Source organism: Notamacropus eugenii, chromosome 4 (genome assembly GCF_028372415.1).
Source record: "Notamacropus eugenii isolate mMacEug1 chromosome 4, mMacEug1.pri_v2, whole genome shotgun sequence".
Taxonomy (NCBI): domain Eukaryota; kingdom Metazoa; phylum Chordata; class Mammalia; order Diprotodontia; family Macropodidae; genus Notamacropus; species Notamacropus eugenii.
Genome location: NC_092875.1, coordinates 89,562,806 through 89,851,163, shown reverse-complemented (window position 1 = coordinate 89,851,163; position 288,358 = coordinate 89,562,806). Strand labels below are relative to the sequence as shown.

Here is a 288,358-nt window from a genome sequence, read left to right as displayed (position 1 = left end):
TATCCCATTGTTATAATTCTATACTCAGGTTTTGGTTGAATGATGATTCCTTTGCTGTTCATTCATCTTATTGTAATATTGATCACTATCATTTCCCTTCTAAGCATAGGATAGAAAAATATTTGCTTGAAGAACCCAGAACCATGGTGGCAGCCCAGAAGTAATGTCTAATTTTCTTAAAAATAAGTTTTTATTGATATCTTTTTTTTTATCATTATAGTTATGCCAAGTATCTTTCCTCCACCCTCTCTCCCTTCCAGAGAGCCATCCTATATAACAAATGGTATTTGATAGAGGGAAAATCAGCACAATTGATCAATACATTGAAAAGTACAAAAACATGTGCATTACATAATACCTGTAGACCTCCAACCTCCATGAAAGGTTGGATTAAGGTATCTTTTCATGTCTTTTCAACTGAGTCCTGCTCAATATTTATAATTTTATGTTTACTTTTAATTTTTTTGGTGTGTAGTTTTTTCCATTAACATTATTGTAGTTATTATATATGGTTGCTGTCCTTTGTTATAGAAGAGGACCAAAATGATATCATTATGTTAGGGTCAAGGTACAGTATGTCCAAGAGTGGCTGATGAAGGGAATAGAAGCTTGTAAAGCTCTACTATAGGTCAGGCACAAATAGTCTGTATGATCATTTGGGAAGATGTCTCTAAATATTTACATCTCACATTTCTTTTGAGCTACTGCAATTCTGCTTTGCTCATAGAGCACAGTACCTTCTTGGATGCTGGCATGCCATGCTGGGAGGTCTCATGCCAGTCTTCCATGTCTCAATCAATTCCAAAGTTCTTCAGAGAGACTTTATTGCTTTACTGGCTCTACTTCAGTCTGTATCACTTTACATAGATCTTTCTACTTTTACCACAAAAAATGCTGCTATAAATATTTAATATATATGTGTATGTATATTATATCTTTCTATCTTTGACCTTCTTGAATTATGTCCCTCAGAATCCTAAACATTTTGACCTCCCCTTGAATTATTTCAAGTTTGTGACCATCCAGTAGTGAGATCACTGGATCAGAGGGTATGAAAAGTAGTTTTCTTTCATAATTTCAAATTGTTTTCCAGAAAATATGGGGCAATTCACAATTACACAATAATGCATTAGTGAGCCTCTTTCCACAGCACCTACAACAGTGACTATTTTTCAGTCTTATATCTTCTTTGCCAACTTAATCACTTGCTCTTATTACCATAATTTGCTAGTTCCCTGATCACATCAATATGAAAACCAAAGTATTTTTCCCCCAGTCTTTTAAAATATTTCACCTCTCTATGTTCCAGTTTCTTCATGTGAAAAATTAGAAAAAACTAGATCTCTTCCTGTCCAGATCTACAATGCTATCAAAAACATCTCAAAATCCATCATATGGTTACTAAATTTTATTGAAAGGAATAAAAGGCTCAGTTACTGTTTCAGTTTTATATTTAATTATGGAAATTCTTCCTCATGGAAAAAGCTTGATATAATGAAAAGTTCTGAAACTAGAACATGAGGAACTATGTTGAATCCAGTTTCTTCCACCTACTAGCTATGTGTCTCTGAGTCTCTGTTTCTTCGTCTGTAAAATGAAAGTTTTGCTCTAAGTGATTTTCAAAGTTCCTTCCAATTGTGGAAGCATCTATATCCCCTCCTAATTGTTTAAGTTTTGCATTAAGTTTTCTCCAGGAGCTAAAGTAAAACAATACATTCTAGGACATCTCAAAGAAAAAATGGTTAACCAAACCTAGTAACATGAAGTTTAATGGAAAAATGTAAAATGTGGCTTCACTTGAAAGACTTTACATCCTTTCTGAAGACTAGCTATGTATTGAAGTCTCAACAATCCTTTGCCAATTGTAACTCATAAAACAAAGAATAAAAATGCAGAGTAGATTTTTCTACTTCTACAGTGGACCCCGCCCCAAAAAAAAGGAAATCAAGAAGATAGCAACGACTATTGACCTATATACCTACTTTCTCAGTCATCAAAAGATAATAATTTACAAATATGTTTAGAGTATTCTTTTTTTAAAAATTGTTTTATTTCCAATTACATGTAAAAACAATTATAACACCCATTTAAAAAAATTTGAGTTCCAAGTTCTTACCTTCCTTCCTACTTTTCCCTCCCCCTCCCTGAGATGGTAAATTTTACATGTACAATCATGCCAAGCATATTTACATATTACTCATGTTATGAAAGAAAACACAGGCCAAAAAAAAACTTTAAAAAGGAAAATGAAAAATGGTATGTTTGATCAGCATTCAGACTCCATTACTTTCTTCTTTGAAGGTGGATAGCATTTTTCATCATGAGTCCTTTGGCATTGTTGTGAGTCATTGTATTGTTGGGTTAGCTAAGTCATTCAGAGTTGATCATTTTACAATATTGCTGTTACTTTGTACAATGGTTCTCTTGGTTCTGATCACTTCACTTAGAATCAGTTCATGTAAGTCTTTCCAGGTTTTTCTGAAATCACCCTGCTCATCATTTCTTATAGCACAATAGTATTCCATTACAATTATAACCACAAATTGTTCAGCCTTTCCCCAACTGATGGACATTCCCTTTATTTCTGATTCTTTTCCATCACTAATGCTCTTGGGGAGGCTTGATAGAGAGAAATGTTTGTGCTCCCTGGATTGGTGATGAGTACCTTACTAAATCTTGCCTTTTAGTATCCTAATAGCAAAGTTCCAAATAAATATTTTGGTTTTGTCTTGGAAGAGGAGAGTTTATTATAATTTGCAAACAAACCCTGGGAATACATATGCATATTCATATCAACTGCTATGCATATTGCATTGGCATTACAACATGATGAATTTTTTTATTTGCATCCATAAACTTATGGAATAGGAAACAGACTTTAGCATTCAGATAGTCCACTTTTCTCACTTTAGAAATGCCCATAGAAGAGAAGGAACTAGTCTCCTGCCTACAGATACAGTGTTTTTTCCTTTCTGTCAAAATGTCTAATTTAATACATGGAAATTCAAGCAATTCAACCTTACTATAATAGTTATCAATAGGAGAAATTGGTGGTAGGAAGTGAATTCAGAAAAATCACAAAGCTGACTAGAGTCATGGTATATTAGTAGTGTGAGACTTGCATTATCTAGACATCTGCCTGGGGTTATTTCTGCTAGAAGTCTGACATATGACAAATTCTTTAATTGCTTTAATGTAATTTTATTTTTTAAAGGTTAGAGGAAGTGACCAGAGGAACTGCTTTCATGGAATTGACAAACAAGGAGAAACTTTTCTGAAGTAAAAATGGTGAAAACTTGGGAGGCAGTAGGAAAAGGAAATGCTTACTCTATTTTTGGATTTGTGATGGAGAAGGAGAAAAAAAGTGGCATATAAAATTTGACAAGAATTTTGGGATTCTTGATTTAGGATTTAGGGAGAACAGATTTATAGAAAGAATAATGAAGGAAGTCAGAGATTCCAAGACACAAAGATGCAGGAGAGTACTCCAGGTATGTGGGGACAGTCAATGCTTAAGCATGGAGATGGGAGACAGAAGGATAGCACAAGAGGTAGCAAATACATGTGAAGTCCAGTATGGCTGAACCAAGCAGCTGGTGACACAGTGGATGGAGAGCAAAGCCTGGAGTCAGAAAGGACTGAGTTAAAATCCAGTCTTATGTGTGAAAGTGGGGTGAGCAGGGAACCTTAAAGATAATGAGTTGTGTTTTCAAATGTTGAGTCTCAGATGCCTATAGAATTTCTAGTAGGTAGTTTGTAATTTGGCAGCTAGGTGGCACAGTAGATAGTGTCAGGTCTGAGTCAGGAAAATCTGTGTTCACGTCCTGCCTCTGATACACACTGGCTGTGTAGCCCTAGACAAATCACTTAACCTCTAAGTACCCCAGGCAACTCTCTCAAGACTTTAAGCTGCTATATTGATAATGAAATTTTTTATTTTAGTACAATCAAGTGCCTCTGGTTGAATAATGTAATTAAAGAAGATCATCCCCACTCATTAGTGGCCTTGGAAAGATTTGTAGAAAGGTCCACACCTTTTGTTAATGAGGTACTGGTTCTTATGGGTTGTGATGCCCTCTGGCTCTGAAAAATGTATAAATACTCTGAGGTGAGAATTTACTTTGGGGCTTAATTTTTTGGAAGAAGGTTTGTGTGCCAGATGAGACTCTGGGAAGCTGCTAAGAAGCTCCCTGGCTTTGAAAACCCAGATGTTGGTGCTTTTCTCTCTGATAACTATGTATGTAATGGTCACACAGTTGAATCTGTCCATTGATCTATGATATATGTATTGTTTATGTCAGACATTTGGAAGCCATGTCTGTTGATTTTGATTTCTCTGTATTTTTTCTGAAGTTCAGGGTGCTGACTTTTTCCCCTGAACTAAGTAAATGATACATGTGCCTGATTAAAGTGATTGTTGACACCTCCAAAGTTGCTTTCCTTTTAGAAATACAGATCTAAGAACCTGTGATAGCAGGTCCACCTGTCATGTTGCTTGTTTTTACAGACCAGGATAGAGGGGAAAAGCAGAAGCAACTATTAGGATTAAAAAAATGGACATGGTTATAATAAATCCATTTAGTGTGAAAATTTAATGTTTTATTCTGGATTAGAAAATGATGGGAGACACGGCCAGATAATAGATAAGGAGAAAAGAATTTGGTTGTTTAAGTGGACCATAAGGTCAATGGAATTAGTGTTTTAACAGTTGTTTCTATGCTGATAGAATAATAAAGGCATAGCTTCTGGGATGGAGGATGTCATGGTCCACTTGTCTTTGGCCTGGGCAAAGATTATAATGAGAATATGGTGCTCATGTCTACAAATGCAGGTAAGCTGGAGAATTTTCAGAGGGGAAGTGACAGAGGACTGCAGACCATAAGTCATGGAAAGAGAAACAGAGACATGAACAATATAGTTCACTTTAAATATATGAACCATGTGAAACAGCCTTCTTCTGCTCAGCCCTAGGAGGCAGTACTAGGAACAGTAAACAATAAGTCAGATTTAGGCTTACAAGAAAGACTTCCAGAAGATAACCACTGTGCAAATTTGGCAGATAGCCTATTTCTCTGCTTGCTGAGGGGTATGAAGGACCTCAGTGACTGGAGGACGACTTCTTAGAGATATTATAAGGTAGGTTTGTGGTCAGACATTGTTTTGACTAAGTGACTCTAGAACTTTTCCTACTGCTTGAGATTCTCACTCATTCATAGAGCCCAGTAATTCCCAGGATAACATGACTTTGGGAAAGAAATATCACAGTTAACCAAGACCTCAAACCCATACTTGCCTAAAGTTGAGGCTGGTGGTGATCACTGTACCTTCCAAGCCTGAATGCTTCTCTATCAGAAGATAATAGCATCTATCTGAAGCACCTTGTAAATAAAGGTGAAGCTTACAATCTAGAGTTAAATTCACATCCTTGAGCAAGAGAACAGCTGTTTTTTGCCAAAGTGTCCTTTCCTACATTAACTTCAGGTCTCTGAAGCTTTTCTGGTTGAAAACCTTATTATACACAAAGGTAAACCTCATACCAAAATATTGCTTCAAGTTTATCAGTTTGAGTTTAAAGAGCATTCAGAAGACAACATGAGTCAGAAAGGAATGAGGACTTTAGTCATTGGAAGCCTCATCCCTCTAGACCATGAACGTTTTCTTTGATCAAAGAAATAGATAGTTACTAGACATCACCAAATAATGCTCTAAAGAGTGATAGGGAGTTGTACAGCAAAAGACGTTTAATTGAGGCTGTTAAGTTTGATCGTTAACTCTTACCAGTTAGTAGTCTGATTGCACAAAGAGATGATACAGGCATAAAAAAATAAATTGAATTATGGGGGAAAGACATGATATACAATTAAAATAACCCTGAGTTATTTGAACTGAAAAACAAAATGGAAACCATCTGTTCTTAGAAAGTTACAACATCATATGGAGAAAGTTGCTAAACTAATATCTAGAGGGGATAAAATTTTAGAGTACTGAGTTACTGATAGACAAAACATCTAGTAGAAGGGAATAGAAATATGCAGAAAATATTTGGATATTATTAATAAGGACTGGTTGGTTTGGTTGTTGTTCTTTGTTCTGAGAGGACCAAAATGGCATCACTGTGTTAGAGTCAAGTTATAGTTAGTATGACTGTGACTGATCAGACCAGTACAAGCTAGAAATGCTTTGCCCCACGTTGGGCACAAATAGTCCATGGGAACATTTGGAGTGGATTCTCTAATTTGTGCATCTTGATTTTCTTTTGAGCTACTTCAATTCTGCTTTGTTCATAGAGCATATCACCTTTGATGTGGTCACACCATGCTGGTCATTCCTTTGCCAGCATCTCTCATGTCAGCAACCAATTCCAAAATTCTTCAGCGAGACCTTGAGTTTCCTTGTATCTCTTGTGACCATGATGTGAACACCTTCCTTGCATGTTCTCTGTAAAATAGTCAAATAGGCAAAACAAACAAGCAGAAAAAGCCCTAAGGAATCCTGAAGTGCAAAACCTAGCTCAAATTGCTTAATACTTTAGGACTCAAGGTCCAGTCACAAAAATCAATGTGATCACACTTTCACAACAGAAAGCATCACTGTTCAGATCCTATCCTTCAGCAAATGAGAAGAAGATGAAGGTGAAGTTTCTCTGAGACACTGCCTAGATTGACAGCCTGGGAGGCAGCTGTGCTACATGTGACAGGTCTTTTTTCAAAGAAATGTGCTGATAAAGCTAAAACTCTTAAGTCTTATGCCATTAGCATGATATTCCCTGATCCCTCTTCTCCCTTTCCCATATGCACCATATACATGTGCATGAAGTAGTCTTAAGATGGATCCAACATATCCAATATGCTAAGACCCACTTTCTCTTTTCTTCCCTTAGTTTGAGCCCACACATCTTACATTTATCTTATCTAACAAGACATTGATGAGAGCAGCCTGTTTTTCCTCAGTCAGCCCCTGACCACTAGCTGACTTAGTGACATTTCTGGCCTAAAACCACACCTCCATGTAGCCCCCCATTGGGCTATTTCCCAATGAACTCCAGGTAAAATACCTGAGCAGCAGATATCAAAAGTGCATATTCCTTTAAGAACTGACCACTCCTTAACCACTCCATAATCCCTTCCTGAATTACCTAATTAGCATATTTGGCACATGCTTTACTATGGAATATCCTATATAAACTTCACCTGTACCATTCTAAGCTTGCAGGTCCCCTAAGAAGTCTTGCCCACTGAAAAGCATAATAAATCTTTACCTTGACCTCAACAGTGCCTGAGTCTGTGAATTCTTCTCCAGACAACCCACACAGGGAACTTCAGTCTTGGAGTTCCTGTACCCCATGCCCTTCCAGCCCTCATCAAACTTACCTTTATTTTCACAGAGTAGACTTAATGGCTTGTATATAACTTGAAAGAAACTCCTTAGATCTGTCCTCTTTCAGCCTGATAGATGTGGAGTTTCAGGATACCATTTACTATTAAAAACCAGTCATTCTAAAAGTAGGTATGGGTTGCAATCTTGAAACTCAATTCATGATGACCAGACAATAAATACATACAATCTCCACTAGATATTTAACCTCTTCGCCTCAGCAGCCTGGATTCAATCTTATTGTGCTACAGACCGCAAGGGAAGAAAATGTTGGGTGGATCTTAAAATGATGAGTCTAAGAGAGCCAGTGCCCCTGGCCATCATCAAGTGATATAGACAGCATTCTCTTACCTACCCACCAATTTCAGATTTAAGGCTATTGGTTTTGCTATTTAAGGGTTAACTGCATCCCTGGAGGAGAAAGAGTTCCAATGACAATGCTTCCCTCTTGTCTCAGGATGCCTTATTCTCATGAGATAGATAAAGTTGGGCCTATGTATATTTTTGCACTTTCGTCCATCTTCTGACATCAGCTGTGTTTTTTACTTTTCATAGTGTTATTAGGCATTACTACCCAAGTTCCTTTAGTACACATGCTAGATCTTGGTAGGTTCTTTGGCATGGGACAGACAACATCAACTTTTTTCTTCAAATTGGACAGAAGAGTAACCACACAAGGTATACATTGCTTGCTAGTCCCTTAAAGTGTTAAAAAGGATGTTCTTCGCCTCCCCAACTCCAACTATTCCCCCACCCCCAGGAACTGAAAGGGAGACACCCAAGCAAAAGTTTTCTGACCACTTTTTGAACACAGTGCTCACAGTGGTGAGATAAAGGCTCAGAAACTGTCATAATCTTATCTGGCCATGCCTGAGGATGAACCTTAGGTTTTTACTTCTGTAGTCGATGAAATTAATGTATAATCAAATGAGATCAAATCTTAGGTAGTACATGAAAATAACACAAAGGGGTTCATGCTAACAAAGCAAACCAGAGTCAAGGGAATTAATGAATTCAAAAATCCCTTCCCGAGAATGATTTATCTGTAAATAGTCAATTCTAAAGCCTAAATTACCACTTTCATAAAGGTTCCACTCCCTTGTAGGTTCTCTAAAATGCTAAACTGCTTACTTTTCCAATTTACCCTGAACACTATATGCTACAACATCAACTGATCAACTGAAGAAAAGACTTCCTTAGATTCCAGATAAGGGCCAAGACAAAACTATGGAGAAAGAACCAGTATAATATGCTATAAGGAGAGTAATTGACACCCTCTTTCAACTTCCACAGTCACTTCCAGCAACAAAGTTTTTCTACTTAGAACAGTACCAGAGGTAAAAAGTTGATAGAAATTCCCCATGGAACATTGGGAATGAACGTTCAGGGTCAGAATATTGAAGTAGTCATCCATGATTAACAGCATGCTTAGGGAAGAGATCTTCTCTAGCAAGGTTATACAGCAAGGGGCAAAATAGAAATGATCCCCATTGTGGGACAGAAGCCATGCCAAGCTCTGCTGTCTATAGCATCATATAACTCTGCTGCCCCTTTAGCTCCCAGGCATTAGGGGAGAAGGGCCTGTTTCAGACAGCCATGCCCACCCTCATAGGTGTAAGCTACTGCCTTCCTTTTCATAAAGGGGGAGAGTTCGAGAATCAGCCCAACTTGCTTCCCAGGCCTAGCCCCATCCGTCTATGACTCCACATTGGGTTCCTCTGAAATGAAATTGTGGTGATTTGGGATTAGAGGCGCATACCTTTGGGCAAGTAACAACTTAAAACACCTGTACCAATAAAACTCACTCAAGAGCCTTCCAATGAATCCAGCTGATTATATTTCTCCAGAATATTTCTGCAAAGGATGAGAAGAACTGGAAGTCAAAGCACAATACATCTGCTTATGTTTACAGCTACAGGGTGCTATGCCCAAATAAGCTATAAAGGAAATAAAGGGAAGGGGGCACTGGAATGTAGAGAATGGGAGGTGTAAACAGGGGCAGACTCTCATGGGAGGTTTAGGTCCTCTGGAAAGGCTGCAGACCCTGGGATACCCAGCTGATGGGAAAACAGGGAAGGGGAATGTGAATCAGGAATAGGGAATCCAAAGTGGTGTATTTGTCTTAATATGTTTGCCTGCTTGTTGGACACCCACGCTTGCAAGAATGCTGCTAAGTCCTCCCTGGTTGACCAATGGCTTTGTGGAGTTCTTGGTAAGACAACTTGTTTCTTCCATCCCTGTAAAGTAAATGGGAGTGCAAGGTCTTCCTGACCCTTAATAGATCTCATTTGGAGTTCATTAAGGGAAACCTGCTTAGGGGAGGTTTGCTTGTTTGCAGGTTCACACCTTTTGGTCGTTAGGCACTGAAGCACTTGAGTTGTGAAGCCTTCCGGTTCTCTATATATTCTGAGGTTAGCATTTTGCCCTGGAGCTGACTCGCTGGAGGAGCGTTCCTGTGATTTGGCCAGAGGAGACTGGGTGGCCATTGAGAAGTCCCACAGCGGGAGTGCAGAGGCAGGCTCTAACGGCTGGGTCTGCAGGCGTGAGCTGAGAGAGGCTGAGGCAGCAGGATGGCGGGTCCCAGGCTCGTGGCTGGGGAGACAGTGGTGGACGCCCTGCCGTACTTCGATCAGGGCTACGAAGTGCCCGGCGTGCGGGAGGCGGCTGCCGCCTTGGTAGAGGAGGAAACCCGTCGGTACCGGCCAACCAAGAACTATCTGAGGTACCTTCCCGCCCCGGATTACTCGGCCTTCGAGACTGACCTTATGAGAAACGAATTTCAAAGACTGGCTGCCCGACAACCAATGGAAATGCTAAGCATGAAAAGATATGAACTTCCAGCTCCCTCCTCTGGGCAGAAACATGACATCACTGCATGGCAGGAATGTGTAAACAATTCAATGGCCCAGCTGGAGCATCAGGCAGTTCGCATTGAAAATCTGGAGTTGATGTCACAACACGGTCGCAATGCTTGGAAAGCATACAACGAAAGTCTAGCTCGCATGATCGAACGAGCCCAGAAGGAGCTGCGGAAGTTAGGCAAAGACCTTCAGGACTTAAACTGGCAGAGGAAGAACGTGCAACTCGCTGTTGGGTCTACATTACGAGAAATGGAGTCGACTTGGGTCTCCCTCGTCAGTACAAGTTACGAGATTGAACGGACCATTGCCCAGCTAGAAAATGAAATTTTCCAAATCAAGCAACGGCATGGGGAGGCAAACAAAGAAAACATCCAGCAGGATTTCTGAAAGAATGGACTCTGGGGAAGGGAGAGAAGGGCATCTAGGGAATTATTAAGGCAATGGAAAGTGGAATGATCCTCGAAATGTGGTAAGAACCTGTTGAGGGGGTCATGATGACCCAAACAGCCTGAATGCTGAGGAGTACAATGGAAATTTTAAAACTCTGCAGACTGCATGAATTAACGGTTCTTTGAACTGTATTTAATTCTATCTGTATATTTCCTTCACAAATAAATTTTTACCTTGGGGGAAAAAAAAGAAGCCTCTTTTCTCTGACTATAAATGCTTTTAATGGGTCTACTGGAGGCCAGGGTGGGGCGTCATTTGTTAGCAAAGTCAACTTGCCTAAGACTGAAGTCTCTTGCTTAAGACCAGGAATTTTGGTTACTTAAGTAACAGCTCTTCAACCTGCCCACCATCAGTACCACCCTGGGCCAAGTGTGCAACCAGTCAGCTAGGAAACCACTGAAGCTGACCTTCTCTCAGGTTGCCAGACCAGTGACTTGCCTGCAGTTCACCAGACATTGTCCCTCTCAGCTTCAGATTATTTTGTAAGTGTGGGGCAACTAGGTAGTTCAGAGGATAGAGCACCAGTGCAGGAGTCAGGAGGATCTGAATTCAATCCTCACCTCAGACACTTGGCACTCACTAGCTGCATGACCTTGGCCAGAAGAAACAATACAAGGACACTCTCAAGGTCTCTCTCAAGAACTTTGTATTTGACTGTGCAACACTGACACTGGCATAGGACTGCTCAACATGGTGTGCCCACATTAGAAAGGGTGCTGTGCTCTTTGAGCAAACCAGAATTGAGACAGCACAAAGTAAACACAGGATGAGCAAATCTGGGACATCCACCCCAAATATTTACATGGACTCTTTGTGCCCAACCTGTGGCAGAGCATTCCAAGCTCATGTTGGTCTGATCAGCCACAGTCAGACACACTGAAATTTCACTTTATCATGGTGATGTTATTTTGGTCCTCTTCAAAGCTGAAGGACAACAACCCACCAGTCAGGTCTTAGAAGTATAAATTTCCATGAACACTTACTAAAATTTGAATTAATAGGTGAAAATATTTTATGCAGTCATAAGTCCCTAACCCATCTAGTCTTAGTGATTCCTTTTGAGTGAAAATTTGGCTAGTTAACAGAATCTTAAGTTGACACTTTGTTCCATAGCCATACTCCATACTCTTCCTAAGACACTTCAAATGGAGTTGATTCAGTTTCCTGGCATGGCACTGGTAGACTGTCCATGTTTCACAAGCATATAACGAATGAGGTCAGCACAACGGCTCTGTAGACCTTCAGTTTGCTGGTCAGTCTAATACCTCTTCTCTCCCAAACCTTTCTTCAGAGCCTCCCAAACACTGAGCTAACTCTGGCAATGTGTGCATCAACCTCATTGTGAATGTGTACATCCCTGGAAAGTACACTACCAAGGTAAGTGAACTTATCCACAGCATTTAAAACTTCTCCATTTGTTGTAACTGGTTCCACATAGGGATGGTGTGGTGGTGGCTGATGGAGCACCTGTGTTTTTTTGGTGTTAATTATTAGGTCAAAATTAGCACAGGTAGCAGAAAATTGATCCATGCTTTGTTGCACCTCAGTTTCAGAGGCTGCATTGAGTGCACAATCATATGCAAACAGAAAATCATGCACCCACACTCCCTCCACTTTGGTCTTGGCTTGTAACCTTTTCAAATTGAAGAACTTACCATCAGTATGGTAGTTGACCTTGATGCCACGTTCATCCTCATTGAAAGCATTTGTCAACATGGCTGAAAACATCATACTAAAAAGCATGGGAGCAAGCACACAGCCCTGTTTCACTCCATTGGTGACTGGGAAGGCACTAGAGCTTTGTCCATTATCCAGAACCCGGGCAAACATGCCATCATGAAATTGATGTACAATATTGATTTACAAAGTAGGGGGACCATTGCTCATACAAAAGCTAAAACTGAAATTTTCCAGGTTATATGGCAAGAGGAGGTTATCCCCCAGGAGTTCAAAGATACCTCCACTGTCTATCTCTACAAGGGTAAAGGGAATAGATTATCCTCTGACAATCACAGGTGGGGCTCTCTCTTAGTCATTGCTGGCAAAACTCTTGCTAGAGTCCTCCTTAATAGGCTGATCCTTCACCTGGAAGATGGTCATATACCTGAGAGACAGTGTGGCTTCAGAAAGGGCCAAAGAACAGTCGATATGGTTTTTGCTGCCCGACAACTCCAGGAGAAATGCCAGGAGCAGAAGAGGTCTGTACACAGCGTTTGTGGATCTGATCAAGTTTGACACTGTTAGTCATGAGGGCTTATGGAAAATTATGTCAAAATTTGGTTTCCCAGAGAAGAATAATGTATTATGGCCTTATCAAGAACACATTGTGCCAGATTAACAATATTTCTTTTTTTTTTTCCAGACAGCTACCAAATGGATAGATTAGGATAAAACTACAGCAATAGTTTACCAACATTTTAGCAAAGTGTTTGATAAAGTATCTTATTATTCTTGTGGAAAAGTGGGAGAAATGTGATTGTTGTTTCAGTTGTGTCCGACTCTGTCATGACCTCTTTTGGGGTTTTCTTGGCAGAGATACTGGAGTGGTTTGCCATTTCCTTCTCCAGCTCACTTTACAGATGAGAAAACTAAGATAAACAAGGCTAAGTGACTTGCCCAGGGTCACACAGCTAGTGTCTGAGGTCATATTTGAAATCGGGTCTCCATGACTCCAGGCCTAGAACCTCTCTACTCTTCCATCTAGCTGCCCCTGAACCACCTAGTTCCTTGGAAAAAATGTGGACTAGGTGATAATATAAGATGAATTGAGAAGTAGTTGAATCACTGAAACTCAGAATATTTGCTAATTGCTTGGCAAGTTTCTACTGAAATGTTACTGGATTGGTGCTGGTTCTGTGGTGTTGGCCCTTGCACATTTGTCAAACTCAAATAGCTTTACTAAACTGTATATAAGGATCCTTATGGGCCACATAGTGACCTAGAAAACCACATGTTAATGTTATCTATGTTTTGTTATATTTTTAAAATATTTTCTAATTAAATTTTAATCTGGTTTGGCCTACATTGGGGGTGTTGTAGGCTGCATGCAATGGGCAGTGCTTAACAACTGTAGGCTAGAACACTGGGCCAAATCTAATCAAGTGACATGACAGGGGCAAAGTTTTAGACCTCAGTTCAAAAATCAAATTTTCAAGTACCAGATGAGGGATGGTAAAAGAGGTGTTTGTTTAAAAAAGATACGGGGGTTCTAATGGATTGCATTTATCTTGCCAACATAGCTAAAGCAACAATCATATCCCCATGTTTGGATGTTTTTAGATTTAAAAAAAAAAAACACTGTCAGGCCTAGAGGCCTAAGGGCTACCCGAGTCTTACCTTACCTATCACAGGTCTTTGGCTGGCCAAACCGGATAAACGTAGGAGAGAAGAGACTTTCCAGAGTCGAACAAGGGTTAGGCTTTATTCAGGGTCTTGGTTACATGTGCAGGGGGAATTCTTCCTCAGGAGAGAGAAATCCTCGGAGGCAAAGATCTTACAGTAAGAGAATGGAAGCGGGAGTGGAAGAGGGGAGAGGGAAGAGGGGCCTTCTGTCCTCTAAGGGCTCCTCAGCGCTGAGTGCCTTCAGGCTTTCCTGACCCTACTTAAGCTCTCCCGCTGCATAGTTTGCACCTGAATACCATGCCTGTTAAACAACAATAGGTGTGCTCAGACCATGGATTAATCTCGAGGGCGGGGATGCTCTTCCCCAGCAAGTTTCCCACGGGGAAGAGGCGGAAATGCACGAGATAGCCCGGGTCTCACACCTCAATTCCCAGCTGTTCCCTGGGGGGCCTCATGAGAACTCTAAGGTTTAGAAGTCCTCACCTTTACCTGCCCGAGACTGTCCACATGGAACTGAGCTTACACCCCCAACAAAACACTAAAAAACTTTAGTCTGAATCAGACTTGGGATGGGGAGAACTGGACATGAAACTGGCAAGTATTTACAGGGATTGCCAAATGATAATGGGATATGAGAAACCATGGGCATAGTAGAGAGTACTGGTTTTGGAAACAGAAAGACCTGGCTCTGATGCCTAATGGCAGTAGGACCCTGAGCAGATCAAAGCCTCTCCCTGCCTTAGGCAACTCTATGCCAATAAAGAAAGTGCTGGTGGGGACAGTTAGATGGAACTCTGGCAGAGTCAGGAAGATCTGAATTCAAATTTAATTTCAGATACTTACTAGCTGTGTGACCCTGGGCAAGTCACTTAACATTGTTTGCCCCAGTTTCCTCCTCTGTAAAATAAATTGGAGAAGGAAATGGGAAACTACTCCAGTATCTTTGCCATGAAAACCTCAGATAAGGTCATGAAGAGTTGGACATGACTGAACAACAAAATCTCAGAGATTGCATCAATGAAATCATAGTTCTTGTATGGTCCGAAGAAAATGTATTTTTAAAAAATCTGCTCCTGGAGGTCCCTACATTGATAATTACAGGTCTGGACCAAAAAATATTTATCGATGACTTTTGTTTTCATGTAAGTCATTAACCTTAATTTTCTAATTAATTAGGCTAGCTTGCAATCAATAACTTGATGGTCAGTGCGCTCTCTTGATAACCAAAGACACCAAGCAAGACTGACATGCTTTAAAAAAACAACTGAAAGGGAATTCCCCATGACAAGTAAAAAAATCAACCTTGATTGGTGGACATTTAATGAGAAGGTGGAATAAAAATCTTCAGCTCCTCCTGGTGATAATATGGCTTGATCATAAGACTTACCAGCCTTCAACAATTTGGGGAGGGAAGACATCTCCATCCAGAACTGTGATTAGTTTTCTCTTTCAGGATCTGGGTCACCCTAAATTCTACAAGGACAGGGATTCCTTTCCCCAAGGCAGGCTCATTCAGACAGGATTATTTATATTCTAAACAGAAATTAGGTCCCCGGTCAAAGGATATGAACAGGCAATTTTCAGAGGAAGAAATTAAAGCTATCTATAATCATATGAAAAAATGCTCTAAATCACTATTGGTTAGAGAGATGCAAATCAAAACAACTCTGAGGTACCACATCACACCTATAAGATTGGCAAACATGACAGAACAAGAAAATGATAAATGCTGGAGAGGATGTGGGAGAGTTGGAACACTAATTCATTGTTGGTGGAGCTGCGAGCGCTTCCAACCGTTCTAGAGAGCAATTTGGAACTATGCCCAAAGGGCTACAAAAATGTGCATACCCTTTGACCCAGCAATATCGCTACTAGGACTATATCCCCAAGAGATCATAAAAATGGGAAAGGGTCCCACATGTACAAAAATATTTATAGCAGCACTCTATGTAGTTGCCAAAAACTGGAAGTCAAGGGGATGTCCATCAATTGGGGAATGGCTGAATAAATTATGGTATATGAATGTAATGGAGTACTATTGTGCCATAAGAAATGATGAACAAGAAGACTTCAGAGAGGCCTGGAAGGACTTATATGACCTGATGCTGAGTGAAAGGAGCAGAACCAGGAGAACTTTATGCACAACAACAACCACAGTGTGTGAGAGTTTTTTCTGGTAGACTTAGATTTTTGTAATAACACAAGAACTTCTTACAAAAAAAAAAAAAATCCCAATGGTGGATCTCAAGGCAAAATGCCTTCCACACTCAGAGAGAGAAATATGGAAGTCACTCACATAATGTAGCAGATCATGTTTGTGTATGTGTATGTGTTTGTGTATCATGTTCTGATTTGTTATACGATTTCTTTCATTTATCTTAGTCTGACTACATAGCATGACTATAGTGAAAATATACTCAATAGGAAAGTATATGTAGAATCTATACAGAATTGTATGCAGTCGTGGGGAGGGAGGGGGGTAGTGGGGGGTAGGTGAGGGGGGATAAAATCGCAATTGTATGGCAGTGATTGTTAAACATTAAAAAATAAAAATAAAAAAAAATAAAAAAAGAAATTAGGTCCCCTAGGGGGAACAAGCATGTTTCTTGAGGGCTAGGAGTAATCAATCAGTCATGTCCTTTAGAGAAAAGCCTAGATGACAAACTAATAATCAGTTATTAATAAAAATCTCTCAACTCCTTTGGGGGATTTATGATTTTAACCCTTCAGAAACATATTCCATGACTCAGCTATACATTACCAAAAGATTAGCGATGTTAAAAGGATGGCCTTTTGATTAAGGGAGAAGTATGGGGTCATTAAAAGAACTGTGTAGGCTTAAAGGCAATCTAGTGTGCTCTCCTATTAATCACAGAGCAAATCCTTTCAATAGTCTCGATCTAGTTTGGTCAGGACTGACTAAATAAATTCACTGACTACAGTTAGCTACTCAATTATGCCTTCTCAATTATTTTGGACTTTAATTCTGTTTATTTTTTATCTGTATTTCCAAGTCAAAATATCTTATTGATAAAACACACAAAATAATAACTGTCTTCATCAAAACTGGAGATCTCTCCCATTCAATCTACACATGTCAGATCCATTTTTAAAAGGATTTATTATAAATTTAATATTGAATATCAAAACAAGTTATCTTTAAACTTTTAATCTCAAACAAATGAATTGGAATGCATAAAATGTAGCTACACCATTTCTGTAACTCAAATGCCTTCTTTTATCTTTTTATTGTCAGGACTTCTGACATTTCTCTTAATGTTGTCATTCTTGTATTTGTTCTAAGATATCTGCCATTGCTTCCATCTTCTGTACATGCCTTTAAAATACAAAGTGGTCAATGAATATCCTGTGCAACTATGTCTCATTAGATGTTTCCTCTTTCACTAGAATATTTGTTGTCAAAACTTCATTCTTTAGGTAACTCTCTAGAATGTTAACCGACCTTATCTTTAAATTATTTGAAACTCAATTTTCTCAAAATCTAGAGTGTACTTCTAACCCTGATTTTTCTCTCCTGACCTATCACAAATTCATAAGATGGAATGGCCATGTTTTCCCAAAGTTCCCATCATTTCTATTTTGCCATTTATTATACAGAATTAGGCCCAACTATTAATTCCACCCAATCTTCTTTTGAAAAACAAAGTCATCTTAAAAGCTTGTCAATAATTTGTCATCTGTTGTGAATAGAGGGATAGCTCCAGAAATGGTCTTGAATCCCTCCATTATTACAATATCCTGCTACCATTACAGGTTTCTGATCTGTTTTCTATCTTACCTAGTTCTTTTTGTACAGATGGTTCATAGTATATTTTTACACAGCATCACTCCTATTTCTTGCTAGTGACGCTTATCAAAATGTTTACTTATTAATATAACTCCAAACAGAATGTGTTTAACAGAGTTGCTGACAAATTGCTTGTCTCCCATACCCTCTTCCCAATCAGATCCAAAGTTTTTGTCAATTTAGTTCCTTGTCTGCTCCACTTGGCACCATTACCTATTCCTTCTTTTAGAAAACAATTAAGATCCATGCAGTAACTTTACTGGTTCTCTAATCTTTGCAAAAATCAATCATATACTGATTATTTAATTACCTCTTTATATTTTCCTACTACCTACTCCCTACCGAAAGGTCTAATCAACTGATGAACATCTATTTCCCATAAAAGCTGGCTTCAGATTTCAGTTACATCCTTCCCCTCAATTTACCACTGGAAATAAGGAGGAATGTTTAAGGAATAGGGGTATCTAGGTGACACAGTGCTGGGCTTGGAATCTGGAAGACTCATCTTCATGGGTTCAAATCTGGCCTCAGACAATTACTAGCTGTGGGACTTTGGAGTCACTTAATCCTGTCTGCTTCACCTTCCTCACTTGTAAAACGAGCTGGAAAAGAAAATGCAAACCACTTCTGAATCTTGCAAAGAAAACTCCAAATGGAGTCACAAAGAGTCAGACATGACTGAAATGTCAACGACAAAATTCAATAAACAAGGGAGTGCTTTGCTCTCCTAGATTTTTCCAGATGTACTTTTTTATTTATCCGTTTAATACTGTACAGATCCACTATTGGGAAAGACAGAAGAATATAGTTAAAAGATCACCTGCCTGAGAGTCAAGATTGCTAGTATCTAGTTCTAACTACTTATTACCCATGGGAGTATGAGTATATTATCTACCAACACACGAAATTCCAGGTGTCACTCTTTTCCCATTGTTACTCTTTCCACATTACTTCATCATTGATCAACAAGACTGTAGCACCATCCTCTTGATTTATTATCTCTCAGGATAATGTTTGTAGATACTGAAGTTGAATTATTCTATTCAAGTTGTACTATTTTCGGCATAGATAAAACATTCCCTTTAGTTGTCATCCTAGGGATTTTTCAGACTTGAATTTTCATATGAGAATAAAGGAAGTTGCTCTCATGGAAAGTTTCTGCAGAAGCATTACTTGCATCATTCAAACAAAATGAATATTTTGCAGGCTGGATGGTATATAAGCTAAAGAAAAAAACAGCTACTGCTCTCAAAAGATCTTACAATTTACTATATTACTTCATTAATAATGTACTCTGATTCAAAGATAATCCTTCTCCAAAACACAACATTCACAAACTGAGCAGGGTATGATTTCTCTTTGTTGAATCTTCAGGCAGCAAATGATTTCATTTAAATACTCTATTCATGAGACTTCTCTTCTGTATGAATTTGTTGATGCCGGATCAGATTGGTTCTCCGACTGAAGGCTTTTCCACACTTATCACATTTACACTGCTTTTCTCCAGAATGAATTCTCTGGTGTAGGATAAGGCTAAATCTCCGATTAAAGGCTTTCCCACATTCATTACATTTATACCGCTTTTCTCCAGTATGAATTCTCTGATGTTGGTTAAGGATGGAGCTTCGACTAAAGGCTTTCCCACATTCATTACATTTATACAACTTCTCTCCAGTATGAATTCTCTGATGTTGGTTAAGGATGGAGCTTCGACTAAAGGCTTTCTCACACACACTACATTGGTAAGGCTTAGCCCCAATATGAATTCTTTGATGTACAGTAAGATGTGAGCGGCACCCAAAGCCTTTCCCACATACGTTGCATTTATAAGGTTTGTCTGAATTATGAACTGTCTGATGTTGGATAAGTGTAGAGCTCCGACTGAAAGATTTTCCACATTCATTGCATTCATATGGCTTTTCCCCACTATGAATTCTCTTATGTTCATTAAGGACTGATCTTCTGCTGAAAGCACTCCCACATTCATTACACTTAAACGGTTTCTCTCCAGTGTGAGCTCTTTGATGTCGAATAAGGACTGAATGTCGACTGAAGGCTTTTCTACATTCATTACACTCATATGGTTTTTCTCCAGTATGAATTCTCTGATGATAAATTAAACTTGTGAAGTGGGTGAAGGCTTTTCCACATTCATCACACTGAAAAGGTTTTTCACCAGTATGAATTCTACAGTGTTCAATAAGGCTTAACTTACTGCTTAAGGCTCTGCCACAGTCATCACACTTATAGGCACTCACTCCAGTATGAATTCTCTGATGTCGAATAAACACTGAAGACTGACTAAAAGCTTTTCCACAATCACTGCACTTATATGGTTTTTCTCCAGTGTGAATCCTCTCATGTCGAGTAAGATCAGAATTTGTGCCAAAAGCTTTCCCACATTTGTTACACTTGTAGGGTTTCTCCCCAGTATGAATTCTCTGATGTAAAGTAAGATGTGAACTACGATTGAAGGACTTCCCACATTCTGTACATTCGTAGGGCTTCTCATCAGTGTGAATTATCAGCTGTTTTGTGAATTGTGACTTGTGAGTGAAATTCTTCCTATAATCATTACATTGATAGTGCTTCTCCCCACCATGAATTCTCCTATGCTGAATTAAGGTTAAAGGATGGGAAAAACTCTGACCACATATAGTACATGTATGGTCTCTTTCAACTCTCTGATGAATGACCACATTAGAATTCACGAGGTTTTTACCAAAATTATTACATTCACGACCTCTTTCTATTCCAGTAGTTTTCTTTGGGGAAACTTGCTGGAGAACACTCTGCTGGGAAACTAGTTTATTCTGTCTCTTCTCTCTATGGTTTCTTATCTGCTTCTCCAAGCTACTTTCCTGGCCACAGGTTCTTCTTAAGTCTGGGACCTGCGTAACATCTTTTAGGTGTTTTTCGGATTCTTTTCTAAGCAAGTCAACTTCTTGAGGAATTTGACTTAGAGTCAAATTTTCATTTCCAGATCTGTTCTTATAAACTGAAACAAACAAAAAACAAATGTTATCTCTTTTCCTTTTTAGAAAAATATAAACTGCAAGAGAAGAAACAAATTCATAATGGAAATGAAAGCAGATTAAGAATAAGCAGAATTATAAGTTCTATAAGAGGTCTAGCAATCAACAAGGTAATGAGGCTGGGAGTGTGAGTAACCAGATGTTTATTAGAGTGGGAAGTGAATTCTAGGCCAGAGAGTAAGTTGATCTTAAAAGGGTGGGAAGTTTGACTAAGGAAACAAGTTAAATAGAGCATTAAAAGAAAAGCATAAAATTTTTGGGATAGTTAGAGGACAAGTATAATTAAGTCAAAGTGAACTAGGAAACACATGAGATTTCAGTTATTTGAAAAAAGTATACACAGCCCTGAGAAGCCAAGCAAATACAAGCAGACAGAATATATAGGTAGGACTAAATCTGGAAGCTGAATTGGCAAAAGGCTGTGACCAGCCAACCAGTGAGATTAAACAGAGGGGAAAGGGAGACAGTTCTCCAGTTGAGGCATTCCTGTATTCACAGAAGGGAGAAGTATAAAACACAGGGGAAAAAACTTTCTTCGATACTATGCAGCAACTCACAGAACAACTGTGTTCTTATTGCTTTGTGACTCCAATGCAGCTCTTACCTACTTACCTCTATAAGTATTTTGAAAGAACTCCCTTTCCTCAGGGCCCTGAGTATCTTGGATCCATGCCTCTTTTCTCTGTTCCAGTTGGGAGATAATATCAGGTTTGGAAACTGGAAATCCTGATTGAAAGTGAATGAGATGAAATACAGTCATTTATTTTTTGAAAGGCAGAACTTTCAAAAAACTGAGTTCTCTGCTTTAGGTGTATAGGCAGCAGATGAGGGGAAACAGATAATATGGTAATAAAGTTTAGGTACAGAGACCTTGAAATGGTTCATGAAGCTGTTTCATAGAGGAGGTAGATCTCCAGAAAAATTAGATTCACCATAGAAATGAATACTAACCCAATGAGAGAAGGTTCTCATAATTCTCCAGCATCACATCTCTGTAAAGTGCCCTCTGAGCAAGGTCCAATTGCCCCCACTCCTCCTTTGAGAGATACACAGCCACATCCTCAAAAGTCACCAACTGCTGAAACAACATATTCCTGTTGTATAAAGAAACATTTCAGTATATATAGAATTTAGATCAAAGAATTTTCACAACATAGGTTTAGACACAGAAAGGATTTTAGAGGACATCTTATCCAGCACCATCATTTTACAGATGAGAAAACTGAGGCTTAAAGAGATTAAGTGACTTTGACTTTACTAAAGTCATATGGGTGGCTAGTGGTGGCTAGAAAGGGATTCAAACTCAAATCTTTTGACTACAAATCCATCGCAGAAGAGGTTTACTGTGTTTTCCTTAGTACAAAAGCAGACTCATATATTAGTGACTGGATAAGAAATAAGAAACTAAAGATTAATTTTATTTTATTAATTCTACTACTGCAGAGACTATGGTAGGTAGGCACTAAAAGATAAAGTTTAGTTAATACATGGTAAAACATTCCTGTTCTCATATAGCTTGTAGTTTGGTAAGAGTTTTATGCCTTGATTACCTAGTACAAGAGGTAGCTTAAAATATCCATGAGATGACTGGATGAGAATGGGAAATGAGTGAGTTTAGGTTTGTTCACTGATATCATGTTCAGTTTTCAAGTTGGTACCCCAATCCCCGTTTTCTGTGGGTTCCCTATATCTCAAACAAAAGGGAAAATCACAAAGAAAACCTTTAACTACAATTATCTCTTACGTGACTTAAAAGGAGACGTACTAATAAAGGTTCATAGAGGGAAACACACAATGTGGGAAGAGTGAAAAAGCAAAGAATGAGGTTTATGGTTTACAAAGATTTGTGGAACATCTACCTATTCTCATTAGTTTCCATCTATTTAAATTTTTTTCTTCCATACATAAAGCTGTCCTTCACCTCTCCAATCTTCCACATGGAGCAGTGGATTGTGAGACCAAGGAAGAGAATTCCTTTCTCTGCCCTCCTAACTTGGTCATCTTTTAATATGTTGTCTTCAAACCAACAGCTGAGGCTTGGGAAAGCCTTTTTTGTTCTAGAAATCCTACAAATGAGCACATATCTCAGGGAGAGCTGACAGAAAAAAAGTATTATATGTATTAAGATATTCCTAAAAGTATTTTTGGTGTTAGCAAAAACCTGATAAGTAGGGACCCATTTACTGGGTAATGGCTGAACAAAATGGGGCACATGAATGTAAAGGAACGTTACCATGCCATATGAAATAATGGATGAGGAATTCAAAGAAACATGGGAAAATTCATATAAATTAAGGTATAAGCACAATGTACACAATACCAATAATAATGTAAGCAAGAGCAATACAAAAAGAATACAACACAAAAGAGATGAACTCCAGTTCATGTAAGGATCTGTCCTGGTTCCAGGAGGGAACTGCAGAGAAATAATGTTATACACAAAATTAGGCAACATTGCTCTCCTGGTCATTTTGCTTAAAGTTTGGGACGTATCAGGAAATTATTCCAATGTAAAAAGTAATAATAAAACATTTAAAAACTAAAGCAAGTCAAAACTGCCCTCCCCAATAAAAACACCAGCTCCCAGTAAGATACAAATTTTCCATATCTGGGCCCCCAAACTTCCTTCCTCTTCAGGTTTCAGGCTTGCGCCACTACACTCAAGATCTAGTCTCTTCAGAAGCAACCTGACAATTTGAAAGCTGTTTGCCCTCCTGTTACTGATTCTGACTAGTTTCCTCAGGAATATTCTACAAGACAGAGTTTTCAGTAGGTCGAGCCCCTGATGAAACACCATCTATCCTCCTATACCATAAAGCAGGCCTGCATAACCTGCAGTAAGTGGCCCGCAGGCATGCTATAGGCTGTGGAAGTTTGCCATGTGGGCTACTGGCCTCACATCCTGTCTGAAAATCCAATTCAATAAGCATTTATTATGTGCTTATTATGAACAGGGCACTGGTCTAGGTCCTGAGGATACAAGGAAAAGAGTAATAAATAACTTTTGGTCTTAAGAACTTACACTCTACTGGAGGTTTACAAAGAGATACAAATAAAGCAGGCCATGCCCTGACTCCAATTCTTTGCTAAGGTAACAAACTTAACGAAGGGCCAATAAACACTGGACATATTTCTTGTGGTCTTTACTTAGCTATATGGTATTTCTGTACTAGACCTGTTTATGCTTTTCCCCCATGAGATACAATAATGGATTCAATGTTTCAAAAGCTATCTTAATCAATGTGGGTATTTTTCTCCACCAATAAGGCTTGTAGCCTCTTCACACTTTAGCAGAGAGATTTATGAGTTACTATAGCCAGAAGACATTCATTACTTGGTGGCCAACCTTCTGCTGATGAGCCTCTGCACTTATCCAGGTTGGTCTTCAGATGACAGTCTGTTGCTGGATTTGGACTTGAAGTCTTTACAGCTTGGAAGGAACCACCAGAATTTGTGCTCTGCTGGAATAGGCTTTTAGAAGTCATGACTGGTTCCATGCCATGAGGCATTAGGGCGCAGCTGTAATGCAATTACAATAACAAAATCAGAAGGACAATGTAGTATTACAAAAACCTAACCCACCAAAAACAAAATAACTGGGCAGGACTATTGTTTACCACAAGAACCTTTGAAAATGGGTGGAAACTACCCTTGAAGGACAAGTGCCACTTCAATGCAGGGGAAAAAACATCATGTATCTATTATTAAAAATACGAAGGCACCAGCAGTCTACTGAAGGACAAGAGTGATAAGTAATAATAATTACAAAGCACTTTCATATCACTGTGGTTCATCAGATTCTCCTGGATCTTGAGGAGTAAAATAATATAGATAATCCATAGCTCTGGTCTGTCAATTCATGTATCTCAGACAGACATTACAAATGGAAAATGACTTGCAAAGGCCTTATGTAAAATTAAACACAAGGAAGAATGTGCTTTTGAGAATTTTTATAGTGCTTTGAATGATCCCAAGTATCTCCCTGAAACAAAGCTCCATCTTGATAACACTTGCAATGCTGTAATGAGCCACAGAATACTACAGTTTCTAAGGAAATACGGTTGCGAATCATCCAAAGGACATCCAGGCACTAAGAAAGAGGATGATATATTTCAAGGTGTTAGAAATCATGCAGTAGGAAAGTTTTTATTTAGTATTTAGTCCTCACTGACTTATACTTAGTATGAGGGAAACTTTTATTCTGGGGGTCTTCATGCTATATCATGACTAATCATAATATCTTTATTTTGATTTGGGCACCTAGATGTTAATAATCTGGTAAATATATTTATTATACTGACTTATTCATTTTGTCTTTAGGTAGTATGTAATTTAATCAGTTAGGGAGTCCAGAGGAAAGCAAGGAAAGCAACTGCAGAGCGGAAAAAACCCCCAAGCAATGGGCTTAGAGGGAAGAGAGTAGGGTTATAGTTCTAGCTCTGCTACTTCCAGATTGTAGGACTTCTGATAGATCTTTTAAATTCCTAGAGCCTTGGCTTCCTCATTCATAAAATGGAATAAGAACATTTACAGTACTACCTTGTGGTGGTTGTGAAGAAAGTTTCTAGCAAACTGTAAAGTGCTCTATAAATGTTCTTACAGTGAGGGATTGACTTTTTGGTCACTGGTGACATTTGGAGAATAGGTCATAAGAAAACCAAGGAAGTCATCATCTGAAAAGGGAAGCTCAGATGCAGAGGGGATAACTACCATGTTACAATCATGTGGATGGATAAAAGCAAATTCCTGAGCAGTCCAAGAGGGATACCAGGTGAAGAGAAGCTGACAGCTATCACTGACTCCTGGGATATCTTGTCTCCCAGAGAAGACTTCTGATCCTATTCATAGATGGGGAGAGACCTGTGGATAATTAAAAACACAGCAAGCAGAGAAGAATGAATTGTCATTCAGCCAAAACATCCAAGTATAGAATTATCTCCAAGGATACAGGCCAGGAGAAAGCAGATTAAGTCATTCTCCAGCTGTATCAGGGAATAGCTAAGAGAGACACTGATTAATTATTCAAATTGTTCATCTAAAGAAACCTTGCAAAAGATGAATTCTACTCTGAAGAAACGTGCAAGATTTTTCCCTTTCAGTAGCTACGGACACAAAGGATTCCTTGTTCTTCTATTTCTGTCAATTTTCTTAATCCCTTTAGATGCAAACTTTACATTCATCTACACTGCAAGTATGTATCTCTATATTACATTGTGTCTCAAAAGTTTTAATGCAGTTTTTAAGCTTCTGTAACCTAAAACTGCACTAACACTTTTGGAATGCTACATAAATGGCTCTCTTTTATCTTTTCTTTAGTCTTTGTCTACCCTGCTTACACTTGTTCCTGATACCTAAAAGAACAATTGCCTCACTTCTAACAAACACTTGTCTTAATAAAGGCATGTAGAATTGTGGGAAGAATGCTATTGAGAGTTGGGAAGACAGGAGTTCAAATTCTGATTCTAACACTTATTAACTGAATGACTATGGACAGGTCACTAACATATTCTATCTGTGTATATTCAACATCAACATGTTAGTTCCTTAAGGACCAAGATCAAGTCATTTTTATCACCAGAGCATAGCATATGGGCTTTCACTTAATAGGTGCTAAATGTTTATTTTGATGTCTCTGAGTCTGTCTCCTCATTCGATTGAATAACATAATTATATAAAGGTACAAAAATATTTATAGCAGCTCTTTTTGTGGTGGTTAAGAGCTGGAAATTGAGGGGATGCCCACCAACTGGGGAATAGCTGAACAAGTTGTGGTATATGAATGTAATGGAATATTATTGTGCTATAAGTAATGATGAGCAGGTGCACTTCAGAAAAACCTGGAAAAACATACATGAACTGATGCTGAGTAAAGTGAGCAGAACCAGGAGAACACTGTACACAGTAATAGCAACACTGTGTGATGACCAACTCTGAGAGACTTAACTCTTCTCAGTAATACAAGGATCTAAGATAATTCCAAAATACTCATGATGGAAAATGCTAGCCACATCCAAGAGAAAGAACTATGGAGTCTGAATGCAGATCAAAGTATACTATTTTCTATCTCTCTTTTTGTTTCTTCTTTCTCGTGGATTTCCTTTGATTCTAATTCTTCTTTACAACATGACTAATGTGGGAATATGTTTAATATGAGTGTACATGTATAGCTTCTATCAGATTGCACACTGTCTTGGGGAAGGAGGAGAGAAGAGGGGGAGAAAATTTAGAACTCAAAATCTTACAGAATTGAATACTGAAAACTAAAAACAAATGTTTTTTAAAAAGATAATTATGCAAAGTGCTTTGAAAAACTTAAAAGCACTATAGAAATATCAGTCATTATTTTATCACTTAATTGCATAATTACTCTTTTCTTCATCCATTTTCATATTTCACTTCCCCAACAAGAGTGCAAATGTGATATGACAGCACAGTAAACTAGAAAGAGTACTGGATTAGAATATTCTACCACACATTGCCTATGTCACCTCAGGGAAGTTATGTAACCTCAATGGGCTGCTTCCTTCATTTATAAAGTGACAGAGTTGGACTGGATGGTCTCTGAGGTTTCTTATAGCTATAAATCTATGATCCTTTGATGTTCAGGGATAGAGACAATCCTCTTAATATGTTTTTTACTCTCAGAGTTTATGTGACATTGCTCTTTCTCCTTTCCTCTGCCTAATAAAGGAGATCCCAAGTCTCTGCTAGATCATCACCCATGTTCTACTTCATAACTGAGGGTATACCAAAAGATCCTATCCTGGGACTTCTCTCTCTAAACTCTCTCTTAGTGATCTTATCTACTCCCACAGGTTCAATTGCCACTTCTATAAAGATGATTCTCAGATTCACATCCCCAGCCCTTGTCTCTTTTGGGTGTCAGAAACCATCTATCAGACATTTTTAATCAGAAGTTCCATAGGCATCTCCAACTCAACAAGTCCAAAATAGTACTCATTATCTTCTCCCAAATACAACTCACCTCTAAAGAATTTCTTTTTTTCTGTTGAGAGCACCATCATCTTTCTTGTCACTTAGGTTTGCAACGTTGGAGTCATTTTCAACAGATGCAGTTACGTGGTACAGCAGAGAAAGCACTGGGCCTGAAGTCAGAAAGACCTGAGTTCAAATTCAGATTTAGACATTTTCTAGCTGGGTGACTCTAGGCAACTCACTTAACCTGCCTGCTTGAGTTTCCTCAACCACAAAATTGAGATACTAATAGTACTTAGTTCCCAAGGTTGTTGTGACAATAAAATTATCTGGATTACTGTATTGGTCTCCTAATTGGTCTCACTTTCATAAGTCTCTAGCATGATCAGAGAATTTCTGGCTTAACTGCCTTATTGCCTTTTAGACATTTTAAGACAAGCCTATCACTTACCATACCAAAATCAAGCTTGAGAAAACAACTATAGCTCTTGGGTTAAGCTGTTTGTTTCCTATTTTCCCTGCCACAGATTTTCCTCTTCTGCCATCTATTCTCTTAAATGTAAGTTTTTATCTTCCTTAACAAGTATGCATCCTGCTTATGTATTCAACACCTATATGAGGTAGCTTAAAACTGATGCTTGGGACTCAATGACAACATTATTTAGTAGAGCTTGAGTGCAACAAACTGTAGCTTTCTCCTATTTCAGTGTCACTGATTGGTCACTGGAAGCAGTACCTAGTCTATCCATTCCCAGACAACTGTCACAATTGTTTATGACCAAGATAGGACTAACTAGGTTGGACCAAGGTCAAGTTTTCCAGCCTGGCAACCCTCCAGTATACACAAAGCAGATTTCACCTTGGGAGACTTGAATAGGAATAATGAATAGTCTAGTAAAGTTGTAGTCCTATTCATAAAACACCAGATTAGTCTCCTGTATATTTTGTCTGTATTACCTACTTGTCTCTTGCATCAGACATAAGTCATTAAACTCTAAGGACATCAGCCAAGTAGTTGTACCCATACCGTAAGGAGCATGGTGCTGTGATTCAGGATTCAAACACAAGGATTTGGTTGACGAACTTCATGTTTTAATGGGAGGGTCTACTCTATTTCTGAGAGAGTACTCAGGCTCAGAAGAGGACTCTTCCAAATCCCTCATCCCTTCATCTTATTTCCCTCAGGAAAAAAAAAGCAATGTATCATCCTGGCCAAAAATATGGTTCCTTCTGGGACTAGTCTGATCTGACATAAATTTTGAGTAAATCTATCACTAGCAATATGAATCTGATATAAGCCTCAATTTCACCTTGAGTCAGTAATAATTCTGGGATCTTTCAAATTCTGGTAATTCTTGTCTGGTTATTCCTGTTCAAATCTTGATATTGGATCTGGTCAATCTACCTCTTCTAGAGATACCCCTTTGGATTGTCTTTTGGCTAATAGGAAAAAAATTCCCTCCAAAGAAGCCAGTCTAAGGTCCAGTTCTAGCATCTTTGTGAAAATATCTGGACTAGGTTAACTTCTAAAAGTAGACACCCTTGGCCCCAGGAAGGATCTATTGATTTCAAAACTTGTACAGAATTAGTGGCAGAGTGGAAAAGCATACAATTAGCAAACATTTAGTAGTGCCTTGATGGGAGCTGAATGCTGCACATGTATCTGATCAAATCCTCAATATTTCCAAATATCTTAACTAAGCTGAAAGTTAGGAACAGAACTAGAACAAATGAAACATGAAGGAATATTTGGGACATTTGGGGTTGATTGCAAACACACATGCTGGATCAAGCACATTTTGAAAACCCTGTGTATTAATAATCATTATTGTATGATTTTACTTTGCTATTGCATTCAAAGTATCCCAATACTTGTATCTGCCTTTAGAAATGCTTGCCAAAAAATTATATGCAGATATTCCAAGAAGAGATAGCTAGGATGAACATGAATGTGATTTAAGATACACAAATGTGATACAGAAGAAAAGGATGCACTGTGGTAAAAACATATCTAGTTTAACTTTCTTATTGTCATTTACTTCATGAGCATATCACATACCATATTAAAGTCTGTAAAATCAGGTTTGGGATAGCAACTACAGCTCTTGTGTTAACTGGCTCATATCCTAAGGAGCATGGTGCTGTGATTCAGGATTCAAACGCAAGGATTTGGCTGAGGAAGTGCATGTTTGTTCTGACAAAGATCTTCATCCCCTTCTGCCCTTTCATCTCTGAAGTATACATCCTCATCTGCTCCAACTGTTCTTTGACATTCCACTGTACCCACCCTACTTATGTATTCAAAATTTACATAAGGTAACTTAAAACTGATCCTTGGGGCTCACTGATTCAATGTTAAATATTCACTGCAGGCCTCTACTCTGAGAATAACAAACTGCAGTCTTCTCCTGTCTCGGCATTGCTGATTCATCACTGGCAGTCAGTAACCTAGACAATGATCTCCTAGACAATTTTGTCATACTACCTTATTTAATCCATCCTCCACACAGCTTATAAAGTGATATTCTCAAAGAATGTTTAACTATGTCACTCCAAAGAACTTTCTGGAATTCTATTTTGCCTCTAAGATAAATTAAAAGCCCGTTTGGCATTTCAAACCCTTCACAGTCTGCCTTCAGCCTATATTACACCCCTTCACACACTTTATGATCCAGTCAAAAGGGTCTATTTGCTATTCCTTACATAAAATATTCAACCTGCCCTCTCTGTGTTAGGAATAAACACACACCTTACCTCTGTCCCTCAGAATCTAGTTTTCTTTAAAACTCAGTTCAAGCATCATCTTCTACATAAGGCCCTTCCTAATCTAAGCCTGGCAAGTAGCTGGTGGTGCAGTGGATATAACACAGGGCCTGCAGTCAGGAAGACTTGAATTCAAATCTGGTCTGATACTACATGACCCTAGGCAAGTCACTTCACCCATTTGCCTCCATTTCCTCAACAACAAAATGAGGATAAGGACAGCACCTACCTCGAATGCGTTATTTGTAAAGCACAGTACCTGATACAAAGGAGGTGATTAATAAATGTTTCTTCCCTTCCTTGATCTTCTATGTGAAAGAGTGTACCATGGATTTGAAGAGAGGGTATGTATTCAAAGCTCCTCTCGAGTCCTTATAGCCTGATTTGGTAAAGTGAAAGAATTATACTAACATCAGAGGATTTAGAGTTAGAAGGGATCTTAAAGATAATAACTAAAAATATCAGTTAGCATTTACACGGTGCTTTAAGATTTACAAAGCACTTTACCTATATTATGCCATTTGAACTTCACAACAACCTTATAAGAGAGGTGTTTGTTTTACAGATGAGGAAATGGAAGTTGGGAGAAGTGAAATGACTTGCCTAGGGCTGGTAGTTAATAACTGAATGAAACAGGATTCAAATTCAGATCCTCCTCAGTCCATGCTCAGTCCTCTATCCAGTGATTTCCCAGGCAAGTCGAACCACTAGCACCACTCCCCGATGGACCACCATCTATTTCCCCTTGGATCCTGATAGTGACAACCCAGGGCCCTGAACTCAAGAGTCATGGGAAAAATGATACAAAGAAACAGAATAACTATCTTCTTTGCCTCTGCACCCTAAGGACCACAGGACCTTTCAATCTGATTTGCAACTGAAAGCTACAAGTGAAGTCTCTCCAATTAAAATGTGAGTTTTGAGAGCCGGGCTGCCTGACTTTTCTATTTGTATTACTTAATAAATGCTTCATCCATTACCTACTAGACCACCTAGCTGTCTTAGAGATTATCTAGTCCAGAGGTTCTTAGCTCTTTTTGTCATGGACCACTTTGGCAGTTTGGTGAAAGCTAGGGACTCCTTCTTAGAATAATTATTTTTAAATATATAAAATGCATAGGATTACAAAGGGAAACCAATTTTATTGAAGTCCAAACAATTCATATGGTATTGCAAAAAACTGAGGATGAGTAAAGTGAACTGACTTCAGGTACAGGAGCTTCAATTTAGAGTTAGTTAACCATCATCTAATGCAGTCTAGTGAAGAACTTACTAAAAAAAATTGTATACCTGTATTCCTATATGGTTTCCTTTGAAATTTATTTTTCATGTATTTAAATGTATTTTATGTACTTAAAGATATTATTTTCGGAAAGCGTCTGTATTTTATGTATTTAAAAACATTTTCAGAAAGCGTCCCCAGGCTTCACCACCCTTGCCAAGGGATTCAGGACACAGACACACAGACACACAGACACACACACAGACACACAGACACACAGACACACACACAGACACACAGACACACAGACACACAGACACACAGCCCGCACACACACACACACACACACACACACACACACAGACACACACACAGACACACACACACACACACACACACACACACACACACGCACACAGCCCGCACACCTCTGCTCTCCCCTACCGGGCTGCCAGCGGATAGCCTCGGCGTCCGGCAGGGCGCCTAGTGTACAGCGCCTCGCACACACTAGGCGCCTAACAATGCTAGCTGACTGGGACGCTGCCCACTCCCACCCTCTTCATCAGTCCACAGCCTCCCACCGTGCCCGGGCTGCTCTCAGAAGTCGCCGCCAGGCCGGCTGGCTCAGACTGACAGGGACCGCGGGCGGCGTGGACGCAGGAACTTCAGCCGGGCCCTCTCGGCTGCAACGATGGAGAGGGTGGACGGGGAACTGGGGCGGGGGGAAGGGGGGGCAGCACCGCGCAGCCCCGCTCGCTTACCGCTCACCAGCTGCCACCGAAGCACCTCACAGACACCTAGGAAGCGTCCCGGTCGTCCCCTGCCTCTCCCCCGCGCACTTCCGCTGGCCCTCTGTCGCCCCGCCCCCGCACTTCCGCTCTGAGACGCTCTAGGAAACCGTAGAGCTCGGTGGTCCTCTTCTCATTCAGATTCAGGACCAAGGGTTAGACAAGACGTGGGCGTTTTCTCCTGGGGGCGGGGGCGGGATGGGAAGCACTATCCGGCTGTGCCTGGCTAGAGACACAAAATTGGCAAACTATCCTAGGTTGTAAAATGTTGCACATAGTAGGCATTTAATAAATGCTTGTTTCATGATTGAATGAAAAAAAAATCTTGTAAGGGGAATGGGGTAAGGGGAATAGCCCTTACGGGGAAAGGGTCACAGGCTGGGGAAAAGGAGAGAGAAATAGGGAGAGAATTTGGCTTGGTCACTCATGGGTCACGCAATCCCAGAAATACGGATGGAAGAGTGGAAACAGCCGAGAGCTCAGGGGAGCCCCAGTCAATCGAAGTCAGCCTGTTGAGCTCAGTATTTCCTCATCTCTTCCCTCTGTGGGGGATGGCGAGACCCCTACTCAAATTGACTACTCAGAGGCCTCTCAAGGTACAAACAGAAAGTCCTTTCTCCCGGGAAGCAGATGTCACCTTCCCTAGGCAGTCTAGAGAAGGGAGGTGCAGTACAGAAGCAGATGCATGGTTATATAGCCAAAAACCACAACCCCCCCCTTCCCCTTAACTTTTAACTCTATTGGTTAATATCTTGAGCAAACAGCTTATTCTCAGAAATTTCCCCAGATGCAAGGAATCAGGAACTAAAAGCAAAAATCCCCTTGTTAAAGTGTGAAGCAAAAATGCCCTTGGTAAGATGTGATAAGGAAATAGGGTTGAGCAAGGTGGGAGGGCGGATGGGGTGGTTTCATGGTTTTGTGTTCCCCCATTTCATGTGGTTTCTAGTAAACTGAAACTCAGGCCTAGGGTCTGATCTACTTTAAACTCAAGTCCTTCAGAAGTCTTCACCTTGTTTATGACTTGGCAAGCATTTATGCTGAAACTTTTAACCCTTCTGTGGGATCTCCACTGTCACCCCACTCACCTCCCATCCCTAAGGATTCCCAGGACCTCTATAAGGGTGCCAGAGGAATAATCATGGACTCCCCTCTCTGCTGTGGAAAGGACAGGCTCCTTGGGAGGGCAGTCTCAGTTCAGCCACTTTTGTTCCTACTTTTCTCCCCTCCCCCTCACTTGACAGATTTTTTTCCTTTCAGTAATTTCAGTAATTCCTTTCAGTAATTACTAATCAGGACGGTTTAGGGAAGTCAAGAGACAGTCTCTTTTTTACCCCTTCATCTTTTCCCCTCTGCACTCTTAAAACAATTCTGACTGGGACTCTCAAAGAGGTGATAGGTAAAGGGGAAGAGGGACCAGGGGCAAAGTGCAATTACAAGTGGTTAAAGACAGGGAGCAGGAGTATAACCCAGGTCAGAGAACCTAAGATTGCAGCCTTCCAGGCAGATTGTTATCCAAGTATATATACACAGAATAAGAGGGATTCCACCAGATCTTGAAAGCTCTTCTGAGAAAGGGCAATGGAGGAGCTTTTGGAAAGCAATTGATAGTGAGATTGTATCACTTAGTAGCTTCTGAGATGGGGATGGGACTGGGGTGCAGGGTGGAGGGATAGCTGAGACCAGAGGACTGTTTGAACATCTGAAGAGAACTGGGGCTAATAATACACCCCACTCCTCTTTTTTTCCTTTGCTCTGTCACTTATATGGAAGCTTCAAAGAACTAGCAAATAAAGAGAAATAAGGATGGAACTCTCTCATAGACACTGACCTTCTTGCTATTCCTTGCACTTATACTGTGTCTCCCAACTCTGGATGATTTCACTGGACATTGGCTGTCCCTCCTGTCTGGAACACTCTCCCATTTTATCTCCAGTTCCTAACTTCTCTCGCTTCCTTTCATGTCTCAGTTAAAGTCTTACCTCCTGAAGCAGCTAGGTGGTACAGTGAATAGAGCACCAGCCCTGGAGTCAGATCTTAGAGGGCCTGAGTCCAAATCCACCCTGGGACACTTGATACTAGCTGTGTAGCCTTCGGCAAGTAACTTAACCCCAATTTCCTTCCTTTCTCCCCTAAAAAAAAAGTCTGCCTCAGGCAAGAAACCTTTCCTAAGGAACGCTTAATCTTAGTGCTTTCCCACTGATTATATATCTTGTTTACGAACTTATCCAGAGCATTCAAAACTTCTCCATTTGTTGTAACCAGTGGTTCCACATGTGCGGATGGTGTGGTGGTGGCTGATGGAGCACTTGTGTTTTCTTGGTGTTAATTATTAGGCCAAAATTAGCACAAGCAGCAGAGAATTGGTACATACTTTGCTGCATCTCAGCTTCAGAGGCTGCATTGAGTGCATAATCATCTGTAAACAGAAAATCATGCACCAACAATCCTTCCACTTTGGTCTTGGCTTGTAACCTTTACAAATTGAAGAATATACCATCAGTATGGTAGCTGATCTTGATGCTGTGTTCATCCTCACTGAAAGTATTTGACAACATGGCTGAAAACATCATGCTAAAAAGTATGACAGCAAGCACACAGCCCTGTTTCACCCTATTGGTGACTGGGAAGGCATGAGAGGATTGTCCAGTACCCAGAACCAGGGCAAACATGCCATCATGGAATTGATATACAATACTGATGAACTTCTTCAGGCAACCAAATTTTGACAAAATATTCCATAAGCCCTCATGACTAACAGTGTCAAAGGCCTTGGTCAGATCTATAAACATTCTGTACGGACCTCTGTTCTGCTCCTGGCATTTCTCCTGGAGTTGTTGGGCAGCAAAAACCATATCGACTGTTCTTTGGCCCTTTCTGAAGCCACACTGTCTCTCAGGTATATGACCATCTTCCAGGTGAAGGATCAGCCAATTAAGGAGGACTCTAGCAAGAATTTTGCCAGCAATGACTAAGAGAGAGCCCCACCTGTGATTGTCAGAGGATAATCTATTCCCTTTACCCTTGTAGAGATAGACAGTGGAGGTATCTTTGAACTCCTGGGGGATAACCTCCTCTTGCCATATAACCTGGAAAATTTCAGTTTTAGCTTTTGTATGAACAATGGTCCTCCTACTTTGTAAATCAATATTGTACATCAATTTCATGATGGCATGTTTGCCCGGGTTCTGGATAATGGACAAAGCTCTAGTGCCTTCCCAGTCACCAATGGAGTGAAACAGGGCTGTGTGCTTGCTCCCATGCTTTTTAGCATGATGTTTTCAGCCATGTTGACAAATGCTTTCAATGAGGATGAACATGGCATCAAGGTCAACTACCATACTGATGGTAAGTTCTTCAATTTGGAAAGGTTACAAGCCAAGACCAAAGTGGAGGAAGTGTGGGTGCATAATTTTCTGTTTGCATATGATTGTGCACTCCATGCAGCCTCTGAAGCTGAGGTGCAACAAAGCATGGATCAATTCTCTGCTACTTGTGCTAATTTTGACCTAATAATTAACACCAAAAAAACACAGGTGCTCCATCAGCCACCACCACACCATCCATATGTGGAACCATGGCTTACAACAAATGGAGTTTTGAATGCTGTGGATAAGTTCACTTACCTTGGTAGTATACTTTCCAGGGATGTACACATTCACAATGAGGTTGATGCACACATTGCCAGAGTTAGCTCAGTGTTTGGGAGGCTCTGAAGAAAGGTTTGGGAGAGAAGAGGTATTAGACTGACTAGCAAACTGAAGGTCTACAGAGCCGTTGTGCTGACCTCATTGTTATATGCTTGTGAAACATGGACAGTCTACCAGTGCCATGCCAGGAAACTGAATCAACTCCATTTGAAGTGTCTTAGGAAGAGTATGGAGTATGGTTATGGAACAAAGTGTCAACTTAAGATTCTGTTAACTAGCCAAATTTTCACTCAAAAGGAATCACTAAGACTAGATGGATTGGGGACCTATGACTGCATAAAATATTTTCACCTATTAACTCAAATTTTAGTAAGTGTTCATAGAAATTTATACTGCTAAGACCTGACTGGTGGGTTGTTGTCCTTTGACTTTGAAAAGGACTAAAATGACATCACCATGATAAAGTGAAATTTCAGTGTGTCTGACTGTGGCTGATCAGACCAACATGAGCTTGGAATGCTCTGCCACAGGTTGGGCACAGAGAGTCCATGTAAATATTTGGGGTGGATGTCCCAAATTTGCTCATCCTGTGTTTACTTTGTGCTATCTCAATTCTGGTTTGCTCAAAGAGCACAGCACCCTTTCTAATGTGGGCACACCATGCTGAGCAGTCCTATGCCAGTGTCAGTGTTGCACAGTCAAATACAAAGTTCTTGAGAGAGACCTTGAGAGTGTCCTTGTATTGTTTCTTCTGGCCAAGGTCATGCAGCTAGTGAGTGCCAAGTGTCTGAGGTGAGGATTGAATTCAGATCCTCCTGACTCCTGCACTGGTGCTCTATCCTCTGAAGCACCTAGTTGCCCCACACTTACAAAATAATCTGAAGCTGAGAGGGACAATGCCTAGTGAACTGTAGGCAAGTCATTGGTCTGGCAACCTGAGAGAAGGTCAGCTTTAGTGGTTTCCTAGCTGACTGGTTGCACACTTGGCCCAGGGCAGGTTGAAGAGCTGTTACTTAAGTAACCAAAATTCCTGGTCTTAAGCAAGAGACTTCAGTCTTAGGCAAGTTACTTTGCTAACAAATGACACCCCCATCCCGGCCCATAAAAGGACATCAAATGAGAGTCCAGTAGACCCATTAAAGGCATTTATAGTCAGAGAAAAGAGGCTTCTTTTTTTTTTCCAAGGTAAAAATTTATTTGTCAAAAAAATATGCAAATAGAATTAAATACAGTTCAAAGAACCGTTAATTCATGCAGTCTGCACAGTTTCTAAGTTTCCATTGTACTCCTCAGCATTCAGCCAGGCTGTTTGGGTCCTCATGACCCCCTCAACAGGTTCTTACCACCATGTGAGGATCATTCCACTTCCCAATGCCTTGAGAATTCCCGAGATGCCCTTCTCTCCCTTCCCCAGAGTCCATTCTTTCAGAAATCCTGCTGAATGTTTTCTTTGTTTGCCTCCCCATGCCGTTGCTTGATTTGGAAAATTTCATTTTCTAGCTGGGCAATGGTCCGTTCAATCTCGTAACTTGTACTGACAAGGGAGACCCAAGTCGACTCCATTTCTCGTAACGTAGACCCAGCAGCGAGTTGCACGTTCTTCCTCTGCCAGTTTAAGTCCTGAAGGTCTTTGCCTAACTTCCGCAGCTCTTTCTGGGCTCGTTCGATCATGCGAGCTAGACTTTCGTTGTATGCTTTCCAAGCATTGCGACCGTGTTGTGACATCAACTCCAGATTTTCAATGCGAACTGCCTGATGCTCCAGCTGGGCCATTGAATTGTTTACACATTCCTGCCATGCAGTGATGTCATGTTTCTGCCCAGAGGAGGGAGCTGGAAGTTCATATCTTTTCATGCTTAGCATTTCCATTGGTTGTCGGGCAGCCAGTCTTTGAAATTCGTTTCTCATAAGGTCAGTCTCGAAGGCCGAGTAATCCGGGGCGGGAAGGTACCTCAGATAGTTCTTGGTTGGCCGGTACCGACGGGTTTCCTCCTCTACCAAGGCGGCAGCCGCCTCCCGCACTCCGGGCACTTCGTAGCCCTGATCGAAGTACGGCAGGGCGTCCACCACCGTCTCCCCAGCCACGAGCCTGGAACCCGCCATCCTGCTACCTCAGCCTCTCTCAGCTCACGCCTGCAGGCCCAGCCGTTGGAGCCTGCCTCTGCACTCCCGCTGTGGGACTTCTCAATGGCCACCCAGTCTCCTCTGGCCAAATCACAGGAACGCTCCTCCAGCGAGTCAGCTCCAGGGCAAAATGCTAACCTCAGAATATATAGAGAACCGGAAGGCTTCACAACTCAAGTGCTTCAGTGCCTAACGACCAAAAGGTGTGAACCTGCAAACAAGCAAACCTCCCCTAAGCAGCTTTCCCTTAACGAACTCCAAATGAGATCTATTAAGGGTCAGGAAGACCTTGCACTCCCATTTACTTTACAGGGATGGAAGAAACAAGTTGTCTTACCAAGAACTCCACAAAGCCATTGGTCAACCAGGGAGGACTTAGCAGCATTCTTGCAAGCGTGGGTGTCCAACAAGCAGGCAAACATATTAAGACAAATACACCACTTTGGATTCCCTATTCCTGATTCACATTCCCCTTCCCTGTTTTCCCATCAGCTGGGTATCCCAGGGTCTGCAGCCTTTCCAGAGGACCTAAACCTCCCATGAGAGTCTGCCCCTGTTTACACCTCCCATTCTCTACATTCCAGTGCCCCCTTCCCTTTATTTCCTTTATAGCTTATTTGGGCATAGCACCCTGTAGCTGTAAACATAAGCAGATGTATTGTGCTTTGACTTCCAGTTCTTCTCATCCTTTGCAGAAATATTCTGGAGAAATATAATCAGCTGGATTCATTGGAAGGCTCTTGAGTGAGTTTTATTGGTACAGGTGTTTTAAGTTGTTACTTGCCCAAAGGTATGCGCCTCTAATCCCAAATCACCACAATTTCATTTCAGAGGAACTCAATGTGGAATCATAGATGGGGCTAGGCCTGGGAAGCAAGTTGGGCTAATTCTCAAACTCTTCCACTTTATGAAAAGGAAGGCAGTAGCTTACACCTATGAGGGTGGGCATGGCTGTCTGAAACAGGCCTTTCTCCCCTAGTGCCTGGGAGCTGAAGGGGCAGCAGCTAGAGACAAGGCTGGCCTTACGGGGTTCACGGGAGGTAGAATAAAACACTTGTATGGCCTGGTTTATTCTGAGGCAAAGGAGAATCAAATGAGACAATATTGTTTAAGAAGTATAAAAAAAAATGTGCCCCTAGTACATGGTAGGTACTCCTTCCCCTCAATTTCAATTCCAATAAGATTACTGGGGAACGCTTCATTATTAGAAAATTCACATTGCTTTTTACACCAGCTCCAATTTTATTGAGAACTACTTTCCCCTTCTTCCTGAACTAATTTCATTATATAGACAATAAACATATGGACAATAACCAAACATCTTGTTTTACCAGCATTTGTTCCTTCCTATAACTAAAAAGACAACACAATAATTCATGTTTTCCCCTTGAAATCTACCCCAGAAACTAACACTTTCTTTTTTTCTTAGAGAAAGGAAGGAATCTATTATAAGTCTTCAATTTCTGAAGAGTAACAATTTATCTTTGAGAGGTTCCCAGCATACACTAAAATCACTAGGTCTTTTTCACATACAGTGTTATGTGGTCACACCTTCCCTATCCTATACTTTTGCAGTTGACATTTTTAACTTTATTGATCTATTTGCTTTGACACAACAAACACTTCCAAAAAAAAAAAGTGACCAAAAATAAAGAAATCCTTGAAAAAGTTAAGCAAAAATTCCTAATAAATGAGATAATAGCAGTAAATATAGCTTTCCATTTTTATATTTTACTAATTATTTTAAGGAAGGATGTGTATTTTAATAATTGATATTTCAAATCCAAGCAAAGATTTTGATATATCCCTACTAAATTTCAACTTATCAAATTCAGCCCATGGTTTTGATCTTTTGAGATATTTTCGGATTCTTATTCAATTATTTGTATCATAGGTCATCCTGGATCATAGATTTAGAACTATAAGCACGTTAGAGGTCAGACTCTCAATAGGCATTTAACTTCTCTCAGCTTCAGTTTCCTCATCTATAAAATGGGGATAATAGTAGCACCTACCTACCAAGGCTGGGAAGATCAGCTGAGATAACATGTAAAGTGCTTTGCAAACCTTAAAGTGCTATATAAATGCTACTATTAGTATGTAAATGCGAGTAATATAACTTTATTTTGGCAACAGAAGCATAGTTCTTACCTACAATAACTTCTAAATCCCAGAAAAAGTATAGAACTCCAAAGGTTCTACGGATGTGACCAATTCTAGAATAATTCTATCTTTTCTGATTTAGTGCTTACATATTTGTTCCTAAATAAACTGCTCTCTTTGGCCCTACCCCGTGTACTAGCCCTTGTGTCAAAGATATAAAAAGAGGGGGGGAAAGCAGTTTAGAAAAATCAGCCGCTACGTTGACCTTATATACCTGATAGCATATGTCATATTCTACAGCCAGAGTTCTCCACTTCTGAAAAGAAGGGAGGTACATTTTCTACATTCCTCTCTGGGGTCAGTTTTTGGATCATTATAATTATGAAGCATTCAATAGTTTTGTTACTGTAGACTGGCAGTGGAGTGTCCAACCTAATGTCAGTGTGTGGGATAAAAAGACCCTTACTCAAATCTTAAATAAATGAAGAGGCTTCTCATTATAACAGAAAGAAAAAGATTTATTACAATTCTCGAGAAAGGGACGTCCCTCTACCAGGTCGAGGAATCTGATGGAGGGAGGAAACTTACAGAAGTTGAAGCACAATTTTTATACCCTAACGCAGAGAATCCCCTCCATTGGCTGGGAGGCAGGCTCACAATCTAAACGTGGAAAAACTAGACAAACTCCGGGAAATCTTCACCTATCCCAACACAATTACCTCATCTAATATCTAACTTAACTGCTGATGTGGCTTTAGAAAAGAGGGGAGGGGGAGAAGCAGGAGCTGGTAGTGATGTGGCAACAGTACAACAAATAAAGGGGAGATGTGAGTCTAAGTTTCAGCTACAGCCCACAGCACTTTCACAAAGAAAGCTGATAGCTGGTAAGGGGGGGGAGGCCAACTGACTGTCCATAAGCCCTGGATACCTGAAACTCAGGTATCCATGGAGAGAGGCCTTATGGAAGAGAAATTTTGTTTAGAAAATCCAATATTCCCCATATTTTTATTGTGAAAAGTCTTCACAATCTCCTCATCTCACTCATCAGGAAGACTCATCTCCCTGAGTTCAAATGGGGCCTCAGACTCTACTAACTGTGTGACCCTAAGCAAATCACTTAGCCCTGTTTGCCTCAGTTTCCTCATCTGTAAAATTAACTGGAGAAGGAAATAGCAAACCTTCTTTGCTATTTGCCAAGGATCTTTGCCAAGAAAACCCAAAATGGGGTCACAGAGAGTCGGATAGAACTGAAAACAACAACAAAGTCACTGTGGATACTGTTTAGTTGATTCCACTTATTTCATTGTACATAAGTTCATATAATGCTTCTATGAATTCCTCATATTCATCCTTTCTTATGACACAGTCATAATGTTAAGGCAGTCTGTGATAATGGCAATAGACCCTTTCTAACTCACAAGGAAGATTCCTAAAGTGTGGGATGAATGAAGGAGCAGTTGCTGCATATACCAGAACCATAGGGGAAAGGGGACATAGGGTCCAATCACAGTTAAGTGGTGGGAAAAGGACAGGACCAGAATTTAGGAGTAACTTTCAGGGAACCTGACCTGCAATTTCTATCCCAAAATACTGTATAAATTTCTTAATACTAACTTTGCAACAACCTCAATATTCAAGCGAAACAAATATGGCTTGGGTAAAGCAGTCCGATCTTCCGTCACTCCAAGCCTCACCTAAAACGACCTTTCACACCCCATTAAGGGGTAGTATGGTGGTGCCACTGCTGTTTGATCAGCAAGTTGGACATCTTGAGTTTATATGGGGTAAGATGGTGACATCTCAAATCTCAGGGCTTGGGCATTTTCAATTGGTGATTGTCTTTAGGGGACTGGGGAGGGTCTGTGCGTTTGCAGGGAGGGAGAAGAGAGGGGAGGAAGGGGAAAGGAGGGAAGAGGAGGAAGAGGGGAGGAGATTCAATGTCATCCAGATGGAGCAATAACGGAAAGCCTAGAAGTGAAGGAGTTTGCAGTACAAGTGACAGGCGAAGAAACTGTGGCTTTCTTGAGAAAGCGATGGGAAGACCAGCGGAGCAAACTTTAACTCGGAGTTAGATTTCCTCCCCTCCTTCCTCCCACTGGCACGACTCCGGGCTTCTTTCCCTTGGGGCCAAGCTGACTGTCCCGACGCTAGGCTCACCCTTACCCCGGGAGAACCATAGAGCGGGAGAAGCTGGACTCCTCGGCGTCTCCTAGAGCTTCCCAGAAGTGTGGCTACAGTGGAATGGCAGTGAACTTCCTGTCCTGGACCGCACTCGGCTTGCGGCAGGTGAGCGCGCTTCTGCTGTTGTGTCCTAAGGCTCCTGAGGTTCTCCAGGAGGACACCACGTGCAGTGAGGGGGAGGGGCTGGGAACCCCCAAGACTGGCACAGGACCAGGGAACATGGCTTCTCCAGCTCTGCTCCCCCAGCCAGAAGGGAAGAGAGGATCCTGGGCTGGCGTCCCAGGGTGGGCTGTGGCGTGGTCCCCTGACCCCCGTCCAGTTTCCGGGCAATGTCTTTTTCAGACCAATTGGACGGTGTGATGTGGCTAGAGCGGTGGCAGGGATGTCAAGGGACCTGTGTTCTAGTCTCTGTCACAGAGTAAATTGTGTGATTCTTGCTCGAGTCACATCCTTTTTGGGGCTGAGGGAAGGAGAGACGTGGAGTGACCTATCGACGTCCCGCCGCCTGTACCTGAAGTGAAGATTGCTAAACCTGAGGAGCAGATAATCTGATTAAGTCAAAACTACCTTATCAAGAATTTCTCTTCAGAGCAAGAAAGGGATAAATTACTTATAACATTAATTTCCTGCTTTTGATACATTCCACCCGTGTGACCACAGACAAGACACAACCTCTCATTGTCCTCAAGCAACCTTTTCGAACTGTAAGTTGCAGATGAGTTGATCTAATGAAATCACGGGTGCGGACAAAAAACCGAAAATCTCGAAGACGTGAGATCTGGCTGATGCTTTAGGGGTGTGACCCGAAGTTCAGAGCAGTTGAAAGGACGGACAGGAAAAGATTTTGCTTATGATTCTGTCAACCAGACCGGATGGCTGGAGCTGAACAGAGCAGGCTAGAGACCGGAGAGTCAAGAAGCAAACTGAAATTTTAATGTCAAAGTGAGGAAAACAGCTTGCAAGCAAGGAGGCCTATTAGGTGCATGTGCAGGAGCAGCCCTAGTTGGGGCACCCGATGTAGTGTAGGCAGATCTGCGTAGGTAGATTAGTGGCCATGCAGTGAACTGTAGCCCTACCAATGTTGGGTAACAGCAACATGTGGCAAGTTTGATTCATTGCAGGGCTTCATGACCAAAACTTGTAGGAGCTCAAAGGACTGTTGTTATGCCAAGCTCAGGGGACAGCTTACTTGCTGGGCCTTAGCTCTGGAAAACAGGGTGTCTTCTAATATCTTGACAATTCTAATTCCACAAATGTTCATTATCTACTATAGACAGTCTTCCAGGCTAACTCTCTTATCCACTACACCATCCTTGCTCCAATGACAGTTGCAGAATAAATCAGGACTAGATCTCAGCTTTGGCATTGGACCCTGAATACAGGGGAAGACTGCTTTTTATGCATTAAAAACAATTATGATAATTTGGAAATGCATTCTCTCTTTTATAGTGATATTTGGAAAACCATTGTATCAGACATGCCATTAAAAAAAACTTTTTTAAAAAAATCTGTGTGCCGTTAGATTATGAATTTAGTTTTAAAAGTGTGATAAAATAGATATTTGACAACTGTTAAATATATAATGGGGTATACTTTGCTTTCAGGGTGACATCATAAGCAAATTAGAAGAATAAGGAATAGTTTATCTGTCCAATCTATGAGGAGGGGAAGAATTCATGACCAAACAAGAGACAGGGAGCATTACAAAATGTAATATAGATAATTGATAATTTTGATTATATTAAAAGGCTTTTGTACAAATAAAACCAAAGCAACCAAGATTAGAAGGAAAGCAGAAAGATGGAAAACAATCTTTATAGCAAGTATCATACAGGCCTCATCTCTCAAATATATAGAGAACTGAGTCAAATTTACAAGAATACAAGCCATTCCCCAATTGATAAATGGCCAAAGGATATGAACAGGCAGTTTTCAGATGAAATCAAAGCTATCTATAGGCATATGAAGAAGTGCTCTAAATCACTTGTGATTAGAGAAATGCAAATTAAAACAACTCTGAGGTACCACGTCACACCCATCAGATTGACTAATTTGACAGAAAAGGAAAATGATAATTGCTGGAGAAGATGTGGGAAAATTGGGACATAATGCACGGTTGGTGGAGTTGTGAATTCATCCAACTATTCTGGAGAACAATTTGGAACTATGCCCAAAGGGAAACAAACTGTGTTTGTCCCTTTGTTCCAGCAATAATACCACTTCTAGGTCTGTATCCCAAAGACATCATAAAAAAGGGAAAAGGACCTATATGTGCAAAAATATTTATAATAGCTCTTTTTTTTGATGGAAGAATTTTGGAAATTGAAGGGATGCCCATCAATTAGGGGGCTGTTATATATTAATATAATGGAATACTATTGTGCAATATGAAATGATGAACAGACAGATTTCAGAAAAACCTAGAAGGACTTGTATGAATTGATGTAAAGTGAAATAAGCAGAACCAGGAGACCAGTAGACAGAATCAGTAACATTGTATGATCAATCATGAATGACTCAGCTCTCTTCAGTAACACAATGATCCAAGACAAGTACAAAGGACTCAAGAAGAAAAATGCTATCCATATCCAGATAAAGAACTGGTGGACTCTGAATGCGCATCAAAGCATTTTTTCACTTACTTTATTCTTTCTCATGTTTTTTTTTTTTTAATTTTAATGTTTCTTCTTTTGCAACTGTGACTAATTTGGAAATATTTTTACATGATGGCACATATCTAAACTATATCAAACCTACCTAACATTTTCAGAAGGTAGGTGGGTAGGGAGGGAGGGAGAAAAATTTAGAACTCAAAATCTTGTAAAAATGAATGCTAAAAATTTTCTTGACGTATAACTGCATAGTTTAAAATGGTAACAGATACTTTAAAATGGGAAAATAATTTCACTTTCATTACAATTATCAATACAGTTTCATGTGTAAAATCTTTAATTGAATTTTGAGAACTTATTACCGGAACATACTCAAAACCTGAATTTCCATGCTAGATACATTTGGAAGTCAGTTATATACATATGTATATAATGTCCAAAGAAAACAGTCTAATCCTGTTGCTTTCTCTAAATTTACTATTCCACTTAATTAGAACAGTTTTACATTACAGTTTTGTCTTATTACTTTATCTAATTCCCTTTTTAGGAGGTTATAGTCCCTATATTATAATTTGGTGACAAATACAAATTAAAATTGTTAGATTTTTTTGATACTTGCATCCTATTATAACTCATAGATGTTCCAGTATCTGAGCTGTTAGTTAATAGGTTTAGTATAGTACTTACAAAATTTCTACTGCTTGCCTGCCCTGATTATAGAAATTTGCTATGAAAGGAAAAGGCAGGACGTAGTTAAAAGAATGTCAAGATTTGTCCCCTCAAGGGCACAGGTTGATCTAACACATACCACAAGAGAGGAAAAACATCCTTAGTTCTGTTTGATTCCAGGACAAGTAATATCTGACGGCCAGACATAGTCACAAGGTATGAAAAGCTAGGCTCAGGATTAACCAGGTAGGGAAATTTCCTGTTCAGACAGGAAATAGCACAATGGAGAAACTGAGTCAAGAGGATCCTGCCTTAGGGCACACCAAGGTTGTCTCCTAAATTTTTCCCAGGGATGGATGTCCACCTGTAGCAGTTCTTAGACTGCAGTACATGCCATTTTTCACTACTGGCTACATGAAAATTCAGACAACCAACCCTGTGATCAAAACTCAAAGTGATAGTGAATTACAGTCCCAAGACTTTTTACTTCAAATAGCAAAATTTCACTAACTATAATTTAGGACTGGAATATCTTTAAATCACTCTATACATTTTCATAATTTTTATAAATGATAGCTAAGAATTTTCAAATGAAAACTCACCATTATAGTTAACTTTTTATTATGTCTTAAAGCAAAATATACCCCATTATATACTTAACAGTTGTCAAATATCAAACAAAGCTCAATTCATAATCTAAAGGCATCCAGATTTTTTTTAAAAAGTTGTTTTTTTAAATTGCATGTCTGATACAATGGTTTTCCAAATATCACAATATAAGAGAGATGGCATCAACTTAATCGAATGCATTTCCAAATTATCATAAATAGAAAATCATTCATTTTATCACCTTTGGAATGCTATACTAATCACATCTAAAATCCAGTATGTAATTACAATCAATTAGAGTTTTAATAATAATAACTGTGAACATTCATATTGTACTTACCATATGTCAGTCACTGTGTCAAGCATTTCACAATCATTATATCGTTGATCTTCACAACAACCCTGGGAGGTGGGTACCATTATTATTTTGCCCTTTACAGATCAGGAAACCAAGGCAAATAGAGATAAGATAACTTGCTTAAGATCACACAGCTAATAAATGTCTGAGACCAGAGTATAAATCAGATTTCTCTGCATTTTTTTCCAGCATTTTTTTTTTTGCATTAAATGTCACAGTTAATAGGAGGACATATTTAAAGAGTCAAATCAATTCCTTTTGTGTTCATAACCAAACCCTACCCTCTATTTCCCTGGGGGTTTTCAGTTTTTGTTGTTGAGTCATTTCAGTTTGGGATTTCCTTGGCAGAGACACAGTAGTGGTTTGCCATTTCCTTCTCCAGCTCATTTTACCAATAAGGAAACTGAGGCAAATGAGGTTAAGTGACTTGCCCAGGGTCACATAGCTAATAAGTATCAGGCTCAATTTGAATTCAGATCTTCCTGACTCCAGGCCCAGAACTCTATCTACTGTACCACCCAGTTTTTAATCCTGGTGAAAGATAGAGATTATAAGTGGCAGCCTCATATTCCTATCCCCTTGCTTTCGAGCTCACAAGATTCTAAAGACTGGGTAATACACTTTCAGAATGTATATCCTAATCATATCCCAAACTATCTAAATAACTCATCTTTATTCAATAGAATTTCTCACGTGCAATTTAGCACAAAATTTTATATAACCCCTATTAAATTATAATACTATTATCTAAGAGCTTACTGTCTCTAAGAGCTTACAAATGAATGGTTTTTTTCCTAATTTTTTTTTGGTGACCTTGCTTCTAGTTTACCTAAACAATTCTTGTTATATAAAACTTTGAAAGTTCTACTTCAGCCTTCTTAAAAGAAACTATTCCTAGTTTCTGGTCACCTTTCATCTCCTGTCTTTGTAAAATATCCATCCCCATTATTCACAGGGCAGCTAGATGGTACAGTGGATAGAGTACTGGATCTAGGGTCAATTCCAGGCTCAGACACTTACTAGCCATGTGACCCTGGAGAAGTCACTTAACCTTGTTTGCCTCAGTTCCTTATCTGTAAAATGAGCTGAAGGAAATGGCAAAACACTTCAGTGTCTTTGCCAGGAAAATCCCAAATGGGGTCAGAAAGAGTCTGACATGACTGAAAATAATGGAAACAATCCCCATTATCTACAACAAGGTCTGAGCCCAGACAATGGGTGGCAGTGAAGGTAGGGTAGAAGGTCCCTCTTCCTTTTAAATCATCCTTTCCATTTCTAATTAAATTTTACTCATTTTTAAATTGCTCCCTGATTTAAACAAGCTTTTCTTTTTTCACGGTAAAGGAAGGGTTAACTAGAGCCAAACTATAAACCTAATTTTTTTATTCCTTCTGGAATTACTTTCAAAATAACTGCCTTCCTTCATTACATTAAAACAATGGCTCTATCACTTTTCAGAGAAAAGTGTTCTAAGTATTATTTACCCCTGAAATTTTTCAAAACTTAATTTTTATTTTTCCTTAAAACAAATTCAACAGGATGGTATCTCAAAACTACTCAGTAAGATATTTCAGTATATAACAAGCTTCTGCTAAGTGCCTTATCAGATAGGACAAAAAGGGAGTGAGTTCTGAGAATTACACAAAGTTCCAGGAATTTTCCCCTGCAAAATGATTAATCTACAAACTCCTTAATGATTAGTCTACTATTTTTAGTAGTTCTTTGATTATTGGTCCTTATCTCTGTAATCCCAACTTGGTCATGACTGAAATGACACAGGAAGAAAGTGTCTTGAAGAAATGATTCAAGAACTTTGAAAAATATTTGGAAAAATGAGAGGGAAATAGGAAAGAAGTGGAAAAGAAATGAGTGATGGAGGAGAAACTTGAAACAAAAAAAATAACAGCTTAACAGTTAAAACAAATTAAACCTTACCCTTGGAACAGATTCTGCAGAATTAGAAAGGCTCAAGTGAAGATTGATGACTAGAAGACAAAAAAAGGGTGAAAAGACAAATAAAAATTAGATCATGTGTAGGTACTCTATGACTGTTTCAGGTCCATTAACCACACGGTGGAAGATGCAGATTTCTAACTGGCTTCTGAGCCAGAACTAAGTTTGCATTCAAAAGGCATAAACTATGCAAAGCAAGGCTCTTTCTCTTTCTTGCTTGATGGCATTGGAATGAAGAGGCAATGACTGCTGTAAATTTTCATTCCTGGAAAGAAAGCTAGAATCAACTGCCTACTCTCCCCACTCAAGTCCACAGAAAGTCACGAATGAATGAATTGTCCTACTGTTGCTTCTATATCTCTTGTGTCTGTTCTTAGCTAACTTGAATGTAGGGATTTTGGAAACAAACTGGATTAGACTGTGACCTTCTGAGTTAAGAAAGGTTGAAAAAATGAGCCACCACATGTCGAGTGACAGGAGTTAGTGCCAGTTCCTGGGGTCTTCAAGAGCAGTCTGAAAGAGCCATTGGGATCCATCCCAAAAGTGGACTGACCCTTAATATTGTTTGAGTGTCACACACAGCTCAGTAGGGAACTCCTCAGCGGAGGAATGGTCTGAACAAAACTGAAAACATTTGAAGTAAACAGGGGAGGATTTTCTGGAGGACTGGGATGGTCATTCTCAAAGGAGTCTGGTCTAAGAAAAACATTATAAGGAGTTCCAAGGCCTCTCTTCATACTAGGGAGGTGGGTGGGGATTGATGGACCTGGATGAGGACTCCTAGTAGGAACTAAGAAAAGCCCACAATTTATTTGTTTTTGTTTAGTTATTTTTTTGCAGTCATGGCTTGAGTAATAAGGCTTGTTATTGTTGTTCAGCTGCTTCTAAGTGAAGAAGGGCACCCTGAGAACACAGTGGGCTGGGATGGGGGGGTGCTACTGGAACCATTCTAGAGATTTCTTCTTTGTCTTTAAGCAACACATCTTTCTGGATGGCATATTTTACAAGCAAAGTAGCAACACTATCCACTGGTTATGACATTCAGAAGTGAACTTGGTGGAGCAGATACTTTGTAGCAACCTCCTTAAGTTTCATTCCATTCTCCTTAGACACTTCTATGTGGAGAAAAGTATGCCCCCAGATGTTGAAGAGGTAGGAAAAAAGAGTACTTCTGTTTTTTGCTATATTTTTTAAATGAATAACCCTTTGTAAAAGCTAATTGATATGAATTTACATTAATATTAATTAACTAATATTACTATTAATCATTTAATAATACTGGAGCTTCAATAATTAGCTCCTGATGTTAAGGAGAACACATCAGGGCTTGAGCCAGTGACTAGAAAAGGAAACTCCATTGGGATATCTCCTAGGACCAGAAAGGAAAATGTAGCTAACCTTGCTCTGTAGGACCTAACTCCACAGTGGCTAGGAGAGTTGGGTTAAGGAGCCCTGGAGCTTATAAAGGCAACAGAAGAGTTTATATTATCCTAGAGGGGATGAGAAGTGACATAGGGTTATAGACTTAGAGGAGAAAGGGACCTCAAAATCTAGCTAGGCCAACCCTCCTCATTTCATAGATGAGGAAATTGAAGTACTGGGAAATAAAATGACTTGCATTACATAAGAATCACATGGAAAGCAAGTGTCAAAGATAGGATTTCAACCCAGTTCCTCTGAATCACAGTTATAGCCTCTTTCCACTGACCCTAATGTGATCAAAACTGTGCTTTAGGAATATTCATTTGGATTGGATAAGGAGTGACCGTGTGTGTGTTCATCCTTTTTTGCTGAAGAAGACCATGCCATCAGAGAAATAATGACGTGACTTGCACTTGACTTTGTTTTGAGTGAGGGAAGGTTGTGCGTGTCACCAGTCTCACTTCTCCTCCAGTCATCTGAATCCAGTGACCAGATATTCATCAGGATGACTGGAGATGACCTAGGATGAGGCAATTGGGGTTAAGTGACTTGCCCAAGGTCACACAGCTAGTGAGTATCAAGTGTCTGAGGTGATATGTGAACTCAGGTCCTCCTGACTCCTGCACTGATACTCTGTCCACTACACCACCTAGCTGCCCTCATAAGCAGGGAGAACAATTAGAGGGCCATTACAAGAATACTGACAAGAAATGATGAACTACACCATGTGTGGAGGGAAAAAGGGATAAATGTTAGAAATGCATAGGTAGAATAAGGAAGACATGGAATAGGATGAGGGCAAGTGAATAGTTAAGCACAATTTTAAGGCAATGGTTCTTAATGTTTTTTTTTTTTTGGCCTCAGGAATCCTTTATAACTCTTAACAACTATTGATCCCAAGATCTTTTGTTTATGTAGGTTTTATCTATTGATATTTACCATGTTAGACATAAAAACCAATAAAATGTTTAAAATATTTATTAATTCACCTTCTTAGTATTATGAAAATAGTTTTGACTTTGTTGACTCCCTGAAAGTTTCTCTGGAACCCTCGGGGGTCCTCAAACCATACTGCACTTTGGAAAGATTTAATACTCTCAACAGAAATAGGGAAATTAGGAAGAGGGGTGGGTTTAGGGGAAATAGTAACCAGTTCTGTTTTGGAAATGTTGAGTTTCAGATGCCTGCAGGGCATCCAGTTAGAAATGTGCAATAGACAGTTGGTGATACAGGACTGGCACTCAGGAGAGAAACTAGGACTATATATAGAACTGAGAGGTATCTGCATAGAGATAATTAAGCTCATGAAAGTTGATAAAAATCATTGAGGGAGATGACATACAGAGAAGAGAACAGGCAAAGGATAGAATTTGGGGACGTTCATATTTAGTGGGTAGGTAGAACAAAGATTAAAAATACAGCAAAAATTAAAAAGGAGCAGTCAGAGGAGTACAAGGAGAACCAAGAGTACCTTAATCTTGATTTACCAATGTTTCCCCTCACTGACATCGAGTTTCACAAATAAAATGCCAATGCCTGGTGGCCTGTAGCAAAACTTCTTTTTCCAAAGAAGTTTCAACATTGTACACAGTAACAGCAATATTGTATAATCAACCATGTCTTGGTTACTCTGATCAGTGCAATAATCAAGACAATTCCAAGGGCTCATAATAATAAATGCTAACCACCTCCAGAGAGAGAACTAATGAACTCTGAACGCAGACTGAAGCATGTTGGGGTTTTTTTGCTGCTTCTTCTTTTTACAAAATGGCTAACATAGAAACGTTTGTATGACTTCACATAGATGAAATGGTATAACCTGCTTGCCTTCTCAATAGGTAGGCGAGAGACTGGAAGAAGGGAGAAAATTTGAAACTCAAAAAAAATGTTAAAAATAAAACTTCAGACTCAGACACAGAGAATATCATTCCTATAGCTCTTTAAGATTTACAGAAAGCTTTCCTTACAACCCTATGAGTCAGAAAGTATTATCCTCATCTTGTAGAAGGGGAAACTAAGGCTTGGAGAGTGGAGAGGTGGCTCAATGACCCAGGGGAGAGAGTGTGGGGGCTGGAGGCAGGTCAGACCTGACTTCAAATATGCCTCAGCCAGTCACTTTTTCAGTCTCAGTTTATGCTGATTACACAGCTCGAAGTCCAAGGAAACAAGCATGTATTAAGCACCTACTATGTCCAGGGCACAGTGCTAAGTGCTTACAGATACCTCCATTGATAGGTACTATTATTATCTCCATTTTACAGGGGAAGAAACTGAGGCAGACAGCAGCTGGGTGACTTGCCCAGGGATACACACTTAGTAAAGGTCTAAGGACAGAGCTGGACTCAGACGTCCCTGACTCCAGGCCCCAGGGCTCTATCCATTACACCTTGACCCTCTTCAAAACGAAGGACGAACACACCACCACCATCTCTCTGCCTGGGAAGTGGGTTTGAATTCAGGGACCCTGACCCGCTTCCTCGGGTCATTTCCTACAGTTCTCCTTGAAGACCTAAGGAAGTTGTATTTATCCGGGCACACTCGAGGCGAGGTCAAGGAAGCCACTCTTCCGGGGTGCTGGGCTTTTGCAGGGAAAGGAAACACTTGGGGAACGGACCTCCGTCCTCCTGCCCGCTGACTCGAGCCCACAGGCCTGACTACCGAGACGCCCTCCCCGGCGGCACGCTTCCTGGAGCGTCCCCGGCAGTGTGGGCGGGCCGAGAGGCCTGCGGGCACTTGCTCCGGGTCCCGGCTCCGCATCCGCCAGGTGAGCTGCATCTGGCCCCCGGGGCTCGCGAGGACGCAACGCTGAGCGGGGGCCGCCGAGCGCGATGCGGGGGCCGCGGAGCGCGATGCGGCCGCCGCGGAGCGCGATGCGGCCGCCTTTCCCTGGAGTCGCGCGCCTGGGCTGAGGCCTCACCCTCCGCGTCCCCCGCTGCCCAGCCGAGGCCTCCTGATGAGTGCTTTGGCCAGCCCCACGGCGCCCTTGTGCCCCCCGGGGAGGACGGGGGCATCCCGCCCTTTGGACGTCACAGTCTCATCCCTGGGCCTGAAGGCCTCCGTTCAGCATTTGAGGTTTTAGCTGAATCATCATTTCTTTTCTATCCAGTTCTTGACTTGAGTGTTTTTCATCCTCAGGTTCCCACCTGTTCATGAGAACAGGAAACCTTAAGAACTTGGAGGGTTGGAGACTGCTCAGAGGTCCATGCCTGCTCCTGTTGCCATCAGCTTCTCTTCGCCTAGGAGATGTCTTGGGCTTCGTCCTCAGGAGTCTGCTCCTCCATGATCACCAACATGGTACTTGGCCCCTCTGGTTTTAGAAATCATCTAATCCAGTACCTTTGTCTCCAAGATGAGGAAGCTGGGATTGTGGAGAAGTGAAAGGAATTACCCAGAGCCATGCAGGGATTTAGGGCAAAGCTAAGACTAGACATGAGGTCTTTCGATGCCTTGTCAGAATGTTCAGCTTAATCTTGCTGTTTTTGGTTCATCTAGATTGAGCCTGTTTCAGTTTCTTTTCAATATATTTGTTTCATAGATTCTAAAATTGCCAGGTTGGAGGTTTTATTCCTATCTAAAACGTAGATTACTTTCATCTACACTTACCTTCCTCCCCCAGTAATGGAGATGAGGGTGGAGGAAGATAGCAAATGGGTGAATCTTTACTCTCATTGCATAGAAGCATACATCCTAAGTGAACCGTAGTCAGAAGCTACAAAGAGCTTATAGGGCTTTAATAAACTTCAGTTTATTCACTCATTGTAGTATATTGGCTTGCCTCGTCATGACAGGATTTCATAAACTTATTCTGTGATTTGTTGTTTGGTTTCTGGTTTGGCATTCCTTTTGTTTTGGTTTGTCTTTCTTTTTGGTTTATACTCGTTTGTCTAAAATGGTGTATTTATTTGTCTCTTCCTGTGCTCTTAGCAAAACATTCCAATATCTTTGTCACCCACAAAGCACTCATTCGCAGTTTTTAAAAATTCATTTGAGTATATATGTTAGAGTATTGACTTTGCTACATATATAAATTAATATTCTCAGAGGTTTATAGTGGGTTTATTAATATATCCATTGTCTTCCCCAAAGTCTTCTTTGGGTGCCATATCATGCCATGGACTTGATTTGAGACTTTCAAGTTTTGCCAGAAGAATAGAAGCTCTAATAGGTTCTACTAAATAGAAATTGAACTAGACCAGTTCGGAGACGAACTTTGCCAGATACTGTAGTGTTCTACTGGTAGTTATTTTAGTACAAGAAAAGGTCTCATGTAGATGATAGTATTTGAACTAAGCCTTTTTCTTTCCCGCAGAAAAATAGTTAGTTTGACAGCAGAGGCTCCCAAAGTGGGTGATACTGCCCCTGGGAGACTTTGGAATGATGGGGGGAGGGTGGTAATAGCCCCAGGTGCGATTGGGGGGCGTTGAATAAAAATAAGGGAGCAGTGGAAGCATAAGGAAAGAAGAAAAGATAAGAAAATTTTGAAAAACCATCTGTACATGTTTTATCTGTATAACAGAGTTAAAGTTTCCAAATAAACACACAAAGTACAAATTGTAACCCATCAATGGTCAAGTTGGCTGACAGGTCTTAATAAGCACGAGCTGGCAGGCAAGTGTGTCATATATATTCTTGGGAAGTCCAGCATGCATCAGCAGGAATATGTGCATGTAATGACTTGCTTACAATATGATATTATCAATTATATGATGCAATATTGCATCATCAAAATTGCAATGTAGGAAAACACAAATTTATAATAAATTATTAAACTTGAAATGCATCATTTCAAAAAATATGCTTTTTTTTAAATGATGCAAATTTTTTTTTTAAACTGTGAAAGGGTTAAAGAAAGTAGATTTCCAGGGGGCTGCTGAGTAATTTTTTTTTAAAGGGATGGTAGGCCAAATAAGTTTGGAAATCTCTGATCTAGTCCTAATACACGTTTGTTGGAATTCCTGTTCCTGCACTCAGTTTTCTGGTCTATTTTAGTCCTTTTAATTTCAGTTTTCCAGATGTTTTTATGTGATAAACTTTTCACTTATACTGATTCAGACCCCAAGCATCATTCTTTCTCCTGGGGAGAAGGTGGTTCTTGAACTAACCTTGAAGGAAGATAGAAATTGTAAGAAGTGAAGGGTGAGGAAAGAGTATATACTTTGGGTTGCTGACTGTGCAAAGGAAGAGAGATGGGATTAGAATATCATACATGAGGAAGAGCAAGTAAGCCAGTTTGACTGGGACATAGAGTGCACAAAGAGAAAAAAAAATTGCAGTTAGCTCATAATGGTAAACTGGAGCTGAGGTGTGAAGGTCTTGAAATGCTAGAGGAATTTTTAGGCAATAGGGAACTAGTGGAACTCACTGAGTAATGAAATGCCATGGTCAGACCTGTATTTGAAGAATATCAGTTTGATAGCTATATGAAGGATGGATTGGAAAGGGAAGAGTCTAGTGATATGGAGACTAATTAGAAGGCTATTGGATTAATCCCAGTAAGGGGAGATGAAGACCTGAGCTAGGGTGGTAGTTTGACTTAGCAGCTGACTAGATGGAAGATTTCAGAAGAGTAAAGAATCAAGGTGCAAATCTAGTTGACTAGAGGGTTTGTGGACCACTTAAAAGAAATAGGAAAATTGGCAATAGAATTTTAGGGTAGGAAAATGTGTTCTGTTTTGGGCATATTCAGTGTAGGATGTCTATGGGCTATCCATTTGGAAGTGGTTAGTAGGTAACTGGGGATGCACAACTGGAGCTCAGAAGAAGAACTAGGATGATAGATAGATTGATCTATCAGCAAATCACCTGCAGAGAGATTATAGGATCATAGATCCAAGATGGAAGGCCGCTGAGAGGACAATTTAGTTCATCATTTTACAAATCAAATGAGATAACATTTGTCAAGCTCTTTGCAAACCTTCAAATACTATATAAATGGTTGTTATTATTATAATTATTTACATATAAGGAAACTGAGGCCCAGGGAAGTTAAGTGACTTGCCCAACATCGTACAAGTAAGTGTCAGGCAAGATTTAAACCCAGGTCCTTTCTTTCAGAGTCAGTGTTATCTCCCCCATGCCATCCTGAGATGATCATTTTTTCATGAGTTCTTGGCAAATTATATAGAGGAGTCTGGATTTTTTGTGATTTTAAAGACAACAAGCAGCATAATTTTATGGGACATATGATTTTTATGTTTATGATGAGAATTTGCACAAAGACTATCATGAAAATAGTTGTAACTTATGCACTAACTTCTATTGTAGATGATGGAGAGGCAGAGAAATTCTACCAAGAACTCAACGAGACCTTTTAAATTAAAGCAGCTTATACTTTAGTACTTAGTGACTTAGCTGTAAAAGTAGCAAATTACACACACACACACACACACACACATACACACACACACATATACATACACACATTGGAAAATAGGACTTTTTGTAAGAAAACATGCCAAAGACTAGACTAGATACTAGACTACATAGAAATCTAGAACATTCTAAGGAGTGCAGGCTGATCAGAAATAGAGATGGCTAGTCCAGAAGCCCTTCTTAAATGGAGGATTTGGGAGGAGCTTTACTCTTCTCCCTATACTTTCTCAGCCTTGCCCTTGGTGAGCCAGTTCAACTATCCACTATCCTTCGCAAATCAGTTCAGTCCCCTTTTATTCTATTGCTAGTCATGCCTTGATAAGCCATACTCTTGGATTACTCCTACCATCTATTGTCTTCACTTCTATTTACATAAAGCTAAAGAAAATCATGAAGCCACACTGACCGTGTCCATTGCAAATTTATGTTACATAATCTCAACTGGACCCTCAGTAAGTGCAGTGAGACAATCCTTTTATACTTCTCTAATTCATTCACTATGTTACTCACCACAGTGACTACTCCAGACCTTTTCATCCATCCTCAAGCCTCTCATGCCACTCCCTGCCTCAAATTTCTCCTATTCTGTTCATCCTCTAATCAGCTACTAAGATAATCTTAAAGCACAAGTTTTACCATCTCAGGCCCTTCCTAATTCAGAAATGTGAACATAGTGGCAGACAGATAGGAGGCAGATGTCAATGCTAGGTGAAGGAAAGACTGAGAAAGGAAAAGGGTTAAGATGAAAATAGGGTTGCTAATTGTGGAGCAGACCTTCCATAGAGCACAGTACAAGGGGCAGGTAGATCTGGAGTAGTTCCTTTGGTGTGGTAGAGCAAGCATAGAAATGAGAGAAAGCAGCTGAGAATGGGGAGCAGGGCTTGTCTTCAACAGTCTGGGAATCACAATCAGCAGGAAGAGAAATGAGCCTAGGCTGAGTATCAGTGGTTAGAGATAGGCCCGTTGAGAAAGGCAGGATATTAGGCTGTTTGAGGTCTAGCCTTGTTGTTAAATGGTGATGTTGTCTCCTAAATAGATTCAGGAGGCTCGATGCCCAGAAGACAGGAGCAGGTCCTGTTATGGGCTGGGAAAGACCATTCAGGAGGCAGGAGGCAGCACTGGGAATTGACCCTTTCTGGAGATGGGCTGTGAAGCTTAGAGTTCAAAGACAGGTACTGTAGATCTAGTAGCTGATGCAGGAAGGGTAACTGAATTAGACTAGTATACACAGAATGGAGTCTGGACTGAGAGTGACATTTGAGAGCACTGAGGGACTAATTCTCAAGATGCCTGAAAAGGGGAGGGTATCAAATGCATAGAAAAAAATCAGACATTACAACTGAAACAAGGCAACTGATAAAATGTACCTGGTTTCCCTCACCGCAGATTTCAGCCTACATGTCCTGGTTGGTATCTTAGTTTGTCTACCAGTAGCAGATCACTGACATCCCCGGAACATGCGTGAACCCCAAGCACCTGTTTTACCCAAGATGAGATAACATGCTGTTTTCACATCTCTCAGCAAACTATCCACTGTCCTTGCTCCTTATTGCTCAAGGTTATCAGAGACCAAATTGCTTATACTGAGATTGTGCTAAAAATAAAAAATCTTCATTGTTAATTAATTAATATTAGCACATTAATTAATATGTGTTCACACCATATATGGCAGTCCATTTTTCATTTTCAGTTTTTCCTAGTGGTTGCCTAATATATTTTAAACCACATATTGCCCTTAGTAGCTTAGTAATACATATATATCATATACATACACACATACATACATACTTATAATCACACACACGTATATACATAGGAAATAAATAAGTATTCCTCATATGGCTTGAAATTCTATTTTGAGCTCATCCCTGAGCTGCCAGGAATATGTTGTTTCAGGAGCCTGTGACCTTTGAAGATGTGACTGTATTTTTCACCCAAGAGGAGTGGGGGCACCTGGACCCTGCTCAGAGGGAGCTGTACAGTGATGTGATGCTGGAGAATTATAGGAACCTGGTTTCTCTGGGTAAGATCTAGTTCCAACATTTACCATACCTGAACAACCTTCCTTCTGAGAAAAATTCAAGAACTCTCTTCTGAAGCCAAAAAGATATTCTCTCTGACCCATTCCTATTATATCATCTCTTTTCTCTCCATCCTATACCTGTAGGGGCTGGATTTGAGTTCTGAGACTGTTATGGTTTCTAATAACAGATGATCATACTCCATTTCCTTCTCCATATACAGGATTACCAGTCTCTAAATCTGATGTCATGTCCCAGCTCCAGCTGGGAGGAGGGTCGTGGGTGCTGAATGATACTGGAATTGAGGAAAAGGAGATCTTTAGAGATGCTTCCAGAGGTGAGTAAATAATAGCCTCTCCCACTGGAAACAGAGAAAGAAAAAGAACATAGTAACTTTATGATGTACAGTTTGAAATATCAGAGAAAAATTTTCCTTAGGGCACCTCACTTTTTCCTCTGTAGTGAATGCCAAGTTGCCAGAAAGTGTCCTCCCTTCTATGTTTATTGCCTTTTTCTCCACCGTAATAATTTTTTCCAACTCTCCTCCCAAGTTTGTTCATCCTGTTTTCCTTCTTAGTCTCTCTTTTCTGTAAGAGTATTAAGAGGAGGAGGGGAGACTAGTTTAAACGGTCTTCAGCTTCCTCTCTTCATCTACAAGTGAAAGGCAGTCTAGGATCCAAAACCTTTCAGCCTTATTCTATATAAAGAGCAGCTCTGATTTCTTCTGAGATACTTTATTGCTAGTAAGAAGGTTCTCCTAGAGAGAAAGGATGTCCCTTTGAGAAATTATTTTGCCAAAATGGTCTTATCTCTGTTACTGCTTTGCTCCTAAATCATTGAGTTTTGGCCATCTTTGATGAAAACCTTTTATCTCCAGTTCTATATTGTGTTCACCTAGTCATCCAAAAACATTTATTAAGTAACTGTTGTGCTAAACCCTAGGAAAGATACAAAGCTTAGCTAAAAACTGTCCCTGTCTTTTTGGAATTTATAGTGAAAGATAAGATACATTCACTCAGGTAACTATAATTATAGTACATGGTATTATATTAGAAATACATTATAGGGTGGCAAATTTATCCCTGTTCAATCCTCCATTGTCAAACAAAATGTTCTTTGTTCTCATTCTTCTCTGGTATTGAGTATCTTTCTGACCTTGTCCACGTTTGCTCATTTTTCTATTCTTTTCTGGTTTAAAAAAAATTCCATATCTTTCTTACTGACAGTTACATGTGAATAGGCCACCTACTCATAGTCATTTTCTCTATTAATTAATTTAACTACATATTATAGTACAAGGATTGTTATAGAGAAGTCATGTATCTATTAAAAGGTTAGAATTCATTAGAGATAAGAAGAATGCAATATGAATGGATGAATGAAAGAAGAAGAATGGGGAAGGAAGGAAAGAGGGAGGGACAGAGGGAGGGAGGGAGGGAAGGAGGGAAAAGAGGAAAGAATAAATTTTAAGTGCTTAATATGGGCCAAACATTGTACTATGCGCTCATCAATAGAAAAGCAAGAAATTTTCTGACCTCAAGGAGCTCACATTCTAATAGGAGGAGATAACACAGAGAGGAGGGTTTAGTTATAGGGCACTGCTCACATACAGTTTCTCTATCCATATAAAATCATTCAAGCTTCCTGTTCCTCATAGTTACAGTGTTGTAAATACTGAATATCTCTGTTTATTGGATAGATTTTTTTCTGTCATGTCAGAAAGAGTGTCATACGGAGATCTGAGTACAACTATGTCAAGCTACCAGTTCAAGATTCCACAAGCTTTAACTACTGCCTATTATGTAAAAGACACTGTGCTAAATGCTGTGAATACAAAGACAAAAATGAAAATCCATGCCTTCAGGAAGCTTATAGTTTACAAAGGGAATAATGGTCCTTACACAAATGCATCAGATTCTTTATATTGGTTTAATATAACAATGAGAACTGTCCACAAGTAGAATGAGCTGCCTTAGAAGACAGTAGGTTCTCTATTACTGAAGGTTTTCAATCAGTATATGAACTTGATCATAGTTGTAAAGATAATTCCTCTTCAGGTATGGATTGAACTAGATTACTTTTCTGAGATTCTTTCTAATTCTGTGATTCTGTGAATCCGAAGCTTGGATTGTTCTCAAAATACCTATTTTATCTTCTTCCCTCTCTTTCATAGGATCATAGATTTACAGCTAAAAGGACCTTAAAGGGCATTGAACCTACTCCCCTCATTTTATAATGAGGAAACTGAGGCACAGGGAGATTAAGTGTCATGCCTGACACTGATACATATTGCTGGTATCTGAGGTGGGATTTGAATTCAGGCCTTTGTGACTCTAAATACTCTATTCCAATTAAATTTAAATTTAATAATCTGGCAAATAAATTCACCTCTTTCTGAGAGAGAGAGAGAGAGGGTTGTTTCTCAGCTAAGGTCTGGTTTTTTAGTTAACATAGGTGGTGTCCCCAAAATTCTTGCTTTTTGTAAATAAGTTGTTTCAAGGCCAAAGAGTAAGACTGGGCAGTGGGAAATTTACTTCTGAAGATGTGAGTCCCAATACCTTAGCCTACAACCTACTTTTTTAAAGATCTACATCGTCCCAGACTTAATTCAGTATTTCTCTACCCCAGAAAATAATGGGAATCCAACAGATTCCATCCTAAGGCATAGCAACATAGAACAATATTCTGTATTAGTGGATCCCTATCCTTAGTAACTCAGCTGTGAGCAGTAATGAGTCAAAATCAAACTCTACAAGGAGCTTTTAGACCTTTCCTAACCTAACATTACATCACAAGCTAGTGATTTTTTTCACATGGCATCCAATGCCCTTCCTAACCTCGTGCCTTCCCCCCTTTCCAGTCTTCTCACCATGTACTCTTGGATCCTATGGCACTGGTGTGCTGGGTATTCTCTGTGGCTCACCCCTGCCTGTACTCTTCTTCTTCCTCCACTCTGACTTCCCACGCTTCCTTTAAGGACCAACTAAAATTTCACCTTCTACAGGATGCCCTTCCCCCAACCTTCTTTCCATTTCTTCCCTCTATTAATTATTCCTTATTTATTCTATGTGTAGTTTGTTTGTACGTATTTGTTTGCATATTGCTTCTCCTGTTTGATTGTAAGCTCCTTGATGGTGGGAACTATCTTTGCTTTTATATCCCCAGTGCTTAGCACAGTGCCTGACACGTAGTTGGCATTTAATAACTGTTTATTGACGCGGTGTAGGTGTGCTCAGGGAGGACCAGTACCTTTGGTGTGATGGCTACCGAGCCCTTTTTGGGGCTCTTTCTACCTTTGGTGTCCTGTTCTGCCTAACTCTCACCTGTGGCTCCAGGAAGCTGCAGCATGCACAGTGGCCACACCCCGGCAAACCATTTCAGCAGATGGGCCAAACCAGGTTGATGGTAACCAAGGGCTCTCAAACCCATTGGTGAGTTAGAGGGGTGTCTACCCTAAGCATATGAAGACTTCATCTGGTAGAATGGGCAGATGAGAACAATTTGTTTCAACAGCCATTAAGGCAGATGAAGCAGGCAATGTGGAGCACTTAGAGCTTGGTTAGACACTGAAGACACCAAGGTCATCCACTGAATCCTGAGCCATCACCAGTCATCTTGACTCTGTCCTGCCATTGGACTATGATGTCTCTGGAGGAGAGAGTGAGGCTGATGACTTCGTGCAACTCTGTCTCACTTAAATCCAATTTACACACGAATCAAAAAAAGATTGACTGGGTGACTGATTCCTGGCAGAGATAGGTATAGAATTCATTATTTAGGACATAGACCATAATGTCTCTTGTTCAGGGTCATTTCCATTAGTTAAACCATTTTCAATAGAAAAAGCAATGGGCTTAGAGTCAGGAAGCCCTGGATTTGAATGCTGTCTTAGACACTTATTAGCTTTGTGACTATAGTTAAGGTACTTTACTTCTCTGAACCTCAGTTCCCTCATTTGTAAAATGGAAATAATACCTATCTCACAGGATTGATGTGAATATCGATGAGATAATATATTTAAAGTACTTTGTAAACCTTTAAGCACCATCAAGGTAAAAAGATATTGTAAGTAGAATCTCAGTTTTTTTCTCTTGCCCATTCTTTTGACTTTGCATGCACTTGTTTCCTTTGCTATTCCTGCCTATTTTTGCAAAATGTCTCTTTTTCACCCCACTCTCCATTTACAACTTTTTTGACTGTTAATTCATTTGTCTTTCATTCCAGATTCTTTATTTTGTTTCTTTTCGTAGAGAAGATTTCTGTCTATTCAAGAGCCATGATTTCATGGGAAAGAGGATAAGGAGGACACCCTGTGGATCATCTCTTGCTACGTTTTTACCTCTAAACTGGCTGAACTTATATTTTTGAGTGTGAGTTTTTAAGACCTTGATTTTTTTTAAAGTCCAGATTTTAAAAATCTCAGATTCATAGGATTTAGAACTGGAGGGGATCTTAAAGACTGTCTTGTCCAACCCCTCATTTTACAGAGGAAAAAAAGTTCCCAGATTGGTTAGGTGACTTACCTGATGTCACACAGGCAATAAGCATCCTTGATTCCAAATTCAGTGCTTTTTCCAGTGTACCATTGCTGGGTATTGCTTTGTGTGGCTGTGTCTACATGCTAGTATGACTCACATAATGTTAGTTTTTTGTTTCTTTGTTTCAGGTTTTAAGAAAAAAATCTGATGATAAAGATTTTTTATTCTACTTACTAAGGAAGTAAAATTGCATAGAAAGGTATCAGAAGAACTCTTAAAAGATGTTAACCAGGTCAGGGAGTTAGGAGACACCTATGAGCTTAATAGCTATTTAGAGAGAAAGAGAAGAAACTCCAAAGGGGAGAAATGTCTTCAGTCTGATTCTCTGAAGAGAGGTTTCCAGCATGTCACAGTCTTAGGTAAGAAAACAATTATACAGGAGAAAGGCAAAAAATATAATGAATTTGACAAAACCTTTGGTTACAGCCTCAAACTTGTTATACATCAGAGAGATCCTACAAAAGAAAGAGTCCATAAAAGTAATACTTATGGCCAAAGTTTTGCCCAAAGTTCTATCCCCATGCACCATAAGAAAATTCATAGTAGAGAGAAGCATTTTAAATGTGACAAATGTGGGAGAGCCTTTACTCATATGGCAGTTTTTATACAGCATCAGAGTGTTCATACCGGAGAGAAACCTTATGAGTGTAATGAATGTGGTAAAGCCTTCAGTCGACATTCAGTCCTTATTTGACACCAGAGAGCTCATACTGGAGAGAAACCATTTGAATGTAATGAATGTGGTAAAGCCTTCAGCAGAAGATCAGTCCTTCATGAACATCAAAGAATTCATACTGGGGAAAAGCCATATGAATGAAATGATTGTGGGAAAGCCTTCAGTCGGAGCTCTACCCTTATCCAACACCAGAGAATTCACACTGGAGAGAAACCTTACAAATGTAATAAATGTGGGAAAGCTTTCAATACCAGATCAGACCTTAGTGAACATCAGAGAATTCATACTGTAGAGAAGCCAAGTGAATGTGATGAATGTGGGAAAACCTTCAACAGGGGATCAAAACTTATTCAACATCAGAGAATTCATGCTGGAGAGGAACCATGTAAAAGTAACATATGTGAGAGAGCCTTTACTTGACATTCGCTTCTCATTCAACACACTCAAGTTAATGTGTAAATGTTATGGAAATGTAAAGGAGAACTCTGTTGGCTAGAGTTCATAACAGATTAAGATCCCATAATAGAATGTAAACTTTTTAATGGTAGTTGCTAATTTTTATTCTAATTTAGTTTGTACAGTAATCTAGCCCACTGCCACATACAAAGTGATAATAAAATATGTTTTTGGTGGTTGAATTATTAGACTGATAATTACATAGAAACCTTCAGTAATAACCCCCCTTCAGTCACAATGAGAGAATCCCAATCCAGTAATACCTAAGATGATAACAAAAAGAAATGTTAAATTTCTGTTCTGGTCTTGCTCTCTTCCCATAAGTGGTGTGAATTGGATAGAACAGTCTAACATCTCTCCCAGAGGTACCATTTATCCCCTATGAGTTTGGTGGTACCACTGCCTCTGGCACTGGGAAGTTTTTCATCAGCCACTGTATATAGGGAGCAAGCATAGCAATATCAGAAATGTTACTAAATCGTGATACTCTTCAGACTATTGAAAGTTTGGAGAGACTGGGGGATCTGAGTTTGGAAGGGTCTTCAGAGGTCATTTAATTCAACTGGTTGGTTGTCCTTCGTTCTTGAAGAGGACTAAAATGACATCATTATAATAAAGTCAAGTTTCAATGTGTCCAGCTGTGGCTAATCAGACCAATATGAGCTCAGAATACTCTACCACAGATTGGGCACAGATAGTCTGTGTGAACATTTGGTGTGAATACTCTAAATTTACACATCCTGCATTTTCTTTGGGCTGTTTCAATTCTGCTTTGCTCATAGAGCACAACAGCTTCTTTGATGTGGGCATGCCATCCTGAGTGGTCCTGTGCCAGTATCTCCCATGTCACACAATCAATTCCAAAGTTCTTGAGAGTGTCCTTGTATTGCTTTTTCTGACCACCATGTGATCTCTTGCCCTGTGTGAGTTCTCTGTAAAATAGTCTTTTTGGCAAGCGTACATTTTGCGATTGAACAATGTGACCAGCCCATCGGAGTTGTACTCTCTGAAGCATAGTTTGAATGCCTGGCAGTTTAGTTCGAGTAAGGATCTCAGTGTCTGGTACCTTATTCTGCCAGGTGATTGTCAGAATCTTCCTAAGACAGTTCAAGTGGAAGCAATTCAGTTTGCTGGCATGGTGCTAGTAGACTGTCCATATTTCACAGGCATATAACAATGAGGTCAGTACAATGACTCTGTAGAACTTCAGTTTGGTAGTCAATCTAATACTTCTTCTCTCCCATACTTTTCTTCGGAGCCTCCCAAACACTGAGCTCGTTCTGGCAATGCATCTATCAACCTCATTGTCAGTGTGTACATCCCTGGAAAGTACACTACCAAGGTAAGTGAACTTAATCCACAGCATTCAAAACTTCTCCATTTGCTGTAACCAGTGGTTCCACATATGGATGGTGTGGTGGTGTCTGATGAAGCACATGCCTAATTTTGGCCTACTCCAACTGGTAAACAGTAGCTCCCTTTACAAAATAATAATAACTGACATAATCTTTAAGGTTGTCACCTCTCTATTCATACATCATCTTATTTGATCCTCACAGGACAATAGCTCTTGGGGGTAAGTACTACAGATATCCCCACTTTACAGGTAAGGAAACTCTGAGGTGAAATGACTTGCCCATAGTCATACAGCTAGTATCAAAGGAAGGATTCAAACTCACATCTAACTGACTCCCAAATCCAGCATTCTAGTCATTCTGCCTTGCTGTTGCTGTTGCTCTATCTTCTTGAAAAGCCTCCACTTGCGGACCTTCTTTGAGGAGAAAGACACTATTTACTCTGGCAGCCCATTCTACTTTTGAACAATACAGTCTGATTAGTGATAAGTGTTTTCCTTGTATGTCACAGAAATCTGTCTTTGCAACTTCCTACTGCTCCTGTTTCTATCTTCTAGGGCCAAGTAGAAGAAGTCTGATACTACTTCCACAACATAACCCTGCAGCTACTTGAAGACAACTATCATGTTCTCTCTTCTGAGTGTTCTCTTTTCCAGACTAGACATCCTCAATTAACAGATCCTCTTCTGGCACAGTCTTCAGGCAGCCCTCACCATCCTGGTCCAGCACCCCTGGTAGCAGTGGAGGGTAGCCAGGAAAGGCAAAATGTCATTGAGAAGGAGGGCATCTCTTTGTCTGCTTTTGAGGTGTTTCATTATGTTCTTGAAGTAATGGAAAACTATTATTGTTTATTGTATTTCCTGGGCATAAAATTGGTATTTCTTTCTCTCGGTTGGGGGAGAGGGCAGGTGACTTGCAAATTAGAATCTGATTTCACATGCTTGTTTTCTCTGGCCTGATTTACCAGAGTAGATTGAAAAATACCCATTCACGTGGCAAGTTGAATTAATATTCACCTTAATAGTTGTTCTTCTAGGTCCCAATTATGACCACTCAGTGGCTGTCACTTCCCTAAGAAGTTCAAGACCAACCTGTTTGCTTGCCAAGTTTTAGAAATAAAGCTTGGTATGGGACAAGAATTATTTTTGGTTTAAGTCAGAATGGAGCCAGAGAGCTGGTATCATATCTTATAACTAGAAGAGATCTTAAGTATCCTTAATTTTATAGAAAAGTAAAGTGAGTTGCTCAGTAATGTGGCAGCTAAGATTTAAACCCAGGTACTCTGCTTCTAAATCTCTGCTTTTTCTATTACATCATGTTGTTGGAGCCTTAAGAATCATGAGAGGCCAAGATTTTGGCTTTGGAATGTTTTCTGGATAAAATAAATTGTAAATTTGGCAGCTTCTCAGTGTAAGCTTTCATACACACTTCTGATTATGTTCTGGTTATCAGAATACAAACCTTACAATTAAGCCTCAGAAAATGATTCATCAAGCCATGATGACATATTGGCAGAGAAGTAAATGGGAAGAGAGTAAGTGTTCTGGTGCCAGTGAGCCCAGGGAAAGTGACAGCAGAGGGGGAAAAAAGACACAGATACCTGAAGATTAGGGTGGAATAGGTCTGTGAACCCAGAGATTGTTACTCTTAGTGACCAGGAACGTCAGAGGTTCTATATCTAGGCTGTCAGCATTTAGATTAGAATTTTGAGCAGTAGTTCTCAAAAATTGTGCTAGGAAACTCATTTCCATATTTTCTAGCTTCAGTTTACTGCCTGCTCTTCCCAGCTAAAGTTCTCAACCATTTAAGTTCTAAGGAAGTAAAGAGGGAACAGGGGAGTAGAAAGACAGGTGCAAAAATCCTAAGTCCCAGATGATGGATCTGGAGGTCCAACTGTCCTTTTTATGTTAAATGTTCATTATGAGACAGTTCTTCACAGTGATTAATATTGTTCCATGAGCAAAAAAAGTGTTCAAAACCCACTGGTATAGAGGACTTTGTAAACCAATGTGCAGTGTTTCCTGAGAATGATTCACAAAGGATCCAGTTCTCTATGGACCTGAGGTTTTTAGTACACCCAAGACTTAGAACAATTTCTTGTAGTCACACACGTCAGTCAGTCAGCAGTCAACAAGAAGGTAGGTAGAAGTGAGAATTCTCAGAGATAAGACTTTTTGTGAAGGAAGAAGCACCAGAACCTCCAGGGCTAAGATTTAGAGGATGCCATGAGTTATAATGAAATAGACAAGTTACAGAGATAGAAGAAGCTTTACGGGACTTTCTAGCTAATGCCTTATACTAGATCACACAGACTGTAAGTAGGAGAATTAGAACCTGGGTCTTTGGATTCTTTTCACTGCATGGTACTTTTACAAGGTTCAGATGAACTATACTTAGAAATAAATGCTAGGAGGCTTTCCTGCTCAAGAGTTTGTCTAGCCACCTTTGAATTGTTCACGTTGTTTCATGTGTCTAGATTCCTCTATCTCGTCCCCTTTTTGGCTAGAAGGGAGAATTTTGGTTAGACTGGGAGAATTTAAGATACCCAGTTGAAGAGCTATGTTTACATATATGTGACCATGCAAAATTCACACCTACCTTGCTTGGTGTTACTTTTATCCATAATAACGGAGTAAACTTATTTTGAAGCTTTATAATGTCTTAGTGGGTTAAAGAGAAGAAGCATCTTGTTCCTTGCCTAGGCCAGAATTGCTAAGGAGACCCAGAGAGGCAAGGGAGAGAGGTTCATACTAAATGGAAAAGAATTTTGGGAAAAGAATTCCTGGATTGCCAGTTTATTAAGACAGAAAGAAAACCCTCAGAATGGTTGAGTTCTGCTGGAAATAATGTACTTCTTCCCATTTGAATGTTTCTCAATAGAAAGCAATCCTAAGTGAAACAGCCATATAAGGAAGGAACTCTATCCACCGCACCACCTTGCTGTGTTCTGTCCACTTTATCACCTATCTGGCCCCCAAAATTGTTGTCATTTTAAGTCATGTTTGACTCTTCATGACTCCTTTTGGGGTTTTCCTGGCAAAGATACTGGAATGGTTTACTATTTTCTTCTCCAGTGGATTAAGGGAAACAGAGATTAAGTGACTTGCACAGATCACACAGTTGATAAGTATCTGAGTCTGGCTTTAAATTTAGGTCTTCCTGACTACAGGCCCAGCATTCTATCCACTGTGTCATCTAGCTTAAATCATCACATTTTGGCCAGCCTGTTAATATAAGAACATTCAAGAATTCTTTGGTAGGTACTACTGCCAATCATACTTATGAATACATGCAGAGATATTTTTATAATCCATTTATTATACATTTAGAGCATAGTCCCATGGTACACAAAAACCAATGGACCCCAAATAACACTTTCAGCAAACTCATAAAATCTTTAATTACATCTGTAGGATGGGTACAAATGGGTACCGAGGGCAAAGGGGAAGGTAAAGATTTATATATCAAAGAACCAATAGCAGAAGAGGAAGATCTACATCCAGTGAAATAATAAACTGAAAACTGATGTCTCAAGCTGGATTTTTGCAGACAGAGCAGGAAATAACCAGATAGCACCAGGGCTGTAACTCATGTCTCAGTTTGATTTTGCAAACTCCAGCTAGTTGATGTGACCAACTGTGTTAATAAAATGATGATCACATATCATGAAATGATAGTCTTTGAAAAAATTGTAATTTAAAGAGAACCAGATTTGGCAGAGTTAATCCCTGAAGAAAGGGCAGAGATTGAAAGTGATTTCATTTAACTTTTCATTCAAAAACATATTGTATTTTACAGTCTTATTTTATATGCTCTTCACTACAAATGGGGGGAGATACCTCATTTTTTTCCAAAGAGGGTGACCAATATTTGTATGCTATGTAAGCACTCCCCAAACCCCTACCCCGAAAAAGGAGCAGATAAGTAGTAGGATGTACATATTTAAGTAAGGTCATATAATATCAAGTACAATACTTCATAACACATGGTTATTAAGGTGCACTGTAAAAATAAAAATACAGGGAGAATTTAATTCTAATCTTTTTCTAGAGATAGCAAATATATTTAATCTAAGTCATGTTAAATGTTTGGAGTGAATGTAATAATACATCATATTCCTTTAAATAATAGATAGAAATTCTAGATGTTGGAGAAGAGCATATTTGGGTTATCTTGGTACAGTAGATGTAACTGAAAATGTGGTGCATTCTAGGGAAGTACCTACATTTGCTGGCATGAGTCACAGTTCATATGTATTAAGCATAAGGGTGGAAATGAAAACTGGGAACTTCCTTGTAAATTTAACTTGGTAATAAAAATGGTGTTAGTGAGAAAAAAATAAAATGATCATAAAACAAATACAGAAAAATTATCCTAGTACACTGTGATGATGAGCCTTTCCATACTTTGCTGATAACTCCTCAGAGAACTGTTGTCTGTTGCTGGGATTATACATGAAACCTTTTCTAGCATGGTAAAACTACCAGAACATGTGTTCTTAATTTTCATAAAGCCAATCACTTCTATGCTGTCATGAAACATAACTGTAGAACTTTCTGGGGGAACTTAGCATCTTTTAAAAATTATACTCAGTCAAATACACTAATGGGAATTTCTCAGAAAACAGAAGTATAAAAGTAATAAATATACCAAATTAAATTATACATTGGTGAATAGGGATTTTTTTGGTAGGATAATGCAAGTTGGTCATCCAAATGGAAATTAGTTTAGTCTGATAATTGCTTTTCAAGAGGAACTCAGTTTTAACACTTCATAGTAATCCATGCATTCCATCATTAGGTAGAAAAGACAGAAATGAAAGCAGCAGAGTGAAGATTCATGAGAAAAGACACACAAATAAAACCTGGGGGATGGTACATACGTATGCTACAATTTACATGGTAACTACCTCTGAGAAGAGAGGACAGAACACCAAAGATATTTTGCCTGGATCCTTTTGCAAGACAGTCAGTGAGACTTCACCAAAAGATGAGTTTCCAGAAAGGGGAAATAACTCTCAGAGATCAAGGCCCAATGGCACTTGCAAGCTTTTCTCCCTTCAATATAATAATAGTTAACATATAGTTCTTTAAGGTTTGCAAAACATTTATATATGCTATCTCATTTGAGCCTTAACCATAGGCTCACCATAACCTTATGTTAACCAGTGATAACCAGTGCTCTGAGCAAAGATTGCAGGATCTGACCTCCTATTCACTCCTATTCTGTCAGGTCTTGAATCTTTGCAAATTCCCCAACCCCCTTTCCTCAGAATAATAACAGCCAATTCATGATGGAGATTTCTAGCAAGCCTCTGATTTCCCCTCTTTTTGTCATTAATTGTGACAAAAGTTTGAAAACTGATCATTTGGAATTACTGGAGGAAACTCCTGAGACTATAAGGTTACTCCAGGAGCCACCCTTTTTCCAATCCTGATCACTTAGCATTCCTCACTCCCTCCCCAAGAGTTAAGAGGGTATCTAAGTATGAGGATTTTCAACAGCCACAAGGGTTCGTGTTAACCACTCTCATCCCAGATCAGATTAAGAGAAGAGAATGCAGGAGAATTATAGGGAAACTTAGATCACCCTTCCCCACCTGACAAAAGGAGATGAGAGGCAATACTCGAAGACTGACAGTGATCCCAACAGTCCTGTGTCTCTGAGCACCTTGTAACCTGTCCTTCCAGGCAAAGTTTGGAAATGTCACCCACGTGCTATTCATTCTGTCCACACTGTCCCAGTAGTGGCAAACACCCCCCAGACTAAAGGGAGAGATGGATGAATTGAGCATTCCCTAAGCCCTGCCTCCAAGAATTATCACCACGGGGATACCAGCCTCTCTGTTCTTGGTAAATTCTACATTTTTTTGTTCCAGTTGCAAAATACATTAACTTTTGGCAAGCTTATTTATCTCTTTTTGCCCCATTTTCCTGATTTGTACAGGGAAAATAATAATTGTTATGGGATTAAAATTATATAATGATTGTAAAATGCTTAATGTAATGACTGGCATATGTTAGATATGACATTATTATTACCTTTCTAATTTAATGTAATTGTTAACTTTGAAGTGTTTTTAAATACCAAAAGTCATAAGATCAATAATTTCTATGTGTAATAATCAGGAAATGTCATTTATGTCACCTGAAGTTATTGTGTTATTACTATATTTCTAAATTGTATTGTATTTCTAAAATTCTCTTAGATTGTAAAACATGAAAGACAATTGTGAGGTGTGTTAAATCAATTTTTAATCTGGATTTTATTATATAAGAATTGGGCTTTTAAAAGGATGTGATAAATTAGATAATTTAATATTTACTATGATAGCAGATATTTCCATTTGAAACCTTGGCTATTATGAAAATATATATGGTGGTTTAAATGTATAGTTTCCACATATTAATGATGAGGTGAATGATTCTCTGTGCAGGGTGATTTAGAAATGCCTTCATCTAAAGTTCTTATAAACTCTGCAAAAGTTTCTGTATTGTAGAATTCCTATTGAGCAAATGAAAACCTTAAAAAAAGCAACAACAGGGGTATGATTTTTCAAGCCTGTTTCATCTCAGGTTAAATTTGAAACTGTTTTTTTTTAAAGTGAAGATACTTTTAGAAGAAATGTTTTGAAAAACCCTGTGTGATTTTTAGAAGGCTTGCTAAATTTTCAGGATAATTTATTGCTAAATTAATGTAAAAAGTTACAAAGCAGAAGAGATCTTGCTACTTTAATCTGAATTTGTAATCATTCCATGGCGTAAACCAGAGTTAAAATTAGTGTTTGAACCTATCGTATGTAAAAGATTTAATTCCTGAAGTATCTCATTCTTCCAGAGTGAGTATAATTAGGGAAGAATAAACAAGCTTATGAAACAATGACATAAATCCATCAACCTGTGAGGTTAGCCATTAGCCTCTTTGCTTTCTTTAACCTGGGATTCCAATACAAACAGTTATGTTAGTAAAAAGTAATAACTTATGAGCTATCCTGTTTTATGGTTGATATGTAATGGAAAGCCAAATAATCTGAAATGAGCTCCAGAGATTTGGAAAGATAAATAAAGGTTTGATTGAAAATATAGAAGTCAGATAAGGTTTGGGAACAAATGGGAGTTATCCAAACCCCTCCTGTCCCTAGACAGTTACTCTAGATACCTTTGTGTCAGTTTCAGATGGTTTGAGTACGTTGAGAGTGTGAGGAAGTATTTGAAGAAGACAGAAAAAATGTGTAACTTGATTTGATAATTAATAGCTCAACCAAATTTGAGATGGCCCTATCTGAAGAAGACCAGCCCATATTTATTTGCTATTTAAGACTTTATGGGACTGCAATTAACTATTGTTTTAAGCTGTGATTACAGGAATAGTTGTCTGAGTTGTCAGAAAGTCGATAGTAGAATGGCAAGTGCTCCAGGCTGAGGACTGCTAAAGGTGGATGTGTATGCCTAGGAAGGTTTTGAAGACAACCTTGGGCATGTCTTAGGTAGGATCTTCCTAATTCTATTTTCCAATTGTGCTATCTCATTCCTATAAAAAGGAAAATTCCTCACCTGATTACTCCTAAGCCCTGATTTCAGCACCTAGTGGCTATATGATTAACTGTCATATATGAGTCATGCCTTTAATCAAATAAAGCTAAGGAAATCCTTTCCTTCTGTTAAGATACATGACATTGTCCTTTCTTTTCTTTTATAGCAACTTTCTATAATCAAGAAGTTACAATACTAAATCTATTGAGTAATAGATGGATGTTGGAGTTACTGTACTGGGATACAAGAATGAATGGCTTACAATTTTGACCTGTATTCTTGGCCAAATAAATATAATATAGAGATAACATCCTCCAAAGGAGGAAATGATTAGATCAAGTAATAAGACAAAGATGTAATGTGATAGATGTCTAATAAATAACAAATTTTGAGAAAAGCAACAGGATCAGACTGATTCCTCTAAGAATTATACACAGATGTATATGATTGACTTCCAAAATTTATCATATTTTGGTAATAAGATCTCAAATTTGGATTTTTGCACAAAAATGGTATGATAGTGGTAAAAGTGAATTTTTTCTCCCTTATCAAAGTATCTGGTTGATAATTTTAAAAGGCAGATGAGCTCATTTTATGGTTGGAACCCTCACATTTTAGAAGATTCTTATACTAGGTACAGGATTTACATAAAAAAGAACAGCAAATAATATAAACTGAAATTCTCTGAAGTTTCAAAGAAAATGGAGAACCATATTTAAGTGATTGTACTAATTTATTTTGTCAGAATTATCTGGAGACTTCTAGATCTGAACCAAAGAAGCAGAACTCCTTTTTTGAAATGTCCTAATAATAAAACCTATTGAAACATTGGTAATAATGATTGTATTGATTCAAATGGTTCATGTTTAAGTTTTCTTGGTTATCTTGGTTACATGTAAATCTCCCTTCTCAAAACTAGTCTATTGTGAGCCATCTAAATAATTTAATCTGTACCTACCTTAATATAATTACGAAATTTTATGAACTATGAGAAAAACTTTACTATATTGCTTGAACCTAGCCCTGCATGGCTAGAAAAGAAACATTTCTATGTGCTTTTAGCCATGTTCGTTATGTTGCATTGTTTCCTCTTGATTATCAAATCATATGTCTTCTGGGAGCCCCTGTCAGATCTGTTTGACTACTCCCAAAGTTGCCAACTTGTAGATGTAAACTCCTGGATCCATCTGTCACATCTAAAGACTGCCCCTGCTCCTAAGTGGACATCTGAGCTCATAAGAGACCTTGCCCTCTGGTTTCAAAAGGGTCTGAAAAAGACAACACCAGACGTAGACAACTTTCACAAGAGTCTAGACCAGTACTACATGAAGAACAGCTCCCTCCCTACCTGACTCTCTTACATACCCAAGACTGGTTACCTATATTTTTGGTAGCTTTAGTTATTCTATATTCCCATTATGCGGGGCAGCCAGGTGGTGCAGTGGATAGAGCACCAGTGCAGGAGTCAGGAGGACCTGAGTTCAAATGTCACCTCAGACACCTGACGCTCACTAGCGGTGTGACTTTGAGCAAATCACTTAACCCCAATTACCTCATCCAGGGTCATCTCCAGTCATTCTGATGAATATCTGGTTACTGGATTCAGATGGCTCTGGAGGAGAAGTAAAACTGGTGACCTGCACAGCCCTCCCTCACTCAGAACAAGGTCAAGTGCAAGTCATGTCATCATTTCTCTGATGGCATGGTCTTCTTTGGCAACAAAGGACAAACACACAATTCTCATTGTGCTCCCTACCTTGATATCCCTTGCAGCCTGCTCCTTTCACTTGTTTGTAATTGTTTTTCAGTGGCTTCCCATCTCTGGGGATGTTCAACCAAGGGAAAGAGCAACTCCTTCTCCTATCTCCTCACTCAACCCATGAAGAAGACTCAGTCTGACAAACAATTCGACCTTATCTTTAGTGGCCCCTTTTTCAGGAAGTGGTTGGGAAAAACCTGAATTCACCTAGATAAGAACTGTTAGAACTCTCCCCATCCCCAGGAAGAGAGGTTTTTCCATACCTTCTTTTGTCTAAATGCAAAGCCTTCAGCTTGCCTTTGACCAAAAGGAGGAAATGATAATCATTTAATATTATTTTTGGACTTTAATAAGGTCCAAAGTCTGAATTAATCAATCTGGCTATTTTGCTTTGCTCTAAAAATGCCCTTTCCTGTGTCAGTAACTACAAAGACTTGTTTATGACAGGATGAATGCAACCCAAGTGGTGGGATTTATCTTATCTTAGTATCCCAGAGACATATGCTATATAGGGAAAAATGTACATCCTAGGATCATAATTTCTAACTGTCAGTAGTCTTGTCTCACTATGTTTACAACTTATTCAACTAAGAAATTTCCTTTCTCATTGTATAGGTAAAAAAATCATATGGAGACCATAAATTTGAGTTAGGATTTTTCTAAAGGGTATTTAAACCTTCTCATTTTTTTATCAGGCAGTTAGAAGTTTCCTTCTGGCTCCATCATCATGTATCTGCTAGCTTTAAGGGAACAAACAATGTGGATTTACATATCACCTAGCCTGTTTGCCTCTTTAACCAAACTTTCAAGTCAACATGGGAGAGTATACTCCAGCTTTATGGGAAGGATTCTTTTTAACTACCTTCAATGCTATGCCACTTCAATAAATGCCTTTTCTTCGAGCTCATTATGTCAATGCTGACTATTAAAGGCAAATCTACTTGTATATGCTCATGAGTACCTTGAACCTGGGGTAGTCAAGGTAATCATCCCCCAGGAACCTAACCTCTGGGTTCAAGTTGGAGGTTAGCTCCCAGGAAACTACATTTGATATATGATGGAATGATAGATGATACATGGTATGATAGATGGAATATCTATCAATATCTTATTGCTTAACCACTTGTTCAGTCACTTTTAGTCATGTACGATTTTTCATAAACTCATGGAGCCAGAAAGACTAGAACCTAGGTCTTATCCTAGTTCTGACATGGAAAAGGTTGGGGATGGGACCCTGAGACACCAAAATGAATGTTCAAAGAACCTTTAAACCCCCTCTCCCAAACTGATGCCTATGGTTAACAAGTTTAGACTTTCCTCCTCTCTAATCCTAGCAACTGACAAAATATTTCTCAGGGTAAAAACTCCTTGACCCTGTTGCCTTTCCTTGTACAGTCATCCCCATCCAGTTTACACTGGCCACTCCCTAGTCCTATTCCTCCTTTGCCTTCCTTTTCAATTGTGCCCTCTGAACTGCAAGTCGATTAACACATCCCCCTTCTTCCTCCTTCTCTTCTCAAATACACTTTTTCCATCTTCTTGAGCTGGGCCATCTTCCTGATCTATATATGACCACTGGACCCAGATGGCTCTGGAGGAGAAAGTGAAGTTGGTGACTTTGTATAGTCCTCCCTCATTTAAGGACAATTCACTTGCAAGTCATGACATCATCTTCCTGATGTCATGGTCCTCTTGGAGAACAAAGGGCATACCCCATCTTCTTGAACTCATGGAAACTCTTTGAAAGATACTCTCTCACCAATACCCTCTCCCATGTTAACTGATCTTTTTCTCATGTCCCTACAAATAGTGAGACAGAAGGAGAAGTTGGCATTATCCTGGTTCCCCAATGTCACTGTGGGGGGAGGTGGGGGAGTCTTTCCTTCTACTACTATCACTCAACAACTTCTCCTTTGAAATTCTCTCTGTTTATATTATCCTCATCCTCTTTCCAACTCAAGTCTTGCCATCATCCTTGGGGACTTCAGTGTAGGAATTGACAAATACCTTGGTCTTCCAAAACATGACCTACAGATTCATTCTACTTCAATCATCCCTGGGGATAGTTATATCCTAGACATCACCATCACCAAAAATAGTGCCACCTCTTGGATTTTGAGCTCAGACATTCCCCCCTTTGATCAAAATCCCCTGTCCTTTTTCCTCTAATGTGTTCATTCTTCCTAAGTTTATTCATCTTCATCTCAATTTCCAATACTTTCATCCCTCCCTGTTCTAGTCCATTACAATTGTTCAGGCCTTATATTCCTGTCTTCACAATCTTAATCTTATAACACAGTTCCTGATACATAGTAAGTACTTAATAAATGTCTCTTGACTGACTGACTATATCCTATTCTACACCTTTGACTTCCTAGTTCCCTTGTTCTACTATTCAAATTTTTTCAATGAGGAGAATGGAAGAAGGTATCTTGAACAACTATAACTAAGGGAAGAATTCTTAAATAAACAAGGGAAAGAAGTGATTGTGGGACATAAGATGTACAATTTTGATTGTATAATTTTGGGAAAGTTTTGCATGAACAAAACTAATGCAGCTATAATTGGAAAAGAAAAAGTCAATTAGGAAAAAAAATCTTTGCAGTAAATATCCCTGATAAAGGTCTGATATACAAGGCATATAATGAATTGATACAAATATATAAGGACAAGAGTCATTCTGTAATAGATAAATGGTCAAAGGATATAAATAAATGGTTTTTTTTTTCCAAAAGGACCACCTCTTTCTCAGGGACAGGTGTAAAAATATGGTGATAGGTAAATAATTTAAAGGGTTTTCAGATGTGGTATAGTGAAGAAGCAGTTCACTGAAGATGGTTTGTATTTTCTGAGCAGGAGGCAAAGATATTGCTATCTTATACTGCATTGAGAGATGCAGTATCCAGGAAAAAGGAGATTATGATAGTCCCATTGTGATACTCTATGCTGGTCTTATCACATCTGAAATATTGTTTTCAATTTCTGGGGTCATGTTTTTTGAAGGACATTGATAAGCTAGAGAGTGTTCAAAGGAGGGCAATTAGGATGATGAAGAACCTTCACTTCATGCCATATGAGAATCATGTGAAGGAACTTGAGATGTTCAACCTGCAGAAAAGAATAATTATAAGATAGAGTCATATGGTGCTTTAAGATTTGCCAATCACTTTAGAAGTTCACTAGAACATCTCAACAACCCATGAAGTAGACTCTACACATATTTTCCTCATATCATGGAGTGGTTATGTAACTTGCTCATGAGAAGGTTTAGAGGGAACATGAAGCTGTCTCAAAGTATGTAAAACGCTGTAATCTAAAAAAAAATGGAATTAATAGAACTATCCAAAAGTGGAATGAGCTACGTTGTATTTCTCCTCACTGGAATTCTTAAATATGAGAAAATTGCTTTGTGAAATTTTGGATCAAACAATGGTTTGACCAAATGGCTTCAGAGATGCCTTCCAACTCTTGAGATTCTTATTCTTTGTACATACTCATCCCTCTCTCTCCTTCTGTTCTCTTCTTCCATTCTTTTTTCCTTCTCCCTCTTCCTCATGCCATGAGGATCAGTTGAAGAAACTTGGGATTTTTAGTCCAGAAAAGAAAATAATAATAATAGTAAGATAGTCATATGATGTTCTAGGATTTGCAAAGCTCTTTACATGCTTTAGTTAATTTGAGCCTCACAACAACCCATAAAGTAGACACTGCAGTTATTACTATCCTTGTTTTACAGATGAAGATAATAAGGTTCAGAATATTTGTGTATAAGTGGGCTTGAGTAGTCCCTTGAAATACAATCTTGTGATGCTGTATAGGGAGATTTGACTCTTAATTGACTGAGGGAGGGGAGAGAGAGAGAGAGAGAGAGAGAGAAAGAGAGAGAGAGAGAGAGAGAGAGAGAGAGAGAGAGACAACACTAAGAGAAAAGTTTAGAAGAGAGGACAAGGTAAAGAGGCAAATCTCAGACTCTGAATATCTAATGGGAGTCACAGACATGGGAAAATCCAATACCTCAAGATATTCTAGTACCTATAACCTTAGAGACTGCTATGAGTAGACTTTTTCGGTGAGATCATTCTCTTCTTGGCTGATCTGAGATTTCTTCTCACTCATGAGTTGCAGAGTCACTTTATTCTTATTATCTGTTACCTAATTTATAGGATTTTTCTGGTTACTATTTTATGGTTTGCTCAATATCTATGATTACTTTTGTGTAGTGTGTTTGGTGTGAGGGAACTAAAATGGATGAGATTAAACCTCCTGGCCTGGGTTGGGACTACTTCTCACTCTTAGCAACCAGGGGAAGTGACTTGTATCCTGAACTCTAAAAGAGTATCACCTCTAGACTGCAACAATTTCATGTTTAATGGATAAAAAATGTGTAATTAGAAACATATGTGTAATTCTTGACCAATACCCTGCATTATTAATGTATTTTTGCATAATGGGAAGATCTTTTCCATCCATTAATAGGTCCATGTGACCTGCTTAAATCACATGTATGCCTAAGTCACAAGAGTCTGTGGTGGGAGGAGCTTGCTGAATGGATGGAGAAGGAAGGGGTGCAACAGGAAGGATGGAGCAGAGCTAAGAGGAAGTTGGACACAGCAGTTAGAGCTGAGGGAGAGAGCAGAAGCAGGCAGCAAGCTGTGAGTGTTTCGTGGAAAGGCCCTAGCAGGGGGAAGGGTTGGGGATGGTGATGGCCCCTGCATTGTTATCGTGTATAGGTTTCTCTGTTGCTATGATGGATTTGGCTTTCTGGTGTTTAAATAAATGCTTTGGTTATGTCTTCAGTGTGGAGAGTCTGTTATATTTTGCAATTCAGAATTACGCTGGCATATTCATAGCCTCTGAAGGTACTGTGAATATCACATTGGTGCTACATACCCTTGAAGATAGAAAAGTAAAGGAGTGATTGTCAGTCATGATTGCCCTACTGCTCTCCAAAATTATAGAAATCAATGTTTTCCTTGGAGAAGTAAGATGGAACATTTCAGATCATATCTATCTATGTTGTCCCTTTAAAGCCCTCTTCATATGAAGCAGTTCACTAATAAAGAGAGATAAAAAATGTTTTTTTGTGAAAAAGAAGAGATTTATAATTGTCAAAGAATGTAAGATATTGCTACTGTCATAGATGAACACTGTGTTACCTAATAGGGATAGAAAAAGAACTTTATTTTAATAATACACTGCTAACAGTTGCTCATGAAGAAACACAGCTTTCAGACAGACTTTCAGCATTCTGGGGTAGAAAATTATCTAAAATATAAACTAAAATTCCTTTGTGAAGAATACAGAATGATGTCTTGCTTCTTTGGGAATAGTTTAAGGTTATAAAGAGCTAAAGATCTTTTATTTATTAAAAAAACTTGAAAAAATACAAGAAAAGAAATAGTTTCAAGAGCTTTAAATAGCTACAATTGTATTAATACAATACAATTGTATTAAAGGCATCAGAGCTTCCAAGGGTGATGAGTACCTTAGCTAATTTGCATGTAACTGTTTTATGATTAAAGGAAGTAAAACTGAAAAATTAAATGGTTATTTGGAGATTACGGTATGATTTTAAAAGGACTATTGCATTTGACAAGGGAAATCTAGGGAGTTGTGATTTAATTTTAAGTGAAAAATGAGTCTCTGAGAGGCAGGAAGCCATTGATTGATCCAGGAACTGGGTACAAGAATCTGAGAGAATAATCTGACATGGGAAACTGAGAAGAATAGAAGACAGAGGATACCAAAAAACTTGCTCTGTTGGAGCTGGGGCATTCAAAAATCCTCAGCAGACCCTTAGCTTCTGCTATGTGATTCCTGATTGGTCAGAGAGAGGATTGACTTCATTACTCCAGAACTCCAGTGACAGATATTGTCCTACATGGCCACCTAGAATTGGAGAGAGGTAGCACTTCCATAAGGGTTTGTTCTCAGCTGCCATCTCTTGGTAAGAAAAAGAAGACAGACTTGGCAGCTGCTTTGAAATTCTAGTGACCTCACAGCCTGACCTGTGTTGCTGTGAGCTCCATTCTGATGAATCAAAGCAATATTCAGGTGAGAGGATAAATGGCTTGGTGTAGTCTGTGTAGCAGCTAGGTGATAAAGTGAATGGAGTGCCAGGCCTGGAGTTTAGAAACTGTGGTTGAGTTGTTTTTCAGTTGTATCCAACTTTTTGTGACCCCTTTTGGGGTCAGGAAGATTTGAGTTCAAATCCAGCCTCAAATGTTTACTAGCTGTGTGATCCCTCATTTGTAAAATGAGGAAAATGAAATGACAAATCACCAGTATCTTTGCCTAGACTTTGTCCAGGGGGTCACATACAGTTGAACATGAATGAACAACAACGGTTTGTGTAAGCCCAAAGAGAACCCATTTGATGAGTTTTGCAGTTCCCTAGTTTAAAGGAAACTGCAATTCCTATTAAGTGCTAACACTTTTCAAACACTCTTTTAAGGGCAATGGTTACCTGAAAGAACTTGTAAATGGTACACCTAAGGAGAGAAGAGACAATTTTCTTAACCGAAGAGTAGTGAAGATCAATAGTCCAGCACTGAACACAAAAGCAATTTTTGTGTGCTGAAAATATTTCTGAAAGGATCAGTAACATAGAAACCTGCAGTCCAGAGGTCCAAGTTACCCCTAAGCACCTGCATTTTTCTTCCTCATGTGCTTCCCTGAGAGGTTCCTGTACATGTGTGTCCAATCTTCACTACAGTGAAGTGCATTAATAAGAAAGTGCAATCCTGGTTTATATGTGTGTTATGATATATTTTTATGACTTATTTGTTGAAATACGTCAGTATCTGCATATAAACAAGTCAGCCTAGCTGAAGTGGCAAGGTATCTTAAAAGAAAGACAGGAGACAGCATGTGTCAGCTATGTCAAACCACTGCCGCCACCTTGACCATCATCTCTCTCTAGAACCTGATGGAAACAGCTCAAGATCTGAACCTAAGGGCCTTTGGGAAAGCCATGTGCCTGCAGCCCTCACCTTGAGAAACAATTCTTATGAAGATGCAACCTGGGAACTGCTCCTGCAGGGGCTGCTGTAGCCACATCTATTGAAGACTCAGAAAAGAAAGTTCTTTTCACTGAAATCCTTGACACTGTTAAATAATTTAACATTGGAAATTGAAACGATTAGCAGAATAACATTAAAAAGAGATATTACCATCTGCTTTGCCACTGCACCCTAAAGATCATGGAACTTTTCTAAATGACTTGCATCAGAAAATTTTTACACATGTTGTCTCTCCCATTAGAATGAGCCCTTTGAGAGCAGGGACTGCCTTTTCTGTTTGTATTCCCAATGCTTTGCTTAATGAATACTTCATTCCAAATGTTGGATGAGATGTAGAAAAATAGGGACATGAATGCATTGTTGGTACAGTTGTGAACTAATCCAACCATTCTGGAGAGCAATTTGGAATTATACCCAAAGGGCTATAAAACTGTGCATACCCTTTGACCCAGAAATACCACTGCTTGGTCTGTATCCCAAAAAGGGGAAAGGATCCACATGTACAGAAATATTTATAGCAGCTCTTTTTGTGGTGGCCAAGAACTGGAAACTGAAGGGATGACCATCAATTTTTGAATGGTCGAACAAGTTGTGATATATGAGTGTAATAGAAGACAACTGTTCTGTAGGAAATGATGTGCAGGTGGGTTTCAGACAAACCTGGAAAGATTTACATGAACTGATTTCTGAGTGAAGTAAGCAGAACCAGGAGAACATTGTACGCAGCAACAGCAACACTGTGCAATGATTAACTATGATAAACTTTGCTCTTCTCAGCGATATAATGATCTAAGACAATTCCAAAAGATTTGTGATGGAAAATGCTAACCACATCCAGAGAAAGAACTATGGAGTCTGAATGCAGATTGAAGCATATTATTTTCACTTTTGTTTTTTCTTTCTTGTGGTTTTTCCCTTTTGTCCTAATTCTTCATTTATGATACAACTAATGTGAAAATATGTTTAACCTGTTTGTACACATATAATCCATATCAGACTGCTTGCTATCTTGAGGAATGGAGAGGGAAGGGAAGGAAGGAGAAAAATTTGGAACTCAAAATTTTACAAAAAAAGAATGTTGAAAACTATCTTTACATGTAATTAGAAAAAATAAAATATTATTTTTTAAAAAGTGCCCTTATTATGAATGACGGTGTTGTAAATAGAAAAGTCATTAGCTGGGGTTAGAGTGGTGAATGGTGAGTGGGGGAGGTATATTTCCCATCAACAAGGAGTTTGATACTTAATAATTCTGGGAATCTAGACCTGCCAATTTGAGGATAGGTTGTTGTGAATAAACTAAACCCACAGAAAAAGTGGGATATTGGTACACATAAGTGAAAGATGTGAAGCTCCTCCCTAGACAGTATAGGGTTTGATGATACCTCACTATAATGACAGTGTCATACACTTGACATGTTATATATATGGTTTAACATGATACACATGTAACCTGACCAAGGGAAAATTCAGAGGTGGCATGAAATCCTCTTCAAGTATTTGAGAGTCACATTGAAGAATTGGTTAAGGCTGTCCCAAAGTGAAGTGGTCTGCCTTGGATTTCCTCTCACTGGCCATCTTCAAGGCTGGAAGATTGCTTTGGAGAATTCTGGATTAAACACTAGTTGGACTAGTACTAGAACACTAGTAAGGTGTTCTTAACCTGGATGACATGAATAGATTTCAAAGAATCTGTGACTTTGGATAGAAAAAAATTACATCTTTATTTCAATAATTGTTTTCCTTTGTAATCCTATCTATTTTATGTGTAATCCCAGTCCCAAAGTCCATTGGCATGGGATGTCCTCCTTACTGGTAGAGATCAAAGTGCTTGTGTAAGGGGAAAAGTAGAATTGATGAGACTGAGAAATTTTTGTTCTCTTTAGTCTTTTTCAAGACCCTTAAAGATTCAAGTAGATTCAGGCCTTGTAGTCACTTCAGGCAATTCTGGCTTCCAGCTTTGAGACAAAAGATGGAAGAGACTAACCCTACCTCAGGTTTTTTTGAAGGAAAAGACTTTGGGAAGACAAAGGAGAAACTGGCCATCTCCATCATGTCCCTACTCCCAGCTTGCTACATCAGAACCTGTGGAAATTCCCGTTGGGTGAGATCAGGAACTGTCTTACTTGTGGTTGAGCTGAGTTACCTTGCTCCCAATGGGATAGTTCCTTCACTCTATATTGTCTGGTATAGATTTTCTTGTGTATACTTTCTCTGATTTCTGTTTTGCTATGAATTGGATAAAAGTGTTTCTTTACTATTCACTATGTGTTTATTGTATTTGGAGGAAAGGGAGTCAAACCTTGGATATAAAGCTGGGGGTTCTTTTTCCTTCCAATAATGAAAAAGTGATCAGAAGTTAGATTGAATTATCAAATCTCCTTGACTAGGGGAGGGGAAACTTTGGCCTCAATGCCACATGTGACTCTCTAGGTCCTCAAGTGTGGCCCTTTGACTGGATTCTCACTTTTTCCTTCCCTCCCTTCTCTTCCTCCCTTACCATTTTTTCTTCCCCTCTTCTTTTTCCCTCCTGTGCTCCTTCTCATCTCTTCTACATTCTCTTCCTCCTCCATCTCACCTTGCTTTCCCCCCTTTCTTCTCTCTCTTCCTTCTCTTCTCTTTTCCTTCTCCTCCCATCCCTGCTTTCTCTCCCCCTTTTTCTTTCCTGTTTCCCTCTGCTCAGAGTTATTCTGTCCATGGACTCAGTCAAAGGGCTGCACTTGAGGACCTAGAGGGCCATATGTGGCCTCGAGGCTGCAGGTTCCCCACCCTGCTCTAGATTAACAATATTTAAGAGAACAGAGATATAATTCTAACCTCATGCGCCCCTCTCTCTGAGAAGAGCAGGGTAATCTCTGGTCCCAACTTCCTGCTTCCCTGCCAAACTGTTGTTGTGTTTGTCCTTCATTCTCGAAGAGGACCGTGACATCAAGGTGATGACATGAATTGCAATTGACTTTGATTTGAGTGAGGGAGGGCTGTGCAAGGTCACCAACCTCACTTTCTCCTCCTGAGCCATCTGGGTCCAGTGGCCTGATATTCATTAGGACAACTGGAGAAGGCCCAGGATGCAATGGGAGACCCTGGCCCTTTTAGGCTAAGGTCATAGTATTCTCACTTTGACTGAGATACCTAGTAGGAATTAGAGGAAAGAAGAGGCTAAATGATTTCTGCCACCTTTTGAGCCACCTTACCCCATCATGCTCAGGAAGTAGCCCCTGAAAACACATGGGCCTCACCACCTAGGCATTTAGAACATTATTCTGTGAAGGGTCCATGGGTTATGATAGAGGAATATATAACAAAAGAATATATAGATAGATATAGATAGATCTATATCTATCTATATGTATAAATAGATATAGATCTATGTATATATAGATAGATGGATATAGACATATATCTATATCCATCTATCTATATGTCTATATCTATTTATCTATCATATATATATGTGTATATATATATATATATATATATATATATATATATATATATATATATATATATCACAAAAAAAGGTTAAGAACCTCTGGATGAGACAGTCTCAAAGGTTTTTTAACTCTTGACATTTTTGTTCTTAGTACTCGTCTTTCTCTCCCTTTGCTTCTCTATTCTTTTCTCCCATTAATTTGTCTCTCTATTGCTTCTTTCTTCCATTCTTCTCTCCCCATTTTCTTCTCTTTCCTCCTCTTTCCTTCTCAAGGCCCCTACCTCTCTCTCTTCTGCATCCTCCACTTTCTCCTTTGTTCCATCTTACCTCTAAATGATCCCTCTTCTTCCCTTTTTCCTTCCTTTCATCCTTTTTCTCTTTCCCTTTCTCTTCTTCCCATACCACTTTTTCTTCCTCTTCTTTTTCTTTCCTCCACTCCCTCTTTTCTCCTCTTCTACTTTCTTTTCCTCCTCCATCTCACCTTGCCCCTTGTTCTCCTTTCTTCTCTTTCTTCCCCTTCTTTACCCTCTTTTTTCTTTCCTCTCTTCTCTCATCCCTGCTTTCTCTCCCAGTTTTTCTTTCCTGTTCTGGTAAATATTTAACAACTGGATCTCCAGGGGGAAAAAAGTGCACTTGACACAATTTAAAACTTAATCTGCATTATTAATATTTTCCCCATCACTTACTTAAGTCTACACAACTGACAAAACAATCAATCAATCCCTGGTTTGTAACACTTGCTTGTTTCTAAGGTGTAAATGTTCACTCATAATCCAGCATGAGCTGGTCCAACCTATCTCTGACTCTGCCCCACGTCTATTGTCTTTTTTGTCTCCTCCCTTCTCTTCTCTCTTTTTCCTTTCCTTTCCTTTCTTCTCTTCCTTTTTATCTTGCTCTCAGCTCTCCCCTTTCCTCCTCCCTCCTCTCAATTCCCTTTCCTTCCTCTCTCCTCTGTTCTTTCCTTCTGTCTCAGCCCTCCCCACCACTCCTCTCAGCTGTACCTACCTCCTTTCCTTCCTTATCACCTCCCCTCCTCTTTCTCTACCCTCCTTTTTCCTTCATTCAGTCCTTTTCCATTCTCCTCTCCCTTCCTTTTTTCTTCTCCCCTTTCCTTTTTCTCATCTCGCTCTCTCCCTCTTTTTCCCTTCCCTCTCCTTTCTCCTTTCCTTCCTTTCTGTGCTTTCCATCCTCTCCCATCTCCTTTCTTCTGTATCAGTCCTTCCCAACTTTCTACCTCCCTCCCCTCTCCCTCTTTTTCATTCCCTTCATCCTCCCAATCTTCTTCCCATCTTTCTCCTCCTTCCCCTTTGTATCTCTCCTCCTTTTCTGACTTTCCTTCCTCTCCCTCTCAATCCTCCTCACTTTCCTTCCAACTCACCTCAGTCTTCTCCCCCATTCTTCTCCCCCTCTCCCTTCTCCCCTTTCTCTCTCCCCTCCACTGTGATCCCTTCCCTTCCTTCTACCTTCTCTACTCTCTTCTTCTTTCCTTCTCCCTCCCCTCCTTCACCTCTCTCCCCTTCTCCCTTTCACTCCTCTCTCACCTCCTTCTCTTCCTCCCTCTTTCCTCTCCTCCCTTTCTTTCCTTTCTCTCTCCCGTCTCTTTTTCTTTTCTCCTCTCCCTCCTCTACTCCCTTCTCCCCATCCTTTCTCTTCTCGCCCCCTCTGTCCTCTCTTCCTCTCCCCCTCCTCTCCTCCTCCTCCTCCTCTCCCGATCCTCCGCCCCCTCTCTCCCCGCCTCGGTGTCAGCCCCACCTAGCCGGGTCCACCGAGGCGCGAGGCGCGGAGTCGTCCGGGCTTCCTAGAGCGTCCTAGAGGAAGTGCCGCGGGGGCGGGGCGTCCAGGGGCCCGGGGGCGGGGCTCGAGAGCGGCGGACACTTCCTGTCCGGGGCCGCGACTCAGCGTCCAGCAGGTGAGCAGCAGGGTCCCGGCCCAGGGGACGGGGTGGGTGGGTGCGGCAAGCAAGTCTCCCCGGCCCGGCAGGGCCCCCAGAGTGGGGTCGGGTGGAGGGGTCGCCGTGGGGCCGTGGCCGAGGAGGAAAGGGCGGCCCCGCCTCGCCCGTCCAGTTCCCTCCTTGGGGTGGGGGTTGAGGGATAGCCGGGCGCGCGGGCTGAGATCCGCCGCGCCCAACCCCCACGCGTGCCCCCTCTCCCCCACCGGACCCTGACTGCGTGCCCGAGGGTGGGAGCGCTCGGAGTCCCCGGCTGCCGCCCTCCCGGTGCCCACCCCGGCATATTCGTCCCTGCCCCAGTCCGGCCAAGCCCTAGTCCCTGCAGCGCCTCGGGAGCCCCCGAGAGCCTCCCCTGCCACCACCCCTGAAAGCAGGCTGCGGTGTGGTTGTACCAAATGAGGGAACTGAGGCTCTGAGAACAGAACGGACTTGCTGACAGCTCGCGTTAGAGCCGGGATGCCAATCCCAGGTCTCCTGACTCCGAGGCCAGGGCTTTTTTTCCATTGCTCTAAGCCAAGGCTGAAATGCTATTCTAAGTTGGCGCTGCCTTGAAGGATCCGTCTGCCAGACCCATTAATCCATAGAAAGGCCTGTGTGTATGTGTTTAAGAAAAACTGCACTGAAATCTAAGGCAGTATTTTTACTTCTTGCCACTTGCTGAACCACTGAATGTTTTTCTGATGTGACTGGGGCGTTTTTGTTTATTTTTTGAGTTTCAGTATATGTAGCAAGTAAGTAGATGTCCTGTATCAGTTTCTTCATCTGTAAAATGAGAGGGTTGAATTAAATCCGATGATCCCAAAGTCTCTTCCAGCTCTGCCATTGTATGATTCTAATACTGAAAGCTTGATAACTCTGACTCTTGAGCTTTATTAGTATGTCGAAACTTTCAGTTTCAACAGACATTTAGTATCCACTCTGTGAAAGGCACTGTGCCAGGTACTGAGGAAGATAGAAAATTTAGATAAAATACTTTTAGCCCTCATGGAGTTTAGAATGGGAATGTGATACAATAAAAGATAGAATGTATACCAGTGCTTAAGAGATACTTTGTAGCAGTAAATAGAGTTCTCATCTTTGGAGTCAGGAACCTCTGGATTCAAGCCCTGTCTCTGACACATTTTAGCTACCTGACAAAACTCAGTATCCCACAAAAGTTTCTACAACTAAAGTTTTAAAACTTAGTGGTCTGCAAGTGCATTAGTTAAGGAAATTTCCACAACCAGACCCTTCAAAAGAGGTGCATTGTTGTTCGGTTTAGTCCAACTCTTCTGTGACCCTATTTGGGGTTATCCGAGGTCACATCTGAACTCAGGTCTTGACTCCTGTTCCAGAACTTTATCCACTTCACCACCTAGCTGAAGTTTTACCACTTTTGGGTAGGAAGTGAAGAAATCATCCGGAAAGGTTTCATTAAGGAAATGATATTTAAACTTGACCCTATCTGTTGCCTTAGAGAAGTGAAGAGCAGCCTATTTTAGATGCGTTCCCCCCATACATCTTGCTAGCTGTGTGAAAATAGACAAGTGCCTTTATCTCATCTATAAAATGCAGATAGATAGCACCTCAAAGGGTTGTTGGATTGAATGAAAAGTATTACAAAAATGTCAATTAGTAGTAGCATGAATGATTGATGGGTGACAAATTTATTTTTCTGGCCTGCCTTTGACTCATATTGGCTATCTTAATGTGGAAAATTGACAGTCTCTCGGTGCTTCAGGAAACTCTTCAAGACCATAAGTTTCAGAATAGATGTCCTTCTTATTTGGTAGAGGAAGCTCCTTCCCTCAGAATTCCCTAAAGCAATAAAATCACAGGTCTGACAAAAAAAAAAGTGAGTCCTGTAGTCCACTGGACCTGATGTTTTAGCCTTTCATGATGCCATCCTCATCCTGCCACAATTTTCATTTTTCCCAGGTCTCAATTGTGCTACATCCTCAAGAAGGCTTCTTTAGGAAGATGGCAGACCTGGGGGGAGAACAGGAGTCACCTCCTGTTCCATCCCCCATCAGTTTTTCCTCACCTGGGATAACTCCTGGACCTCATCGCCACAAAGCACAGCTTCACCTCCATGATCATCAACATGGTACTCCCTTCAGCTATATCCTTCCCTACTCAGACAGCCTACTTTGTACTTTCCTTTCTATATCTACTTAATTGCCATCTTTAAACATGTTCCTTTTTTTGCTTTTCACTTCAGAAGTTAGCTAGTACTTGGCACATTGTAAGCCCTTAATAAATGCCTTTTCATTCATTCAGAGCCCTCCTCAGTTGCCACTTGCCATCCTGACTAGCCAGATAAAAGTAAGCAAGTACAAGGACAAAATGGTACATTTATGGCATTTGGTGCCAGTAAACTAAATCCAGGATGAGAATGGACTGGGTAGGCACAGGAAAAATAGAAAATCTGTGGTCACTGTTGACTACAAGCTTAGTAAGAGTCAGCCCTGAAATGCCATTGTGAAAAAAGCCAGTGGAATGCTGGGGTGTGTTAGAAGCAAATTCCTTGGCAGAGCCAAGAAGAGAATCTGGGCTTTATATCCCTCTTTCCCTGGTGGTGTAGTGAAAAGAACCCTGGACAAGAAATCAGGAGGTCCAAATTCCAGCCTTGACTCTGTGTAAGGCCTCACACATGCCTCTCCACCTCTCTTGGTGTCAGTTTTCTCATTAGTCCAAAAAGAGATAGAGTTTAGACTTGTTAATCTTAAGGCACTTTGCAGCACTGACATTCTTAGATTCTCTGAGTATAACATATACAGGCCAGAAAGTCATCTTTCCCTTAGAATCTGCATGCATTCTCATATAGTCAAGATACTTCAGTGCCTTCTGTGTATACCTACACTCCACTGGGAGAGATATAAACTTTAGATAATATTCCTAGATTGTTAGAAGTGGATGGAAACTTAGTGACCAACTAATACAACTCCCCTTCCTTCCTTCCTTCTTTCCCTCCACCCTTCCTTTCTTCCTTCCACCCTTCCTTTTTTCCTTCCTTCCTTTTTTCCTTCTTTCCTTCCTTCCTTCCTTTCTTCTTTCCTTCCTTCCTTCCTTCCTTTCCTCCTTTCTTTCTTTCTTCCTTTCTCTCTTCCTCAGCTGAGGAAACTTAGATTCAGAGAGGTCAAGTGACTTGCCCACAGTCACAGCTCTTCAGGAGCATCTTTGCATGACCAAACAGTAGAAACTGTGTATCCTGGTTTGGTGCTCTTTCCTTTTCATTATACTTCTCCCAAGAAATTAGACTCCATTGATCCTCAAAGAGCTTACTAGTAGTTAGTTAGGCCTTTACCAAGAGTACCTTGTCTCATTTTATTCAACACATGTCAAAAGGAATATGGAAGAAAATGATAGAGGTCCTTTAGAAGAGGTAAAAAATGGTTCCGGAATGTGGAAAACATTGTGGTTTGAGGAAGGGAGAGGGTGTACAATTATGCATATAATTTTTACGCACTGTCTTTGGTTTTATTGTTTAATATTCCACAAAAGTTAACTATTTCTATATTTCATCTTCCTTGCAAATTTGCTGGGTGTTAGCTGAAACCTGAGTTTTAAAATTTTTACATTTCTCTTATTTAGTGATTTGAAACAACTTTCCATGTGGTTGTTAATAGTTTGTAGTTCTTTTGAGGACTGATTGTTCGTATCTTTTGACCACTATCTATTGAGGAAGCCTCTTATTCATATATTTGTACTAATCCCTGTATAGTTTAGATATCAATCTTTAACTGAAATGTTTCATGTAAAAATTTATTCCCAATAATGATTTCCCTTCTTATACTAGCTGCACTGATTTTGTTCACACAAGAATTTTTCATTTTATCTTTTGTGATCTCTGACATCTGGTGTTTGATGAAGAATTCTTCCCATAGTTATAGTTGTTAAAGGTACCTTCATCTTTTTTCCTCCAGATTTCTATGTCACCTTTAGGCTACTTTCCATTTGGAACTTATGGTACAAAATGCTTGTATTTTCACTTTAAAAATTAATTTTTATGTGCAATATGCCTATAGCAGCTTATTTATTACTCTGTATATATTCCCTCCTGTTCTCTGGCTATTCATCTCTGCATTAATGTATTTTTACTTTTATATGTTTGTAGTTATGGATTCATGGTATTATGTAGAAGATATGTACATTGCTCTGGTTCTTCAGGTAGTTCGATCTCTTTGAAGATTTGCTTATAAGTAAATGAATTCATTCTTCATATGATCAAATTGTATTCTTTTAATAATTAGAGTCATTCAGAGGTGTAATGGCAATCTTAGAAAATAGTAATTCCACTTCCCTGGAAGTCTTCAGACAAATACTAAATGACCTTTTGTCAGTAGTAAAGAAAAGGCTTGTTCAGATGGAAGTAGGTGACCTTAGGGTCTCTTCTGATTCTGAGATTCTGGAATTCATTGTGATTCATATTGCATTGATATGCCATGAGCTGTTGGGTATTTACCTTGTTTCTGGCTCCTTATAGTTATAATGCTACTCTGTATAGTTTTGAATGGGTAGCTTTTTTTACTCTAATCAATAATTTCCTAATTGTCAAATCTAATGTCCTTTCTCAATTCTCATCCCTCTTGATCTCTCTTTAGCATTTGATGCTGTTGATCATTGTTTTCTCCCTAATCTTCTCTTCTGTCATGGTGGTTTCCTCCTACATGTCTGACGGATCCTCTGTTTCCTTTGTGGGATCTTCATCTAGATCATGCCCAAGGCTCTGTCCAGGGCCCTCCTCTCCCTCTCCACTATTTTTCTTAGTAAGCTCATCAGCTTCCATGTATTCAATAATTCTCTATATGAAGATGATTCTTAGATTTGTTTACCCAGATCTAATGTCTCTCCTGACCTCTGATGTCATAATTACAATTGCCTGTTGGATATCTTGATCTGGTTGACCCACAGGCAGTGTACACTTAATAAGTCCAAAATTGAACTCAGTATCTTTATCCCCAAACCCTCATCTCTTTGTAACTTAATTATTATTGAGGAAGTTACCATCCTTTTAGTCACGCAGGCTGTTAACCTAGATTTCTCACTGTTGTACCCTGTTGCCAATCTGTTGCCACGTCCAATTGATACTACCTTTGTACAATCCCCTTCTCACCTCTAACACTACCATCGCCCTTGTGCAGGCCCTGCTCATTGGTCTCCCTGCCTCAAGTCTCTCCCCTCCATCCATCCTCCACTTAGTTTTTTAAATTTTATTTTATTTGTTTCAGTCAGCAAAAATATTCTTTCTCACATCCCCACTCCAACTCAATCCCACTCGAGAACAAAAATCTCATTACAAACATCAATCAGTCAATCAATAAACATTTATTAAGCACCTACTATGTGCCAGGTACTGTGCTAAGGGCTAGGGATATACAAAAACAGATGAAAGGTAGTTTTTGCCCTCAAGGAGCTTACAGTCTTATGGGGAAGACAACATGCAAACAAATATCTACAAAGCAGGCTACAATACATGATAAATACAAAGGGAAAGCTTTAGAATTAAGAGGGATTGGGGAAGTAAAAGATAGTAACTCTAATAAAAGATAGGATTTTAGTTGGGATTAAAGAAAGCTAAAGAAGTTATCAAGTAGAACTAAGGAGGAAGAATATTCCAGGCATGAGAGACAACTAGAGAAAATGCCCTGAGCCAAGAGATGGAGCATCTTGTTTGTGGGAAGCTAGGAGGCCAGTGTCTATGGATCAAAGAATATGTGTCAGGAGTGAGGTATGAGAAGACTGGAAAGATAGGAAAGGACTAATTTATGAAAGACTTCAACTGCCAAACAGGAACATTTTGTATTTTATCCTTGAGGCAATAGGGAGCCATTGAAGTTTATTGAATAGGAAGTAGCATGATTGAACCTGTGCTTTCAAAAATCACTGACTGAATGGAGGATGGATTAGCGTGAAGAAAGTGTTCAAGTAGGCAGACCCATCATCAGCTTGTTAGAATAGTCCAAGCATATGGTGAGGAGGGCCTTCACTGGAGTGGTGGCAGCGTCCAAGGAAAGACTTATCCAAGAGATGATGCAATGGTGAAATTGACAGGCCTTGTCAACAGCTTAGATATGGGGGATGAGAGATAGTGAGGATGATTCCTCGATTGCAAGCCTAAGGGACTGAGATGGTGTGCTACAGTAATAGGGAAGGTAGGAGGAGAGGAGGATTTCGGGGAAAAGATGATTAGTTCAGTTTTGGGAATATTGAGTTTAAGATGTCTACTGAACATCCAGTTTGAGATGTCTAAAAGGCATCTTTCAAAAGAGGTGTGAGAATAGAAGTCAGCAGAAAGTTTTGGACAGGATAACTAGATTTGAGAATCATTTGCATAGAGATGGTAATTGAATCCATGGGAGCTGAGGAGATCACCAAATGGAGTAGAGGGAGGAAAGAAGATCCTGAGTGGAACTCTGTCACCCACAGTTATAGGGCATGATCTGGAAGAGGATGTCACAAAGGAGACAGAAGGAGTGGCCAGGTAGGTAGAAGGAGAACCAGAAGAGAAAAGGATCATGAAAACCTAGAGAAAAGAAAGTATCAAAGAGTAGAGAATGATTAACAGTGTCAAAAGCTGCAGAGAGGTCAGGGAAAATAAGAACTGAGAAAAACGCCATTGGATTTGGCAACTAAGAGATTAGTAACTCTGACGAGTTCAATCAAAACAAACTTCTGGACTGGCCATGTTCAAAATAATTGGACTCATTCTTCATTCCAAGTCTTTTCACCCCTCTGTCAGGAAATGAGTATCATATTTCATCATTAGTCCTTTGGAATTGTGCTTAAGAGTTGCACCAATAAGAGTTCGTAATTCTTTCATAGTTGTTTACCTTTACCACATTGTTGTCATTGTACAAAATGTTTTCCTGCTTCTGTTCGCTTCACTCCATATTAGTTCATAAAAGGATTCCCAGATTTCTCTGAAACCCTCTCCTTCAGCATTTCTTACAAAACAGTAATATTCCATCACACTTATGTATGCTAACTTTCTCATCCATTTCCCAATTTATGAGTACCTCCTCATTTCCCTTCTTTACCACTTCAAAAAGAGCTATAAATATTTTTGTACATCCTTAGTTTGTTTTCCTTAGGACTAATCCTAATCTATCCTCTCTCTAATTCTTTTTCCTCCCTTCTCAGTTCATTTTCCTGTTGAGTGAAGTGTATTTCTGCACTCAACTCTGTGTGTGTGTGTGTGTGTGTGTGTGTGTGTGTTGTCTTGCTTCCTTTGACTAGTTAAGATGATAGTGAGGTTCAAGTGTCATTCATTCCTCACCACCCACTCCTTGTTTGTATATATGTCTACTTGTGTACTCTGATTATGTGAGGTAATTTTCCCTAACTTTCCTTTCCTTTCTCCCTCCCCGGTGTATTCTTCTTCCTCTTCCTTTCCATCCCTTCAGATCATCAAGACATAACAGAACCACTGGCCATGTCTACTTAGAATCCCTCTATGCCCCCTGATGATGTTAGGGTTCAGAGGAGGCAAATGTATCATCTTCCATAGTAGAATGTAAGTAGTTTATTCTTGTTTAGTCCCTTATGATTGAACTTTTGTGTTTATCTGTTAATGTTTTTCTTCAGTCACACTCAGCATTTGAACCTGAAATTTCTCTATAACTTTGTCTTTTCATTAGGAATTCTTTAAATTATCTGTTTCCTTAAAGGTCCATTTTTCCCCCTGTAGCATTATATACTCAGTTTTGCTGGATAAGTTATTCTTGCAGGTAAGCCCATATTTTTTTCCTTCTGAAATATTGTGTGCCAAGGTATCTGCTACTTTATTCTAGTAACTTTTAAATCATGTATGATTTTGACTGTGACTTTTCTTTCCTTTTGGCTGCTTGCAGTATTTTTTTTTCTTTGACCTGGAAATTCTGGATTTTGGCTATGATGTTCCTGGGAGTTTTCATTTGGGGACTTTTTCCAGAGCTCACTTTGCTTTCTGATTCTAAGAAACTTGGGCAATTTTCTTTTAAGATTTCTTGAAATGCCATGTCTAGCCCCACCCCACCTTTCTTTTCTTTTTTTTTTTTCGTCATGGCATTCAGGTTATTCTTCAGTGATTCTTAAATTTTTTTCCTAATCTGTTTTCCAAGTCAGTTTTGCTTTTGTATAACATATCTTACATTTTCTTCTTTATTTTCAGTCTTTTGACTTTGTTTTAATATTTCTTCTTTCCTCACAAAATCATTGACTTCTATTTGGTCCGTTCTAATTTTTAGGGAATTTGTTATTTGGACAAAGTTTTGTATGTCTTACACCAACCAGTTAGTTCCCTTTCCAATTCTTTCTGCCCTAGCTCTCATTTTTTTTCATATTTTTTCCCTCAAGCACCCTAACTCCATTTATAAAAAAATATTTTTAGACCTTTTTTTTCATTCTTCATCTCTCTGTGTCTAAGCTGTTTTCCTTTGAGGCTTTGCTTGTAGGTGTTTTGGAATCATTGCCTTCTAGGTTTGTGTCTTGAACTTCTCTATCATCATATTACATCTTTATGGTGGGATTCTCTTTTTGTTTGCTCATTCTTGCCTATTTCCTGACTTTGGACTTGGTGGGGCTGGGCTCTATCGCATTTCTGGAGGAAAGATCTGGGCTGGTCCTATTTTTTTTAATGTTAATTTTTAAAATTTTTTATTAATTTATTTATTTTTAGTTTTCAGCATTCACTTCTATAAGTTTTAAATTTCCCCCACCTCTCTCTGAACCGCCTCCTCAAGACAGCATGCCATCCAGTATAGGCTCTATATATACATTCCTATTAAACATATTTTCACTTTAGTCATGTTTTATAGAAGAATTAGAACGAATGAGAGGAACAATAAGAAAGAAAAAACACAAAGAGCAAATAGCATCCTTCAATCTGCATTCAGACGCCATAGTTCTTGCTCTGGATGTGGATGGCGTTTTCCATTGTGAGTCCTTTGGAATTGTTTTAGATCCTTGCATTGCTGAGAAGAACTAAAAGTGTATCAAAGTCAGTCCTTGTACACTGCGGCTGTTACTGTGTGCAATGTTCTCCTGCTTCTGCTTACTTCAATCAATATCAGTTCAGATAAGTCTTGATAGGTTTTTCTGGAGTCCACCTGTTCATCCTTCCTTATAGCACCATAGTATTCCATTACATTCACATGCCACAGCTTGTTCAGCCATTCCCCAGTTGATGGACATCTTCTCTCGGCTGGCCCTATTGATGCTCTGTTGGTGAATGGAGTATTGTCCTGATCCAGGATTTCAGATAAAGGCTAGGGACCTGCAAGCTTTCAGTGCCCCCAAAGTGGTTTCAATCCAGGACAAAGTCTGACTGCTTGCTGCTCTCCTTGTCTGATCTTTGCAAATTTCTTACCTTGGTTTGGGACCAAGTCATGGTAGACTGCTGTTAGATTCAGGTTCTGTCCTCCAGCTAGAAAATTCTGTTGGTTCAGTGACAGAATTGTAGGCTTCCTTTTGGGCTGGAATTCCTTCCTTGCTTATTCCTCTATAGACTGGGCTAGGCACTGGAACTGAGACTCTGCTCTGCTTTAGGGATCTGAGCCACACTACTACTGCTGACTCCTCCACTTCATTCTTTCTTGATACATGGCCCAGTGCCTTCTCAGCCAGGAACACGATCCCCATGCTCTGGTCCCCTTTTCGGTCTGCCTTGGATATGTGATCTAGAACTGATTGGTAGGTAACAAAGCTGCCAGTTGGCTCCTTTTCTCATCTCAGTGTCCTGGTATGAATCTGATGATGATGTAGTGTGAGCCTAGGACTTTGTCTTACCATATGCACTGGTGTGCTCTACACATGAAGTGCTCCTTGATCTACTCATTCCTAATGTCTAAAGACCTTTCTGTCTCCTTATGCCAGCTTGGATTGGATAAATGACTCATTGTGACTTTTTTCTGACTTTATCCATCAGAATTTAATCTGATTTTCTAAATCTCTTTGAAGGAGTTTTGTGGAGAGGAGCTTGGCTGTCCTGCTTCATACTATTCTGCCATCTTGGCTGTCCTCCACTTAGTTTTCAGATTGATTTTCCTAAAGTACTGGTCTGATCATGTCACACACCCCCAACTTAATAAATTTTAGTGGTTTCCTGTTATCTCCAAGATCAAATATAAAATCCAGTTCAGTTTTTAAAGCCCTTCACAACCTAGTGCCTGTCTGCCTTTCCAGCCTTCTTACACCTTCCTCCTCCCTTCCAGCTTCCTTGCTGTATCTTTAATGAGACATTCTATCTCTTGACTCTCCCCCATGCCTGACATTCTCTCCTTCCTCATCTCCACCTCCGAACATTCCTGACTTCCTTCAAGTCTCAACTAAAGTACAACCTTCTTCAAGAAGACTTTCAGGCAGTCAATCAACAAGCATTTTTTGTAGTCACTGTGTTGGAGTCAGTGTGTGCTCTGTGCCAGACATTCTGCTAAGTGCTGGGGATACCAAGAAAGGAAAAAGACAGTCTCTGCTCTCAAGGAGTACAGTCTAATGAGGGAAACAATATTCAGGCAAGTATGTGTAAACAAGATACGTGCAGGATAAATTGGAGATAGCTAGCCGAGGGAAGGCACTAGCATTGGAATGGATTAGGAAAGGCTTCCTGAAAAAAGATTGACTTCAGCTGAGACTTGAAGGAAGGAAACCAGAGTAGCCAAGAGGGTGGAGTTGAGGAAGGAGAGAAGGCCCTGCAAGGGGACCAATCACTGAAAAGTGACAGGCAGGAGATAGAGTCTCTTGTGTGAGGAGTAGCAGAGTCTGATATCACCGTATCAGAGAACAAAAGGGTGAATAAAATACAAGAATGGTAAGGGAGGAAGACACCAAGTTATGAAGCATTTTGAACACCAGGCAGTATTTTATATTTGATCCTGGAGGGAATAGGGAGATACTAGAGTTTATTGAGTAGGGTAGAAGGATGACATGGTCAGACTTGTCCTTTTAGAAGAAAACTTTGGCAGCTTAGCAGAGGATGGACTAGAGTGGTAAAAGACTTGAGGCAGGAATACCAACTAGAAGGCTATTGCAGTAGTTCAGGTATGAAATGATGAGGGCCTGTACCAGGGTAGTGGTGGTGTCAAAGGAAATAAGGAGTTATATCTGAGAGAGAGATGTCCACAAAGGTAGAAATGACCTTTTGCAAAAAACCTTTTCCATAGACTACTGTAGGATTCAGTTACTTTTAGCCCCCTGGGAAGCTCTGATTCAGTCTCTGAACTGCAGGTTCCCCCTTGGTCCTGCCCTGGTTATTCCATAGCAGGCTTTATCCTAGGGTGGAAACTAGAAAGGAGACCCTGCTCTTTTCCTGGGCTCAGAGCCACACAGCAACCATTCACTTCTAAATTTGTTCCTCAATCAGTACACAGGTAAGACCTGTGACTGCTCCTCTCTAACCCACCCAGGTACAGGTTGCCTTTTGAGTCTGCCCTAGATCTGTGACCCAAAACTTTGTAGAGAGCAACAGAGCTACCAGATAGTCCTCATTCCTATAACCTGCACTATTTCAGGGACTCCTTACAACCTCTTGCTTTTCCATGCTTCCTGCCATGGTGCATAGTGGCCTCAGCAGCACTAGAATGCTCCCCATGGCTCACTTTTGTCCATACCCCCTTCCTATTGTGATTCACCGTGATTTGTTTGTCTTGGATTTCCCTATGAAGAATTCGATCTAGTGGTTTTCTAGATGTCTGTAGAGGAGGTTTGGTACAGATGGGCTGTACTTTCTACAACTTGACTCAACTACTTTGCTTGACCCTAGAGGATAGAATTGGAAACAGTAGGCAAATACTATAAAGATGCAAATTTTAGCTTGATTTAAGGGAGAAGTTCCTAACAATTAGTCTTATCCACAAGTGAAGTAGACTCCCTTAGGAAGTAATAGGCTCTCTTTTACTGGAACTCTTCACTGGTTCTTTGTCAGGGATATTGTAGAGCAGTAGTTTTTAGACTGGGATCCATAGATCCCTGAGGGGTCCATGGATAGGTATTAGGAAATTCTGTAAACTTGAATGAGAAAAAAAATACATCTTTATTTTAGTATAATTGTTTTCCTTTATAATCTTATATATTTTATACATTTAAAAACAATTCAGAGAAGGAATTCATAGACTTAACCAGACTGCTGGGGTGGGGATGGGGGGAAGGGAGGTCCATGACATAGAAAAGGTTAAGAATCTCTGTTGTAGAGAGATTCCTGCTTAGATATTGGTTAGACCAGAGGTCTTTTTAGGTCTATTTCAACTTTGAGATTCTGTGAGGCAGAGACAAGTTTTTTCTCAGGATCACAATACTGAATGTATAAGGAATTCATTTGCTAGACAAATTTGCTTTGTGTTGGGCCCTATGTCCTGTGTTAAAGATTATTCAAAAGGGATTAGACACAGTCCTGGCCCTATAAAGCAAAGTGTGATATGTCCCATAGTAGTTTTGGAGCTCAGGGGAAGAAAGTGTCAAACCTGTTCAGAAGACTTTGGAGCGTGAGGGACATTTGAGCTTTGTCTGTTTGTAAGCATAGGACTTGGAGTTGGGAAGGACTCTGATTCCAAGATGAAGACCAGTTCAGTTAGTTGAAGTGTCTCTGGGTATAGAGAGTATTAGAATCTTGCATGTCCATCTTCTGTAGCTCTCTGATCACTGTCGCCAGCATCTGTGGCTTCTAGTGTGTAGTATGGCAGAAAAAGCACTTGACTAAAGGTAGGTAGAAGGAGGCCTGCTTCTACAGGTTGTTGTATGATTTTGACTTAGTCGCTTCACCTTTTAGAGATAAATTGTAAAATGGGAGAAATAATACTGATAGTAGCTGGAATGTGTATAGAGCCTTCAAGTTTGCAGGGGGCTTTATATTTGGTATCTTATTTGATTGAATCTCTGTCCTATCTCCTTCATGGTGCTTTTGTGAGGATTGTGCTACACAGCGAATACAAAAATCCTCTGAGAAGTGTTATATAAACATAAACTTTTACTGTGTTTATTCCAGCCAAGCTTCCAGTGGTTTTTTTTTAGCCCTTGCCTTCTCACTTGGGCTTCCCACAGCCCATCAGCCAGGAATGCTTTGATGATGAGGTTGACAAAACTCTCAAGTGGGTCACAGACAGAACTTGAAGAGTTTCTTCCCTCCAAGATCCTCAAGAAGACAATGGGTGGCTTCTCTGGGGCTTTAGCCCTGTATAGAAGCTAAAGCCTGGACCAGATGAGCTTTCTGACCAAACCCTAGGAGACCAGTCTGTATAATATGCATTCACTTTTTATGATATTGTCCTATAAACTGCCACTTAGTGATCATGACTACCTTTTGAAAATCTGGATCATCGGGCTTAATTTTTAATCTCCCTTCCTTGTTCTCTTCAGTCAGTCTCACCTCCCCAGAACCTTTTTATTCCTTTCCTCCTTTCCTCTCTGCATATTGTGCTTATCTCAGGCTGGCACATAACTGTAGCAGCTCCTCCCACTATCACTTCTGACTACCACCCCCTGCATTCCATATCATGATAGATTTTTCTTTGAATGCACAAAGACTGAGTGGGTGTATCTTTCTGCCACATTTTTAGAGAATCTAATTTCATATTCTCTGTGTCTTTTGCCCCACAGATGCAATTAGAGCCTTAGAATATGAGAGCTGGAAAAAACTTTTGAGATCATTTGGTAATGATGATGTTAATAAACCCCTTTCTTAAAAATAATGTTTCATAATTTACAAGTGCTTTCCACAGAACAGCTCCATGAGACTAGTAGTGTAAGTATTACCCTCGTTGTTTCTCTTTTTTCAGATGTGAAAACTATCTCTGAGAGATTATAGCAGAGTGACCAAATAGTATCAGAATCAGGGTTCTATTCTAGATCTTATTCCAAGTCTAGTACCAGTACCTCAGCCAGCCTCTCTAATCCTATCTCTCCCCCATCCCCTTTTCAAATCATTTTAGGAGGCCAGATTTAGAATTGGAAGGGTTCATAGAGGCCATCTAGACCAAGATTAAGAGACTTGCCAAGGTCTCTTACACATAGTTTGTGGCAGAGCTGGGCTTCAAACCTGGATCCTCAGATGCTAAATCCAGTGATCGGGATATATTTTCTCATGAAATCACAGTCTCATGGTTAATCAGAATCTTAGAGTTGGAAGGGAATATGTAGAGCTCATGTAATCCAATCACTGCCTGCTTGAGCTCCCCAAACAATGTCCTTAAGAACCCCAAGTCTTGAATCTCAGTCCAGGAATCTTTGTATTGTTTGTCTTTAGAACCACTAATAGAAGTCTAACAGCCAGTTGTGGTTGAGCTCAGCAAGAAAGGTAACATTCCAACCCTGCTCAGTCACCTCTGAAAGGAACTGAAGCCTCTCCTATGACCCAGAGCTTCTCTAGACATGTGCCTCTTGGGGGTGTGAAAATAATGATGGCAATAGTTTCAACACATTTGTCAGCTATCTATTTCTTCTCAGCCCTGGGTACTTACACAGTATAGAAGTGACACAGTTCCTTATATTTATTATGCCCTAATAGAGGCATAAGATATAGTGGGTTAAGTACATCAGAAGGGTGAAAAACAGAGTGCTGCATGGGATTTTGAGTTGGAAAGAACCTTGAGATAATTTATGTAGTTGGCATGCTTCCCCAATGAAGACTTGAGCCCATCTTCTAAATCTAATACTTGTTCTGGTCATTATTGATTGGGGGAGATCAAGGGAGGTTCCTTGGAGGAGGTCACATTGGCCTTGGTGACACAGACATTCTAGGGAATTGAGATAGAATCCTGACAGATATGTATCAGGGACAGATGGACCACATGAGAAGAAAGGACATTAGTCATAGAGTTTAGATCTGGAAGGATCCATGAGATTATCTAGTCCAACCCCTTCATTTTACAGATGAAACCCATGTAGAAAGAACCCCATAGAGAGTAAAGAGGAATCTGTTTTCCAGAAAGCTTTTATGGGTCTTGTGAGGCAGGGCTGAGATCTTGGAGGAATTACTTCACTTCTCCTGATTCCTCCACTGTGGGGTGAGGAAATGGCTATAAATATATTTACATACACATATGCATATTTTTATTTCCTTTGCATTCACTGATTCAGGCCTTCACTGGGTCCATGCTTTCATAATCACCCCAGTACAAATTCTTGCCCAAGTCTTTCCTTAAATCTTTTCCACCATAGAGAATCTATTCAGTGATCTACAGGTTGTCTCTGCTATTTTTTAAAAAGTGTTTTTGCTCATTTCAGTACAACAGTTAAACCCTTGCTTGCTTTTATTTCTGACTATAAGTGTCCTTCATGTTCTCCTTTTTGGGAACACAAGCCCTCTCTGGAAACACCACAGCCTCTTTGTACCCATGCATTTGCCTGTATTTTTTCTTCCATGCATTTTTCCATTTTCACTTGGGTAATTTGCAATTTTGATCTGAGATTCTACATTCCATAATTAACAGCTGTAAAAGCATCAGTGGGAGAATGAGATTTTTTTTTTGGTCCATACCTGTGATTTCATCAATATAGGGAATTCCTCATCTAAAACTCTCTCCACTGATGCAGTTTGGAAAATTATCAGAAATGTAATTTTTAGCCAGTTTTGTAGGACTCAAAGAGTTTAAGTGACATTGAACTTAGACCTACTGCTTCTGAAAGAATGTTGGTATTTTAAAAATGGATTTTTATGACAGGGAGTAAGCTCTGGGCCATTGAAAGTACTGTGGCCATTTCCCATGTGTGATCCATCTCCCTGTTATTTTCACTTCTGGGGCCCAGGTCATTGCCTATCTAATTTACCTATCCAAAATATAGTGACTTAGAGACTATTTCATCAAATGGCACGTTATGAACTGGGTTATATGGATTCTCCATCCACTTGGTCTTTCCTGTATGGAATACTAGGCTAATCTGTTTTGAATGGCTGTGGAGGTCTTGTAGTATTCCAAGTCTCTATGCAGTTAGCCTAGTATCTCCAGATAGGAACATCTTGATGACATCTGTTTGTATTTTCCATAATACATCTTCCATGACAGTGACAAAGCACCTTTTTCAAGCATATATTTCCCTTTTTGATGCCTCATTTGATTTTAATACTGAGCAGGTCATTGAACAAAGTTGTCTCTGTGGTTGAATCTGTTGTGGGAATCTGCTAGATTTTAATATGTACATGAAGACATTGTTGGATGAAGCCTTTAAAACTTTTGGTTTTAACAAATCAAATGCTTTTGTAATCAACCAGTAAATACAGAGAGATCTTACAGTCTCTACACTTTTTACAAGGCCTGTATGCTGTGACAATGTAGTCTACTTTACACAGTTGTCTATAAAAGACTGCCTGTTGTCTTCTTATATAAACCATACTCATAATACTTGTTGTGATCTTTTCCATTCTTTCAAAACCTATCTGAGAAACATCTTGAAAATCAATCCTGAGTGCCTTTTAAACTCAGGGATCAAAAATATAACTTAAGCCATCTGTCATTGTAGTAACAAAGTAAGATTCATGCCCTGGGGAGGAGCTTAGGTTGCCCAGACTTTCCTGCAAATGATGGAATAAATAATAAAGCATTTATCAAGCACCTTCTATGTTATAAGTGCTCTCCTGGAGATATAAAACAGCTTAGGTTCTAATGGAAAACAACACAGAAAGGGGAATTAGAAATGTGTGGAGAAGGTGTTCATATGATGGCATGGTCTGAAAATGGTTGGGATGTGATGCAAAGGTTTGATTCCAAGCAAGATGAGGAGGTAGTTCCCTTCTCTGAGCTCAGAGACCCAATAGCAGATGCCAGGTGTTTCTGGTGGGGAAGGGTTGAGGCCAGGAAATGATGCACACATTCTCTGGAGCATCCCCGGAGCTTTGGGAAAAGGAAGCCTCAAAACTTTTCTGAAAAAAAAAAGTCAGTTTGGTGAGTCATATTCTTTTCAACCCAAAATCCCATGAGCTCATCTCTTCTTCTTTCTGCCTTTCCCTCCAGTCTCTGACATAGGTGATCCTTCTCTCCAAGGCCAGACCTTTTTCATGTGCTCTTGATCCCATCCCTTCCTGTCTTCTCTAGCAAATGGTATCCTTGGTCATTCATCTCTGCTCTTTTTCAGATCTTCAACCTCAATTAACTAATTCCTTTTCTACTGCCTTCAAACATATCCAACCCTCATCCATCCTTAAAAAACTGCTTCACTATGCCTTACCATCCCCATAAGCCTTATCTCACTTATCCCTTATCTCTCTCCTTATCTCACCTCTCTTTTTCAGCCAAACTCCGAAAAAGTTGTCCAAACTCACTTGCTTTCACTTCTCCTCTCACTCTCTTGGTAAATCTGCAGTCCTGCTTCCAATCGCATGACTCATTGATCTTTGCCGTTATTACTAATGATCATTGCCAAATCTTGCGGTCTTTTCTCATTCCTTCCTAATCCTTCCCAGCCTATCTGTATTAGACACTACTGACCACCTTCTCATCCTGAAAACTCTTTTGGGTTTTCATAACTTTACTCTCTCCAGGTTTACCTCCTTTGTGTCTGGCTACTCCTTCTCAGTTTCCTTTGCTGGTTCATCTTCCATTTCACACTCCCTTACTTTGAGTTCTATTCTGGCCCCTCTATGTGTCTTCTAGATACTTTTTGTGGTAACTTCCTCAGTTCCCATCTTTTAACTATCATTGCTATGCAGATCATTCACAGATCTAAATATCCAACCCCAGTGTTTATCCAGAGTTTCAGTTCCACATCACCTATTCCACATCACTTATCACTTAAGAGACATCTTAAACTCAACATGTCAAAAACTGAATTTTCGATCTTTCCTCCTAACCTCTCCTCCTTCTGAACTTTGCTATATCTCTCCAAGTTACCTCCACTCTTACAGAGTCTCAGATTTGAATTTCATCCTATCCCTAACAACTCAAGTCTCTCATATCCAGTCAGTTGCCATATCTTGCTAATTCTACTTTCACAACATCTCCCACATCCACCTCTTCTCCTACAGCTACGACCTTAATTTAAGCCATAGTCTCCTTTGGCCTAGATTACTGCAACAACTTTCTAATTGATCCCCCTGCCTCAAGTCTCTCACCCCTCTCTAACACTTTGTTGCCAAAGTAATTCTCCGTAAGTTTCTAGCAGTTCCAGTGACTTCCTGTTGCCTCAGCATAAAACATAAATTCACCTGTTTAGTTTTTAAAACCCTACAGAATCTGTCTGCCACCTATCTTTTTGGCCCCATTGGACATTACTCCTCCCATAGACCAAATCCAACCAAACTGTCTCTTTCTGTTCCCCAAACAATATGCCATCTCCCATACTGGTTTCATCTTCCATGCCTAGAAAGCACTCTCTCTTAAAGATGTAGCTGAGGCTCCATTCCTGAAGTCTTTCCCAATCTTTTAACTGCTAGTACCCTCTCTCCCAAACTACCTTGCATTTAACTGCATTGTATATATTTGTATTTATTTTATCTTTGGGCTGTACATGTTTTTACATGCATTTGTTGTCTCCCTCATTAGAATATAAACTATTTGTACTTGTGTCCCCAATGCCTGCTATAATAGGTGCTTCATAAATACTTGTTGATTGATGAAATCAGTAAACATTTAGTGCCTGGAGATACAAGGAAAAGTAAAACAATTCCTGCTCTCAGGGACCTTGCAGTGTAATGGGGAGGCAACATGCAAATACCTGTGAACAAACAAGCTATGGATGGGATAAATTTGAGATAATCAACGGAGGAAAAGCACTAGAAGTATTGAAGGGGTAGAGAATAGGCATTTAAAAGGAACATAAACTATATCCCTACGTGCATGGCATTCATATGTGTGCTTGGGCCATGTATATGTCTATCATATGTGCCCTTTGATGAATGTTCCTTAGTCAGAGGGCTTCCCTGTGTGTGCACCCTCCATATGTCAAGCACGTTCATTGCACAGGTATCTCTTTTTACTAGTGAAATTGTAACCTCTGAAAGAGTATATCCCAGGTGTGCATGGGGGAAATCTTTCTTGTAATTTTTCTTTTATGCGATTTAAGTGACATGGTTAAAATACATTTTAAAAGCATATAGTCAGTCCCTGACTTAGAGACATTTGATTTATATAGGTCAGAGTTCTGTCCCAAATGGAAACAACTGTTCTCTGTCCCCTTATTTAGAAAGTCTGGATAGTAGCTTGCCTAAAGAAGTACCTTCTCTTATGTATAAGCATGAAGTCATAGATTATCTAAGCTAGAAGAACCTTAGAAATCAGTATGGTGTCACAAAAATAGCACTGGATTTGAAATCAGAAGACCTGAATTTGAGTTACATCTCTGTCCCTTGCTGTGTGACTTTAGGTAATTTTTCTTTCCTCTTTGGACTTCAGTTTCCTCAGTTGTGAAATTAGGGGCATTGCACTCTTTGATTTCTTAAGGACCCTTTCAGCTCAGACTTTTCTTATCTAATTCTGCCACCCATTTGACAGATAAACTTCTTAGTCCTCACTGTTTAACAGTTTGAGGCTCAGAGTTCCACAAGCTATTCACATACTTTATAACCTGCGGCATATCCACTTACTTTACAGGGTACAAAGAGCCATGATTGTATCATTATATCAGGGTGCTTGGTCCATTGGATATAGATTATTGCCCTTCCACACATATTTGTGAGTTGCTGGAGTAAGAAAAATTGATGACCTAATGTTCAGCCTTTGATGACAAGCCTCTCCTAAGCCCTTAGACTCTTTGCCTAATGTATAGACTATACAGAACTTGAAACCTTGCTGGTTTGTCAGGGGGATGGGGCTAGATATCAGTGTATATAAAAAAGATTTGGGGCTTTCAGTGAACTGTAAGCCCACCATAAGACATGATATGGCAGCCAAAAAAGCCCATTTAAAAAAAAATTTCAAAAAAGTCAATTTAATCTTTGTCAATTTAATCTCCAAAACTACATTTGGAGAAGTTTAATGTCCAGGAAAGTATAGCGCTAGGGGGAACCTCTGGCCTCAAGACCACACGTAGTCCTTTAGGTCCTCAAGTGCGGCCCTTTGACTGAATCCAAACTTCACAGAACAAATTCCCTTAACAAAAGGATTTGTTCTATAAAACTTGGACTCAGTCAGTAGGTCCCATCCAAGGACTTAGAGGATCACATGTGACCTGGAAGCCACAGGTTCTTCACCCTGGTATAGTGCCTAGAAAAGTGATAATCTGAATATACTTTGTTTTGATCAGAACCTTTCTGTAGTGTTGTGTTCACATCTGGTTGGCACATTTCAGGATGGCTATTCAGCAAGGGTACATTTGGAAGAGAGCAATGAGGATAGTGGGGAACTGGAGGCCATATCATATGACAATTGCTTAAAAGAATTACGATTGTTTAGCTTAAAGAAAAGACTTGGGGGAGGGGAAAAAGATAGATAGACAGGCAGATAGATATATAGATAGATAGATATAGCAGTTATTAAGTGCTTACTATGTACTAGGCACTGGACTAAGCATAGGAAGTGCAAATAAGCAAAGAAGAAGATAGTACCTACCTTCAAGGACCTTATTTTCTAACAGAGGAAATAATGCCTAAAAGGAAGTTGAAAAATGAGAGGGAAGGAGGGGAGATAGCTGCATGGGATAGAGATAGAAAAGTCTGGAGAGTCAGAATCTGGATTAGAAGTGAGCATAGCTGGCCTAGGAACTTCTTCAAATGGAGGTTCCAGAAAGGAACTCACCAGTTGAAAAAATGAATCCATAGGAGGCCCCTTTTGAGAAGGCAGCTAGGACAGAGATAGAAGAATCTGGAGCAGTATCAGGCCTGGACCCTGGTTAAAATGATAGGTTCTTTCAAGTATTTGAAAGGCTATAGAAGAGGGATTGTATTTGTTCTGCTTGGCCCCAGAGGGCAGAAGTAGGAGCAATGAATGAAGTTTATAGAGTGGGAGATTTTGACTGGATTCAAGGAAAAACTTATACTTAAAACTATCCAAAAGTAAAGTAGGTTCCCTGGGGAGATAGTTCTCTCACGAGAGGTGGTTTATTATTTTTTTTTCCTTTCTATATATTGGTGGCTATTGTTTTATATAGAGGGTCCTTTTCTGGACATATTGCTTCTTATTCCCATATCCCTATATTCCCCTCCTTAGAGGGGAAGAGTATATCTACTGTGTCTGACAGCATAGTCAGTATTCCTTCCTCACTGGTGGCCATCAAATGACCACTTGTTAGGGTTGTTGTAGAAAAGATATGAGTTGAACAAGATTTTCTCTGAGATCTTTTCCAACTCTGACATTCTGGAATAGTATCATTACAGGGTATTTTAAAGACATTATCTCAATTGATCATTATAAAATTCCTGTGAGGTAGGTGGTGCAAGTATGATTGGGCTCATTTTGTGTCTTAGCATATTAGAGTTTAGAGAGGTTGAGTAACTTACTGAACAATCTTGGGATTCTTAAATGTACAAGCTGGACAGGTACACAGGGAATTCTGCAGCCTACTTAGACTTTAAAAAGCTGTCATTCCAAGACATGTAGGAAGTTAATTATGAATACGTAAGACCAAGAACAATTCTCCAGTGGATAAGTTGTCAAAGAATATGAACAAATAATTCTCTAAAGAATGCAGACTGTATGAAAACTTGCTCCATATAACTAATAAGCCCTTAGCACAGTGCCTAGCACATAGTAAGTACTTAATAATACTTTTTTGACTATTTGTTAACAAATTATAAGAAAAATGCCAGTCAAAATAACTCTGAGGTTTCACTTTACACTCATCTAATTAGCAAATATGATAAAAGATATAAAAAGGTAGTGTTGGAGGGACTGTTCAAAAAGAGACACTATTATGATGTGGGTGATGCTGTGAATTAGTCCAAACATTCTGGAAAGCAATTTGAAATTATGCTGGGAAAAAAATACTTTAACTCAGAGATCCCACCACCAGCTTTGCCTGAGTTTTAGTTCAGTGTTCAGGAACTAGAATAAGAATACTTGGCAGTAAGTGAGGTAAGACTTCCTGACCCAGTAGGTAGATCACGAATTAATTGTGAACCAGGATTAAATTTAAAAAAATATGTGGGATATGACAAAGGCCCTGCTCTTAAGAAATTTACAGTCTCTTGAGGAGGACAAGTACGTAGGTAACTATCATATAAGAAAGCATGAAAAAAGTTCAAATGAAAGGTCGAAGTAAAGGACTATGCAAATATTGAAGAGAGCTCACTTCCACCTGAGTGAGGAAGGGAAGCAAAAGGCAGTATCTTCTGGAGAAAGTGTCCTATAATTTCGCCATAAAGGAGGGGAATGAGATCAACAGATGGATATAATGGGGTAAGTCAATTCCATGGCTTAAGCCACAGAAGTAAAAGAAGGAGAATGAGGAATGCAGAGAAGTCCAGTTTGGCTGGAATGCAGAATATGTGAAGGAGAGTAAAATGAGATAAGGTCGGAAGATAGGTTGGAGCCAGATGGTAGAAGGCCTTGATCAACAGGTTGTATATCCCTGGATTAGAAATTCCTGAACCTATTTAGGTCTAGGCAGCTGTGCCAGAGAGGGCTGTTCTTGGCAGAGTTGGAAATAGTGCTGTTTCCCTCTGCTCTTCTGAGATTGCACTTCCCTCCATGTTCTTTTCTTAGTTCCTGTAGGGAAACCTCATTTCTGTTTAACTGTAGCGAAATCCCCCAGCATGTTCAGGGCTTTCCCACTTCTGTGCCTTTGCCCCCCTTCCCCCCGCCCCCCAGCCGCTGTTTTCTCCAACTAGAATGCTTTCTCCCCAACATGAGTCAATCAGTCAAGCATTCATTAAGCCTCTGCTATGTGCTTAAAAGATAAGTATTAATACAGAGAACATGTTCTAAGTTCTAAATGAGTAGTTCACAAGTAAAGTATACTTAAATATTTGTGGGAGGGAGTTACCTTCCTAGAGGACAAGAGATTTTAGCTGGAGTTGAAGGATGGTTAAGTTTTACATAGGCAGAATGGAGTAGGGATGTTTCACGATCCAGCTCAAGTGTATAAACAGAAAGGAGGAAGAAGGGTCTTCCAGGCAAGAGGAATAGCATGACCAAAGATCCCCAAGTGAGAATGATTGTAATGTGTTTGGGGGCAAATGAGCAGACTACCTTGGCCAGATCAGTAGGTTCCTGTAGAGGATGAGTGGGAGATTTCAAGGGTCAGATTGTGGGGAACCTGGAATGCCAGTTCAAGTAGTTTAGATTTTTTTTCTGTAGAAATCTGGAAAACATTAAAAGTTTTTGAGCTGGGCAAGGATGTGCCCAGAACATTGTTTTCAGAAGATTCATCTGACAGTAAGAGCAGGATGAATCGGAAGGGGAAAAACTGGATACAGAGAATATGATGGAGACTTGAATTAGCCTGGGTGTAAGGGCTGAACATGTCATCATTTACCATTTTTCTTTTCCATAAATAGGATTTACAGTTTCCAAACCTGGTGTAATTTCCTTGCTGCAGGAAGAGGAAGAACTGTCTGGCTCAGATTTTCAAGGAATTCAAGAAACAGAGATCTCAAGAGATACCTACACAGGTGAGTGAGAATAGCCTCCTAGAGATAAGGGTAATAACAGCCTAGCTAGTTAATGAGGTATTTGAAGTTTTCAATTTAATTCATTTCATATTTCTGGAGTACCTTTCTACATATCTATATACCTATGAATCTCTGCTCTGTGGGCTGTAGGTCTTCTCAGCATCTGAAACATGGAATGAGACTGAGGCAGGCCAAGTAGGCAATAAACATTTATTAAATGCTTACTATATGCTAAGCACTATGCTAAATGCTGGGGATGCAAATATAAGTAAAAAGAAAGACTGTCCTTGCCCTCAACGTCCTTATATTCTACTAGGGAAAGATAACACATAAAAGGGAACTGAAAGGAAGCAGGGGGAGGTAGAGGATACCTACATGGTGGCAAAGTCTGAGAGAGTTAGAAGCCCAGCTGGGAAGAGAATGAAGCATGACTTCCCAGGGCCCATCCCCAAAATGGAGGCCCCATCTGACCAATGGGAAACAAGGGCATTGGTATGATGGAGGGAAGTTCTATAGTGAGAAGTCCTCAGGTGCAGAAAGAAGTTCCACTGTGAGAGCACAGCCATCATGATGATTAAGTCTGAGAGAGTCAGAAATACAGCAGGGATGGGGATGAAGACAGTGCCTTTCTTTCTCTCCATCTGGTATCATCTCTTTCCCAATCACAGCCAACTACCAACTTATCCATGATCAGAAAGAGTTCTAGATTAGGTGTGTCAGATCATTTGAGCTCTTAAACCCAGCCAACCTGTCATTAACTCACTTCATGATTTTGGCTAAATCCAGGGTTCCTTTTGTCAAGAAGGTCCTGGACTCAATGGTGTCTCAGGTCCCTTTCCAGTTTTAACATTCCATAGTTTTATGACATAGTAAAATGTAAGGGCCTGAAGAGAAACACTGTTTTTTGGTTTTATCTCCAGCAATGAGCACAGTGCTTTCTTTGCGCATTAGTAAAATGTGAATTAAATTGAATTGGATTGGCTTGGCTTCTCAAGTTCAATTATTCCTTTTCTAGATTTTCGTTCCCTCTTATCACCACCCCTGGCAACTTCGTTGCTATTCTCTCTGAAATCTGTTACACAAGTTCTTCTTTGCCTTTCTGTAACTTGTGTTCGGTCTTCTCATCCTAAGATCTTCCTGTTCATTCCTTCTAGCCTATGCCACTAGTCAAGGCTCCCAACTTTTTGATGGGCAGGTGGAAGATGCCAAGGTCTAGCCCTGGGTCTTAGGATTCCCTGACCCAGTGGTCAGCTTCTAAGGTGACTTTGCTTGTAGTCTTCAGACTTTCACCTTTTGCACTTTAGTAAATTTCTCTAGTTACTAAATTCCATTTTGAGGTACTGACTTGCTTGGGTCCCTGAGCCTGTCTGGTACCAGATCTAAACACTATTTTCTGCACTCCCTGCCATCCCACTTTTGAGTGGCCTTTCCTAATGTCCTCTTCCCTCTTTACCTTCTCCCCCCATTTTTACATAATCCAGACTATAAGACTATAGGGTTGTTTTTTTTTAAGAAGGGGAACAGAATATGCAAATTCAGAAAATCTAAGAGGGTATAATAATTAGTAGTGTACAAAAAAATTCTACAGAGATCCAGTCTGAGCAATGACTAAGCTTTCTGACTTCATCCTTAACTTAAGTTCTCAAGGATTAATGTGGGCTGTCTCAAGGCTTAGAACTTGATATCTTTTTTGCCTCCAGGTGAGAATGGTATCTTCAAAACACATCTAAGCCAAATTTGGGGGCAGCTAGGTGGTGCAGTGGATAGAGCACCAGTGCAGGAGTCAGGAGGACCTGAGTTCAAATCTCACCTCAGACACTTGACACTCACTAGCTGTGTGACCTTGGGCAAGTCACTTAACCCCAATTGCCTCATCCTGGGTCATCTCCAGTCATCCTGATGAATATCTGGTCACTGGATTCAGATGCCTCTGGAGGAGAAGTGAGGCTGGTGACCTGCAGAGCCCTCCCTCACTCAAAACAAAGTCAGGTACAAATCATGTCATCATTTCTCTGACGGCATGGTCTTCTTTGGCAACGAAGGACGAACACACACAAGCCAAATTTGAGATTTGACCACTTAGGCCCTGTTGACCAAGGTCATTTGGTGTATTTTTCCTATCCTGTATTCCTTCTTAGCTACTCAGGAAACTTCCTGATGATATGGTAGTCTTTTGGCATTTCACATAGAGTATGGTTACCCTTGGTTAACTTTATCTTGGTTTACTCCCAAAGGCCAAACAGAAGAAATAAAAACAGGCAAATAAAACAATTCCTAATCAGAATAATTCAGTCAGATATGTAGATCATTCTTAAACTTCATAACAGACACCCTGTTCTTTATAGGGCATTCATTATTTTCTTTGCATACTCTGCCTTCCCTACCTGGGGGGAAGTTTTGGCCATCTGTTTACCAATTTTCCAGTCCTGTAGACTGATCAGACTCTTCGTCATACCCAGGAGGATTGGGAAAACCTGTAATGGGCACCATATTACCAAGTGAAAACTCTTACCTATGTCCCTGTTCCCTTTTCTTTAGATATAGTGAGGTCCTTTTGAAGAACCATCAAAACTCTGGGCATCTATTAGAAATTAATTTCAAGGATGATGATTACCTTCCCTTTCTACTTGTTTCCTTTTTCCCAGCACATGGAAAAGATGACATTTGGATTTTCATTTCCTCATTTCAGATTCTGAGTCTGAGATTGAATTGTTAACTCCAAAGCAAGAAGTTTCAGAAGAAGGAGAAGAACATGGAGGGATGTTGAAAAGTCTCCTCAGGAATGTTCCTCGAGGACCCAAATTTGCAGAACCCTGTGAACAGGAGGATAATTTAGAAAGGGAGATGGGAAACTCTGCTGGGGGCAGAGAGAGGATATCCCTCTCCCAGAAGCGAGGGTCCTGGCATATGACAGTCCTTCACCAGGAGGCTCCCCCAGTAGAGGGGAATCAAGGATGCAATGAATTTGGGGGAAGCTTTAGTCTGAGCTCAAGCTTTATGACACGTCAGGGAGGCTCCATAGGAGGGAAACCCCATAAATGTGACACCTGTGGTAAATGCTTCAAATACAATTCATTACTTATTAAACACCAGAGAATTCACACTGGAGAGAAACCCTATGAATGCAGTGATTGTGGGAAATGTTTCAGAGGGTGGTCAGGCTTTATTCAACATCACAGAATTCACACTGGAGAGAAGCCTTATGAATGTAATGAATGTGGGAAAGCCTTCAGTCACAGTTCACATTTTACTCAACACCTGAGAATTCATAATGGAGAGAAGCCCTATAAATGTAATGAATGTGGGCAAGCTTTCAGCCAGAGCTCAAATCTTATTCGACACCAGAGACTTCACACTGGAGAGAAGCCCTATGAGTGTAGTGAATGTGGGAAAGCTTTCATTTGGAGCTCAGTGCTCATTGAGCACCAGAGAATTCACACTGGGGAGAAACCCTATGAATGCAATGAGTGTGGGAAAGCCTTCAGAGGGAGGTCACACTTTTTTCGACACCTGAGAACTCACACTGGAGAAAAGCCTTTTGAATGCAACGAATGCGGGAAAGCCTTCGGTCAAAGCTCACAACTTATTCAGCATCAGAGAATCCACTACAGAGAATAACCCCAAGAATGTAATGTCAATGAGTATGGGGGATGGAGGCCTTGATAAAGGAGAGAATCTACTTTGGGACATGAGCCCATTAAAAAAAAATTAAGGTCCTAATGGAAAAGGTTCTTGTCTGTCTAATTCTCTTTGTGCAGCAACCTAGCCCAGCACCGCATGCAGTGAGGTAATTAATAAACACTTGGTGATTGGTGATAATAAATTCTTGTTCATAACTGTGTAAAATCTTTCAGTGACTGCCCCCCTACCCTATTTACTGAGGGGTCACAAGAAGAGAAGAAAAATAGGAGAGCATATTGTCAAGGGGAAAAAGTCAGAATTTGGGAAATAGGTGAGTGGCTGCCAGTTCCTTGAAGATCTCAAGGCATAGAGAACTCTGGATTTGGCTGAGAAGAGGTGGAGTGTAATAACAAGGGCAGTGTAGGCGATTCAGCCACCACCAGCATTTATTGAGTGCCCACTTTGGGCTATTAAAAAGACAGCATGTAGCATTCATGTCCTTGAGATTCTCAGGGTGGAGGAGAATGAAAACAATCAACGTTCTTAAGTGGCCATCAGGCAAAGCAGACCTTGAAAAGTGGAACGAAAAGTTGACTTCACTTCTCCTTACTGCATGAGGTCTCCTATTTGCACCTCCCTCCCTATCGTTTCTCGCCCCTCTCTTCTCTACCCCTCTCATGTGTGTTCCCTCTCCATATTCCTACTTGCTGTGAGGGTCTGGTAGAATAGGGGGTCCGAACTTTGTGTGTAACTCTGGTGGCCAAAGCAAAATCACTCCCTGCCCCTTAACTGTGTACAAGTAAAGAACTCGGTTTAAAAGTAGCTTGATAGAATACCTTGCAAGGGACACCACAGTATCAATAATAAATTATTTTTAAAGTTCATTCAGGGTAGGATTCCATTTATAGCTTTAATGAAGTCACTTGATAGTGCAAAAGACTTAATGAATGAGAAAAGAATTGGAATTCGAGCTGGAATTCTAGTAGTTGCCTAGTCCAACCCTCTAGCCCACATAGGAACACATCTATAGCTTTCCTGATAGATGGTTATCTTGTTGCTGCCTGAATACTAATGATGATAGAGGACTCTAACTGCATTAAGGAGCAGTCTAGGAGTCTAGTCCTTACACTGGTCTGAAATTTGCTTCTCTGTAACACCCACTCAGTATACACATTTCTTCTCTTTTGACTTTCTGGGGCTAAACAGTTAAATCTCACTCTTTTTTTATATGACAATTCAAAGTAATCTGAAGACATACGTTCTTCCTCAGTCTTCTCCAGTTACTTCAACTAATCCTCATGACCTAATCCCATTCATCCTGATTGTCTTGTAGATGTGTTCCACTTTGTTAATGGTCCCCCTTAAAATCTGGTGCCTGGAATCTTACAGGTCTAACCGTGACATATAAAAAAAGATCCTAGTTTTAAAATTTCTTTGCTTCCTGAGGAACGTACAGGGAGTTTCTCCTGTACTATCTTTTGAAGTAGACACATTAGACTACATAAGTGTCACAATGAATTAGCCTCAAAAACCCATCAGGCCCTGTGCTATATCTGATAGACACCCCCTGGGATATGTGGTGGTGGATCATGATTCTCCCTGACACTGTCCACCGAGGTTGGTTCAGAGAACTCCAAAATAGCTTGGCTTACCTTAGTGATTTATTACAGATATGTCACCAAAGAGTTTACACAGTGCTATTTTGAAACAGTTCATAGATTCAGCCTTATATCCCCTACCAGGGAATTCCCAGCCACCATGGGTTGTGTGACATAAACTTAACATACTTTATCTCAGCTTACCTCTCACATTTTAAGGAACGTTCCTTTGTTTAATCTAGCTTGTTAAACATAGCCCTCTTCTCCCCATCCCTAACATTCATCATTTTAGGGACTTCAAAAATAAAGTAACCTCATTCCTTTAAGAGTCCTTAGGATTTAGAGACCTTAGAGATGGGGTAGGCATTTTACAAATAAGGAAACTGGGGCCTGGCAAGGGGAAGGGACTTTTCTAAAATCACATTGGGAGTAAATATCAGAGCCTACTTGAGCCCATGTCTTCCATCTAGTTCTCGTATTCCTGAGGCCTCGTGGCCAGAAACTTATTTGGCAGCCTATGGTTTTATACAGGCTTTTTAGGTTAACATTTGTCATTCTGTTTCTAATATTCTTCTCAATAGCACATTTGGCCCTCTAACTCCCCCATCTCATTTTTACTTATATTCTAAGGATCTAATATTGAGCTTTTCAGAACAGTTCACCTGATACATTATATCTTATCAGTAAGAAAAAGTTTGAGGAATATAATTTCATCACCACCACCCTCCCCCCAGTTCTCCCTCTGAAAGTAATATGCTTATATTTAAAGCTTTCTAAAGCTCAGACTTTACCCATCATTTTCAATAGTAGTTATTTGGGGCCAGGTGTGTGTGTGTGTGTGTGTGTATGCATGTGTGTGCATGCATGTGGGCATGTGCATATGTGTGGGCACGTGTGCAAGTGCTCAGGAAAAATGGAATCCTAGAGGTAAAAGAGACCATATAGGTCACCAAGTTCAAGTCTTGGAGCATGAATTCTCTTTATAGCAGTCCAAGCAGGTTTTAGTCTATGTATAAAGCAATAGTTAACTTACAATCTAGCAAGGCAGCAAAGTCCATTTTTCAGCAGTTCCAATTCCTTCCTCAGTGTGGCAAGACCACTATATTCAAGGTCCAGCAACACTTCCTCTGATAACAGACCCAATTGTGTTCTCACCCCTTCAACTACTGAGACCTAGTAGTATCCTTTCCCCTGAAATATTATTTCTTCATTCTTATTACTCCATGTCTCTGTCCCTGGTTAAATCATTTTAGACCTGAAGCTTTCCAATGCATGAGTTATAATATAACCTAATAAGGCCTTCTGCTTTAAGTATTTATTGCCCTGGCTATTATGAAACATCCTTTAAGTTCCCAAATAATGCAGTAGACTGAATGGTCATCTATCCAATAGATGGAAGATGTTGCAGATGAGAAAACAGCTCTTCAAAGTTAAGTGACTTGCCCAAAATCACATAGGTAGTAGGTAGGAAACCCAAGTCCAGTAGACTACATATCCAAGCCTTAGCAGTACATTATGCTACCTCTGTTTGTTGAGAAGTTCTGTTGGATGAAAATCTGACTCCCTATGACTTTTAGCCTTTGGTTATATTTCTGCCTTCTTAGGTCAAGAGAAACAAGTCTTCTCCCACATCGAATCATATTTTCTCATGATAGGAAGACATCTCAGAAGTCACCTAGGCCAAACAATACCCAAAGCATGAATCCGTTTAACAGGATGATCATTGAGTACTGGAAGATTTTCATTGACTCTCCCCTTAAGTCTCCTCTTCTTCAGGCTAAACATTCCCACTTCTGACAAACTTCCTATGACACAGTCTTAAGTCCTCTATCCTGAATGCCCTTCTCCAGACAGCAATATCTTTTGGCAGGCAGGAGACATTATAAGTCACACAACAGGCAGGCCACATACCAACATAGTTTCAGGGCAGGTAATACATAGGTAATGTATTTAGAGCTGGAAGAAATTAGAGGTCATCTAATCATAGAATTATAGGGTTAGAGCTGGAATGGAAGGGACATACAGCCAACACCCTCATTTTTCAGATGATGAAATTGAGACCCATGAAAGGCCAGTTAGCCAGTCTACCCCTAGTGTCTGCCCCTTGTTACAGATACCCAAAGTCACACAGCTAGTGAGTAGCAGAAATGAGCTTTGAATGAAGTTCCTTTTCCTCCATATTGAGTGGTCTTTCCACTATACCATGAGGCTTTTGTTGGGGGACAGTTTGGCAGGGGAATCTCCGATAGTTCCTATGCCTTCAAGTTGTCGGCAGTTCTTAAACTCTGGTCAAGGAAGCCTTGACCAACGAGTGTATACAGTCTTCCTTCCTGCATCCTAGAATCACCTGATGCATCTGGAAAGGCAGAATAACAACAGCTCCCATTTGTATGGTGTTCTATTGTTTACAGAACATATTCTTCATAATAATTCTATAAAGTAGACAGTGTAGTCCATCCTTCTCATTTTACAAGTGAGGAAACTATGATTCGTAGAACTTCACTAAGTCCCATGTGTTTTGGAAGTTGTAAGAGATGAGTACCACAAGTCAGTCTCACTGTTTCCAAAGATCTGTTGAGAGTTCTATCACTGTGTGAGTGAGAGAATAATCTCATACTGTATAGGTGGGAAGGAGACCCAGAATCCCTTACCCTCCCCATTCTGATCTTTCAACTGACTTAAAATTTCTTTTCCACTGCTTCCTTCCTTCTGTCTTCTTTTCCCTCTTATGCATCATTCATTTATGTTCATTCATGTGTTCATTTTTATTAGGCACTTACTGCTGCCAGGCTCTGTTTTCAGGGCTAAAAACAAGAAAACACCCTTGCCTTCTCAAATGTGGATATTATGGTTGTTAATGGGATAGAAAAAAAAAGAATATTTAAGAAAAACTGATAAAAATCAACTTGAAACGAAGCCCAATTTCTCAGATAAAATGTTGAGGAGAGACACAGACTATTCTGAAGACGTCTCTTCATTTCCCACCTGGTTGCACTCCAGACTTCATCATGCCCCAGGAATCTCTTCATCCTGCAAGATCCTATCAGTCCTTGTACTCCCAATCATCAGTACCCTCTGCTCCTCAGGCCCCTCAGACTGGAGGACAGAGCAAAAAGCTCTTCCCCGCACCTCCATTTAAGGACAATTCTTCATTTCCTGGACTTCTCCATCATGCCCCTCTATCAGGTACCTTTCTCCTGCATCCCACCACACCCTTTTCAGCTTCCTTTTCTGTGTTGTCTTCCCCCATTAGAATGAAAGCTCCTTGAAAACAGGGACTTTCTATTTCATATTTGTATCCCCAGTACTTAGGACAATGGCTGGCCCATAGTAGGTGTTTAATAAATGTGTATTGGCTGACTGTCCAGACAGAGAACTGCCCTTTGGAAGAGTGTATCAGAGAGGGCCATTTAAAGCTAGTGTAATGACTGAGGTAATGCTGGCTGCAGAGCATTGTGGTCTCTCAACTCATTTGCGTGTGATTTTTAAAAGTCATAACTGAGAGCCAATCAAATAACTGTTTGGGGAGTATAAGAAGACTATATAAAGACTGTTGGGGCAAACATGACAGAAAGGCCAATCTTTTGAATTTTACATCTTAAATTAGAGAAAGGTTCCTGAGTATGAGGGGGCACCTGAGCCCTTAGAAGCTATAAGCAGCATGAGAAAAAGCTACAGGCAAAGAAAAAGAGGTGGCCAGCTCAGAGAATAGACAAAGCTGAATGCAAGAGGAGTTAGAGATGGAAGGCACAAGGAATGAAGAGAGAAGCTGTTTACAGAAGATAGAATATAACAAGCAAACATGTTCCATCCCCCGAGAGAGATGACAGCTGCCTGGTGGGCTCTGCAGCTGCTTGAAGTTCAACATGGAGAGTCACCTGGGCTCACGTTCTCCAAGGTTACCTACAGCCTCAAGGAGGGGGTTCTCTCATGGGGTCCTTTTGTGCTCTCTTTGGTTTGAGAAAGAGAGACAGAAAGGGAGAGCCAGGTTTTACATCTGCTTTGCTGGGTGAGAAGAGGTTTGGCTTTCCTGAGAGCTGATTGTACAAAACAGAATCCATAGCTTTTCTGGGGATAAAATATTCTTGGTCCTAATAGTTATCTTGGGCTCGATGAGGAGAAAGTCCTCGGAGCCCCAAAGCAAACATGAGGAGGTTGGCAGGTCTGAGCCGAAGAGAGCTTCTAGTCACTGAGCACAGCATTTTCTCAGCATCTCCCCAGGGCAGATGAGTGCTGAACGAGCCGTCCCAGGTGGTGGCGGAGCAGCGGGGGTGCCTGGCAGGGGTCTCCTTCTGTCCCAGTCATCTAGGCTTGCCCCGGGGGGGGGGGGCGGCTCATGGGCCCTCCCCCCCGCTTCTGGAAAGGTCTCCCCACGAGCATCGTGCGCGTCGGAGAAGAGCGTGGCCTTGGCTGGTGCTTTCACTTCTGTTTGGGTCATTCCTGCTCTCACCTTCCATTAAGTAAGTATTCTGATTGTCTAGCCTACTGTCGAGGTTATGGTTATTCCTGCTTTTATCCTCTGAGTAAAAGTGTTACAATTGTTCTTGCTTTTTTTTTGCCTTATTAAGTAAATGTTTCATGTTTAAATGCGTGCCTGGGACTGATGTTATGTCCATGAGCACTGTTGGGGCCTGCGGGGGGGGGGGCGAGGCACGCGGGGGCGGGGCGAGGCACGCGGGGGGCGGGGCGGGGCACGCGGGGGGCGGGGCGAGGCACATGGAGGGGGCGGGGCGAGGCACGCAGGGGGCGGGGCGAGGCACGTGGAGAGGGGCGCGAGGCCCGGCGCTGAGGGCGAAGGCCAGGCGGGCTGCGCTGTGGGGGGGCCTTAGCCGGCTGTGACGGGCCCGAGTGGGCAGCGCGCACGTGGGACTGACAGCAGACAAGAAACAAGTGCCTGGAGCTCAGCTCCCAGCCCCCAAGAAAGGCAGCAGGAAGGGAGCGGGGGCAGTGATTGTGGCCCTGGGGTCTCGGTTCCCCTCGGCAGTCCCGACGCAGGCGTCCACGGCCCTGCCCCTCCTGGGCCCCCTCACTGGCCCGGCTCTTCCTGGGAGGAGGCCGGAGGGGGGGCTGCCCAGCAGGGGGCCGGGCGAAGTCCAGGGTCTTCTTCCTTCGCTGAGAGGGAGGAGGGAGGTCTGGTACAGGGTTGGTTGGTTGTTGTCCTTCGTTCTGGGGACCAAAATGACATCACCATGATAAAGGGAAGTTTTAGCGTGCCAGACTGTGTCTGATCAGATCAACAGGAGCTCGGAATGCTCTGCCACAGGTTGGGCACAGATAGTCGGTGAGAACATCTGGGGTGACTACTCTAAATTTGCGCATCCTACCTTTACTTTGTGCTTTCTCAATTATGCCTTGCTCATAGAGCACAACACCTTTTCTGATGTAGGCATGCCATTCGGAGAGGTCCTGTGCCAGTGTCTCCCATGTCACACAATGAAATCCAAAGCTGTTGAGAGAGACCTTGGGAGTGTCCTTAAATGCTTCTTCTGACTACCATGTGATCGCCTGCCTCATGTGGGTTCTCCATAAAATAGTCTTTTTGGCTAGCCTACATTTTGCATTCGAACAAAGTGAGCGGGCCCATCAGAGTTGCACTCTCTGAAGCATAGTTTGAATGCTTGGCAATTTAGTTCAAGCAAAGACCTCAGTGTCTGGTACCTTACCCTACCAGATGATCTTCAGAATCTTCCTAAGACAGTTCAAATGGAAGTGATTCAGTTTCCTGGCATGGCGCCGGTAGACTATTTTTCACAAGCATACAACAATGAGATCAGTACAACAACTCTGTAGAACTTCAGTTTGGTAGTCAATCTAATACCTCTTCTCTCCCAAACCTTTCTTCAGAGCCTCCCAAACACTGAGCTAGCTCTGGCAATGTATGTGTCAACCTCATTTTCAGTGTGTCCATCCCTGGAAGGTACAGTACCAGGGTAAGTGAACTTATCCACAGCATTCAAAACTTCTCCATTTGCTGTAACCCATGCTTCCACGAATGGATGGTGTGGTGGTGGCTGATGGAGCACCTGTGTTTTCTTGGTGTTGGTTATTAGGCCAAAATTAGCACAGGCAGCAGAGAATTGATCCATACCTTGTTGCATCTCAGCTTCAGAGGCTGCACTGAGTGCACAATCATCTACAAACAGAAAATCATGGACCAACACTCCTTCCACTTTGGTCTTGGCTTGTAGCCTTTTCATATTGAAGAACTTACCATCAGTAGGGTAGTTGACTTTGATCCCTTGTTCATCCTCGTTGAAAGCATTTGACATGGCTGAAAATATGGTAGCTCCTAATCTCAGCTGGGCCTGCCCCTTCCCACGGGGTAATAGTCTAACCTCTGAATGACACCTCACCTACTCCCCAGCACATCTGAGTCAGGTCTTCAGCAACAAGCCCTGCTCTCTTCTACGTGGTCCAGGCTGGAAGACTTTGAGGGCCTCACAATTAAGAACACGTAGAGTCATATGAATGCCTTGTTCTGGTCTTTTTTCAGAGCACTAAACATTCATTTAGTGCCTATTATATCTAATCACAAGGAGTTTACACTGTAATGGGGAACTCGGCATGCAAGCAGTATTTACAAAGCAAGTTGTATACTAGATAGACAGGACAGAATTAACAGGAAAGGCACCAAAATTAAGAAGAGAAAGGCTTGCTACTTTACTACTGATAATTTTAAATTTATGTACATATCCACTTTATGTAATGAGTGAACTGGCTTAATTGATGTTGAGTTCCTCATTCCTGCAAGTGTTCAAGGAGAGAGTATATAACCACCCCTAGGGTATTCATGCAGTTAGTTATCAAGGGCTTGGACTACAATGTATAAGCTCCAATTCTGTGATTCTGTGATTGGCTCTATTCCAATAATAGTCTAATTTACTAAAGAATTTAGTGTCCGTAGGCTACTCCATAAATTGTAGAGCAGTTGCTAATCTGCAGTGATAGGTGGGGTTTCTTCCCTGGGTGTTCCCTCCATCAATGAAATCACACTTACAGATAAAAATTCTATTTGGATTCATCCTTCCAGTGTAAAAGTGGTTAAAGATTTCAACACCCTGTTAGTATATTCAGTACAATGACTTTTTGAAGAGTCAATGTGGTATAATAAACAAAATGCTGCCTCTGTCATTCCAATGCAAAACAGGAATTCCTCTGGTATTTAAACCCTTTACAATCTGTTTATGGCCTAGTTCTACATACTGACTTCATATTACTCCCCCTCACCCGCATTGCATTCAAGACAAGTGGACATACTTGTTCCCAATATACAACATTCCATCTCCTGTTTTGGTCCCCTTATAGAAACTGTCCCCATGCCTAGAATTCTTTTCAGCTTCAACCCTTCCACCCTCCTCTTTGAATCTCTAGCTTCATTCAAGACCCAGCTTTAGGTGCCATCTCCTACAAAGAGTCTTTTCTGATCCCCTCCCTTTCCCTTTCCCAGTTGTTAGTGCTCTTTTACTCTCCTCCCACCTTCATAAATTACTTTGGATTTACTCATCTGGGTACTTGTATCTCTCCAATGACCTATAATGTCTACTTTATAGAGATTATTTGAGACTTAAATGAGACAATATATAAAGTGCTTTAAATGCTAGTATTATTGGATCATATCTTCAACAACCACATTCCTCAGTCCAGAGGTAGGGATGATTTGCTATGTATACTCTAAGTTCTTAAGAAATGTTTGTTAATTTTGAATTTGAAATTCTTCACATTCTTGGGCTTTGTAAGAGAGGGTATTTACTCTGTTTCTGAAAGTACCCAAGATAATTCAGAGACTGGAGATGCTGTATGAAGATGGATTGGAGGAAATCGGAGGAAATTTAAAAGATGGGGTTGGGGGTAGTGGGGAGAGAGGGAATGATTGAAGAGCTGTCTATATGGAAGAAAGCTCAAACTTCTACTTGGGAGCAGATGGAATGATAACTATGGAGAGAAAACAAAGCTGCTCAATTTTTATTTTGCTTCTGTTTTTATACCAAGGAGAATGACCTTTGCACTGGGAATAAAGGAACAAAATGGTCAATGTAGTTGGTAAGTAAGGAGATAGTAAGAGAGCACTTAGTTACCCTGGATGAATTCAAGTCATCTGACCCAAATGAATTACATCTTCTGGTACTGAAGGGGTATGTGTGTGTGTGTGTGTGTGTGTGTGTGTGTGTGTGTGTGTGTGTGTGTGTGTGTGTGTGTGTGTGCGCTGTCAACATTTGAAAGATTATGGACAACAGGAAATGTTCCTTAAGACTGGAGAAGACCAAATATCCTCACTTTCAGAAAGGGAAGAGAGCAGTGTGAACTTCAATTCCTGGGAAAATTCTAGAGCAGATCATTAAAGAGATGATTAATGAACATCTAGAAAAGAAAGAGATGATTACAAAGAACCAACATGACTTTATCAGTCATACAATAAGTATTAAGTGCCTACAATGTGCCAGGATAGGCACCTGGGATACAAATACAAAGAATGAACAGTTCACATATCCTTTGACCCAGTAATAACACTTCTAGGACTGTATCCCAAAGAGATCATAAAAATGGGAAAAGATCCCACAAGTACAAAAATATTTATAGCAGCTCTTTTTGTGGTGGCCAAGAACTGGAAATTGAGGGATTGTCCATCAATTGGAGAATGGATGAACAAGTTGTGGTATATGAATGTAATGGTGCTATAAGAAATAACAAACAGCAGGACTTCAGAAAACCTGGAAAGACTTATATGAACTGATACTGAGTGAAGTGAGCAGAAGCAGGAGAACATTATACACAGGAACAGCCACAGTGTGCAAGGACTGTTTCTGATAGACCTAGCCCTTCACAGCAATGCAAGGATCTAAAACATTCCCAAAGGACTCGAGGCAAAATGCCATCCACATTCAGAGAAAGAACTATGGAATCAGAATGCAGAATGAAGCAGACTGTTTTCTCTTGTGTTATATTTTGTTTTGTTTTGGTTTTTCTCATGGTTTCTCCCATTTGTTTTAATTCTTCTATGCAACATGACTAATGTGAAAATGTGTTTAATAAGAATGTATGTGTAGAAATCATATAAGATTGCATGCCATCTCAGAGACGGAGGGAGAGAAAATTTAAGACTTATGGAAGTGATTGTTGAAAACAGAAAACAAATTAATTAAATTTTTAAAAAAAGAATGAACAGTTCAGTGGTTGTCAGGAACTTACAGAGGCAACTAGGTGGAAGGGTGGACATGAGTGCTGGACCTGGAGTCAAACAGACAAGAGTTCAAATCCAGCCTCAGACACTTACTAGCTATATGACCCTGGGGAAATCATTTAGCCTATGCCTCAATTTCCTCTATAAAATTGGGGTAGTGATAGCATCTCCCTCACAAGGTGGTTGTGAGGATAAATTGAGAATATTTGCAAGATATTCTGCATACCTTAAAAAATATATAAATGCTAGCAATTGTTTTTCTTGTGCAGGGTTGTTGTATTGGTTTTTTCTCATTTTTCTTATTACTTTCTAATTGGGGGTATTCGAATATATTATATGTGTGTATATATATATCATATAAAATAAAGCGAGCACAACAATACACAAAGAAGTTAAATACAAGGTAGTTTGAGAGGGAGGGCACTAGGGCACTAGCAATTGGGGGCATCAGGAAAGGTTCCATGTAGAAGATGATACTTGAGCTGTGTCTTAAAGGGAGAAGGACATTAAACTGGCAAATGAAAGGGATGTTGTAGACATAATTTACTTAGATTTTAGGAAAGTATTTGATATAGTGCTGTTCTGGTGGAAAAGATGAAAACTATGGAGGTCTTCAAGTGAGGAGTGAATACTCTGGGAGGATATTGTAGAGGGAACTGGTTGTACTAGATGGTTTCTGAGGTCCCTTTCAGACCTAAACCTCTCATCTTGTTTATGTTAGATCTTAGATTAGATTACTTTAGATTACATTAGATCCAGGGTTCTTAACCTAGGCTTTATAGCTTTTTAAAAATGTATAGTTTTATAGCTGTATTTCAATATAATTGGTTTCTGTTGTACTCTATGTATTTTAACTTTTTATGCATTAAAAACATTATTTTGAGAACAGTACCATAAGCTTCACCAGACTGCCCAAGGAGTCTGTAACACAAAAAAGTTAAGAACCCCAGAGACTAGAAAGACTTTGAATTAATTTCCAAACCTGAGATTCAATGATTCTGTCTCTGTGTCTCATAACCTTATAAGATTGTAAGCTGCTTGAGCTTTCTTATCTATGCTTTCTTTCTTCATAAGTATTAGATATTTTGGACAAGTGTGTGTGTGTTTGTCCTTCATTGCCAAAGAAGACCATGCCATCGGAGAAATAATGACATGACTTGCACTTGACTTTGTTTTGAGTGAGGGAGGGCTATGCAGGTCACCAGCCTCACTTCTCCTTTAGAGCCATCTGAATCCAGTGACCAGATATTCATCAGGATGACTGGAGATGACTCAGGATGGGGCAATTGGGGTTAAGTGACTTGCCCAAGGTCACACAGCTAGTGAGTGTCAAGTGTCTGAGGTGAGATTTGAACTCAGGTCCTCCTGACTCCTGCACTGGTGCTCTATCCACTGCGCCACCTAGTGCCTTGGAAGTATTTGTTGAATGAGTTAATATGTAAATGAATTTAAATTTAAATTCTAAACTAGTAGCATTGTTTCTCATTATTGTATAGTGGAAAACACTGTATATGATCAGAAGACTTGGACCCTGGCACTAAATTAACTGCACCCCTTGGGCAAGTTTCTTTACTTCTCTGGGCTTGAGTTAATCTGTAAAATGGAATTGGACTAGATTATCTCTCAAGTTCCTTCAATTCTTTAATATTTTTGAAAGCCTTCTATGTGGCCAGTATGAAATTAGAAGAGTTAAGAAAACTTTTCTATATTTTTTCCTTGATTAAGGAAGTCTTGATTAAGTCTTGATTTATTAGCTTCATGTCACTTTGTATCAGTTACACATGCATTTAGACTTGTAACTGTTTGTCAGATTGGTTATTTAACTTGCTCTTGTTCTTTGTTTCTTTATCTGTTTCAATTCTGCTGCACTAATCCCAGTTACCCTTCGAATAATGGAGCATATATATCTAGGTCACTTTTTCCCAATTCTTCTACGATGTTTTTGGGTGCTGAAGTTTTGATCTCGAAATCACAATGCTTTCCTTACCCTGATGTGCTTTTCATTTAACCAGTTCTCCCCTGTGAATCCTGATAGGTTGCCCTGGAAAGATGGAAACCTTGAGGCCACCTCAGGAGTCATGCCCTGTTCCACCCTCTGTTGGCTTCTGGGCACCTGGGATAAATGTTCAAATTCAGCATCAAGAAGTGCTGCTCTGTTTTTGTGATCTTCACTATGATATTCACCCCTTTCAGTTCTCTGTCCACCCATTTCCTCATCCCAAAGATCAGCCTCGGCTGTCTTCACTTTCCTTGTCACCATTTTCCCTCTGATCCATGACTTTTATTTAATCTTCCCCATCATTCTCACCCTGGAGACTTGGTTCACTGCAACTAAGACACCATTGTATTAAAAAGAAGATGACCTTTACTGGCTGTAGATGTAAGGTGGAACGTTAAGATTTATTGCTTGCAGCCCAAATATAAAATTGCCCAAGAAATTGCCAAGTCAAGAAGACATCCCCTGAGAGACATTAATAAAACAATAACAGTTCCTCTTTTACCTGTGCCACCTAGCTGCCTCTGACATAACCAGATTTATGCTTAAGGAAAATTACTTTAGCAGCAATGTGTAGGATGGACTGGAGTGAATGACTCAAGGCTAGGGTACTAGATTGTGGAAGGCCTTGAATGTCAAACAGAAAGAAAATAAAGTTTATAAGGTGGCTCAAAGACTAAAGAAAATGAAGATTCAGAGGCCAGTTAGGATAATAATTTAGATGGTACCAATTCCTTCCTTGTGAGAAAAATTCCCAGTTTCTGGGCAGGATATGGAGAAAAGGAGAGATCCTTTGGGCCTGGATTCTTGGAGGAACCAAAGTAGGAAAGACCCAGAAAGATTATAGGTGAATGAGAAGTAGTCATGAGTAAGATGGAAATCATAATCCAGTCATTCAGCGAAGGGCTGAGATAATAGCTTTGATACTTGGGAAAGGTCTGTCTTCTCTAGGTTTCCATGTAGATAGCAGGTAGCCATGGAGACTGAGAATGACTCTTTCCCTTTCCAATCCCAGTTTGGTGTCTTCTGTTCATCTCCTGCCTCGTCTTCTGAAACAAATAAAACAGTATATTTAAACTGAACTCCTTCCCTCCCCACCTCTTCAATTATCAGTTGATATTAGCCAGATTTAATTAGCATTTAGAAAGAGGTTATTTACTTTATAAGCATCAATTCACAGTTGATAAATGGTCAAAGGATGTGAATAAGCAGTTTTTAGAGTAAAAAATCCAAACTATCAATGGCCGTACCAAAAAGAAAATCTAAATGACTAATAATTAGAGAATTACACATTAAAACAACTCCTAAGTGCCACCTCACAATCATCAGATTGTCTAAATTGATAAAAAATGAAAATGGCAACAACAACAACAAAATGACAACGGGGGACTGTGGGAAAACAGACACTTTAATGCACTGTTAGTGGAGTAGTGAACTGGTTGAGCCACTCTGGAAAGCAACTTGAAACTATGCCCAAAAAATTATTAAATTGTGCATATCCTTGACCCAGCAATACTTACTAGATCTATACCTTCAAGAGAACAAATAAAGAGAATAAGAACTTATATGTACAAAAAACATTTTTAACAGCTCTTTTTGTGGTAGCAAATAATTAGAAACTGAGGCAGTGCCCATCAGTTAGTGAATGGCTGAACAAGTTATACTCTATAGATGTAACAGAATATTTAGGAAGACTTGTGTAAAGTAAGCAGAAACTGGGAGAATGATTGATACAATGACTATAATAGTGTAAAGACAATCAACTCTGAAAGATTTAGGAACTTTAATCAATGTGATGACCAACTACAATTCCAAAAGACTTATGATAAAACATGCTATCAACTTCCAGATAGAGTAGTGATAGACTCAGAGTGCAGATCAAAGCACGTTTTTTTCTTCTTTCTTTTCTTCCCCTTCCCTCTCTTCTCCTTTCTAAATGGGGATTTGGCTTTGTATAACTACATATTTGCAGTGGGTTTTGTTTTTCTTGCCTTCTCAATGTGTGGAATATGTGGAGGTGGGATGGAGAGAATTTAGAATTGGAAAAAAAGATTCTTTTTTTAAAAAGGAGGTTATGTACTGAGGTGGTATAGTAAGAATGATTGGTACAAAACATCCTCCTAGAAATCTGTGGATGCACTCCCCCACAGGTATATATAAAGACCTTTTGAAAATAGTCTCAGGTTTAGAGGTAGTAAGGCACAACTTATAGTCCTTGGTTTCCAGAAGTTCTTTTCTTCCCTTCTTAGGGTACCCATGAAGTTTCACTTAGGCATGGTGTCATTTCTCTACTGGGCTCATTGTAGAATCTTCAAGCTGCCTTTCCTTAGTATGTCTAGTTTTTACCTTAGCTCCCAAGGTGGGTACTACATCAACTATTCTGAAGACACTGATAGGATAGCCAGAAACTTCTAATCCTCCAAAGTTCATATCATCTACCTCTTGTCAAGGGTAAAGGACTCTTTTCTCTTTTCGCCCCAAAATGATTATTTCTTGGGGCTTGACTGGAAGACTTTCACCACTAAGTTTCCAGGTACTCAAAAGTTTCATTCCAAGGTAGCTTATAGTTTTTATATAATTTAATTTTATATGATCTAGGTCCTTCAACGAATCCTCAATCAAATATTTCCTATGCAATGTCACTATTTCATCCATTAGCTTTCAAAGATTTCAGAAATGATCAACATCTCTTTGCCTATAGTCTAAGGTCCTTGGTTGTTTAGTTGATTTGTCATTCTTACCTGCTGAAGTTATCCAGGCAGAGCATCCTGTTAGTATCTTTAAGTGTGGTAGGATGATTTTATGATTGATTGACCCAATTGTTCCCTACTCTTACATTATTATTGCTATCTTATTCTTTTTGGATGGAGTTCATATAGAGATAGTTCAATGGCAAGTCACTAGTTTGGTATTATTCTTTTATATTTAATGCGCTGTGAACTGCTGGACAAATGGATAAAATGACAGCTTTTTGTAATTGAATAAAAGTATTGATGTTTAAGCTCATCTTCTGTAGACTTATTGAAAATATCTTTGGGATAATACCAATAGCATACAAGATGGAAAACTTTGACACATACCTTGCCCTGTTTCCACATGTTTATTTTCATTTTATTGCCAAACTGTGATTTCATTGGTTTAGGGAACTCTCTGTGAGAGACTTCCTCTAGCAATGTCTTAGCAACTTTTGCTCTTCTTAGAGTGTTTATCTGTTGTACTGAATGGTTACTGAATAGTCAGTCTGTGTTAGAGATAAAACTTGAATCTGTACCATCCTGATTCCAAGGCCAGCTTTCCATCCTCTGTTCCATACTGTTTCTCTGCACATGGTTTTAATTTCTCCTACTAGGTCTCTGTATTTTGAAAGCTTTTCAATTTGTGTAATTTGGTTATTACAAATGTTTAGCATGGTGACATCCATTAGAAACTTATTTTAAAATATTATGGGTTAATGCTATATCTAAGCATTATGGAGCAATAGTTCTGTTTATAATAATGCTTGAGTACTAGTACAATCTATTTGTTGAATTCTCAAGGATGTTTTGGAGTTTAATTCAAACTGAGAAAATCAAATTGATATTGTCTCCATATTGTAATTAATTTTTTTGTTTTTAATTTTATTCTATGTTTTGTATAACTCCTATGGGGATAAAAATTATCTAGCCTACAAAAAGAGAGACTGAGGCAGAGCTCTGAGCCCATGGCACTTTATTAAAAGGTCCACGATCCCCTCTAATGAAGTGGACTTCAGATCTTCCTCATGATATGAGATGTACCCTCCTTATGGCCCTATTTTTATACGGTTACATATTTAGATAACAATATCAAATACAGAATAATTCCATTGGTTGGCATGTGATACATAGGCCAAAATAAGCAAAACAATATATTAGCAGAGACATGGTTTGGGCAAGGCAGGAAATATTTCTGTCAACTAGGTGGTCATATTGCTTTTATAAGATAGGTGAAGCATAGGGCATCTCTATCAAGTAAGTAGTCATAAGACGGTCGTGAGATGGTACCTGTTCATGTTGGACAAGAGAAAATGGTCCAGAGATACAAAAATAATTTTGGGGGACTTTCCATATAGTTAAATCACCTCTGACACACTGTGCTTGGTCACCATGACAAGGAAAAACAAGAGTGGAGGGTGTCTAGCTAGCTTTTTATGATTATGCAAGTGATCTTACCATCTGTAGCTCAGAGCTCTGGTGTCAAATATACAGAACTTATAATCACTATTCCCATCATAATAAATTGATTAACACTGATTGGAATAGAGTAGGGGTCCTCAATGAATCAACTTCTTCATTCTCCCCTTCAATTCACAGAAAAGACCCCAATTTTTCTTTGGATCATTACAATTTAAATACATGGAGGGCAGTCCTCCATGTATGATGCAAAACCAGTAGGGTTTGCAAAACCCTTCACTGAGGTACAAAGGTGACATTAGTAAACAGGGAAATGGGCATAACTTATAACATATGATTATATTCCATCTGATTACACAATCACTCAATAAATGTCTGAGGTGAGTCTCACCAAGCCCATTCTGTTTTTTAAAGCATTTTTCCCCTCATAAGCTTTTTGGACCTCTTTTACATTTGAGTTAGTCTATTTTTACAGGTGTTATTTTCCTCAACATTTTTTAGGTCTCCTTTAGCAAGCTGTTGACTCGTTTTTCATGATTTTCTTGCATCACTCTCATTTCTCTTTCCAATATTTCCTCCACCTCTCTTACTTGATTTTCAAAATCCTTTTTGAGCTCTTCTATGACCTGAGACCATTGCATATTTTTTTGGAGGTTTTGGATGTAGAAGTCTTGACTTTGATGTCTTCCTCTGATAGTATGCTTTGTTCTTCTTCATCTGAAAGGATGGAAAAAATACCTTGTCACCAAGAGAGTAACCTTCTAGAGTCTTATTTTTTCCATTCTTTGGGCATTTTCCCAGTCAGTTACTTGACTTTTGAGTCCTTTGTCAAGTGGAGGGTATACTTTAGGAACCTGTAAGTACTCAATTCCTCCAAAGTGGCACAATCAAGGGAGAGGTGTTTACTCCTCTCCTGGCCTGCACTCTGGTCTGTGAGTAACCCCAAGCACTCTTTTCTGCCCAGGATCTACAAGTAGGATTCCCTCTCTACAGTCTCTACCAGCTTCACCACACCAGCATTCCTTCTCACCTCAGGACTGCCACTCAGGATTGAGACCCAGATCAACTGCTCGATTCCTCCAGGGTCTTTAGGCTGGGTTCCAAAAGTGGACACTGCTGCTGCCCTGGGACCGGGGCTGGGGCCAGACCACGCACCCTTCTCACCCATGTGAAATAGCTTTCTTATTGACCTTTGAAAGTGTCTTTGAGTTTGTGGGTTGGGAAATCTGGGAACCACAGCTGCTACTCCTGAATCCATGCTCTGAAACCTGCTCCAGTCCTGTCCATGCTATGCACCAAGGCTGGCCTGTGCTCTGCTCTGAGCCCAGTGTGATAAACATTTCCTCTCAGCCTTCCAGGCTGTCTTAGACTGGAAATCTCTTTCATTCTGTCGTTTTGTGGCTTCTGCTGCTCTAGAATTTGTGTAGAGTCATTTTTTTTACAGGTGGGCTGTGGGGGGAGAGCTATAGCAGGATCATCTTTCTATTCTGTCATCTTGGCTCTGCCCTCACCACTGGACTTCCAATGACTCTGGAATAAGAGTGAGGCTGATGACTTCGTGCAACTCTACCTCATTTAACTCCAGTTCATGTACAAGTCAAGAAATCATCTTATGATGCCATTGGTCCTCTTCAAAAAATGAAGGACCAACAACAACATAATTTCATCTGGGCTCTCATTGCATAAAATCAGTCCTTTTATACTTTGCTAATTAACTATCCCAATCAACACAGTCATTTTCCAAAAACCTTTTCCTCCTTCCTCAAAGATCCCTCCACCTCAGCTAAGAAACTTGCCTCATATTCTACTGAAAAAATGGAAGCTATTCCTTAAAAGCTGTGTTTTCTTCCATCATCTCACATCACCCAGATGTCTTCTGCTACTATTTCTGCCTTCACCACTGCCTCAAATAAAGAGATGGAATTTCTCTTTGCCAAGGCAAACTTTTATACATGCACAAGCAACCTCATTCTATCTATCTTTTCTGGTAAATTGTACACTCATCATCTCCACTCCCTATTTTTTTCTTATCTACTAACTGCTTTTCTTCTGTCTGCAGTTATACCCCTGTGTCCCTCATCCTAAAAAAAACCCTCACTAGATCCTTCCATGCCCAGGGGCTTACATCCCACATCTCTCCTTTGTATGGCTAAACTTGAGAAGACCATCTATAACTGATACTTCCCCTCTCTCACTCTCTACAGTCTGGCATCTAACCTCATCATTCAGCATGAAACTGCATTCTCCAAAGTTACAAATGATCTCTTAATTGACAAATCTAATGGCCTTTTCTCATCCTTGAGCTCTCTGTAGCCTTTAATATAGACCACTCTCTTCTCCTTGATAATCTCTTCTAGCTAGGCTTTGGGGACACTAATCTATCTTGATTCTTCTTCTGACTGTTCTTTTGTGCATTTCTTTCACTTGATATTCATCCAGATCATGCCTGCTAAGAGTAAGTATCTCTCAGAGAGCTCTCTCTTGAACCCTCTTCCCCCTCTACATACTATTTCATTTGGTGATCTATATTCTCATAGATTCGGTTATCACTTCTAGGTGATGATTCTAAAATCGACTTATCCAGTCTTAGCCTCTGTGATTTCTAGTCACATCTTCAACTGCCTATTGGACATCTTGAACCAAATATCTCATGGACCTCTTAAACTTAACATGTCCAAAACTGAACTTGTTATCTTCCCCCTATCCCATCCTTACTTCTTCCTAATTTCCCTGTTACTTTGGAAAGTACTATCATCTTCCTAGTCATCCAGACTTGCAACCTATGTATCATCCTGGACTCCTTACTCTTATCTATTGTCAAAGTCCTGTAGATTCTACCTTCTTAACATTTTTCATATATACCCCCTTCTCTCCTCTGACACTAACACTACTCTGGTGCAGGCCTTCATTGCCTCACCCTAGAACTATTGCCTTAATCTCCCTAACTCAAGTCTCTTGCCCCTCCAGTCCTTCCTCCATTCATCTGTCAAACTGATCTTCCTAAAACACAAATATGACCATGTCAACTCCCTATTTAATAAACTTCACTGGCTCCCTATTGCCTCTAGGAACAAATATAAAATCCTTGGTTTGGCTTGTAAAGCTTTTCACAACCCGATCCCCTCTTTCCCTTCCAGTCTTACACCTTTCTCTCTCACAATTTGCTCTAGGATACAGTGACACTAGCATCCTTGCTGTTTCCTCCTACAGGACACTCCCATCTTCCAACTATGCATTTTGGCTGATTGTCCCCATGCCTGGAATTTTTTCCCTCATCTCTATCTTCTGGTTTCCTTCAAGTCTCAGCTAAAGTCCCACTTCTACAAGACTTTCCTCAATATTTTCATTAAGCATCTGCTGCCATAACTTGTTTTAGTGCTGTAGAACAAGATGTCCCTTCAATTAAATCAAAACAGTTATTAAGTGCCTGCTATATACTAGGCACCATGCAAAGTGCTGGGGATTTTGTGGTTTGTTTAGTTGTTTTTCATTGTCTCTCACTCTTTGTGACTCCTTTGTGTTTTCTTAGCAAAGATACTAGACTGGTTTGCTATTTCCTTCTCCAGTCCATTTTATAGATAAGGAAACTGAGGCAAACAGGGAGTTGACTAGGGTCACATATCTAATAAGCATCTAAGGACAGAGTTGAACTCCGGAAGTGGGGTCAGGAGAGCTCCACCTTGTGAGGTGATCAACTCTGATTGGCTTAGCTCTCCTCAACAATACAATTATCCAAGATAATTCCAAAAGACTCACAATGGAAATGCTATCCCCAACCAGGGAAACAACTTATGGAATCTGAATGTAGATAGACATATACTTTTAAAAAACTTTATTTTTCTTGGTTTTTTTCTTTTACAACATGACTAATATGGAAATATGTTTTGCATAACTGCACATGTGTAACATTTATGAAATTGCTTGTCTTCTCAATTATAGAGGAGGGGGAAAGGGGTGGGAGAGAATTTGGAACTCAAAATTGTAAAAAATGAAGGTTGAAATCATTTTTATATGTAATTGGGAAAAAATATTAAAATACAGAAATAAAGATTGTAAGCTCCTTATTAAGGTCAAGGACTATCTTTTATTTTATTAACTGTATATGCCTGGCACATAATAGGTACTTAACACATGCTAATCACCTTCCCTTCTCCCTTCTCTAGGTTTGTCTCAGTAGTCTGTGAGCTCCTTGAAAGCAGGGACTAGTTTTTGTCTTTCTTCATATTACCAGAGCTCAGCACACCAACCAGCACAGTAATATATGTTTATTGACTAACTGGGAAAGGCAAAACATTTTGTAAGGAGGAATTTAGATATTTTACCATACTGTAGTATGATTTGGTTTGATGAACACTGATTTAGAGGAACTTCCTTGTAAGTTGTGCTTGGTTAGATGAGCACCTTGAGCTGGTGAAGTTTTTGAGAAAAGATTAGAGTTTCCAGGTAGAAAGTTGGTGAAAATAAGAATTATCTAAGAAGACAGAAAAATACTTTTAAATTAAAAAAAATTATTACCAAGTTCTTATTTTCTCTCCCTCCTACCTTGACCTTTATGAAGAGAGGGAGGAAGAAAAACTAATCCCCTGTAACAAATATGCATAGTCAGACCAGATTCCCTCTGGTCATACCCCCAAAACACGTCTTATTCTGCACCTAAGGCAAATTATCTCTCTCTGTTAGGATGTGGGTAGCCAACTTCATCGTCAGTCTTCTGCAGTCACCGCTGGTCATTTCATTTATGAGGGTGCTTAGGGTTTTCCCAGTTCGTTTTTCCAAGGTTGCTACTCCATAAACCGTTCTTACTCTTCAGTTCATATAAGCCTTCTCAGTTTTCACGGATACCTTCTTTTCATCACTCCTTTTCTCTTGGGGAGGCGGCTGGGGTTAGGTGACTCGGCCAGGGTCATACAACTAGTAAGCATCTGAGGCTCCTAACTCCAGGGCCGTGCTGTCTGCTGCCCCCCTGGATGCCCCATAGTACTCCATCACAGCCACGCGTCTGCCACCCCGCAGTGGGCATTGCCTGTCATCATCGTCATCAGCGCCCTTGTCAGTATCATTACTGGCATCCCGTCAGTCTCTAGTTCTTTGACATTACAGAAAAGAGCTGTTTGTAAATATCTTTGTACGTGTGGTTCCTCTTCCTCCTTCAGTTTCTCCGGGGTGTAGGCCTAGTAGTGACAGAGCTGGTCCAACGACACCGGATACACAGATGACAAGCGACAGCAGGGAGCCACAATGACCTAACTCTAAACCAACAAGGCAGGTGGCTCCTGGCTCCCTCCTTAAGGAAATGCCCCGCCCCCCCCCCCCCCCCCCCCCCCCCATAGAGAAGAGAAGTCATCCAAGATTCCTAGAGCACTCCCGGATGTCCGCTTGTGGGAAGGAATGGTGGCCTGTGCCTCGGTGGTCGGGGAGGCGACCCCTCCCCCATTTGGGGCTTTTTGGAGAGCGGGTCATCGTCTCTGGCTCGGCCGGCGAGGTCCCCAGCATCTGCCCTCCCGCCGTCTGAGGGCGGGGGCGGGGGGGAGCTGGTGAGCCGGGGGCTGCCCAGGCCTCGCGCTCCGGCTTCCTCTCCCCCTACTTCTGCCCTCTCTCTTCGGGGTCCTCCTCTCCCGCCCCACCCCCCCGCCCTGCAGGAAGGGGTGGGGCAGGTTTTGCCTTTCTCTGTGGGGCGCCGGGCACACCGTAGGGGCCTCATAATTGCCGGTCGACAGGCTGACTGACCCTGATGCAGCTCCCCCAGCTAAAATGTGCCTGCCCCCTGGCAGAGGGCAGGTGGGGTGCAGATGTGGTGGACCGGCCTTAACTAAGAGGCCAAAGCCCTGGCTCTCACTTGCCTTGGGGGCCACCCAGGGGTGCGTGTCCCACCTGAGAGCCCCAGACTGGAGGGGTGGAAGTGCGTGCTGGGTCTGGTGGAAGGGGCCCAAGCCCCTCCTTTGGTTCTGCTGAGGCTCCTTCCTGGGGCGCGGAGCCTTGGCGGGAGTTGTCCGATGTTAGTGTTACGGGATCTGAACCCCAAGACCTGACAACACTGCATCCCCCTCTGCCTCTTAGGTCACATAGGGATGCGCTAATATATGGTGCCTGTTACCTGCCAGGCAGCGTGCGAAGAGCTTTACAAATAATACTTCACCTGATCTTCTCATGAACCTGGGAGGCAGGTGCTGTTCTTACCTTCATTTTATAGTTTGAGGAAACTGAGGCAAACCGAGGTTAAGTGACTCACCCAAGGCCACCCCGCTAGGACGTGTCTGAGGCGGATTCCAACTGATATCTTTCTAACTCCAGGCCAAACAGGGGACAGGAATCCCTGCTTTGCCTCTTTGGTGGTTGTAAGCATCTGAATGGTAAATATAAAACTTGTTCAAAGGAATTATTTCAGTCATTTCAGTCACTCTCTATGTGACAGGCACTGTATAGTACAGAGGAAAGAATGCTTACTTGGGATCAGAGCTTCCTAGATTTAAAGCTGGAAAAACCTTGGAGAGAATCCGGTCCAGAGGTGTCAAACTCACTCCGGAGTGCGGTGGGGGTGAGAGTGAAGCAGATTAAAATGTTCCTGGGAAATGTTTAACAAAATATATACAAATACAACACAGTGTTAATTTGTGGTTTTCTAAATCAAAAGAAATTTTTCTTTTTGAGTTTGATACCAGTAATCTGGTCCAATCTTTTCATTCTACAGATGAAGAAGTTTAGACCCAGTGAGTTACTTCCCTAAAATTACAGTCATTAATTAATTAGTTAATTAAACATTAAGTGTTTACTGTGTGCCAGGCACTGTGTTAATTGCTGAGTTTACAAAGAAAGGCAAAAACTAACTAACCCTCAGGGAGCTCACATTCTAATGGGGAAAGCCACATGCAAAAAAATTGTACAGAAAAGATATATGCAGTGCAAATGGAAGGAAGACTCCGGCCACTGAGGAGGAGTCAGGAAGTAAGGGAAACAAAAATAGGTCCTCTAACACCAAATCCAGTGCCCTTTGCACTCTTCCAGTTCCCTGAAGCCTAGTGGCAAATGAGTTGTCCAAGGGAAGGACTTGGTTATTTTCTAAATTCTGTTATCCCTAATTTAGCACTCATTAATATCAGCAGATGTTCTGAAGGTACCCTTCCAGCCCTGCCCGAAATCAATGGTTTCAGTCACAAATTTTCAGTGCTACATTCGTTGTTTAAATGTTTTTGAAATATGAAATTATTCATTTCTGACTTTTCTCCCTGTGCCTTCCAGCTCCCTCAATCCGGCAGATATTGGGTACTCAGCATATATATAATATATATATTAATCCAATTTCTGAGCTCTTTTGCTCCCTCCCTGAGATTTCCAAGGTTCTCAGGCCAGAATCATCTTTGACGGCTTAGGCAGAAGTTTCTCTTTGAAGCCTTTAACTTCATTCAGCGTTTTAGGAGGACCCATTGTGTGCTGTGTGCTAGGTGCTACAGGGAATCCATAGTTCCCTAGAATTCTCTCCTGGTTTCCTTCAAGTTCCAGCTAAAATCCCACATTCTACAAGAAGCCTTTCCTGATCCCCCTTCATTCTAGTTCCTTCCCTCTATTGATTATCTCCAATTTATCCTGTCTACATTTTGTTTGTAGGTAGCAGTTTACATGTTGTTGAGCTCCCGGAGAGCAGATGCTTTTACCTTTCTTTGTATCCCAACACTTAGTACAGTGTCTGGCACATAGGACGTACTCAATAAATGTTTATTGACTGACTTACTGACTTTAGCTTAGTCCATATTAATATAGTTAGCAAGAAATTAAAACTAGGATAATTGGGGGAGATGGGAAGAAAACACACCAATGTCCCCAGTGAGCTCTGTCACCAGATCAGGTGAAAGAACTGCCAATGTGATCAGCAGCTAATAGTAATTTTTGGGTAATCATGACAAATGGTAGATATATTACAAAACTAGAGATTCAATGGTCATCTCAGTTTTCAAAAGAAGGTGGTTTCTTCAAACTATTAGGGGAGTCAGCTTGATATCTTTTCCTGGTAAAATTCAAGAATCTTATTAAAGCAATGATTTGTGAGTTCCTAAAAGGAAAGAAATTGTATTACATATAATAATATTATACATATATGTATATGTGTGTGTGTGTGTGTGTATGAATTTCAGCAAGGTATTTGACTAAATCTCTCATAATATCCTTGTGGCCAAGATGGGTAGATGTGGGCTGGATGATAGTACATTTGGATGGTTTTGTAATTGGTTTTCTCACCAGATCTAAAGAGTGGTAATTAATATATTAATGTTATACTGAAGGGAGTCTCTAGTGGAGTGTTTTAGGGTGACCTTTTGCCCTATTTCAACATTTTTATCAATAAATTAGAGAAAAGACCATACTTATCTAGTTTTCAGGTTATGGGAAGGTGGAAAAAATAGCTATTCTGTTGACAGTTGACAGAATTGGTATCACCCATAAAAGACTGGGACAGGTAAAATGAAATTTAATAGAATAAATGTAAAGTCTTGCTCTGTGTTTCAAGATGTGAACTGCATAACTACAGGGTGGAGATGGAATGGCCTAAAAGCAGTGCATGTGAAAAAAGACCTGGGGGTTTTATTAGGCTATGAAACTAAATATTAGTAGTGTGAATTGCTCCCTCAAAATGAATAGAACTTAAGGCTGAATAAAAATGCATAATATATAAGGTGGAGTTGGGGGGAGTAATCTGTTTATTTTTCCCTTTTTAGACCCTTTCTAGAGGATTTTGTCCAGTTCTGTGCATCACATTTTTAGAAAGGATATTAAACTATTTGGAATAAATCCAGGGGATAGCAAGAGGTCTGAAGACCATAATGAAAATTAGTTAAAAGAACTGGAATACTTAGCCTAGAAGAAAGTGTTTAAGAGGTGGAGCCAAGATGGCAGAGTAGAAAGACACACCTACTCTAGCTCTTCCTCACTGCACATAAAATACCTGTAAAAAAACACCCAACAAATTCTAGAGTAGCAGAAGTAAAAAAAAAACAACAGAGTGAAAGAGATTTCCATCCCAAGGTAGCCTGGAAGGCCAACAAGAAAGGCCTGTCACAAGGGGTGCAGAGCAGAACACAACCCACAGAGCCCAGCCCAGTCTTGGCCTCGGGACACTAGCAGGAACAGGACTGGAACAGGCCTCGGGCTGGAATCTCCCATAGCAGCTGTGTTTCCCAGATCCCTCAATTCACAAATGCCAAAGACAGCTTCAAAGGTCAATGAGAAAGCTTTTGCACCTGGGTGAGAAGGGCACAGGGTCCTCCCCCAGGTGGTGGCAGCAGCAGCCTCCATTTTTGGAGCACTCTACCTAAAGACCCTGGGGGAACTGAGCTGCTGATCTGGGTCTCAGCCCTGAGTGGTGGCCCTGGGGTGAGGAAGAATGCTGGTGTGGTGGAACTAGTGGAGGCTGTGGAGAGGGAATCCTACTTGCAGCTCCTGAGCAGAAGAGCTTTGGTAGCTCCCGGACCAGAGCACAGGCTAGGAGAGGAGTAAACTCCTCTCCCTTGATTGTGCCACCTTGGAAGAACTGAGAACTTACAGGTCCCTAGAGTATACTCTCCTCTTGACAAAGGACCTGAAAGTCAAGTAATTGATGGGAAAATGCCCAAAAAAGGGAAGGACTGTTTTGTTTTTTGTTTTTGCATATTCAATGCCTAGAACACTGACTTGTACATGGTAGAGGTTTAATAAATGTTTGCTTGATTATAGTTTATAACCCTTAAAATAATACAGAAATGACTTATAAAAAATGATTATAAGTAACGACATATAATTATAACAAAATAACTTATTATAACTCACATTTCTATTATTATATAACTCATTTTCATAGTTCCTTAAGGTTTACAGGTACCTTTCTTACAACGTGGGGTAGGGGTTGCCAGTATTATCAGTATTTGTATAAATAAGTATCAAAGAAGTGATGTGACTTGTACATGATCACACAGGTAGTAAGTTTTAAAGTACAGTCTTCTAAGAGAGACTTCAATATTTTAATTTTTAGTATCTGTTTTACCACCTTTCTTGACCAGTCTTCTCACTCTCTTCAAGTATGTTTTCCTTATTCTACGTGTTTATTTTGCACTCTGTTGTGGAATTCTCTCTAATAACTTTATTCATAGTACTACAGGACTTAAGAGTTCGAAAGGACCTTAAAGATGGTCTAGTCCAACTCCATGAGTCAGTTAATAAACATATTACATGCCTACTGTGCAAAGCCCTGTGTTAGTCATTGGGGGAAATAGAGAGTTTAGATAAGACACTATCCCTTAACTTAAGGAGTTTACAGAGTAGTAGGAGGATGAGGGACCCACACATAACTATGGTACATAATATTATATTTTTAGTGTTGTACAGATGCCCCCCAAAAATGTGCTTTGTGAGGCCCAGAGAGAAAGGCTCTTATAAAGTGGGAAAGTTTTCTTGGGGAGTTGCCATTTTTAAATTGGGCTTTAAAGGATGGGTAGGGGTTCAACTAGCAAAAATGGGGAAGGAAGGTATTGTAGACAAAGGGAACAGCCTGGGCCAGGGCAGGGAGGCAGGAGAGCACGGTATATAGTTGGGTGCCCAAAAACTTTTTAGTCTGGCTGGAATATGGAGGGCACAGAGGCTGGCAAAAAAAAAGCAGGGTTGTACCAGATTTTGGAAGGCCTCAAATACCAGACAAAGGAACTTAAACTGTACTTTGGAGGCAGAAGGAAGTCACTAAAGACTTTTCAGCAGAGGAATGATATGATCATATATATTTCTATGAATGATTCTCTCAATGACTTTCAATTTGATGATACTATTTCTGCCTTCCAGCAGTCTGATTCTGTTTTGTTTCTCATTTCAGATTGTAACACTTTTAATAAGAAAAAGGCTACATCAAAACAAAAAATTACTAAAGAAAGAAACATGGAACAATGTGGGAAAAATTCCTAAGTGAAGCTTCCCAGGGATTGAGGTTTATGAAAGTCTCTGAAATGCAGGACAGTTTAGAAAGGCAGAAAGAGGTCCTTCAAAGAACTATCATTTACAAGATAACTCCTGGAGGGAAAAGAAACCATGGACATAAAGACTATAAAAAGTAGCTTCCGTCAGAGCTCAAACATCAAACTTCAGGGAAGTCACAAAGGAGAGAGACCTCCCAAATGTGAAGCATGTGGCAAAAGTTTCAAATATCAGTCAGATATTATTAAACACTTGAGAATTCACACTGGAGAGAAGCCTCATGAATGTAAGGAATGTGGGAAATTCTTTAGCCAAAGCTCAGATGTTACCAAACATCAGTGAATTCATACTGGGGGAAAACTCTATGAATGTAATAACTGTGGGAAAACTTTCATTCATATCTCACATGTTATTAGACATCAAAGAATTCATAATGGAGAGAAGCCCTATCAATGCAGTGAGTGTGGAAAAGCTTTTAACCAGAGCTCAAACCTTATTCGACATCAGAGAATTCATACTGGAGAAAAGTCCTATGAATGTAATCATTGTGGCTAATCTTTAATTCAGTTTTCATTACTTATTGAACATGAGAGAATTCATACTGGAGAAAAACCATATTAGTGCAAGGAATGTAGAAAAACATTTAGTCACAGCTCAGATATTATTAAACATCAGAGAATTCATACTGGAGAGAAGCCCTACATATGTCATGAGTGTGGAAAAACCTTCAGTCATAGCTCAGGTGTTATTAATCATCAGAGGATTCATACTGGAGAAAAACCATATGTATGTAATGAATATGGAAAAGCCTTTAGAGGAGGGTCAGACTTTGTTCAACATCAGAGAACTCACTCTGGAGAAAAATCCTTACAAATGCAGTGAATGTAAAAAAGCTTTTATTCAGAGCACACAGCTTATCAAGAACCAGAGAATTCATAGTAAAGAGCACATTCCAGAGAATAAACCAGTTAATGTAATGAAAAAAGAAAAAGGAGAATCTGGAAGGGCAGAGAATCCATTTTAAAGCAGCCTTTCAGAAGTTTGTAAGCTCTTGAAGGTCAAGCATTTAACTTATATACACCTAACCCACCATCTCATAAGAGTAGCTAAATAAATGCTTATTGGTTCATTGTTTTGATAACTTGTGTGGCTGTTTCACCCTCATTCCTCACCCTATTGTTAAATCTGAGGAGTACTAAGAGAACCTGGGGTAATGTAGTTGTCAAAGACATTTGAAGAGGAAGTAAGTGTTGAATGTCTGAGCAGATATTGAGACAGATGAGAGCTGAGTAAATTAGCATGGAGTATGGCCAGGAGGAAGGATGGAAACAAATATTAAGTGCCTACTGTGTGCCACACACTTTTATAAGTAGTATCTCATTTGATCCTCACGATAACACGGGAGGGATAATAGTAGCATTATTATCCCCATTTTACAGTTGAGGAACCACTGTAATGTTCCAGGAAAAACACTAGTTACTAAGGTAACTTAGAGCCATTTTAATTAGTCTTCCATTTATCTACTGAATGCAGAGGTCTTTTCTAGGTTCTCTGAGAGATAATTTACACAACAGGCATATGCAGTTAGTTTCTTTTCTTGAAACTGTTGGAGACAGACTGTCATGGTAGTTTTCAATGTAACTAAAGGACAGAGGGCGAGGTCTCATTTTAATGGTGTCACCCCAAATCCACAGAGACAGATTTTGGCTTAGAAGAAAAATGTCTGAACAATTAAAATTTAGGGTTGGCGATAGAATTGTCCAGAAATGAAATGGCTGCTTATAGAAACAACAGGTTCCCAATCATTGTAGGTTTTCTTTTCCCCCAAAATGAACAAGCATTTCTCTACCTCCCACTAAACCTTCCCAAAACTGAGAAAAACAGGAACAAAACCTTTATAGCAAATATGCAGTCAACTGAAACAAATTTCCACATTAGCTATATCCAAAAAATATCACTTAAGTTTTCCATTAGGAAGCTAGACAGATGCTTGTCAGAGATGTCATTATAGAACAGATTCCTGCTCAGATAAACATTGTAGTAGAGGACCTCTCAGATTCTTCCCACTCAGATTCTGTGATTTTAAAAAAAATCAGTGCTGAGAAAGAAGCAGGAGGAAGTTGTCACTTGGATGTGGTAATGCCCTATCTTCAGAGTGGGACATTACTGAATGACTGAACAGCAACCACAATGCCCTATCTTCGACTGAACAGCAACCACAATGCCTTATCTTCATCTGAGCAGCGTTACATTTTTTCTTCATTGAAAAAGTTTGATATCTTCTGTTTTCACATAAATTTCTCAACAACCTTCTTCCTCACTTACCCAATGAGTAACAAAGAATTTTTAGAAAAAAAAGTTAAGCAAACCTAACTAATGCATTGGCTGTGCCTAACAATAAACATATCATTCTGTACCGATAGTCCCCCACCTCTGCAAGTTGAGGAAAGATATTTCCTCATTTCTCCTCTGGGGTAAAGCTTGGCCATTATAATTATATAGCATTCTTTTTGGTTTTTTCTTTGCAGTTACATTTCTGTTAATGTGTATGTTGTTTTCCTGCTTTTACTTACTTTATAACGGTTCATAACAAGTTTTCCCATGCTTTTCTGAATTCTTCATATTCATCATTTCCTAGAATGTATTAATACTCCATTATGTTCCTTTTTTAATGAACATCTACTTTGTTTCCAGTTTTTTGATGCCATAAAATGTGCAGCTATGAATATTTTGAGAGAATGTATGTGTATATTTATACATATGAATGTATATTTGTACATACATACACACACAGATACCTTTCTGTCTTTAACTTGACTGGAATAGCAGTAAGATTTCCACTCCAAAAGGAATAGACATTTTAGTAACCTTTTTGGGGGCATAATTCCAAGTTGCTTTCCATTTGTACCAATTCACAGCTCTATCAACACAATGTAATGTGCCTGTCTTTCCACAAAACTGCCAACAACGACTTTCCATTTTTTGACATCTCTGCATATTTGCTGGGTTTGTGGGAAAGTCTGATTTGCTTTTGTGAAAAGTTTTGATTTGCTTTTATTATTGGAGAGTTAGCAAAATACTCCTTATGGTTTGCAGTTCTTTTTTAAAAAAAACTATCTTGTTATATCCTTTGACCATTTATCCATTGGAGGAATGGTTCTTGGTCATATATTTGTACTATGTGTCTTGAATTCTGGCTCTGGAGTCCATGAATTTAGCTCTGATACTACCTGTGATTCTGACAGATTTCACCTGTAAATGCATATGGAACACAGGTTTTGTTTTTTCTTTGATAAATTCTTTACAGCTCAGTCAACTAACATTTATGAAGTGCCTGCTATGTGACAGGCACTGTATTAAGTGCTTGGGGATAGGAAAAAAAACTATTTCTACTGTCAAGGAATTCACAATCTAATGGGGGGAGACAACATACAAACAACTGTGTGCAAACATTTTATGTATATATTATATATGCACATTATATATATATATATATATATATATATATATATACATGTACACACATAAATGCATATATATATATATATACATATATATGATTAATTGGGGGAATTTCAGAGGAATGACACTAAAATTAAAGAGGACTAGCTAGTTAGGAAAGGTTTCTTGCAGAAGATGAGATGAAGTCAAAGGCAGAGATGAAGTGGGAGAGCATTTCAGGCATAAAGGATAGTTAGTGAAAATAGTGAGGAGATTGTGTTTGGTATGGGAAACAGCAATAAGGCCAGTGTTACTGTATCAGAGGCTATGGTGGGGAGTAAGGTGTAAGAAGACTGGGAAGGTAGGAAGGCGTCAGATTACCAAGGGCTTTGAAAGCCAAAGAAAGGATTTTATGTTTGATCCAGTAGGTCAGAGGGAGGAAATGGAGCTTATTAAAGATGGGGAGGGGATGAGGTGGTGGTGGCATGTGATGTGTTTAGATGTGGATCTGACAGCTGAGGGGAGGATGGATTGAAATGGGAAAAGAGGCTGGGAAACCAACTAGCAGTCTCGTTCAATTTCATTTCTGAGATTGAATTAAGATCTCTATTTCCTAAACAAGCTATATTTTAAAGCTCTTGAATATGCATGATTTATTTCACATTTCTCCAGTTGTTTAAGGTTTATAAAAATGACTTTCTCATCACAACCTGTGATCTAGGTCACCTAAGTGTTGTTACATTCATTCTTTTCAAACAGAAAATGGCCTTAGAGTTGAAGGGACTGACCTATGGTCACACAATAATGTCTTGGGGCCAGGACTCATATGGTCATAGCACTGAGAGCTGAAAAAGACTACAGAGATCATCTAGTCCAGTGCCTTCACTTAAAAGAATAAACAAGCTGGAGAGGGCAAATGAGAAAATATTGAAAATCTACTAAAAGGTTCATAACAACCTAGAGTAAAAAGTAAAAAATGAGAAACATTTTTTATCTTAAAGGAACTGATTTTATTGGAGGCAGTGAAAAATTCAACACAAACACAGATAGGCATAACAGAGTTGGTAGTTTAGGGACAAATGAAAGATCAGCAAAGAGCTCAGTTTTGAAGGAGGAAAAGAAATATTAGCTAACATTTATTTGTATAGTGTTTACTATGTGCCAGGGACTTTGCAATTACCTCATTTGAGCCTTCATAACAACCCTGTGACTAAGGAAGGTGCTATCATTATCCCCATTTTACAGATAAGGAAACTGAGGCAAAACAGGTTAAATTACTTCCCTGGTGTCATATAGCCAGTAAGTGTCTGAAAAAGTTTGATTTCAGGTCTTCCTGACTCCTGGGACCCCACCCTCTTTCCACTGCCCCACCTAAGAGTTAGTTAAGGGAAGATTCTTTGGAGGAAGAAATGGATTCGGAAGGTAATGCGTTGTAGGCATGGGGAACCCTGTTGTGTGTGAAAGTAGGAAATGTCCTGTCAAGTACTTCCAGTACCTGTAGGAAGGATAGATATGCGACCCTGAATCCTGGTGACGGTAAGAGTAGAGAGAAGGTGGATATGGAAGGTGGGATAGACTTGGGAAGAATCAGAGACCTCAAGGCTGAAGAGCTGGTTAACACCAAGGGAGATGGGTGGTGTCCTCAACAGGAAGGGACAGGCTGGTTTCCCGGGAAAGCTGGGTGCCCATTTGGCTACCTGGAGCTTGGGACAGGGACAGGAGATTCAGCACTCAGCTGGCCCAGCGGCCCTGGGGTTCCGTTGCCCTGGGGTTTGGGCATCCAGGACCAGTGGATGGGAGATGGACTGAGACAGAACTGGGAGGCTACCCCAAGGGGTAGGAGGGCTGACCCTAACTGTCATGCGGGTCTCATGCCCTTGGTCCCTTTCCTTCCAACTCGGGCACCTGAGAGCCCAGGAGGGCCAGGGCAGGAGAAGCCAGCCAAACCCTCCCCCTCAGCTCTCACCCCTTCTCTCCAGGCTGTTAGAAACACGATTGACACTAACAGGGTATTAAGGAAAATTTATTACAGCAGAGTTCAGAGGAACTGAACCCTTTGGCCAAAGTGGGGACCCCCCCACCCTCTTTTCGGGAGGAGGGAGCGCTGAGTACAGAAGTTAGTTCAAGACAGGTCCTCCCACCAGATGGGCCGGTCAGTTCTCCATTAGGTGACCACCTTGTCCACATGCCGTCACATGACCAGGTAACCGTTGGTGTGGCCCCCAGCCACGCATGCTCCAACGTAGGGCCCAGGATCGGAACACGGGGCGGGCGTCTGCTTCCATGCAACCTCGCGAAGACGCGCCTTCTCCAGGTAACCCTGGGTCACCTTCTGGGCCATCCCTGCCAGCTGGGATCGGAGAACTTACCGAGAGCCCGGCGATTCTGAAGGCCGCGGCGGCCTCCTGATTGGCTGAGCCCACCTGCCGTCCGCGGCCTTCTCAGCACCGGACTGACCCTGAGCGACCCCATCCATCGACAACAGCTCCCTGGGGAAGCGCCACCTCCGCGGTCTCCCACGAAGCCACCCTCTCCTTTCCGGCAGCGGGGGTGCGCGACGTGACCCTCCGCCAGTCCCCTTCGCCTCTGCCGGCCTCAGTGTCCCCATTTGTCAAACGGGGATAATAACACCCACCTCCCACGGCGGTGGCGAAGACTGAATGACGTCACATTTGTTTCCCCTCCCTCCTTTTCCGGCGGACACCGAGCCCACGGGCGCCTAGAGCGTCGCCGGAAGTGCCGTGGGGGCGGGTCTGAGGTCAGGCGGAGACCCGGGAGCACTTCCTGCTCGGGAGGCGGCTCGGGTGCGTGTGATGCGCACGTCGTGCGGGGCTGGAGGAGACCTAGCGAACCCTGCGTGTGCGGTCCAGAGTTAAGGGTAAGCCCGCGCCGTGGAGGAGACCACGGGCTTTGGGGGTCTCGCGTGGCCCCGTGGGAAAAAAGACAAGAGGGCGCTGTGGCGGGCTCGGGTACCAGGTCGTTGTGCGCCTGCGCCAACGCGTGTGCTTGGTGGCGGGGGTGGAGGTGGGCGCGCGTAGGTGTCCTGGGAAGGCCTTTTTGTGCGCCTGCGCGTGACAAGAGCATGGTTTGTCAGGTGCTTTCAGTGTGTCCCTGCGCGCGCGTGTGTGTGTGCGCGTGCGCGCGTGGTGATGGGGACGGGAGGTTTGTGTTTGAGGGGCTCTGTCCTGTCTTTGTATTAGTTTAGCGCTTGGTACACAGTAAGCGCCAAATAAATGCTTGTTGCCTGCCTGTGTGTGTGTGTGTGTGTGTGTGTGTGTGTGTGTGTGTGTGTGTGTGTGTGTGGTGGGGGGTTGGGGAAGGATTGTTCTGCCTGGAAGCATCAGAAAACGGAGATCAATGATAGTTTACTTAATTGTAATAATGGACAACGTCATGGAACCTCCTTTACCCCCCCCCCCCCCATCTGTCCGTGTTGCTCAGGCCAGCTTCCTGAATGCCGTCAGTGGTTTCCCTTTTCCTGGAGGGTAAGGACCGCACTCCAGGCCAGCATTCAAGGCCTTCACAGGCCGTGACGTCATCGTGCTGGTGGCGGTGACGTCATCGTGCTGGTGGCGGTGATTGTCCCAACCTCCGGGCTGGCCCTCCCTTATTTATCGGGAGTACAAGGTGATACATTAGAGTGCTTGATGTAGTTCATATCTGACTGGGGGATCAGGAAAGATGTTATGGAAGAGGTGACATTTGGATTGACTTTTGAAGAATGGAGGTCAGTGAAGGTTTTTCTAGACGTAGAGGTGGGATAGGAATAGGGCCTGGACCTGGGATTTCATTTATAGAGATCTCCCCATTGAGGAAGCCCACTCTACTAACACAGGTGGGTACCTTCCCTGCAGTGTATCACCTTAGAGCATGGAAGGCTAAGTGACTTGCTCAGGATCACAACCAGTACATGGTACTGGTATAACTGGTTCTCGTGACCTCAGGACCAGCTCTCTCCTCTGCTGCAGGAAATCAGCATGGACAGAATCCCACTGTGATGCTGTCAGAACCATATGAAATAACATGCAAAGGGCTTTACAAACCTTAAAGTGCTGTGTAAATGCCAACTATTACCAAGGCAAGAAAATGTAAGGTGTGTAGTAGAGAAGGTAGACAGTCTAATTTGACCAGCACAGATTCCATGTAGGGGAATCATAAGAGACGTATTAGAATGGTAAGGTGGCTCCAGTCTGGGGAGGCCTTGAATGCTAGGTAAATTAGTTTGTGCATTACTCAGTAGGTAACAGGCAAACTTGGAAGATTTTGTGAGCAGATCTTTTGGTGTATGATGCATGGATGGGGTGGAGGGGTCAGAGGGCAGTGAAGGTGGAAGCATTTGTTCCCATTGTAATAGTCCAGACAGATGGTAATGAAGATCCATACTAAGGAATAGAGAGGAAGGAATGGACATGAGGGATGTTGGAAAAAGTGGAGTTGGTGGGACTTGTTAACTGACAAGAGTATAAGAGATTAGAGAAAAGTCAAAGAAACATTAATAGCCTTACATCTTGGTCTTAGCTCTGCTACCTTCAACACTTCACCATATATACACACTAAACTCTGATTTCTGAGTGTAGAGGTTGGTTCTTGTTCATTTTTACCTTCTGTATGCAGGGAAATTCAACTGGATAAACATTTTTTAAGCCCCATCTCTGTGTTTCACACAGTCAGCTTCTTGTTGGACATTTCTTCTTGGATGTCCCACCAGGGTTTCAAAATCCACATGTCTACAATGGAATTTATTCTCTCTCCCTCCCTCCCGGATACATATATGCCAAACCTGGTCTTTCTTTAAATTCTCCAGTTCTGATGAGGGCAGCACCATTCTCTCAATCACCCAGCTTCATAACTTCAAAGTGAGTGGTGTAAGACTCAAACAGAAATGGGAGCTCCTAATTCATATGTAAAGGTATCAACTGAGAGAATAATATATTCATATTATCTGTGTTTTATTGTATTTTAGTTAATTTGTTAAGTATTTCTCAGTTACATTTGACTCTGGTTCAGGCCACACTCAGGAGCATTGGGAGTTGGGTGTTTGACACCTGCGCTCAAGGTCATCCTTCCCTCCATCAGCTCTCTCCCTCATCTTCCACAGACTATTCCCACTCCAAGAGAGTTCTCCTAACAAGTAAGAAACTTTCCAAAAGTAACAATACAGTGAACTACTGTGAAAGTGTATGCAACATTCCACATCAGTAGTAAGTACCCCCATATCTCTGGTTTTTAAATAAACAACTTTATTTTTTTTCCCTCCCCACTTCCAACCCATTAAAAAAAATAAAATAAAACAAATTCTTTCTAACAATTATACATAGTCAAGCAAAAAAAAAAAATCCCTCCTTAGTTTGTATGCAAAAATGCATGTGTCTCTTTCTGTCCCCTCGGATTTGTCCCCTGTCTGTCAGGAGGGCCATAGTGTGTTTCATCATTATCATCCTTTTCTGGAATCACGGATGTTCACTGCATTGGTCAGATTTCTTGATGTTTGTCTTTATGCTGTTGTTTTGACTGTAAAAGTCATTCTCCTGTCCTCATTTTTCATCAGTTTATAAAAATCTTCAAAATTGTTCATTTTTATAACATCAGCGTTATAGTATAAGTTGTTCTGGTTCTGATTACTCTTCATCTGTTCACTAGTATTTCATCATATTCGTGTACCATCTTTTATTGAGCATTTCCTCATTTGATGGACCTCTCTTTAGTTTCCAGAATTTTGGTCACAACGAAAGAACTGCTTAAACATTTTTGTACATATAGGATCTTTTCCTATTTCTTTAATGTCTTTGCGTATAGACCTAGCAGTGGTATAGGGTCAGAGGGCATGAACTATTTAAATAGTAATTTTTTGTGTAGCATTCCAAATTGTGTTTCAGAATGGTGACACTCATTCACTGGTCCATCAACAGGGCATTAATATTACTGCTTTCCCACAGCCCCACCATGTGTCTCTGAGGTCCATTCCAGTTCTACCACTCCATGATTACATATGTCTCACAGTGTACCCAGTAACTACATCCTTGGTTTGAAAATGCTCAGTTTTGAATTGAATCCCTACCAGCCTCCTAATCTCACCTTCTCATCTCTTGGGCCTTCCTCCTGGAAGCTCTTGCCTCCTTCTCTACCTCCTTTGTGGTGAATTATGAGTCATGTTATTTTGTTTGACAATCTAAAGAATGACTGATGATTTTTTTCACTTTCTGTAAGGATTTGGTGACTTGTTTTAGAGAAACTACATTCTCTTGGTTGTTCTGAGTGTTTGGACATAAAAGTTGCTGGCATTTTCTGTGGGATCTATCTCTATGCTTGTGCTGTGGAATGACAGGTTCATGTTACTAGTGTGGGTAGCAGGACAGACCAGTCAGTACACTGCAGCAGTTTCTGATGCCTTCCACATGCAGGGTCCTTTGTTAAGCTACAATGAGGGAAAAATATATAGTTCCTACTGTGGATGAGGTTTCTGGATTCTCAAAGATTGTCTTCCACATCATGATGAAGCATTGCAGAATAGGACATGGTATAGTGGAAAGACATGAAGTCAAAGGACCTGGGTTTGAATGTTGGCTTTGCCACTTTCTTTGTGATTCTGAACAAGTCACCTTCTCTGGGCCTCAGTTTCCTTATTTATAAAATGAGAAGTTTAAATGAGAGGAACTCTGAAGTCATTTCCAGCTCTATTTGATCCTACCAGTCTTCTGCAACTCACAGTTTATTGGGAGAGTTAATACACATACATTTCTTTTAAAAAAGAAATGTATCGTATCTTTTGTTTTTATATCACCTTCATTTTCTAATATATCACCTCTCCTTTCCCCTACTCATTGAGCCATCCTTTTTAACAAAGAGGGAAAAAGAAAGAGGAAAAAAAGCAGATCATCAAAACTAATCACCTAAACTGAGGCTGATGAGTAAATTCATATATACATCTTCCAATGTTTTGTCATTTTAATAGATTCATTGTTTCATTGATGTTGATACTCCCAAGATCTGAGTCAGACTGAAGGCCTGTAGGGAAGTAACATTGTTTAAAAGAAAAGAACAGGGTGTCCCCAAAGTCTTAGTGCAGGAGGGTCACTAGGACTTTGGAAGTACCCTATATTGTTTCATGTGGATTGATTCACTAAGCACATAGTAACCAGTCAACATGTATTCATGGTACAGAATCAAAATAAATGTATGATAAATAGTTGAAGATTTTGTGTGTATTACTTAATGTGTGCCTTAAAGCCATCTTTTGTTCTGGTAGCTTTTTTTGGACATTCTTCTGTGAATATATATGTTCCTGAGCTTAAGATCTTTTTTATTGTTGCAGTAGAATTCTCATAGAGGGGCAAAGAAATGAAAAGTCCCAGCCCTCAAGAAGTTTAATAGATTATACCCAACCACTCTCAGTCATACAGATCTTTCATTAAAATTACTTTTTTAGACAAGTGGCATTTATACTTTCCATTTCCTCCTTCAGATTGTGAATAAGATACTGAGAATGTAGAATTGATTTCCAAACAAGATATTGCTGCTGAAGTAGAATCCTGTTGAGCAGTATGGGAAAGACTCTTATATTATGTTCCCTAGAGAATGGGTTTGGAGAAGACTATAGAAGTGATGATTTAGAAAGTCAGAAGGTTTCCCAACCTGTGGTTGTTATTCAGGCCAGGAGTGTAATGTAACTGGGACAAGTTTCAGTCTGTGTTCAAACCTTATATATCAGGAAAGGCCTAGAGAAGAGAAATTCCATAAATAAGACCAGAGTTTCAAGTGCCATTCTGAAGATGACAGAAAATGTACATTGGCAAGGAACTCAATGAATGGAATGAGCATGGAATACCTTGAGGCACAGCTCTAATAGCATTCTATTATGAATTATAGTATTCATTCTGAAAAAAAAAAACCCTGTGAATGTGGGAAACCTTATGAATGTAATGAATATGGAAAAGTCTTTAGTCAAAAATCAGACGTTGTTAAACATCAGAGAATTCACACTGGAGAGAAACCCTGTAAATGTGAGAAAGCCTTCATTTACAGCTCACACTTTACCTAACATTTGAGATTTCTCAGTGGATTAAAACTCTTTGAATGTAATGAATGTGGGCCAGCCTTCAGTCAGAGCTCAAACTTTGTTCAGCATCAGAGAATTCACACAAGGGAGAAACACTATGAGTGGGAAAGCTTTCAGTCCGAATTCATTTCTCAGTAAGCATCAGAGAACTCACACAAAAAAGAAACCTTATGAATGTGGTGAATATGGAAAAGTCTTTAGGGCAGTGGCAGGTTGGGTTTTTTTTTTTTACATCAGAGAATTCACACTCCTCAAAAGCCCTTTTGAGTGCAGTGCGTAGAATGTGGGAAAGCCTTCACAGTCAGTTCTCATCTCATTCAATAGCAGAGAATTCACACCAGAGAGTAATCCTGTTAACCTTCTGAGAGTAGGGAAATAAAAATCTCTGTGGGACAAAAGCCCTTTTAGGGCAAGACCCTCCCCCCATCTGCAGAGTGGGAACTTTCCTACCTACCCCTATCCTTTGGCCAGTATGTATTGCTAGAGGTATTTAGTCAATTCTTGGGTTTTGTTGTTGTTTTTTTAGAGTCTGAGTACTCAGATCAGGGATGTCAGGAAAGATGAACATCATGGAAGCCAGAGAGTTTGAGGAAAGGGATATTTGATAATTCAGATGATACAGAAATATTAAGCAGGATACAAATAAGTTTCTGGAGACTTCTGATGCAGGCATACCTGAAAGAAGAAGAGGGAAGGGCCCAGAAGATGTTAGCAGAGATTCACTGTTAGTTATTTGTGATCAGTCAAACCTTCCAATGTTTTCTGGGTCCAGCCCTTTGGGCAGTTCCTACTTTAGTTTGGCAGAACAGAAAGAATATGGAAATGGGAGTCAGAGGACCTGAGTTCAAATCCTGACTCTGGGCAAGTCACTCATCCTTTCTGGACCTGCTTCCTTACCTATAAAATGAACACACACACTGTCCCTATGCGAGCCCATGCTGTTTTGCAGAAAACAGAGACTCACTTTCTCTCTATTCAATTTCTGATTACATTTGGAGCTCCCTCTTCTGTTGTGTGTAATTGTGATATAGAATCACCTGCTTTTATCCTGTAGTTCTCATGAAGTACCAGGACTGAGTTTTCTTTTGTTACAAATCTCAGCCCCATATACCAGGACATCAAGCAGCAAACCATTCTTGAGCCCTTGAACCTATTCTAGAATCCCGTGGGACTGCCTTCCTAATTGCTGTATGTTAGGAATACCTTAATGTCCCTTAAGGTATTTTTAGGGCATATTAGAAAATCCTGGGAAGGCCTTATTTCTACTTGGAAAATAGTTCCCTTAGAGATCTCAGAAAGTCAGGTTTCAAGGATTCTTAGAAACAATCATCTCTAGCTACCTCATAGAATTTGGAATACTGAAACCCAGAGGACACCAGTCTAGATTCATAAGGGACTTCACACACCATCTAGTACAACTCCTTCATGTTATAGATAAGGAACAAGCCTATGGAAGTTAAATAGCTTGCCCAAGGTCTTTCAGTCAACTAGCATTTATTAAGTACCTACTATATGCCACTGTGCTAAGTGCTAGGGATACAAAAAGGCAAAAAGACAATTCATGCCCTGGAGGAGCTCACAATCTCAGGGGAAAGGCAATAAGGACAAAAAAAGCTATATACAGGATAGGAAATAGTTAACAGGAGGAAGATTCTAGAATTAAGAGGGTTTAGGAGTGACTTCCTATAGGAGAAAGGATTTTACTTGGGACTTCAGGAAAGCTAGAGGGTAAAGATGAGGAGAAAGAACATTGTACATATAGGGGACAGTCAGAGATAATACCCAGAGCCTGGAGTGTCTTGTTTGTGGAAAAGCAGGGAGGATTAAAGAGTACATTGAAGTTAAATATAAGACTGGAAAGCTAGAGGGGATAGGGGAAGCCTAGGTTATAAAGGGTTTTGAATGCCAAATAAGATTTTGTGTTTGATCCTGGAGGTGATAGGGAGTCAGTGGAATTTACTGAGTAGGGGGTGACATAGTCAAACCTGTATTTTAGTAAAATCACTTAGGAGGATGAATTGAAGTGGGGAAAGACTTGTGGCAGACCAGCTAGCCATCAGGCTATTGCAGTAGCCCAAGTATGAGGTGATGATGACTTGTACTAGAGTAGTGGCAGTGCCAGAGGAGAAAAGGGTGTACATGAAAGGTGTTACAGAGGGAAATCAACAAGCTTTGGCAACAGATTGAATATAGGAGGTGAGATGGGAATCAAGGATGACCTTAGGTTGCAAGTTTGGGAGACTGGAAAGATGTTGCCTTTGATAGTAATAAGGAAGTTTAGAAAAGAGAAGGGTTTGGGGGAAGGAAATGAATTCAGTTCTAGACATGTTGAGTTTAAGAGATCAGTTTGAGGTGCCTGTCAGGCGGCTGGAGATAAGAGACTCAAGGCAGCAGAGATGGCAGTGTAGGATAGGTAGATTTGAGAATCATCAGCATAGTGATGGTGATTAAATCCATGGGAAGTGATGAGATTGTCACTTGAAGTAGCATAGAAGGAGAAGAGAAGAGGGCCCAGGACAGAACCTTGTAGGACACTCATGGCTAGAAGGCATGATCTGGCAAAGGAGACTGAGGAATAATCTGATAGGTAAGACAAGAACCAAGAGAGAGTAGTGTTCCAAAAACCTGGAGAGAAAAGCATATCAATAAGAAGAGAGTGATTTAATAGTGTCAGAAGCTGCAGAAAGATCAAGAATGAGGATTGAGAAAAGGCCATTGGATTTGGCAATCAGATCCTTGGTAACTTTAGAGAGAGCACTTTCAGTGAAGGTGGTTGCATTTATGGAAAATAACAAGATCCAGAGTATGACCATCTGTGTGTGGCTGAGGTGGGGTGGAGGAATAGATCCAGAAGTAGGTTAAGGAACTGAGTGGTTAGGGTATTTAAGGGAGGGTCAGTACATATGTTGAAGTCTTGTAGTATAAGGGCAGGAGTCGAGGAGAAGAGAAAAACTGTGGATCAGGAACTGAACTCTTTGAGGAGTAACTTGGAGATCTGTGGACATTAGCTACCAGAATTTTGATTGGGTGGAAGATGTGGATTGTATGCAGCTCAAAGGAGGAGAAGTTACTTAGTGTTGGAGGTGGGGGAGAACCTGGAAGTGGCAGTGGGGGCCAAAGAGAATTCCAACTTCTTTGTCTCAATCAGTGAGCTGAGAGGAGTTAGTGAAGGTGGAAAAGGGTGTCCAGGGAGGCAGCAGCATCAGTCAGTTAACATTTATTAAGTGCCTGTAGTACTCACCTCTGTTTGGAGATCTGTGGCCTTGTACTTCTTGATTACAGTAGATTCCACGTTAATAATAATAATAGTACTGCCTTTATTTGTAAAGTATTTTGCATGGTGTACTGGGAAGAATGCTGCGCTTCCAACAAAGAAACATGGGTTCAAGTCCCAGCTGTGATGCCAGACGAGTGGCCATGGGCAAGACACAATATATTATTAAATTTGTATTGATACCTTTAGTTATTTTACCATCACCTTCTCTTCCAAATCTTTTCCTCTTCCTTCCCCTATCCAAGGGGATATCCCTTGTAACTTGAAAGGGGGAGGAAAAATCATGTTAGTAAAGTAATTCACTTAATTTGAGTCTGACAACATATTCCACATTCATAGTCTCTCTTCTCCAAAGAAGGGAAGGAGGTAGATACATTTCTTTATCTTCGTGTTAACTTGTGGAACATTCATTTCCTTTTTTTCCCTCTCCATTTACCTTGTTGTATATATTTTTAATCTTTGTTTGACTTGCTTTACTAAGGTAAATTACTCTTTATACCTTATCTATAAACAGAAATAAGGATATTTGCTCTGCCTACATGGGAAAGCATTTGTAAATGTGAATTATTGTTCTCATCATCATCATCTTCTCATCTCATCATCAAAGGCCTTTGTCCAGCCTTTTCTTTCTCCTCAGAAATCAGGTGCCATTGGTGTGTAACTTCTTTTGTTTGTTTCTTTATTTCAGATTGTAGGACCAGAACTGAGAAGAGTGGAATCCAAACCATAGCAATTTCTGAAAGAGAATCATATCCAGTGATGTCCAGATTCCTGAAAGATATCCCACAGGGATTGGAATGTCATGAATCTTGCAAAAGTGAGGAAGGCATAGAGATACAGAAAGATTCCTTGATTGGAAGAGTTTTTGACAAGAAAGCTCCTAAAGGGGAGAAAGACTTCAGTGCCAGCTCAAATCTTGGTACACATCAGCAGAGTACTACAGGACAACTTCATAAGTGTATTACATGTAACAAAAGCTTCAAATGTTACTCGGACGTTATTAAACATCAAAGATTTCATACTGTAGAAAAACCCTATGAATGTGGGGAATGTGGGAAAACCTTTAGCCAGAGTTCAGATGTTATTAAACATCATAGAATTCATTCTGGAGAGAAACCTTATGAATGCAGTGACTGTGGGAAAGCTTTTATTCACAGTTCACATGTAGTTAGACATCAGAGAATTCATAGTGGAGAGAAACCCTATAAATGCAACGAATGTGGCAAAGCCTTCAGCCAGGGTTCGAATCTTATACGTCATAAGAGAATTCATACTGGAGAGAAGCCCTATGAATGTAGTGAATGTGGCAAAGCTTTTAATCAGTTTTCATTACTTATTGAGCATGAACGAATTCACACTGGAGAAAAACCGTATGAATGTAAGGAATGTGGTAAAACGTTCAGTCGATGTTCAGGTTTTATCACTCATCAGAGGATTCATACTGGTGAGAAACCTTATGAATGTAATGAATGTGGGAAAACTTTCAGTCGAAGTTCAGATATTATTAATCATCAGAGAATTCATACAGGAGAGAAGCCCTATGTATGTAAAGAATGTGGAAAAGCCTTCCGAGGCTGGTCAAGCTTTATTCAGCACCAGAAAATTCATACAGGGGAAAAACCCTATGAATGCAATGAATGTGGGAAAACCTTTATCCGGAAGACTCAGCTTACCAAACACCAGAGAGTTCACACCAGAGATAACCCTCTTAATAACCCTCCCTATTTATTAAATAAGGAGGAAAGAGAGCTTTGTATAATAGATTATCCACTTTAGAGAAATCTGTAAAATATTAGGTTGCCAGAGAGCAGATACTTTGTAATTTTTTGTAATTCTTAGTGTGCTGTTTCTGGCTTAGCACCCCACATAAAGTGCTAGTATTTTTTTCATTAAGAAATGTTTGTAGCTTAATTGTTTTGAAATGTGTGACTGTTTCCCCATTGCTTGGCACTCTCATATCTAAGAAGAACTTGGATATGTTCTATCCAAGATGTGGATATCTAGGGAGGAAAATTGTTCAATAAGAAAGGGATGTTGTTTTTTGGACATCATGACAGGCTTTGAGAAGAATGAGTACTGGGGTGGGGTGGGGAGTACATTAAGCAGTTCAGTAGTCTCAGTCAGGGCTCTTTTTATTAACCATAACTAAGGAACTCTGGAAAGCAAAATAAAGAAAAACAAAATGGGAGTGAATGATAGCTTGAGAATCCAGCCTAAAATATTAGAACCAAAAGTACTCTCAGAGATTGAGTCCACTTTCCTTATTTTATAGATGGGAAACTTCTCTGCTCTCCTCCCCAGTCCTACCCATACTCTTAAGGAGCAGATAAGGGTTCCTTGATGAGGGAGCTCATAGTGAACTGAATGTGCTTGATGAATTTGAGTGGTCCAATTTGAGAGCTTTCGGATCTCAGGAACCAGCTGACCATCCCTGCCTCATCCCAAGAGATGGCAACCTCTCAGTTCAATGAATGTCAACAGCTAGGGAATTGGTGGAATATCAAGGTTTTCTATAGAAACACATGGCAGAATCAGACATATACTTGCGCCTGGGGTATGAGAGAGAAATTCATGGGCAGTGTTTCTGAAGTCCAATGTACTTTGTGAAGGGAGGATCTAAATTTTCCAGCCAGTATGATCATAGAAACTAGGTTTGTGGTAGAGGGGAGAATCATGGGTCAGTGCCCGCTTTGTAGGCTGCCTGCAGAGTAACCCCAAGTTGAAGGGTCTGGTGATCTGACATTCTAGGGGGAGAAGGGGGTTTTCTGAGTGTTGTACTTCTTGTGGGTAGAAAAGGACATAGTGAGAGACTTAAACCCACGATAAAGAGAATCCAAAAACCTGAATTTTGCTCCTTGCTATTACTGTAAATAGTTAGGACAGTAGCTGTTCAATGAGTGTGTTTGCCTTCCAAGGGGGATATCTAAACAGATTGCTCCCACAGATCTGAGGGGTATTGTGTAAGATGTGGGGAAAAGAGGGATTCCGCCAAAATATTAGGGTGTTGTCCTGTTTGTAAACTTCTCAGGGGAGCTCATCCGAGACCTTTGTACCACCTGTATTTTCTGTCAGATAAAGTAAAAGTGATCTTTTATCCTATGTGAATTGTATTTCCTTTTGTGCTTGTAGACCTGGGGATATGGTTGCTCACATTTGTGGAAACCCAGGCATAAACATATTTGGAGATTTTCTGGAGTAAATTCTGTGTGGGGACATAATGAACCAAAGAAAAGGCTGCTGCTCTTCCCTGTGCTCTTTTGAGTTAAAATAGAGGGAAGGAAATAACACGAAAAGGCTGCTGAGCAGTGATCAAGTGATAAACCAGAATTTCTCTGGGTGGGGGGGAGCTGTATAGCTGGGTAATACTGCGTAGTCTGTCAGACCCAGGAGCTATTTCAGTAGGTTTTGCCTGTTTTCCTTTGTCACAGGGGAGGTTTTAATGGAAGGAGGGAGGTTGAAGTGGGAGTATAAATGAATAAAGCATTTATTAAGTGCTTACTTTATGCAAAACACTTCAGAGAACTGTTGAGAGGAGCCCACACTGTTAGAGAGAGACAACATATGTGGAGGCTTTCAGCTGCAAGTCAGATGGGAAAGTCCCTTGGGCCTTATAGTGACCCAAAAGGAATAATCAGAAATCACTGGTATAAAAAGCAAGGTAGGGGTTGTTTTAAAATGGGGAAGGGGAGTGTGATAAAGACAATTGTCTAATCAATTTGAGCTTATGGGGAAGAGAGAGTTGTGTTTTATTTTTATATGCACTTCACTTCTGAATATAACTTCTTCCCATTGAGCCATCCTTTTGTAACAAATCAGAAAAAAAAATGTAGAAGAGTTCTCAAAAGAATTGCAAATTAGCAAGCTTTGTGAGATTGCACCCAAATCAGTAATAAGTGAAATACAGTCAAAACAAGCGTAAGGATTCTTACATTTAACAAATTGGTGAAGAATAGTCAGTGTTGGTAGAATTATTAAATGATTCATTCAGTTGTAGAAAACAATTTGGAATTATGCTAAGAAAGTGACTAAGATGTTTATACGCTTTGAACCAGAGACCCCTCTGTTAAGTCAAAGTGAGAGTTTATAGCACCTACTGTATGCTAGGCACTGTGCTAAGCACTTTACCAATGTTTTCTCATTTGATCCTCACAACAACCATGTGGTAGGTACTGTTACTCTCTGAATTTTACAGTTGAGGAAACTGAGGCAAATAGGTTAAGTGACCTGTCAAAGCTAGGAAGTGTCTGAGGCTGGATTTTGAACTCAGATCTTCCTGCTTCTAGATCTAGTTCACTATCCCCTCCACCATGAGATTATGAAGAGTTTTAAAAGCCAGACAGAGGATGTCATACTTGATCCTAGAGGCCACAGGGAGCCACTGGAGTTGACTGAATAGGTGGATGTCATGGTCTTCCTTGTTACTTTGACAACTGAATGGAGAGAAGAGACTTGAGGCCCAGAGACCAACCAGAAGACTATTTTAGTAGTCCAGGCATAAGGTGAGGGTCTGTACATGGTTAGTAGTCATGTTAGAGAAGAGTCTGTGAAAAGTTTCAAAGGTAGATTTGACAGGTCTTAGCAACTGGTTATTTATGGAGAAAGAGCAAGGAGTCAAGCATAACCCCTAATTTGCAAGCTGGGTGACTGGTAACTCAACAGTAAGAGGGAAGTTAGGAACAGAGAAGGATTGGGGGGTAGGGAGGGCAGGGAAATGAGTTCAATTTTGGGTATATTGAGTTAAAGATGTCTATGAAGCATCCAGGGCAAGAGGTCCAGCAAGCAGTTGGAGATGCAAGACGAGGTCAGGAGGGAGGTAAGGCAGGACAAATTTGAGAATCGTCTGCAGAGAGATGAGAGTTGAATCCATGAGAGCTGAAAAAAATCATCAAATGAAATAGGGCAAAGGGGGAAGAGTAGAGGGCCCAGGATAAAGCCTTGTGGGACACCAAGTTAAGTTAATGATCGTGACCTTGCTGCAGATCTAACAGTAGATTGAGAAGGAGCGGTCAGTTCATCAGTCAGGAGGAGAGCAATGTCACAAAAACCTGGAGGAGAGGGTGATTAAAAGGGAGGATTAGAGGCTGCAGAGAGGTCAGGAAAGGGGAGGATCAAGAAGAGACCATTAGATTGGGTAACTGAGACCATGAATAACTGTGGAGAGAGAAGTGTCAGTGAGAGCCAGATCACAGTTTAAATGAGTGAAGTGGGGGCATCTATTATAGACAGCCTTCTCAAGGAGTCTGAAAAAAACAAAGAAGGATCCCACATCCACCAAAATATTCATAGCATTTTTTGTAGAAGCAAAGAACTGGAAACAAAGTGGAGGCCTATCAATTGAGGAATGCGTAAACAAACTGGTACACAAGTGTGTTGGAAAGAAACAATGACATGCATGGGAAGATAGGAGGATATAAATGAAGTTAAGCTTCATCAAGAAAACAACATAAATGATGCATAAGAAAATGTAAACAATGACATAATGAAAACTGAACACTATAATTATAATGGCCAAGTTTATTCCTGAAGAAGAGATGGAAATGTGTATCTCCATCATATCTTTTCAGAGAGAGGGAATGAGTGAGAAGCCTTCATTTATTTCAGATTATTGACATGTTGGCTACTTTTGCTGAATTGCTTTTTTCTCCTTTCTTAAAATCTTTGTTACAAGAGATGACTCTCCAGGGGGAAAAGAGAGGGGAGGTATATTTGGAAATGAAGGAAATGTAAAAATTAAAGGCATTTGGCAAAAGCAATATATCAGTGTAGTCTGATGTTCTCCACCTGCAGTTCCCCATTTCTGCAGAGAAAGAAGGGAGTACATTTTCTTTTAAAAAATAGTTATTAAATTTGATTTGTTTTTAGGAAAAGTACATTTTTTCCTCATCTTCGGAGTCAACCTTGGTTGTTACAATTACCCAACATTCTGTTTCTTTTAATTGTTGTATATATTGTTTCCCATATAAGTCTTTCTGTACTCTCAATTCTTCATAATCACCATTTCTTATAGATCAGTAATAGTTCATATTATATACATATACTGCAGTTTTTATTAAACCATTCCTCCACTGATAGGTATCTACTTTATTTCCAAATGCTACCATTTTCTGTGGAGTGTGTGACCGTGCCAGTTGACATGCCCTTTAGATGATGGAGGATATAGCTCTTGATTAATTCTCAACAACTGGGTCTTTTCCCATGATGAATTGGTTGGTTCAGATTCCTATAGGAGGAGCCAACCTTTGTGTTGGGCCTATAAATAAAGGGTAAGTCTTATGAAGAAGGAAAATTTGGTCCCTTTCCCTGCATTTGACCTTTTCTGGTATATTCGGAGAGTGTAACAGAGCTAGAAGCAAATCTAAGTTCTAGGGGTGGGAGGGGAAGATGTGAAAAGCTTTACCCCCATTAATGACTTCCTTTGGACAGAAAAGATACATGGATTCATCCAAGCTCCCTAAGAATTCCTGGCATCAGTATTGGAGAGTTATTTCATAAACTGTGAACCTTATGGCAGCTGTACTTAGGGAAACCTTATGGTCCAAGTGAAGGAAGCACCCATTACATTGAGAAGGGAGGGAATTTCTGAGCTCTAGTCTCCTAGATGTGAGAGGGAATTTCCTGGGCAGTGCCAGTCTTGGAGATGCCCCTCTAGTAACTCCAAGTTAGTGAGGTTCTCGACTTTTAGAGACAGAGCGGGAGTTCTTAGGCAGCTCCAGTCTCTCAGAGAAAAGATCATGCATGTGGTTTGCACAGCTAGAGAGACCTGGGGAAGCAGATGTTGAGGGGTTGCTCACAAGCCATCCCAAGTTTGTTTTCCTTCTAAGAGAGGTCCAAACCAGGTATGATCTGGAGGAAGACCAAGGCAAGGTTGGACTTACCAGTATGAGATCAAAACTGCATTGCTTATAACCTCCAGAGCACTTTTACATATTTTCTGCCTTGTTTATGGGCTCCAATGAGTCCAAATCTTTTGTGAAATAAAGAGCTGTACAGACTGTCAACCCCCCATGGCTGTTTCAGTAAATATGAACTGCTTTTCTTTGTTACAAGAGAGGATGCTTAATATATGCACTGTTAACCTGTGGAGCTTGAGACACAAGCTATATTTGAGTAATAGGCAAAATAATATTCTGAAATTTTCCAGTGTAAAACTCTAGGTGGAGTATTTAAGAGCCAAAGAGAAGGATTGGGAGGATTGGACCTGGAGGAAGGGTGGACACAGGTTACAAAAATGAAAAGGGTTGTGCGACAATAATCTCTCCATCCTGTGACAAGTACAGAAGAGACTCGCAGATCTTCCACCTTCGATTTTGCGTTCCTCCTTCGTTGCCGAAGAAGACCATGTCATCAGAGAAATAATGGCATGACTTGCACTTGACTTTGCTCTGCGTGAGGGAGGGCTGTGAAGGTCACTTCTCCTCCAGATCCACCTGAATCCAGTGACCAGATATTCATCAAGATGACTGGAGATGACCCAGTATGAAGCAGTGGGGGTTAAGTGATTGTCGAAGGTCCCACGGCTAGTGAGTGTCAAGTGTCTGAGGTGAGATTTGAACTCAGATCCTCCTGACTCCTGCACTGGTGCTCTACCCACTGCACCACCTAGCTGCCCTTCCATCTTCGATAACTTCATGTCAGAAGCATCCTTACAGAAATGATGCAAAGGAAAATAGTTTTCTCCCTCGTGATCCTATTCCCAGGCTTTGCCCTAGAGTCGAGTTGTGTGACTTTCAGGCACATCCTTTCCCTGAACTTGGTTTCCTTTTCTGTAAAATGTAAATAGTAACAATCATGGTATTTCCTGTCTCCTCCAAAGTGCGTCCTATCCAGCCGTCCTTCCCTCTGGTCCTGCCTGCTCCTGGCTCCTCTCTCCATCTCCTCGCCTCCTAGGTTTCCGTCCTCTCTCCTGTGCCATCATTCTTTGTTCCTATCAAAGGACCTCCCTCTGCGACCCTCCCCCTTCTTCCCCAGGCTGAAATCTGACAAAAGAGCCTCCTGCTGTTCCAACGGAGCCCCCGGAAGTGTTGGAGGGAGAAGGGGGGACCCTGAGCTTGGCGTGTTCCCCGAGGGAGGTGGGTCTACTTCCGACAGGGGGCTCGGCGCCTGTGGATGCTTGGGTCAGTGTGTGCCGCACTGGGGGTCTGCGGTCCGGCCAAAGCGCTCCTGGCTTGGTATGGGGGAGCCCCCACCCCATGTGGGCCCGTGTGCGTGTCCCCGGGAGTCCGCTTTCAACTGTGTCCTGGGGACCCTTGGGGGCCGGGAGAGGCCCCTCGTCACGCAGAAGGGACGGGACAGAACGCAGGGATTTCCTACGCTGGGGACAGCACGGATCCCCATCACCGGACTTGAGGACAGAGGATGGGGCCTCCCGCACCTGAGGGCAGAACAGAATGGGGGCCTTCCTTGGGAAAGCGGAGAGCCCCCCTGGCGTGAGGACAGCGTGGGGACCTCCCTCACTTGGGACAGTACAGAATGCAGGGAACCTCCCCCCAAACTAGAAGACAGATCGTAGGGACCTCCTTCAGCGGGGCTGGCTGGTCCATGAGAGGGGACCCCCCTCTCCTCTGGGGGCGGCTCGGGTGGAGCTCAGGAACCCTCCTGATCCGCTGGCGGGACAGGGCTTGGAGACCCCAGTCATGTGGGGATCGGAGGGAACGGAAGGCACGACCTCGTTCCCCAGGATGGGTGGAGCGCGAGGCACCCCCTCGCCTGGGGGTTAGCTGTACCGAGCGCTGGGGCCGGGCTGGTGGGGAGAACTCTGCCTGATGTAGGTGCGGGGAACGCCGAGCACCAAGAGCTCCCTGATCTGCGACTGAGACAACCTGACACACCTCTCACCTGGGGACAGGACAGAACGTGGGATGGGTTGGGAACCTTCTTCAGCTGGGGTAGGGGAGAGGGGGTAGGAACAGGCGGAGCTCGGGGACTTCCCTCCCCTTGAGGCGAGTCAGGAGTTCTGGGACCAGCCCAGGTTGGTCAGCCCTCATCCGGAGGTGACCTAAACCAGGACTGGGCATCTGAGGGCAAGTCCTTTCATTTTCTGTGCTTCATTTGAATTTCATTTATCGACGTTGGGCTGGTGGAGTGGTTTTCAAGATCTCTTCCCGTTACTTGTCCTAGGAACTCTTGGTATCTGAGCAGCTTTTAAAGACGAGGAGAGGGATATCCCAATAGAGTTCGGGGAGGCCAGTCAGGCAGCTGTAGCAAGAATCGATGGTTCCAGTGGGGGCCTAGAGAACCCTATGGTCCTTTTTGGTTGTGTCTCTGAAAGAGGTGAGGGGGGAATCATCACTCAAGGGGCAAAGGGACCTTTGAGAGCTCTTTGAAGACACTTTTTATGTTTTTATTCCCAGTGCTGTTTATTCCTCACAGTAGTAACTTAAAATGGGGTATCTGTTCCATTTACGTTAAGAAAATACTTGTCATCGAGGAAAGGACGATGATTACATTCATCATCCCTGTGCCTTCCCAGGCTTAAACACTCCTGATCACTTTCCTCTAAGTATAGTTTTCCATGTACATTTTATATATATATATATCCATGTAAAGTGCCCAGCCCAGAGGGAAGTTGAAAAGAAATGTTGATTAGATGTAAGGAAAAACTTCCTAACACAAGAGTGAAGTGGGGTCCTAGCTAATGGAAGTCTAAACAGAAAGATTTTCTTTCAGAGGAGCCTGAAGGGGATTCCTCTGAAGTCCTGTCTAGCTTTAAGGGTCTATAAAATCTATTCCTTTTGTATTTATTTTCAGGAGAGCTGAGTATCCTAGTCCAAGCTCCTTGGCATTCATCCTTTTCCACCTCTCGGCCCAGAGTGGCCCCAAACTCCCAGAAAGCAAGGTAAACCAATGCAGGGTAAAATGTGTTTGTCTCCCTCTGCCTGACAACTGTTGGTTGAGTAGAGAACTCAAAAGTAGGCCAGTGTGTCTGCCAGGCCCTTAAATGATACCATCCCTATTCCAGATGGGCCTTTAGGATAGGTTACTAGATATAATAACATGATTTGTTGATATTTACTTGTATTTACAGTGTCCACTAGTTCCAATAAACTGACCCAGAGCTACTTCCCTATTATCTCCAGTAGTGAGATGTGTGAAGTACCATGAAGACAGATCTTAGGCCCTGTAGGTTTAGTCACTGGAAGGAGAAATGACCTAAGAGCCATCTCTCAGACAAATCAACGGAGGGACTCCTTTGTGTAGGAAAGACCAACCTCCCCCCTCCAAAAAAACCAAAACAAAACAAAACTCAAGTTTGGGAATATCTGGAATTCCCAGGGATGTAGGGTCCAGTGTGTGCAACTGGACTTAAGTGCCTTTCTCAGCCAAGAAAAGAATGAAGGCAAGGTTTTCCGGTTGGAGCCAACCTATTCCTGGCAGAGCAGACTGATTCCAGATCCCAGGGACAGAAGTCTTCCACTGTCCTTGGGCCCTGAAGTGTGTTAAAGGCCAGATAGTGTCGTTCCTGTGCCTAAACTGAAGGGAAGCTTAATACGTCACTTCTATTACATGCTGACTTTGGGTATTTTCCTCCTTCTTCCCTGTTGGCTTCTGCACCAATACTGTTTTGTAATTTCCTAAATGAGTTTTGGTATCAGTTTGAGCTGGAAATATTAACATTGGCATTAAAATCTGATAGCTGGGCAAAGTACCTTGTTCTTTGGCTATGTTAACTCCATGGAATAGATGAGTTTTTATTCATACCTGGGATCTTTGGGGCTGTTTCTGAGCTTCCTACCAAAGGACTTGGAGCTAGAAGGATCTCCATGATCATTTGGTACATCTCCCTCATTTCAGAAATGATGAAATGGGCTCTGAAAAGTGAATGACTTGTTCAGTTGGGATTTAAACTGAGGGACTTTTTTTTTTTTTGATACCATTCCTCTTGGACCTTACACTTCCATCATAATTTCCATATGCTCTCCTTTTCTCATTTTAACAGGGCGATTTTTCTTTTCCTCAAAAGCTATCTGTGCTCAGCAACAGAAGTTTCCTTGGAGATGGCAGCCCTGGGTCCACCAAGCAGGTCACCTCCTGTTTGGCCTGCCATCTCATTCTCCTCACCTGGAATACAGCCTGGACCCCCACACCACCAGGCTCATCTTCATTTTTATCATCACCAACATGGTACTCACTAATTTCTTAAAATGATATTCACTGTCCTCTCTGAATGAATGAATGAAAAAGCACTTATTTCTTATCTACTATCTGCCAGGTAATGTGCTAAACATTGTGATATAGATATAAATATAAACACAGAGTCCCTCCCAGCAAAGAAGAAAAACTAATACACATAGGGGAGTAGTGGCCAGGAAGGGGCACTTTGGTCCAGAAAGTTAGAGGGGCCATATGGGGAAAGAGTGACACTACCCTTCCAAGAGCAATGGTAGTGACAAGATGGGTGAGGTACGCAGAAAACAGATCTTGGGCTCTGTAGGTTTAATCACTGGAAGGAGAAGTAGTGACCTCAGCTCTCTCCATGACAAGCCAACCAAGGGTCTCATTGGTATGATATGAAAGACAAAAAAAATCAGACACCATGTCATGCAGTACAACCATAAACCTTTTGTATACCACCATTTTCAGAACTTTCTCTGCCTCACTTCAAGTTGTGAAGGACTTGGGAGATCCCCACAGATTATCCCATAAAGATGAGGTTCTAGATATAAACCCTGGAACTGAATCTGTAAAACAAAGAGTTGGACTAGATATTTTTTAAGCTCTATATCCTATGATCCTCAAAAGGAGACTGGTCATTTATTCACTTTCTGAAGAGCATCTCAGAGCAGGCCATTACACTTTTATATATGTGTATATATAATATAATATATATATTTTATATATGTGTATATATATGTATGTATATATATATACATATTTTCCCACAACTACATGTTAAAACAATTTTTTTTAACTTTTAAAAAAAAGTTTTGAGTTCCAAATTCTATCCTTCCCTCCTTCCCTCTCCTCCTTCCGCCCCAAAATGGTAAATAATCAGATATAGGTTATACATTATATGTGAAATCATGTAAAACATTTCCATATAAGTCATTTTGTACAAGGAGACTCGAATAAAAGAAAAAGAATGAAAAAAAGTGAAAAATAACATGCTTCAGTCTGTGTTCAAATAATATCAGTTCTTTCTCTGGAGGCAGAGAGTATGTTTCATCATTAGTCCTTTGAGGTTTTCTTGGATCATTGTACTGCTAAGAATAGCTAAGTCATTCATCAAACAACATTGCTGTTACTGTGTGCAACATTCTCCTGGTTCTGTTCACTTCACTTTGCATCAGTTCATGTAAGTCTTTCCAGGATTTCTTAGACATTAAAGAGATGCCCATCAATTGGGGAATGGCTAAAGAAACTGTGGTATATGATTGTAATGAAATATTATGTTGCTATAAGAAATGATGAGCAGGATGATTTCAGAAAATCCTCTCTAGTGTTCTTAATAGGAATGGATATTATATTTTACCAAAGGCATTTTCTGCATCCATTGAGATAATCATATGTTTTCTGTTGTTTTGTTATTGATATGGTCAATTATGCTAATAGTTTTCCTAATATTGAAACAGCCCTGCATTCCTGGCATAAATTCCACCTGGTCATAGTGCATGATCATTGTGATATATTGCTGTAATCTCTTTGCTATTATTTTATTTAAAATTTTTGCATCAATATTCAGTAGGTAAATTGATGTCTAATTTACTTTCTCTGTTTTGGCTCTATCTGGTTTAGTAGCAGCACCATATTTGTGTCATAAAAAGAATTTGGTAGGATTCTTTCTTTGCTTACTTTTCCAAATAGTGTACATAGTATTAGGATTAATTATTCTTTCAATGTTGGTGGAATTCACTTGTGAATCTATCTGCCCTGGGAATGTTTTCTTTAGAAAGTTTATTGTTGGCTTGTTCATTTTCTTCTTCTGAGATTGGATTATTTAAGTATTTTTTTTCTTCTGTTAATCTGCATAGTTTATATTTTGTAGATATTCACCTATTTCATTTAAAATGTCAAATTTATTATATATATATAAAACTAGCTTCTAGTTTTATTTATTAGTTTTTTTACTTTCAATTTTGTTAATCTCTCCTTTGATTTTCAGGATTTCTAATTTGGTATTTAATTGGGGAGGGGGTTAGTTTTTTTTAGTTGCATGCCCAACTCATTGATCTGCTATTTCTCTTTTTTTATTGATATGAGCAATTAGAGGTATAAATTCTCCCCTAAGTACAGCTTTGACTGCACCCCATGAATTTTGGCATGTTGTCTCATTGTTGTCATTTTCTTTACGGAAATTATCTACTGTTTCTATGATTTGTTCTTTGACCTACTTATTTTTTAGGATTAGATTATTTAGTTTCCAATTAATTTTTATCTATCTTTCTATTGCCCATTTTTAAATGTAATTTTTATTGCATTGTGATCTGAAAACGGTGCATTGAGTATTTCTGCCTTTCTACATTGGATTGTGAGGTTTTTATATCTAGTTTTTGTGTCAAAGACATGCACTGTTGAGAAAAAGGTATATTCTTTTCTATTCAGTTTTCTCCAGAGATCTATCATATCTAACTTTTCTGGAATTTTATTCACCTTCTTCACTTCTTTCTTGTTTATATTTTGGTTTGGTTTTTCTAGTTCTGAGAAGGGAAAGTTGAGGTGCCCCACTAGTATAGTTTTGTTGTCTATTTCCTCCTATAATGCATTCAATTTCTGCTTCAAAAATTTAGATGTTACACTATTTGGTGCATATATGTTTAATGTTGATATGACTTCATTGTCTGTGGTATTTTTCAGCAAGATATATCTCTTTTACATTAAATCTATTTTTGTTTTTGCTTTATCCAAGGTCATGATTGCTACCTCTGCTTTCTTTACTTCAGCTGAAGCAGAATAGTTTCTGCCCCAGTCCCTTACCTTACCCTGTATGTGTCTTTGTTTCAAATGCGTTTTTTGTAAATAACATATTGGAGGGTTCTAGTTTTTAATCCATAATGCTGTCTACTTCCATTTTATGGGTGAGTTCATCCCATTCACATTTATAGTTATGATAATTAACTGTGTATTTTTCTTCATGCTATTTTCCCTTGTTTATCCTTCTCTCTTACCCTTATCCTTTCCCTCTTCACAAGGGTTTTACTTCTGATTACCACCTCCCCCAACCTCTTTTTATCAGTTCTCCCACCCCCTTCTGTTATCCTTCTTCCTTTTTACTTCCTTATAGGGTAAAATAGATTCCTGTATCCAACTGAGTGTGTATGTTATTCTCTCTTTGAGCCAGTTCTGATGAGAATAAGGTTAAAGCTTTGCCCACCCCAGCCCCCATCTTTCCCTCCATTATAGTAGCTCTTTCATGCCTCTTTTATGTGGAATAACTTACTTCATTCTATCTCTGCCCCTCTTTTTTCTTCCAGTGCAATCTTCTTTCTTACTGCTTTATTTTGTTTTTTAAGGTACCATCCCATCAAAGTAACCTTATATTCACACCCTCTGTCTACATATACTGCTTCCAATTGCCCTTACACTAATAAATTTCTTAAGAGTTACAAATATTACCTTGTCATATAGAAATATAAAGTTTAACCTTGTTGAATTTCTTATGTTTTATCTTGTTTCTTTTTTTTTTTTTTTTTTTACCTTTTGATGTTTCTCTTGATTCTTGTATTTGGAAGTCAGATTTTTTAATCAGCTCTATTCTTTTAATTAGGAATACTTGAAAGTCCTCTATTTCATTAAATATCCTTTTCTCAACCCTGAAATATTATATTCAGTTTTGCTGGGCAGGTAATTCTTGATTAGAATACTAACTCCTTTGTCTCCTGGTATATCACATTCTAAGCCCTGTGGTTCTTTAATGTGGAAGCTGCCAAATACTGTGTAATCCTGATTGTAGCCCCATAATATTTGAATTGTTTCTTTTGGCTGCTTGAAATTCTTTGTTTTAGCTTTTATTTTTCCCCAGTTACATATAAAAACAATTTTTAACATTCGTTTTTAAAACTTTGAGTTCCAAATTCTCTCCCTCTTCCCCTCCCCTTTACCCCCCCCCCTTCCCACTGAGAAGGCAAGCAATTCTATATAGGTTATACATATGCAAAACACATCCATAATAGTTATGTTGTGAAAGAAAACATTCAAGAAAAAAAATAAGAAAAATAAAGTTAAAAAAGATATACTTCACATCTCCATCTGTCTAAATCCCTTTGAGGGCTCCACCTAGGTGTTACCTTTACTTCAAACTTTCCCCAGTCCCCATAAGTGCTAACGTTCTCTCCCCTCCACCTGCCAATTGCCTTGTATTTATTTTTTTCCTTTTTTTATATTTAAATTTTTGAGTTCCAAATTCTCTCCCTCCTTCACCCACCAAGAAAGTAAACCATATGATATCAATTGTACACGTGAAATCATGTAAACCTACTTCATTATTAAAAAAGCAAGAAAAATTTTTTAAAAAGGTATACTTCAATGGTATTTAGAGACCATCAATTCTTTCTCTGGGGATGGATAGCATTTTTCATCATGAGTCCTTCAACTTGTCTTGAATAGCTATATTACTGCTTGTTGTATTTTCTCCTTGATCTGTGAGCTCTGGAATTTGGCTATGATGTTCCTGGGAGTTTTCATTTTGGGATCTCTTTCAGGTGGTCATTGGTGAATTCTTTCAATTTCTGTTTTCCCTCTGGTTCTAGTATATCAGAGCAGTTTTTCTTGATAATTTCTTGAAATATGTTGTTCAGGGTTTTTTTTTTTTTATCATGGCTTTGAAGTAGTCCAATAATTCTTAAATTATCTCTCCTGGATCTATTTTCTAGGTCAGTTTTTTTCCAATGAGAAATTTCACATTTTCTTCTATTTTTTACTTTTTTGATTTTGTTTTATTGTATCTTGATGTCTCATGGAGTCATTAGCTATTCCAATTTTTAAGGAATTATATTCTTCAGTGACTTTTTTTATATCTTTTTGCATGCTGTTGACTCTTTTTTCATTATTTTCTTGCAGTGCTCTCCTTTCTTTTCCCAATTCTTCTCTACTTATCTAATTTGCTTTTTAAAATTCATTTTAAGTTCTTTCAAGAGTTCTTTTTGGGCCTGAGACCAAATTACATTTGTCTTTGAGGCTCCACATGTAGCTACTTTGACCCTATTGTTGTCTTCTAAGTTTGTGCCTTGACCCTCCCCATCACCATGACTTTCCATAGTCGAATTCTTTTTGTTTGTTTGTTTTTTTGTTCATTGTTTTTCCTGTATATTTGATGACTTGGTGCTTTTATGTGAGAGTTAGGCTCTGGTCCTGCACTACCCCAAGCTTTTTGTGCTGGGGCTCAGTCTTGCTTCTGGCTTTCACTGAGATTTGAGAACTAGCTTCTTGCTTGCACTAAAGGGTTTGATTCCCTTTGGTTTATATTAGGGTGTGAGGCTCCCTGTTGACCTTCCCAGAGGGTGGGGTTTCTCTGCTGTCCTGCACCAGGGGCAGGGTCTTCCTGTTGCTATGAAAACAGTCTTTCTGCTGGTTGTCCCTGGGGGGAGGGACCTTCTTTGCTGGTCTGTCTCGGCCTGCTGGGTTGCTATGGAAACAATGTCTCTCTGGGGGAGGACCCCAGGGGCAGGGGCTTGCTATTGGCCACTGTTGGTCAGTAAAAGAGTCAAGGCCTGGCTAGTGGCTTCTGCTGGGGGTGTGTCTTGCCGTGCTGCAGAAATTGCTGCCTTGCCTAGGGGGCTGCTGGTTTGTGGGAGGGTGAGTCTTACTGGTGGATTGTGCAGGGCCCCCTGCTGTGAAGCTAGGTGCTCTTGGTCTTGGACCTTGCTCCCCTTCTATCCCAGTCTGCCAGTCCAATAAGATGCTTCTCTGCTCCTACGTCAGTCCTGAGGTGGTTTTCCAGTTGTTTGGAGGGGAATTTTGGAGGGTTTCTTCTTCACTGTGCTGTCTTGGCCCTGGAAATCCCCGTTCCACTTTTTGACTGCTTTTATCCTTAGGAAAATCATATGTTGAACTGAAACCTACTCCTTTGAGTCATGCCTTCCTCCTATAATTCCCCATCAACCAGTCAGTTTTTTAAGAACCATGCTTTTAATCACACTACTTCGTTTTGTACCATTCACCCCAACCTGATTCACCTACTGCTTGTTTGCTCACTGTACCAGTTGGTACCTCACCTCTCTTGTGAACAAATGTTCCTACATTCTCTAATATTTCAGGTAATAATCTGCTTTGGGAGGTTGGGAGGGGTCTCTCTCACTGGAAGTCTTCAAGGAGAGGATGATTGATTACTTATCAGGAATGTTAGAGGGGATTCTTACTTGGGTATGGATGGGTTGGACTACATGGCCTCTGTGGTCCCTTACCAGTCTGGAGCTGCCATTGCTCACAGTTGTACTAGGATCAGGAGGAGAGGTGATCATTCTTCAGTAACCTTTGATCTTTTGAGGTCTGGTCAGTGACTTGGGACCAACCTTCATTCCAGTCTCCCCAGTGCCCTCTACCAACCTTTTTTCCCCCTTCTTCACTGGCATCATCCTTGAAGATTTCCAGTCATGTTGGCATGAAATGCTTTGATCTCATATCCCTCCACTCTCCTATTTCAACCCCATACCAACTCTCATTTTCTTTGCTTATTTTCAAGAATGATTTTTATCCTAGAAACAACTGAACAAAAATGGTTGATATTCAAAATAAGTAGGAGGATAAAAAGTCCTCTATATCATTGAATGACCATTTATTCCCTACTCAGATTTGCTGGGTAGGTGATTCTTGGTTTCAATCCCAGTTCCTTTGACTTCTGAAATATCTCATTCCAAGCCCTTCAATCCCTTAATGTTGAAGCTGCCAGATCCTGTGTTATCCTGATTGTATTTCCACAGTACTCAAATTGTTTCTTTCTAGCTGCATGCAGTATTTTCTTCTTGATCTGGGAACTCTGAAATTTGGCCACAATATTCCTAGGAGTTTCTCTGTTCAGATCTCTTTCAGGAAATGATTGGTGGATTGTATCAATATTTATTTTGCCCTCTGGTTCTAGAATATCAGGGCAGTTTTCCTTGATAATTTTATGGAAGATAATGTCTAAGATCTTTTTTTGATCGTGGCTTTCAGGTAGTCCCATAATTTATAAATTGTTTCTCCTGGATCTATTTTCTAGGTCAGTTGTTTTTCCAGTGAGATGTTTCACATTATCTTCTATTTTTTCAGAATTTGGTTTTGTTTACTAACTGCTTGGTTTAACTCATAGTCATTCATTTCCCTGAACTCAATTCTCTTTCAATGAATTATTTTGTCCAGTGAGCTTTTGAACCTTCTCCTCCATTTGGCTAATTCTGCTGTTTAAAGCCTCCTTCTCCTCATTGGCTTTTTGGACCTCTTTTTCCAATTGAGTTAGCCTCTTTTTAAAGCTGCTATTTTCCTCAGCATTTTTTTGTTTCTCCTTTAGTAAGCTGCTGACTTGCTTTTTAAGGTCTTTTATTGCCTGAGTCCAGTTTAAGTTCCCTTTGGAAGCCCTGGAGGCAGTGGCCTTGACTTCTTCTGACAGTATGCCTTGTTCTTCCCCATCCAAAAGGAGGGGAGACACCTGTTTCCCAAGAAAGTTACCTTCTATGGTCTTATTTTTTTTCTCTTTTTTGGGCATTTTCCCAGCCAGTTACTTGACTTCTGAGTTTTCTCTCCAAAACCACTTCCCCTCCAGTTCCACCAAGCCAGCACTGGGGGCTGAGATTCAGATGAGGTGGTCCAAACCCTCAGGGGCTTTAGGCAGGGGCAGGGCTGCTATTCAGTGTGAGATTAAGATCAGCTGCTCAGGAGGGGGCAGGGCCACCACACAGGGCTCAGTTCCCTCAGAGGGTTTAAGATGATACCTTCAACAATGGATGTGGGCTACTGCCTGGTTTGGGAGCCCCGGTCTGCTGCTGCCTCTACCGCTGCCACCTGAGGAGGCCTGAGTTATGGGGACCCCTGCTGCCTTCTCAGCCAGCTGAAAAGACCTTCTCACTGACCTTTGGCGCCTGTGGGTTGAGGGATCTGTGCTGCAGCTGGAGATTCTGTCCCTGAAGCCTGCTCAGATCTGCTCCTTTCGGTACCATGTGGCCAAGACTGGGCTGGGCTCTGCTCGGCGTCTGGTGGGACAGACCTATCCCATAGGTCTTTCAGGTCACTCTGGGCTAGAAATCTCCACCATTCCATTGTTCTGTGGCTTCTGCTGCTCTAGAATTTGTGGAGAGTTCTTCTTTACAGGTATTTCTTGGACTGTGGGGTAAGAGCTAGTGTATGTGCATCTTTCTACTCCGCCATCTTGGCTCCACCCCTCAAGTAGGAAGATAGTAAGAGAGTACCTGGCTGTCCCTGGTGAACTCAAGTCATTTGGCCCAAGGAACTCTATATCATTGGGTATGAAAAGAAATGATGAATGTGACTGTGGAACCACTGTCATTGATATCTGAAAGCTATCAGACAACAGGAGAGGTATCTGAAGACAGAAGAGAAAATGTTCTTCAGATTTTCAAAAAAAGGAGAGTGAGAGAATTTGTAAATTATAAGCCAGCTTAATTTTCAGAAAAATTCTAAAATGTATTATTTGTGACCATCTTAAAAACAAAGAAACAAACAAACAAACAAAGGTTACTACAAGGAACTGACTTGATTCCAATTAACTCTGAACTAGTGACTAACCTGCTCAAGTTGAACTACTTTCTTTTTCATAGGACTCCTACATTGGAAGATCAGGGGAATGCTGTAGATAAAATTTACCTAGATTTTAGCAAAGGGTTTGTTAATGTTATCTCATGTTAGGGTGGAAAAAATAAACAATGGATCTGAAGGCAGAAGACCCAGATTCAAGATGCTTCTCTGTCAGCTCATGACCTTGGGCAAGTCACTTAAATTCCCTGAGCCCCATTTCCCTTAGCTATAAAACAAAATGGTGGACTAGATGGCTTCTTACGGTTCCTTGCATACGATATCTGATCTGGCTTTTTCTTTTCCTTCTAAATTCCATGAAGATTCTCTTCTGTTACCACTCCTGTTTTACACCTCTTGCAATGAACCACTAAAGCCTGAGGGATCAGACAACTAATTACTTTACTAAAAACATACTTAGTGACTTCTAGGTAATAGCATCCTGCAAGAGGTACTGTCTCAAAAGCACTCCGCTCAATCCACATGAGAACATAATTAACTCAAACTGGCCCTAGTCTGTCCCATAACATCTGGACCAGTAGTCAGTCAACAAACATTAAACACCTACTATGTGCCAGCCATTGTGCTAAGTGCTGGGGATACAAAGAAAGACTTACAAAAACCCTGGGGAGGAAAAGAGAGAGCCTAATTTAGGCCACCTTGGGTCTTACCACAGCATCCTGACTGAAAAAATATCCTTCCTGCCAAGAAAAGAATTCCATTTGTATCTTAGTGTAGAAGGCTCTATATTCCCAGCATAAACCAACCTTTCCCCCCCATGTATGGAGTTTCCAGTCTCTAGACCTGAAATGATCTCCCAGCTGGAAGGAGGTGAAGAACTGTGGAGCCCAAGTCTTCAGGGAGTAGGCAATAAGAGAATTCAGAAAATTAGGTATTCTTACCCAGGAAAGAAATAGTCACAGGAGTCAGAGAGAAGGAATAGGCCTGATGCATGTGGAGTGAGATAAATAAATGAAAAGGCATTAGTTAAATGTTTTCTATGGTATCTTTGACCCTTAGGATGAGGACCTCTGCTAGGAATTTGCCCAGGAGGTGAAGCTAGGCTGTGGACCTCTTCTTTCCCTTTCCTTCCTTTGGGGCCTCTATCCTGACCATAGACAACATCCACCACACCTCTCAAGAGGTAATGATCCCTTCTGAGATTCAACTTCTTTTTCATCCCCTTTGAGGCAAGTTCTCACATTAGGCTCTCCAGAGTAAAATGTGCCTCCTTGAAGGGATTGTTGTAATTTTTTGTCTTTTTTCTCCCTAGAGTCTACTGGTGCCTGGCACATAGGCCCTTAGTAATACTTGTTGAGCTGAATTAAGTTGCTATTTAATTCCAGTTGTGTTGTAGTCATGGTGTCCCAAAGGTTTTAGTGCAGTCTTAACCCTTAAGAGCTTAATACTTAATAGCTTAAAACTGTGCTCAGACTTTTGGGACATTATGTTCCTTCACACTACCTCACCTCAAATAAGTCCTTCTGTATTTCTTTGAATGAATTATAGTCATCATTTCTCCCAGTATGTCTATTCATTTGTATACCATGATTTTTTTTCAAACATTTCTCAATCCCTGGCCTCAGCATTTTTCATTTTTTTGCTAATATGGTTCTTTGAGACATATTCTTGTAGAGATATGTCTTTTCCCCTTCCATCAATAATGTTCTGAATGTATAAAAATCAAGTAGTGGAGGTTATAGGGTCAAAAAGTATGAATATTTTTGTACTTCCTATAGTATAATTCTATAACACCTTCCAAAATGATGTACTTCATAACATCACTAATGGTTCTTATTCTAAAGTTTCCATGACTGTCTCAGCAATGTATTATAAAATGGTAGTAAAAAGTTTTAACCAGGTGCTAAGGATGCAGGCTTAAACACCCACAAGGAGTTAAAAAAAATAAAGCCAAAATTTTCAAATAGTAGGGAGAGTTGGGAAAATTGTATGCTGGCTTCCATCAAATATTTGATACCTGCATATTTACCATAGCCAAATGACTTGTGTTTCAAGTGTAGGCTGATCTCCCTCTTGGAGGTGGTGGAAAGGACTCAAAGAATGTTTCTCCACATACCAGACTGTTAGGGAGAATGTTCTTAAGGAAAGTAAGGTTTCAATGGGGAAAAGGAGGGGTATGAGGTAGAGGAGGGTTGAGACTTGATCCTTGTAGGGATGTTGGGAGAATGCAAAATTGTTGCATGGAGGAAGAAGGAAGAAAGAGGGTTGCAAATTAGAACTTAAAAATCAATTTCAGGCTCTTTTGGAGAAGAGGGAGCTGTATGAACCAAGGAGAAAGAAGCTGAAAATGCTCCACAGGATGACATAGTAGAAGTTTAGATAGAAGAGAGGAGAAGGGAGGAGAGAGAAAAGAAGAGATGAGAAGCAATTCAGAGTAGTTGGTGGTTTCTTCCTCAAGAGTAGTATTTTGGCAGCTAATTGTCAACTGAGAACAATAGTACAGAGGTCTTTTGTCTTTCTGAAGCACATAGCCAACAGAGGACTTTCCAACATTTATCAAAATGGATGACAATCATCCACTTCTGGTGATTTATGTCGGTGTGAATGATACTGTCTAGAGGAACTTTAAAAATACTGCTAATGGAAATTAAAAATGGCCACAGAGGGAACGAGGTCTGTGCTATTCAGGTATCTGGGTAATATTTGTCTGTCACCTATAGCAGAAGCAGTTTTTAGGAAACTTGTAACTGAGCAAAATATTTCAGATAAGTGCAGGATAGACAGTGCAGCAACATCTACATATGAAATAGGAAACCCTCCTGATTATCGAGTGCAGACTTGCATGAAGAAACATGGTGTTACCATGAATCATATTGACATGCAGATTACCAAAGATTTCCTGACCTTGGATTATATACTCTGTATGAATGAAAGCAATTTGAGAGCTTTGAATAGAAAAGTTAATCAGGTTAAAAACTGCAAAGCTAAAATTGAACTTCTTGGAAGCTATGATCCACAGAAACAACTTATTATTGAAGATCTATAGCATGGAAATGACTGACTTTGAGACTGGATATGAGCAATGGGTGAGGTGCAGCAAAGCATTTTTGCAAAAATCTCATTAAGGCTCATATTCATTGCTAAAGGACAGCAGTGATTGACATTGACTTAAAAATTATGAATATCATTTGATGTTTTATTAAAGAGTAATACTATACTCCATTTGGAGACCATCATTGTTTCTTCAATTTATTTAATGTTCACATATGTTCTAATTTGAAAAAGTAATGAAAATCAGTCAATAATTTTGAAGCAAAAACATTTGATTAAATCAATTATAGTTACCAAACTAGCTAGAACTCCCAGTCTGTGCCTCAGATTGTAAAAATGAATTTATAGTGGAACAAACAAAAATTTGCATGTGAAAAATAAGAAACGTCAGTAACACAATCACTTATTAAAAGTGTTGGATAGAGTTTTACTTTGGTACAGCTTCATTTATGTCTGACTGGGATCTTTAACTGGTAAAGAAAACATTTACCTTTATGTTGTAGAAGACAATAGAAAATAACTGAGAACATTGTGAAAAGTTGAAGAAAAATGTATTTTAGTGTTTAGCAGTAGTTTGATGGCAATAATATAATGAAGTACAAATATTCTTCCTGTTCATCTTTATCATCATTTAATATTTTGGTTGTCTATTAAAATAAACGTATCTCCTGCCAAAAAAAATACTGCTAATGTTTATGAAATCTTAGGTGAGCACTTGAAGACCATAGGATTGTACTTTCTTCACTTTTGCTCTTTGAAAGCAAGAGATACAGAAGAAATAAATGAGAAGGGAATAGCTGGCATCTGAGACTGGAATTTGTTCAGATTCCTGGGCAAGAATGGAGTATAGCTGACAAAAGCTAACAAATATGTATTTAGAGTGTCTTGTAAATCTAATTAAAAGAACTGGAAACTACAAAAGATATAGAAGGGAGAAGACAGCTTGCATCTAATTCCCCAAATTAGTCATAATAGAAAATAGCTACAAAAATGAATGAGTTGCCATTGAGATACCTATAAGTTCGTAGGAAATAAATCCAAGAAAAGAGCCGGTAAAACCTCTCGCCTCCAAGGTCTAGTCACAAAATGTACATAGTTTAGGTAAAAAGAGAGAGAGAGAGAGAGAGAGAGAGAGAGAGAGAGAGAGAGAGAGAGAGAGAGAGAGAGAGAGAGAGAGAGAGAGAGAGAGAGAGAGAGTTCGCAGTCTTAATCAAAGGAGGCAAATTTGATTTCGAAGGAATCACTGAAACTGGGGGGATGTCCCTATCAGGATCATGGCTCTGGATAGGATTACTTTTTTTTCTTTTTGGAAGGCTAGGTGACCAAAGAGCTTTTATTAACTTCCTAACTCAGTCCGGATCTTCAGTTTATGACCCTAACGCTGCAGGACTTTGGTGTCATTGGTCTCTGCCACCAGTCTGCCATCTACAATCCTCTTAGTGCTGGTCTTATGTAAGGAACTGCTGCTGCTGTCCAAGGCATGCACAAGATTGAAGTCCTCCCCACTCTTCAGCAGGTTTGGATAGGTGTTGATCTCTGCTTCCAGTTAGACCTTAATGTTGAGCAGGGCCTCGTATTGCCCCTCTGTCGTACCTCCAGGTGCAGCAGGGCTGTATTGATCTGCTCCATCTGGATAGCGCGGCGGGTTTCCACCTCCCTCAGGCTGTCCTCCAAGCTGGTCAGTCTCCTGGGACATTTCAGCTCTGTGACAATGTTTGGGGCTGCTTCCACCCCTTTGGATCTTGTGTTGGTTGTCATGGTGCTCTCCATAGTCTGCTGGGACCAGTATTTGTCAACCCAGAACATCCTACCGGGCTCGGACGTCAGCGATGACCTTGCTCAGAGTCCGCCTCCGCGGCCAGCCCATAAAGAGGGGCTCTTCCTTCAGCGTTTCCATCTCAATTTCCAGTCGCAGCTTGGTCACCTTCCGGAGGCCGTGAATGTCACTGTCTCGTTTCTACACCGTCTCTAGTGTAGCTCTGCTTCATACTTGACTCGAAAGTCGTCAGTCTGGCTGCTGACATTATCCATCTGTAGGACGATTCTGGCATTGCCTACTGAGCTTGAATAGAATGTGCCCGCAGATACTCAATCGTGTCTCTGATCTGAAGTCCCTTCTTGTCCACATGCTCTCTGATTTTCCCTCCCAGTTTGCGACTCTCGGTCTCCAGGCTCCTCATGCTTTCCAGACAGGAGACGAGGCGGTCGTTAAGGTCCTGCATGGTCTCCTCTCCCTGGATCGCCCTGATCCCAACCAGCCCTCCCCACCCCCTATCAGGCTCCTGGCCCTCCCCGTGGAAGCTGGTGGAGCGAGCCTGGGTCAACTGCGCCTGCATAGACGCTGGATGGGCTGCTTGGCAGCCAGGCCAGTGGCTGGGCGCCTGGCCTGAGTCCAGGGAGCCGTAGTTGGTGGGAAAGGTGGTGGAGGGGGTAGTGAAACTCATGATACAGGTAGAGGCAAGCTGGGAAACCAGAATAGTCAGAAGAGTGGGAGAGAGCACACTGGCTTTATAACTGGGAGGGAAAGGGGACAGGATTACTTTTTAAATAAGTGAGTAGAACTAGTTGCTAGTAAGGAAAGAATTAGCACTCTGGAGGGTCTGCTTCTGGCCTAATTCTAATCACACCTGCCTAGAGTTTATGATAGAGGAGGGTTGGCATAGTTTGACATGTAATCCGGGTTTAGGGAAAGCAGATTTTCAAAGATTTCAGAGGAAAGATTGATGGTTTTAGAGTCAGAGAACCTGGGTTCAAATTCAGATTCTTTTACCACCCTAAGTAAATCACTTCTTTAGGCCTGTTTCTTCACCCGAATGACTGACTCCTAAGTATTCTTCCAGCTCTAAACCTATGATTTTGCATGACATTTCTAAGTTCTTAAAATTTGAATTTCTGATTGGATATTTTAAAAATTGGTTGATAGTTCAAGAAAATTTGCAATGACCTGCTGTAGCTTTACCACTTATCTTTTTGAGAATTTGGTTGTTGTTCTTCATCTTCCAAGAGGACCAAAATGACATCACCATGATAAAGTGGGGTTTCAGCGTGTCTGACTGTAGCTGATCAATACCTCAGAATGCTTTACCACAGGTTGGGCACAGATAGCCCATATGAGTATTTGGGGTGGACACCCCAAATTTGCACACTCTATGTTTACTTTGTGTTCTTAATTTTGCTTCGCTCAAAGATTACAGTAGATTTTAGATGTCTTGTAAAAAATGTTTAAATACAAAGTTTAAAAGTCTATATTTTTATCAGTTAAATAAAGGCAAAAACATGGTATCTGTCATCAAGGAGCTCACATTCTAATGGGGAAACAGCACATAAGTTATTATGTACACAGAAGATGTACACAGTGTAAAAGAGAAATAATCTTGGAAGACACTGGGGGTGGAAAGGACAGATAGTTCTAGGGGTGATTGCTTACAGAAGATAGGACTGGAGCCAGAAGTTTTGAGAAGCCAGGAGGGCCAGAAGATAGAGGTGAGGATGGCAAACAGCCCATGAAAAAACAGAGTAAGGAGTTGGAACATCACATTGAGGAACTACAAGTAGACCAGTGTCACTGGACAACAGAACACAGAAAAGGGAGGAATGATGGACTTTAAATGTGAAATAGCCATGGGTTTTCATTTAGTAGTAATGCTGCCTTCTTTAGTGCTCTACACATTTTAAAGTACTTGTAACATTCATCTTATTTGGTATCTTTTAGAAATTAAAGTTTTGTTTTGTTTTCCAGAAATTAGATGACAATTGTGTCTTGTTTTGTTTTAGGCTCTGAGATCAGTGCTAAGAAGGAAGAATGGATCCTAAAGCAAGAGTTTTCTGAGGAAGTGGGATCACATCATGCAGGGCTGCCATCTTCAGGACTCCTGGATGTCCTACAAGGAGCAGAGTTTCATGAATCTTGTAAGACCGAGGACAATGCAGAGAGGCAGAAAGATTCTTTGTCTGGGAAAACTCTCAGAGAGAAGGGAGACCATGAACAGATGATATCTGTGAAAAATTTCAATCAGAGTACAAATTTTGTTAAATATCAGGGAAATGCCAAAGAAATGAGGCCCCATAAATGTGATCTATGTGGGAAAAGCTTCAAATGCCATTCAGATATTATTAAACACCAGAGAATTCACACTGGAGAAAAACCCTACGAATGTGAGGAATGTGGAAAGACCTTTAGCCAGAGCTCAGATGTAATTAAACACCACAGGATTCATTCTGGAGAGAAACCCTATGAATGCAGTGACTGTGGGAAGACTTTTATTCACAGCTCACATGTAGTTAGACATCAGAGAATTCATAATGGAGAGAAACCTTATGAATGCAAAGAATGTGGCAAAGCTTTCAGCCAGAGTTCAAACCTTATACGTCACCAGAGAATTCACACTGGAGAAAAACCTTATGAATGTAATGAATGTGGGAAATCATTCAGTCAGAGCTCTGATGCTATTAAACATCAGAGAATTCATACAGGAGAGAAACCTTATGAATGTAATGAATGTGGGAAGACTTTCATTCATAGTTCAAATGTTGTTAGACATCAAAGAATACACCATGGAGAGAACCCCTATGAATGTAGAGAATGTGGCAAAGCCTTCAGCCAGAGCTCCAATCTCATTCGGCATCAGAAAATTCACACAGGGGAAAGACCCTATGAATATAATGAAGGTGGGAAAGCTTTCAATCAATCTGTGTTACTTACTGAACACCAGAGAATTCAGTGAAGAAATGTTTTTTGAGTACAGCTGCGGGGAGGTCTTTAGTTAGAGTTCACACACTCAACAAAACTCTTCATGTGAATATGTAAAGGAAAATTCTTAATTGGACTTTCTATTTCCTAAAGTTTTCAAATAGTTCTCAAACGATAGTGGCCGTACAGAGACAAAAACAATTGGTTTTGTGTTAGAAAAGTCACCTGTAATGAGGCAATTAATGAATACTACATAATTGATGAAACTGATAGATGTATGCAAACCAATAGGGCCTTTCCTCTCCTTACTCAGGAAAAATCAAAGGAATAAAGAAAAGAACCAGCAGAGCACGGTTTCATGGAAGCAAAAGATACTGAGAAATAATCACCAAGTTTTAATTCTTCTGTTTGTACTTCCACCATTTTCTTCTGGGCTGCATCATATTGTCCTTGGATGAAACCAATTTCCCTATTTTCAATCACTCTAAACCCCAAACTGAACCACCGTATTAATCTAACCACTTTGACATTATGGTCCTGCTCAGAATCTTTCAGTGGATTCTCACTGCCTAGAGGACATAAACTAAACTACTCGGGTTGGTCTTGGGGCCCATCATAGTTACCTGTGTTTCCTTGCTATTAACACATACCATATTTGTTTTTGCTTCTGATCCTTCATTCTTGTTATCTGAAACCCATTCCCTTCTCCTGTCTTATCCTATGAGGCCCAGTTGAGGGCTCATGTCTTCCAGAAAACCTTCTCTACCTATTCCAGTACTTGGCAGTTTTTAATGAGTTTCTACAATGAGACAGTGTCAATAACCATGCGTCTGAGCATGTAATTATCTTGTTTGTGTGCATGTCTTGTCACCCCTTGTTAAAACTATGAAGTATTTAAAGTGAGGGACCAAATGTTATGTGTGTACTGTACTCCCTAAAGAGCCTGGCCAAGGGCCAGTTATTTAAGAAATGTCTATTCGTTAACTGGTCAAATCTTTTTTTTTTTTTAATTTAAGTTTTCAACATTCATTTCCACAAAATTTTGAGTTCCAAATTTTCTCCTCTCCCCTCCCCCCACCCCAAAACACCAAGCATTCTAACTACCCCTACCACCAATCCGCCCTCCCTTCTAATATCCCTATCTTCTCTTTTGTTCTGTAGGGCAAGATAAATTTCTATACCCCATTACTTGTATTTCTTATTTCCAAGTTGTATGCAAGAACAATACTCAACAGTTGTTCCTAAAACTTTGAGTTCCAACTTCTCTTCCTTCCTCCCTCCCCACCCATCCCAATTGGGAAGGCAAGTAATTCAATACAGGCTATACATGTATAGTTTTGTAAATGAATTCCATAAGTCAGGTTGTCTAAGACTTAACTATACTTCCCTCTATCCTATCCTGCCCCCATTTCTTCTATTCTCTCTTTTGACCTTGTCCCTCCCTAAGTGTTGACTTCTAATTGCTCCCTCCTCTCATTGCCCTCCCTTCTATCATCCCCCTAACCCCACTTATTCCCTTCCCCACTTTCCTGTATTGTAAGATAGGTTTTCATACCAAAATGACTGTATATTTTATTCCTTTCTTGAGCCAAATGTGATGAGTAAGCTTCACATTTTCCCTCTCATCCCCCCTTCCCCCTCCATTGAAAAATCTTTTTCTTGCTTCCTTTATGAGATAATTTGCCCCATTCCATTTCTCCCCCCCTTAATTTTATTTTTTTTAGATATAATCCCTTCCTATTCAACTCACCCTGTGCTGTGTGTGTGTGTGTGTGTGTATAATCCCACCAACTACCCAGATACTGAAAAAAGTTTCAAGAGTTACAAATATTGTCTTTCCATGTAGGAATGTAAACAGTTCAACTTTAGTAAGTCCCTTATGATTTCTCTTTCCTATTTACTTCTTCATGCTTCTCTTGATTCTTATGTTTGAAAGTCAAATTTTCTTTTTTAAAAAATTTTTAAATTAAACTTTTAACATTCATTTTCACAAAATTTTGGTTTCCAAATTTTCTCCCCTTTTGTCCCCTCCCCCCACCCCAAAACACTGAGCATTCTAATTGCCCCTATCACCAATCTGCTCTCTCTTCTATCATCCCTCTCTGCCCTTGTCTCCATCTTCTCTTTTGTCCTGTAGCGCCAAATAACTTTTTATACCCCTTTACCTGTATTTCTTATTTCCTAGTGGCAAGAACAGTACTCGACAGTTGTTCTTAAAACTTTGAGTTCCAACTTCTTTTCCTCCATCCCTCCCCACCCTTTCCCTTTGGAAGGCAAGCAATTCAATATAGGCCAAATCTGTGTAGTTTTGCAAATGACTTCCATAATAGTTGTGTTGTATAAGACTAACTATATTTCCCTCCATCCTATCCTGCCCCCCATTACTTCTATTCTCTCTTTTGATCCTGTCCCTCCCCATGAGTGTCGCCCTCAAATTGCTCCCTCCTCCCCATGCCCTCCCTTCCATCATCCCCCCCACCCTGCTTATCCCCTTATTCCCCACTTTCCTGTACTGTATGATAGGTTTTCATACCAAAATGAGTGTGCATTTTATTCCTTCCTTTAGTGGAATGTGATGAGAGTAAACTTCATGTTTTTCTCTCACCTCCCCTCTTTTTCCCTTCACTAAAAAGTCTTTTGCTTGCCTCTTTTATGAGAGATAATTTGCCCCATTCCATTTCTCCCTTTCTCCTCCCAATATATTTCTCTCTCACTGCTTGATTTCATTTTTTTAAGATATGATCCCATCCTCTTCAGTTCCCTCTGTGCACTCTGTCTCTATGTGTGTGTGCGTGTGCGTGTGCATGTGTGTGTGTGTGTGTGTGTAATCCCACCCACTACCCAGATACTGAAAAGTTTCAAGAGTTGCAAATATTGTCTTTCCATGTAGGAATGTAAACAGTTCAACTTTAGTAAGTCCTTTATGACTTCTCTTTGCTGTTTACCTTTTCATGCTTCTCTTCATTCTTGTGTTTGAAAGTCAAATTTTCTTTTCAGCTCTGGTCTTTTCATCAAGAATGCTTGAAAGTCCTTGATTTCATTGAAAGACCATTTTTTCCCCTGAAGTATTACACTCAGTTTTGCTGGGTAGGTGATTCTTGGTTTTAGTCCTAGTTCCTTTGACTTCTGGAATATCCTATTCCATGCCCTTTGATCCCTTAATGTAGAAGTTGCTAGATCTTGTGTTATCCTGATTGTATTTCCACAATACTTGAATTGTTTCTTTCTAGCTGCTTGCAATATTTTCTCCTTGACCTGGGAACTCTGGAATTTGGCCACAATGTTCCTAGGAGTTTCTCTTTTTGGATCTCTTTCAAGTGGTGATCTGTGGATTCCTTGAATACTTATTTTGCCCTCTGGTTCTAGAATCTCAGGGCAGTTTTCCTTGATAATTTCATAAAAGATGATGTCTAGGCTCTTTTTTTGATCATGGCTTTCAGGTAGTCCCATAATTTTTAAATTGTTTCTCCTGGATCTATTTTCCAGGTCAATGTTTTTCCAATGAGATATTTCACATTCTCTTCCATCTTTTCATTCTTTCGGTTTTGTTTTGTGATTTCTTGGTTTGTCATAAAGTCATTAGCCTCCATCTGTTCCGTTCTAATTTTGAAAGAACTATTTTCTTCAGTGAGCTTTTGAACCTCCTTTTCCATTTGGCTAATTCTGCTTTTGAAAGCATTCTTCTCCTCATTGGCTTTTTGAACCTCTTTTGCCAATTGAGTTAGCCTATTTTTCAAGGTGTTATTTTCTTCAGCATTTTCTGGGGTCTCCTTTAGCAGGGTGTTTACTTGTTTTTCATGCTTTGCTTGCATGTCTCTCATTTCTCTTCCCAGTTTTTCCTCCACCTCTCTAACTTGATTTTCAAAATCCTTTTTGAGCTCTTCCATGGCCTGAGCCCATTGAGTGGGCTGGGATACAGAAGCCTTGACTTCTGTGTCTTTCTCTGATGGTAAGCATTGCTCTTCCTCATCAGAAAGTAAGGGAGGAAATACCTGTTCACCAAGAAAGTAACCCTCTATAGTCTTATTTTTTTTCCCTTTTCTGGGCATTTTCCCAGCCAGTGACTTGACTTCTGAGTATTCTCTTCATAGCCACTTTGCCTCCAGATCTGCCCAGCCAGTGCTTGGGGTCTGAGATTCAAATGCTGCTTCCCAGCCTCAGGGCTTCAGTGGGGGCAGGGCTGCTATTCAGTGTGAGATTAAGTTCAGGTGTTCAGGTGGGGGCAGGGCCACCTCACAGAACTCAGTTCCCCCTCAGGAGGTTTATGCAGAGACCTTCAACAATGGATCCAAGCTCCTGCCTGCTTGGAGAGCCCCTGTCTGCTCCCGCCTCTGCTGCTGCCTCCCGAGGGGGCCTGAGTTATGGGGGCACCCCACTCCCCTCTCGACCCACCAAAGAGACCTCTCTCTCACCGACCCTTGTCACCTGTGGGTGGAGGGACCTGCCTGGCCACTGGAGATTCCGTCCCTGAAGCCTGCTCAGATCTGCTCCTCTCAGCACTGCGCGGCTAAGGCAGGGCTGGGCTCGGCTCCAGGTCCGCAGCACGAAGGACCTTTTGCAAGAGATTTTCAGGGCTCTCTGGAACAGAAATCTCCTCAGCTCCATTGTTCTGTGGCTTCTGCTGCTCTAGAATTTGTTGGGAGTTCTCTTTTTACAGATATTCTATGGGCTGTGGGTTTGGAGCTAGCGTATGTGTGTCTTTCTACTCCGCTATCTTGGCTCTGCCCCCTGAAAGTCAAATTTTCTTTTCAGCTCTGGTCTTTTTATCAAGAATGCTTGAAAGTCCTCTACTTCATTGAAAGACCATTTTTTCCCCTGAAAAATATTATACTCATTTTTTGAGTTTTGCAAGGTAGGTGATTCTTGGTTTTAATCCTAGTTCCTTTGACATGTGGAATATCGTATTCCATGCCTTTACATCCCTTAATGTAGAAGCTGCTAGATCCTGTGTAATCCTGATTGTATTTCCACAATACTCGAATTGTTTCTTTCTAGCTGCTTGTAATATTTTCTCCTTGACCTGGTAACTCTGGAATTTGGCTACAATGTTCCTAGGAGTTTCTCTTTTTGGATCTCTTTCAGGAGGTGATTGGTGGATTCTTTCAATATTTATTTTGCCCTCTGGTTCTAGAATATCAGGGTAGTTTTCCTTGATAATTTCATGAAAGATGATGTCTGGGCTCTTTTTTTGATCATGGCTTTCATAATTTTTAAATTGTCTCTCCTGGATCTATTTTCCAGGTCAGTTGTTTTTCCAATAACATATTTCACATGTCTTTCATTTTTTCATTCTTTTGGTTTTGTTTTGTGATTTCTTGGTTTCTCGTAAAGTCATTGGCCTCCATCTGTTCCATTCTGATTTTTAAAGGACTATTTTTTTTTCTTTTTTCTTCTTTTTTTTTTAATTTAACTTTTAACATTTATTTTCACAAAATTTTGGGTTACAAATTTTCTCCCCTTTTATCCCCTCCCCCCCCCAAACCCAAGCATTCTAGTTGCCCCTGTGACCAATCTGCTCTCTCCTCTATCCTCCCTCCCTGCCCTTGTCTTAAAGGACTATTTTCTTCAGTGAACTTTTGAACCTCCTTTTCCAATTGGCTAATTCTGCTTTTCAAAGTCTTCTTTTCCTCACTGGCTTTTTGAACCTCTTTTGCCAATTGAGTTATCCTATTTTTAAAGGTGTTATTTTCTTCAGTATTTTTTGGGGTCTCCTTTAGCAAGTTGTTGACTCGCTTTTCGTGATTTTCTTGCATCTCTCTCATTTCTCTTCCCAATTTTTCCTCCACCTCTCTTACTTGATTTTCAAAATCCATTTTGAGCTCTTCCAAGGCCTGAGGTCACTGAATATTTATTTTGGATGTTTGGGATACAGAAGCCTTGACTTTTATGTCTTTCCAGGATGGTAAGCACTGTTCTTCCTCATCCAAAAGGATGGGAGAAGATATCTGTTCACCAAGAAAGTAACCTTCTATAGCCTTATTTTTTTTCACTTTTTTGGGCATTTTCCCAACCAGTTATTTGACTTTTGGGTCCTTTGTCAAGAGTAGGGTATACTCTGGGGATCTGTAATGTATCAGTTCCTCCAAAGTGGCACAATCAAGCGTGTACACTGGTCTGGGAGCAACTAGAAACTTTTGTGCCCAGAATCTGCGAGTAGTAATTACCTCTCCACAACCACCTTGCCTCCAGTTCTGACACGCCAGCACTGGGGGGCTGAGATTCAGTTCAGCTGTTCAATTCCCCCAGGGGCTTTGGGGGGGAGGGGTGGGCAGGACAGCCACACAAGGCTAAAGTATGGATCAGCTGCTTCATTCCCCCAGGGGCTTTACGATCCAACAAGGGATGCAGGCTGCTGTGGCAGCTGCTGCTCCTTTCTCAGATAGCTGAAAAAACCCTCTCACTGACCTCTGGCACCTGTGGGTTGAGGGATCTGAGAACTGCCGATGTGGATTCCACCCCCAAGGCCTGCTGGGGTCCTCCTCCCTGCAGCATGCCTAGGCTGGGCTGGGTTCTGCTCCACATCCAGTGAGACAGACCTTTCCCTTCGGCCTTTCAGGTTACCCTGGGCTAGAAATCTCTTCCACTTCGTTGTTCTGTGGCTTCTGCTGCTCTAGAATTTGTTGAGAGTCTTTCTTTACAGGTATTTTATGGGCTGTGGGGGAAGAACCACCATCTTGGCTCTGCTCCCCAATTGGTCAAATATCTTGTCAGAGTAGCAACGTGAACACTGTGGAACTGAGTCTTCTGGATGGCCTACGTGAGTCAACCCTAGGGGTAAGGCTGAGGACATACCTTCTCATCTGGGCTGGACCTAAGGTATGAGTGCTGAAGAGAAATGATAATGGGATCCTGACCTTAAGACATGCTTTCCCCAGAGGCTGGAGGTGTGGGGAGTGGAGGGAAGATCTTGTATTATCTGAGAAGCTAAAAGGATAGAGTCTCAATTGTGCAGTCAGTCTCACCTTATATCTGGAAATGGAGAGGCAGTAGGAACAGGCTCGGTAGAGGCATGAAAAAGCCAACAACTTAACACTACCTCCCATTCCACTCCTCCAAACACCTGAGTGTGTGTCTTCTTTCCTTCTGGCATGTTTTCCCAAATGAAGTAGTTTGTCTACATTGTTTATAAGATCTCACCCAGATTTAACTTTGTGAATCTACAGACTGTTACAACAGAAAGCTCTGGAATGGGAATTAGGAGACCTGAGTTCTAGTTCCTGTTGAGTCATGATGCTGTTTCCTTAGCAACAGAACTACCCATGTTTCTTAACTAAGGATGATTAAACTATGAAATCTCTTCCCTTAGGTAAAGAAATCTATGACTTTGCATCTTAGAAAACCTACTACATCTCTAAGTAAAAAGGAAATTTCATAATTAATGTCTAAAACTTTCTTCATACATGCATGCATGCGTGCGCACATGCACACGCACACACACACACAGAGACAGTATCTGGCTTTGGATTTTCCCTTCAAGGTTTTCATTATTACCCACAAATTCAAGGGACAAATCTTACAACAGAGATGGACTACTGTCATAAAATTTAAAGGCATCCTAGAAGCTGGAGAAATCAAAAGGCCGATGACCTCAGCAGTTACATCAGAAAGAATATCACAGTTACATTTCTGACCAAGACTCAGGAAGCAGCATCAACACTCAGATTGCAGAACCAAATACATCTTTAGTAAAATGCTTCATTGTACAAAATTCCTCTCAATATTGTTTAATAATTGAAAACTTCAACATTTCAAAAATAGATACAGAAATACTAGCTCAGAACTCAAACTCTTCACCTGCCATATCAATTGCCCAAGCAAACTTCTCCCTCTGGGTTTTATTATAAATCTTCTCCACCGGAACTCCAAACTTCTTACACCTATGGAGAGACAAAACATATAAGTACATTTTTAGAAAGTTAAAAGACAAAATGCTACCTGAGGTTAAGAAGTTAAATCATAACAAATGGAGAATTGAGAAAACGAAGGGAGAAGAGGGGGAAATTAGAAAGATTTCATGGAGGTATTCTTTTCATTCAATTTTAGAGGGGGAAGGAGAACACTCTGATTCTAGACATAGGGACCTCAATGACTAATTCAAATTTTACAAACACGTGAAGAGGTCAGGCACTGGAAGATGAATATCAATGTGTGACACCATCCTGTGAACTGAAGGTCAGAATAAAGCTAAGGGTGGTGAGTAAACCAAGTACTACAAATAAGAGCTTGGATTATTCTAAAAACCTATACTGGGAAAAAGAGGATCAATAGAGCGTCAAGACCACCGTTAGGAACAGATGGGTCAATATTAGATGACAAAATGTCTCAGGAGAACTAATTATTTGCTTCTGCCCTTTACAACTAGTTGATCCCCATCTCTCCTGGACAAAACTCAAGACCTCTGAAAAAGGTTCTGCCAGGCTCTTTATGACTTCTCATACCAGGCAACACTAATCCTGGGATCCAAGTAGTTGAGTTTTGAGGTACCCAGGGCAATCTGCTTGTTTTCTTCTTTGTCCGTGGCTTGGGTGCACAGCTTCATGAGTTGTTCTTCTAACCTGGCCAGCAGTTTTTTCTTCTTGTCCACATTACTAGGAAAAGAAGAGTAATAATAAACTAAATCACCTCATCTGAACATCTGTCTGCTCCCAAGCAGCCTGACTCAATAAATAGGAATAGGAAAAGCAACTGTCTCATCATCTTCTGGAGGGAAAGCTAAAAATGTTATGGCCAGAAGAGAGCTTAGCTAGCACCCATCTAACAATGCAAAGGGAAGAGGAGATCCAGAGAAGGCTGGCCCCAGCTCACACAGGTAGCCTCCTATGGAGCAGAAGCCAGAATTCAACTGTCCTGTAACCGGTGAGCTTTTCAGCACACTCCAGGCAGAAAGAACTGGGCTTTCAACCTCATTATTAATAAAATGATGTCACAGGAGATCTAAAGAAATTTCCTGTCTTCTCGCAATTTCTTTTCCTTCTGAATTGCCATATATTGAGGACAGGTAGGCATCTCTTAACCCAGTAGCAAGCCAACAGAACAAACAGGGCTTTCTTTCCTCCCTTCTTCCACATATGACTGGTAAATAACAGAACTTGCTTGTCAAAGCTGAGAATTAGGAGCTATAGTCCAAACTTATTAGCTCAACACTGGGTGCAGTGCAGAACCCAAGATTGCTCCGTATGCTATTCTGGGATACATAAGATCCAGTGCCTAAAATGTCCACTGTGGACCTCCTATGACCTCCAACAAAATCAGGACAAGCCCTCCCTTTCTTCAATGGAGGTAAAAGGTGCAGTTCAGGAACCTGAAGGAAAAAGGACTTCGTCCACCTCCCGGCTCTATGTTCTCACTCACGGAGAGAAAAAGAAGTCCTTATTGAGAAGCTATCCACAGGGCCCCACTGTGGCAGAGGGCAGGGCTAAGCCCCCATTGCGTTGCTGTTCCTGTCTTCAATTTTTAAAAATTTAAATAAAATAACAATAAAAATACATTTTGTCTACCCTAATTGTCTGGATGTCTTAAATAAAAATGTAGTACGTGGAGGAGCCTGGCTATATAAAATTATTCCTCTTCTCACCCATCGTCCCAAACTGCTGGGCTTGATGATATGTATAAGTATTTCTGGCATCTACAAGCTTGCTGTTACTGTGTCTCAGTTACATGCTCTTGCTATTTCCACCCTAATGTCTCTTGGTTTCTCCCCTGTGCCAATGTTTTTCTCTCTTGCCTGACTCTGGGCAATTTTGCATGAAGTACTTGAAACCACATGAAAGAAGGATGAGATGCTGCCATGCCTTTGTGGACTTTCCAGTGTAAAAGGAAAGTCTAGTGGACTCTACCTGTAGGATACCTTGAAAGAACTTAGTCTGATCCCCTTATTTTACATATAAGGAAACAGACTTAAGAGAGGTGAAGTGCTTTGCTTCAGGTCACCCCGTGATGGGGCTAGAGTTCAGGTGTGTCCTCTGACTTCAAAGTCCAGTATTCTTCACAGTAAACCACTGTCTACCCCAAACCATCACCTACTAACCTTAGATCAGTTGTTAATCAGCATGATGACAAAATGTAGATCAGCTAAAATTTAACCATGTTTATCCATTTCTGATTGTATTTAGTATTAATAATCAGAGAACTATTCAAGGAAACATTTTAATTGTAACATTCTGATAAATGCTGGACACAATGGCCACTACTAGATGCCCGACCTGCTGTGCTTACCTCTTGGACTTGACATCCTCTCTCGCTTTGGCATCAGCTTTTGCTCTCTTTAGATCCTGTTTTGCGATCTCTAGCTGCTCCTTTTTAGCATCAATCTTTGAAAGAAAATTCCACATACAAGCCCTTCCTCAGAGAATTGTAAGAGTTGGATGGTACCTCAAAGAGAGCCCAGTCTAAGTGGAATGTCAACAGGAATTCCTTCTACAAGATTCCTGACCAACAGTCACTTAGCCTTCATTTACAGACATTTGGTAAAGAAGAGCCCACAACCTTCAGAAGCAGCCCAAGATTTTCCATACAAGGAACTGAAATTCGTGCCTCTGCAACCTCTCACCCATTAAAGGCCAAAGACAACGACTGAAGCATCCCTTCCCCATAACAACACTTTTGAGCACCTAAAGGCCCAGCCATTATCAGTTCAGAATGGGCCTTTAGCTACGGCATTCTAAGTTCTCTCTACTTTGAAAATGATCACTTCTTTATCCATAATAAGGGCATCCAATGAGAAAACAGAGCTCATATACTATCCCATGCCAGGTGTGCCTTTCTTTTTCTGCAAAGATGCTACTGATCCACTATCTTGAATAAATCTGGAATTCTAAATCAACAAAAATGAAGACTAGTAAATTTAAAAAAATGAAGTAGGAATCATGCTCTTAATTACAAATACTTAAACATTAACATAAACACCTACATTATTTGCTTTTAACAACAACTCAGAGTATTTTACAGTTACACAGAAAATACATCATCTCATTTAATCCTCTTCATAAGCCTAGTTTCTAAGGGCAGGAATTAGTTCCAATTTTAAAGATGAGTAAACTGAGTCAAAGAGAGGTTAAGTGATATGCGAGATCACAATGCTAAGAATCCTGACACAGGACCCAGTTTTCAAGTTCAGTACTGTTCTCATTCCATGCTATGGGGCTTCTCCACTTAGAGCTCACATTTGCCAAGGTACTTTGCTAAAAAGGGGATCATGAAGCAGCAAAAAGAAGAACGTGCCCTGGGTTTGCAGGCAGGGGCCTGGACTGAAACCCCAGTTTTGCTGTGTACGCAGTCTAGCTCTCTGTGTTTCAGTTTCCTCATCTGTAAAATGAGGGGGCTGGATATGAAGACTTCTAGCCCATGGCACAATATACCTGGGTGAACCATTACTACTTTCAAAGAAGTTTCTTTTGGCTAGGAATCAGACTCCAAAGCTCTAAGTCACATTGTGATTAGGAATAAATATTAGTTACCTTTGGAGAGATTACATCTAGCTCAATGTGCAGGAACCTGGAACAAGGTCACCTCTCCTTAGCTATCTGAGGCAGTGACCTCGTTGGCTTGGAAATAGGGTAACTGGACATCAGCAGTAGGGTAAAAGAACTCAGAAAAGGAAACATTCCCTGAAGAACAGTTCTATGACTTCAAGAAACCCAGTTTAGAGATGAGGGGCGGGGTATCACTTACTTCCCCTGGACCCTATACAAATACAGGGCCACACCTCCAGAAGAAAAACAGATGGACTGTAGGGGATCTATAACATTAAACTACCTCATTCACAGTTATTAGTAATTTTATCTTATTTTACCTTTGTCTGGAGATTTTGCATGGACTTCTCAAAAGTCTTAGGAGTTGCTCGCTGATGATTGCATAAAATGGCTACAGCTCGGTTTGCTCGGTTGTAGGACAAAATTTTAGCTGCTATGTTGTCTTCAGCTAGAAGATGCAAAGACACATTTATAAGAAAGCCAAAATACAAAGAGAACACTGAAAGGAGTAACAAGAACCCAAGGTGTGAATATGAAAAATGTGTTCATGGTTTCAATCAAACACATATTGCACCCCCTTCTCAGTTCCAGCAGTCTAACTGGTCTTGATGGCTAACTCCTAGCCACACTTTCACAATGATCCAGAGTCATCTGCTTTTTCCCAAATGGAGGGAAGATCTCTAGTAGTATGACCCAGAAAAGTAACCTCACTTCTCTGGGCCTCAGCTTCTTAAAGGATTTCCTAACTTTTAAAGGAGGGTAGAAAGACTGAGATCCAATTCAGTTCTAAAATTCTATGATCCTATGAATGAAAAAATAGGCAGCTAGATGGTACAGTGGATAAAAAAGTATAGGGCCTAGAGTCAGGAAAACCTGGGTTCAAACTCAGCCTCAGATATTTACTAGCTGTGTGACCCTGAACAAGACACTTCATCTTGCTTGTCTAAGTTTCCTCATCTGTAAAATGAACTAGAGAAGGAAATGGCAAACCTCTCCAGTGTCTTTACCAAGAAAACCCTAAATGGGGTCATGAGTCGGCAGACTGAAAACAACTAAACAACAATAAATGAATGGGAAAAAAATGGACCATTTACACAAATACATATAAATGAGTTACCATTACTCACCCCAGGGGGATGAGAGATGACCAGGATTGGCTTCAGAGGCAGCCTCACCCCAGGGACTATTGCCATATGGGAAGGCAGTATCTACTCCTAAGCCAACTGAACTTGGGAGAAAACAACAGTGCCTCAGTCCCCCATAACTACTGTGCACCTAGATATCAGTCTTTCCGTGGTCAAAAACATATTCAGGATATGAAATCTAAACTCAACCAAGAGCCCAGTGCATGCTGCAGAGGCAGGCTCTTTTCTAGGTATGCACTGTTATCTCGACCTGTTCTCATGTTAGCATTAAGCAAAAGAATTGGTACTGAGAGTAACAAGCATTTACCAACCCAAACACCCTATCTGCCTTCAGCTCCAGTGTTTTTGGTATTTGAAAAAAGAATGCAGGTTAACATCACTGCTTTGGCACCAATTTCTCTTCCTCACAATCATCTTAACTACCCCTGAAAGCACTCCCCAGTGCCTATTCTCCTCTGCCATCTTGCCCTTCTGTCCTCTGCTCTATCATTAACAAACTCTCCTTTGTGATCCTATACCCCTTCTTACCTGGTTCTTTCCAGAGGCCTCCACACCTCAGACCACCCTTTCAAGTACCAGTAATTCTTCATTTATGCTTGCCAACACACAGAGCACAGAAGAGACACACCAGCTACTTACTTCCAGATCCTCAGACTGATGAAATCACTCAACAATCTTTTCCCTTGGCATTCAATGTATTTTTACCATCTAGGTGAGCCAGGAATTTAGAACCTGGATCTCAGGCTTCCTCCTAACTCATGCCTTCAAGACTGGGTACTTCAACATACACATATGATATCCTCTTGAACATCCTGGCCTCCTAATTCCTCAATCTCAACTTTCTAGATCCATCCCTTCATTGTACCTCAGCCACTCACAGAATTGGTCAAACTACAATCTTCCCATCACTCATACCTTCATAATATGGGAATGTGAAATTGTTCTCAATAATTATAACTTCCTGTCCTGTCAATTGTTCCTCTGTCTCACTGCAACTAATCTTCGCTATGACCTCTAGTCTCTCTTACCCTCAATCTTGACCTATAGGAAGCCAGTACTAGTGCACATGATCCTCTTTCCTTGAATCCCTTGACCCTGTGTCTTCTTGTTCAAGCAATGCTAAATCCTCGCTACTCTCTTTTTATCCATTCTTACACTGCTGCTGATCAATACAGGAGAGTCACACAACTAGTTCCACTACAAATTTATAGTTTCTTTATTTATAGGTTCTTATTTTAATCAAACCATCAATGCTGTGTGGTAATCCCTTATGCCCCAATACCATGTGATTCTATTTCTACCAGAAATTTGGCCCTTGGAGAGCATACACAATCTACTGCATACTACCTAAAAACACACCTATGTCTCTATCACCTTTAAAAATATCCTCCCTTGACTTTGCCATCTTCTCACATTGGTGGTCTATATCTTCCCCCTTTTCACAGCCAATGCCTAGAAAAGGCTGTTTAAAGTCACTGCCATTGCCTTCTTACCTCCCACTTGCTTCTTGACACTTTATTATCTGATTGACTTTAACACCATTGAAACTGCTCTAAAGTTATCAACAATCTTCTTAAAAAATACAATCATATTTACATTTTCTGTTCTTATGACCTACCTCTCCCAATGTATTTCTGCTTCCCACTCTACCCCCAAACCATCTCCTATTTAAAAAAAAAAAAAAAAAGGAAAACAAAACCAAAAACAGTCTCAAAAACCCAACATATTGAAACAATCTGTCATTATATGGAGTGGCTTCATGTCTCTAGTGCCCTACCTCTGAAAAGAAGAGGAAGGACCTTCCCATCTGTTCTTTGGGTCCAAGCTCAGTCATCACAATTTCACATCATTTGGTTTTGACCACTTTGTTGTTACTCTTGCCACTTACATTGTTGTAAGGTGTTGTATATAGAGTTTTCTTGGTTCTGTTTACTTCATTTTACATCATTTCATCTAAGTCCTCCCATGCTTCTCTGTATTCATAATATTCACTGTTTCTTAAAACTCAGCAATATTAGCTAATATTATAATATTATTAACATTAGCAATATTTCTTTATATTCAAATGCTACAATTTGTTGGGCCATTCCCCATGGTCATTGATTTTGTTTCCAGTTCTTTACTACTACAACAAACACTGCATTACTATTTGGGTACATACACAGGCCTTCCTTTTATCCCTGTATAGTTGGCACCTACTTCCTTGGAAAGTATCACTAGTAAAGAGAAGTCTGAGTCAAAGGCTATGAATACTTCAGTCACTTTCTTGGTCTAACTCCAAAGTGCTTTCCAGAATGATATACTTATCTTTCTACAAGATATACTTATCTTTCTTCAAATAAACAACAGTCTCTTAATGGTTAAATCTGATAGCCTTTTCTCAAATCTCAGTCTCTTTGGTATCTTAGCAGTTTTGTTTTTTAAAAATTTTTTACTGAATACATTTTGTTCCAAAACATCATAAAAATTTTTAGCTTACTCCTCATTCAATACCAGACTGTATAATCCTCATTAAAAGTTAAATAAAATGACAAAAAGTGATTGCAAATGATGCTATGTACAAAATTACACTTTGGTAACTTTCTATTTGTCTAAACGATGGGTGAATGCTTTAGAAGTATCAATGTTGTCCTTTGTTTTTGATCTCAGTTTTGTTGCCGTTTTCCTTATAAAGCTGTTGCAGTGGCACGTCACGTTCTTTGCTCTGTCCACACTGCACCCCATACTGCAGTCTTCTAAAATTTCTTTAAATTCTTCCTATTTGTTGTTCCTTATGGTATACTAATATTCCACTACTTTTAGACACACTCCACGTACCCAATCAGTTGTCAAATGTTGCTATTTCTACCACCCCAACATCTCTTGCATCTAATCCCTTCTCATTACCTATATGTTACCACCTTTGGGCCTTCACAGTTCAAGCCCTAACCTCCTCTCATCTGGACTACCACAATCACATCATAACTGCTGTCCTTGTCTCAAGTCTCTCCCCACACCAATTGATTTTCCACACCAGCTGCCTAAGTTGACTTTTTTTTAAGCTGCTATGCACAACTTGGCCCCAACTTCCCTTTCCAGACTCATTATACATTATTCTCTTTCTTCTGACTGTGCTTTATGTAGTAAAAGGCTCTAAGTTCCAACTCTGTGTCCCTGTTCTGGCATCCCTCATGCTTGCAATACCTTCTCAATCTAACCTGCCTTGCAGAATCTCTTGTTTTCTCTTAACTCAAGCACTACCTTCTCGTCCTTCAATTGTATTACACCTTGTATTGGCTTTTTGCATATTTTATATACATATTCATGTATTTATACATTGCCTTCTGGAAAGTAAGTTTCTTGGGGACAGGGACCGCTTCACTTTTGTTTTTGTATTTTCAGCATCTAGAATAGCCCCCCCAAGACACAGTAAGTGCTTAAATAAATAACTGTCAATTGACACATTACAATTTGTTCAGATATCCCCCAATCATTAAGCAGATGGTTCATTTATCAATTTTTACTAGTACAAATAGTGCTACAACATTTTTACAGACTGGTCTTTTCTTGTCAAGAACCTTCTTGGTGATATGAACACAACAGTAGGCCTAGTTATTTCTACTTATTTAATTCTACCTTAATTTCAGTGGAAATTGTTTTGCAATTTTATTTATATAGCTCATGTGTGTCATTTTAGGTTAATAACATTAACACTCCATTTTGTTGTTTTTTAACGGTATTCCTCTTATTTTTGTCTCGATTATTGTAAATACAGAAATAATGATGATTTCTGTAGATTTATTTTGCTATTATGCTAAAACTATTGTCTCAATAAATCTCGTAGACCATACTCTCCACAGAGATAATTTGCTATTTATAAGTAACATCTAAACTGTAAAAGGGTGAGACTAAAATCTGTTATTTCAGGTGAGTAAAAATAAACAGGAGTTTGCAATGACGATTTCAAATAAGACAATAATAAGCATGGATGTCCTTAAGAGAGAGAGAAACAGGAAAATAGCATGATGATTAAAGTAACGGAGATCACAGGATATTAAAGAGGGGATTTAGAGGTCTTCTAGTGAACCTAGACCTAAAAAGCAATGTTTTTCCATTATAGCTGATAAGTAGTAATAATCACCCTTTAGTTGGAGATTAAAAATATTTCTTCCTAATCTAAAAGGAAATGAGCATCCTAAATGCATTTGGAGTCATAGCTTGTTCAATGATTAACAAGGCAGAGAATCTCTCATGGGAGACAATTTAGTCCAAACCATACCTGAACAAGAATCCTTTCTGTACCTAACAAGTGGGAAAAGAATCCACTTCCTACCAGACCATTCTACTTTCAGACAGCTTTAATTGTTAAGAAGTTTTTTCTTACATCAAATTGAAATTTTCCTCTTCACCTTCCAGCCATTGCTCTCAGTGCCACCCTCTGGGACTAAGCTGAACAAGTCTAATCTCTCTACCATACGAAAGCCCTTCAGCTACTTGAAGTAAGCTAGCATGACCCCCTTAAGTTTTCTTTAGTTTAAGTTAACATTCCTGATTGCTTCAGTCAGTACCCACGGGCACCATCTTAAGGGCCTTAGCTCTTACTGCTCTTCTGGATGTTCCCCACTTTATCAATGTCCTTCCTAAAGTGTGGGTCCAGGAACTAAACACAAATAATCCAGGCATGATGTGACTTTACCTTGCTAGGCCTCTATTATCTTTAAAATGAGATACTGAATTATAAATGACTCCTAAGGACCCTTCAATCTATGGTCCTATAATCTTATTTATTTCTACTCATCTTAAATCTAACAGATTTTAGTCTCCCCCTTTACTTTCACAGCTTAGATGTTTACTTGTAAAAAGCAAATTGATGGGTTTTGTTTTCTAATCTATTCTGCAATTTGCTTCCTGTTCATTAGAAATTCTACCCTGTCAAAGTTATAATTGTTAACTTTGGTTTTTCTTCCACTAGGTTCCATGACATTACTACTTTTCTTTTAATCAGATTAAAACAGTCCAAACTAACTGACTATTACTAACACCCATATTTCCAGGTGTCACTCTCAACTCCTCACTCTCTCTCTCTCTCACGTTCAATCAGTGGTCAAGTACTGCTCTTGGTAAAGCACCATTCTTCTCTCCTTTAACATCACCACCACCCCAGTATAGGCCCTCATCATCTCATAGATGTTATGTTATGGCATAACCTTCTGGTTGGGCTTCCTGCCTCAAATCTCTCCCCGCTCCAGTCCGTCCTCCATTTAGATGTCAAACTGATCTTCCTTAAGCACAGGTCTAAATGTCACTTTCTTGAAAAAACTCTGGGTTCCCTATTTCCTACAGGATCAAAGATAAAATCCTGTTCGATATTCAAAGCCCTTCATAATGTGGCTCCTGCCTACCTTTTCAGTCTTCTTACACCTTTATTCACCTCCATATATTCTGTGATCCACTAGCATTGATCTCCAAGTTCCTGCCACATAACCCAAGTCCCAGCTCCAGACATTTTCACTGGCTGCCTGCCCCCCATGCCTGGAACATTCTCGTCATCTTCACCTCCTATTTCTCCTGGTTTCCCTCAACTCTCACCTAAAGTTCCACCTTTTATAAGAAGCCTCTCCCAAACCGCCTTAATCTTAGTGCTTTCCCTCTGAGACAAACTCCCCATATACCCTGTCTATATCTTGATCATACACACATTATTTGCATGTTGTCTCCCCAATCAGTGTGTGAACTCCTTGGGAGTGGAGACTGCTTTTTTGCCTTTCTTTGCAGAACCAGAACTTACTTTAGCACAGTGCCTAACGCACAGTAGGCCCTTAATAAATGCTCATTGACTAACAAAGAACTACTCCCACCACTAATACCAAAACAAAGCTTATTTTACTTTGTTAACAGTCCCCAAAGTTTACAACCTTAGGTCATTCAAAATTCTTTTGCCTTTCCCTTATCAGTTATTTCCAACCTTTTCCAAGTTTCTTATACCTTGTTATATCTACCTACTACACTGTACACAGCAGCCACTCAAATAATTAACTGTTTGATGATAATAAGGGCAGATGACATTGTCACAGCAATTAGGAGTGCAAGGATCATCATCCCAGCGAACAGATGAAGGAAGCGAGGCACAGAGAAGTAGAACAGTCTGCCTGCATTCACAGGCAGTAGTGGCAAGGTCAGCATTCAAACCCAAGCACTGCTAATCTCACTAGACTGCAATGGCAACACTTAAAAAAGTCTAATAAACTAAATCTAATCTCCACTATGGTAGAACTCATTACCATTGGTCAGTGCTTTGAGCTGCTCCTGCAGTGTGATGGATGCGTTATAAGTCCTGAACACCTTGGCTGTCAATCCATCCATCAGGTCCTGAAGATGTTTGTTCAAGGTTGATGTCTGAAAACATGAAGGAACAAATGAGTTTTTAAATAGGACTTTCAGGAATATCATAATTGCTTACTTTCTGTTCTCAATTTTTAGCAGATCAGGCAGATAGGGAGAAAGAACAGGAGAAGAGAGTACAGAACAACCAAAGAAAATGAAAAGGGTAAGAGAGCCTTTCTAACTGGGGCAGGCTGCATACAACTGATTGTATGAAAATCTTCTCCCAGTCCTTGCCAAGAAACCAGCCTTTGTGCCACAATTGTCCCAGGGACAGAGTTCAGCCTAGCCCGTCCCTGTGACATTCAAATTTAACCACTGTCTGGTTTCCTCTCCACCTGCTACTAACACTAATAATGTGGACATTTCAAGATAGGATTTTCCACATCATCAACCAAGATTAGAACAATAACAAAGAAACATTCAGTGTATAATAAATTAAAACGTTATTTCTTATCAAAAGACTTTTTTAAAGCCATATTTAACAGACATGAATCTATTATTCATGTCAGTTTTGAAATGCTGTGTTCTATTTGATGTTCTATTATCTCCAGTCAGAACAATAACACACAAAAAACATATTGCAGAAGTGACAGTGACATTTTGTGCGATCAGTGTGACATCAGTAGCAAAGTTAATAGGGATCACTTTTTTCCAAAAAAGCTCACATTAAGTCTATCAAACAGATCATCCCCTGGATCCTTGTTCTCCATGAAGATCTGCAAATTCTTAAATACCTGTAATGAAGAGAAAAACCCAGAGCATGCATGAATACTGTGGATAGTTTCAGAAAAGCCTCATAAAGAAAGGACGCAACAGGAACTGGGAGAAGGCAGGGGAGGTACAGGAATCAAGCTGGTAACCACAAGGTCCCACATTTATTTTAATACTTCAGGAATCAATGATTTCACTTGAGAAAGTGCTCTGTCTACGGATGGTGATCACAATCACTCCATGGAAACTGAGAGAGGTGAATGAGTTGTGGTAAAAACACATTCATCTCCTGGAATCTGACCTGGAGCCCCTCAGAACTTGTCTAGATTAGTTCCTGTGGTTCTTGAACGACAGCTCTAAGTGGCTGTTGATAGGTCCTTATTAAAAGACTTTCCAACTTTCAACTTATGTTCTGCTAGCGCAGTCTTCAAGAGCCTGAGGTTACCTCCAAAGCACAAAGAAACATAAGAAGTATTACTTAGGCAAAAATTTGAAAGTCTTAAGTGGTTTGTTCAGTGTTGTTCAATGAAGGGAAGGGAAGAGATTCAGAACATAAAGGAAGATTGGTGAAATGAACAGGTGCTAAGCACTGGATTTAGATTCTGCATCATGGTATAAAATACAGGAATCATAGGATCCTATCAAGGATGAAATGTACTTAACAAGTATGGATAAAAATGTACTTTTTTAGAGACTTATAAATCCAGTCAAAGAGCCTTTTAACTAAAAAGGAAGGTGGGGATTAGCAGGTGGAAAAGGAGAAGGGATGGGAAGAGAACTTCTTCTTTATGTCAGCTACATACCACTAAGTAGAGCTATAATATAGGAAGAAGAAAAAAGGTGAGACACTCAGAAGTTCACAGAGGAAAATTCAAGAAGAGAGTAGTAACAGATCCCATGGTCTCAAATTTCTACACAGAAATACACAAAGACAGGCAACAAGCATGATGAATTCTATCACAAGGTGGTAAATGTGACCTCACTGACACTTGATGGTATGAGACCCTTGACTAATATATGAATTTGGAAGAGGATACCTCATAAAAAGACACAGTCTAAGGAAGTGGAACAGGGCAGAATGTCCTCCATTAAGAAGTTATAATCACAAGGGGAAATTCAAGAACTTGAACAAGGAAACTTGGTAAGAAATCTTTGGTTGGAGATTAATATGGAGGTAGAAACAATTGATCAATTAACATTTATTAAGCACCTATTATGTGCAAGGTACTGTGATGAAGTGCTGGGATGTAAAAAAGGCAAAAACTCTCTGCCCTCAAGGAGTTTAAAACCTAAAGAGGTAGACAATATGCAAACAAATACACATAAAACAAGCTATAAACAGGATAAATAGGAAATACTTCATAGAAGGAAGGCACTGGAATTAAGAGTAGGGGAGGGCTTCATGTAGAAGGTAGAATTTTAGTTGAGAGTGAAAGAAAATCAGGAAGGTGAGTAGTTGTAGTAGAAGAGGCATGGGAGAGCATTCAAGGCGCGGAACTGCCAGGAGTTCAGTTTCACTGGATTAAAGAATACTTTTTGGGAAGTAAGGCAATCTATGAGACAACAAGAATCAATCAAACAACATCAAAAGAATGAAAAAATAAAAGAAAATGCAAAATGCCTCATTAGAAAAACAACTGATCTGGAAAACAGATCCAGGAGAGATAATTTAAAAATTATTGGACTACGTGAAAGCCATGATCAAAAAAAGAACCAGAACATCCTCTTCCAAGAAATTATCAAGGAAAACTGCCCTGATGTCCTAGTCAGAAGGTAAAATAGTAATTGAAAGAATGCACTGATCACCTCCCAAAAGCGTTTTCCAAAATGAAAACTCCAAGGAATATCATAGCCAAATTCCAGAGCTCTCAAGTCAAGGAGAAAATACTGCCAGCAGCCAGAAAGAAACAATTCGATAATCAAGGAGCCACAGTCAGGATTATGCAGGACTAAGCAGTTTCTACATTAAAGGATAAGAGGGCTTGAAATGTGATATGGAAGGCAAAAGAACTTGGATTACAACCAAGAATCAACTACCCAGCAAAACTAAGCATAATCTTTCAGGGGAATAAAAAGGACACTTGTTGAGGCAACCTGTTCTGGGAAGCAGAAGGAAGAGGTGGGGGCAGGTGGGCTGGCAGGAGGTCAGGAGGACAGGGGGCCCAGGCGGGACCTGAGTGGAGCAGGGGGAGGTAGGGTGGAGGAGAAGGGAGGGTACCCCAGCTCTCACTGGTTCTGCACCACCACCATGGCCATGATAATCCACTGCTTCCAGAGCAGTCACCAGAACTTCTCTTTCATGCCATGGAAACTGAAAGTGGCCAAGACACGCATCATGAAGTCAGCCAGTGTGGAGAAATCAGCTAATGAGATATACATGCCATCTCTTTCTGAAAAGATGTTTGGAGACAACGTTTTAAGAATCCAACATGTTTCTGGCTTTGGAATTGAGTTCAATGTGACTGGTGCTTTAAAGTGTGTAAATAACCACTAGGGAGTGCTCAAAGTAGCACATGCTAAAGAATTCCAAGAGAGCAGGATGGAGGGTGAACACTCCAAAGAGATTATTAAACCATATGATTAGACTTACACAACAGGTTACAAAGGAACATTGCTTGGTGAATCACTTAAGTTAAAGGTTGTGCCTACAACAGATCCTATAGATAGAGAGAAATTGAAAGCCAGGGAACAGATTACATTTTTGGATTTAATGCTAGTTCATCCATTAAAACTGATTAATAGCACATATCCCTCAGCTGTGGCCCCTCACTGACAGGTGTGCTGGTATTACAACTAATTTTTGGCCAACATCTTGTAAAGGCTGGTGTCTTATTTTTGGTTCTCTTGTGCTGATGTTTCTGTACTTGCACCTTACATAACACCTTAATGTGAATAAATATGCTAAAGTTGGTTATCAGTACTGAGAAGTTTTAGGTATATATCAATCTATTGGATTTGGCTGTTGAAGATTTGGTTCTCCTCTTGAAGAGGACCACACAATCGGGAAGGTGTTTCCACAATTTGCAAGTGAATTGGATTTAAGTGAGGAAGGGCTGTGCAAAGTCACCAACCTCACTATCTCCTCCAGACTCATCTGGGTCCAGTTGCCAGATATAGATCAGGATGACTAGAGATGGCCCTGCATTGGATCTGGTATTAAGGAGAAATATACTACATATTAAATCCTGAAGCTAGATTTTTTTTTTTCACAAAATATTGGGGATCAGCATAGGAAGGGATAAGAAAATGGGGAAAAAATATTTTAAAAATAAAACCTAGTTTTTGTATTCAAATTTTCAGATATCTAACATAACAGGGGAGGGGGCCTCAAAAAGGGATGAAAAAAAGACTGGATAGATTTACAGTGAAATGCAAAAATAAGTAAATATATATAATCTCAAACATTTTATACGTTTTTTTTTTGCCTGTCTACACAGTGCATATAAGGCAGAAAATAATTACTCCAGCATTAGGTAAGAGATTTTCTGAAGCAAGTAGATTTTTGGTTACCATTTTAAATAAGCAAGTAACAACTTTTTGTTTTAGTTAGGAGTTCTTTCATCCTTACCTTCCCATGAAGCACAGATCACTAAATGGTATTGTTAACATTTAAAAAAAGGATTGTATTTCAGTTGGGATGTCTAACTTGTACCATCTCCACTCCTTTTTTTCCTTTGTGGATGTATTAGTGTCAAGTCTAGTACCTATTTCCTACTTTGAGTGTCATTAATACTGTCAGGAATAAAAATGATGTATTACATTTTGGGGGAGGGCTCCATACACCTGATGCCTCGAATGTTGTTAAATTTAATAAATGCTTGTTGAATTGTATCAAATGTTGTTAATTACTCATAGACACGTAGGATGACAGGTACTAAGCTAGGTGGGAATTTGAAGCTAGGAGAACTCAATGTGCCCCATTCAAATCTAGAAAAGTCCAACAATAATAAATAGTTAAAAATTAAGGACTTGAAAAGAATTTTATGCAAGAAAATATATGAACATAATAGACATCTATTCATTCCTAAGTGAAACTCACAAAAAGTATATTTTTTTTGCTCCTAAACAACTGAAAAAAACCCCATTAATTTAAAATTCAATCTTTGTTGACTATGAAGCAGTAATAATTATAATCAATGAGGAGAGTTTGTAGTCAATTCACCTAAATAAAAACTAAATAAAATAAGTATAAATAAGAGTAGATTAAAGAAAAATAACAGAATCAATAAATTGGTTTGTCAAAGGAAATGACAACAGTGAGCTGTCAAGCAAAATTTTTGGACTAAAAACAAATCAGTCCTTAAGAGAAAATGTATATTAGGAAAATACACACAAAAAAAATTTAATATATAACTGAAAAAGATTAAACTTAAAAAATAGACACTCAATGGAACAGGAGACTTTCAAACTTTCCTGATGAAAAGACCAGAGCTGAACAGAAAATTCAATTTTCAAATACAAAACTCAAGAGAAACATAAAAAGGTAAACAGAAAAAAAAGCATGTTAAAGGTTAAATTGTTTGCCTTCTAATTGCCCAAAAAGAGATATAGTTCTTAAGAGTTACAAGTATCATCTTCCCAAGGTGAGATATAAAGATTGCTTGTCATCTTAGGGAGAGAGGAAGGGAGAAAAATTTGGAACTCAAAATCTTTCAAAAACTGAATGTTAAAAATTGTCTTTATATGTAATTAGAAAAAATAAAATACTATCAATTTTTTTTAAAAGAGGGAAAAGAATAGCATATTGAAAAAGGAAAGGAATAGTCCCACTGTATTCTGCCTTAGACTACTCACAGAATATTATATTTAATGTTGGGCATCACATTTTAGAAAGGATATTGATATGATGTAGAATGTCTATAAGATGGCGACCATCTATAAAGGATGGACCTTAAGAATATGGAGATAAGTTGAAGGAACTATAGATATTCAATTTAAAGAACAAAGATCATTTCAAATATTTAAAGACTATCAAGTGGAAGAGGAATTAGTTAAGACATATTCAGCTTACTGCTAAAAGGCAGAAATAAGAATAATAGCTGGAAGCTACAATAAGAATAGATATATAGAAAATCTTTAATTAGCATTATCTAAATAGTTATGTAATAATTAAGAACTATCTAAAAATGGACTAGCCTGCCTTGTAGATTAGTAGGTTATTCCTCACTCAAAATCTCCAAGCAAAAGGCCTGAGGACCACCTGCTGGGAGTGTTCCAAGAGGATATATGGTAATATACAGGTTAAATTAGATAGTATCTGGGGTCCCATCCATCTCTTAGATTCTATGGGAAAACGTGGCAGAGTTACTAGACTCCAATTTCACTGTAACATGTCTTAACCGAAATTAAAATACCTCAAGTCTGCAACATGATAAAACAAAGTACTCACTGGCTTTTCAACTGGCACTTTGTTGTAGTATCGGATAGAATCCTTTCCCAGAAAGTCAAATTCAACAACATATTCCTGCCCATCCAACTCACGGTGTAACTGTATGTGTTCAACACGAAGAGAGCAGCAGCCAACAGTGTCTGCTGTCTCTCCTTCTTCTTTCTCATTACCAGCTCTCAGGGCCAGCTAGCCATGGGAAAGAAAAGGAGACTGAGATGGAATTATTCAAGCACACCTTGTTACCACAATCAACAGGTTCCAACCTTATATATAGCAGAGAAAACTCCTTTTCTCCAAATATTAGCAACATTTGTCAAACTTGTTCTTCCTCTGTTCTAACAGCTAAATAATAACAGGCAACACACAAAACTTTGTGTTTACAAATATTACCATAATATTGCCTCCTTTGACCCTCCCCACCACTGAGGAAGGTGTTACTATTAGACAGAGTGGAAAGACCATTAGAGTCAGAAGATCTGAGTTTGAATCCTGCCCCTGACACATGCTAGCTATGGGATCAAGGGTAAATTAACCCTTCTGATTTGCACGTTTGCTCACCTGTAAAATGAGGATAACGATACTTAATACTACCTTTCTTACAAGGTTATGGTAAGGAAAGCATACTATAATCCTTCAGGTATAATAAAAATATGAATTATGATTATTCCCACTTTACTGACGAGAAAACAAACTCAAGGTTAGGTGAATTTCCCAAGGCTGCAATGTAAATAAAAAGATTAATTGCTTAAACTCTGATAAAAGCAGTCTTCTGACAAATTCAGTAAATGTCAGAATTTGGTGTTGATACTAAGTATTCTTATCTAACAGTAAATTCTACTAAAGACTAAAAAAAAAACCTGACCTTATCAATGAAATAAAGGGCTACCGCTCTCTGTCGTTTTCTCATTTCTTTTGATTTCCAGTCAAAACGGTACTGAAAACGGATTTTGTCAACTACCCCCTTCAGGCGTCGAGCAACTTCATATTTCTGCCAGTCCTTCTCCCCCTGGATAAAGAAAATAATAAAAATCTTCCATACTTTCTTTCATTCTTTACCTCAGGTAATGGTTTGTGGTAGAAGGAGAAAAGGAAACCTCCACCCACATTAATTCTACGTTTTTCATATTAGATCAGTGACTTTATTACTACAGGGAACACCTAGTGAGGAAACTTCTAGCAATGTAGACAGGCATTTGCTCTGCTACTCATAGTCTTAGAAAGTGATCTGCTGAAGTCAGGAGGACGTGAGTTCAAATTTGGCCTCAGATACTTACTAGCTATATGACCCTCAGAAAATCACAATGCCAACTGCCTCCAAAAAAAAAAAGAGAGAAAATGGGGCAGTTTTCAAAGGAAGAAAGTCAAGCCATCAATAGCTATATGAAAAAATTCTTCAGATGAATAATAGTTACATAAAAAAACGTAAGCAGCTCTGATGCTCTACCTTATTCCCATCAGATCAACAAAACTGACAAAAAAAGGAAGAGGACAAATGCTAGAGGAGCTGTGGGAAAACAGGTACATTAATGCACTACTGGTGGAGTTGTGAACTGACCTGCCCATTCTAGAAAGCAATTTATAACTATTCCTCAAAAATAACTAAAGTATGTAATAATACCTTTTGGCCCAGAAATATTATGTTAAGGCCTCTATCCCAAAGAGATCAAAGAAAAAGGCAAAAGGTTTACATGTACAAAAGTATTTATGGCATCTCTTTTTGTACTGGCAAAAAACTGGACAAAATGGAGCCCATCAACTGGGGAATGGACTAACAACTTATGGTACATGAATGAATGTAATGTAATATCACTGTGCCATAAAAATGATGACAGAAAGTTTCAGTGAAACCTGGGAAGACTTGCATGAACTGACGCAAAGTGAAGCGAGAAGAACAAAGAGAAAAACCAATACCGTGACATCACTGCAAAAACAACTTGGAAAGCCTTAAGATCTCTGATCAAGGCAATGACCAACCATAATTCCAGAGGACTCAAGATGAAGCCCTTTCTGATAGGAGAGAAAATGAATAGGACACCGAACAAAACAATATATTTTTTGGACGTGGCCAATGAGGTAATTTATTTTACTTGACTATGCTTACTATTTGTTTTTAACTTTGGTTTTTCTTTTTTTCTTTTCAATGGCAGAGAGAGAAAACTGACATCTGTTCATCAACATAAAATTTAATTCAAAAATTTCCACAGTGAATGACTATAATTCATCATGCCCCAACCTCCCCTTAAAGAAGAAAAAAAAGATGACAGAAGTTTCGTGTAAGTGTGGAAATTATGACTTTCGTTGTTTCCGGTATTCCTACAATCTTTCTATTTTAGGTAGACACTAGAGTGGAGAAGAAAGGGTACTTGCTAAAAGGTAATAAAACAAGTTAGGTAAGCACTGGATTTGAGAACAAGAGATAAAGAAAGGTAGTTCAAAAGAGGAGGGTTGAGCTCACAGTGTTAACATGGAAGTGGTTCTGAGATTTGTTGTAGTAACTGTACACTATAGTACCATGAGTCCTTGTAAACTGTACAATCTAAGAGCTGGAGGACAGCTCCAAGAGTGTCAGTGGGGAATTCAAATACCAACCTGCAAGGTCAACAGATTTCCAAGACGGGAATACACTGGAACTTAAAGATGAGTTCTTTAGCTTTGTTGTCCTCATGTAAACATGTGCTGATTCCTTATTTTTACATTCCCCACTTGTGAAGTTTCACCATGCCTTACCATAGAATCTCCTTAAGTCACACAGTTCTCTAACAACTTGATACATGTGTACAAGTGGTGGTATGCATCATCTACAGAACTGAAGTATTCATTCATATCATTATGTCAGTACCATGTGTCTGAATAGACACCACTGATTCGCAGCTCCTCTGATATGGAGTACTATAACCAAACTAATATTGGACTTTGAGTCAAGAGACTGCAATTCAAAATCTAGTTCACCCACTATAAATTGTGTGCCTTTAGGCAGTAACTTAACTTCCCTATGCCCCATTTTGCTCATCTATAAAATCGGGAAGACACTAATACTTGTACTACCAACACTTTAGGGCTGTTGTGGATAAAACTCTTTGCAGATCTAAAAATATTATATAAAGGTGATTTATTATCATCTTTTTGAAAAATTTATTATTTGTTACCCTAAGATACCAAGTGACTAGTCCAGGGTCACACAGCATGCAGAGATGAAAACTGAATCCTGGTCTCTGATTCCACAACTGCTCCTCCAGGCACTACACCATGTTGCCTTAAAGATCCTATACTACAAAGAATACTTTAATAAATGATGACAGCTTTTGATCTGAGTCACAAATTCACATTTTTTTGATGGGGAGAGAGGAGCAGGAAAGAGGGCAGAATGAGGAATTTAACTGACTGAAGGTCAAAGAATACTTACAAGGTAGTTGGTAATTTCAACATGCTGCCAAAATTAGCTTCCTAAAACTTCAGGGGATTTTTACCATCACATTACTAGATTCATAATTTTGTTGGTACTAATTTTACTGGCTTCCCCAAAGCTTATCATAACCCTTGTAGGAACATAGTTGAGCTTGAGCCCCTATGGCTGAAAATTTCATCACCTAGCAGTCAACCTGGTGATAAGTCTGTTGGACAGGTTAGTTCTTAGATTAAACAGTCTGCTGTCATATTTCAAAGAAAACTTGGATGTAAAACACAGAAAAATGTTGAATCTGTCTCTACTGCTGTACAAGGTCTAGCCTATTCCTACCCAGATCAGGAGTATCCAGATAGAGGTACTACTGTTCAAAATAGGTATAATTTCTTAATTTGCTTAACCTCAGGCAATATCCTTGGATTTCTAAAAAGATTGGCTTATAAAAAGAAAAGGTCTATAATCCAAAAAATACCCTCAACATACTCATATGCAGACCTTAAGCTTTGAGCTGGGGTTCAACATGATATACTTAATGGAATTCTGGATGTTCTCAGTCCATGAGGCCAGCCAAGTGACTGTGTTGTCAAAGCGTACTTCTTTCCATTTGTGACCTGGAGGTGGTTCTGGTATTTTAGAGTCCCTGGAAGGAAAAAGCCATACCAGTCAGGTTAATTATTTTACAGGTTCTTTTTTCCTGAAGTCATACGAAAATGATTCATCAAATTCCAAAGTACATTGTCTGTTTTTAAGTACTACTTGTCTGTACCACATATTCCAGATTTTGTTCACATTCTGTTTGGTCTCATTCTCTAATTGTTGCCCAAATGCTGCTAATTTTATTTCTTTTATCTCAAAAGTTTATAGGCTCCTTAAGGGTAGTGTCAGGATTTCCTAGGGCTCTTGCAACTCCCAGCAATGTTACTTCTCTAAACCTGAGGAAAGAACCTAGCACCTAGCTATGGCCAGTTCTCTCTCCCCAAGTCACTTAGAGCAGAGATTTAGGCTGTTCTATCATGAATTGCCCAGCATGTGAGGAAGCTAAAGATGCTTTGAGATTTGGCTTCTAGGGAACTCACCATAAGAAGGAAAGGAGTTAGGAAGTGAGCAAAAGGGGAAAAGAAGGGGAAAAAAGACTGGAATTACTAATGATCTCATAAGGAAGAAAACTCAAAGATGTTGACCACAGAAGATAAACTAACAGAGAAGACATTAACAGCAGAAAGAAATATGACTAGGTATCAAATCTAGTAAACAACTTACATACTGTAAAACAAAAAAGGATTTTAAGGTCCTGAGGCAGGACCTTATGAATTTTAAAGAAAGCATGAAACCACAACACACTGTTCCTGGGTGGTATAAAAGACAAATGATAATTGAGAGCAGAATTTATGGCAGAACCAAAAAACAAGAATCCATGGTGGCAAATCTCAAAGAAGAAACAAAAGAGAAGACCATCGGGAATGCAAATACACAGAAGTGAAAGAAAATCTGCAAGAAGAGAAGCAAAAATCAATAAATAACATGAAAAGAAAACATGATCAAATCAGAACACACTGTATATAGCAACAAAAATACTGTACTATGATTAATTGCATTCTAAGCAACACAATGATCTAAGATAATTCTGAAGGACTTCTGATGAAAAATGCTCCCCACCTCCAGAGAAAGAACTGACGGAGTCTGAATACAAATCAAAGCACATTTTTTAAGCTTTCTTTTTTCTTTGGCAGTGGGGGTCTGTGTTTTCTTTTGCAACATGGCTAACATGGAAATATTTAGCATGACTACATATGTATAAGTTATATCAAACTGCTTGTCTTATGGAGGAGAGGGAAGAGGAAGGAGGGTAGAGAACTTAGAACTCAAAAGTTAAAAAATAGTTTTTATATGTAATTTGGAAAAAATAAAATTGTACACATGAGTGTGTGTGTGTGTGTGTGTGTGTGTGTGTGTGTGTGTGTGTGTGTGTGTGTAAAAACACGCTTTCCATTTCAGCAAAATATACTGATCTCAAGACAGGATTCTTTCAGACAATTTAAGGATTACAGTTCTCCCCAGAAGATCACAAGCCAAAAAATCTGAATACTATAATACAAGTGGTAATGCAAGAAAACTGCCCAGACCTCTTGAACACAGAAAACAAGTTGCTACTCGGAAAAATCCATGAATCACTTTCAGAAAAAAACTCAAGGCTGCAAAGTGCAAGACAGATAATGATTTAACAACTGCATTGAGAAACAAGAAATTTTTCTAGTGACCAGGAGAAAGAACTTCAAATACAAAGGAAAGGAAATTAGAATTACACAAGACTACTCTGTACCCACAAGAAAACACTGGGGGAAACGAAATGCGTTCTGAAGAACAACAGAATTCAATATGCAGACCAAAGTTTAACCACAAATGAAAAAACATGGTTGTTTAATAACAAAGAGGTGTCTGAAACATACTTAACAGAGCAATGGGCCTTACGTCAGGAAGACCTGAATTCAAATCCAAACTGAGACACTTATTAATTATGTGATCCTGTGTAAGTCACTTAATCACTGTTTGCTTCAGTTTCCTCAACTATAAAATACGAATGATAATAGCAACTACCTCCCAGGGGAGATAACAACTGTAAAGCACTTAGCACAATAGCATAATACAAAGGGACAGAACTTATCTCTGGAGAAGGGTGTAGAGAATGAAATTTTAACAGGAAACTGATGAAAAGCTAGTTAAAGGAGAAGAGAGGAAAGGTACTCTAAAGTGGAAAAAGTGGAAAAGTGGAAAAAAGTGGGAAAAAAAGAGGAGAAGAATTAAATTACCAGATAAAAGCAGGAAAGAAAAAGGAACTAATAAGCAAAACTCCAAAAGGAAAAGAGGAAGAAATTGTGCAAATAGGTGGGGAGGAAAGGGAGAGAAAATCAGGGGCTGAGGGAAAAAGAGCCAGTGGAAAAGACACTTGAAAAAAGATTAAGCTAAAGTAACTAGAAAAAAAACAAAAAACAAACTCAACACTACTGTGCTTATATCACAATAGGGGAAAAAAATCTTAACTTGGGGGAGAAAGCAATATTAGAGACAAATGGAAGAAAATATAAATCTATCACAACTTTAAATAGGAGTAGATTACACAATACAATAAAATGAAAAAGAATGACAGAGTGGATAAGAAAACAAAACCCTCCAGTCAGCTGCTTACAAGAAACACATTCAAAAAACAAAGGCATACATAGAATAAAACAGAGCTGGAAAATTTATTTACTATCTATCAAGAGTTAAATTTTAAAAGCAGGAGTTGCAATCATGTTATCCAAAAAAACCCCAAAGACAAACATTTAAAGAAATTATTTGAGCCTCCATTTCCTCACCTGTAAAATGAGGAAGTTGAAGTGGATTACTTGGAAAATTACAAATTCCTTCTAATTTTCAGTCTAAGGTTTTATGAAACAAATTTACTTTCTTTTATTGTCAAGTATGTTGAGGAACTGGCATGTGTAACATATGTAAAATTTTAAGATGACTATAATTATTAAGCATAGTACAATGATATGAGGGAAATGACTAATACTGGGGAGACACAGGATTTAACCCTTTCTGAAACTTTATTCTCTACTCTGCCAGGCCAGCATCTGAAAGACCCTGCTGATAATGAGATGGGATTAACTTTCTCCTCAATCTTGTTCAGACCTCTGGTAGTGTTCTACTCAGAGTTGGGGGGGATATATTCTTTGATTAGATTGCCTTAGCAGAGGGTGGTTTGGAAGTGAATGAAATAATCAAAGTCATGTACTTAAGCCCCTGATTGAGAATAGGCCCATCTCTCATTATAACATTCATTTTCTCTCATTACCTGTTAATCGATCAGACTCAATTGTGACCCTCAGGAATACCCACTCTTCCAAGTGCATATAAATGGTGAGTGGGTTCCATGAGGGTGAGTGGGTTCCATGAGGGGTCTTAGGCATTTAGGAGTGTCAGTAAACACTTTGATTGATTGATATGCTAGCATGATTAATAAAATGATTAATTACCCAGAAATTATATCTCTTGAACTTTTTACATGTTACAAATAAAAGGAATAAAATCTTTATGCTCTTCATTCATTTTATTTTTATGAATGTAACTCAGACCCTAGGAAATGCTGAATAATTTTTTAAAATGATCCTTATATTCTAAGTCAAAAATACAAATCTTAGCCAAGATCAACTCAATTTGTAGTACTTAAATTTTACCATGTACTCTTAACCTAAGGGAGCATCCCTTTGAGACTCCTCCTACCCTGCCATCCCTAACTCAAAACATATCTTTACACTAATTTTAGCGGGAAGGTTTTACTACATCAAAAGCATACCTGCTGCAGTTTATAATTACATCTTCTGGCATTATTCTTTTCTTCAACATTCCCATTTTGGGATGGTCCCCACGACCACGAAACAACCCAGGTGGCTCAGTCTTGAAATTACCTATTTTCTCTCGGTGGCCATCTAATATACAGTAGCCAAACTCTTCCTGAAGTCTTTCTGCCTCTTCTTTCAGTTTCTGAGTTAGTAAAACATAATATATATTAGTGGTGAGCAGAGTAGAACAAGTTTAAATTTCTTAAATTGGACTATTAATCAATCCCTTAATTAGCCCAAACTGAAGTCTGCACTTACACAATTTTCCATGGAAAGGGTCTCAAGAAATCAAAAGTTTAAGGAAATCAATGAATTAGAGTGACATACTATTACTGAAGAATTTAAGATAGAATCTACCACTACATTATCTCCAGTCATGTTAGACTGTCAATGACAACAGAATTTTTCAAACTAAATTTAATTAAGCTAAAAAAGGAAAAAAAGTCAGTCTAGTTTTTTTTTTGTCAAGTTCTGAGTTAAACTTTAACTACCAATACAACTATGTTAAAAAAAACTGCTTTGCCCATCTGTACTCAAAGCTATTTTTGTTTCTTGTAAGGATTATCATTTTTAAGGACTTTAATGAATTTCAAACCAAAAAAAATGAAGCAAAAACTGAAAACTATATTTCATAGTGGATCAAATTATGTACTACATTAATATTACATTTTATTCATTTATCCATTCTTCAGATGAGAACTGTTACTAACCACATTCAAGGGTACACCTAGTTTTATGTAGTTATACATGTTTCTGAAAGTGTATAAATGAACCATTTTAAACATCCTAGGGTAGTTGACTATTTAAAAGAATTTTATCCTTTTACAGAATGATAGTCTAATAAAGTAAATAATCACCCCCTAATTTTATCTTTAATGTAAAGAACTTCATGCAGTTAAATTTGCTTAAAACATATCTGCATGAAATTTGACAAGGACATATTTCAAGTATACAGAATACATCTTTGGTAACCAACCTCTTACTGATGGTCTGGCTGCGCCCATGAATAAGATGAATTCTCCTAGGATGAATATCACCAAATCAATACCCAAAATTTTAGAATGCATCCTGACCTGTTTCTCCTCTTTGGGCAAAGCTTTTCGGGCTTCATTTTTGTCAAAAAAGTATTTGTGGATCTCTGTGAAATCACACTTGTCCAGGTGCTTGATTATCTTCTTCTCTTCCACTGTCATTTCCTATACCAAAAGCGAGAAACCAATATAAAGCCTTTCTTACTCATCAACATCAAGCTCCATGATTTTATCATATGGGTGTCCCAACAAGTGATGCAGAGAGACTTTAGCAAACAGTTTTCATAAAACTTATTATCTTATGGTCAATCTCTGGGTGAAAAGGTCGTCCCAACAAGATAAGCAAGCCTGGTGCTCAAAAAGAAACAAAATCCATCACTAGGTAATTACCTGAGGCTTATCTAGTTTGTTAGAACCTGCTAGAAGTCTGCACCTCAATGGCATGGAACAAATCCATAACACAATGAATCATCAGAATAGACCATCTCTTATCTATAACTAAAAGGACAAAAATGGAGCTAGTGAGCAGGACACAAACTTGTTATTTAGGAAGATAAAGGAATTTCCTTCCCTAAAAATTATGGGTCAAATGGGTATTTCTGAGAGATAGACTAGAAACAAAGGGTGTACCAGACATCAAGGACTAATAATTCATTACAACTACTATTATTGATGACTCAATACCTAAAAATATTAATATAATTTAATTTCATAAGAAATGAGGTGAAAAACCAAGACTGCTCCTTTTAGGAGCTTATACTCTAGGACTCTTTGGTCAGTACTTTAAATATATGCCATAAGTAGGAGGGCACGATGTATTTAATGCCTACTGAAAAATTAAAAGCTTCTACATTAATTATGATCAAAGGAAAACAACTGTCGGGTGTTTATGACAATACATCCATAACTTGTGATTTCATAGGCAATGTGATTTCATAAATAACTTAAGTCATGGAATGAGAAAGGTAAGTCGCTTGCCCCAGGTCAGTAAAGAGACAGAAATGGGATTTGAACCCAAGCCTTCCTGAGTTCCAATTTTAGCATTCTACCCACTATATATCATGCTCTTAACAGTTTATTGTTAAAAAAAATTTTAAGGTTTACTCTATCAGACTGTCTTGCAAACAACAGCTGTCAATAATAAGGACAACAGCTAGCATTTACATAGCACTTTAAAGTTTGTAAAATGTTTTACACATATTATTTCATCTCCTCCTCACAATAACCCTGTAAGATAGCTACAAAAGGGGCCTACACTGCCTTTTCTCTTTCTTCTTAACTCTCCACAATCTTGGTTTTCTGATTCCAAGATCGGTCATCTATCTAATAGACAAGACTGCCTATATAAAATATTCATAGCTACTTCAATTATAATAGTAAAAATCTGAAAATAGCCTATAAAGCCATCTACTGAAGACTGGCTGAACAAGTTGTGGTATATTTTCAACTAAATTCAAGAAACATTTATTAAGAACTTACTATGTGCAAGGCACTATACTAAGGGATGCAAAAAGGCAAAAAGTTCTTGCTCTAAAAGAGCTTACAACACAGTGGGGGAGACGATATCACACACACACACACACACACACAGCAAGCTACATACCGGATAAATAGGAAATAATTAACAGAGAGAAGGCACTGGAATTAAATGGGCTTTGGGGAAAGTTTTCTATAGCAGGTAGAATTTTAGGTGGGGTTTACAGGAAGCCAGGGAAGTCCGTTGTCAGAGTAGAGGAGGAGAGCAAACTAGGGTTGGGGGATAGTCAAAGAAAAGATCCAGAGTGGAGAGATGAATGTCTTGTTCATGTAACGGTAAGGTCAGTGTCACTAGTTTGAGCAGTATGTGTTGGGGAGTAAGGTGTAAGAAGACAGGAAAGGAAGGAGGGGGCTAGGTATGAAGGGCTTTGAATGCCAAGTAGAAGATTTTTGTATTTGATTCTGAAAGCAATAGGAAATCATTGGAGTTTATTGAGCACGGAAGTGACATGATCAGGTTTTAGAAAAATCACTTTAGTGGTTAAATGGAGAACAGATTAGAATGGGAAGAGATTTGAAGTAGGCAGACCAACGAGTAGACTACTGTAGTAGTCCAAATGTGAGGTGATGAGGGCCTATACCAAAGTGGTGGCAGGGTTAGAGAAGAAAAGGAGACATAATCAGAAGATGTTACAAAAATGAAACTGACAAGCCATGGCAACAGTTTGGATATGCTAGGTAGGTGTATAAGCATCCTTGGTTGTAAGCATGAGAGACTGAGAAGATGGTGATGCCCTCCATAGGGACAGAATGTTGAGGGGGAAAGATAGTGAGTTCTGTATTGGACATAATGAGCTTAAGATGTCTACTGAACATCCAGGCAGAGATGTCTGGAAGGCTGTTGGAGATATGAGATTGGAGGTCAGCAGAGAGATTGGGGCAGGAAAGGTAGATTTGAGAATCATAAGCACAAAGATGGGTCATTGAATCCATGGGAGCTGATGAGATCACCAAGTGAAGTAGCATGATCTATAGAAGGATCAGCAAAGAGACAGAGTAGGATCAGTTAGATAAGTGAGAGCAATACCAGAAGAGAAAGATAAACCACAAAAATGAACCAAAAACCTAGAGAAGAGAGTATCAAAGGAGAGGATGATTAACAGTGTCAAACACCAAAGAGAAATCAAAGAGAATAAGGACTGAGAAAAAAGGTCATTGTATTTGGCAACCAACACATCATTAGTAACTTTGGATGTCAATGTAACAGAACATTAGCACAGCATTTTGTTTGAGTTTTGTGGTAAATTTAAGAGGAGAGGGAAACAAGATTTAAGATATAAAGAAATGGAGTTAAAAACCAATAATTTTATGACTATTAAATGAGTACAAGTTCCTGATGCCTCACCATGCCATCCAAGAACAATAATAATAAGAAAGATGGCAAATAGGCCAAGGACAAAGATCCTGTGAACAAGTCTAGGGGCAAAGCTAAGAAGAAGAAGTCCAAGAGAAAAGTTGAGACAAGCTAAACAATTTGGCTCTGTTTGACAAAACAACATATGACAAACTCTGCAAGGAGGTTCCCAAATATAAATTTATCACCCCTGCAGTAGTCTCAGAGAGACTGAAGATCTGGGGTTCTCTAGTCCGAGCACTCCTCCAGAAACAGCTTAGTAAAGGGCTGATTAAGCTAGTTTCCAAAAACAGAACACAAGTGATATAATTAGGAACACCATGGGTGGAGATGCTCCAGCTGCTGAAGATGCATGAAATGGTTCAATATTTTGTGTACATTTTCAAAAAATAAACTTATTGGACTAAGAAAAAAATGACTACTTATATTTAATACTTTTAATTCAGTATCCTTATGGTGAAAATAAATCATTATCACAGGTATAAAAGTTTTTTTTTTTTCAGCCAAAGAAAAACGAAGTTTATTAAAGATCCATCATATTGGCCAGACCTTTAAGAAATCTCACCATTGGCTAGACTGTTAAGGAATCTGAGCCTATTTTTATAGGTCTCAAGGAGCTAAAAGGAAATTTCATTTCAGATGACAATTTTTAAGAATACAAAGCATTGTGTCACGATATTCAAAATAATGCAGAGTGAAGAAACTGGAGACAAGCAAAAACACTAAAAACAGATCAATAATGCCAAAGGACAAAGTTTGGAAGGGAACACAGAAGATGAATCTTACTGTCATTAATCTACTGAAGGTATTTCAAAACTTGTGAACAGTTCTGATTATGATTCTTGTCAGTCACTTAAACTTGCTAGACCTCATATCCCCCACGTGAGATGACGGAACTGAACCAAACAAATTCCAAGTTCCCTTCAAGCTCTACATCTTTATGACCTAGGTGTAGTATAGACATATTCAAATTTCCATTTCTATGTTAGCTTTTTATGAAGCTGTTTATAATGAAAATTTATTAAAAGAAAAAAAGACAATTCAGTACAAGATTTAAAAAACAACCCATTCAATCACACATACACATTCAAGATAAAGTACCTTTCGCCAGTCACTGAAGAAGTTATTTTGAAAAACTTCCTTTGTTGTATATTCATGATCCAACATTTTCCCATAAAAGGTAGCAATCTCTTCAGCTGCTAAACTCAACTTCATAGCTTTTCCTGTGGAAATTAAAAGTCCAGGTTCATCTGGAGTATTTGCTGTTTATTCTATGTCAATGACACTATCTTTGTTCTTTATCCAATGTCAATGACACTAACATTTTCCTTATCGTTTGTGTTCATTTTACCTCGGCATCAAGGTTTTTTTGTTTGTGTAAGCTGGAGAGGAGAGAACCCATGAATAAGTACCACTATACACCTATCAAATGTTTGGGAAATATTTGCTATATTTAACTGACAAAACCACAAAACCTGATTTAAGAATATCTGAACTTTAAAAATTTTCCTGATTTCATCAAGTATATTAACAAAGAGATTTTAAGGCTCCAGAACTGGAAAAATAGACAGATAAGGCAAACCAAAAGATCTCCAAAATCACCCCCACAAAATAAAACAGTAATGAGATAAAAGCAATGATACTTCTGAAATAACTGGATCTTTAGTAATAAGTTTAGAAATACAATGGATATTCCAAGAAATAACATGACTTAATGGACAAGGAATATGAACTGCTATCGGCAGTGAACCCAAACCACTCAATATTTTGGTACTTCAGTTTCTCCCTCCTGAAAACAGATATTCCACTTTCTCTCAATAGAAGTTGTATAGGATCATTCAAGACAGATACTATGGTTTATAAAATTTTTTTAGCCATCTCTGTTGCTCATCACTATAAGCCTCTGCATATAAAAAGCACTCAATCAATGTCTGCTGAGTCAACACCATTATTGAACTCAATTATCAATCAAAAAACATTTACTATCTGTGCTAAAAGAGAGAAGGGCAGAAAGAACAATAATTACCTAAAATACTTTAAAACTCAAATAGCAATAAAGATAAAAAGCAAAAAAAAAACCAAAACAAAGCCTCGCTCAGGTTTTTGTTTTCTTTTTTTGCTTTTCATCAGTATCAGTTAGGACAATAAGAGATTGCAAGACTAATAGACAGAAGAAAAAAGGCATTAAGCACTACTCAGGAGAAGCTTCCTGTAGACGTTTCTGTTGCTACAATGAGTAGATTAGATAAATGCAAACTGAGTTGTTGCATGCAGGAACTTTTCCTGTCTATTTAAAGATGCCAGAAAGTGGAAAGGATGGTGGTATACAAGAATTAGATGGAGGCATGAATCAGTCGGTAGAACGTTGATGAGAACTGGTAGAATGTGTAAAGAAGGATGACCTACAGATGGTGGCAGTACCTAGAGATCCTGGGCCTGTATTTCCTCACCTTGTATCTGTGGTAGCTGTGGATGTTCACAAGTATTTGTCAGGTGGGGTTGTGCTGTATGTAGCTACTAAGCACACAATGAGAACAGGCCCAGTGATGCTGATGTTTTTGTAAAATCAAGGTAAGTATTGGGGTTATTTATAAAGCAATTCTGAAATGTGTAGGAAGGAGACTAGTAAGTACTAAGCCTGTTACTATTATGATACCTTAATTGTTGGCATTCAAGTAAATGAGTACAAAATATTAACACGAGAAACCCATCTTTCCCATTCTGAAATTAGATGTCAGTGAATTTGGATAAAGATTTTGTCCATATCATTACCTGAGACATGCATTTTCTGTGATGGTCAAGGAAACACAAAGACTACACTTGGGAGTCAGAAAGCCTGGGTTTCAGCCTAGTCTCTGGTACCTAACTAGCTAGCTATGTGACTTTGAGAAAGTGACTTTATCTGTGTGTCTAGATTTTTCATCTGTAAAGAGAGGATAACACTGTTATACTGTGTCACTTCTGTAGTGATCTAACGTGATCTAATGGATGATACATATAAAGTATTTTATAACAGCATTACATAAATATTAGCTATTATTCTAGAAGACAGAAGAGACATGCTGGAGAAGAAAGAACACTGGGCTTGGGAGTCAGAAGAACTTCGTGAGCTTGGCTGTTCTAACAAATACAATTATAAAGGATGGTGTTTGAAACACCAGATAAATGTGGGCTATTAGTTTATTATCTTACCATCATAAAAGAAGTGAACTTCATCTGGAAGTGGTTCATATAAGGGTGCAAAGTATGGCCCCTTATGTTCCAATTGTTTCCATTTCACACCATCTTCACTTTTTTCTTCTTGCCACCTAAAGACAAGTCACACAAATAAATTCATTTCTTCATGGACACATTTCTTTGTAGTCAAAAGTGTATAGAACTGGGAGCCAGCTTATCTCAGATTGCATCCTGACTCACCTCCAAGTTTTGAGAGTTAAGTTCATACCTTTCTCTTGCCTCAGTTTAATTATTTGTTAAATTAGGAAGCTGAACTAATGATCTCAGGGGAGTTAAGGAAGGAAAGCATAAAACACATGAGTGACAGTCTGTGCAAAAGCACAGGAGTTAGGAATATGAAATTGGCCAGTTTGGCTGAAGGTGAGAATGAGAAGGAGCAGTGTGTAATTAGCTGGGGAAGTCAGGCTAGCACCAGATTATGAAGGGCTTCCCCAAACCAAAAGGAAACTAAGGAAGCTGCCTGAGAAGCTTAATCAGACCTGCGGGTTAGGAATAACCATTTGGCAACCATTTGGAGAGGAAGAGTAAAGAGATGAAGAGACTAAGGCAGTCATTCATATGAGGGGAGGAGGGCTAGGCTAGTTCTGGTGTGAGTGAGGAGGAGGAAAATGCTGTGATAGTAAAAATCAATGAAATAATGCTGGTGATTAGGTATTTATTTTGAAATCACCACATTCAAAACCAATTGCATTTTTTACAAAGCATTTTTTCACTCTGCTGCAACCTCCAGATATTACGTCCCACTCCTTCCCTCTATCTCTACAGAACTATGCTATCAATTCTATCATAATTCTGGAAAGGGTGTGTCAATCAACTGCCCCATTATTTCACTCACTCAATCCTGGAGATATCTCAGACCAAAATACCCCTCCCTGTCCACCTTTACCCCTTGAGTTGTTCATTTGTTTCAGTCATACCAGACCCCTTGTGACCCCATCTGGGGTTTTCTTGATAGAGATGTTGGAGTGACTTGCCATTTCCTTCTCTACCTCATTTTACAGATGAGGAAACTGAGGCAAACAGCGTTAAATGACTTACCCAAGGTCACACAACTAGGAGATTGAATTTTATGGCAGGTCTTCAAGAGTGATCCACTGTTGACACCCAGCTGCCCCCTAGATAAGTGGCTTCCCAATTAGCATGCAAGCTTCATGAGGGCAGGGATTGCCTCTGACTTATATCTCTATCTCCAAAGTAGGCTTACTTCATACTTTTTCATTCATTCATTTCATTCCATTTTCAAAGGCCAGAAAAATTAGGAAGACTGTTACCATGCTTTACACCAGGCCTGCACAACACGTAGCCTATGGGCCACTTACAGTCTGCCTAAGGATTTCAGGTGGCCCATGAAAAGCATGGAGGATGTAAAAGAAAAAGACGCAATGAAAAGTTTTGTCTGTGCCTGCTTACCCTTCCTTCCACTAGTTGCTACTGTGCCTGTCATGTCACTTGGCCAGTGGACTGCCACTGTGTACTCTCTCATTTGTCACATGCCCTGTGGCAACCAACCACCCTGAGTCTGTCCCTAGTATGAGAGGAGCAATTTCATGATAAATAAAAATCTTAAGTAACAAATGTAATTGATATTTCTTTCTAAAATATGGTTTATTTGCAAAACAGTTTAATCACTAATTATACCTTTACCTGGAAAGTGATCCGCTAAAAACCTATCTGCTGTCCAAAGAAGTTTAGCCCATTTTAATTTTGGCCCCAACCTAACTGCCAAGTTGTGCATGTCTGCTCTACACTTAAGCAAAGGCTGTTGAAATCCTGGGGTTGCTCAATTTTTTGTTTTAACCCCAAAACACTCTGGCTCTCATTGATCAGCCATCAACAGGTCCTAGGCCAAGCCTTACTTAGTCAACGTTTGTTTGGGCCCTGACTGGCTCAGAATGAATGTAAATAGCACTTATTTCTGTTTTAGCCAGAAACCCCAAGGATCTTCCCCTCCCAGATGGGATTTTTTTTCCCCATTCTCTGCCTAATTTATTAAACATTAATCATTGAATGAATATTAACCTCAGTCAAACTTGGGCCTGTTAAAGATGTGAAAAGAAGCCAAGGTCCCCACATTGCATCCTGGGCCATCTCCAGTTGTCCTGATCTGTACCTAGCCACTGGACCCAGACGGATCTAGAGGAGAAAGTGAGAGTGGTGCAAAATCCTCCCTCACTTTAATCCAATTCATTTACATGTTGTGGCATCACCCCTTCCTTAGCCCACCCCACCACGGTTCTCTTCAAGAATGAAGGAAAAACAACTACCACATTTATCAAATGCCCCCTTTCATATAAGAACCTAATGTTAGTCAAAAAGTACTGCTTTCCCTATCATCTTTAGACATTTAAAGAGTACCTATTATGGAATCTACAAAGATTCTCCTCTGTTTAGGGATATACAGGCCAGCTGACCTGTGATTACTCTGAAATTCTCACTGTGCTATAAAGGGCCTAAAACCAATTTACAAATACTTCATAATTAATATTTATATGTTGTTATAATACTTAGAGGTATAAGTGACTTTTTCAGCTGGCTAACAGTGAATAGAACACTGGGCCTAGAGTCAAGAAGACCTGAGTTCAAATCTGCCTTTAGACACTTACTGGTTGTATGACCATGGGCAAGTCACTGAACCCTTTTTGCCTCAGTTTCCTCATCTGTAAAATGAGCTGGAGAAGGAAATGGCAAACCACTCCAACATCTTTGCTGGGAAAATCCCAAATTGGGTCGCAGTCAGACATTATTAAACAACAACCTAAGTGACTTTAATTATGATCCAGTTAAAGCTCCTTCATTTTACAAAGGACACTGATGTGAAGGGAAAATGACTTGCCCAAAGTCATAATAAAAGCCATGGATCCCATATCTAATTCTCCTAAACAGTTTGCAAAGTCTATTCCATTTCTTGATCCTATGAATTCTGAAGGATCAATGGGATTGTTATAATATATGAAAACCACAAGGGATCCTAAAAGTCAATGATTCCAATGATTCATTTGACAAAGTGAAGCAAAGTGAAGAGCCTTGAGCAAGGTTACTGGACTACTGAAGGGAAACACCAAAACAAGAAATCAGGTGTCTGACTGAATCTGTAATAACTTGTAGTACAGTGAATTAGGGGCAGGTAGGTAGCAGGCATGAAAACGGCACTGGGTTTGGGGTCAGGAAGATAACTGTTCTTGAGTTCAAACCTGGCCTGAGATATTTTAGTAGCTGTGTGACCCTAGGCAAGTCAGTGAACCCTGCTTCAGTTTCCTCATCTGAATAATGACTTGGAGAAGGAAGTGGCGATGTACTCCAACATTAAAGTGTATCCCGGGCTTAATGCCAAAGGGGTAGGTGTGTGTGTGTGTGTGTGTGTGTGTGTGTGTGTGTGTGTGTGTGTGTGTCTGTGTGTGTGTCTGTGTGTGTGTCTGTGTGTCTGTGTCTGTGTGTGTGTCTGTGTCTGTCTGTGTGTCTGTCTGTGTGTGTGTGCACACCTCTCTCTCTCTGTGTCTCTGTGTGTGTCTCTGCGTGTGTCTGTCTCTCTCCCAGGAGACAGTATTTTCTCCTGACCCAAGGTGAAAAAAAGATCAGAAGACAATCAATCAACACTTACCTGAATCCTGCAGACCCCTCCCTTCTCTGTGCTACCCCCAGCCACAGGCACTGCCTTCTCCAGGGATTCAGGAGATAACTAGACTTAATATCATAGCACATGCTAGGGGCTACTCTTCTAAGCCACAGTATGCTGCCAATACACGTCCGCATTCCAGAGTCACAGCAGAAACCATGCTTGTTTAACTAGAGATCACATGGGAAAACTAAGATACTTGTACAAGCCAGTTTGTTGACCTTTCACCCGGAAAAGGTCTGAATGTGCACACCCATCTTTTGGCATCCATTGTGCTTTTAGAATGCAGCATTCTGGGAAATGTAGTCAGAAGCCTGAAAGCCACACAGTTTACACAGCAATACCACAGTCCTTCCTGGATCTAACACTGTAGATTCTCATTTTTCTGTGTATGAGAGTCTTAGATTTAAAACTAACAGAGCCCCTAAAGGCTGTCTCCAACCCCTTAAGAATAGCTGAAGAGACAGATCCACAGGGCAAGTGACATGTTCAAGGATACACTGGGTAATAAATAACAAGGCAGCATTTGAACCCAGGTCCTCTGATTCCAAAAATCTGTGCTCTATTTTACCATGAAGTCTCTCCTAATCTTATGCTCTATCTGATTCCTAAAGAATGTATTATGCACTGCTAGGAAAGGAGTCTAATGTAACCTCATGGCAGGCAGTGCAGTCTAACAGAATCATCACTGGACTTGGAATTCTATAACCTGGCTCCCCCAGTTACTTGTATGATATAAATCAACTCTCTTCCCTTCTCTGGCCTCAATTTCTTTACCTGTAAAATGTGGAAGTTGCCTAGGTGTGCCATTCCATGGTTCCTTTTTGTTCCAAAGTACATTTTTCCTACTTATTTAAAATGAGAACTGAAAGGTTTCTCCACTCAGCTGAAATAACTACTTTGGCTATGGTTAGGTTTCTTCCTCCACCCAGAAAAAATCAATAAACTATGAAGTTGAAAGAGAAAACAATAAAGGCTATATGACCACCTTCAATGGTATCAGCTATTTATGTGATACCAACTGTCTGAAGATTTGATGTTTCCCTCTTTATCTTTATTTCTTAGAAAACTCTCAAAAGAATTTAGATACATGAGTGGTATTAAATTTAAAGCTCTAATCTATGTCAATTGAAGAACTGTGCAACTAAAAAGCATCTTTATGTTACACAGTTCCCTTTGTTTTATAAAAGTTTCAATCCTGCCTCGGTTACTAATTGTGCAATCACGGGTAAATCACTTAAAATGAGTCTTTTTCTTTACCTTTAAAATGGGAATAAATATATTTGCACACTACTACAGCTACAATGAGGAGCACACTATAAATTTTAAAGTAATTAGTATTACATAAAACGCCTTGTAAAACTGGATCATCTAGCTAACAAAACAGACTTTACAGTCACAGTTTTAATTTATTCAAGGGTCAAGGACCACATGTAAGATTTCTATCTGGAAGTTACTCATTCAGTTCATTTTTGGTTTATTCTGACACCTAGTGGCAATAAAGCATTGGCACACTGTCAACAAGACTACAGAAATCATTCTCCTCCTAGGCCTTTCTTGACTATTTTTGTCATTATTTCTGAAAGGTGAACACTGGAGCTAATTGTTTAAATGCAGGTGGCACATCTGATTCTGTAACTATTGCTTAATTTGAGAGACTTCGGTCATAAAATTATCGAACTTCTGAGTTTGAAAGATCTTTGAGATCTATATATACCCAGACTTGTTCAGTCATTTGTACTCAGTTCTCTCTTCTAAACCCCATCTGGAGTTTTAGTGGCAAAGATCCTGGAGTGGTTTGCCATTTCCCTCTCCAGCTCATTTTGCAGATGAGGAAACTGAAGCAATTAAGTGACTTGTCCATAACTAGGGTCACATAACTAGCTTCTGAGAACAGATTTGAACTCAGGAAGAGGACTCTTTCTGACTCCAGGCCCAGCACTCAATCCACTGAGCCACCAAGCTGTTCCAATTATACCTAGACATTCAAGTCTATACTGACACTGATCTTGCATCACAATCCATCCATCTCTAACATCCTACCATCTTCTCTGCTGCCATATGCATCCTTTCCAGATACCCCCATTCTACCTCCTGTCCTGGGAATAATAATCAAATAAATACGATCACTACTTTTGAAAAGAGCAGTGACAATCAACTGCCTTAGAGCCCCATACAAGTCTCCATACAAACTCCCTAATTGGTTACTAAACCCCTTTTAGATGTCTCCATACAAACTCCCTAATTGGTTACTAAACCCCTTTTAGATGTCAGTTTGCTGAGGACAAAGACTATCTCACTTTATTTTGTATCCTCTGGGTCTGGCTGAAGACTAGGTAAGACTAGGTTTAATGTCTTTTCATTCAATCATCTATTATTAAGTTAAACACTCTTATTTACCGAAGAGGAGACTAACTCAGCCAGACCATCATTCCTTTCACCCTCAATTTTTCTCAGGTCATCCCTGGCTACTCTCCCCCTTCTCTATCTTACACTCCTTGGCTATCTTCCTCCTCTGTCTTCTTTTTCACTTGATTCATCCTTGGTTCCTAAATTTCACTCACCTCATATATCCAATTTATTGCCAAGTCTTTGTCAAGTTCACCTTTACAGTATTTCTCAAATAAAGCTTCATCTCTCCACTCAACATAGAAGAAACCCTAGTTTAGACCTTCACAGCCTCTTGCCTATAATATTACAATGCTTTTCTAATTCATTTTCTGCCTCAAATCTTTTCACATTCCAACCTACCACTTGCCAAAATGATTTTTCTTAAGTGTAGGTCTGACCATGTTATACTTCCTTCCCTCCTCTCTCCCATCAATAAACTCTAGTGGAGAAGGGACCAAGCATTTATTAAACACTTACTATGTGCCAGACACTGTGCTAAGTGTTTATAAACATTACCTCATTTGATAACAACCTCGGAGGGTAGATGCTATTATTCTCTATTTTACAGTAAGGAAACTGAGGCAAACAAAGGTTAAGTGATTTGCCCAGAGTCACACAGCTAGTCTCTAAGGCTGTGTCTGAACTCAGGTCTTTCTGACTCCAGGTTTAATACTCTATCCGTTGTGCCATCTAAATACTCATTATCTCTAGAATCAAATATAAAGTCCTCCAGCATTTAAAGTTTTTCCTAACTTGGCCCCTCCCTATTTTCTAACATTCTACACTAACCTCTATATACTCTACATTCTAGCAATACTAGCCTACTTGTAGTTCCTTGAACATAACTTCATCTCCCATTTTTTTTGTCCCTCATACCTAAAATGCTCTCCTTCGTTATGTCCTTCTTTAAGTTTCCTTGGGCTTTAAGGCTTAGCTCAAATCCGATCTTCTGTAGGCCTTCTCCAGTTTCCCTAGCTAGGTCCCAATTTGTGAGAATAAGTGAATCCCCTGAAAGGGTTGTATTATTCCAATTCTCTATGCACATTTCCACTGGGATAGAAACAACTATCTTATTTTATATAATTTTAATTTCTAATCGTGTGAATTTGAATAGAATTACTTCAGAGATTACATTTTTCATATTAATTGGGACCTAACTATATTACCTGCTCTCTCAGATTTATCTACTCTATACATTATCTTGAATATACCTAGTTATTTACACATCTGCCCCATTATAATGTAAACTCCTTCAGGGTAGGGACTGCTTCTGTCTTTCTCTGTATGAATCCCAGTACTTAGTAGAATTTCTGGAACACAGAAAATATTTAACAAACGATTGTTGTACGTCTCAGTTTCTAGATGATGTCTAAAGTGCTCTCTAGCTTTAAATTCTAGAATCCTTTGAATTTTCAAAAACTTCCACAAATGTATAAAGGAGCCCTTTAAATCTTTACTTATATTATTGAAGAGTTTAGATTTTTCTTAGAAACCAGATATTATGTCACTTTTGCAAATTTATAAAAGACTTAATGATGACCCTTTGGCTATCAAGATTCTGAAGTTGCATATGCTTAAAACTAGAATATAGTCTGTTCTGCATAATCTTAGTGTTACGTGATTTTGTCATATGCTCAAATGTGGCCAGCCACAGACAGTACTGGCCAATCTATTCATCAGATTAACATGAATACCCCAATTCCTAGCCAAGGTGGGAAATGGTAAGTTACCTCATTTCTTAAAGCATTCATTAATATGAATTTCCTCCAAATAAGCTACATTGGCCTTATGTGATGTTTTCTTCTGTAAGACCCAATGCAGAGTTGGTTTTACTTTCATTTCCATACACATAAATACTGCATTTGTTTGAAATCTGTTCGTAGGAATTTGGTTCCTAAGGACTTCAAAGGTCTGACCTACAGTCAAGTGAAACATACCATTTCCATTTATTTTCTTCCTCCTGCCGTTTCTTTTTTCCCTTTTCCTCCTTTGGGGTTTTATTCATTTCTTTATCTTTTTTCTTTTCCTTTTTCTTAGAACACTGTTCATTAACTAACAGCTCTTCCCTTTTCGCTTTATCTTCTGTTGCACTCTTCTTTACCAGGAATTGATTTTTGGCTTCTTTTCTGCCTTTCAGAAACTTCTCTTGTATGGCTTTGTTCTTATCTCCTGATCTTTTCTGGCTTTTGTTTCTTTCCCCTCCTTCATGGCTGCCTCTCAACTTTTCTTCTGTTGTCTGTCCACTTTCCTCATTTTCAGTCTTTATATCTCTTTTCTCTCTTTGCCTTTCTTCCTCTAGGTCCCAATAGTCTGTCTTTCTTTCCTTGAATTTGTGCACACCTTCCTCTTCGACCTTGCCCTTCTTCCTTTTCTTTTCTTTTTTAGAAACCAAAGTTTCTGATTTAGTCTTGTTCTCCTGTAGCTTCCTCGCCTTTGCTTTAATGGTGCCATCGTGTTTTTCAGCTTCATTTTCTTCCTTAATTTTTTCAATCCTCACTTCTTTTTCCTCTTTATTTTCATTATTTTGTACATGTTTCCCTTCAAATGACATTTGTCCTTTGGGGGTTTTAGTTATCTGATTTTTCCTTTCAGTGTTCATTTCCACAGGAACCATTTTGTTATTCTCTTTTTTGCTCTCCAAGTGTTTCTCATGATCTCCTTCCATTCTGCTGATACAGTCATATTCTATTTGCTCTGCATTTTCTTTTTTTACAGATTCTTTTGTGTCCTTTTTTGGATTGTTGCTTTCCCTTTCAGCTTTTCCTTTCAGGACATCTTGGGTATCACCATGGTCCCGGTCAATCATTTCAAATCTTCCTACCTTCTCCTCTGTTTTCCTGTGCTCACCACCACTCTCCCTGACGGGCTTTCCCGCTTTTCGAGACTTCTCTGTGTGTTGCTGCTTATGATGTTTTTTTTGTCTTTTCTTTGAGTCCTTTCCTTTGAGAACTTCCTGGGGCTTTTTGCCAGTCACATCTTTTATCTGGTTGCTTACTATTGGTTTACTGTTTGATTCTTCCATGGTGTTCCAATGTAGAATGCTTACATACTTCCTCATTCCCTTTTTTCCCCCACCGGTGCCTTTATTTAAAGAATCTTCTTTACTTGATGAATACTTCCCATCTTCACAATTAGAAGCTCCCATCTTGCTTTCATGAACTTCTTGTGGCTTTGTAATCTTACCCACAGAGAGAGAACAAACAAAAATCAAAAGTAAAAGTTAGATGGCACTGATAACATTTCATTAACTTCAGACATTTGTAAGTGCTCAATTCAAATCCACAATCATTTAAGCATCTAATGCAGGCAATACACTGTGCTAGGCACTGGGATTGATATAAGATTAGAAAAGACCTTTTTCCTCATGGAGCTTATAGTATAGCAGAGTAAAAAGACACCAACATAAATAATTTTAAATACTCAATATTATAGCATAAGTACATGAAAGAGGTGCAAAACAAAGCACTACATGAGATCCAAAGAAGGGTATTATTTATGAAGGTCAGGGAAGAATCTGTGACAAAAGGGGCATCTGAGGTGTCCTTCAAAGCAGGAGGATGGGAATTCTGAGACCTCTCCAGGGATAGGGAATCAGGTGAGCAAAAGCACAAAGATCACCTGAAAGGTGTAAGTACATGATTCAGCACAGGTCAAATTAAGGTTAGAAAGGCAGGATAGGATCTTAAACGCCAAAGCAAGGCATTTAAATTTTACTCAGTAGGCAATAGTGAGCCACACTGAAGGATTCTGAGTATCAGAGTTGCATAATTGAAACTATACATAAGGGAGGTTAGTCTGAGACTAACTTTAAGGATGATTTTCAGGTGAATATGTGCAATAGGAGAGGATGTAAGAAGATATACTAAGACTATTTTAATAGTTCAGGATGGTAGTAAAGTAGATGTACTAAGTAAATGGGCAATGAAAGAAAGAAAAGAGGTCAGACAAGAGAAATATAAGAAAAATCCATCTAAGAACCAGAAAGTAAATGGATACAAGAAAGAAAAAAGAAATGACAGAATCACAGAATCTGAGTTAGAAGAAACTTCAATAAAGTCATCTAGTTCAATCCAAACCCCAAAAAGAAGCCTTTCTATAATATACCCAAGTGGTCATTCAGGGTTTGCTTGAAGACATCCAATGAAGTGGAACATATCACCTTCTCAGACAAGCCAGTCCCTGCATAGTTCTACATCTTAGAGAGGTCTCCCTGACATGAAACCTAAATTTGTCTCAACAATTTCTATACTTTGCTTCTAGTTCTACCCTCTGGGTCAAAGAGAACAAATCTAATCCTTCTCCTACATGACAACCCTTCAGATACTTGAATAAAGCTATAATGTACCCCCTAAGTCTTCCTTCTCTAGACTAAATATCCTTAATTCCTTCAACTGATCTTCACTGGACACAAATCTAAGCTCCTTCACTATTCTCCTTGCCTTCCTTTGGACAGTATTTAGCTTATCAATGCTCTTCCTAAAACATAGTGCACAAAGCAAAACACAGCCCTCTGATGTGGCAGAGAGCAGTAAGACCACCACTTCTTTATTCCCAAAAGCTCTACTTCTGGGAATGTTGTGTAGAAGGTGATTTTCTTCACTGCTGACAACTGAAGAGAAGGAAATGGGGTACCTGATAACACAAAGGATGGGCTCTTGGCCAAGCAATCAATTAACAAGCAATTATTAAGTTACTGATGGAGTATCCTTAATGAGGGATGGTAAAAATAATAAATTTGCCTATAATTTTGCAAGTATGATGACGATCATTTTAAACTGAGGACAGAAAGATTAGAATACTATTATGTATGTGTTTTTCATACAGAGTAGCAGATACAATATACAAGCAAAAGAGAGAGCCAATAATTCAAGTAAACATTACACAAGAAGACAACAATAAAACCCATGGCCTCACATGCCTCCGTGTTACTATACCAAATATGTATAATAAGCAATGAGGCAAATCTGATCTCAAAGAATACAAAATGGGTTGTTGAGATGGTATTGGAATATGAATCCAGAAAGGTGTGCCCCTTCAAAAGAAACAGAGGAGGAAAAAAAGTGGTAGGGCAGAATTGCATTAAGAAGACATATCTGAGAAAATGACAAGATGGACAATTTTTCTTTTCTCCTCAAGCTTTCAACATTCTATCTCCTCGTCAGATAAGGACATTACTTCCTACTTCACGGAGAAAACAGATTTGCTGTGAATTCCTTTTTCCCATTCTTTACATTTCAATACTCCTCAAAATCCTCTCCTATTCTCTTCTTTTACTCCAATGTCTGATGAAGAAGTCACATTTTTCCTTACCAAGGCCACCTTCTACCGTCTCTAAAGTTTTCTAGGGATTGTCCTCAAGATTATCTCCCCTCTCTATCCTCCAACATTCCTAATCTACTACTGGTTCCTCCTCTCCTGTATAAAAGCATTCCCAATTTTTCCCTATCTTTAAAAAGCCTTCACTAAGGCCACAATCACCTCAAGCTATTTCTTTTGCCTTTCACTGCCAAACTTCTAGAAAAAGCTATTAATTTTCTCCACTTCCTGTGTGCTTCTCAACACTTCACAATTTGTCTCTTAACTAGTATCACAACTCAAACAATTCTTTCCAAAGATATCAATGCTTTTTCTAATTGTCAAATTCTATGGACAAATTTAACAGAATAATAAACAGAAAAGAATTATGGATCTGAACAAAAAACTAGAAAAACTAGATAAGATAATAAAAATCCTGAGTATACCTAGTTTTTCATCACTGCATGACATGTTTACAGAAAGTGACCAGAAGTTCATTGTGTTAGAGAGTAAATATCTAGAGTTAGAGGATAGGGGTTCAAATCCCTCCTCAACTTCTTAATATCTGGGGCAAGCCATTTAACCTTCGTAGGCCCCAGTCTCATTTGCAAGATAAAGGAGCCAAACAAGATAAACTCTGAGTTCCTTTGAGCTCTAAATTATGATTCTACGATTGTACGCTATATTAACAAATGTGACAGATCATAAGACAATAAAAACTAATTAAGAAGGAAAATATGAACATAGTATAGACTTGTGTTAATGGAAAAAAAGGAGGGAAGAAAGAAGCTTGATATTATCATATGGTAAACTATACTGTTGTTATTCAGTTGTTTCAGTCAAGTCTGGTTCTTTGTGTCCCCTTTGGGGATTTTCTTGACAAAAATACCAGAGTGGTTTGCCATTTCCTCCTCCAGCTTATTTTATAGATGAGGAAACTGAGGCAAACTTGCCCAGGATCACACAGTGTGTGAAATAATTCACTTGAACCAGTATGTCATTCCAATCAGTATTAATCAATTCAGTGTGATTCCATTAAGGGTAATGATCATTAGCAATTATTAAGGAAATACTCATCTAGTAATATGCATTTAGTCAGCCATCTAACAACAGCACAAGAATAAACACCTATTAATATTTTATATAGATCATATAGGGATAATTAGATAAGACAGGTTCTTATAGTACGCCTTTATATAAGGCCTCAAAATTTAATCCAATTTTCTCCTCTCATTTACCAGTTATGAAGCTCACCTGCACAACCACAAGAATGCTGACAAAGATATCTCCATCCTGTTTTGCTCAGATTCCATGTCCAAACCCAGCATGGGTGGGATGTCTTGATTCTTTGGAAAATCCCTCAACTTATTTTTGTACCTTTAGACCACCAACATGAGCAGGTGACCATCTTATGATCACTTAGCAGAGAGGATCTTTGCCTTGCCCATCTTGTGACCATCCATGCTGATGCATTTTAGATGTATACTTTGATTGTATTTTTAAAAAATATTTTTGTTGCTATTTTTTTTTGTGTTTTAATACAAATGAGCATTGTTTTTTGTCAGTCTTTTTCTACATTTGTTAATATAACCCATGTGATTTTTATTTTTTGAATTAGTATTATTATATTTCTAGTATTCTCACTAGTGAAACATCCTTGCACCCCGATATAAATTCAATATTAATCATTGTGAATAATTTTGAATATATTACCTTTGTTCCTTAGTTAATACAGTGAGATTCTGTCTGGTTCCGGAAGCTAAGATGGTGGAGTTAATGGTAATTGCTATCTCCTTCCCTTTGTTGACCTTGACAAGCCCAGAGAATATCTCCCTAGGAAAAACCCTGGAACAGTGGGAGCAGCTGAAGGAGTAAACAGTCTCTTAGCTCATGAGGGTAAGAAGATCGCTAAGAAGGGTCCTTCTTGCTTTGGCTAAAGAGGACCAGTGCAGGACCAGAGCTGTTCCAGAGAGCCCCACCTTAGTAAACCAGGAGAAGATCCCGAGCCCCAGGGGGGTGAAGCCAACAACCACCAACACCAGGACCCTAGGCATGCCTCAGCAGCCCAGGGGAATCGGGAAGACAAAGTGTAGATGGGATCATCAACCACTGAGCTTGCCTATGCTCTAGCTCAGCAGAGGAGACCTCCTGTGGCCAGACCACTCCTCCCTCACACTTAATGTGGGGAAACCCAAAAAGACCTCACCTAGCCTCTGCTTTCCAACACCAGCTAGCTGAAAGAACCAGAGGCCACAACACACAAAGCCTCAAGTTTTAGACACAAGAACTGTGGGACAGAGCCCTCTGTGACCCAGATGCAGAGATCTACTTTAAAAGTCAGGAAAAGTGTGATTATCATGAGTAAGAAGCAAAGCAGAAAAGAAAAGACCACAGAATCTTTCTATGGGGACAAGGACCAAAACACAAATACCAAAGAGGTCAGCATTTTGACTTGTACTCCCATCTGAAACTTCAGAAGGGAATATGAACTGGTCTGAGGCACAAAAAGCCTTCTTGGAAGAGTTCAGGAAGGATTTTAAAGCCTAAATTAGAGAAATACAAGAAAAAATGACCAATAACTTTAAAAATATGAAAAAAGAAATCACAGAAGAACTTAAAAGTACAGTTGACCAAATGAAAAAGGAGATGCAAAAGTTAACTGAAGAAAACAATTTGATAAAAATTAGAATCAGGCAAGTAGAAGCTAATGAATCTATGAGACATCAAGAATCAGTCAAACAGAATCTAAAGAATGAAAACATAGAAGAAAATGTAAAATATCTAACTGGAAAAACAACTGACCTAGAAAATAGATACAGGAGAGAAAATTTAAGGATTATTGGTCTACCAGAAAGCCATGATGAAAAAAAGAGCCTGGACAATATCAACCAAGAAATCATCAAGGAAAACTGCCCAGAAGTCCTAGATCCAGAGGGCAAAACAGTCATCAAAAGAATCCACTTTTCACCTCCCAAAAGAAATCCCAAACTAAAAACACCAAGGAATACTGCTGCCAAATTCCCGAACTTTCAAGTGAAGGAGAAAATACTGCAGGCAGCCAGAAAGAAACAATTCAAATATTGAGGAGCTACAGTCAGGATCACACAGGACCTTGTAGCTTCTATATTAAAAGACTGAAGGAACTGGAATACGATATTCCGTAAGGCAAAGGAGCTGGGACTATAGCTAAGGATCAATTACGCAGCAAAGTTGAGCATAATATTTCAGGCAAGGAGATGGACATTCAAAGAAATAAGGGATTTCCAGACCTTACTGATAAAAAGACCAGAACTCAATAGAAAATTCGATCCTCAAACGCAGGTCTCAAGAGAGGCATAAAAAGGTAAATGGGAAAAAAAACTTGTTACTCAATATGGGCAAACTGTTTACATTCCTGTAAGGGAAGATGATACTTGTTAATCTTGAGAATTGCATATTTATTATGAAATATAAAAGGGATATATATAGATAGAGGGAGTGGGTATAAATTAAATGATGTGATGATAACAAATGTGATTTAAGGGTGCAAAGGGATTGTAATGGGAGATGTGAAAAGAAGGAAGCAGAAAAAAAATAAATTACATCACAAGAAGAGGCACAAAAATATATTACAGTAGAGAGAAAGAGAAGAGGGAGATGAGCATTGTTTGAGAGGTACTCTCATCTGATTGGATTCAAAGAGGGTACAACAAACTCAGTTAATTATAGAAATACAACTAGCACTATAGGCAGTAAGGGGGAAGGCGGAAAGAAAAGGGAGGGAAGGCTAAAAGGGAGAGAAGAAGTGGTAAGAAAAAGGGGGATTAAAAGAGAGGGGGGCTGAAAGAAGAGAGGGAAGACTGAGGGAGGCAGTGGTCAAAAATTAAACTTCTTTTGTGGAGGGGAAGGGAAAACTAAAAGCATAAACAAAGGAAAGGGTGATGGAGGGAAAGACACAGATTGTAATCATAACTATGAATGTGAATGGGATGAACTCCCCCATAAAACAGAGACAGGTAGCAGAATGGATTAAAAATCATAATCCAACAATATGTTGTTTACAAGAAACAGATCTGAAATGGGGACATACACACACAGTAAAGGTCAAAAGTTGGAGCAGAATATATTGTGCCTCAGCTGATGTAAAAAAAGCAAGGATAGCAATCCTAATCTCAGACCAAGCAAAAGCAGAAATAGATCTAATCAAAAGAGATAAGGAAGGAAACTATATCCTGCTAAAAGGCACCATAGACAATGAAGCTATTTCATTACTAAACATATATGCTCCAAGTGGAGCAAATTCTTAGAGGAGAAGTTAAGGGAATTACAGGAAGAAATGGACAGCAAAACTATACTAGTGGGGGACCTCAACCTCCCCATCTCTGAACTTGATAAATCTAACCTCAAAATAAACAAGAAAGAAGTTAAGGAGGTGAATAAAACTCTGAATAAGGTAGATATGATAGATCTCTGGAGAAAACTGAATGGGGATAGAAAGGAATATACCTTTTTCTCAGTGGTACATGGCATATATACAAAAATTGACATAAAAACCTCATCATATAGTGCAGAAAGGCAGAGATCATCAATGTATCCTTCTCAGATCATAATGCGATAAAAATTATATGTAATCAAAGGCCATGGAAATATAAACTAAAAACTAATAGGAAACTAAACAATCTAATCCAAAAGAATGAGTAGGTTAAAGAAGAAATCATGGAAACAACCAACAACTTCTTTCAAGAGAATGACAATAATGAGACAACATACCAAATCTTATGGGATACTGCAAAAGCAGTTCTTAGGAGAAATTTTATATCTTTGAAGGCCTACATGAATAAAATAAAGAAAGAGGAGATCAATGAATTGGACATGCAGCTGAAAAAGCTAGAAAAAAAACAAACTGAAAATTCCCTAAATATCAAATTAGAAATACTGAAAACCAAAGGAAAGATAAACAAAATTGAAATTAAGAGAACTATTGAGCTAATAAACAATACAAAAAGTCAGTTTTATGAAAAAACCAATAAAATTGACAAACCTTTGGTCAATTTGATTTAAAAAAAAGAAAGAAGAAAATCAAATTACCAATATAAAAATGAAAAGGGTGAACTAACCACCAATGTGGAGAAAATTAAAACAATAACTAGAAATTACTTTGCCCAACTGTATGCCCACAAATTGAACAATCTAAATGAGATGGATTATTATTTTAAAAAATATAAATTGCCCAGATTAACAGGAGAGGAAGTTGAGTACTTAAATAACCCCATCTCAGAAAAGGAAACTGAACAAGCTATCAATGAACTCCCTAGGAAAAAATCTCAAGGGCCAGATGGATTTACAAGTGAATTCTATCAAACATTTAAAAAACAGTTAATTCCGATATTACATACACCAGTTGGGAAAACTGAGGAAGAAGGAGTCCTATTAAATTCTTTTTATGATACAAATATGGTTCTGATACCTAAAGCAGGAAGAGCCAAAACAGAGAAAGAAAAATTACAGACCAATTTCTCTAATGAATATAGATGCAAAAATTTTAAATAACATACTATCAAAAAGAATATAGCAACTTATCACGAGACTAATACATTATGGTCAGGTAGGATTCATACCAAAAATTCAGGGCTGGTTCAATACTAGAAAAACTATTAGCATTATATATCAGCAACAAAACTAACCACATGATTATCTCAATAGATGAAGAAAAAGCTTTTGACAAAATACAACACCCATTCCTACTGAAAACACTGGAGAACACAAGAATAAATGAAACTTTCCATAAAATAATAAGCAATATCCACCTAAAGCCATCAGCAAGCATTACATACAATGGGGACAAGATAGATGCATTTCCAATAAGATCAGAGGTGAAAAAAGGATGTCCATTATCACCACTATTATTCAATACAGTACTAGAAATGTTAGCTGTAGCAATAAGAGAAGAAAAACAAATTGAAGGAATTAGAATAGGCAAAGAAGAAACTAAGTTATCACTCTTTGTGGATGATATATGATATACTTAGACAGTCCCAGAGAATCAAGTAAAAAACTACTTGAAATAATAAACAACTTTGACAAAGTTACAGGTTACAAAATAAACCCAGACAAATCATCTGCATTTCTATATATTACTAACACCCAACAGCAAGAGACAGAAAGAGAAATCCCATTTAAAGCTACAGTAGACACTTTAAAATATCTGGAAGTCTACCTGCCAAAACAAACCCAGGGACCATATGAACACAATTACAAAATACTTTTCGTACAAATAACATCAGATCTAAGTAAGTGGAAAAACATCAGTTGCTCGTGGGTAGGCAGAGCTAAAATAATAAAAATGACAATTCTACCTAAATTAATTTACTTATTCAGTGTCATACCAATCAAACCACCAGATAATTATTTTCTAGAGCTAGAAAAAATATTATCAAAATTCATCTGGAAGAACAAAAGGTCCAGAATATCAAGGGAACTAATGAAAAGAAATGCTAGGGAAAGTGGTCTAGTCCTACAAGATCTCAAATTATATTATAAAGCAGCAATCATCAAAACCACTTGGTACTGGCTAAGAAACAGAGGGATAGACCAGTGGAATAAGGCTAGGTACTTAAGACACAGTAGTTAATGAATATAACAATCTGCTGTTTGATAAACCCAAGAACCTCAGCTTCTGGGATAAGAACTCACTGTCTGACAAAAATCGCTGGGAAAACTGGTTAACAGTGTGGCAGAAACTGGGCATAGACCAATGCCTGACAGAGTACACAAGAATAAAGTCCAAATGGATACATGATCGAGGTATAAAGATTGATACTATAAACAAATTAGGGAAGCAAGGAACAGTGTATTTGTTAGATTTATGGAGAATGGAGAAATTTATGACCCAATAAAAGATAGTGAACATTATAAAGTGCAAAATGGATTATTTTGATTACATTAAATTGAAAAGTTTTTGCACAAACCCAATGCAACCAAGATTAGATGGGAAGCAGAAAACTGGGAAAGAATTTTTGCAACTAGTATCTGTGATAAAGGCCTCATTTCTAAAATATATAGAGAACTGAGTCAAATGTACAAGAATACAAGTCATTCCCCACTTGATAAATGGTCAATGGATATGAACAGGGAATTTTCAAATGAAGAAATTAAAGCTATCTATAATCATATGAAAAAATTATCTAAATCACTATTCATAAGAGAGATGCAAATCAAAACGACTCTGAGCTACCACATCACACCTATCAGACTGGCTAACATGACAAAGCAGGAAGATGATAAATGTTGGAGAAGATGTGGGAGAGCTGGAACACTAATTCATTGTTGGTGGAATTGTGAGCTGATACAACCATTCTGGGGAGCAATTTGGAACTATGCCCAAAGGGCTACAAAAATGTGACCCTTTGACCCAGCAATATCGCTTCTGGGACTCTATTCCAAGGAGATCATAAAAATGGGAAAGGGTCCCACATGTGCAAAAATATTTACAGCAGTCTCTTTGTGGTGGTCAAAAACTGGAAATCAAGGGGATACCTATCAATTGGGGAATGGCTGAACAAGTTGTGGTATATGAATGTAATGGAACACTATTGTGCTATGAGAAACAACAAAGGGGAAGACTTCAGAGAAACCTGGAAAGACTTAAATGAACTGATGCTGAGTGAAAGGAGCAGAACTAGAAGAACTTAGTACTCAGCAACAATCATGGTGTGCGAGGAATTTTTCTGGTAGACTTAGTACTTCATTGAAATGCATGGACTTAAAAAATTTCCAATACACTCTTGAGGCAAAACGCCTTCCACATCCAGAGAAAGAACTATGGAATTGGATCACAGATAGAAACAGATCATTTTCTTTTGTATTATGTTTTGTGTTATAGTTTCTCCCATCCATTTTAATTCTTCTATGCAACATGCTTTTAATAGGAATGTAAGAACCCATATAGGATTATATGCCATCTCAGGGAGGGAGTGGGAGAGAGGGGGGAGTGAGGGAGAAGAAGTGGAAAAAAAATATAAGATATATGCAAGTGATTGTTGAACACTGAAAACAAATAAAATAATTCAATTAAAAAAATACCATGAGATTCTGTATTTTACCATGCCTCTTTTGCATATTTGAGTATCTAACCCTATAAAAAGTAAGGTCCTGGGGAAAGGAAGCATCTTAGACCATAAGAAAGATCTGATGTCCACTTCATTTCAGGGGACCATAGATCTTTTAACAAAGTACTATTGCCTTGGAGCTCTGCCTCAGTGGTTTTTCTTGTAGACTGGACAATTTTGGATCCCACAATAGTTAGTAGGTTTCTGAAGCCAAGTTTGAATTCTGGTCTGCCTGACTCCAGGCTCAGCAGCACTGTATCCACTACGCCACCTAGATGTTGTTTTTCTCCTCGCTTCCTTCCTTCCTCTCCATAGTGCTCTATAAACTTTAAAACATTATGTAAATTAACAATATATTTTGATACAGATTATCAACATTTCATTAAAAAGTTAAACCAGTATAAGTAAAATACAATCAAAGGATCAAAGAGCCTAGAAATGACTTCAGTCAGCAAACACTTGATCTCTCATTTCCTTGCCAAGAGCATAGAACTGATATCCAAAGTTAACAATGGTTCAGAATAAAATGTTTGTAAAATATTAAAGGAAAACTGTTGGAAGCTTATAAGCAATATCACTTTATGAAAAAAGTGACTAGTGGGTTACAGAAAAACAAAAGTTTATGGAAAGCTTGATGAGAGATCAAATTAAGTTAGATCATCCCAAGAACATTTAAGGATGAAATGAGAGGAAAACAGACAAAAACTTAACATAACCTATCAAGATTTCAATTAAAAAATTATTTTCTGCATTGATGATAGTGAAGCTACCACATCTGAACTCTAATGTCATGGTCTACATGTATGTATGTGCTGGAGAAAGAAGCAGTATGGACACTTTTTTTAAAAATGAAACAGACCAGAACAGTTACCTAGAATCAGTGACTTTAGTGAATTTAGACTCAGTGTCATGAAAACATTTCCTAACAATATGGACTGTCTTGAGAAGAGGTGGCTCTCTCCCCTTAGACACTGAGTCTAAATTGGCCTCTTTGCAATCTTTGCTCATTGGTTCTGACCTTTGAGGTTAAAGATGGCTAGCCTAATCTCTACTTCCACATGACAGCCCTCCACACCTATCATTTCCCCCTTGAGTTTTCTCTTCTCTAGGCTAAACATCCCCATTTTTTTTCAACCAATCCTCATACATTATGGATTCAAGGCCTTGCACCATTATGGTTGCTTCCTCTGTATTCTTCCCAGTTTAACAATTCCCAGTTCTCCTTAAATTACAGTTTCTGGAACTAAATACAACAATCTAGGTAAGGTCTGACAAAGTCAAAGTACAGTGGAGACTATCACCTCCATATTTTTGGAAGCTATACCTCTCAGCAGATCATAAGACATGGAATTAGCTTTTTTTGGCTGCCACAACATATTTTTATTGAACTTGCAGTCTACTAAAACCCCCATATCTTTTCTAGAACTACTGTCTAACCATTCCTGCCCTAACATGTACTTGTGAAACTGCTTTTTTTGTACCTATGCATTTATCCCAATTTGATCGTATTAGATCCAGCCCAATGGTAGCCTGATAAAAGGTCTTTTTGGATCCTGATTTTATCATTCATTGTTAGCTATCCTCTTCCAACTCTGTATCATCTGCAAATCTGATGATCAAACTCCTTTATCTTCATGCAAGTCATTGATAACAATGACAAACAGCACACAGTCAAATATAGATGCCTGGGGTACCCCACTGGAAACTTCTTGCAAAGCTGACATGAAACTATTGACTATTTTTGGAGTCTGGCCATCTAACCAGATGTATCTGTACAAATATATTCATGGCTAGTCCTTATCTCACCATCTTCTCCACACAAATAGTATGAGACACTTAACAAAAGGTTTGGTAAAAAAAAAAAATCTATACACAGGAAGGTTCTGATGGCAACACAATTTTAAGGGCATTAAGGGACTGATTCTCAAGCAATCTGAAGGATCTCAAATGTCAGAAAAATGACATTGTTACTACCCAAAAAAGCTATCAATGAAACTTTTTACCCATATACCTACTTCTCCATTTCATCAAAATTTTCAAGAGAACAATTTTAAAGAGTATACATATAAAAAATGTCCTTGATTATGGTGTGAGAAAGAAACAGACATCTATAAGTGATCTTAAACAGCAGCCATCTTTGCAGTTGTATGAGAGACTGAAAGAGACAAACTACTCTATCCACTGTCTGCTGATTGTAAGCAAGCATTTCATGTGGTAAGAATGACTAACCACAATAACATTTAAATAACACTTTTAGGTTTTCAGAGAATTTACATGTATCATTTCATCTGGTTCTCACAACAGCTGTATGATATAGGTGTCATTACCCCTATTTTTACAGGGAAGGCAAAAGGCTGAGAGTTTAAGTGACTTGTCCTGGAACATACAGCTAGTCAGAATCTGAGGAAAGGCTCAAACATAGGCCTTACTGCCCTCAAATCCACTGCTATACCACTATGAAGCAGGTCACAGAACAGAGAGAGATGTACGCTTGCCAAAAGTATCTGCCACTGTCGTAGGGGATATCCAGCACACAGTCCAAACGGAAGATTCCCTATAGATGGTTTGGACTTTCAGATTCTTCTGCTTGCAAAAGAGTTTGTTTTAAGTATCCACACAGGAAAAAACAACTGAGATACCATATTGAATGGACACTCACTGCAAAGAACGGTCACTAATGTCAGTGAACTGTCACTAATATACAGTATAATCTGTACACATGCTGTCGATGGATATAAACTGATCCTAGAACTAAACAGAAAGGAGAGCTCAGGACAGAATGAATGTGGGAAATTGTGCAAAGCTTTGAATGTCTCCAAGTTCTTTCTTAAACTTTTGTTTAAGCACCAATATCCTTTAATTGATGCTATGCGGCAGAGACTACAATTTCAAAAAAGGTCAAACTAAGTCAACAAGTCTTTATTAAGTGCCAACTCATTGCCAGGTCCTGTGCTAAGTGCTGGGGATATCAAGAAAGATCAAAACAGTGTCTCTTGCTGTCAAGGAGCTCACAAGGAGACGAAAGACAAAAAACTATGTACAAACAATATGTGTGAGATAATTTCAGAGGAAAAGCACTAAGATTAGGGAAAGGCTATTTGCACAAGGTAGGATTTTAATTGAGACTTGAAGGAATCTTGGGAAGCTGGAACACAATTTCAGGCATGATGATAACCAGTGAAAATGCCCAGTCAGGAGATGAAGTGTCTTGCTCAAGAACAGCAAAGAAGTCCGTGGATTGTAGTGTATCTGAAGGGATTGTGGTTCAGTTGTTTCAGTTGTACCCAACTCTTCATGATCTCATTTTGGGTTTTTCCGAGAAAAGATACTAGAATGGTTTGTCATTTCCAGCTCATTTTCCAGATGAGGAAGCTGAGGCAAACAGGGTTACAAGTAATTTGCCCAAGGTCACACAGCTAGCAAGTGTCTGAAGTTATATTTAAACTCAGGAAGATGGGTCTTTCTGACTCTAAACCCAGAGCCCTATTTACTGTAACACCTAGCTGCCATATGGAGGGAGGAATAAGGTATAAAAGAACTGGAAAGGAAGCAGTGGGCCAGGTTATGCAGGGTTTTAAAAGCCAAAAGATTTTATATTTGTTCTTGGAGGTAATATAATAATTAAAATTACAGGTCCCCAAAGGCAAAAGAGAAATGCACACAAGGTATAAGTAGACTTTATTTACCATATTAACAATAAAGAACCACTCATAAAACAGATCACTGGAAAATGAACTACTCCCAAATAAACTGTCTACTCTGATATATAAGACATTCGTGGATGCAATGGACACAAATATAAGGAGTACCTAAATTGATGAGGTCACAGATCCACCGATTATGCTGAAGTACCCCTGCTTCCTTTTCCTTTAACCTCACTGTAATTAATTGCCAAGCTTTGTCATTTCTACTTCCGTTAGAACTCTCAAATCCATCTCTACTCACGGGACCATCTCTCATATTAATGTAAGGGCCAAACTGTGCTTGCTTCTTTCAGCCCAGATACTCTCTTGTTCATCCTCCACACAGTTGCCTGCTACTAGTGCTCTCTCCATCTCTAACTATATTGTATTTAAGAACTTTGTTTTTATTTGTATTTATTCTCTTTGTGCTTATTTTCTATTCTCTTCACATTTATTTATATTCTCATCATTTTTATTTATTCTGTACACATTTACATATACTTGTGTCTCTCCCATTATAATGCAAGCACCTCTCAAGTGGACATTGCTTTATTCATTGTTTTTGTATCTCCTAAGCACAATGCCTTCCTTACGTAGTAGACACTAAATACCTTTGATTGAGGTGAACTCCAAAAATCAGGGGTAGCATTCATTATCTCAGACAAGGCAATAGTAAAAATAAACATGACTGAAAGAGACAACCAGGAAAACTACATTATGTTTAAAGGCACCACAGACAATATATTAATACCAATACTACACACACACACACAGACACACACATACACACACACGCGCGCGCCTGCCAAATGAGATAGAATTTAAATACTTAAAGGAAAAGTTGACAGATTTACAGGAGAAACAGACAATGAAACTATATAATTGGGGGCTTATCTATTTCTTTCAGACCTAGAAAAGTTTAACAAAAAGGAGAACAAGAAAGAAGATAATAATCTAAGTAGCATTTCAGAAAAGTTAGATATGATAGATCTTTTGTGACCATTGAATTGAAACAGAGAAAAACAAATACTTCTCAGCTATGCACAGAACCTGCACAAAAAATGAATCTGTATTAATTAGGGCATAAAAACCTCCCAAGACAGAGAAGCAAAAATAGTAAACAAACCTTTCACAATGCAATAAAATTTTATTCAATAAAGGACCTTTAAAGAAAAGAATAAAAGTTAACTGAAAGCTAATCCTAAATAATTGGTAGGTCAAAGAATAAATCGTAGAAACAACAGATAATTTCATGAAGAAAAATGACAGCAAGGAAACAACATAACCAAACTTTCAGGATGCACCCAAAATAATACTGTGAGAAATATGCTCACTCTAAACAAAGGACAATACTCGTTGTGAAGTCGGAGAAGTCCTCATTTTATTTTAGCCAATTATTCTACATTCCTAGTGAATGGGTCCCTCTTGAATGGACAGCATACTTGCTCAGACAAATGCAACACTTTTTATGCTGCTCCCAATTTGAATTTCCCTCCCTGCTGTCACTGGCTAGACGCCAACGAAGTCCCAACAGATGCAATAGAAGCTCCCACTTCGTGTTCTCCTCCCTGATAGGTGCTCCCTCAAACAGCTTGTGAAGTATGTACATAAGCTTCTAACCCTTTTCCTGATCAGAAGTCTGGTTCTGCTCTCTGATAAGAACCAGTCACCTTTGACTTTCATTCTGCTATCACTCAAAGCTGGGAGGAGATTTAATCCTGTGGAAACAGTATTTCTTTGTTTCCCAAAATACTAAGGGAAAATTTTTATCTCTAAAGAGATTTATTAATAGAAGAGAGAAAGAACAGATCAATGACATGGGTAATCAACTTTAAAAAAAAAAACAAAACCTAGAAAAGCAACAATAAAAAACTCAACTATGCACCAAAACAGAACTCTAAAATCAAAGAAAAGACTGACGAAACTGAAATCAACTATTTAAGTTCTAAATAAGATTTTCTTTTCTAAACAGCTAATCTCATTTTTAAGAAGGAAAAATAAATTCCAAGTTTCAAAAATGAAAAAGGAAAATTCACAATACATTAAGAAGGAAATTTTCAGAAATTATTTTGCCCAAATTATATGCCAACAAAATTAATAACTTGGATGAAATAAACACTTATAAAAATACAAAATACCTAACAAAACAATACAGAACTTAAATAATTAAATTTCAGACAAAATAAATTTTACAAACAAAAAAATAAAACGTCCTTTCCCAAAAACCACAGAATGAGATGATTTTACAAATGAATTCCAACAAAAAACAATTAATTCAAACATCGCATAAGCTATAAAAAGAGAAGAGATCCTGCCAAACTTCTTCAACGATACAATTATAATTGTGACAACCTAAATTTGGAAGATAGAAATCAAAGAAACTGAAAATAAGAGATCAATAACCCTAATACATACTGACACAAAAATTTTAAATTAAATTAATCAGCACAGATTAGGATACTTATATATAGGATACTTATTAGGATACTTATATATAGACAGATGCAGAAAAAACTTAGGATGAAACTCAATGTTCATTTCTGTTAAAACAGAAATAAACAAACATTTAAAAAGCACAGGAATAAATGGACCAACTTAATATGGTAAAGTGATTCTATCTCAAACCAAGGACCAACATTATATATAAAAGGAGAACTTTTAGAAGCCTTTTCAGTAAGAAATGTGAGTAGGATGCCCATTACGACCATTATTATTACTAGCTATGTGCTAGAAATAAAAAAAAAGAAATAGAAGAAATAAGCATAAGCAAAAAAGAAACAAAATAGTTAAACTCTGTAGATTATACAATTCTATTTAGGGAATCCTAAAGAGTTAACTAAAAATTAATTGAAATAGTAACTTTAGAAACGAGCAGGATATAAAATAAATCCACTTAAATTATTTGCTTTTTACATATTATCAACAAAACTTGGCAGGATGAGAAGCAAAAAGAGATTTCACTCAAAATAACTACAGAATGTATAAATTATTTGGCAATCTACTTACCAAGACAGACACAGTCATGAATGAGTACAAATGAATACAACCACAAAATACTCTTTACAAAAACAGAAATCTACCTGAATAATCAGAGAAATATTAATTTTTCATAACTTAGGCCGACAATATAATAAAAACACTACAACCTAAATTAATTTATTTATTCAGTTCCATATCAATTAAACTACCAAAGGATTACTTTTTAGAGGCAGGAAAAATAATAGCAATTCATCTGAAGTGCTAAAAGATTTAGAACCTCAAGGGAAATAATGAAAAGAAGTGAGAAGAGGGCCTAGCAGTATCTTATATCCAACTATACTAACACCAGTTATCATCATTATTTGGTACTGGTTAAGAAATGGAAAAGTTGATCAGTGGAATAGATTAGGTTTGCAAGATATAGAAGTAAATAAACAAAGTAACACAGTCTCTGATTGACTCCAAGACCCCCACTACTGGGGTAAAGACTCACTACTCAACAAAACTTGGGAAAACTAGAAAGCAGTACGACTCAAACTAGGATCAGACCAACATCTCACACCACATAGCACAATAAACTCCAAATGGATACTGGGCACAAAAGATAACATCTAGCAGAGGTGATACCTTTCCAAACTATAGCTAAGAGAAGAAACCTTTACCAAACAAGGGATAAATTACAGATGATAAAATGGGCAGTTTTGATTACATAATAAGAAGCTTCTGCACAAATAAAATCAATGTAGATAAAATTAGAAGGGACATAGTTGTCTCAGAAAAAAATCTTTACCAGTTTCTCTGGTAAAGTTTTGATATCAAAGTTATATAGAGAACCAATTTAAATATATATATGAACAAGGGTCATTCCCCAAAAGACAAATGGTCAAAGGACAGGAAAAATAGGTCTCAAAAGAAGATGCAGACTATTAACAACAGAAAAGAACATAAATAATATTCCAAATCATTAATAACAACAGAAATGCAAATGAATATAACTCTGAGGTTCTACTGCATACCCATCAGACTGGCAAGGATGACAAAAAAGGAAAATTACAATTGTTTTAGGGCTTATGGGAAGATGGACACATCAATGCAGTTGTCAGTAAAACCATGACATGATCCAAACATTCTGGAGACCAATTTTGAACCACACTACAAAAGTCACTAAATTATATACACTCTTTGACACAGTGATAGCACTACTAGGCTGATACACGCCCCCCTTAAAAAAAAAATACATATGTACAAAAATATTTCAGGTAGCACTTTTTGTTGTAGCAAAAAACTAGAAAATAAAAGAGGTGTCCATAAACTGGGGAATGACTGAAAAAATTATGGTATATGAAAGTAATGGAATATTACTGTGCCATGAACAATTATGAAAATGATAGATTCAGAGAATCCTGGGAAGACTTGCATGAACTGATACACTGAGTGTTAAATGAGTGGAACTGAGAGAACAATTTATATAATGTCTGCAACACTGTAAAAATTTTTTTTCAAAGATTTAAAAATACAGATAAATGCAATAATAACCAATCACAACTTCTGAGAGAGAGTGATTAAGTAAGCTACCTGCTTTGTAAGAGAGAGTTATGGATATGAGGTACAGAACAATATACATTTTCATACAGAGAAAATGTGTAAATCTGTTCTGCTTTAATAAACTTATTTGACAAAAATTTTTAAATTGTTAGAAACTGGAGGAAGGAGATGGGGACAAATGATACTGTTGTTCAAGTACAGAAGTGATATTCTACGAAATATAGAACAACAAATTATTTTTAAAATGCTAGTGAAGAGGAGAATGAAGGCTCCAGGTCTGGAATCAGAGGTAGCTTGCCAATGACAGTTCTCTGGAAACTAAAATCCAGAACTATAACTCTCACTTCCAGGAAATACTGAGTAAAGAGAGAATACCGCAACAACCTGCCTAGTGTAATGTTCATATTTCTGCCTTAGCCAAATGACTCTTTATCTCTGGTTAAAGTGAAGGATGGTCTACCTTTTAGAAAAGAGGACTAAAGGAGTTTGAAGAGTACTTCTCCATCCTCTAAATCATCAGTGAGAATGAAGTGGTCTTTAAAACAAAGTAAAAACAAAAAAGAGGATATGAACTGAACAAAGAAGCCTGACCTGTGTCTGAAGACTATGTCACACAGAGGAAATGGAAGAAGGATCACTGAACATCTGGAGCCTAAGTAAGAAACATGAGGCTCTTCCAGAAGAGGAATGAACTAATCTCACTGAAAATGAAGCAGCTGCTTATACTCTAGGAATGATATGGATCCAAAGGTATCATTAGGTGAGTAATCAGACAGTAGGGGTCTTAGGAAGTTCCTGGCTTCTCTGTTAACTTTCAATTCTATGAATTTGTAAATAGAAGGTGTCCCAAAAGTCTCATTGAGGTTTTAAGCTATTAAAAGACGTTAAAATTTAAAATGGCACTAAAGCTTTTGGGATACTTTGCATATCTAAACATCCCAAAAAATAAAGTACCACACAAATAACATCTATCATGTCTGATAGACTGTACTCGTAAAAGAATATGTCCATAATCTTAAAGTACTTACTTTGTTGCCTTTTTTCTTTGACAGCCTCTCATCAATTCCAGGTTTCACTTCTGGAGTTAACTGTGCTGACCTAGAATACAAATTTTACAAATTTCTATTTAACTATATCCACAGGAATATACTCAGTTTTACTGACAAGCAAGGTTGGCTACTACTATGAAAGAAAAAACAAAAGGGGAGAGAATAGGGGGAACAATGACATATTCCCTCATAACCTTTGTGTGGAAAAGAGCTATATTTGCTTACCGAAAGCCTCTGGATTGATTAAATGCCAGGTGCTTAGTAGTGGGGCAAGAAGAAGGAATCATAAAGGACGCATTTGCTCAGGTAGCATCAGAAAATGTTTTCACAACACCTTTATGCCCTAAGGGGCTAGAGGCAGGGGGACAGGCTCAACAATGAGAGTGAAGGGAGAAGGCTAGCTGTTGCCCTGCAAATAACCAGTTCATAAAACTCTGCCACTTAATCTCCATCACAAGGTTGAAAACACTGGATTAAGAGAACTAGTCTGTTCATCCTTCGTTGCCAAAGAAGACCGTGCCATCAGAGAAATAATGACACAACTTGCACTTGACTTTGTTTTGAGGGAGGGAGGGCTATGCAGGTCACCAGCCTCACTTCTCCTCCAGTCATCTGAATCCAGTGACCAGATATTCATCAGGATGACTGGAGATGACCCAGGATGAAGTAATTGGGGTTAACTGATTTGCCCAAGGTCACACAGTTAGTGAGTGTCAAGTGTCTGAAGTGAGATTTCAACTCAGGTCCTCCTGACTCCTGCACGTGCTCTATCCACGACACCACCTAGCTGGCCCACTAATCTTTCTAAAGAAGTACAGAAGATGCAAGAATCTCAGAAATGAAAAGGGAATGTAGAACAACTTATGTCTGAGCAGCAAACCTCTCCTAACCCCAACCCAGAGCATCCCAACAAGTTGTTAACCTTCTACTCAAAGGATTCCAAGGATAATCACTCACCATATGTGCACAGAAAAAAGGACATATGCATACACATACATACACCCTCACATATACACACACATAAAAAGTACACTTAACAAAAAACAAACTACCCAGGTATCTATGATGGAAAGTAGCTGAGTGGACTGCAGTACAGAACTGCTTAAAAAAAAAAAAAAAAGCTATGATGATAATATAGATAGAACTACCTCCATGATTTACTTGATGCACAGAACTCCTCAGTAAATTCCTTCCACTAATGCAGGTCAGCATCTCCTGAGAATTATAATCTCAGAGAGTAGCCTAGAACACTTGCCCAGGTTCACACAGCCAGCACGTCAGATGCAAGACTGAAATCCAGGTCTTCCCAGTTCCAAGGCTAGCTCTCTATCCACTCTTATGCTTCCCCTCAAGGTATTAATGGGACATAATAGAAGGTATATTAAGACGACAGGTTAATTCTCAGCAATCTTCACATGGAAAAAGGCATGGACCAAGTCATTCCCACAAAATATCATGTCCCCATTTTAAAAGAGAAGCAAAAATCTAAAAAAGTCTTAAGTCTTCAATGAAGGATTAATGAATGAAAAACAAAAGAAAGTGATGTGAAATGGTTAAACAAGCTGAAATTATGTGGTTAGACCTCATGCCTATGAGATTGACTAATATGACAGAAAAAGAAAATGACAAATGTTGGAAGGGATGTGGAAAAATAGGGACACATGCATTGCCAGAAGAGTTGCAAACTATTGTGATCTTTCATTCTGGAGAGCAATTTAGAGTTATGTCCAAAGCAATATAAAGGGATATAAAACTACGTATACTCTGACCCAACAATATCACTATTAGGTTTATACCCTAAAGAGAAGAAAAAGAAAAAAGGACCTATATGTACAAAAATATTTATAGCATCTTTTTTTCTTATAGTGGCAAAAAACTGGAAATCAAGGAGATGCCTAATTGGGGAATGGCTGACCAAGGTATGCTATATGATTGTAGTGGAATACAATTGTGCCTCAAGAGATGATGAGCAGGATGATTTCAGAAAACCCTGGGAAGACTAAGATGAACTGATGCAAAGTGAAGTGAACAGAACCAGAACATTGGACATAGTAACAACAATACTGTACAATGATCAATGGTGAAGAACTTAGGTATTCTCAGCAATATAATGACCTAAGACAATTCCAAAGAACTTATGAAAAATGCTATCTGCCTTCTTAACTGAGGGAGTCTGACTGCACACTGAAGCATACTTTAACTTCTTTTATTATTCCTGGACTTTTTTTGGTTTATGTTTTCTTTCATAACATGGCTAATATGGAAATGTTTTCCATGACTACACATCAATATCACATTGCTTGTCTACTCAAGGAAGGAGGAGGGGAGAGAGGGAGGAAAAGAATATGGAACCCTCAAATTTTTTTAAATGGTAAAAAAAATTTTACATTTAATTAAAAAATAAAATTATGTAAATTTAAAAAACGTGTTTAGAATGGACTAGAGAAAGGATTATAATGATAGACAGCTCTTTGTTCAAAGAACAAAGAGGCCAGTGTCACTGCACCTAAGAATATGTTGTGGGGGGGCCATAAGACAACTGAAAAAGTGGAGGGAAGGAGACTATGAAGGACTTTGAATGCCAGAGATTTTATATTGTTCCTACAGATTACAGGGAACCACCAGAGCTACCCAAAAGTGGGACAGGTTGCCTGGGGGAGGGGGGGAGACACTTAGTTCCACTTTATTGGAGTTCTTCAAACAAAGGCTGTAAGGCTACTTAACTGCTATGTTAAAGAGGGGATACTTGATTGGGTTCAGGTTAGATAAAAGGCCTTCAAGGCTCCTTCCAACTCTAAGATTCTATTATGTAGATTATTTTCTTCATGTTATATAGGGAAGATGACTAAAAAATTTGAGAATTCTACAACATTGTCATTACCCTTGCCTATAAAACAAAATTGATGAGAACAATAATACCAGGAAAGAAAGGAAAAATCCCCTTACAACATTCCAAACCTATAGAATAGCAAGCAGAAATAGAATCTGCGGGAGGGGTTTCTGTCAGAGGAACCTTCCTACAGTAAACATCAAGTACCTTACTAATGTGTTCAGAGCATTGTGCTAAACTGTTTCTATCCTCATCACTCAACAGAAACTGCTCTCTCCAAAGCTATCAATAATCTCTTAACTGCAAAGTCTAATGGCCTTTTCTCAATGAATGACTAAAAAAGTATATACTATGTGCAAAACATCAAGGTATTAACAGAAGAACAAGGCAGTCTCTGTTCTCTTGGAGTTGCCATTCTAACCTGGGGTCTCTGAACTTCATGCTATTTTTTAAAAAATATATTTTTTTAATTAACTATTTCAGTTTTTTCCTCTGTAATCCTACATATTTTATTTTGTACATTTAAAAACATTTTGAGAAGGGGTCCAAATGCTTCACTAGATTGCCCAAGGAGTCAATGACACAAAAAAGGATTAAGAACTCCTATAGTAGGGTTAGGGTTTAGGTACTACATATAGGAGGTTTCAATTGCAAGTCAGATGGAAAGGTCTAATAGTCTTTATGGTACAATAACAAAGCTGATAGTAATACCTCTTCTTTAAAACTATTAATAAAGCCATATCCATTTCAGATGTTGAATCATTTGGCAGTGGTTAATATCTTTTTTCTTGGTCTTCTGTAGCTGTTGGTGCTAAGGAAGCTGGGGCTGCAGCAAGCTGCAGAGATGGTGGCTAGGTCTCATCTACATAAGGATTGATTGCATCCCTGCACAGTGACTGCAGGCCCAGGCTAGAATCTAGCAAAGCCAGTGGTCAGAGAGTGGATGAACTGCTATTCCCAAACTTGCTGGGTTCATGGTTCTGGGCTACCTCCATCAGATTCTAAGAGGTCAAGATGGTGGCAATGGTTTGATTTGCTTGAACATGCTGCCTCCTGTCTCTCCCTCTAGGTGCTTTGATGATTCAAGTAAGGCTGCCTTGCCCGCCCAGTCAGTGGCAAGGGATTAGCAACGGTAGTGGTGCTAGCAGGAAGGGCAGGTCCCTTCTTCACAAAAGCTATTCCCTTCTAAGCTGGCTAGAGAAACTAGGCTTGTATCAGGATTGGTGGTCCAAGGGGAGATGCTATGTCTTAATCTTTTGAGTTCTCTGAAGCATGACACTTTTTATTTTTAATTCATTTTTTAAAAGAGCGAGTATCCTCATCTTTCCCAGACTGGAAATATTGGAGCTATTCATAGTCCTGACCCCCCCCTAATACTTGTCACTATGGGAACTTTGGCCTACTGGGCTGGTTTGTCCCCTCCCTCCTTAGGAAGTCAGGTGGCCTCCCTGCTTCCAGGGACTCATCATATTAATGATGAACTTAGCGATGACACCCAATTAGAATAGTCCACTGTAACACAGCCTCCCAGCAGTTTGGATTATATGTCTGTGCCTCCATACCTAGGGACATTTAACACCTGTGACCACCTGGATACTCTATCTTGTCTGAACTTTTACGATAATACTCTTTCTTGGCTCTCTTCCCTCTTGTCTGACTGTTCCTTATCAACTGCTTTTGCTGAATCATCATCTGAACCATTCTCCACAACATTTTTACCAATGACTTAAATAAAGGCATAGATAGAAATGCCTATCAAATTTGCAGATGATACAAAACTAATATACTCTATTACAATCAAGATTCAAAAATATTTCTAACAAGAGAAAATTTAATAAGGAGCAATGTAAAGTCTTACATTTGGATTCAGAAGCATCAATTTTACAAGTATAACATGGGGAAGGCATGGCTAGGATAGCAATTTCTTTGCAAGCTCAATATGGACCAAGGGTGTGACTTGAGCAGTTTAAAAAAAAAAAAGCTAATGCTATTCTGGGAGGTATTAAGAGAATCCCAGCAACTAGAATGATGATCCTGCTTACTGTCAGTCCTAGTCAGACCACATCCAGAGTATTCTGTTTAGATCTCAGTACCTCATTTTAGGAAGGGTAATCACGAACTGGGTTTTGACCAGAAAAGGAGACTGAAGACCATGACACAGAAGTATAGCTTGATGAGGACTTTGGGACACTATGATTGTTGTCTCCAATTATTTGAGGGATGTCATACACACTTGTTCTGTTTAGTTTCAAAGTATAGAACTAGACACAATGGATGGAAAGTGCACTTGTAGATTTAGGCTTGATACAATAAAAACTTCCTGACAATTAAAACCATGCCAAAGTGGGATAGGCTACCTCAAGGAGAGGTACCAGACTCCCAGTTAGTGGAAATTTTCAGACACAAGCTGGATAACTGAGGAACTGTGGGACAGGGGATTCCTATTCAGGTAGAGATTGGACTCTGTTATCCCTTTCAACTTTGAGATTCTGAGATTTATGATAATAACAAATACAAAATGTATATTCAAATTTACAGAGAGTCTCCATAATCTCTAATTCTCAAAATTAAACCTCTTCATTGAAATTTTTACTTAATTTAATAAAGTAAATTCGCTATGCTTGAGTATCTTCTTTCCTTTCCCAGTAGATGTGCTAATTAACAATGAATTAGCCAAATGAAGTCTAAATATTTGTATTTTACAAACCACTCCCATCTGAGGCACCTAATTACTAAAGAGCTAGATTCAAAATAGATGCTCTAAACTTCTCGATTAAGTGACATAGTTTGATTTATGAATTATTATGGGTCAATGGCAAATCCATCAGTTTCCCCTATTCTCTGCCAAAGTCTCAGACACAAACTCAAACGCTCACTAATGATCCAGACCCATCATGTATTGGCTGTTTGACTACAGACAAATAACTTAACATGACTGAACCAGTTTAAATGTGGGTTATCACTTACTATGCCCTCTTCATTTTTTTTCCTGAGGATCAAGTTACTTATCAATGATGAAATGTAGAAAAGGTGATGGATTTTGAGTCAGTCATAATACCTAAGTTTGAATTCTAACAACAATGTTTACCATGTGATTAGCTGTTTGCTCTCTCTGAACCTTGTTTTCTTCAGCAGTAAAATAGAGGTCCTGCGTACTACCTATCTTACAAAATTACATTGTTATGAGGAAATGCTTTGCAAACCTTCAAGTGATACAGAAATATGGGCTATCAGTAGTGACTAAAGGTACAGAAAAAAATGAATGTTCATCAAATTTATAGAAGACAAAGCATGCCTGATACATGAGAAAAAAATTACATCACTCTACCTGTCTGGGTAAATCACTCATACTTATATAGCACTTTAAAGTTCACAAAGTATCTTCTCCTCAACAGCCCTGTGAGGTAAGTAGTAGAAGTAAGCACTATTACTCATAATTTGTTTTAAAAGCTGCAGAAGTAATGAGGATAAGGACTGAAAAGGGACCATTGTATTTGAAAATTACGTCAGCAATGATCTTTGAGAAAACAATTTCAGGGGGGTGGTGAGGAAGTAAACACTACATGGCAGGGCTTAAAGATAATGGGCAATAGACTTCAGGTTAAAATGGCTGGCAGCCTAGGTTCCACACACCTATTGAAGTAAAAAAGCTAAAAATAGCACAACACTGAATGATAAAAAAAAAATCAATGAGAAACCATACTAAATTACTTTATCCACCCCATTACTGAAAAAACAGTCAGTGAGCGGTCCATGGGCAACAGAAACATGGATCTGCTAGAAAAACCAGTGTCAGAGCAGGCAAACAAGATGTTTGCCTCCCTCCCAGAGTGACCAGAGACAGACCAAAAGTACCTGTAACCTGCAAGGCTTTATAACCAGAAGCAAAAAAAATGCAAGGTCTCCACACGAAAGCTTCAGAATGGCAGAAGTCCCCAGCATGCCCTCTGGAAGGAGGAGTGATAAGTCCAGGTATGGCAGCTCAGACAGATCCAGAGGCTCTGATATATTTCATGGAAGATACCATAGAGAGCTGAAGAGCCAGAACACAAACTCAAAGGAGCCTTAGAGCTCCCAGTGGTATTAGCACAGATACATTCTAGGAGGGAGGGGGCAGCAAAAAAAAATCTAGGTTGAAATCAAGTAGGGCTGATTATGCTACCAAAAAGTGAAAGGTGCAGAGCCTGACCTTGGCATGAAGTCCCAATCCTAGAACTAAGGCTAAAGATATGAATAAACCAAAGAAGACAACAACCACTATAAAGAGTTACTATAACTCCAGAGATACCTTGAAATCCAACTTATCATATGTAACTCTACATCAGTTGCAGGCAAAGACTCAAAGAAGAAAACAAATTTTCTACAGAGACTATGTAAATAACTGGAAGAAATGAAGCAAAAGATAAAAAAAAATGAAATAAAATCTCTAAAGAAAATAACTGGAAGGGGAATAAAGAACTTGGAAGAAAAAGTGGTAAGCTTTACTCAAGAAAATGAATTCCCTGAAAGCAAAAATAGACCTGGGATCTATCAGCTTTGTTTCTTAAATTATACTGAATAACAGTAACCAATAAAACAATTTAATAAAAGTTGTAAAAAGAGAGACTGATTAGTGGAATAGTAAACAATGTACAGAAGCACACAAATACAGCAGTCTAGTGTCTGATAATCCCAAAGACACTAGTTTCCAGGGGAAGGACTTCTGGGAAAACTGAATAGCCATGTGACATATTAGGTTTAAACAAACAACTCAGACTATATACTGAGATGAGCTCCAAATGGACATATGATCTACCTATAAAATTTACATCATAAAGGAATTAGAGGAGAAGGAAGAAATTACCTTCTGATCTATGAATAGGGGAAGAGATCACGATCAAACAAGCAATAAAGAAGATCACTCAAGATAAAATGGACTATTTTGGTTATATAAAATTAAAAGGACAAACGAATCTAGTGCAATTAAAGTTAAAAGAAAAATAAGTGGGGTAAAAATCTGCATCAAGTTTTTCTGAAAAAGGTCTCATATTCAAGACACATAAGGAACACATTCAGATTTGTAAGGCTGTGAAAAGTAAGTTTTCTTTTTTTTTTAATTCTTATTTTTAGTTCCAAATTCTCTCCCTCTTACCACCCCCTCCCTCAACCACTGAAAAGGCAAGAAATATAGTACACATACATATGAAGTCACGCAAAATCTATTTTCCCATTAACCATGTTGCAAAGGTGACAAAAAAGCAAGAAAAATAATTAAAGTAGAAAAATGCTTCCAGACTATCTGGAAGGGTTCTCTATCTGGAAGTGGTTAGCATGTTTCATCATGAGTTCTTTGGCACTGTGGTGAATCATCGTATTGATCAGAGTTACCAAGTCTTCACAATGTCGATGGAATTGTCACTGTGCACATTATCCTCTTGGTTTTGCTCACTTCACTTTGCATGAGTTTAAGTTTTCCCACACTTTCTGAAATCATTCTTGAAAAGGCAGTTTTGAAAGGGAGAAATCCAAGCTATCAAAAGTCATTTGAAAAAATGCTCCAAAACACCAAAAATTCGAGAAATGCAAATGAAAGCAACTCTAAGGTTCCACCTCACACTCATAAGACTGGCAAAGATGATCAAAGACAAAAATGAGAATTGTTGGTAGGACTTCAGGAAAACAGGCAAATTAACATATTGTTAAGTGCTGCTATGAATAAATTGGTTCATTCTGACTGGAACCATGCCAAAAATGTTACTAAACTACCCAGCTATATACTTCTACTAGGCCTATGGCCCAAAGATATTAAAGAGAAAAAGGATCTACACGTATAAAAATACTTAGAGTAGCTCTTTTCATAGTAGCTAACAATTATAAACTAAGGGGACAACTTCCTTATTAGGTAATGCCAAACAAATTATGGTATATGAATGTAATGGTCTATCACAGTACCACAAGAAACGACAAACTGGATAATTTCAGAGGAAAGTGGGAAGACCTCTATGGACCAATGCAAATCAAAGAGCTCAGAACTAGGAGAATCATTTACAGAAAATGTATTGCTATTCAGTTGTTTTAGTCGTGTCCAACTCCTCATAACCCCATTCTGAAAAATTTTGAAAGTCTGATCAATGCACTCACAAACCTGTCCAAAAGACTAAAGATGAAATATGCCAGCAGGAGAGGTTGACAAACTTGGAATGTAAAGAGAAACATACATTGTAGTGCATGGCCAATGTGGGAATTTGTGTTTCCAGATTATGTGTTTGTGATACAGGGTTTTTTTTTTTCAATTGAGAGAGAGGAAGAATAGGAAGGATAGATTATAAATTCATGTAAAATAAATGCCTACTTTAAAAATTAAACCAGAATGGATTAAAATCAATAATTACATGAAACAAGAAATATTAGAACAAAATAAAAAGAAAAGGAAAATACAAGGTATCTACTATCAAAACAAATGACCTGGAAAACAGTCAAGGAAAAATAACTGGACAATCAGTGTACTCCCTGAAAACCATTAAAAAAAAAGCCTGGACACTGTATTTCAATAAACCACAAATGAAAATTTCCCACTCTTATTAGACTCATAGAACAAAGTAAAGATAAAAGAACTCCAATGATCACTTCCTGAAAGAAATTCCCAAAGGAAATCTCAGGATGTCATAGCCAAAATCCAGCCCTTCAAAGAAAAAAGAAAAATACCATAAGTACCCATAAAGAAAGACTTCAAGAACCACACAACTACAGTCAGGACCATAAAAGACCTGACAACTTCTACTAAATACAGGAGGATATAATATAACTTGGGAGTACAATATTCCAAAAGACATGAGTTTACATCCACAAAAACTGACCTTTAATGGAATAGATGAGTATCAAGCAATGCTGATAAAAAGATGAGAGCTGAGTAAAAATTACAAAATGCAAACACAAAGAGTCAAAAAAAACCCTAGAAAAGTAAATTTATTTAAGCAATCTAAAGGGGTTATATGATGTTGTATTAACAATCTAATGGGAGAGAAGACACAAGTGTCTTCAGAACCTTGACAGTCTGATGATAGTTTTAAGAGAGGAAAGAAAAGCCTAGGTAGTGTAGTAAGTGTAAAAAGAAGGAATTAGGAGGTGGAATTTATTTAGGCTTATTAGAAAAGTATATAAACATGGACAAAATGAGTAGGGGAGTGTAGGCAATTAGATGAACTAGAAAAAGGAGGTGTGAATACACACTCACATGCTCTGAGTTTTATCACAGAATTACATCAAATTCAACATGAAAAAAAGTTACGTATCAGGGATTTATGCTCAAGAAAATGAACTTTGGAGGGTGGATTCTGAATTGGGAATTAAAAAGATAAGGAAAAGAATCAAAGATCCTCTCTGAGGTAAAAAGAAGAGAGTTATAGAATGAAAGCATACTGATTCAATTATAAAGCACTGGTGGTATTGGGAGAAAGGTGCTAAAAGAGGAAAAAGCAACTGGGAAAAAAATCTTCGCAGCAAGTTCTCTGAAGCAGCAAGTTTCTATAGGTCTGGCATCTAAGACCTATGAGGAGAGGATCTAAATATATTTAAAATAAGAGCCATTCCCCAACAAATAAATGGTCAAAGTATCTGGGTAATTCTCAAAGGATGAAATTCAAGCTATCAACAACTATATGAAAAAAATGTTCTAAATTACTACTAATAGTAGGTAAATTAAAATCGCTCTGAGGTTCCACCTCAGACACATCAGATTGGCAAAGGTGATAAAAAAGAAAAATAGCAATTGCTGGAGGGGTTATGGAAGGAAGACAGGCGCAATGGTATCTTTTGGTAGAGTTGTAAATTGTAGAAAGCAATTTGAAACTAAAACGTTACTGAAGTGTACATATTCTTTTATCCAGAAATAACATTTATAGCCTTATCCCCCAAAGGACAACAATCTATAGGTACAAAAATATTTTTATCAATACTTTTTGATGTAGTAAAGAACTGAAAACTATTATAGCCAAGAGCTGGAAAGGTAGAGCCCATTAATTAAAACTGCCTGAACAAATTATAGTAAATGACTATAACAGAATATTATTACACTCTAAGAAATTATGCTAGATAATTTCAAAGAATCCTGGGGAGAGTCACATGAATTGATGCAGAGTGAAATGAACATGACCCACAGAATTATTTATACAATGATTACAATAGTGTCAAAGAAAACAACTCTGACAGGCTTATGTATGCCAATCAACTACACTAGACCAATGCTGAATCTTGCTTCCCTCCACGCCTACCTCTGGCAGAGATGTAAATGGACAAGAGGCGCAGAATGAAAGAGTTTTCAGACACAGCCAACACATGGTAGATTTTTTTGACTCTCTTTATTTGTTAAGTACAGCTAACTTGGTGGGCTCTGGGGAAGGAGGGGAGAATAGAAACAGAGAGATGGTGATGTCCCCACCCCCCAAAAAAAGAGAAACATTTTTAAAATTTACAGAAGGAAGTTCAGAAGAAACAGACAAGCAGATCAGTGTTGTCACTACTGTGTAATATATACTTGATTCCCTCTATTCAAGATTTCACATACAATCCTCTTTCCCTCTTCTTTGTGTATGTAAATGTTCATATCTGTCATGTTTCTCAAGTTCATAGTAATAAAAGTAATTTTTAAAAGCCTAATGGTGAAAGGAAGGAGGGCAAGGACTACAATTAGATGGAAAAGGGTCAAGTGAAAGTTGTATTGTATTTGTTGTTTTAAGGTTTGAGTATCCTAAGCTTGTTTTTAGACAAATGGAGAGAAAGTAGAGAGGAATGGATTGAGGATGCATCACAGAGAGAACTACTGAAACAAGAACCTGAAACAGGTGGGAAGGAATGGGATCAATGTTGCTCTAAGGGGGATCAGCCTTAGTGAGGAATTGGGTCCTTTTCTTCTCTGACCAGAGGAAAGAGGAGAGAGAAAAAAATGAAATACTGAGAAATGAAAGAGGAGAGCTAAAGAGGCACATATCAGTTCATGTCAATCATTCTGATAAAAGTGGTACATTACTGCTCCCAAATACAGAGGGATATGGTGTGTTTGGAGTGAAAGGTGAGGCAGAAAGCTGATAAAGTTACTCTATACTGAAGCACATACTGTTTATGTTCAATCCTACCCCTACAGAGAACACACTATACATCTTGTTCACATACTCACAATGGCAAATACATGATAACTAATGAAGCAGAGGAAAAAAAATTAGACTCTTTAGTGAATTCTCTTGCTGTTACAGCCTTGTGTTCTCAAATACTCTTTTCCTATGGAAAACTGGAACTAGTTTAAAAGGATGTATCCACATTTTAACAAAATTGGGCTGGAGCCCAAAATAAGTTAAAATGAAAAATACAACCATACACCAGATGCTTATAATCCATTCTTTAATGCCTAAAGGATGCTCAAATATCTCACCTCAAAGGCAATGCTTGTTCCATCGTTGTAGTTTTGACTACTACAGATTCATTATCCTGAAAGAAAATGGTACTAAGGTCATTAGCATAATATCTAGTAGTATTAATCATTACATCTCTTACCTGGTTAATCAAATCTTTTGATTATATAGCCTTTCACAGTCCTGGAAGTGATATGACAGGCTAATTCTATTTTGTTACATTTGCTTCAAGTTACTCCAAGGCTTCACAAAAATGCTGCTGCATTCGCTCCAAAATCCTGTCTCTAAAATACAGCAATAATGTGGCTGGTACTGCACTCACTATCAGCTATCTAATGGTGAATAAGATATAAAAAAGCTATCAAGTAGGATCACTACAAAGCTGGCAAGGACACCAACAACCTGATTCATTCTAAAGAATTACAGTTTCACTATGATGGTTTCACAGCTAAATGCTATTAACCCTACATATTAAACTATTCTGTCTATAACAGTGCCATCCTTGTGATAGGTGTAATGTTTATCGAGTTGAACTCAACTACAAAAAACTGTGCTAGGAAGTCCAACCAAAGTCAAATAAGTCATGAGTACGGCTACAGCTTTTGCCCGACATCCTCCTACAAGCTCTGGAGACTTAGGGAAAGACTAGTTCTACTAGGATGGGCATTTCTAAAAGCAATGGTCTTATATAGAAGGCGAAATTCAAATATTCTAAATACACAGGTTAAGTCTACATATGTAGGCTAACGACACTATAATTTTTGCTTTGGTTTAGCCTAAACTTTAAGGATAATACCAATGAACTGAAGTATTCATTTTCTCCCTGGTCCTAATTCCAGATCACCAGCATATAAATGTGCATGTCTAAACTGACATTTAAAATAGGAAAAACAATACAGTGCATTTATTATTCAATCTGAAACATGAGCTGTTTACTCAGTTTCCTTATTTTTATATCATCCTATAGATTTTGTGTTCTTGAGTACTAAGCAGAGAAATTTTAAGTAATTATTTAACTTATCTACTTTAATAGTTAAAATTCAGTCTCCCAGTTGAGTTCAAAGTTCTTGAAACCAATACCATACGTGGTCTGTGCAATTATAATATCTCTTGAGATTCTAGTGGCTAAATGTCCAGGACTAAAATTGTTTTCATAGAAAGAGATTATCTAAACTAAGCAACTTCAAAGTCTCATTGAATCTTACGGTTAAAAGTGACTATCATAATTAGTCCTATACCTCTTATCCTTCCTTCCTGACAAATAATCATCCAACCCTTTCTATGAACTTTAAAAGCTGTTTTTTCTGGAGTTTCTCATCCAAACACTAAAACTCTTGTGACTTCTTAGTTTTATAGATTTAATCTTACTACCATGTTGTACATTTTTAATTACACCTAAAATGAATCAAATAGATTAGCAACTAAAAAAAAAAACACATTCCTTGTCCCTGTTATCTCTCACTTCATATCCAACCAGCATACAACCTTTTTCAATCATTTATGTTTATGTTTTTAATGCAGCTTTTCTCATGCCTGTGCTCCTAACAGCCATTGTGCAAATTTTCATTGCCTCTTGGCAGTTTTGCTTTTTATGAGAACCTGGTGTTCCATGAATCAATGGCATTTAGCCTCAGCAAGCACATATGGTTACTTTTTTAAATAAAAATTGGGCTTCTGCATTACTAAAAGTGGATTTTCCCAGGAACGATCAAAACCAATTGCCTCCTCTGATTAAGATTTGGATCCAACTCACTGTCTACCTGTAAAAGAAATATATAAACTGATACAGGTGCTCAATGGGTTGCCCATACAATTTCATGTCATAATTACAGCAAAATTAGACACCTATGTTATCTATCACTCCGTTTTTTCAGCATGTATTATTACTAAACCAATCTCTTTTCTATGACTATGAGTCTCAATGAGCAGACCTTACAATTCAACACAATCAGCACAATGTCATATCCAACCAAGACTATGTAGAGAAATATTAATAGGGAATCCTTTGTTTACTTATTTTGACTTTGTGTAGGTCATCTTCCATGTGACAATGGTGAACACCTCGGGTTAGTAGGTTTTATGCCTCAACAAGATGTTGACACAAAGTTCTACAATCACATCTGTCACAGAATATTGTATGATTTTAAAAGATGTATGGGAGACACCTTATCCAAAGACAATCTTTAAGGCTTTTTCATTTTTATGTATCAAGCGCTTTTCATTAATTAAGAAGACAACAGAACCTTATGATCTGTATTCCTCAATCAACAGTATGACTCCAAAAATGTAATTTATTATAGAAAACTGTCTACAAATGACTTCCTATTCTCTTCTTCACCAAGGTCTATATAGTTGAAATATCCATTCTTAAAGATTTCATAGTGCAAGTAGACACATGGGTTGGCATCTTGGTCAATTTACCAAATAATAGCAACATCCACAATCTTTCGAATTCTTTTAGATTCTTCTCTCTTTTTGCTATCTTATTCAATGGACCAATGAAAGGGCTGTAGATAATAACTGAAATCATACTCACTTTTTTATCCCTATATGTAAAACAGTTTATAGCAATTTCAGCATTTCAAGAATATCATATACCTTTGGCAGACCTTTGCCTGGGATTAAAAACAACCAGAAAAAAGAACAGGCCATGAATGATATGCCAGCTTCATTTTCATAGGATTTGATAGGACACAGAGCATGCCTCTCTTCTACAGTAAACTCTGGTCCTTGACCAAATACATAACTTATCCATAAAAATCATCATGCAATTAATATTTCCATAGAAAAGAGTTGGCTTACAGACTCTGTAACAATATAGTCAAATGAAATAATAGTCAAAATAACCATGAACGAGAAACTATTCGAGTAAAATACAAAAAGATTTTTTTTATACGAAATTAGGTAGAAACAGAGAAAAAAACAAACATATGCAAGGTTAGAAGGATGGTTAAGACCAAAAAGAACAAAAAGCAACTGTGTACTCTTGCCATTAGAAAGCAGAAGTGTCAGCTTGTTATGCAATGACTACGTAAATCACAATTTAGTTGGTGTATAAAAGTTGCTTGTTGTCTTTATTTTGGCTCACTTGGACACTTGTGGACCTGAGGTAGAAAGAGTGCTGAGAAAGAGAAGTGTTCTATACGGTATCTCAGGACTGAACCTACTTCAACACTCTGTTTTATCCAAATAAAAGAAAGGAGGATAAGTGTATTGTAGGAGACTATTCTAAATGCACAAACCTTAAAGGCTTAAGGAAAATAGGATGGAAATTCGGATATTATGGTCAAGATCTATATCTGAAGACTTACCAAGACAACCACCCAGCCGTCTAGCCCTGCAGTTATCTGATAACTATCAGGGTTTTTGATGGATCGCTCATTCCTCCTTGCTTACAATTAAAGTCATGTGTTTTGTCCAAGTAATTGGAAACTCACCTTCCCGACAGGGATCTTGCTAACCATGAGAGATGGGGTCTGCCAAAGTCCCTCGTTTGCAATGTCTTGGCCAGTACTCTTTGCTTCCAGTATTTCTTTCCGGTTCAGAGAATTCCTGAGCAAAACAAAACAGAATAGAAAGTACAGAGTAATCCTGAAAAGATGCTGGCACCTAAGCAGAAAGACCAAGAAGCAAGGGAAGCACTAGTCGCTGAGAAGGATAACCTCACAGCAAAGTTAGTGAATAAACTACATGATAAATCCCACTTTAGGGACCTAGCTTTCACACATGGGAGAGTCAGAGTAATTACATAAGCACAATGTCATCTTCAACTATTCACTTTCCCTTACCACATAACTGCCTGCCAAAAACTACTGGTTATACCTTCACATATTTCACGTCTCCCTCCTCTTATTCACACAGCTAAAGAAGGCATCTGTCACCTTTGGATCAGACCACTGCAACAGTATTCTAACTGATCTTCCTGATGTGAGTCACTCAGCACCCAATCCAACCATTATGCAGGGGCCAAACTGATTTTCCTACTTTCCTAGTCTTATTACTCTCTTTCTCAATAAACTCTAGGGCTCCCTATTAACCTAAGATCAAATATTTCATATTTCTTGTGTCATTTTAAAATTTCTACCTTTTATGTAAGTTATATAATGTAGGTAAGTATTAGCACAGTAGTGCATGTATATAATTATACAATATTAGAGGTGCAGGCTCAAAAAATTTTAATGATGCAGATATATGGCAAAAAAAAAGTTTGGTGATCACCAGTCTACTGGGAAGTGCTTTGAACTAGAAGGGATTTGGAGTTTAGTCTTACCTCGCTGATATTATCAGGCAGCCTTGAAAAGCTAATACATTCATTTCACTGATTCAGTTTTAAAAGTCAGACACTCTGGTTAAAAATTAATTTTATGACCTCAGGATTAGGAGTAAGAGAAAAATGAAATTACATATCTTCTCTAAAAATGATAGGAAAGATAGAAGAGAAAGATCCAGGCTCCTTGGTAAGAATGTAAAAAAGCAGTTAAGTTTTTAAACACAATATGACAGATAAAATATCTAGTTAAATAAAAAATTCAATATTCTGAGCTCTGTATTTATTTAGTTTATAAAAAGAAATGCCGGTTTATGATAAAAGCAAAAGGAAAAGTTACCTGGTAATGGTGTTTTCTTGTACCAGTTTCTCTCTAGACCTACAGAATTTGTTTCCTTCTTTCAACAAGTACTGCTATAATTTACACCAAGACAGAAAGAAAAATGAATTTATTGCAACTTTTACAATGTTATCAACCATAAACAACCATGCTAATGTTCTAAGACTAAAAAGAAAAGCACACAGAGATGAAAGAGTCCTATACTCAGAACTTAAGAGTCCAAGTACCTTAGAATTAGTGTTCGCAATGGAGAGAATCTTTTATCCAGTAAACTCCCTTTATTTTACAGATGAAGAAACAAGTTTAGAGAAGGGAAGTGACTCACTTTACATAGAAATAATGGCAGAAATAGAACTACAACAAGGTTTCTTGACTACCAGTCCAGAGTTTACCTTGCTAACCTATGTCTTTAGCCTTAATGAAAATAGCTCACATTTCTATACAGCACTTTAAGATTTACAAAAGCTTTCCTCACAAAATCCCTGTTTAGGTACAGAGACTCAGAGTGATTTCATCTCATCCAGGGTTACATAACTAGGACATCAAAGTTGTGATCTGAACCCTAGTCTTCTGATTCCAGCTTCACTGGTCTTTCTTGTTAGAATGACCATATCGATGGGAAAGTAATTTGATACTAAAAAATAAATAAATAAATCAGGCAATAGTGTAATGTGAGGCAACTTTAAAAGATTCAAAATAAAAGCTAACTAAAAACAAGCTCCTCCTAGTTTAAGTATTAAAATCACCTAAATGCAGTCTTGAAATTCTAACTCACTTTATAAAGACCCACAAAAAATGACTAGCACTATAGGAACAGAAACTAATTTTCAAATTTCAAATTATACTTAACTGTTATAAAATACATATGAAAATACCTACCAAAATACAAGTGGATAACAACTGGGAAACTGAAGGGCAAAAAATATCATTACATTACATACAGAATGCAGTACTCAGATACTGTGAGTCTGCAAGTTAAAATAAAATGTTACTATGGAATTATAACATTCATACCTGGTCCTCCCCCCATATTTCCTGATTGTCTGTGTTGGATTCCTTCATTCTTGATTTCTTTGGGTTCTTTAGCTCCATATCCTGAGGATTCCCTCTTTTTCTTTAAAGAAAAATTAAATGTGATTTGAAAAAAGAATACAATGCAAATACAATGTTTAAGTGGTTCCTTTGGCTGGAAGCAGTTCACATACCTATACGGAAAGGGACAAATATCTCTCTCCCATTTTGTTCTTGCCTAACAACCATGATTAATATAGCAGATTCTAAAAATTACTGTGTATTGATACATGTAACAGAAAGTCTATCACAGCATTTAAAACTGTTATCACAATGATGAAATTAAATATATCAATGTCTACAATCATCTCAAACTGGATGTCCTACTAAGAACATCTCTCCCCCGTAAACCATCCCCTTTTCCTATCTTCCTCATTATTGCTGAGGGTACCACCACTCTCCTAGTTACCCAGGCTCAAAACTTAGGTAGCATCCCCGACTTCTCACTCTCTCTCACCCTCCATCTTAAATTTGTTATCAAGTCCTGTAGATTTTATCTTCATATAGCTCTCTTAGATGCCCCCTGCTCTCCTCTGACACTGCTACTAGCCTAGTATAGGCCCTCATCACCTCATACCTGGACTATCACAAAATCCTTCTGGATAACCAACAAAATGTTTTTCCCACTATAGTCCATCTTCCATTTTAGCTGTCAAAGTGGTTTTCTTAAATTATGTCTACCACCCTTTCCACCCTACCTCAACAGACTCCCATGGCTTCCTACTATCTCTAGGATCAAATATAAAATCCTGTTTAGCATTCAAAGCCCTTTATAACCTGTCTGCCCCATACCCTTACCTTTTCATCTTACTTATGCCCACATACTCTGTAAACCAGTGATACTGGCCTCCTTACTGTTCCTTAAGCAAGACAGGCATCTCCTGGCTTTCACTGGCTGTCCTCATGCCTGAAATTCTCTCCCTGCTCATCTCGGACTCTTGGTTTTCTTCAAATCTCAAATTAAAATCCCACTATCAACAAGAAGCTTTTCCAAACCCCTTTAATGCTAATGCTTTCCTTCTATTGATTTTCTACAATTTATCACATATATGTATACATATGTATGCATCCACATATTATATATCTTGTTTGTACACTGTCTCTCCCACTGTAAGCTTGAGAGTCTTTTGCCCTTCTCTGCCTATCCCTAGCACCCAACACATGCCTGGCACATAGTACGTACTTAATAAAAGCTTATTATCAGACTATGGTTCCTGCTACAAACTCTCTTCCTCTTTCACATCTAGACCTGTTGAAGTCCTCTGCTTCCTCGAAGGTTCCCTTAGCACTCCTAGGAAGAATTCCCTTTTCCCCTCATCTCTATTGCCTCTGTGGAAGAATTCCCTTTTCCCCTCATCTCTATTGCCTCTGAATTCACCTCTCCTATGCAATCATCCCTACTGATGATTGCAAGGATGTCATTATGCTTCAAAGCCTGCAAAATGTTATTCATTTTCCCATTTAGGCCTCACAGCAATCCTGTGAGGTAAAAGTACTGAAGGTATCATTATCCCTATTTTACAGATATGAAAACTAAGGCTCAGACATTAAAAGACATACTTATGGTTAAAGAACTAGTATTTTTCAGAGCCAGGATCTGAACCTATCTTCCTGGCTCTAAGTTCAGCACTTGCTCTACCATCCATATCACATAACTGTTCCCTAAAGGCCTAAGTTGCCATTTCTTTCTTTTTTTTTACCCCAATACCCAGAGTTCAGCATCTTACACATAACAAACATCTTAACATGCGTTTTCTGAAGTGTAATAAAAATCAAAACAATCCACAAAACTAGAATGCCTCACTTTTAAGAAAAACTGAATACCTTATGCGAATAGCCTTGTGATTTGCTGAAGCCTCTTTCGAATCAGGGTCTTTATAGTTTTCCATGATTTTTATAAGTTGTCTCTTCTTTACCAGTAATTATTCACAACTGTAGAAAATGGATTCCATTATGTAAGATTAGGTATATATGAAATGCAGCTCACGGCTAGGTCAAACTGTTTCAAGGGCCATTCCTTGTAAAAACACAATGCAGTATACGTTATGTATGTGGAGGGGCTAATTTGACAAGACGTTAAAAATCCAACAACAGGAACCCCTACTGAGATAACAGGAAAGGATCCAGCTTCAATATCTTCCTAAGCGACCCGAGGCCCAAAGCTCCATGCCCCTGGGCTTGTGGTCCTCCTCAGCTGCATTTCAGCGTCGTTAGAATTTCTCTAAGAAGGACAAGTTTCCACAACTGAGGATTCTCCAGCCATTTCTAGGGGGCCATGACCAGATTGTCCAGCACCAGGATTTTATTTCAGATGTAGATGCTGGTAAAAACCAACAAACCCAACGGCTAAAGGCCGGGGTGAGAGCACCCCAAACGTAAACCTGGGGTCCGGGAAAGCAGGGGCAGGAAGGGAGCGGAGAAACCAGCCCCGGAAGAGCCTCTGGGGCAGGCGCTGAGCACGGGCGCTCTGGGAAAGGCCCCCGGAGGGAAGGGGCACGGGGAAGGGGCAGGAGCCCCCGAGGCGGCCGCCCCAGGGAAGCCTGGCGGGGTGCACCCCAGGAAAGGCACAAGACGGAAACTCAGAGAGAAAAAGGCAGGGTGGGGCAGGAGAAGGCAAAGGGCTGGAAGCGGGGGCTTGCAAGCAGAAGTCTGGGGGGCTGGGAGCTGCAAAGGACTCATGGAAGTGACTGGAGAGAGAATGGGGAGAAGGGAGGGAACGTGAAGGGGAAGGGGAAGGGGAAGGGGCAGGAGAGGAGGCAGCGACGAGCCGAGGCCCAGGCCCAGGCCCAGGCCGCGCGCACCTTGCCCTCACCTCCTTCCTGCCAGCCTCACCCGGTCCACCGCGGCCCAGGACTCCGGGGAGGAAAGCGCCGTCCCGGTCACCCGCAACCTAAGACCGAAAGGACGACAATGGCGACGACAACGATCCCGCCTCGTCGCTTGAGAGCCCGTGCGCGGGCCGGCCCGCTGCGCATGCGCCCCGAGCTGCTTCCGGCCGGCCAGCCACGTGCGCGGCCACGTGGTCCCACGGAAGGGCCCCAGGGGCCGGCTTCTCAGGGCTGCCCCGGGGACGATGGGGGTGGGGCTTGGCGGGAGCAGGTGTGGGGGCAGGGCCTCAGGCGGGAGGGTGGTGTGAGTGAGGGCCAGGCCCAGAGCCGAGGCGTGAGAAGCCTGGCTCCCCGGGTGAAGGGCAGGGCCCGCTCGTCCTCCGCTCTGCCCAGACCAGCGGGAGCATTCTGGTCACCACAGAGGGGAAAGCACGCTGTGAGGGCGAGGGGAACTCGGGTGTGAATCCCGCTCTGAAACGTGTCGGTATAACCTCTCTGGGCCTCAGTTTCTCGGCCTGTAAAGCGGAGGGGGATGGGGGAGGGAAGGGCCCCTTGCAGCACTGAAGCCCTGCCTAAATTTGACCTGGACAATGAGGAATCATCCTACCCACCCAACCCCGCCAAAACCTAATTAGCAGGGTTTCAGGATCCGAGGGGCTTTAAGGAGAGAGTTCGGATTTGTTGGGATGGCCTCACAGGACAAATAAGGAGGGGCGATGGATGGAAGTAACAAGAAGGCTAGCTGGGTGACCCTGGGCAAGTCACTTCACCCTGTCTGCCTCCGAGCTGGACAAGGACATGGCAAACCCCCCAGTATCTGGGCCCAGAAAATCCCCAAATGGGGTTACAAAGAGCTCAACACAACTGGAACGACTGAACGGCAAAATAATACCTGCGGACTCCCCACTCTTACCTTTTATTCACTTCGTGAATCTTGTATTATCATTATTTTTGCCTGTTCTGTTTGTTCTGTGAAGAGGATCCTGTGTCCTCACACAAGGACATCTGGAAGGTGCTAAGAAGGCAGAAAAGCTTTGAATACGGACTTGGAAATTCACTGAGTCTTGCCATCCAAGGAGAAGCTTACTACCAAAAGGCAGGTCACTAGAGGATGAATTTTTCAGGCGTAGTACACAAGCGCCATGTACTACGGTGTTGCCAGTCTTCATGGGTAGAGGCAAATATCTATCCTGATGTGGTAGTAAAATATGTGAGCCGTATCTCATTAACGATGACAACGATGATAGTTCACATTTAGATAAGTGTTAAGGTTTGCAAAGCACTTTAAATATGTTATCTAATTTGAGCCTCATAGCAACCCTGTGAAACAGATGCTATTATCCTCATTTTACAGATGTGAGGAAACTGAGGCTGAGAGATTTAGTGATTTACCAGGAGGGATGAGGGAGAGATATTGGTAATAAATGTCTAGATGTTTTATTTAGACTTTCTTTTTCCCCTACTGCCCATCAGCCAGTGAACATGACTTACTAGATATTTAAATTGAGTTGCATTATCTACATTTGGTATGTTCTCCAGGGCCCATCCCATTATTCTATAGGTAGAAGGTGCTTACCAGTTTCTGCTGAAACTGAATTGCCTCTGTTCTCAAGGAGCTCACAGGCTCCTTGGGGAGATGATAAACTTAAAAAATGACCAATACTAGGTAGCCTGTGAACCAGTGTTCGGTGAGAGATGGTCATCGTAGTTGTTAAAAAGCTCAACATAAGGGGAAGATCATAGAGTTGGGAAGTGGGTAGTGATCAGGGAAAACTTCCTGAATCAAGTCTGATTTCAAGTGGCTTTGAAATGTGATTAGGACATGTGGAGGCAGGAAGCGCTGCAGTGAGGGGGACCCTTCTAACGGAAGCATTGTCGGGGTGATAAACCTAGAAAAGCAGGTTGGAGTTGGATCATGGAGTATGTATACACATTTAGCTCTTTGGGTCTCTGTTTCCTCACCTGTCAAATGAGGGATTAGAAGCTATGATAGTAGAGTGGAAAAGGTGCTGGATTTTTAGTCAGAGGACCAGAGTTCAAATTCTCACTTTGACACTATCTGAGTGACTTTGGGCAAATCACTTAACTTGGGACTCAGTTTCCTCAATTATAAAAAGAAGGGACACGATTAAATAACTTTAATTTTCCTTCCATCTATGACTTTATGACTAAATGATGTGCATGTAAGGTCTCTTCTAGTTCTTAGCTCTAGAATGCTATTATTTCTATAAGTTCTGGGATCTGTTTTTGAGGTAATTAAACGAGTCATCCGCTTGCTTTCTTATCCCAGGGCCCATAAATCACTTGCTGTTTTTGTGACTAATGGTCAGAGAAAAGCCTTTTTATCTTTAGCTGGGCCCCACACTCTGTGTTGGGTATGTGCGCAGTACACCCTGTGCATAAAGACAGGCGTTTAATCTCCAATTTTCCTTGCGTCTGCTCGAGCCCGCATCGATGTCGAAGTCATTTCCTTCAGAGCGCCTCAGGAGCGGTAAGCAAAAACACACACCCACGAAGGTGGCATCTATCATGTGCTACTTAAAAAGCACCATTGTCAGCAGCTGAGACACTAGCACATGGCTCAGTTGTGCTGAGATTAAAAATTAGTCATACGTGGAAAATAGAAACGGGTTTTAGTGGAAGAGGAGGCTTTGCCATCCCTGAATAATGGTCCTTCCTTGGCTTGGTAAATAAATGATATCTATTTGCTAGTGATGGGATATGTCTAAGTAGTGCTCGGATTTGGAGCAATAACCCTTACTGTGGCTGACAGTTTGGTCAGGCAGGTGTGGAAAAATAAAAACCCTTGCAAATGCTGCCAGAGAGAATCTAGTCCTAGTGGAGAAAAGATGGCCTGGAGGGATGGGGCTTTTGTCCGTGGAGAATCCTAATGTGAACCTTGGTGCAGCCACTTGTAATAACTCAAATTCTTTTTATACCCAGTAAGGCAGCAGTATTGCAGAGTGAATAGACTTAGTTCCAAGTGCCACTTTAAGTACTCACCAGCTGCTTGATTCCTCCCTCAGCTTCAGCTTCCTCATCTGTAAAATGGGGGTAATAGTAGCACCTACTTCACCAGGCTGTCATTAGGATCAAATGAGATAATGATGCATGTAAAATGATTTGTAAATCATGCCATGCTATATACATGTCAACTGATATTACTTAGAGAACACTTCTTCCTTTTCTGTTGACCTTTTCTGATGCAGAAGTGGAATGGGTTGCTCCAGGAGGTGGCAGTTTCCCTCTCACGAGAGGCCTTCAAACAAATGCTAAGTGATCACGTGTTGGAAGTGTTGCATATTGAGGTGTTTCTTCTGGCATGGGTTGGACCAGACGGGCCCTTTCACCTCTGAGATTCCAGGGTTCTTTGATCTCTGAAACCTTGTCAGGGTAGAGAGGGAATCCTGGCTTCTGAATAAGGAAACCCAAATGTGGAGCACAATTTATGGCATGGTACAGCCAAACTGGACAGGCTTCTTGAATATGAGCCCAGTGATAGGCTCTGTCTGTCATTCAAAGACTAGCTCTGCTGAGCTCAAAGATTAAAGGTTGGCTACCAGGAGATCAATTTCTTTGACTCACAACATAAAACCACAGGTCTTTTGTGTATTGTCTCTGTTGTCATCATGACAGAGGGTGTACTGAGTTTGGAGTCAGAGGCAGTAGACAGTGTGGTACCATGGAAAGGGTAATGACTCTGAAGGACCTAAGTTCAAATGTCACCTCTGACACTACCTGAGTGACCTGGCATAAGCCATTCAACTTCTACGGGTGTCAGTTTCTTGAGAAGGATGGACTCCTGAGGTCTCTTCCAGCTCCAAGTAATGCAATGACCTGGGTTTGGATACTGGCTCTGCTATTTACTTGAGTGTCTTTATGCAAGTTGCTTAACTAGCCTCAACTTTCTCACCTGTTAGAGTACTGATATCCTATATCTCAAGTGTTTCTAAAATCCTTAAATAATAATAAATAATGCCACCTCTGACTTTTGTTACCTGAGTGATCTTAGGCAAGTCAATTAGCCTAGGCAGTTAGTTATTGTGGTGGTTAGAATTCTGGACTTGGAATCGGGAAGACCCGCATTCAAATCTAGTCTCAGACACTAATGATGTGACAACTTCTCTCAGTTTCTTCCTTTGTTAAAAGGGGGATAATAAGGGCATCTACCTCACAGGGTTGTCATATGGATCAAATGAGACCACATATGTAAAATGCTTTGCAAATCTTTAAAACGGTATATAAATGTCAGCTAGTAGCAGTTGTAGTAAAAATAATATGATATGGCTCCTATCCTGAAGGAGCTCATACTCTGGAAAGGGAGATTATATACAGGTGAAATGTATTTCATTTATTTCTCATCAGCTGGACAGATTAGAATGTATTACAACATTATCATGCACCCAGGAAACCTTTTTACTAGGAAACTCATCATCCTGTGAGTTCAGATCACTTTGGGAGTCACACCTCTTCAATATCTTTAGTACTCTCTGGATGGCTGATCAAAGAACTACTCCTAAAGGCTTCCTTTAAAAATGGCTTACAGACCAGCCAATTCCTCATTTCCCAGAGGCACTCCTTGGGTAGTATTTTCCACTCTATATTCCCACTACGTTTTGCTGGGCATCTTTTCCCTCTCAACACCCTCTCCCCACCCCCCCCTTTTTAGTTTTCTCTTATATGTTGACTTCCTCTGTTAAACTGTAAACTCCTTGAAGGCAGAAGCTGTCTTTTTGCTTTTATCCTCAGCACTTAGCCCAGTGCCTGGACGTAATAGGTGCTAAATAACTGTTTATTTGCTAGCAAGCTGATGGAAATGTTTGATAACAATGTAGATTTTAATAACAATTCAAGACAAGTAGAAAAAATGTCATAAAGCAGTATGTGCTTTATTGCCAAATAAATTCAATAGACTCAAAGTGTTCAGGGGAAGAAAGGCTACTTACCAGTGGTCCTCTCTCTGTGTAACCTTGGGAAAAATACTTAACCTCTCTGAGAGTCAGTTTCCTCATCTGGAAAATGAAGGGAATTGACCCAGGAAATATCTTAGGTCCCTTGCAGTTCTAATTTTTTGTGATTCAAAGGTAGGCTATGACCTGTCTTACTAACTCCAATACCACTTTCTCCATTTCTATCACTGTTCACTACTCTGGGGTACCAAAATGTAAGTGATTCACATCAAATCATTTCCTGATAAGAGGGAGAAGTCATTTGTGAGTTCTGACTTCATTATTTTCTCAATGGTTCATCCTAGTGTTATGTTCAGTGTAGGTATAGGAAAAATATTTATCAGAGAGAGATTAGTTTAATGGGAAACACCCACCCTTTCCCAAACACCCAACCATCCTGGATTGTTGTTTAGGGGACATGAGTTCTAGTTGTTCCACAACTGCTAATGACTTACTTTATAATCTTGAGCAGATGGCTTCACTCATTTCTCTGGGCCTCACCTTCCTCAGCCTTAAAATGAGAGAACCAAACTAGACCATAACTTGGGTTCCATCCAGGTCTGACATTCTGTGACCCTAACAATCAATAAACATTTGTGAAGTACCTACTAGGTAGCAGGCACTGTGCTAAGCACTGGGATATAAACAAAGGCAAAAAAATAAAAAGTCCTTGCCTTCAAGGATCTCCCAGTCTAATGGAGTCTGTACTTGTGGGATCTGTCTTCAATTATCTGTAAGGGCTGTCAAGGGAAAGTAGACTCAAACTTGTTTTGCTTGGCCCCAGAAAGTAGAATAAGGAACAACGAATAGGAAGATTTAAGACCAATATAAGGAAAAATTTGTACTTATGGCTTTCCCAAAATAGAAAAAGCTGCCTTGATAAGTAGTTATAACAACAATAGCTACTATGTGTATGGTGTTGTAAAGTTTGAAAAGCACTTTATGCATTTCTCATTTGATCCTCTTAACAACCCTGGGGGGTAGGTGCTATTTTTATCCTTATTTTACATAGAGGGAAACTGAGGCATGACAAGGTTTAAATGACTTGCCCAGGATCACAGAGCTGTGTCAAAAGTCGAATTTGAACTTAGGTCTTCTTGACACGAGGCCAGGTACGCCATACATTGTACCATCTAACTGCTTTTAAAAATGAACACGTATGACCTCTTGTCAGCAATGTCATAAACCTACCTTCTTCAGGTAGGGTTTTCAATAGATGATGTAAGAGGATCTTCACTGATGGGATCCAGTCCTGCACCCAGAAGAATTGTTGAAAAGTGAGGCTGAAGCTTAAAGGCCATTAGTTTGCCTGCTTTCTCATTCCGTCTGCTAAGTGATAGGCCTCAGAATGAAGACCTCAGGGTACAGAATTAATGTAAGGGTCCCTGCCTTTTCTGAGAGAGTATAGCAGGACCCTAGTGGAAGATTTCTGCTGAGCCTCAAGATTGAAACTGAAGATGGTCTCTGAGACAACAGCCATCCAAGGAGTCTGACGTGAGACACACGGAAGATGCACGGAACTAAAGAAGGGAAGCCAGAAGGAACTGGGGCCTGGACAAAAGCAGCCACCACAAAGAGCTCAGCCAGAACTCTGGGAACAATGCTGTTTGAGTCAATTATGCACTAGGAGTATTGGGACAGAAGCTGCTGCTGGCTGCCCCCCTCTCCTGCTATGGGACTAATTCTGTATCTCCTTTTTCCTTTTGTTTTCCTCTTTCATAGAAGCCTGAAATCTTTACTTTTGGACACAAAAGTGTTCAAAATTTTTGTTAGTATGAGTGTACTAATGGGAAATGTAAATAGAGGAAATAATTGTCAGAGAAAGTTCATGGCTGTGTGGTGGGAGAAAGGATGTGGGAGGGAGAAAGGAGAGAGGGAGTTTCCTTACCTGTCAGATGAGGGTTTGGCAGCTAAGGTAGTAGAGTGGGAACAGTGCTGGATTGGTAGTCAGAGGGCCTGAGATCAAATCCTTACTGTATCACTTACAAGGAGAGGAGACAGAGAAATGGGGAGGAAGAGACAGGCACTTTTGTTTTTTTACTATGTCTGGCTGGGAGCTCAAAGCTTAAATATAGAGAAAATTTTAGCTCCTTTTGTTTCAAATTCCCAGAGTAAAGAAAAAACATTTATATAGGGAAATCCATCTAGGTAATGAGTCAGTAGCAGGATGGGACAAAGCAGATAGAGGTTGAATAAGCCTGTTCAACTCTCCACCCAACTACTGCTACTGCTATATATCCATACTTACATATATTTGTTAGTGTTGAACATATATGTACATGGGTAACTACGTGACCCAGTGGACAGTGTGATGGGCCTGGGGTCAGAAAGACTTATCTTCCTGAGTTTAAATCGAGCCTCAGACACTTTCTAGCTGTGTGACCCTGGGCAAGTCACTTAACCCTGTTTGCCTTAGTTTCCTCATCTGTAAAATGAGCTGGAGAAGGAAATGGCAAACCACCCCAGTGTCTCTGCCAAGAAAACCCCAAATGAGGTCATGGAGAGTCAGACATGACTGATAAATAACTAAATAGCAGGAACATATATGTAGACATATATGTTATATATGCTGTTCAGTATACCCTCTACATTCACCTTCTCTAGGAGGGCTCCCAGCTATCCTCCATTACTTAACCGGGATTGATGATGTGGTCTTGCAGCAACAGCTAGGCAGATCTTTTACTAAAGGTGCCTTCCAAATGATGAATAGCTTTCCTACAAACGCAAAATTGTTGATTGTCTTTACAAACAATTCATTTTTCACATCTCATTGAAAACACCAACCTTTCTTTTCTGGGCAGTTTCCACTGATGATGTATCTACACTTATTACCACCATTGATGAAAGTTTCCTTTAAGTCTTATACTGTCTGTAACTTCATTCATCACAGTCAGACAGCTCCACCACTGCAGTAGATTACGGTTTTTCATCCTACTTTGTGATTTTTTCCCCCTATTTTCGATCTGTGAAAAGCTATAGAATCTTGAAACCTAGGCACAGAACCCCAATTCAAAATCAAACTGTACAGCCACTGGGGCCTAATAGAACTGCCTATCAAATTTCCTAGCCAGTTCAATTAAACCATTGACTTATGACTCCCTCCACAGCTCCCCATTCCATAGTGTCAGTGGATGGTGTCCGTAAAGTCTCCCGATTTTTCCTTTGCGCTAAGGGGGAGCAGGAGACATTAATTCTGAGTCAAATTTGACATTGAGTTGTTTTGTGGTCTTTGTGACACAAATGTGACCCCCGTCACCTCTCTGGGACTTAGTTTCCTCCTCTGTAAAATAAGGGGATTAAAAAATTGTCCAAGAGGTCAAATAGGAGGCATACCTTGCAATGCAGTAGATACATAGGAGGTGAGAGTAAAGATTTGAGGATGACACTAAGTTTTTGAGCCTAGGTGACTGGTAGTACCACCCATAAAAATGGACAATCAACATCTTCCTCAACTCCCTCTAGCCAAAACTAACTTGAACCCTGCCTCTGGGGTCCTGGACTCTGAGACATGAGCTTTTGCCTTATCTTACTCAGAACTATGCCTCAAATACATTTCTGGGACATTTCCAATTCCCCACGCCACCTCCAAGCTCCCCTTTCTGCCTTGTCTTTTCCCATTGGAATGTAAGCTCCTTTAGGGTAATCTATCTTGCTTGTATTCACATAAGCACTTAGCGCAGTGCCTAGCAAATAGCAAGCATTTAATATTAGCTTTTCATTCCTTTATTCCGTTCATACCTCCTTTCTCATAGCAGAGAGATGGGAGTTTGGAGTGAGAGGTAATGAGCATTTACATAATGCCTTCTATATGTCAAGTACTGTACTAACCTCTTTCTACAAATATTACCTCCTTTGATCCTCATAGCAACCTATAAAGTAGATTCTGTTATTATTTTACAATTGAGGAAACTGAGGCAAAAAGAAGTTCAATGATTTGTCAAGGGTCATGGAGCTATACAGTGTCTGAGGCTAGATTTGAACTCAGGTTTTCCTAACTCCAGGCCCATGACTCTACCCAGTATGCTACCAGCTGTCTCTACAGAAAATATTGTATACACTGTCCGTTGTAGTCACAGTATCAAATGTTATTGCTTAATTGTTTTCTTTGTTTTATCGAGGAGAATTATTCTGGGATTAAGAAATAGAAGGATAAGGAAGGATTAGGGAGGAAGGTAATTATTTCCAACAACTGTGTTACAAAAACAACAGGCATCATTAAAATGTAGTAAAATATGATGGCTAAAGACTACTAAAGTCTTTTCCAGATCTAATATTCCATGAAATTAAGAAATGAGTCACTTTGTCGGATATGTGAGGGATCCTGAAGTGGTGAGGGAAGCTCTGCATTTGGAGCCAGGAAACCTAGGATCAGGATCCCACATAGAGATCTTCAATCTACGTGACCATCAGTCAGCAAGTCATGACCTTCCTAAGCCTCTCTTAGGAAAGATATTTGTTCTTCTTTTCCCCCAGAGTTGCTATAAGGAAAAACAACTTTGTCATTGTTCAGTTGTGTTTGCATCTTCATGACCCCATCTGGGGTTTTCTTGGCAAAGATACTGGAACTGGAAACTGGAAAGTTTGCTATTTCCTTCTCCAGCTCATTTTACAGATGAGGAAACTGAGGCAGATGGGGTCACACAGGGTCACACAGCTACTCAGTGACTGAGACTGGATTTGAACTCAGGAAGATGAGCCTTTCTGATTCCAAGCCTGGCATACCATCCACTGAACCACCCAGCTGCCCCTGTTTATCTTAAAGTCCTGAATAACATAAATGTAACCCAGGACTAGAAGTTCATTTGTACAGGACTATCTCCATTGGTGGAGACTGATTATTGAGGTCTCCCAGCCTGCCCAAGGGCAAGGTCTTAGAGAGCAAATGGGCCTAGAGCTGTGGCCAACTGCAGTGAATAGTGTGCTGGGCCTAGAGTTCAAATCTGACCACAGACGCTAGCTATGTGACCCTGGGCAAGTCACTTAATCCTGTTTCCTCATTTGTAAAATGAGCAGGAGAAGGAAATGGCAAACCACTCCAGTATCTTTGCCAAGAAAACTCTAAATAGGGTCACATAGAGTCAGATAGGAATGAAAATGACTAAACAATAAATGATTTCATCAATGGGAAACCTGCCTCAGCCCACAAGGATCAAAGCTCCTCCATGAAGCTTTCTCTCCTTCAAATCACAGGACCCATTACCTTCTTTTTGGCTCACGTGTGTCCTTGGTGATGTCTTGCACAAATACTTCCCATATGCAACTTGCTATTGGTGCAAACTTTGTGTCCTAGACTTCTTCCTGACACAAAAGCCCTGGGTACAATTTAGAGGCTTCTCATGTCTCTAGCTCATTGACTCTGCTCCGATGGAATCTGGAAACCTCAGTATCAGGCCATCGACCAATCCAAAAGGATTTATTAGGTACCTACCATGTGCCAGGCACTGTGCAGGAGATTTAAAGAAAAAAGCCAGACAGTGCCAGCTCTGAAGCAGGGTGTATTCTCTTGGAGGAAATAATGTGTTCATAAAACAAGGTTAACATAGGATTCGTACAGAATAAATGCAAATAGATTTTAGGATGAGGGGCATTCCTCCTGCACAGGACACCAGTATCCCTTACTAGCAGGCTCTTAAGGCTCCAAACATGCAGCAGTTTTAGTTACAAGTTAATGGACACAGAAAGAATTCACATCCAAGCATTTAGGAAGTCAGATGTGTTTTCCCATTTCCTACGACTGCTGTCCCCTATAGTTCTGCTTCTGCAGCTTTCTTCCTTTGCTGGCTCCTGCAGATCTGCCATTCTCTAACAGATAGTGCCTATTACCTTTCCCAAAGGGATGAGCTCTCTAGCAGCTGGCCCTTTCGAGCATCCGGTCCACCTTGCATGTCAGCTAAATTTGTCTTGCGCTCATACACACACCTCTATTCTTACGGAATCTCCTTTTGTACCCCAGGGTCCTCTGCCTCTGACCTCCTATTCCAAGGATCTCTCAAGATGCTATGGAAATTCTCCTGTCTTGTACAGTACAAAAAACCCCCACTGATTCCAAATCCAACCCAGTTTATGGTGAATCAGTCAATCCTGTCTGCCTCTTCTCTCCCCCAGTGACTGGGTAGAGAGTGAGTATTAGCTAAATGTTAAGAGTTGGGTGGGAGGGACACCTCTGCTTTCTCCCTGCTTGTCTTTCTCTTCCTTTTTTTGGTTTGAGGCATCTAGGCTGTTATTAAAATTACCCTGAGGACGTTTCAAAGGGGCTGGGGAGGAATGGAAGCAAGGTGTTCTTAATAAGGTATGCAGCTTTTCTGAGGGAGAGGGAGATTTTGTAGTCTCTGCTACATAATCTAGGGGATACCCAAATAATTATAATACATGATAATACATTAAGGAGATTCAAAGCACTTTGTGAGACACATCCAAGTATGGCTTGATGTCCAGTTCCTTGCCCTTCTTTTCCCCTGTCCAGTAGGTTGTGACCTCCTTGAGAGAAAGGACTGTCTTTTGCCTTTCTTCACATTCTCAGCACCCATCATGGTGTGTTATTCAGTCATCTGAGTTGTGTCCAACTCTTCCTCATTTAGAGTTTTCTTGTCAGCCTTTCTTCACATTCTCAGCACCCATCATGGTGTGTTATTCAGTCATCTGAGTTGTGTCCAACTCTTCCTCATTTAGAGTTTTCTTGTCAAAGATACTGGAGTGGTTTGCCATTTTCTTCTCCAGCTCATTTTACAGATACATACAGATATTTATAGGTAAATGACTTGCCCAGGGTCACATAGCTAGTAAGTGTCTGAGACCTGATTTGAACTCAGGAGGAAGAGTCTTCTTGACTCCAAGCCCCAGCGTTCTATTCACTGTGCCACCTGAAACATGCTTGTTGACTTTACTGACTGAGCCCCACTTCTCTGGACAAGCTCATCTATGCTTCAGCATTCTCATGTATCTGTGATCTTATCAACTTCAATATTCCCAATGTGATTAGCATATCCCACCCAGACTTCTCCATTTTTTCAGACCCTTTTATATGTCCTTTCTAAAACATGTTGCCCAGATCTCAGTCTTCTCGTCTGTGACATGGGTACAATGGTCATACCTACTCTTCCTACCTCACAGGTATATTGTGAGGATTGAAAGAAGCAGTAAACATGAAAGTCCTGTATGTAAGATGGTTTTATTCCCAAACGAAATCTTTTTAAAAGATATTTTTGTTTTAGTATCTCCCAAATTCTCCTGTATCCCCCTTTTCTCCCAGAGAGCCATCCCTTATAGCAAAGATTTTTTTTTAAAAAAAAAACATAGAATAAGAAGAGGAAAAGGTGGCACATTGGACAGAGTGATGGACCTGGAGTCAGGAAGGCTTGAGTTAAAATCCAGCCTCAGATATCTACCAGTATGATTCTAGGTAAATCACTTAACCTCTCTCTACAGGTTTCTCCATCTGTAAAATGGGGATAATAACAGCACCTACTCCCAGGATTGTGGTTTTTAGGATAAAATGGGGTAATATTTATAAAGCTTTTTGCAACCCTTAATGCAGTATATAAATGCTAGCTATTATTGTCAAACAATTCTCTTCCCGGCCCTCCACCCCCACCCCACTAATCTGACATTACATGCCATGTTGCACTCCAGTGGACATCCCATCTCTGCAGAGGAGGGAAGTGTCTTTTTATATCTCTTCTTTCCAAAGGAATTCTGATCTTCCATAGGAGGATGACAAAAATATTGAAATGCCTGAAGACTACAAGAAGAAACTGAAGGTGTTTAGCCTTGATAAAAGATAACAAAGGGCAAGCTTGCAGCAGCTTTTGAAAAGTATCTGGAAGACTTTCAAGGGGACAGAGGGATTCTGTGTGAGCCCAGACAGCAGAACCAAGAATAAGGACAGTTAAAGTCAGAACAGGTTTGATACAAGGAAAAGCTTCCTAACACTTAGGACTGTCTTAATGAGCTTTCACTGGAAATCGTAGATTTTCCTCACTTGAGGTTATTGTGTTTGTCCTTTGTTTTCAAAGAGGACCATGACATTAGGGAGATGATGGGGTGACTTGCAGTTGACTTTGATTTGAGTGAGGGATGGCTGTGCAAGCCTCACTTTCCTCCTCAAATGAAGACTGGATGATCCTTTTCCAGGAATGCTATAGGAGGCTTCTTGTTCAGGTGTGTATTGGATCAAATGGTCATGGAAGGCCCTTCCAGTTTTGAAATGATGTGATTCTGACTTTGCAGAGCAAAAGTACCTGTATTTCTGAAACTGCCTTTTCTTCATCCGCATCCACAGTCCCTATCTACTCAAAATGTTAGACCTGGAGGCAAGAGGACCTGGGTTTGAATCCTGCATGAATCTAGAGGCACAAGGATCTGTTGGACCTGGAAACAAGAGGACCTGGGTTTGACCCAACAGTGAGTGGATTGACTGAGGGCTCACTCCTGGGACCACCTGCATTTGATGAGCCTGCTTATCTGTGAATGCCTGATGATGTGGAATGAAGGAGCCCAGCTCTTCATAATTTGTGTTATTCTTTCCTTCCTTAACATGAATGAATGTTGGAGATGGAACAGAAGAGGCTGCTGTCTTGTAAGGTATGGAAAGGTCCAGGACAGGTGTTTGCTACCAGCAAAGCCCCAAGAAGCAACTTACTGTCAGAGAAAGGTGTAAATCAGAGCTACAGGGGACAGTGGTCATGAGAAATACCAAAATACATGTCTTCCTAGATGCTTGGATATGAATTCCATTAATTTGTAACTAAAACTATTATATGTTTGGAGCCTTGTGAGCCTGGATGTTAGGACTTCAAGGTGTGCTATCCTTGACCATTATCACAATTCCATGCTGACTTGTGGCAAGTCAGTTGGGTTCGCCTTTTTCTTCCCTGTAGCCAGGGCTGTATGTGTCCCATCAGAATCAGCACCTCTCACTGAGGATTGAGGTTGGATAGCACCTTGTTCTGTCCACACTGATCGTTCCTTTCTCCTGCCTTTTCTTAGGTCAGATTTTTTAAATGACCCTGGAGAGGCAGCCAGGAATGGTAGATACAAAGCTGACCTTGGAGACCAGAAGACCTGCATTCAAACCAGCCCTCTGACACATTCTGGGTAAGTGACCCTGAGCAAGTCATCTAAGTTCTCAGTGCCCAGGCAACTCTCTAAGACCTAAATTGAAGAATAGGTGCTAATCAGCATTGGTAGAGAGAATTGCTGACGTGGGGATGTAGACCAATAAAATCACAGGTCTGTTTAAAAAAAAAAATTACCCTGCAAAAGATCCCCTGAGAGGAGATGTGGGATGGGTGAAACACTTTGCTCTCACTGGGCAAGGAAGAGGGAAATGCCAATTTTTGTGGACCTTTGGGGGAAACACTGTGATGAAGTAGAGAATCAAGAGACTTGGATTCTGAGTAATACTAGTGAGTACAGACAAGTTACTTAGCTCTTGATAACTCAATTTCCTCACCTGTAAAATGAGATAATAATATTTACAGTTTATTATCTACCTCACAAGGATGTTGTGAAGTTAGCACTCTGTGAACCACAAAGCCTTACAGAAATAGGACATTATTTTAAATCAATTTAATTCTTTCAAGATCAGGTGTCCCATAATCCGTATCCCTGGAGCAGTGCTAGGAGAATATGGAT

The 288,358-nt window shown here is 39.6% G+C and overlaps 3 protein-coding genes and 7 pseudogenes across 11 annotated transcripts; 6 read left to right on the top strand and 4 right to left on the bottom strand.

Moving 5' to 3' along the window:
• The first annotated feature begins 9,807 nt into the window (after positions 1-9,807).
• Positions 9,808-10,997, top strand: LOC140498196 (pre-mRNA-splicing factor SPF27 pseudogene; annotated as a pseudogene).
• Positions 10,998-18,567: 7,570 nt separating this feature from the next.
• Positions 18,568-32,648, bottom strand: LOC140500351 (uncharacterized). 7 transcript variants are annotated; one of them, XM_072602861.1, is made up of 8 exons: positions 32,553-32,645; positions 30,829-30,948; positions 27,856-27,976; positions 25,581-25,730; positions 24,217-24,389; positions 21,822-21,964; positions 21,483-21,596; positions 18,568-20,833 (listed from the first exon to the last, which is right to left on the bottom strand). In XM_072602861.1, exons 6-8 carry the CDS (start codon positions 21,958-21,960, stop codon positions 19,236-19,238), a joined length of 1,851 nt encoding a protein of 616 aa, XP_072458962.1. In that variant the 5' UTR covers positions 21,961-21,964; positions 24,217-24,389; positions 25,581-25,730; positions 27,856-27,976; positions 30,829-30,948; positions 32,553-32,645; the 3' UTR covers positions 18,568-19,235. The 7 variants fall into 7 exon arrangements, with proteins under 7 accessions (XP_072458962.1, XP_072458963.1, XP_072458967.1 ...); XM_072602862.1 differs by lacking the exon at positions 30,829-30,948 and having other exon boundaries at positions 24,205-24,389; positions 32,553-32,648; XM_072602866.1 differs by lacking the exon at positions 30,829-30,948 and having other exon boundaries at positions 21,822-21,945; positions 24,205-24,389; positions 32,553-32,648.
• A 4,748-nt stretch (positions 32,649-37,396) lies between these two features.
• On the bottom strand, positions 37,397-38,534 carry LOC140498195 (pre-mRNA-splicing factor SPF27 pseudogene; annotated as a pseudogene).
• A 48,735-nt stretch (positions 38,535-87,269) lies between these two features.
• Positions 87,270-143,405, top strand: LOC140500373 (uncharacterized; annotated as a pseudogene).
• Positions 143,406-146,697: 3,292 nt separating this feature from the next.
• LOC140500372 (uncharacterized) lies at positions 146,698-185,369 on the top strand. Its single transcript, XM_072602899.1, has 3 exons — positions 146,698-148,583; positions 157,724-158,735; positions 183,761-185,369. Exons 2-3 carry the CDS (start codon positions 157,795-157,797, stop codon positions 184,425-184,427), a joined length of 1,608 nt encoding a protein of 535 aa, XP_072459000.1. The 5' UTR covers positions 146,698-148,583; positions 157,724-157,794; the 3' UTR covers positions 184,428-185,369.
• On the top strand, positions 178,891-179,954 carry LOC140500363 (low molecular weight phosphotyrosine protein phosphatase pseudogene; annotated as a pseudogene).
• On the bottom strand, positions 181,054-182,147 carry LOC140500355 (keratin, type I cytoskeletal 18 pseudogene; annotated as a pseudogene).
• A 6,686-nt stretch (positions 185,370-192,055) lies between the features above and the next one.
• On the bottom strand, positions 192,056-274,324 carry TOP1MT (DNA topoisomerase I mitochondrial). Of its 3 annotated transcripts, XM_072602847.1 has the most exons (21): positions 273,761-274,324; positions 272,773-272,880; positions 270,892-270,991; positions 269,878-269,951; positions 268,708-268,822; positions 265,291-265,346; positions 253,037-253,106; positions 232,357-233,597; positions 224,371-224,486; positions 222,280-222,401; positions 218,331-218,453; positions 217,212-217,399; positions 213,371-213,515; positions 210,335-210,478; positions 209,473-209,658; positions 204,038-204,106; positions 203,270-203,384; positions 196,185-196,312; positions 194,609-194,703; positions 192,832-192,981; positions 192,056-192,270 (listed from the first exon to the last, which is right to left on the bottom strand). In XM_072602847.1, the coding sequence occupies exons 2-21, from the start codon at positions 272,835-272,837 to the stop codon at positions 192,168-192,170; spliced, it is 3,405 nt and encodes a 1,134-aa protein (XP_072458948.1). In that variant the 5' UTR covers positions 272,838-272,880; positions 273,761-274,324; the 3' UTR covers positions 192,056-192,167. The 3 variants fall into 3 exon arrangements, with proteins under 3 accessions (XP_072458948.1, XP_072458949.1, XP_072458950.1); XM_072602848.1 differs by lacking the exons at positions 209,473-209,658; positions 210,335-210,478; XM_072602849.1 differs by lacking the exons at positions 232,357-233,597; positions 253,037-253,106; positions 265,291-265,346; ... (3 more) ...; positions 272,773-272,880; positions 273,761-274,324 and adding an exon at positions 228,014-228,301.
• Positions 206,143-206,948, top strand: LOC140500348 (TIP41-like protein; annotated as a pseudogene).
• On the top strand, positions 221,171-221,534 carry LOC140500347 (small ribosomal subunit protein eS25 pseudogene; annotated as a pseudogene).
• Positions 274,325-288,358: the final 14,034 nt, after the last annotated feature.

What these genes read in the sequence shown, in the direction of transcription:
- TOP1MT (XM_072602847.1), bottom strand. Translation starts at nt 272,837, where the DNA reads ATGGAAAACTATAAAGACCCTGATTCGAAAGAGGCTTCAGCAAATCAC. An exon ending in TCTTCAGTGACTGGCGAAAG is followed by an intron (nt 218,454 to 222,279) that starts GTACTTTATCTT and finishes CTTTTGGTATAG; the next exon opens with GAAATGACAGTGGAAGAGAA. An exon ending in CCCTTTATTTCATTGATAAG is followed by an intron (nt 209,659 to 210,334) that starts GTCAGGTTTTTT and finishes TCCCATGGCTAG; the next exon opens with CTGGCCCTGAGAGCTGGTAA.
- LOC140500372 (XM_072602899.1), top strand. Translation starts at nt 157,795, where the DNA reads ATGTCCAGATTCCTGAAAGATATCCCACAGGGATTGGAATGTCATGAA. An exon ending in CAGAGAGTTCACACCAGAGA is followed by an intron (nt 158,736 to 183,760) that starts TAACCCTCTTAA and finishes TGCCAAAGAAAT; the next exon opens with GAGGCCCCATAAATGTGATC.
- LOC140500351 (XM_072602862.1), bottom strand. Translation starts at nt 21,960, where the DNA reads ATGTTGTTTCAGCAGTTGGTGACTTTTGAGGATGTGGCTGTGTATCTC. An exon ending in TGAGAACCTTCTCTCATTGG is followed by an intron (nt 21,597 to 21,821) that starts GTTAGTATTCAT and finishes ACTTTCAATCAG; the next exon opens with GATTTCCAGTTTCCAAACCT. An exon ending in CTTTCAAAATACTTATAGAG is followed by an intron (nt 20,834 to 21,482) that starts GTAAGTAGGTAA and finishes TGTTTGTTTCAG; the next exon opens with TTTATAAGAACAGATCTGGA.